This window comes from Bubalus bubalis, chromosome 17 (genome assembly GCF_019923935.1).
Source record: "Bubalus bubalis isolate 160015118507 breed Murrah chromosome 17, NDDB_SH_1, whole genome shotgun sequence".
Lineage (NCBI taxonomy): Eukaryota > Metazoa > Chordata > Mammalia > Artiodactyla > Bovidae > Bubalus > Bubalus bubalis.
Window position 1 is genome coordinate 53759307 of NC_059173.1, and position 220710 is coordinate 53980016.

At 39.2% G+C, this 220710-nt stretch overlaps 4 protein-coding genes, 2 non-coding genes and 1 pseudogene across 21 annotated transcripts; 3 read left to right on the forward strand and 4 right to left on the reverse strand.

Moving 5' to 3' along the window:
• The first annotated feature begins 1526 nt into the window (after window positions 1-1526).
• Window positions 1527-20364, forward strand: NOCT (nocturnin). 5 transcript variants are annotated; one of them, XM_025268078.3, is made up of 4 exons: window positions 1597-2115; window positions 14616-14653; window positions 17017-17286; window positions 18401-20364. In XM_025268078.3, exons 3-4 carry the CDS (start codon window positions 17025-17027, stop codon window positions 19222-19224), a joined length of 1086 nt encoding a protein of 361 aa, XP_025123863.1. In that variant the 5' UTR covers window positions 1597-2115; window positions 14616-14653; window positions 17017-17024; the 3' UTR covers window positions 19225-20364. The 5 variants fall into 5 exon arrangements, with proteins under 5 accessions (XP_025123865.1, XP_025123863.1, XP_006079342.1 ...); XM_025268080.3 differs by lacking the exon at window positions 14616-14653 and having other exon boundaries at window positions 1527-1739; XM_006079280.4 differs by lacking the exon at window positions 14616-14653 and having other exon boundaries at window positions 1783-2115.
• A 5516-nt stretch (window positions 20365-25880) lies between these two features.
• LOC112580061 lies at window positions 25881-26023 on the forward strand. The gene has a single exon (XR_003104415.2). It is a non-coding gene; the product is annotated as a small Cajal body-specific RNA 17 (non-coding RNA).
• A 67-nt stretch (window positions 26024-26090) lies between these two features.
• On the forward strand, window positions 26091-26172 carry LOC112580059. The gene has a single exon (XR_003104413.1). It is a non-coding gene; the product is annotated as a small Cajal body-specific RNA 18 (non-coding RNA).
• A 2324-nt stretch (window positions 26173-28496) lies between these two features.
• Window positions 28497-127699, reverse strand: ELF2 (E74 like ETS transcription factor 2). 12 transcript variants are annotated; one of them, XM_006079270.4, is made up of 11 exons: window positions 127463-127699; window positions 101411-101498; window positions 99890-100128; window positions 80082-80247; window positions 39233-39346; window positions 37718-37855; window positions 35386-35424; window positions 34905-34991; window positions 32379-32571; window positions 30656-31006; window positions 28497-30206 (listed from the first exon to the last, which is right to left on the reverse strand). In XM_006079270.4, exons 3-11 carry the CDS (start codon window positions 99959-99961, stop codon window positions 29579-29581), a joined length of 1788 nt encoding a protein of 595 aa, XP_006079332.1. In that variant the 5' UTR covers window positions 99962-100128; window positions 101411-101498; window positions 127463-127699; the 3' UTR covers window positions 28497-29578. The 12 variants fall into 12 exon arrangements, with proteins under 12 accessions (XP_006079332.1, XP_006079331.1, XP_044786373.1 ...); XM_006079269.4 differs by having other exon boundaries at window positions 37718-37891; XM_044930438.2 differs by lacking the exon at window positions 127463-127699 and adding an exon at window positions 126995-127019 and having other exon boundaries at window positions 37718-37891.
• Window positions 90961-93598, reverse strand: LOC102399558 (annotated as a pseudogene).
• A 59284-nt stretch (window positions 127700-186983) lies between the features above and the next one.
• LOC102396777 (mitochondria localized glutamic acid rich protein) lies at window positions 186984-201088 on the reverse strand. Its single transcript, XM_006079268.4, has 4 exons — window positions 198467-201088; window positions 194543-194646; window positions 189221-189314; window positions 186984-187835 (listed from the first exon to the last, which is right to left on the reverse strand). The coding sequence occupies exons 1-4, from the start codon at window positions 198546-198548 to the stop codon at window positions 187393-187395; spliced, it is 723 nt and encodes a 240-aa protein (XP_006079330.2). The 5' UTR covers window positions 198549-201088; the 3' UTR covers window positions 186984-187392.
• Window positions 201089-205828: 4740 nt separating this feature from the next.
• NDUFC1 (NADH:ubiquinone oxidoreductase subunit C1) lies at window positions 205829-209900 on the reverse strand. The gene is made up of 4 exons (XM_006079267.4): window positions 209743-209900; window positions 209106-209209; window positions 206957-207036; window positions 205829-206048 (listed from the first exon to the last, which is right to left on the reverse strand). The coding sequence occupies exons 1-3, from the start codon at window positions 209807-209809 to the stop codon at window positions 206977-206979; spliced, it is 231 nt and encodes a 76-aa protein (XP_006079329.2). The 5' UTR covers window positions 209810-209900; the 3' UTR covers window positions 205829-206048; window positions 206957-206976.
• Between the last annotated feature and the right edge of the window lie 10810 nt (window positions 209901-220710).

Genomic DNA, 220710 nt, shown 5'->3' on the forward strand with positions numbered 1-220710 from the left:
GATTTAGCCACCAGCGCCCTAAATGAATTTGAAGTGAATAAAGTTTTTATTTATATTTTTCTGATTGTTTAAAGTATACAGTCTTTAGCATGTACCAAAAATAATGCTGCTGACCCAGTTTCAGGAGAGCATGCTCTTTGAATCCCTTTTAATAATGACAGTTTATATTCAAACAGTACTTTTAATTTTTCAAAGCACTTTTATTTCAACACTTTATTATGGATATTTCCAAACATATGGAAAAGAAAAAGAACTGTGAGTGAATTTCCATAGACCCTAGATTCGAATTCAACATTTTGCTATATTTGCAGAACACTTTTTATGGACTAGTTTGATCATCACCTTTTATTTGACCTAATGACTAAGGTATGCTTTTTATAGATAAGGAAAGTGAGACTAAGAGATTTAACGATTTGCCAAGGAGGGCGTCTCCCAGCAGTTATGAGCAACCCTGTCAGCGGACACATCCACACCCTCTGGTCTTAAAAATATTTTGAATATTCTTAGTAATGAAAAGCTTCCAATTCTACAAGACAGGAGACTCAGCAAAATCATGGGAAAACCAACAAGAAAACATCTCTAGGTCATAAATCATTCAGAGAGGAACCGAGTCTTGGGCATCTCTCCCACTCACCCCACTTCCTGTTCTGGTTAGTCATCATTTCCTGCCCAAGCTATCTGAGATAGTTCTTCCATTCATTCTTTTCCAGTACCAGATGGAAGTCTCGAATATCTTTCATATCAGCTAGTCTACTCTCTCCTGCCTTTTCACACGCCCGAGATACTTGACCTCCAATGACAGCACGGCCCTAAGACATATCCTTGCCCAGCTTACAAACAGCTCACCCTTTTCTACCATATTATTAAGTCTAATACTATCTCTGCCTTCCGCAGTGTAACCTATCCAAGCATCTGCCTTACTTCTTCACTGCCATCCTACATAAGAGATGTTGCCGCAAAGATACCTAGGGCTTTTTGCTTTATTTCCTTTTTTGCCTTTGTAAATCACCACCACTCTTTCTCCCAAATTCCGCAAATGTAAATCCAAGTCGTGGCTCTTCTAATAAGCCTTCTAGAAAATCCAGGCGTGTTACGACCTCTATCGCCAAACTTACATAAACTTATGGCACTGATCTTAATCTACCTTGTAAAGCTTTATGGTCTGATCTCTCTCGCCACGTTGGGCCCCCTTTGCCTGAGGATAACATTCTTGAGGAAAGGGACGTGGTCTTACTCAGCGTCGCCCTCGCACACAGTAGGGGCTTTATCGTGCTTAATTTCGTTTTAACGCAACACATCCCGCCGAAGGGGTGGAGGGCAGACACCCTCTGCCGGATTCTCACTTACACGCTTACACGGATGCTGTCTTTTACTCGGACACACACGTGTCCCCGGGGCCAGAGCCTGGAACGGTCTTGGGACTCCCAGCCTGTGGGCGTTTCCACTCCACCCAGAGGAAGGGGAGGCTTATTTCTTTAAAACTGCCTTGAGGGATACTTGTTATCTTGGACCTTCCACAGCCTCCACCCCATAAACAGCTGAAGATCTGCGTCCTCTCAAAGAAGGATCACTCCGGTTCTACGAATCCCTGCCAGGTCGCGCCGGGCGCAGGTCCCACGGACACCCCCTCCCTGGTTCGCTTGGTAGCGCCCGCTTTGTCAGCGCGCTGCGCTCGCCGGTTACCCTCCAGCTCCAGCCGGCCCGCGGCAGACAGCGCCTCCGCTTCACAGCATCCGCAGGTTTGTTCGCGCCGTCTCGGGCTTGTCTGCCTGCGACCTTCCCCCGGGCCGCGGCTGGAAGAGAAGGATCCCCGGAGCCTCTGCTCGGAAAGCCCCAAGAGTCTGCTGGGCTTGCCCGCCTCGGCTGGGCCCGCAGGTCGGTGGGGCGCGCGAGGGGCCGCGGCGGTTTTGGCGGCGGCGCCCGGCATGTATCAGAGCCCGCGGCGGCTCTGCTCCGCCCTGCTGCAGAGGGACGCTCCCGGCCTGCGCCGCCCGCCCGGCCCGCCGCCGCCGCCGCGCCGCCTCTCGCCCACGGCCGCACCGCGGCTCCCGTACCCCCGGCTTCTGGCGGCGGCTTCGGCGGCCCGCGACGTCGCGAGGTCGTGCTCCCGAACAGGTGAGTGCACCGCCGTTCCGGGCGGAGAACGCGGCGGCCGCCACCTGGAGACGGCGGGGAATGAATGGGAAGCCGGGGGCTGCCGAGCGGTGTGGTGCGACCGGGAAGCGGTGCCTCTTCTCCCTGAGCCGCCGTGTCTGCCCTCCTTTGCCGCCTTCTCTTGCCTGGGGCTTGCACCGCGTCCGGTAGGAGCTGCAACCCCGTGCTAGGTTCCCGTTTAATCCTTCCCGTTTGATGCCGCGGTTTCAGTATTTCTGGCTCTTGACCTAAGTTACCTTTTCCCCTTCCGAGGCCGCAGATTATTTGTGTTTTACTTATTGCGCTAATGGAACATTTTATGCAATATGTATATGAAGTTACACTTATCTGATCCTGTGGCCTGAATGGCTTAGGTGGTCTGAATTTTGAAAAATGTATGAACACGCCTTGACTCTTTGGACATCTACTTGAATTTGGGGGGAGCCTTCCAGTCTTAATATTTGCGTCATTATGCGCCCTGTATATCTGGGGTTAAGATCTTGTAAAGATGATGCTATCTCTTTGCCAAGAACCTGTTCTATAGGTCACGTACTCTGGATTTTGCTTGGGTTGCGGGGAGGGAAACGCCAGGCAGGATCTTACTTCCCTGACCAGGTATCGAACCTGCGCTCCTTCCATTGCAACCCTGGCGTCTTAACCACTGGACCCCCAGGGAAGTTCCCTGGATTTTCCCTTTTTTGGCCACGTAAGTTTCTGCCCGAGGCCTCAATACCGCGGCCACAATTTACATACAAATTAATAAAGCTTTTCTTTCAAAAGTGGGCAGTTTCATCACGCTAGCAGATATATTTTAGTCGTACTCAAGTTTATTGCTATTTAAGACGTATGAACATCTCAGATTGTTAACGACTACCTTTTGCTCCAAAAGTTTTGTGTTACCTCTTTTATGCCGCCCTACACGGGTTGCCGGATATTAATTCCCCCATGGGGGATTGAACCGCCAGGGCAGTGAAAGAAAAGGCGGAGCCCTAAACACTGGGCTGCCAGGGAATTCTCAAGTTTTGTTCAATGTGGCTTTCTTTACTGAAAGTGATCACCCAAAATGTGATTGAAGTCAAGATTTTAAACTCTATTCAGATGATTGGCCTCTATTCAGATTATTGGCGGATGTTTAGATTGAGACATTCTTTTTAAAATCAGGATTTTATTTTTGTAAAGGGACTTCGCCGGCGGCCAGCGGTTAAGACAGCGTTTCCACTGCAGGGGTCACAGATTCCACCCCTGGCCAGAGAACTAAGGTCTGCCATGCCACCCAGGGTGACCAAAAATAAAAATTATTAGGAAGTTAAACTGATTACTGGAGACTAAACTCTTGTTCTTTTTTTTAAAAAGGATGAACTTGACAGTCATTGAGATTTTCTTTGCAGTTATGTAGCAATTTGGCATTTGTGAAATAACTGTTAGAATGGAAAATTTCTAGAGGCACATTGTTGGGTTTGAGGTGGGAGAAGTAAAAGAAAATCAACTGGTGTCTTCTGTAGCACTGTATCTCTTGTCTTCACCTCTTACCTTAAATTTCCTGAAGGTGCTGGGGCAGAGTTAGCCAGTAGGTTCATTTTGGGAATACACATAGCTTGTGTAATACAGATAAGAGAGCTGTGCTGTTAGCTGGGAAGAAAGGTCAGGACATGTTGAATCTTAGGCCTTTGACATAGAAAGATGCTTAATGAACTTTCTGGAAGTCCCCTGAAATCCCCTAGTTTTAGAAAGAAATTGAAAGGATTTATGGCTGCTAAACTACTACAAGAGCTAGGGCAGTTTCTCATTTTGCTCAGTTTTGGCTTCAGCTTCGTGTTGAGAGAAACTCATGAATGCATTCATTTGCATATCCTTTGATCACTCACTCATTCATTCATTCAAAAAGTCTTTCCATTTCTGGTCTGTCTCACTCTATTGTGTTAGTCATTCAGAGGTGTCTGATTCTTTGCAACCCCACGAACTGTAGCCCGCCAGGCTTCTCTTTCCATGGGATTCTCCAGGCACGAATACTGGAGTGGATTGCTGTTCCCTTCTCCAGAGGATCTTCCTGACCCAGGAATCGAACCCTGGCCTCCTGCATTGCAGGCAGATTCTTTACCATTTGAGCTAGGTGCCACCTTATAGGAGGTAAAAGAATGTGAGACATGGTCTGCCTCTGAGTTTAGTGCCCAGTCAGAGAGATGGGTTTTGCACAAAGACCTGAGTGTTTAAAGAAATAAAACACCTTTTTTTATTCTCTTTCAGTTAAAAGTTTGCAAATGGCACAAGGGTGCTGGAGAGCATAAAGTCCCTTCCATCAGTGGTGATCATTTTGGCTTCAAAAAGTGGTTGGCATTTGAATTGGTCCTTGAAGTACAGTTAAGATTGAAAGAGATTAAAAACATTTTGCTTGGGAAAAGCCAGGAGCAAAGTGGAAGGTGTGAGGCATGGATGGTGGCAAGGTGAGAGAGGAGGTACTTTGCCAAATGTTTCCCAAGATTCATAGATCCTGTTGTAGACTTATTAAGAAGAATCGTTACGGGTGGGCCCCGAATTCCACGTTACTTAACAAAATGACAGCAATAAATAAAAAGCAGATTATTGTTATTACAGGCCTCAAGGTTTAGACATCTGGCTAGAGAAAGTCCAAGGAACTGAAAGCTATACTTTGCTCACTCCAGCATCTTTTGGGGTGCGTGTGTGCTGAGTCGCTTCAGTCATGTCTGACTCTTTGGGATCCTATGGGTCATAAGCCCGCCAGGCTCCTCTGGTCCATGGGATTTCCCAGGCAGCAATACTGGAGTGGGGTGCCATGTCCTTACCCAGGGGATCCTCCCAACCCAAGGATAAAACCCAAGTCTCTTAACATCTCGCATTGGTAGGTGGATTCTTCACCACTAGCACCACCTGGGAAGCCCCAATCTTTTGGGGAGGGGTGCTAAATCCCAAGTTGACCCTATTTGTTAATCAGTTCCCTCATAACTTATGCCCTGTGGCAGTCAGATGTCACTGGAAAGGTGAGTGCAGCCCCTTTGCAGTCATCAGATGCTGGGTTATTAGAGTTTAAAGGGGACCTTTTCTCACGGAAGGATCACAGGCCCATAGACAAGCAGCAGCTGTCACAGTTACTCGGTGGTCTGGTCTCATCTTTGGGTTTATAAATGCCATCCTCCAGATGCCACCTCCTCAGATAATGAAGAGTTGGCTGAATTACTGTTCTCTACCACTGGAACACATTGCTTTTTTTCTTGGTACGATTTTAAAAGCAAATACCAGCTCATTTGAGGAGGCGGTTTTATTTAGTATGCCCTTTAACAATGTGAGTAATCTGCTTATGAGAGAGAAGTGCAACAGCTTGTAATTATCAAGCTTTATAGAAATATATTTTCTTTGTAGGAGAACAAGCTATTTGTTATAGCATTCAATGGTAAGAGCTTAAATACAGTGAGTTACTGGGGGCTTTTGAATTAGAAACCACGATATCAACTGATCCGTAAGTTTTACTGAGCACAGTACACTTAAAAGGCCAAATATTTTATTGTCTCATGACTAATTGCATTGGAAATGAAGATCTGTCATCAGGATTCCTAGAATTTTGCTAACCACTTGAATGGTTATCACATTTGAATGCAAGGATGATGTGCATGGGTGCTTAGTTCCATAGTAAACCCACTTGTACTTTAATGAAAATTTTTGGATTTGATATTTTTTAAAAAATATTTGGCTGTGCGGTCCATGGGATCTTTGTTGAGACATGTGGAAACTGGTTCCTGGGGACTGGGATCTAACCCAGCCCCCTGCATTGGGAACACAGAGTTCTAGCCAGGAAGTTCTGGATTTGCTGTGGGGAGAGCAGCCTTCCTACAGGAAGGAGTATGACCTCAAGCAAAAATCGTAGCTCTCTTCTTGTCTCTATGTGATCTCAAAGCAGCACCTGAAACCTACCAGCTACACAGAATTCAGCATCAGTGTCGGGATGTGGGCGGGAGTGTCCAGGAGAAAGAGGGCTACGAAAAAATGCCTGTCAGATTTAAATGTCTTTATGAAATATAGCCCCACCCCGTCATGGGTGGGTTCCTCATCCAAGGTTGGTTGAATCCCCAGATGCAGATACCAAGGGTGTACATCATTATATAAAAGGAGCTTGAGCATCCAGATTTTGGACATCCGAGGAGAATCCTGGAACCCATCCCCGAGGGATGACTTTTTTTTTTTTCCCAGTAAAACGCTATCAAAAGAATGCCTGGGTCCCACTCAGATCATCTGAATTTTAGTTTCTGCAAGTGGGCCTTGAGCATCTGCTAGTTCTGATGTATATAGCCTGGGCAGACAGCCAGTGAGACACTTGCTTTGCTAAATGCTTGGAAGCCTACTAGAGGTTTCTTAACTAGTGTCCCCAGAAGTTAGTCTCCAGTAGAGACGGCTATTGGATTATGAGGGATTGTGCAGAATGATTTGAAAACTGCTTTTTCCCTTCGGAACTGGAGTAGTCTGAGAAGTCCAAAGTTACTTGGAGCCAGAATCATGGAGCAGTAAAGAAAAGTTGCAGCAGGATGTCCAGGAAGCGCCTTGTGCATCATTTTCCTTTGCTTTTCCCAGCCTGTCCCCCACTCTGAGCGTCCAGTGCTGGGGCAGGTCCATCCAGTACGGGGTACAAGGAAGTTATTTTGCATATCCTACTGACACCCTGGACATGATGGTTTTCTGTTTCCTTTATGTTTTGCTTTCACTGAGGGGGTTGCTGAAGATGTTCATCTTTCAGATTTTCTAGGTCAAATAGATTTGCTGAGATGTGTTCTACAATTAATTTCTCTTTCCAGGAGTGGTTCATTCTAAATTTTTATTTGGAAAATTTTCGTGACAATTTTAAAATATAATTTTTAAAAAATAACATGTCTGTTAATTTTGCCTCAGAACCGCAATCTCTTTGACGGTACTGATTATCCTCTAGAAGTTGAGGATTGTTTGTCCTTGGTGTTCAGAAGTTCTGTCAGGATAAACGTCTCAGCATCAGATGAGCCCATTCAGTCTAAGGACATGCCATTCTTTTTTTTTTTTTTTTTTTTTTTTGCTGTGCTGGGCCTTCATTGCTGTGGGCTTTTCTCTAGTTATGGAGAGCAAGGGGCACTCTCTAGTCGCAATTGACGGGTTTCTCATTGTGGTGGCTTCTTGTTGCAAAACAGAGCATTGGTTCTAGGGTGCAAGTTCTTCCGGAGTTGCAGCTCCCAGGTTCTTGAGCATAGGCTCAGTAGTTGAGCACAGGCTTAAGCTGCTCCACGGCATGTGGTATCTTCCCAGATCAGGGACTGAACCCATGTCTCCTGCATTGGTAGGCAGATTCTTTACCACTGATCCACTAAGGAAGCCCCAGGACATACCATTCTCTAGCCCAGGAAAATTTCTGTTCTGTTTCTTGAATTTTATCATTTTCATCACTATTTTATCACATTGCCTGTTGTCATATTATTAAACTCCTGCTAGACAGATTGTTGTCCATATGGATCCACCATCTGGCTGCTCTTGCATTTTTAAGAATGTTTCTTTGTATTTCATGAGATTTTTTTGAACATGTCTATTTTGCAGTTGTTTACAATTTTTGGACATTTTCTAATTCTCTGCTCCTTTCTTCCTAGAAGCCTAGTCTGTCTTTGTGTCCTATATAGTTATGTGAGCCTGTTTCTCCCCCATACCTTTCCTCCTGGGAGAGCAGTTTGCATTTTCTCTGTAGTTGGGGAGATTTGGGGGTCGGGGGTGCAGGCAGGCTCCCTTCTGTGTTCTCCAATACTTAGCTCACCCCTCCAGCCACACCTTCAGAAATATCTCTGAGGTCCACGGTCTGCTCTGCCTCCCTTCCCGTCCATCACTCTTGGGAGCCCTTCCAGGGCCCACATCTCTGAAGCCAGTTCTCCAGCTGGCAGAAGCCACCCTCTTCTGTCTGAGAGGGGAAGTGACAGAACTAGCAGCTGTCTCAAATACCATTGCTGAAAGAATGACCCTAACGATGGCCCCTTGCCTCTCCTGCCCTCTGTCTCGGTGGACTTAGCTTTGGGTTTCTTCAGAGCTCCCTTGGGAAGAGCCATGTTTAATTTACCTTCGGTAGTTTGTACTGCATTGCCCTCCACTCTGGGTTCTCTGTTAATTCACACCTGTCTCTGTCTTCCTGGAATTGTTTCTTAAGCCCACTGGTGGCGTCCTTTCTGATTTTAACCATATTCTTTCAGTCTTTAGAAAAATCTGCGTGTGTGTACTTTATTCCGGAAAGCTCTTAAGAATAATGTATTTTTGGCCTCATGTCTGATGACCTATTGTACATTATTTATCAATTTCCATCTTAAAAATGAGTCATTGGACTGGAGGTTTTAAAACGGCTGCCAGTGTCACTACACATTTTAAAAGATGATTCTTTTCCTACAAGGGCTGTGATTATTCAAGCAAGGCTATGGAAATCTAACTTTTCTATAGAGAGCCAGCTAGTATATATTGGGCTTAATAGACTAAATATCCGTTACAACTATTCAGCTCGGCTGCTATAGTGTGGAAGTAGCTGCTGACAATACACAAATCTTATTTACGGATACTGAAGTTGGAGTTTTGGATGGTTTTCACATGTCAGGAAATACTATTACAATTTCTTTTTTTCAACCATTTAAAAATGTAAGCAGCCATAGGCATCTCATACAGGGCACTGGGAGATGTATGTGGACCTCTGACTCACAGGAAAGAATAGCAGAGTACTCCTCAGCTCCGTATTTCATTCATAGCCGTGAACCCAGAGCTCCTGGGAGCGTTAGCGATGGGCACCAGGTAGTGACACAAACCTGATCGTCTCAGTTGGTGGAGAGCGGCTGTCACGCCAGGTTCTTTGTTTCTGCCTTTTCAGTTTTCTAGCATTTTGCTGGAAGAGTCTGGCTTGTGCAAATGCTTGGCCAGCCCACTCATAATCAACCACCAATTTTCACACGCTAACCTAAGTATTTATTGTGGAGGGATTTTTCTTTGCCTAGCCATATTTTCGAGATGAATCTGGCATGACTGAAGGACAGCTCCGCTTTGTCCAGAACACACTTGGATATTCTTGTGTCTGACTGCTGCCTAGCAAAGAAAGGTCACTGGGATTGTCACTGTGTCTAGGAGCTTGTATTTATAGACCTGCTAGGTTGGGAGACATGACCTTCACTTGATATCTCTAGTAATGCCATGTGCCAGTAAAGCGGGTCATTACACCGCTTTGTACACCTTGTGCTGTGCCAGTGTGCACGCCCTGACGGCGGTGACTTGGGCAGAGGGATGAGGTGAAATTGGACCTTTGTTAATTGCCACGCGTGCCCCTGGCGCAGCTCCATCCAGTCATCCTGACTGGGTCGGCACCGTCAGAGACAAGCAGTGGTCCAAGGTGCAGGCAGCCCTCTCCAGGGCCAGATCCTTTGCCAACTGTGCAGTCAGTCACCATGTTTATAAAATGGGGAATACAGTACCTGCTTTGCTGGATTGTTGGAAAGATAAGTGTCGTACATGCTTGGCTCTCAAATGTTAATAGCTGCTCTTTAATCCCAGAAAGAAAAGTAACAAAATAGCTGCCATTTAGAATGTACTAGGTATATATAGCTCCTTTAACTCTCTTAACCCTCACAGTAACACAGTGAAGTAGGTCATGGTGATCCCCAGATGAAGAAACAGAGCCACAGAGATAACTTGTTCAGGATCTGACTAGTGAAGAGAAGCCATGATTTCTGGAAACCAGTTGACCTACCTTGAGTCCATAAACAAGGCAGATATAGTCTCTATCCTCATGGAACTAATGAGTGAAGAACAGGGGTTGTAATTTAAATATTAAGGGTGACTTAAGGTTCTTACTCCTGGCTCAGAGGGTAAAGCGTCTGCCTGCAATGCTGGAGACCCGAGTTTGATCCCTGGGTCGGGAAGATCCCCTGGAGAAGGAAATGGCAACCCACTCCAGTATTCTTGTCTGGAAAATCCCATGGATGGAGGAACCTGGTAGGCTACAGCCCACGGGGTTGCAAAGAGTTGGACACGACTGAGCGACTTCACTTTGACTTTTCAAGTACCAGAAGAAGGCTATATGTAAGAAAAAGGGAGCCACTGGAACTTGATCCATGAAGCTGTAAGCCATGGGGACTGTAAATCTTTATTGATTTATTAATTAAGTATTAAATATATTGCATACCCAACATCCAAGCTGTTTTAGGTCGATGGTTGTCTTGTGAATATTTTGAAGGTGGCCACATTTATTCAGGAGCCTTCAGGGGACCAGTGAAAATTAGCTGCTGAGTTAGTTTTCTAACCTTTCTGAGGTGATTCAGCACAGTGGCCAGTGGGTGGCAGCACAGGCTTGCTGTTCCAACGATGCCTTCCTGTGACGTCTGTCCTTCAGGGTTTGGTGTGCTTTTCTCTTCGAGGTTTCCTTGGGCCCCGAGGTTGGTCAACTCCAGCAGTTTCTCAGGTGTGTACCCAGATAATCCTGGCTTTTGTTGTGTTTTTACTTTTTAACCAGCATTCCCCCCCCCCCCCCCCCCCCAATAAAAAGGTTAGATGAAAGAGTGGCACCGTTTGACGTTTTTGGAAATCTCTTCATTTGAAAGTCTGGCTTAATACGTGACAGCTGTCTATATCCTCCTAGTTGCTTCTCCGTTCAGTCTGTTGGGATATTTTGGTTAAAAGATATGAATCCAGTCTCTCACTGGTTATATAATCGGAGAGAATTATTTTAATAGCCTTTTAGGATAATTGTGGGTAGTCTTTTGTGGTAGCTTATATTAATAGTTATTTGCAACGTCAAATCTGATATACCATATCAGTGAACATCTTCTTGGTTATTTGGGAAGTTTGTTAACTAGGTTACGTGGCTCTTCAGATGTTATACAGTATAGAAATAACCTTGTTGCTGCTGCTAAGTCTCTTCAGTCGTGTCCAACTCTGTGCGACCCCATAGATGGCAGCCCACCAGGCTCCCCCGTCCCTGGGATTCTCCAGGCAAGAACACTGGAGTGGGTTGCCATTTCCTTCTCCAATGCAGGAAAGTGAAAAGTGAAAGTGAAGTTGCCCAGTCGTATCCGACTCTTCGCGACCCCATGGACTGCAGCCCACCAGGCTCCTCCATCCATGGGATTCTCCAGGCAAGAGTACTGGAGTGGGGTGCCAGTGCCTTCTCCAAAATAACCTTAGTAACTATCATCTCCAATCTTGTCAGAGAAGTTTTTTAAGTACTGGGGACTTGTCAGGCTCCTGATGCCAGATGTGTTTTACAGAATTTTCTCTGGGAAATTTTTCTCATGGGCAAAAATACTGTCAGCTGTTTTCCTTAAAGTGACAGGCTCACGTCTTACATTTTAGTGGATAAATGTCTGCCTTGTTTCTTGACTGAAGTTTGTTGGTTCTTTGAGGTGAAGACAGGGGAGAGTTTTGCAGTCCAGGCACTCACCTGAGTGCTGTTGCTTAAGGCAGCGTATTTTGTGTGCAGCACAAGTGTTTATGTGGACTTTCCTTTTTGTCAAGTATTAAAGATAGGTCTTCAGGGCTCCAAATTTAACAGAAGTACTTATTGCTGCCTCACTTTAAGGACATTTGTGGGTAAAGCAGGCAATTTAAAAAATGAATAATGGTGAAGAGCACAGTGGCCCCTACTGGAGCCTGGGGCCAACTGCCTGAGTTAATGCTGACAAAGCGGCGGTTTCATCACAGTTGAAAACAAGACAGAAAGGATGCCTCAGTGTTGATATGAAAACCCCTTGGCCCTGCGTTTCTCCAAAGGTGTCTCAGACATCCCTAATGGCTTTGTCTATATATGTATGTGTACTATAAGGGAAACATGGAATCTGGATGATATGTTTGACTCCCTCAGTACCACATGATTCCTTCTAAACCTTTCCTCATTTATCTGCAGCTTTCCTCTTTCACAGAAATCAGACTCCCACCATCCATCACTTACTGTATTTGTTCAACCACAATATACATGTAAAGCATTTTTGGAATTGCTGACACCCACCCCCCAAGAGAAATAGCTTTGCTAATTTGAGTGCACTTTCTTTAGTCTTGAGCAGTTAAAAGCTGTTTTCCAAAGTGACATGATTCCTTTTTTCCTGAAGCCCCTTCTGTGAATTTGTCATATATTTGTAATAGATTTATTTGTCAGAGTCTGCATTTCTTCTTGATCCCCCCACCTCCCTGTTGATCTTTTGAATTTTCGCATATTAAAGTTTACTCTTTGTGAGGGATAGTTAAGTCAATGGATTTTGACACAGAGTCATGTATGCATCACCCTATGGCTGTACAGAGTGGTTCCATTGCCCTAAAATTCCTTGTCAGCCACTGCTCCCTCCCTCAATCTCTGAAAACCATTCTATATAATTTGCCTTTTCTAGAATGCCCTATGAGTGGGATCGTGCAGTATGTAATTTTTGGGATCTGGCTTCTTTCACTTACAAAATGCTTGTGACTTGTTCCCCTTTATTGTGTACTATTTTGTGTGATTGTATACATTTACACATTGAGGGACATCTTTGCTTCCAGTTCAGGCATTTATTAATACAATTGTGTATATACATTTGCGTACATATTTTTGAATGAACTTAAGTTTAAGCTCACTTAGGTAAATCCCTAGGGGCATGAGTTCTTTATTTATTTTAAACACTCCCAGACTGTCTTCCAGTGGGGCTGTACATGGGAAGCAGTAGGTGGGAGTTTATGAAGGGATGGGTATTGTTTAAATATTTGATAGGCTCACCAGCGAGAGCCATCAAGGCCTAGGCCTTTTTTCTGGGCAGATGTTAACTTACTTCGTTATCTTTGCTGCTCTAGTTGGAATCACTTCCACAGAGCTGAAGGGGAGAGGTGGGGCCAGGCCTGCCCCAGGCAGGACCTGCACAGACCAGCACTGTTCTTAACTGAGGTTCAATAGCTTTCGCAAATAAAGGCTTCTCAGTGTGTTGTATGCCTTTGGTCTACATCCAGAGCACTGAAGTGGCTGGTTTTGACACTGGTTCAGGTTTATAATTCTTTCGGGGGAGGACTTGTCAGCTCCCTCATGCCGTCACGCCTGAAGCCTGCTTGATGGGTTTCTTCCTCTAATGTGTCAGCCCTGTTAGCAAACAGACATGGTAGTCTGCTCCAGAGCTCAGTCCTTCTCTGTCAATAAACATCTCCCACCTGTTTCCAATTTGCACTTCTCTCCTGAACATCGTCATACCTGACTGCCACACTCCTATTTCTGCAAACCCTACCCGGTTTTCCTAACCTGTATTGGCAGCTTCATCCTTGTAGTTGCTCAGCCCACCCATCTTGGAAACTTTTTTTGACTGCTCTCTCATAGGCCACATCCAAGTAAGTCATCAACAAAACTTGTTGGCTCCAATTTTGGGTTTACTCAGAATCCAGCCACTTAAACTGGGCCTAGAACTGGGGCTTTGAGGCCCACATTGCAGTGTGTCCTTCCTCTTTTTTGCTGCAAAGCCTTTGTCTTTAGGTGCTAGATTGAATTTTTGAAAACCCCCAAAAGTCACAAATAAGGTGAATGACAAAATATAGTAATCCACTATTAGACCAAAATGAGCTTTTTTTGAGCTGAGCTGGCTTTAATAAGAATGTGTTTTCCTTGAGTTTTGTAGCTAACAGCCCTATAAATTTCCAAAAACAAACCAAAAAAGGACAACAGAGAATGATGAAATTAGAACATCCAGTTTAAGCAGTCTAGAGTAACAATTCTGATTCTACCATTACTAATGATGATCACTGCAAATAATTCTTTTTTTTTTTGGCTGCTCTGGGTCTTAGTTGTAGCATGTGGGATCTAGCTCCCTGATCAGGGATCGAATCTGGGCCCCCTGCAATGGGAGCTCAGAGTCTTAGCCACTGGACCACCAGGGAAGTCCCTAAATAATTCCTAATTGAATATGCTTGCTTCTTTCTGGTGCCCCTGTTCTGTCCCACCCCCACCCCAGGCTTTTCTTTTTTTGGTTGTACTAAATCCTCATTGGTTCATTCTTGGATCACATAGCCAGTGGATATTGTACTATCTTAATCTCAGTTAGACTTGATTTGCTCTGTTTAATACAGCACCACCAGTTCGTATATCAGTATCTCTGGTCATTTAGTCTAAAGCTACTTCCAGGGGTGGTTAAGACTTTTCTGAGAAGGGCCCAATAGTAAACATTTTGGCTTTGAGTGCCAGAAATTATCCTGTCACATACCGTGTGCTTGTGGGCGTGTATGTTACGTCTGAAGATCAAGGACTGTACAAAATACATCTGGCTGCAGTTGGCCATCCCCTGCTCTAGTATTTTCTGGAAGAAGTGCTCCTAGAGTCAGAATTTCAGTTTTGCTAGATGTAAAATTCTTGGCTCACATATAAAGCCTGACATGTTTCAAATATGTAACTTCATTTTCTTCTGGTCTAAAAACATTACAGTTGAAGTCTGATACTCTAACTTCTAAGTTACTTGCTGTTTTTGGCCTGGAGTCCAAGGGATTTTTTTTCTGTTTCTTTACAGTCCAGTCGGTGTTGGTCATTCTGGGTTGATAGTCTCAGGTATGTGTGTTTGTGTCCATGATACATGTTCTTTTAACCTCATAATTTTTCTTTCAAACCATTGACCTTTTTTTCAGCTTTATTGAGGTATAATTAGCAAACATTGTGTGTATTTGAGGTGTACTGAGTGATGGTTTGATATTTGTACACATCTTGAATAATTACCTCAATCAAGCTAATTAACATGTCACTCACATAGTGTGTGTTTCCGGGGGGTGGGGTGAGATCACTTAAGATCTAAGATCACTTAGAGGAGGGATTTCAAGTATGAGATACAGTATCCTTAACTAAAGTTACCTTGCTGTTCATTAAACCTCCAGAACTTATTCATCCTGCATGATTGAAACTTTGAAGAGTTTTCTTGATTTATAGTTTTTCGTATCAATACGTGTTTCATTTCCTTGAATTGGTTTTCCTGCTACAAGAACCTTTTATCCATATTTGCATCTTTGCTTTAAATAAGTACATAGTATTTGCCACTGTCTCGCAAGCTTTATCTCCTCATTTCTTTCTGTTACATGTTTTACTAATTCTTCACATTGCCTCATTTGTAAGTTTTCTAATTTAGACTACTTTGTCATTTTCTTAATATAATTATCCTATATTATAATTGGCTTTCTGGGCATGTCTTCCAGCACTTTCATTGTGTTAATACATTATACTGTTCCTTGTTCACTGAAAGGTTTTTCTTAAGTTTTTAGGAGGAAGTGTTGTTTAGTAGATAACGCCTTAAATCTTCAACTCCTGTTGGACACAATTAACCTTTTTCACATTCATTTTCGCATGGTACTTGCTTTTTTATCACAGCAACCACCCTGAAACACAGCTTGGAGAAGGTGATGTCATCAAAAGGATGCAGAGCAGTCCTGTTAAAACTGAACAGCTTCAAGCTGCTCATTTGCCTGGAGCCTGACAGATGTCAGATATTGGAGCCCTTGTGAGTTTGCCATGATGCCCTGACAGATTGGTCTACTGTTAGGCTATTACTGATGCTGGAAACCATGCTTGAGAAAACAGTAGAACTTTTTACCGCTTTTTGCTGAACTAGAAGTACAGAAGAAAGATTTTCAAAGTTGTACTGCCAGCCAAGAAGAAAATTTCTTTGGACCCATGTACTCAGATAGGCAAGCAAATTGATTAAAAAAGAAAATATTCAAGTCAGACATCCAGGAAACAAGTGTGTGCGCGTGTTCATGCATGTGCCTTTGTGAGAACAGGCTTGCAGGCAGTTGCATGTACACAGAAATGTGTGTTGGGAAAACTGGTGTTTCTTTGCCTCACTTTCTCATTGGGGAGTCGTTGAAAAGGAATGACAGAGCATGCTTGCATCTTGATCTTGATGTTTAAGGATAGGTCCTAGGGGTGAACACTTGGATTTGCCTTTGTGACCTGCTGTGTAAGGTGAATTCAAGGGCTTGCTAGTTTCACGTGCAATCAGCTTGCCAAACAATGTGTTTTGTAAAGAAAACTTTGTGTCCTTCAAGAGAAGGCAAGGACTTGGATGAGGTCAGGAAATCCAGGTTCCTCCAAACCAGGAATCTTCGACATGATTCCAAGCAGAATCTGGCCTGATTTACACAGTAATGAAGAGAAAACAAGGCTGACCTTTAAAGGAGCAATCCACTGCCTCCTAGTGAGGTGACAGATACCTCTCCCTTCATGTTAACTTGTTGAAGATTGTGCTCTGTTGTCCTTAATTATTATCCAGTTAGGGAAGAATCAGAAGCATCAGGAAATGGACCTAGACAATTCTTCCTGCACCACCATGCCCTCCCCTCCCCACCCCATCTCTCCCCCACCACCGCCAACCTCTTTTCTGATTTTAAAAAAATCGGGCAGTTAAGATTAGATTGCAGACTATACTGCTCAGTGATGTTCTCAGAATCCTATAGAAAGCCAGAGCCTGGATTTAATCCGGCTGATTCTTTAATCCAGCGTAATAGGGATCCGAGTAGCCGACACACTAAGAGCCTGCTCTAATGCCATCTCGGAGTAACCAGGCTTTCTGACATCTGGCTCTTTAAAACTGGCCTTCAAGTTCTCATTTAAAATACATAGAAAAAGGAATATGGATTTTGTTTACCCATGCTTTCGTAAGACTGTGTCTACAAATTATAAAGACAAGTCTCAGGTTAGAATAAGCCATAAAGATCAAGGTATTTCAGCTGTAGTATTTCAAGTAGTTGTCCTCCTAGAAAGCTAGAACCTGGGAGCTCCTGTAATCCACCCCGTAGACCATGAACGTGGCAACATCGGCCCCAGCTTCTGTGGACACTAACTGCTTTATCTTGTGGTCACTCTGAGTGAGAACTGGAGAAAGGCAGGAGAAGGCTGAGTGTGTAACCGTGTCTCCTTCCCCGCAGTGTATCCCATGGGAAACGGCACGAGCAGGCTCTACAGTGCTCTCGCCAAGACGCTCAACAGCAGCGCGGCGTCCCAGCACCCAGAGTACCTGGTGGCCCCTGACCCAGAGCACCTGGAGCCGATCGACCCCAAAGAGCTCCTGGAGGAATGCAGGGCTGTCCTGCACACCCGGCCCCCACGGTTCCAGAGGGACTTTGTGGCTCTGCCAGCCGATGGCCCCAGTAGCCACCCTCCCATTAGGGTCATGCAGTGGAACATCCTTGCTCAAGGTAGGCTTGCTGCATCTCTGCCCGAACTACCACCGCCTCCCTGCTTCTGCGCATGCCCGATGCACCTCCGCATGTGCGCACATGTGCGGGGGCGGGGTGTCAGACGAGGGGTTGGGGGCGGCTACGCCCGGGGAGCTCTCCCAAGGGGAGGTGGGGAAAGGGAGTCATATGATTTTCGCTGATAAATCGAGCGACTCAGAGGTATTTCTTACTTACATGTTGGTAGACTTTGCACATTTAGTGACAGCTTCTGTCTCCCAACACATCCAGATTTCAAGGCCCCCGTCTCTCATTAGCCTGAAACTTTCTGTTGTCTCCAGCTTTCAGTCCACAGCACTAAGATAACATTTGCCAGGGAGAAACTGAGTCTACTGAGTGGGCGATGTAGAATCTTCTGCAGGAAATGGTGGGGGAGGGGGGAGTTGGTCTGGGTACTCTGGCCAGATTCTCATCCAAACGCACCTTTATAATTTGAGGCCAGAGATGTTGCCTCTGTTCTCTGTGCTTTGAGATATTTGTTATGGTAGAAAGGACTCCTTTCCTGGGTCTGCTGGATTTAAAAAACAGGTGTGTCAGTCAACTTTGTGCAGTGCTGCTGATCATGGAGCTGTTGAAATTTTAAGAAGAAAGCAGGGTCACCATTTTCCCCTCCTTTTCTGGAATAGGGCATACTGAATGACTTTCCATAATTTTGGATTCATTTTTTTTTTTTCTTTTCCCAGATATAGGTAAAAGCTGCCCGTTTAAAATAGGTGTCATTTATGGTTTCTATAAAGGCCTAGTACTGGGTTAAATGTATTTAGTTCATCTGACATAGCTTAGATCTCTTAGACTACAAAGAACATTGTTTAAAGCCAAAACTTAATGTTTTATGTCCTGGAATATGTGGCTTTATTATGTCTTCTGTCCTGGAATAGATAGTTTTAATGTGAAAATCAATTCCTTGCTTCATGTGGATGGTAAGAGGTAATTAGTTTGGAGGTCGGTGCAGTAAGACAATCCCCTCCAGAGCACCTGAAGCAGAGAAAGTACTCTGAAGGTCTTGGGTGATGTCACACCTAAGGAGACCCCCAGGTATTTAGCAGCTGACAACTGACCGGCTTTTTTATTTCAGCTCTTGGAGAAGGCAAAGACAACTTTGTCCAGTGCCCTATCGAAGCCCTCAAGTGGGAAGAAAGGAAATGTCTGATCCTGGAGGAGATCCTCGCCTACCAGCCCGATATCCTGTGCCTCCAAGAGGTGGACCACTACTTTGACACCTTCCAGCCCCTCCTCAGTAGACTGGGCTATCAGGGCACCTTCTTCCCCAAGCCCTGGTCGCCCTGTCTGGATGTGGAGCACAACAATGGACCCGACGGCTGTGCCTTGTTCTTCCTCCAAAACCGATTCAAGCTGGTCAACAGTGCCAACATCCGGCTGACGGCCATGACACTGAAAACCAACCAGGTGGCCATTGCCCAGACCCTGGAGTGCAAGGAGTCCAGCCGCCAGTTCTGCATCGCCGTCACCCACCTGAAGGCACGCACCGGCTGGGAGCGGTTTCGATCAGCTCAAGGCTGCGACCTTCTCCAAAACCTGCAGACCATCACCCAGGGGGCCAAGATTCCCCTGATTGTTTGTGGAGACTTCAACGCAGAGCCCACAGAGGAGGTCTACAAGCACTTTGCTTCCTCCAGCCTCAATCTGAACAGCGCCTACAAGCTGCTGAGCGCTGACGGGCAGTCGGAACCTCCGTACACGACCTGGAAGATCCGGACCTCAGGCGAGTGCCGGCACACGCTGGATTATATCTGGTACTCCAGGCAGGCGCTCAGCGTGCGGTCAGCCCTGGACCTGCTCACCGAGGAGCAGATTGGACCCAACCGGCTACCTTCCTTCAATTACCCTTCAGACCACCTGTCCCTAGTGTGTGACTTCAGCTTTAACGAGGAACCTTGATGGATATTTATAAACGCTTGTCTGTGTCTTTTTAATCGCAGAAGTCTTAACCAGGGATGTTTCAGGAAACTGAAATAGAATAAGTTGACTGAGGAAGGGGTCCCAGTTTCTCTCACTTCTTTGTTTCCAGCATGCCCTTGGGAAGGAACCCCGTTAGCTCACATTTAAAACCTTTTCCATTAAAACCTACAGCAAAAAAGGTTTTTGCACTCCAGTATTGCTTTGCATTGTTTTCTTTCCCTTAGGATTAATTACATGTTGATCATTTAAGGGCATTATATTAGGATTGTTTTGAAGCTTTTTCTGTTAGTCATATTAAAATAGTAGACTTGCTTGAGTCTCCCATAATTAACAAGTATGCAGGAACAGTTTCTCTAGACATTTCAAGTTATTTATGTGTTTTTTAATATCAAGTTATGCATGGCAATATTTATTTTTTATATATTCATGTAAAATTAAGTAAATTATAACATGAACATGTTAAAACCATGCAAAACATAAGTTATAGAGTAATTTATAGTAATTTTCTTAAAGCTTTAAAGATGTTTTTATTGGAATCTAATAAAATAATAGTGTACACAAAGGAACTATTTAGTCTTGAGGGGTTTTTGTTATTTAAGTGGAGATACCAGTTCTCCATGATCTGTTCTTCATAAATCTTTGCTATGCCTCTGTGTTCTCCTTTATTGTGTTTCTTGAAGAGATTCCATGGCTAGTCTTGATTATTTAGTCACTGTTACACATTTCCGGTATTCCCTTGGAGTGCTCTTGGTGTTCATTTGCAGTCACTCTGCCGTTATTTGTATTGAATGTGCTTTGCACGGTAGATATATTTAGGAGCTGTTATGTGGTAGTGGCTAAAGACAGTAGGACCTTCTTTTTAGCGATGGGAAACTTCCTGGTCTGTTCATGACGCTGTGGTTGAGATTTACTAAGATAGCCAGGTAACTGGTTTTAAAAGATCTAGAAAGCAGAATATAAAAAGTTAACCTGAAATTCTCTTCGCTCAGAAATAAAGTGGTAAAGATAAAAGGTGAAACTCCTTCCTAATGAAATCCCAGAAAACAGCCCACTGGTAATAATATATTTTAACCCATGAGTTGTAAATATTTAAGATTAATAAATAGTCTTTTAAAGCTAGTGTTTTAATATCTTGTTTTTTTAATGCATAGAGAATCTGAGAATAAGTTTGGTCTTTTAATACTGTTATGTGGTATAAATCGTGCTAGGTGGCACTTTTACTTTTCTACACGATCCCAGACAGTCAGACCTTCATTTTAAAGTGGACAAAGGTGGCTGTGTAGTTGAAGGCAGCATCTGGTGCTGTTTGCAAGCTAACACTTGGTAACAAGGTTGGAGTCCCCAAAAACAGTTCCTCCAGGTATTCTGCATTGGAAATGCTTTTGAAACAAATAAGGGTTTCAGTATATATTGTACACACAAAATATTTGGAAGGAATGGCAAGTAGGAAGAACATATGTATCAGCTGTCATCTGGTTCAGATCTTATCAATTTGCACATTGAGAAGCAGAATACTGATTTGGACAGGCATTAAATATTGTTTACCTACCCTTAAAGCACACCAGTTTGAAATCATCATACCCATATCATAAGCAAATCTAGATGAGAATAAAAGCTAAAAAAAAGTGTTTCAATTGCAAATGTTTAACAGGCTATGGGAGAAGGGTGGGAGTTGGTGGGAATGCCTCTAAGCAAAAGGGCTCCTGGAAATATCACAAGTCGGTCACCCTTCAGCATTGCCATGGCGGTAGGCTAAACACATACTTCTGTATGCTTTTGTTGTATTTGTCTTCATTTAAAATGTAGTCATGTGAGCATTTTATGTAAAGTTTTTTTTAGTAGTTCATAAATCGTGCTAGGTGGCACTTTTACTTTTCTAGTCTTTCTTTTGTAGACAGCTCTGCCTTGTGGACCATCAGTTACCTGAAGGCATAACGGCAAATAACAAATCTCTATTCTAGATTTCTAAAGTATCAATATGTTCTATTACTGAGTTTCTTATTCCATGCCTATGTCCCTTTTGAGCCAGCTTTTCCTTTTATAGCCCATGATATTTTGACTGCGGTTATAATCAGTCTTCGAAGGTAAATTGTCCAGATTCTTGAAGACAGTGAGAGTGGATTTTTTTATTCCTCCATGGCTGTATTTCATGAGATCCTATGAGGTGGTAGGGATGACACAGTAAAGCATAATGGTGTGTATAACATTTAAGTCCCTTATTTTTGGCCCTGAACTTTGCATATGACATAAAACTGCTCCTAATTTAAAATGGAGCCTAGGGACTTCCCTGGTGATGGAGTGGGTAAGACTCCCAGTGCAGGGTGCCCAGGTTCGATCCCTGATCAGGGAACTAGATCCCACATGCCACAGCTTAAAAAAAGCTATGTGTCACAAGGAAGGACCTGGCACAGCCAAATATTTTAAAAAATAATTGGGCCTAAAAAGCCCAAATAATCTGAGCAAAGTCCCAGTGGGACTAAATTCTAGAAAAGAAAATAAAAACACACGCTGATAATCATAATTGATTTCAATTGGAAAGACATCCAAAAAATGTGCTTGAATAAGGAGCTCTGAACCTTTTTTAAATGACATGTATAAAAATACAGTACAGGCAGGCTTTTATCTAGAGTGGTTGGATACTGGAATGGCAAGAGGTCTGGAGCTGGGCTTATAAAAGCGAATTCTGTAGAAGGGCGGGCTGTAAGTAAAAGGACTTAGCTGTGACCACTGCGACACTCCCTAGGCCCTCAATTTTCTCATCCAGAGTATAGCATCACACCTATCTTGTCAACCTCAGATTTGTCAGATATTTGTAAAACTATTGTAAATTTAGGTAAGTCATCGAGTAAAGGTTTAAGGTTAAGGTCGGTGCTTCAAAGCAAAAAAGGAAAGGGCACAGTACTTGATGTCCTAACAAGGCACTCTTAATCCTTCCATTTGAAAGGGCAGATAGTGTTAATAGAAATTAAGACCCAAATAGGTGAGGGACTGTTGGGAGTGCCAAGATTTTTTCACCCCCGTTTCTCCAGACAGATGTGAGGTTGTAGGTTAGTGATTCAGTTTCAGGACAGGATGTCAACCCTACTATGACTTGAGAGTAGAAATACCTGCCTTTGAGAGATGAAGCAACAGCCACAACTCCAGGTTCACCAGATGTCTGTGGAAAGCTCACCTCTAAGAAACTATTCATTAGGACGTAGTTGCATCCATTCCTCTTGACAGAATGTTAGGAGAAGCCTTGCTATTTCTAGGCTGCTCCTGGTAAACCAAGATGAAATCTCAGGATGAATTCCTGTTTGCTTTGGGTGCTGAGACATTCAAAACCAAACCTTATAGCTGGATTTTAATTACTGTGTGACATTCTGTAGCATGTATTCCATTTCCTTTTGCTGTCCTGCCTTTTTCTTCATGTCACTGTCTTTCATCTGCTTATTTTTGTTGACTTTCATTTGTTCTTACAATATATAAACTACCAAGTTTTTTGGTTTTTGTTTTGTTTTGTTTTTAATCTAAAGCAGAGTCTAAACTGCCACATTGAGCAGATTCAGGCTTCTAGATGTAGACCACATTAGAATGCTGGAATATAATTACAGTCCTGCATCACAGGGAGAAAAACACCAGTCAGGAGAGATGATGGAAAGCTGCATACGGGATACCCCTGACATCTCAGATTGGTAAACCTGGAGACAACACCCAGCAAAATTCTGCAGCATTTTACTATTTAAGTTTGTGAGAGCAGGGATCACTGCATGGTGAGATAGATGGGAGGGAACAGAGGTTGAGGCCAGAGGAGTTCTGTCTCTAGGTCTTCCACTGATTACCTGAACTGAAACTGAGTCAAGTTTTTCTGAACTTGTTTATTTACAATACAGGGAATAGACCAGGAAATCTCTTAGGTTTCTTAAAAGCATTAAAACTGATTTGCACTTCAAGACAATTTGGGTTAATTGCTGCCACTGCTTAAAAATATTTTTGAAACTTTTTGGAACAGTTTGGATATCCAGTTCTCTTTAGGTCTCAAGAAAAGTAGTGTGCACTTTAGCCATGTTTCATTTTGCCAGTTATGGCAGTACCTACCTAGTTTAATTCACATCGGTTTCTTAATCTCAAGTGACTTCACTATTTCTACAACTAAAACCTCCCTTGGTAGGAAAATTTGTCTCTTCTCCTTGTGTTTGTCACTCAGTCATGTCTGACTCTGTGCAACCCCATGGGCTGTAGCCTGCTGGGCTCCTCTGTCCATGGGCTTCTCCAGGCAAGAATACTAGGGTGGGTTGCCATGCCCTTCTCTAGGGATCGAACCCAGGTCTCCCGAATTGCAAGGCACATTATTTACCATCTGAGCCATCGGGGATTTACCATCTGTGTCCCTAGTTGAGTATGTTTAAAAATTTAGGTTCTGCTCCAAGAAGTAATTCAAAAGTATTTTTTCAAACGATGGTAGCATTGGTGGCACTTAATACATAGCTTTCTGAAAGTATTTTCTTTTAAAGGACAAGGTACTAACGTAGTGTACTCTTTTAAGAACTTAAAAAAACTCATCCTAGTTAATTAACTCATCTCATTAAAATGTGAGAAAACGGCTTTAGAATCTAGTATATAATATCCTAAACTACCTTTTTCTGTTGAACGTTTTAGAAAAGCTTAGATTAAGACAGATGTCTAAATGTAAAAGTTGTGACAGAGGTGTCCAAACCTGGCTGCACAATGAAATCATTTTTTTTTTAATAACAATTTTAAGTTGTTTTTTTTTTTTTATACCAATGCCTGGCTCCCCCTTCCACACATAATTTAAGTGATATGGGATGTGACATCGGCAATAGTATTTTAAAATCGTCACAGGTGATTTCCAGCGTGCAGCAAAGTTACCACTATTTCAGTGAATTCATGTCCTACAACTCAAGTAATTTGCAGATTCTGTAAAACAGTTTAGTACCCACCTTTCATGCACTTATCACATCATTAAAACCTTGTAAAATAAGCAAGATTTTTTTGTTTAAACATACAATGGGAGAAAACAGCTGTTAGTTTAGTCTAGAGTTTTGTTTTTGTTATGGAGCATTTTGCATTAAATATTCATGTTTTTCTAAGTTCTTAACTTGGAAGTTGTAATATATCATTTATTTATAAGTCCTGAACCCAGAGCATTACTGCTGAAGTGCACTGTTTAAAAAGATAGCTATAGGTACATAAAAAGTGAAGTACATAAATGTCAAATCAAATACAGTGTACCCAAAGATATTGGGGGTTTGGTTCCAGACCACTACAATGAAGCATCTGAATAAAGCATCATGTGAATTTCCGGTGTCCCAGTGAACATAGAAGTGACATTTGCATGACATTAGTCTATTAAATGCAATAATATGATCTCCAAAAAAAAAGAAAACTATGTACCTTAATTCAAAAATACTTTATTAACTCTAGTCATCATCTGAGCCTTTAGTGAGTCAGTTATTTTTCACTGAAGGAGGAAGGTTTGAAATACGAATATTACCAGAGATGAAACTGAGCAAATGCTGTTGGAATAAGGACGGTGACAGACACACGTTGACAGCAGTGTTGCCACAGATCTTAGGTCTGTATAAAGCAGTGTATCTGCGAGTGCAGCCTAGTGAAACGAAGTGTGCCTGCAAGTCTCCCTGCTGCACTTGTGTTTCTGGCGTGATTCAGGAGGCAGATCAGTGTACTTGCAAAGGTGGGGAAAGAGTGTCTTATTCTCAGGAGGACTGGCCGAGCTTTAACTGTGGAGGATGATAATAACGAAGGGACTGAAGGACAGGTGAACCACAAGTACAGAGGACTTGTACTATGAACAGTGAAAAGCCATGAAAAGGGAAGTTACTGGAATGGCTGTAGAATTCAAGGTAGGGTTCCTCTCGCCTCCCCAAAGTGTGCTCTAATATAGATCACATATGTAATGTCCTCATATAAAGCAGACCAAGAGGCTTAAAGGATCACAGGATAGGTACTTTATAAGCCCAAATATTGTTAAACCTGACTCATTTGCATACAGGGGTCAGAGTGGCTGATAATGAACCAGGTGCTGTGTCCCTTACATTCTGGTTTCACAGTCATCCCCCTAATGGAACTGCCTCTTTATTGCCACTCCATCAATTTTGGTGGCTTTTTCTTTGACCTTACTTGCTTGGCCCTTCCTGGTACACTTGAGAATGTTCCCACCATACCTTGAAATGTGACCTCATCTATCCTGTTGCCTTTCTGTGGCTTCCAAGCCTATTTCAGAAATATTTTGATGTCTGTCACCTTCACTTCAAATTCAGGTGAAGAGACTGGACCAGAGAGAAGCCATCAATGACATGGCTCAACAAAGGTAGATACCTGAAATATTTGGGAAAATATATGTCAGTAGGTCTGTAGCCTGGAGATGCCTAAAATAGGACAGTCAAGAGAGTTAAGACCTGGGAATGTAGGCAGATGCCAGATCCAAGGACTTTGGGTTTTTTATCTTTTTAGCATGAGATGCACTGAAGAATTTAATGCAGTCACAAAGAAGTTGATGAAAATACTCATTTTAGAAACTCAACTGGGACCCGCCCAAGAGGCCCGGGCGCGAGAAGTGGGGCAGGGGGGTTGGCAGGTTTGGGGTGTAGAGAGTGGCGTAGGGGACAGGGTCACCCCCGGGTCCACGATGCAGCCCCCGGATGAGGCCACAGTATTTTCCTTATATGATCGGGCCCCGTGGCTGATGGCGCCGCTGGCCCGGAGCCTGAGAGGATTATGAAAACGTGTCAGGCGAAATGGGCCCAGGGACCCGGGGGCTGGGAGGTTAGGGGGAGGCAGTTAGGCTAAGATTTGGGTGACGTTAGGGTGGTCCCTGCAAGCCCTGGTCGATGATGACGTGACCACTGCGCAATCTGAGTTCTGGGAACTAGGTGATGGAGCGTGTTCTGAGAACGGACTGGACTGAGACCGAAAAAAAAAAAAAAAGAAACTCAACTGGTAGCATGGAAAACAGTAGAGAGAGGATTGAGACTACAAAGCAGTAAGGTAGGGAGGATGGGAAAGGAAGTTATTTAGAATGAACTGTCAATAGGACTTGGTGACAGATTGGATGTTGGAAGTCAAGTGTCTAGAATGGCCTTCAGGTTTCTTTTGGCAAGAGTAATTGGTTGCTGGTGTAGTGTCATTTATTGAGCTAAGAGGACAGATTTTAGAAGAGTTCAATTGGACATTCAGGAAGAAATAACCAGTAGGTAATTAAACCCATCTTGAGACTTTCAGTCTAGCCTAAGACAATAGATTTGATAGTAAAAACCATATGCATGGATGAGATTATTGAACAGTTATGTTCAAGCAAAACCGTAATAGTAAATACAACTATTCTATAAAGGAAAAGACCCCATGGTAAATACTACCTTTAAATGGGAAAGCTGACATAACAAAGACTAAGAAGTCAGGCAGGAGGTACACTAGAAGAGAGGTGTCACGGGAAAACAAAGGCGAGTTTTAAGAAGTAGGCTGATGACGTGGAAAAATGAAGTATCTGTTGGATTTGACTACTGGGTTCCTGGAGACCTCGGCGGGAACTTATTCTAAGCCAGAATTAACTGCAAGCTACTGAAGAATGACAGACTGTTGGAACAAAGAAACCAAGGAGCTGTGAAAGGGGAGGAGGTGATAAGTACAAGAGAACAGCACACCTGCCTCCTTCCCAAGGCAGGTGTTCAGGATGGATGCTGGAATAAGGAGATGCTCTTACAGCAAGCCGTCCAGAAATGGAGTTCACAGCTCAGACCTCGATTTTCTCTATAAAGAGGTATACTGGCCAGCTGGTAAGCAGGATGGTGGTGAACGGCTGAAACTGTTGCTGGAAGATGACCCAAAGAATAAATGGGCTGACTGCTAATTCATTGTTCAAAAGCCTGGCCAGACTAGAAAATGTAGTGGCATCAAGTCATTGCTATGTGGTTCTTTGTTACAGTGGACACAAAATGCAAATACAAGTTATAATGATTAACAGAAGAGTTGCAATTAAAAGCCATACCACTGACAATTCCCATCAGAAGAAATACCCTCGTCATTACATACTGTCAACATGTGTTTCTAAATCGAGACCTTAGGTGAACTTACTCTGCAAGAGACATGGAAAATGTTAAGGTAGAGTGGTAGAGGTGAGCAAGCAGCCTTGGCTTAGCCTAATGAAAACCAATTAGTAATACAGCATAGGTGGAAAAGAAATGCTCATTTTAAATATGTTTCATTAGCTATCTTCCACGTAACTTCTTGGGCTTCCCTGGTGGCTCAGATGTTAAAGACTGGTCTGCAATGCAGGAGACCCAGGTTCAATCCCTCGGTTGGGAAGATCTCCTGGAGAAGGAAATGGCAATGCACTCCACTATTCTTGCCTGGAAAACCCCATGGACAGAGGAGCCTGGCGGGCTACACAGTCCATGGCGTCACAAAGAGTTGGACATGACTGAATGACTAACGCTTTTTCACGTGACTTCTTTGCCCTAGAAGAATATTACGGGAGACGTAACTCAAAAAATGAAACTGCAGTGCAAAAAAAGACAATTGAGTTATGTGTCAAGGCATATGATACAGATTTTGAAACATGAAATATTTAGGAAATGTTTTAAAAGGAGTAGAGTTTGAGATTAACCCCAAATGGGATAAGAATCAATGAGTTTTTCTTTGAGCTTTTATTAAAAAGTACCATCACGTATGTTTATGGAAAACATAAAAGATTACAAAGGGAGCTGTTATAAAAATCTGTCAACCTAAGTAGTGTCTAACCAAATGCACAATTAAAGGCCACAAATATTTTCAGTTTATTTAAATTTCTAAAAGATGTAAAAATAGACAACTTCTCTTTGTAATAGAAAGAACATTATTATGTGGAGTTACGGGACCTAGTTTGGTGTGAAATGATGTTCCTCTGGTCCCTCCAGTTCCTAAAATGGCTAGAGTATTATTTGTTCTTCCTCACCCACAAAAGGTCTGATTGAGAAACATATGGTCTGATTTGAAATATAAATTATTTAAGTGTGGCCAACACTAAAATAGTAAATTCATTATGGTAAGTAGAACATTATAATTACATGACAGTAATTAGGAAGTGGAAACATGCAGGTTATTTGCCAAATATTAATGTAATGGAACAAAATAATTTCTTCAAGCAGCAGTTGGGAAGGAAAATAGGACTTCTATTACTTCTTAACTAAAACAACATGTTTATATAGTAGCTTTTGAATATTGTTATAAATATCACCAGAGACCAAAACACAAGGTAAATTTCATTTCTATATTTCAGAAAACCTACTTGAATACACTTTGAAACAAGAGTACAACAAAATAGAATATACTTCAAATGTTGAATATACAAACTATTATAGTTCAAATCTGAACACTGGTACTTTCCCTCTTAAACTTCAACTAAAAAAAAAAAAGGAAGAAAGAAAACTCCAGGTATTAGAGTTACCTGACAAAAATCATGCTGAGCCTTAACTTCCAAGTGACAGCAAAACTGAAACGGATATGTCTGCACAGATGCCAGGGCTAGGTGAGTGACAAACAGGCGTGTTATAGCAAAAGGCCAGAGCCAACTGTTAATTTGTCCACAATTAAGAAACTGACAGACTTAAACTACCATATAAAATGTTACATGTAAATTCTATAACAATACTGTGCTAGGTACAAGATTTTTAAAATTTTTCTTTTAATAAAAAAGCTTTACACAAACAAGCCATTAGCTTATTTCAATAAAGAAAACCGAAAATTAGTCTAAGGCCTTTGTTTTAAATCAGCTTAAGCTATATGATAAAAAAAAAAAAAAAACGCACTAGATCTTTTTTGCTAACCTCTTTCTGAAGCTTTTGGATCCATTCAATTCACATTCTAAAATACCTATATTAGCAGTTTTCACATAGCACCAGTTAAGTGAGTTCTGTGTGAACACAGTAATAATTGCTGGTATGCATATAAAATGCATCAAAAATTGCTATATGTAACAACAAGATCACCCATCCCAATCCCTCCCCACTGAAAACTATATAACCTCTTACAGTGTTAGTGTTCCAAGTCTTAGTGTAACTTGATATTGTAGTGAGTTGCTTGGTCCCTTTCAGTCCTTTTCCTTATTGACGGGTTCAGTTGTTTCTATTGTAAGAGGCAGTTTTCTGTCAGCATCTCAATATGTAGTTCATTTCCCACTGAAACATGGGATAGGTAATTTATTTCCAGTAAGTTTGATTGTTTTCTTAAATGCATTAAAAATGTTTTAAAGTCTTCTGACTTCTGTCGATGACATCCTTGCAAATACTTGTATCAGGACTATCACTAACATTCTAATGTCCATGGGAGCGCGGCTGTTTCATTTCTCACATGTTACCAATCCTTCCGTTTTCATTGTTACAGGAAGGGCAAGAGCTGAGGGCGCACTGACAACCACTACGTGGGTCACTGTCTTATTTCCATCTGCCGGTTTTTCTTCTTGTACCAGCTGCAAAGTTTTCACATCATGTTCCTGCTTTTTCGCCACTGCTTCTGATTTAACCTCTGGCCCTTTTATGACAGCGCTGATAACCCGGGGAGGAGTCTGGCCAGATGCCTGTTGAGGAGGCACTGATAGTCTCATTACAGGGGCCCCGTGAGCTATTGAAACAGGGGTGAGTGCTCTCACAGCCAGTGGGGTGCCCACAATGTTAATGCTTCCTGACCCAGTCAGATTCGACTTCGTCTGCAGTTGACACTGTGCAAGTTGCGTAGCTGGGATGGTAATAATTTTGGCAGGCTGCATGGTGATTTTGTCTCCATTTTCAGTAGAGGCTGGCATCACAGTAGGGATTGTCTGAATAACTACCTTTGGAGAGGCTGCTGTTGTCGGACTAGTGCTGGTTATTAATGGTGCACCTGCATTAACTGACTGAACTGCCACAGTTGAAATTTTCTGACCCAACGATGTCATTACAACAGGTACTTGCATTGCCACACGAACTGTCCTGGTTGATTTAAAAAAATAAATTTGATTATATGTCACGCTAAATTATTAAATAGGTCTCTTTGAGAGAGAGAAAAAAGTGAATGCAAATCCAACAGATGTAAAACTAGTGGACCCAATTTTACAGATGTACTGAAAATCTCTGAAGTTTACAGCATGAAATAACATGAGATGAATATATTTAAACCTAAGCTAAATATATTTATATATATATTTAAAAGCCTACATTAAATTCCATCTATAAAATCATAAAAATCAATTCAAGTAAGAAAAGACATCTACTTTAAGAAGAATATTTTAATTAATACATTGAAAAATACCAAGCACTTTTCCAAGTCTTGACAAAGAGTCAGTTCTTAGAATGCAAATATTAAAAAAGGAACATCCCAGTTTTGCCAAAGAGTTTTCTAAAAACTAAATACATTACAACCACTGGTTTCCCTCACTTACCTTGGGGCTGCTGTTGCTGATACAGATGTGGTAGTAGTGGGAGACCTGGATGAAGCATCATGACCAGGGGGAGTGATGTTCACAACTCTAGCTACACCCTTCTCTGCTCTGGAGCAGTTGAGAGGAGATGAGTTTTTCCCACCACGAACAGAAGTTGCTGCTTTTAAGAGACTTTCGGCAGACAATGATACTCGTTCTAATGATTTTTCATCAGTAGCTCCTGCTAAATCTTCACTACAGGTTTCACTTTTGTCATCATCTATGACCACTATGTTTTTGGGCATATCCTTGAACTGATATACAAGCCTCTGTCCTTCAACCTTTGCAAGGATACCCCTTTGGTAATAATATCTGTAAGGAAAAAGTATTATATAAGTCAAGTATATTATGTTTGCCCCCCAACAATCCCCAAACAAAAATACCATGAAGAGATGCTAACAGAAACATTCACTTACTCTAGTAAGAGGTAAGGTGGGACTCCATTCAAAAGACTAAGAATTTGAAGTAGCTCTGAAATTAGAACTTGGTACCATATGGCCTATAACCTTGAAATCTGTGAATTAGCTAAAAGCTCACTTTTTATTAAAGGAAGTCATTTAACCTAAATACAGAATATATTATTGTACAGTTGGCCCTCCATATCTATAGGTTCCTCATCCATGGATTTAACCAACCACAGATCGAAAATGCTCAAGGAGAAAAAATCTCCATAAGAGTTCCAAACAGCAAAACTTGGATTTGCCATGTGATAGCAACTACTTAGATAGCATTTACACTGTGTTAGGTATTTTATCATCTACAGATGATGTAAAGTATATGGGGGGATATAAGTGGGTTACAAGCAAACACTACCCCACTTTATATGAGGGATTTTGATCATCCATGAATTTCTGGTATCCAAGGAGGGTTCTGGAGCCACACCCTTCAGATACTACTAAGGGACAACTGGATTTTACCGATACTGGCAACAATTTAGTTCTGATTTACATAGGTTATAAAAGCAACTTGTTTTATGTGGGAAAATTACCAAAACCATACTTAGTAAAAATGAATTTGTGGCATATGTGAACACTGTCACATAAACTATGTTCATTTACAAATACCCTTAATTAGAATAAGCTGTGTACATTATAAAGTTATGTGGGTTCCTCAAACTGACAAAACTTAAAATTTTCATATCACAATAAAACCATTATAACAAATTTGCAGGAACTAAAGAACAAATTCAGTTTGGAAACTGTATTATGTTTAGGTTTAATTTTCTTAAGGGCACACCATTTTCCACAAATGGATTTTCCAATAGTGTTCAAATTTTAGCCATTTAGACTAAACCTCTCTCTCCATCTGCCTCCAAATCCAAGAAGTTCCTCTAGAAAATCCACCCAAATTAAAATTAAAAGCTATAATAAGTAAGAGATTTTAAGAGCTTCTCTTTAAATATCAGGTTTCCCAGGTGGTTCAGTGGTAAAGAATCCACCTTACAGGAGACACAGGAGACCTGGGTTCAATCCCTGGGTCAGAAAGATCCCCTGGAGGAAGAAATGGCAACCTAATCCAGTATTCTTGCCTGGAGAATTCCATGGACAGAGGAGCCTGGCAGGCTACAGTTCATGGGGTTGCAAAGAGTTAAGACACAACTGAGCACTCTCACACACTTTAAGTATTAATAGTATTAAATATTAAGAGATACATAAGTTTTCTTTGAAAACTCTTGTGTTCTTACCTCAAAGCTCGTCCCATAGTTTCATAGTTCATGTCTGGCTTGTTCTTATGCTTTCCCCAAAGCTTAGAGACAGCCTTTGAATCCACAAGCTTGAATATGCCTTTTTCTCTCTGAGTCCACTTAATATATCGAGGACAAGTATTTTTATCTTGAAGTAGATCTAAAAGAAACTCCCACAAATAGGTTGTGTTTCCTTTGAAAACAATTATAGACACTGATTAAAAATTCATCAACATAACTAAAAGCAAGTATTTACTTAAGCTGAATAAAAAAATCAATTTACTACTGATAAAGAACAAATGTACTAAGAGTCTGCCATTAAATACTTGACTATATTATCAATCATTTGTACAGTGTCAAACTGTGTTGTCTAGTGAATAACAGTTCAAGAAATAAATAACAGTTTTGAAACTATAGCTATATCATAAGGCCATGCACTATTTTATTTCAAATTAATGACAGAAAATAATGTCTGGGATCTCAGGAGTGAAAATAAAGTGGATTGGTAAGACATTAAGTCTTGGCAGGTGGCTAAGATTTGCATACCAGAAGGAAAGGAAGGAATGTGGGTAGGAAAAATAAGGAACTTCGTCCCAAAGAGAAGAGAGCATCACTCTTTTTTCGGAAGGGTGGGGAGGAGTAGTGGGCAGTGTTATGAGAAGACTAAAGACAGGCTGCTGTTTTTCTTTATTCCCTCCATAAGCCTCTAGGTACGGAGGTTCATAAACTGATGAAAGAAGAGAAAGAGAGTCCTGAGAAGAAGATTAGAATACATAAGCCACCACTGAGCCACCGGGTCATCTCTAGGCTCCTGCCCACTAACCCTTTACTATCCTCAAAAATTCAGATCCAAGTTACAAGCTAGATGAGAAGACCCTTGGGGTGGGGAGGCTTCCACTACTCAATCTAAACACTGATGCTCTTCCTCTAGCATTTTCATCCTGTAATTTCCCCGAAAATTCAATAAATCCAATAACCCATAGTTGGGCCCTGTGTGCATTCTCTTGACCTAAAAAGATTAATCTTCAACTTTACAATGTTATTACATTTGTATCTCCGAAGCCCTATTACATCAGTGTCAATACCTAAAAACTCTTAGTGTTAAATCACAACTTTCAACTACATCAGTCTTAACTGAATCAAGAGGTATAGCTGGGGATTTTTATTCTGTCTATGACCTGGAGATTATAAGAACTCATTCTAGAAGAAATTTTTGTGCAACAGACAATGCCTTGTACATAGTAGGGATCTGAATGCTCCGGTGTCTAATGAATTAGTTATAGTTAGACCCACTGACATTCTTCAGATTATCTTCAACTGCTTCATTCCAGTTATCATCCCTAAGTTAAAATGAACAATTCTATTTCTGGTTTTAAGGAAAACAGAATTCAGAATGGGAAGCCTTCTTTATCAGATAAGATAGTTCATGGAGTCTATGCAGACATCATAATTTTGCAGAAGATGAAGCACTGACTGGATTTTTAATCCAAGTGTGACTGTAATGACTTTAATCTTCACATGACAACATATTGCCTCAGGTTTATTACAAAACTGAAATTTCAATGAAAGATGATTTTGACTGGTAAAAATAGGTTACCACAAAATTTTTTTCCAGTGGTAAACATAAGGTCTTTGAATATAAGAGATACCATTAATGATGGGAGTAATTTTAAAAACAGTAATAACTGTATATTTACAGTTCAAATTTCTAACACTTACTACTAATAAAGTTTTAAGGTTTTCAATACAAATTAAAAGATAAAACCTAAGATGTTAGGAATGTAAAACAACCAAAGACAGAAAAGAAAATAAAACTATCCTAAACTTGTCCCAAACTGAATAACAGTTCCTAAGTAAATGGAGGTTTACATAACTGGATTTTTAAAAATCTAACCAAATTTCTTGGTAGATTTACTGACTTAATTTTATTAAAGACTTAATCCAACAAATTAAGAGAGCAGAGAATGTAGAAGGCTTATTGTTATTTTTGCTTTTAACGAGAATATACAAATTCAATATACACATTTTTTAAAAAATACATCAAATTTTTGTTTAGACATCCTTACTGACATGCCTGAAGTTGGTTGATTGGAAAAGTAAATTCACCTTGCTTCTATCAGTTAAAAAAGTATGTATCAGAAATGAAGTCTTAGTTTCATACACCTTCTCAAATGTAAGTGCCTCCATTTGACTCTCCATGAGGATGGGTGTAAACACACACACATCGTCCAAAACAACACAGGTGTGCATCAGACTGCACTTAGGGCCTTTTCCAAATCCAAATGCTTGCCCAGCTTCACTCCCAACAGTTTCTCTATGCCTACAGAGCCTCACTGGGTAAGGACCAGGCAGAGATAAGTTTGAAAAAGCTCCCTGTGTGATACTCATACACTCTCGATTAAGAATTACAATCCAAGACAGCACTACAGTGCGTACTAGAAGTAATTTTCCTACAAATGTACTTGACCGGGGGAAAAAAATTTATATATATCCATCTCACCTACAAAACAGCCCTCCCCAAATTACCTTTTCCTTCTCTGGGTTTCTTCTTTATACCTAAGTCAGGAGACCCATTGGAAATTGGCGACTGCTGGGTCTTGGGTTTACGGCCAACTGAAAAAAGAAGATATTGAAACCATACATGGAAAACAGGAAAAATAACAGAAACATGATAGCAGCCTTTTTGATAACACATTATTTTTGAAACTAGACACTAATTTATGGATTAATATACTGTGTATATAAAAGCTGCTTTTAAAAGGAACATTAAAAGCACTTCTGCAATATAAATTACAGTTCAGTCGCTCAGTCATGTCCGACTCTGCGACCCCTCTTTGCATTGATAGTAAAATCAATGTATATGGCAAGTCAGGTACTACTAACCTATTATTTACACGGTCACAGCCTCAATTTGCTAACCTTTTCCAATAATGTAGCAATGGAAACAAATTCTAGTATAAACTTTTGTTTTCTGTTCTACAGAATTGTTAGAAAAAGCTTTACCTACCTATTGCAGAAGATCTGATAATCTGCGAAGCCCTTTGAGCTCAAATGAGGAAAAGTAAAAAATATTATTTTAAACACTCTCTACTGCTCTGAGCCAATCAATTCACCAGAATTAAAGCATAAATTTCCCCACCTCAGGTATAAGGATAAAAAAAAAAATCTTCCTAGTAATTGCTTCATATGTCTAAGAAATGTTTGTGCCCTTTCGTTTCTCCTCACTCACTTCTGCCCTAAGCCGTGCTCAAGACAGTCCAACATCCACAATGAACAGAAAAGCAAGAGCTACACTTCTCTACAGTAAGGAAAGAGTATTTCTGAAATGTGTTGTGTTCAACCCTCAGCATTGAAAGATGAATGCTGGCAGGTGAGGGAAGTCTCAAGAAAGAGACTGGGAATATTAAGTATAATATTACTGATTTGGTGATTGTCATACACCTGGGATTTCTGATGTCTCTACTCTTCATTATCAAGGATTATCTAGAGCTAAATTAAAATGCCCTAATTTATATTTGAAAAAGCATAGCTATTATATTCTAGGATTTCATTATGGTAATTCTAATCAATAAGAAGTATGTTTTGGCAAAAATTAAAACAAAGTTCACCAGTCTCCTAATTAAAAATAGAGCCTAATTTCTCAATTTAAATACTATTTATATGTACAAAATATTTATATGTACAAAATATGCAGTCAGTTATAAGACCCAACATCTTCTTTGTCTCCTAAATTCAAGCACAAAAGCCCAACTCCTTAATGGAAAGGTTAGTCCCCAAAGGCTTGTTTTCTATAGCAGCATGTCCCAAATCATGTTATTTGACAAATAGGTTATTCATCAGTAGGAAAAGGGTTCTACAGTCAAATTAACTTTCAGAACTGCAGATAATCATCTCTTGGAGATTTATAATGCACATTAGTATATTAAAAGCTCTGGAAATAAAAATAAGGCCCTACTATTAAAAATAACCTACTTAACTTTCTATGTCCCAAATGTCCTTAACCACAAATGAATAACTGGTAGTGTTATACGTAATTTTTAAATTGTCATTCATTAAGACCACCTATTTTCAAATACATAAGATTAGTATTAAATTGGCAAATTATTTTCTGGTTTATACCATACTATCATGTACACAGATCAACCTATTTATCTAGAGATCTTGGTTCCCTAAATACTCCCAGCTTTTCATAGTCTTTTCTCTCTTCATTTAAATCTAAAATTTTCTTAGGTATTTTTTAACAGTTTGCATAAGATACAACCAGCCAAAGGCTACAGTGGGCAGTGGGTAAACAGGGTTATTTACATGTGTGCCTTCTGTTTAAACATTTACAGGGCAAAGTAATTCTTCCTTCTAAATTCGCTCATCCATGCCTTATCTCAAATACATATATAATCTATATTATAAGAGAGAAGGCAACTGTGTTATTCTCTGTTGTGTCCCTCACAGCAATGATGCACAGACCTGTGAACATCACAGCAATCTGAAATACTGCTACCTAATAAATGATTAGATAATACCATTATTCCTAACACAACTTTCCCTCTTATTTTTTGCCTTTGATTTTATCCGCTCCCCCCCTCCCCTTCTAAAATGTGCAGAAAGAGGCAGAGAACAAAGTGGAATTAGGTGAGTACCCATTTACACAGAATTTCACTTCTTTCAAATTTTACCTTTGATTCAAACAGAAAAAAAGAACCCACTCAGGATGCTGGAGATGGACTGGAGCATTGTGTTCACCCCACCCGCCCCAACCCCCAGGATCAGATGAACACAGGTTTCAGCAGGAGTCAAAGAGTAAGTGGAAATGCTCTTTACCCAATGGTGAGTTTAGTTTCCTCAGAATTCCCTACGGGCAATCTTGATGTTTTAAGGCCAAAGATAGTGGGGAAGAAAATTGGGCTTTTTATTTTAAAATGCCCACAAGAGAGTAGGAAGATAAGGTTATGAAAAACAGAGTCAAGAATACTTTTAAGTTACCAAGTACCTAAAAGGATCACAAAGTAGAAAAATGTGCAGTGACTCCCTGATCTTCCTTCTGTGTTGTTCAGTTGGTCAGTCATGTCTGACTCTTTGCAACCCCATGGACCCCTTTGGTGTATCAAGCTCTTACTATAATCTCATTTTTGGGCAACTACTTTTAGGGCTCAACTACTAACTCCTTTAAACACTATGAACATGTTAAAAGACACAATTAAAAATCTCAATTTTTTGAGAATATCTAATCAGTATAACATTGATCATAAATACAACATGTATTTCCCATCTCCCTCGATGGAGAAAAAAGATACTAGAAAAAATTTCACCCAATTTCCCAGAAATTTATAAATACACCCTACCTTTTTTCTTTTTCATTGGTTCATGGCTATCCGGTGATGTAGGAATAGGAGAGGTATCCATTGGTTCAGATTCTTCAGTTGACACCTCCACTACAGTTTCTGTAATGACATCTGGCCTCATAGCAGCATGGATAAATTCTGGAGTTGATACACAAGGAGGGACAAACACTTCCACTATAAAAAAAAGTTGAAAAATTAAAATTTCCCACCCCCATTAATGCCTCTTAGCATGGACAATTCAATTTTTAGCAAAGGTGAGGTTACTAAGAATTCATCAAAGCAGGGTAAGAACTTGAGGTTAATTTGTTGAATATACGATATGATCTGAAGTATGTAAGTAAATAGATGCAAAGAAACTCGACCTGAAGGAAATGTTAATCTTCTGGGTAAAGGGGGAGATCATGAGAGTCAACCCCCTTGCTTCACACTGTAGGTACTTCAGGTTCACTGTAAAAGACTGTATCATTTTGACAACTGGGAAAACAGTTGAAAATAAAACAGTATAACAGTGAGTTAATAATTATTTTCCTTCTATTTACTCATCATTATTCTCTAACAAGGTAAAACATACACCTGGTATAACATTAAAATAATGAAAGCGTATTCAGTGAAAGTAATCACTTATGGCTCTCTCTCTCTCTTTTTTTTTTTTAAATAACTTTTGGCTGCACCCCGAGGCATGTGGGATCTTAAGTTTGCCCACCAGGATCAAACCTGCACCTTCTGCATTGGAAGGCTGAGTCTTAACCACTGGACCACCAGGGAAGTTCCTACAGTTCATTTTAAATATGAAAAGAAAACCTGCTCATTATAGCCAAATGAGTATCACCTTTCAATCTTTTATTTAACGGAACAGTCCCTAATATTTTGGGTCACTGAAATGGTGCATACATATTTTTAGTATTCTATTACATACAATAATGTTACTCTGGCTTCCTTTCAATGCGCCTGAGTAGGATATGACATTTCCATTTCAATTAATACATACTACTATAGATTAATACACTGACCAATGTGCACTAATTTTCTTCTCATATTCCTGAATAACACACAGGATTACTACTCTAATTAAAAAGTACAGTTGATCTTAGTATTTACTGTAAATCCCTAAAAGAAGGGTCAATCTTACCGTATTAAGTCAAATTAACATTTGGACATTAAAATTAGGGACAAAAAGATTCTCAAAGGCAATCTGTTAAAAGAGACCAAAACCAATGGAAAACCTGAAGCCTGAAGGGAGTGTGAAGAGAGGTGGACACTGCCTCCTGTCTCTTCCAGGGAGTGGTCCCAGAACTACTGCCCGTTATCACTGAAGGAAGGACTTAATTTTGAAAATTAAGTATTTAAAGGATTTAAGACTTGTGAACATTGACAGGTAAAGACCAGTTACTGCTGTCACAGATATTTATGTACAATAGACTTTGAGAACAATAATTCCCTTGGATTAAAAAAAAATTTTTATTCTAGATACATGAAATGATATATCTTTAATATAATAAAGAACAGTTCACATACCAGGGCTTCTTGAATCTCTCAAGCAGGTAGGAGATTCCATATGAAGCAGGGCTTCAGCAGCTTCAATTGTCTTATCTGTACAGTGTGCATTACTGCTATGAACTGATGCTTCCACTGGAGGGAAAATAAGTTCCACTCAATAAAAATGCATTGAACACATTACTGAACTAAATGCTCATGTTTAGTTCATAACTCTAAATAAGCCATTAATGCATATTAGTCTATACAAATTACAGCAATAATTTAAAAACTAAAACAAACCTGCCATTTATAAAATGAATGTTGACTAACAAGCAACTATTGAGATTAATTAGAAATTTCTGAATCTTATCCAAAGGAAAACAAAGACAGACTCTTGAAATTTGAACTCTGTATCAATTTTAAGCCAAAACTAACTTGGGGTGGGGGGGGGAGGATAGCTGTAGATTAACAATCCTATGAAGTCTATTGTAATTTTAACATATTGCTACTAAAATCAGGGGTTAACACCTATCAGAATCAGTCAGACTCATATTTCTAAATTACTTTAATGAATTAGTTCAATTCTTACAAACCCTCATGGTGAGTGCACCAGAGAACTTAGAAATTTTCTTCACAATTATCTGCTTTCTTCTTCACGATTTCACTGGCTTTTGCTGGGTTTCACCCCAGAAATTTAGAAAGACAAAAGAGAGTGTTCCTATCGCCCCCCAACCCCAGCCTTCATGAAGCCTTTCCTAATTCTACCACCTTTTGTAACTTCTCTAACACTTATTTTATGCTTTGCTGGTTAAATTATTTGTGAAAAAGCTTTGGTTCTAGTTTCTGCCACTTATTTCTGTAACCTAAGGCCAGTAATTTAAATCCTTGTATGGCCCAGTTTCCTCTTTCACTAAATAGTAATATTACTTACCTCATATAGTTTTGAGAATTAGATGCAGTGATTTCCTTAAGAATTTAATAAATGGTGATAATTTCTTATCATTTCTATGTGATTATAAGCTCCATGAGATCAGGGAGGGCTAGCTCCACCCCACCCCCCCAACTTTTTTAACCAGATGGCATGGCATGAAGGATCTCAGTTCCTAGACCAGGGTTCAAACCCATGCCCCCTGCAGTGGAAGCGTGGAGCCTTAACCACTGACTGCCAAGGAAGTCCAAGGGAGGCCTGTCTTAATCACCTTTATATCTGTTATAGTTCCTAACATAGATTCTTCATATAGTAGGTATGTAAGTATTTCTTTTATTTATTAAAGTTAAGGACAACCGACAGACCTTACAGGAAAAGTAGCAATCCAAGCACAAACTCATTATCCTAATGATATATTAATTTCACATCCTGATTTGAAATACTGAAAATCTACTTTGTAAGAGGATCTGAAACACAAATATGTTTAACAGTTTCTAATTTGATAGATCTTTCTCAAGACGTCCTCTCAAGGACTAAAAGAAATACACAAATTTCGTAAAACCATTATATATTCACAAGTTCTACACACTAAAGATACGCATCTTTTAAAATTATTTCTAGTAAACTTTTAATTGAAAAAGATTTTTTCACTTAGTTTCAAAATTCACCAAGTGCTAAGGCCTCAGCCTTAAACACCAGTCATTTGGAGAACATTTATAAAAAATCCAGTGACTGCTTTACCACCTGTTGCACATCATCCACACTCTCAACCAAGGTACCGAGTCTCTCCAGTTGCTCTTTCCATTTATGGAAATCTGCTCAAAGCTAAACAGTTCCAGAGAGGCAGCCAAACCTCTAAGTAAATCTATCTTTAGGTGACCCTGCTTACTCTTATCTGCAGCTTCACTGAAGCAGAGGCTTCAATCAGTCCTTCTAGCTCAACTTTAAGAAACTTACTATTAGTAAGTACAAAATGTATTACCATTCTCAAGTATTTTTTTTTCAAATTACCTCCCTACAATACTCATGTGCACTAAAGAACCTTGGGAAGCAGCTTCAGGGTTTTAAAGTTTATTCTAAGAACTTCATTCTCTTTAAAGTCTGCTTGTGTTGCAATTTAGCTGTTGTCTGAGGTGCTATTAATAAACTACCCTGGGTAAACTAATTCCTTATGTAATTGTATTAAGACACACCCTAAAACTCTACCATATTAAAGTTAGAGCTCTGAGTATTTGATAATAATACAGCAATAGAATCTTACCAGATATTTTAATGTTTTAAGTTATAAACAAAATTTCCCAACAGTTACATATTATGCTGCCCCGAATTCCTACATAGCTTGAGGTATATTTTCAAAACCATGATTTCATGGTAGTTATGTCAGTTAAAATTTCCTAGCTCTTATTTCCAACCTCAACCTCCCCTTTCTAAGTTCAAAATATTATTTCTCTAAAATATCGTACATGTACATAGTAAAACAAAGAGAAAACATACAAATTTAAGAAGAATATTAACACATTTATCCTTTAAATTTAGGATGAGAATATTAAAAATGCATCAATTCTCTATGAACTAATGATCAGATCTTATACTCTGCTATGTACAGTCAATAAATGGTTGTTTAGGATCTACCCTGTGCTACAAACCTGAGATACAAGTGTGGAAAGATCTCTGGCCTCATGAAGCTTATACAAATAGTTCAGAAAGTATCGAAAAGATAAACAGGAGTAAAATATTTCAAAACAAAGATGCAAAATAATTTGACAGTTTCCACGAATACTTAATCCATTTTGTTGAAAGGCAACACTATCTCCTTTTACTCTTCTTTTGTTGACATAAGTCAACAAGTAGTTTTTGGTAACAGAAATTTAAGAAATATTTTTCCTATTCAACTTTCCGTAATAATTGAAAACTTTTCAATACTATTTTATTCTTATCAGTAATTCAAATACAATTTGAATTCAATACAAATAGAACTAAATAATAATTCAAATACAACTAAAATTCTGCACAATTCTTAAGGTAAATAAAAGTGTTGTGCCATCAAAGTAAGTAAACTTACAAGTGACAGCTGAGAATTATTATCTCTTACTTAAAACCTGATTTACTGGTGTTTTTCTAGGCCTATGTATTAAATTTATGGGAGTTAAAAAAAACCTCATTTTAAAAATAGAAGCAATGAAGCAAAAAGTTATCTGACAGGCACATCATCAACTAGTTACCACTAGTAGTTAGGTTGCTGGTCAACATTCCTTGAAAAACTAAATGTATCAAATAAATTTCAAAACTATTTTGATCAGTGTCAAAATTAAATTTGCTTATGCCTTCCTTTACTATTGGTAAGAGTCCTGTTCCATTTCTAGCTTTCTAATCAACTGGTGTTTGTATGGTGGATGATTCCAGACTCACTCAACAGCTGTTACTAAATACCAAACTTGGTAATTAAGTCTGACAAGAGACATACCTCTCAGCTTTGCAGAAGAGAATGCTGGCAATAGACTTAGCTCATAACAATGTTTTTAAAAGTCAAAAATAAAAATTAACAGCAATTTGACAGCCATAGGAAAAATTAGAAAACACTTCATTAGGTGATAGTGGTATTCCCCTACAAGACCATAAACTAGTATTTACAAGGCCATCACTCAACTACCACACCTGACTTACCACAGCTTATTCTCTGAAGTCCCAGGACTGTAACAGTAACAGATGAGTAAAGAACACAAATGAACACACTGAAAAGGAGGAAAGATAAAGGTATCCATCTTTACCTGTGCCCCTTTGACTTTCTACAGCTTCATTATAAGGTTAAGAACGGAAAGAGAATAAAATAATTTTCTAAAGTAGAGCTGTCTGATAACAAGAGCCACATGTAATTTTTAAATGTCCAGCAGCCACATTGAGAAAAGTTAGTGGAAAGTGAAATTAGTACCTTTGATTTAACCCAGTATATTCAAAACCATTGCCTTTTCAACATGTAAAAGAAATTTACATGGTCAAGAAGTTTTCTACTGTTAGTTTTTATGTTTGAATAAAATTAAAAATTTGGTTTATCCATCACATTTCAAATACTCAATCGCCAAATAAGGCTAGTCGCTATGGTACTCAAAGTGTAGACTAATTAAACTATAGTACAGCTATTTGCAAACATCTTTGGTCAAAGAATCTTTTTACACTTTTGCTTATATAAGTCTCATGTTTAGATATTTATCCTATTTGAAATTAAAACTAAAAAAACTTTTACTTTTATAAAAAGTAACTTTTTCTTAAAAGCAAAAATTTAAAAAGTAGTTCACATTTCTGCAAATCTTTTTAATACATAGTAGAAAACACTGGGGCTCTCATATTTGCTTCTTCATTTGATCTGTTACATCCAGCCATGTAGCCTCTAGAAAACTCCCGTGAACATTCGTAAAAGTGAAAAGGCATATATCTTAGCGTTATCATGAAAATAACTTGATTCCACAGACTCCCCTTAAAGAGTCTGGGGGGACTCCCAGGAATTTCAGTTTTTAAGAACCACAGGTGTAATTTAGTATCAAACATAATTAAGAACACCCAAATTCTATCCTCTTATTTCTGTAAGTTTTAGCTTCTAAACATAAAATCAATGCGTGGACAAAAAATTATAATTCCATTTCCATAAGTACGATAGTATTTTGTCAACTTACTTGCACATGAAGTTTTTTTAACTTTTCAAAAATCAGAAACACTCTCCTGCCTGCCCCTTTCCACCAGTTAAATTTGTCCCTAAACGAAACTGATGGTGAACTACCTGGAATGACTATTTACATATTGATAACTTACTCTTTAACTCAATTTTTTATGAATTTTAGTACTAATGCTGCAATGAATTCTGAAGAGTAATTTCTTAAACACATTTTCAAATAAATTTTTAAAAAATTAATGCCATTCTTCCAATTTTATTTCAACACAGGCCCTCATTTTTTCACTGCTTGCTAAATTTTTTTTTCAAATTAATGATCTTTTCAAGGTTGATACTAGGTATTCCTGTTTATAATAAATTAGATTTTCAAGTTCAAATTTCATGATTAATTTTGACAAAGTAGACAGATTTGTTCTGTCCGGGAAAATACTCAGGCTGCATTTCCAGAAAAATTTCCCCCTTCCCCCTTCCCTTCAATAACTCAAAGCAGAACAATACTTTTGGTTACCCTATTTCTCAATTCTCTAATTCTCCACTTTCCCAATTTTCAATTTCTCAAAAAAAGATGAAAAAAAAAAAAGTCAAGGAAAGCATATACTTGATAATAAGGGAGAATATTTTAAACTTGAAGTCTTCAAAAAACACAGACCACATGTACACAATACTTTTGCATAAATATTAAGGAATATTTATTTTTCCTTACAGACTAAAAATGGGTCTAAATTATTAAATAAACTATATCTTGTGTCTTATTCAACATACAGACACTTACAAAGATTGGTGAAAGAAGTTAACCTCGCCATTACATAATGACCTTAGACAAATTCACTCACATGGTGTAAATAAATCCAAGAAAATGAGAACCTTCACTTTCCATTAAATATATCTGAGCTGCCTATAGTTTTAGAGCTTTAAAAGTTAGTAGAAATCACCTAGTCAATCCTGTTCTCTTACAGAAAATGAAGCTTTAAAGCAGTTTAGGGACAGCAGGATGAAGATTCTTATCTCCTGACCTCAGGGTCAAGGCTCTTTCTCATATATCATGTTGCCAGTGAAAGTTTTTAATAAAGTATGTCAAGTCTCTACCACAAAGAAGTATTTTGTATGTTAAAATGAAAGTTATTTTTAATAAACAAGTGTATTTATATTTACTTCATTCTTCATTCAAACACCTCTGACAACATAAACACTGATAACTAAAGCTGAAGTTGATAGCTAAAGTTGACAGTTAAGTCTCTAAAGGAGGAAAATAAAAGCAAAAATATATCCTCTAACATCTTAACATATAACAGTAGTGATAATTCTAAGTACTTTGTACCTACTTAGAAACAACAGTTATGCTAATAATACTCAGTTTAAAGCTTATCTCCTGTAAAAGTTTTCCTTACTATCAGTTATTCTATTCTACACTTATCATAAACCCATACAGCAATCACTTTAATTAAATTTAACATTTATGTATTATATAGATTGTCACCTGTCTCCTCAATTAGACTGTAAACCTTTGTGAGGAATAATTCTAACATTTGATGACTTCGCTCAAGGGAATAAAAGTATCATTATGTCCATTTACAAATACAAACCCTTTAAACATTACTCTCCGAACATCACTGGAAACTGGCAGCAATAAAAATTTAGATCCATGATTCTTCATTTTCCAGGTCACATTTCCTCCCCAACTTTTTCAATGAATAAACCTTGGATAAACTAGCAAACCTGTCTCAAATTTCCTTCTAAAACAGAGTTTATAAAGGAATTTCAGATTACATGAACATGACTGAGGAAATATTTGAAAACAATTGTATTAAAATGTATTCTTCACAGAACACTATTATCACAAACTTCAATTGTAAGATTTGTATATCCTTGTGAAATGCAGCAGAACTGGAAAACAGCATTTCACTTTAAAAAAAAATCTCATCAAAAGAAGATAAAACTTTTGTATTTTTAAAACTGTAGACTATCTGTACATATCCACTCCTAGCAAAATACCTACAGATCACATTCGGTTTTGATAATGCCAAAAGCTTATAAAAAGGATCTTCTCTTGGCAAAATTAAGATTTCTTATCTTCACAGTATTTTTAAAAATTCTTACTGCATGGGCTATCCTAAAGTTCTCCTAACCACTAGGAACGTTTCTGAAAAGGTACATGCTCAACATGACAGACCTAAACAAAAGTATTGTTAGTACCAATAATATAAAGCCAAAAATTCTATCCCTTAATTCATACAGTATTAATAGACTGAACTTACACAAAGGGACCAAGTTCTCATTGTACTCTGCCCCTTTTTCACTAATATTTAAGATCTTGCTCTAATCAGAAAATAACTGTCAAATGTGCTTTCATCACTACTCACTGTGATTTTTCTTTGGGACTGTGCAGTGTTACATTTTAAAGATTAAGTTCTGTTAAATACACATTTATGATTTCTCCCAATCGAACTGAAACAGTTTCCCCAACTAAACTACTAACTTCACTGCCTAAAAACAATGGATGGAAAACAGACGTAAGACCTTTCACAGCAATGCTCTTCGATGACTATTCCCCATCTTCCAATTCCCATCGATGGCGATATGAAACAGAACCCAGGGAAAGGAACATTTATGTTCACTACAGTAAGTAAATCGTACTCAAGCACTGCTACGCCTATTCAGGACTCTCACTGCGCTGTCTGCTATTAAGTAAAGCTGCTTTTTCTATGTAACTTAAGTCCGTGCCCTTCCGCTGCAGCAGTGGCGCTGCACATCCCCCACCCCCGCGGCCACTTCCGTGTTTACACTCCTCTTCCCTCCAATTCCATGCGTACATTGTCAGCTTCACTCCCGCCCAATCTTCATTGGCCCAGCGCGGGCCCGGAGTCCCGCCCCCAGAAACCAACGTTCTTATTTGGAACAACTCAGCGAGCAGATTGGAACCAGAGGCCTGTCAATCCCGTCCGTTCTGTCCTCTCCGAGGCGCTTCCGCTAAGGTGGGAGGCTTGGGGGGGAGGGGTAAGGGGGGCAATTCCTTGCGGAGACTTCCCTAGGGCCAAGACTCCCTCCCGCCCGCCCCACCTTCACCCACTGTTTACCAAAATAAACGTTCTTCTCTGACGCCCCAACGCTCCGGGGCAGGGGTACAAAATACATTCCGTGTCTTTTCCATTCTCCCCCCCTAAAAAAAACAACCCACGAGGGAAGGGGCATAAACCTACTTCTCCACTGCCGCCCACTAAACGAGGAAAGGGAGGCGGGCCCTTGAGAGAAACACCACCCCGGGCCGCTCCACGTTATTAAGTGATCCTTTCCAGAACCGTTACTCCTGAGACCGCACAAGGTGGAGATGTGAGGACGAGAGTCAGTTTTTTTTTTTTTTTTTTTGGCGCGTATCGATCTACCGGACATGGCCCGGGGCTGCCTCGTCTATGCGGAAGTCGAGGATTTGTGGACCAAGTCTGAAAGAAGGACGGGGCGGGAGTGGCGAGCGTCCACCCGAGAAGCCGGCCGCCCCCGACCGCAGGCAGTAGCGGCCTCTCGGGTCAGACAGCGTGGCAGGCGCTGCCGGGAGACAACAGCCTCACTCACTTCCTGGTTCCTCAGCAACTGGGGTGAAGCGCACAACTCGTCCGCCCCCGAGTCCCCAACTTAACTGCGGTTCCGTTCCCCGGCACCCGCTGCCAGCGCTCCGCCCGGCAGCTGCCGCCGCTGCTCCACAAACCCACCCTGAAGCGACAGCGCCGGATTCGAGGCAGGTTACTCTCCAAGGTGATCACTTCCTGATTCGTCGCCTCCATTACTTCATTCACTACCCCCCTTTCCCCCGGCCGCCCCAGTGACTGATGGACATGGTCCCCCCTGCACTGACCGCTACAGGGGAGCCACCCCGCCTCCTGTGCACCCCCTCTCCTGCTACACTGATGCACCGGAGGAAAGTTCCCCTGTCCTTACCAGCCCGGATGAGCAGATCCAGCTGGTTCGTGGGTCCCTCATGCAGAGACGTCGCCATGTTTATCCCGGGGCTGGAGCTGCTGCTTCACATTGACTTACACCGTGAGCAGCGGCGGCAGGGGAGGAGGCGGAACCCGCGGCCGGAGACACACGCCGTGTGGCCGACACACACTCACGCACTCGCACACTCAGACGCCCGGATCCTTGCGCGTCCTCCGACAGGAAGCCGAGGCCGGCCCGCCTCCCGCCGCCGGGCTGAGAAACCCCACCACCTAACGGCAGGGGCGGCGGCGGCGGCGGTGGCCGCCTCGGCTGGCAACGCGATCCTTCCGCCCCGCGCCCAGACAGGAAGTCCCGGACGCCCGCCCCGGAGAGCGGCCGCGGCCCGCAGCCTAAGGGGACACCTGAGGCTGGAAGTCGCCCCGCGAGCCGCGGCTAGGACGAGGCCCCTCGGCAGGAAGAGGCACATTTCACGCTCTGCGAAAGAAAAGTCTGCAGTTGTCCCCACTCTAGAAAAGAGTCATTAATCAAATTTTCTTTCTGGAAAAGATCTTATCCTAGTCCTGCAGCTGTAAATAAAGGTAGCTGTTTAACTTGTTTGGCCGTGTCAAAGCTTATGCTACATGTAACCCGTTCACTTGAAAGGCTGCACTTTAAAACAGGAATACCAACTAAAAAAAGTCATACCCGGAAAACATTATAAAAGCTTTCCTTGAACAAAGTAAGGAGCATCCAGTTACTCTCAGGGACCGACTTTGTCCTTTCACCTCTGCAGAAGTGTTAGCACTCTAGATAACTGTTTATTAACAAACAGAACATGCCAACCTCTGAGAGATTAGATTATCCTCCCCCAGTTTGCTAGTCATGAAGTTTATGTACCCTCTTATATTTCGTTCATTCTGAAGCAAACGTACTTCACATCGTCTGCTTTTAAAGATCTTTTTGATCAAACTAACCTTATTATAAATAACCTACATATTAAAATATAGTAGAAGCAGGAGCTAAATTGCCACTTAGTGACTACAAACTTAAACACAAGAAATCAAGCCTATAAAATGACTTAGATGAAGCTTCATTAAACATACACACACACAAAATGCTTCCTTGGTTTCAGAGTTTCATAATATTAAATAAAAAAATGTTGCCGTATAGTTTCTACACAAAACATAAAACAGTGCCTCCCTCCGGAATAAGTGTTCAAAAAGTATTTGCTGAATAAACAAAATAAAATTTTGTTACTTATTTTTAATAAGGTGTAATTCTTATGATCTAGATTTAATGAACTATGCTGATAACTATACAAAAAACTTTTTCCAGTGGTAGTATTAATACAATGTCATTTTACAAATATTTGCCCAACATGTCAGTGCAACTTCAGAGTAGATTACACAGTCCATGACTTTTTTCTTTTCTTCTAAATATTCATTGATTCCCTTGGACCTTTCCCCTAATCCTACCACCATAATCCCCAGCCTCCGCAAAAAGAACCTATCTGCCATTTCCAAAGTACAACCTTCCCTTAAACCAAACAGGGATTTCTTCCCTGTAGTTAGGTAAACTTGCCACCTATTGGACAAAAAAACTGTATGACTGGTCACTTTTATTTTTTTTAATTTCTAGTTAATTTAAAATAAGGACCATCAATCTACAGGCAGTATCATAAACTGAGAGTTTCCAGATGAGAGGATGATAAGGAATATGAAGGAGCTAATTTCTAGCTTTAGACAGAACACTGAAATTGGTAACAAACCCGAATTTCCACTCTTATCAGTCAACAGATATTAATATGTTTTGAAAGGAAGAGAGTGAGGAAAACTAAAGGTTTATTTTTTCTAGAGGCAACAATCTGACTTGGCTCAAAAGGAAACAAATTATCTTCTCACTGTGGGAGTCACTTTGAAGCATCATACATAACTTTCATCTTACTATTTGCTTCTTGAGGTGAAGCATCATACATAACTTTCATCTTACTATTTGCTTCTTGAGGTATATCTTTTAAGGAAGATAACAGTGTGTGTCTGTGTTATTTTACTCCGAATATATCTTAATTAAGGGGATTCCCTAGTGGCTCAGTACTTATCTGCCTGCCAATGCAGGAGATGTGGGTTTGATCCCTAGGTAGGGAAGATCCCTGGGAGAGTATTCTTGCCTGGGAAATCCCATGGACAGAGGGGCCTGGTGGGCTACAGTCTATGGGGTCATAAAAGAGTCAGACATGACTCAGCTACTAAACAACAGAATCTTAATTATACAGACCCATATCTGCCTTATATTTTAACTTCCAAGGGAACAGACACTGTGTCTATTTCTGCATAATACTTCAGTTAATATATACACATATATAATATTTATGAAATATTAATACAAATTATGTAGAAAGGCTAGAAAATATTCCTATATATGTAAAGCTCTTATAGAAACATAATTCCCTAGAGTTTAATGCAATTCCATTTTGGTCCTATAACTAGGCTTTCAAAAAACACCAATATAATAGGAATAACAAGCAAGGTGAGACCAAGTTACAAAATGGATGAAAAGTTAAAATCCACATTACTATTTTAGAAATTATAGCTGCTGGAAATATAAACTGGTACATACTTTCAAAAAAGCAATGAGTGTCAGATATCAAGAGTCTTAAAGAGGTAAATATATACTGATCTAGGAATTTCATTTCCAGGGCCTAGCTTGAGGAAATAATCAAGAAATTCAATGAACTGTTTTATTAAAAACATGTTCAAAGAATTTTTAACAACATCGTAAAATGTTAAAATATAAATGTGGCAGGACTAAAATATAATGCATTTCTTCCATACAATATCACTCAAGCCATGTAGACTGTGAAAATATGTGTATATAATGCATATATGTGTGTATATATACACATTCACATACATACGTCTGCATTTCTGAAGATTTAAGATTAAGCAGGTATTCATAAGCAGAATTTTAAAAATTGAGTAAGGTTAGGTTAGCATGATAGAAACTTTATAGCAAATTCATATCCTGCTCATAACACTGCAGAATGACATCCTTTATATCAAAGTATTCCTATGATCTAGTAGGGAAAAAAGGTAAATAATAACTTTTACTGAAATCAAAGCCACCAGGGTAAGAGCTTTACCTTAAGTTTTTTCACCTATTCTGCTTTACATTTCTGTAACAGATATTAACACTCTGCTCATTTTATAGATGAAGAATGTTAAGCAAGGTCATGGTGTTCAAGAGAGCAGAGCCAGGATTTGAACCCAAGAACTCTAACTCCAGAGCCCTTACTCTCAAACACTTCAGTTCAGTTCAGTTCAGTCGCTCAGTCGTGTCTGACTCTGCAACCCATGAATCACAGCACGCCAGGCCTCCCTGTCCATCACCAACTCCCGGAGTTCACTCAAACTCACGTCCATTGAGTCGGTGATGCCATCCAGCCATCTCATCCTCTGTCGTCCCGTTCTCCTCCTGCCCACAATCCCTCCCAGCATCAGAGTCTTTTCCAATGAGTCAGCTCTTCCCATCAGGTGGACAAAGTACTGGAGTTTCAGCTTCAGCATCAGTCCTTCCAATGAATACCCAGGACTGATCCCCTTTAGGATGGACTGGTTGGATCTCCTTGCAATCCAAGGGACTCTCAAGAGTCTTCTCCAACATCACAGTTCAAAAGCATCAATTCTTCAGCGCTCAGCTTTCTTCACAGTCCAACTCTCACATCCATACATGACTACTGGAAAAACCATAGCCTTGACTAGATGGACCTTTTGGCAAGGTAATATCTCTGCTTTTCAATATGCTATCTAGGTTGGTCATAACTTTTATTCCAAGGAGTGTCTTTTAATTTCATGGCTGCAAGCACCATCTGCAGTGATTTTGGAGCCCAAAAAAGTAAAGTCTGATACTGTTTCCACTGTTTCTCCATCTATTTCCCATGAAGTGATGGGACCAGATGCCATGATCTTCATTTTCTGAATGTTGAGCTTTAAGCCAACTTTTTCACTCTCCTCTTTCACTTTCATCAAGAGGCTTTTTAGTTCCTCTTCACATTCTGCCATAAGGGTGGTGTCATCTGCATATCTGAGGTTATTGATATTTCTCCTGGCAATCTTGATTCCAGCTTGTGCTTCTTCCAGCCCAGCTTTTCTCAAGATGTACTCTGCATAGAAGTTAAATAAGCAGGGTGACAATATACAGCCTTGACGTACTCCTTTGCCTATTTGGAACCAGTCTGTTGTTCCATGTCCTGTTCTAACTTGCTTCCTGACCTGCATACAAATTTCTCAGAAGGCAGGTCAGGTGTCTGGTATTTCCATCTCTTTCAGAATTTTCCACAGTATATTGTGATCCACACAGTCAAAGGCTTTGGCATAGTCAATAAAGCAGAAATAGATGTTTTTCTGGAACTCTCTTTCTTTTCCAATGATCCAGTGGATGTTGGCAATTTGATCTCTGGTTCCTCTGCCTTTTCTAAAACCAGCTTGAACATCTGGAAGTCCACGGCTCACGTATTGCTGAAGCCTGGCTTGGAGAATTTTGAGCAGTACTTTACTAGCATGTGAGATGAGTGCAATTGTGCAGTAGTCTGAACATTCTTTGGCATTGCCTTTCTTAGGGATTGGAATGAAAACTGATCGTTTCCAGTCCTGTGGCCACTGCTGAGTTTTCCAAATTTGCTGGCATATTGAGTGTGGCACTCAAATCTTTCAGGATTTGAAATAGTTCAACTGGAATTCCATCACCTTCACTAGCTTTGTTTGTAGTGATGCTTCCTAAGGCCCACTTGACTTCACATTCCAGGATGTCTGGCTCTAGGTCAGTGATCACACCATCGTGATTATCTGGGTCGTGAAGCTTTTTTTTTGTACAGTTCTTCTGTGTATTCTTGCCACCTCTTCTTAATATCTTCTGCTTCTGTTAGGTCCATACCATTTCTGTCCTTTATCGAGCCCATCTTTGCATGAAATGTTCCCTTGGTATCTCTAATTTTTTTGAAGACATCTCTAGTCTTTCCCATTCTGTTGTTTCCCTCTATTTCTTTGCATTGATTGCTGAGGAAGGCTTTCTTATCTCTCCTTGCTATTCTTCGGAACTCTGCATTCAGAAGCTTATATCTTTCTTTTCTCCACTGCTTTTCGCTTCTCTTCTATTCACAGCTATTTGTAAGGCCTCCGCAGACAGTCATTTTGCTTTTCTGCATTTCTTTTTCATGGGGATGGTCTTGATCCCTGTCTCCTGTACAATGTCACAAACCTCCATCCATAGTTCATCAGGTACTCTGTCTATCAGATCTAGTCCCTTAAATCTATTTCTCACTTCCACTGTATAATCATAAGGGACTTGATTTAGGTCATACCTGAATGGTCTAGTGGTTTTGCCCACTTTCTTCAATTTAAGTCTGAATTTGGCAATAAGGAGTTCATGGTCTGAGCCACAGTCAGCTCCTGGTCTTGTTTTTGCTGACTGTATAGAGCTTCTCCATCTTTGGCTGCAAAGAATATAATCAGTCTGATTTCAGTGTTGATCATCTGGTGATGTCCATGTGTGGAGTCTTCTCTTGTGTTGTTGGAAGAGAGTGTTTGCTATGACCAGTGCGTTCTCTTGGCAAAACTCTATTAGCCTTTGTCCTGCTTCATTCCGTACTCCAAGGCCAAATTTGCCTGTTACTCCAGGTATTTCTTGACTTCCTACTTCTGCATTCCAGTCCCCTACAATGAAAAGGACATCTTTTTTGGGTGTTAGTACTAAAAAGTCTTGTAGGTCTTCATAGAACCGTTCAACTTCAGCTTCTTCAGTGTTACTGGTTGGGGCATAGGCTTGGATTATTGTGATATTGAATGGTTTGCCTTGGAAACGAACAAGAGATCATTCTGTTGTTTTTGAGATTGCATCCAAGTACTGCATTTCAGACTCTTGTTGACCATGATGGCTACACCATTTCTTCTAAGGGATTCTTGCCCACAGTGGTAGATATAATGGTCATCTGAGTTAAATTCACCCTTTCCAGTCCATTTTAGTTTGCCGATTCCTAGAATTTCGACGTTCACTCTTGCCATCTCCTGTTTGACCACTTCCAATTTGCCTTGATTCATGGACCTGACATTCCAGGTTCCTATGCAATATTGCTCTTTACAACATCAGACCTTGCTTCTATCACCAGTCACATCTACAACTGGGTATTGTTTTTGCTTTGGCTCCATCCCTTCATTCTTTTTGGAGTTTTTTCTCCACTGATCTCCAATAGCATATTGGGCACCTACTGACCTGGGGAGTTCCCCTTTCAGTATCCTATCATTTTGCCTTTTCATACTGTTCATGGGGTTCTCAAGGCAAGAATACTGAATGAAGTTTGCCATTCCCTTCTCCAGTGGACCACATTCTGTCAGACCTCTCCACCATGATACTCCCGTTTTGGGTGTCCCCAAACGGCAAACACTTCCCCAAGCTCCAAAGTAACAAGGCTTGTTTATCCGTTATGATGCATTTAGTACCTACTTTTCTGAAAATTCCTTAATATTCCTTCCTTCAAGAGGTAGAATATAATTTCCATCTCTCCCTTTGAGTGTAGGCTGAACTTAATGGCTCACTTCTAACAAACAACAGAGTTGAAGTGATCGTATGTGACTTCAGAAAGTGCTTGATCTCTTGCTATTGGGTCAATCTGAGGAAGCATCTCTGTGGAGAGGCCTATTAGACAAGGAACAATGGCATCCTGCCAACGGTCCTGTGATTGAACTCTCTAGGACACAAACCCTCCAGCCTTAATCAAGCCCTCAGATGATTCCATCCTCATGAAAGACCCTGAGTTAGAAACCATGCAGGTAAGTCAATCTCCAATCCTTAATCTCAAAAACTAAACAATATAATGTTTATTGTTTTAAACTGCTAAATTTGGGATGATTTGTTAATCAGCAAAAGATAACACAAAAAAGGAGCAGTTTAAACTCCCAACTCGTCACATTTTACAGCTTAAAGAAAGAAGGAAAAAGTTTAAAAATGACCTGTAACTTTCAACTACAGAGTCCTGAGCAGTTCTTTCCATGTCTGTCTGTATAGTCTGAGTATCAATTCTTTCCTCCTCCAGCCTCTCCATTTTAAAAATAAGTAAGTCATCAAAATATAATCATTACCATTAAAGTCTACTATGAATGAATGAACGAATGAATGCATGTGTACTCAGTCGTGTCCGACTATTTGTGATGCCATGAACTGTAGCCCACCAGGCTAATCTGCCCATAGAATTTTCCCAGCAAGAATACTGGAGTAGGTTGCCATGTCCTCCTCCAGGGGATCTTCCTCACGGAGGGATCAAACCCACATCCCCTGAAGCTCCCACACTGGCAAGTGGATTTTTTTTTTTAACCACTGAGCTACCTAGGAATCCAGGTCTAATAGAACCAAAAATAATTACATATCCTTGGGTATTTGAATGATTTTATGGTCCTGGAATAACCAGGATGTAAAAATTCTTTAGAGGTATGTAAACATACAATTGTGTCTTACACCATACCGATTTTAATGTTTTTAGCTTATTCTGGTTATTTCCTTTGTATCTTTTATCTAGAAAAGAGAATCATAAAATCTTATGGTTGAAAAGGTGCCTAGAGACCACATCACCTAGAGATTTTGAAAAAAATTAAGGACCTGAACTGAACATCATGATCTCTTTTCCTGACTTCCATGAATCAAATATATTACACTTTAAAACCAAATATGTAACTGTGTGCTCTATTAGATACAAGTACCAAGGGCAACAAGCTTTAAAAAAATTACAGGTAGGAATCAAATGAAGGAGAAATTTTATCCATTTAATGTCATATACAAAATTTTAACATCCTGTAATTTTGGAGAAGGATAAAAACTTCCTATTTTAGCGATAGTAACTCGGTAACCACCAATGGTAGGGTTATTTGAGAATCACCAGCTTTATCCAATGCCCTATTTTACACATCAGGAAACTAAACCCCCAAGAAGTTAAATAATTTAACCAAAATCACATGGTAGCTTATGATTTCAAGGTTAAAAATTCTACAAAACAATATTCTATAAAACTTAGAAGTTACAACATGGATGAAAAGTTTAACCCATTTTACCATTTTATAAATTATAAAGTGTTGATGTTTTACTTTTTAATGTGAACGCTAGCGCAATGGTTAAGAGTATTCCTGAGAAATTAAGAAAAAATTAAAAAAAAATTTTGAGCAGTGAATGGTGGGAGAAGAATAAAAGGGGGTCAGTCTAAGTTTTTCTGATACAGCCAAACTAACAATGAAACTCAAAGCTGGGGTATGGTGTGTTGGGCATGTTTAGCAGGGAAAAAAAGAGTCATGAAAACTAAGGTTTAAGATAAATATATCTATCAGGACAACAAGCTGGAATCAAGAGATTTAGGACCTTTAAGTAAAGCTCAGTTCATCAATACTGGGAGACAAATACATACAGGTGTGCAAGCCTGTAAATTTACAAACAGAAAAGATAGACTATTTCAAATATTTTTAAACTACTGTGGTTAATCCTCTATTTTTAGTTATTTATTATACTGATACATTTTATTTAATATTATAGTTAGGTTTTATAAAATATTATTAAAATGAAGATGTTTGAACCCACATATCCATTCATTTATTCAACAAATAACTAACCAGCACTTACTTTGAGCAAGTAAGTATTGTAGGCACTCTGTACAACACTTTCTGTTGTAGGCACCTATACTACTGGTAGCATTGAATTAGGTAACAAAAGAAAAAAAATTACGCCTTCTCAATTCACACAGAACCTCTACCAAAGGTGAAATTCTTAGACAAGTGTGATATACAAAATTGCCTATACATGAAATTATAGTAGTAATGAGTATATTCTATATTTACATGTATAAAATCCTTCATAAGGTATGAATTTTTGATAGGGGGTTCATAAAGGAAAAATTGTTAGCAAAATATTTTGTTAGCAAAAAATAGCATTTTTTTCTGAAGAAAAGAACTATGACTATTCAGATTCTCAAGAAGGTCTATGATTCCCAAAAATTATTTTATCATAAAATTTTCTCCACATATGCATTTATGGATCATAAAAACCTATGATGAGTAAGGATCCAGCATGTACCATTTTTGAAACTGATAATCTAGCTTAATTTTATTCATGTTTTCTGCATTTTACTTAAGCTATCCCTGGGCCAAACTCTCTTTGAGCCTGCTGATTCTTCACTTTACAGTTTATACTAAGCAAAAAACTTTCTAATCCTTAGCAGCCACTCCTAGAACAGCACATCAACTGATTCTTGTAGCTGGTCTTTTCTAATGGATGTTGGACAAATAACTGTCTTCCAAAAGCATTTATTAAGTACCCTTATGTGTATGATACCATACAACGTGAGTTAAAATGGTTAATGATCTATTTTAAATAACATTTATAACAACTGATTTCAAGGACTTGAGTTCTTTATTATCATTAGGGAATGTATCTTAAATACTCTAGAAATTGTTTTAAATTCCTGTAAAAGTACAAGGGCTATGCAGGATTCTTGTTTGGCATATTTATGAGAATATTTACAGTGGAGTTCTTAACTAAAATATACTGCAACTGTAAGTCAAATTCTATTTTGATTCTAAAAGGAATATTCAAATTAACTAATTTCTTCTACTATTACAATGTATCTTCTGCACCTACCCACTGAAAAGTTCTTCAAAAGTCCCTTCAAGCTTTTAACTGCCAAGCAAGCCCAAGGACCTCTTCTTAGTTTTCACCTGACTCTACCTCTTCAAACAAATGACATTTTTGACTATCCATTATTAATCTTCTTCCCTTCATATGACTTTCACAATAATAGACTGTCTGATCGTGTTTTTTTCCCTATTTTCTTCAGTTGACTTAGCCTACATCTGCGCAACCCTCAAATGTGACTGTTCTTCCAAAGCATAAACCTTAGCCAACTTCTCTCTTCATTCTCCACTCTCTGAAGAATGACAGTTAATATCCATGCACCAACAAGACTTTCAATATTATTTCTGAACTAACTCAAAAATGAGCATCTCTAGGCTTTATTTTTTTTTTTTTTTTTTTAGGTCTAAGTTCTAATCTCCAGTTGTATGGTAAATGTCTTTATTTGGATAACCCAGTGGTATCTAAAGGTCTTTTACCTACAAATCTCCTTTGTTTCCTCTATCAATAACATTGCATCATCCCAGGCTAGAAATCTTGAGTCATCTGTGTTCCTAGTTTAAAAAGTCATCTCTTAAGCAACCTAGAGGTCCATCGACAGATGAATGGATACAGAAATTGCAGTACATATATACAATGAAATATTATTTAGCTATAAAAAAAGAACACATTTGAGTCCATCCTAATGAGGTGGATGGACCTAGAGTCTATTAGAGTGAAGTGAGTCAGAGAGACAATACCATATGTTAACGCATCCATATGGAAGACACAGACATAGAGAACAGACTTGCGCACACAGTGAGGGAATGTGAGGGTAGGATGCATTGAGAAAACAGCAAGGAAACATACACACTACCATATGTAAAACAGAGAGCAAGTGAGCATTTGCCGTGTGACACAGGGAGCTCAGCCAGTGCTCTGGGCAACCTAGAGGGGTAGGGTGGGGAAGGAGATGGGAGAGGGGTTCAAGAGGGAGGGGATATGTGTATTCCTGTGGCTGATTCAAGCTGGTGTGTGGCAGAAGCTGACACAATATTGTAAAGCAATATAAAAAAATTTAGAAAAGAAAGTCATATAATTTTTAAGGAAATTTTAAAATGTATGTGAAATTACCAAAAAAAAAAAAAAAAATATATATATATATATATATATATAAACAGACAGTTCATGCCCCCACCATCCAAAACAAACAACTATTATCATTTTGTTATTTATACTTGAAAGTGTTGTTTCTCCCTAAGAAACAGTACATTACAAATGAAGATAATAACACCTTTGAGAACTATCCCCAGTCTTCATTCAGCATTCTATCTCTCCAAAGAAACCACTATCATGAGTTTGTGTATATTCTTCCAGCCTATTTTGTATACTTTTACATGTTCACATGTGTGTGCATATATCCCAGAATGACATACAGTATTATTTTACACGCTTTGTGTACATAAATGACATTATACTACATATGCCATTCTAAAATTTGCTTTTTTCATTCAAGATTTACATTCTATCCATGTTATTATAAGTAGATATAGCTATGCTTTTTACATACTTCAAATTATCCCAGGGCATAAAAATACCCCATTTTGTTAAAAAATTATCTACTGATAGGCAAATAAAGTTGTTTCCATTTTTTACTTTTATAAACAATGTTGCAAAAAAAGAATCTTATCTATGTTTTCTTAAGCACGCATGCTACAGTCTCTCCATAGTACATACCTGCAGAGAGAATTTTTAGGTCAAAGAATAAGTGCATTTTTAATTTATTTGTTACTCTTTCCAAAGTAGCAGTTTAAGTCTAAAATACTCCTAGTAATGTGTCAGAGTTTCCATTTTTCTTCCATTCTTGTCAATATAAAATATAATCAGACTTTTAAAATGTTTGCCATCTGCTGGATGGTGGGAAAATTTTCAATGCTGTATTAATTTGCATATATCTAATAAGTACTGAGAATAAACATTTTTTTCATATTTACTGCCCATTAACGTTTCTCCTATGAATTTTCCATTCATATCCTTTGTCATCTTTCTATGACACTTTCTGTCTTACTTATGTGTAGAATGTTAACATCTAGTGTAACAACACTAATTATCTAGTGTATACTGCTTTGCTGAGTCACTTCAGTCGTGTCCGACTCTGTGCGACCCCATAGACGGCAGCCCACCAGGCTCCACCGTCCCTGGGATTCTCCAGGCAAGAATACTGGAGTGGGTTGCCGTTTCCTTCTCCAATGCATGAAAAGTGAAAAGTGAAAGTGAAGTCACTCAGTCGTGCCGGACCCTGAGCGACCCCATGGACTGAAGCCTTCCAGGCTCCTCCGTCTATGGGATTTTCCAGGCAAGAGTACTGGAGTGGGGTGCCATTGCCTTCTCCGTAGTGTATACTAGATAATAATAATTCAGATAAGTGTTCCAAATATCTTCTGCCAGCCTGCTGTTTGACTTTACTTTAGTTGGTCTATGGTATCCTCTGTCCTACAGAAATTTTAAGTTTTGATATAGTCAAACTAATGTGTGCTATCACTTACAGTGTATTTTAAATAGCCCATAGAATAAAAGGGAAATCATAAACTAGTTAAGAAATATTAGAAATTAATTACAATAAAAATACAATATGTGAAACTATATGCAACACAGCTAAAACAGTACTTAACCAGGACATGAAAAGGTTTAAAAATAAATAAGCAGTATACTAACGCATATATATGGAATTTAGAAAGATGGTAACGACAACCCTGTATGCAAGACAGCAAAAGAGACACAGATGTATAGAACAGTCTTTTGGACTCTGTGGGAGAGGGAGAGGGGAGGTGATTTGGGAGAATGGAATTAAAACACGTATAATATCATATAAAAAAATTTTTTAACTGATTCATTCAAATAAATAAATAAATTATTAAAAATAAAAATAAATAAGCTAAACATTCAGTAATAAAGATGGAAAAAATAAGAAAGAAAATAATAAGCAGGAAAAATGAAATAGAGAGCAATAATTTTTAAAAATACAAAAGATTCACAAAATCAAAAATTGGTTTTGGAAAGGTTAATAAAACAGATAGACCTCTGCAAGAGTTACCAAGAAAAGAAGGTACAAATAACCACAGATATAATACATACAAAAATAATAAATCAGGATTATGAACAGTAATTACACACTAACAAAGTTGAAATTTGGATGAACTGTATAAAGAAACTGTGTAAGGTGTATAAGGAAAAAAATTGAATAGAATACTAAGCAGCAAAGAAAATGTAGTCTTAAACCTCCTTTACAAAAACAAAAAAAAAATTACAGGCTTAAATGTCCTTTTAAGAAAATTCCAGCAAAATTTAAATTAATTCTTATCTTATAGCAGAAAAATAAAAAAAGTGAAAGCAACCTAGATTATTTTATGACCCTAGTGTGATCTTGATTCCAAAATTAGATAAAGATAATACAAGAAATTATAGTTCCATACTACTTATGAAAGGCCCTTAACTAACAGTAAAACAAGAGCAAGATAATGAATCCTCAAATGCAAGGGGAGTTCAATGCCTAAGAATTCTTCAATTAACTGATCATATTAATGAAGAAAAATCATAACTTATCAAAGAATGCTGAATAAGCACCTGATAGGATTCCATGAATAACTAACACAAAAGCAAAACCAATGTCCTACATGGAAATTCCTTAACCTGGTATATATTATATACTAAAACCTACAACAAACACTAAACTTCAGGTTGAAACTTCAGATACACTCTCAAGATTTTGGAAGAAAACAGGAATGCGAATGAGAATGTAAATTGGTACAGCCACTGTGGAAAGCACTATGGAGGTTCCTCAAAAAATTAAAACTAGAACTACTATATGATCCAGCAATTTCACTCCTGGGTATATATTCAAAGACAAAAACATTAATTCAAAAAGATACATGCTCCCCAGTGTTCACAGCAGCACTATTTACAACAGTGAAGATACAAAGCAGTCAAAGTATCAATCAACCTATGAATGGATAAAGAAGACGTGGTGTGTTTATGGAGACAGACAGACACACACAGAGACACACACACACAAATATATATACAGGAATACTACTCAGCCACAAAAAAGGAATGAAATTTTGCCATTTGCAACAACATGGATGGACTTGTAATGTTATTATGCTTGGTGAAATAAGTCAGAGAAAGACAAATACTGTATATCACTTATATAAGAAATGCAAAATAAACTAGTTATTATAACAAAAAGAAACAGACTCAAAGATACAGAAAACATGCCAGTGGAGAATGGAGAGGGGGAGGGGCAAAATAGGAGTAAGGAACTAAGAGGTACAAACTACTATGTACAAAATAAATAAGCTGTTATAAAGCACAGGAAACATAGCCAATATTTTATAATACCTATAATAATTATGAATCACTATTGTACACCTGATACATACAATGTATAAGTTAACTATACCTCATTTAAAATTTTTTCTAATTAAAAAAAAATTTAAAAGAAAATCCATTACCAAAAAAAAAAAAACCACCAAGAAATGCCAATTAATATAACTACTCTCTAGCATATTAGAGTTGCTTGATCAATATCTTAAGAAATAAAAAAGAAGATGACTGGAGATTAGAGAGAAGAGGGCTGAGTTGTCCCAGCTGAGACCATCCTAGGTCATTAAGCTCCCCAGTTGATCCACAGACAACCACAAACAGGAGAATAAAATGTGGCAGATGTCTATCAGGGAGAACTGTGCAGCAGTTAGAAACAACAGATTGGATACATACAAAGCAACATGAATGGGTATTAAGAATAGTAAAAACAGACTTACTAAAAAACAGGCTAAGATACATAATACCATTTCTATAAACTTTAAGTTTATACAACCTTATATATATACAGTTGTTGTTCAGTCACTAAGTCATGTCCGACTCTTTGCAACCCCATGGACTACAGCACACCAGGGTTCTCTGTCCATCACTAGCTCCCTGAGTTTACTCAAACTCATGTCCATATATACAGTTAATACACTAAAAAAACCCATTAATCCAATTAAATTTGATGGCTATGAGGGAGGAAAATTGGATTTTTACATAAATAAAAGGGGTAAAGAGGAATAAACAAATTAAAAAATAAATAAAAGTATGAAACACGGATCTACTAATATTTTACTTTTCTATAAAAAGCTAGCTGTCCTAATATAATTTATTGAATAATTCTTCCTTTCTGTAAACCCAGCCTATTATATACCAGGCATAAATGTATGCTTACTGTGTTTCTGGGCTCTCTAATCTTCTATTCTACCCAACTACTCATCTGTGGGCCAATATCACATTCAAAAATTTTATGAATAGGAGGGTAAGTACCACATATTTTGTTTTTTGCAGTATAGACTACTTTTGGATCTCTATCTAACAGTTTGTCAATTCCACCAAAAACAGGTCCTCTTAGAATTTTGACTGGACTTGTACTGAATTTATACATTAATAGGGGAAAAATTAACAGCTTTACCATGTCCAGTTTTCCATGTGTTTATGGGTTAAAGATTAAAGGAACCAATAAAATCGGTTTGGTCTGTTTTTCTATTGTTTCTTAAGGAAGTTGTGTATCTCTTCATTTAGTTATGTCATTCCATAAAGTAAAGTTCTTATTTTCATACAGGTATTGCATATACCTGTACCTAATTAAATTTTTAAAACCATGTGAATGGGATCTTTTTTTTGTCTCATTGCTCTGGTATACACAGCAACCCTGATGAACCTTCTAAGCAATTTTAAAATCTACCTGTTGTTGTTGTTAAGTTGCTCAGTAGTTGTGGTGCACAGGCTTAGTTGCTCTGCTGCTTGAGGGATCTTCCTGGACCAGGGATTGAACCCATGTGCCCTGCACTGGCAGGTGGATTCTTAACACTGGACTACCAGGGAAGTTTGAAATAGTGTGTTTTGAATGATACTGATGTTTTCAGACATTGTTGAGATTCTGCTATGACAGTCACTGTTGAGACTATGCTATAACAGTTAAAAACTGACCTGAATATAACTGGAAAAAAATATACAAGGTTGTACTTTATTTAGTTAGGTACAATGTTCTATATATCTCTAGTTTATCAAATTTGTTAATCCTGTGGTTCAGTTCTTTGATGTCATTTTAAATTTTGTGTCTGCTTAATTTGTCAATTTTGACAGAGGTGTTTTTAAAGTCCCAGTTTTGTAGACACATCAACTCAGCCTTGTAATTCTTTAAGTTTTTACTTTATTTTTTGGTGGTAGCTTGCACAGCTTGTGTTATCTTAGTAGATCTTCCTGCAATGGAAGCAAGGAGTCCTAACCACTGGACCACCAGGGAATTCCCAAACGTTTTTACTTTAAATGATATTACAAGGCTATGTTGTTAGATGCATATAAGTTTATGATGATTATATTTTCTGGACTGTTCCTCTTAGCAGTTTGAGAGCCTTTGGCCCAATTAATTTGTACTCTGAATTCTATTATAGTACATTAGCTTTATTTGGTTAGTATTTCTCTGATAAACATGTTTTTCCATTGTTTTTATTTAATTTTGTTTTGTGTATGTTAAAAATAGCAGACTTATGTTAAGATCACAATTGGTAATTTTAATATAATTGATATTTTGGACTATTTCTACTGTCTGGATTTATGATTTATATTTCCATAGTTTTTTCCTCCCCCTCTTGTTGCTTTTTTGTTAGATTGGTTAAAAATTTAATTTATTCCCTAACCTACCCCCCAACTTAGTACTTTGGAAGCCATACTTTCTATTTCTATTATTTTAGTATGCTCTAGTTACTTAAAATAAATGTTCTTTTCACTTCTCATCTTCTTCAGATCATGTTTCACACAGCTCCTATTTTATTCAAAGGCCACCAAAATCTGGTTCCACTCTATCTTTCTAGGCTCATTTCTCTCAACCATATACATCTATGAAGCCTAATTAAACTACATTACTTACCAGTTTAAACTACATTACTTATCAGCTTCTAAATAAAATACAAAATTTCTGAAATTCTGTTCTGGTTCATGACGTTTTCTGATTCATTCACTCAATCAACAAATATATGTTACTCAAAACCCACTTGGTGCCTGGCTTTGAGCAATACCAGTAAACACAACAGATTTGGTCTCTGGCTTTATGAAGCATGGAGTGAAAAGATTAAACAATAAATATAAATATAATAAAGTAAAACTTCATGAATTCAGATAAATTTTAACTGGGAGTTGGCACCCATCTTGCACTCTATATTCTCCAACAGCAGTCACTGGAGAACACAAATACCAGCAGGTGGCACCAAACCACCTAAGTCTGACCTTAGACTGATTTGGATACCTTATTCTGAATTCCACACACACATTTCCTCATCCACACAGACTGACTCGGGTCATTTTATTAAACTCACAATAATGTCATATTTCAAATCACGTTTGTGATTTGAATTTTTTAGAATTACTTATTACTTTATCATGGGAGTTTATTGTATCATAAGTTTTGCAGGTGCTAATCAAAAAAGAAAAAAGGAATGGGAGTCTCCAACAAAATACCAGAACTGTCACAACTGAGACTGAAGAGTATCAGCTAAAGATCCTCTCTCTGAGAAAGTGACTTTCAAACTGATATCTGAAAGATGCCTAGGAATTAAAAGCTAAAAAATGGAAAGTAATATGTTCCAGAAAGAGAACAGCATATGTGAGCACCCTAGGAAGATAAAGTTTGATTTAAAGGAAGGGTATGTGTATGTCTGGGGTAAGGGTACTGGGTAATTCATCAGAGTGTAATGCTTATGAGCTTGGGCCTTGGAGCCCTAGCTAACTTACCATCTGACTTATCATCTGACTTTAAGTTCTTGTTCCACCACTTAAATAGCTGTCTAGCTTTAGAAAGGTTATTCAGCCTAGGGTTGCTAAAAGTATTAAATCTATTATATAAAGCCCTAAGAACTATTCCAGGCAATATAGTAAAGATATATTAATATTAAGAGTTTTGGGTTTTGTTGCTATTATTGTTGTTATTGTTTCTAGATGGATGAGAGGAGACAAACTATTCTGTGTCTTGAAGGCCGTGTTAAAAATCCTGAATATTGAGATTTCCCTGGTGGTCCAGTGGTTAAGAATCCACCTTGCAATGCAGGGAACATGGGTTCGATCCCTGGTAGGGGAATTAAGATCCCACAGGCCCCAGAACAACGAAGCCCAACTGCCTCAACTACTGAGCCCAAAAGCCAAAATTACAGAGTCCGCATCTGTATACCACTAGAAAAGGTCTCACATGATGCAAGGAAGATCCCGAGTGGTGCAACTAAGACCTGACACAGCCAAGTAAACAAATAAATAAACCTGAAAGTTATCCTAAGTGCAGTCAGAACCCACTAAAAGGTTCTTCAAGAAGGGAATATCACATTGCAATTTATAAATATATTTTTAAAATCAACATGAATGAATTGATTAGGGTTGGGGGCAGGGGGCAGCGGGCAGGAATGGAAACAAGATCTACTGGAAGACTAAAGGTCATCACAATAGCTCATAATTTAAAAAATAACTACAGGTTGGACTAGGCTAGTAGCAATAAAGTTGGAAAGAAATTGTTAGATTTATGATACATTTTGGTGGTAAAACTGATGTGATTTGGTAATGGACTAGGAGGTTAAGGGAGGAAAGGGTATAAATGATGGCTTCTTACAATACCCAGCCCCAAATCTTGAATAAAGTCTTCCTTACTGTATGTACTCTAATGACTGTCACTATATATATATTTTTAACACTTCTCAAATGAGAGTTATCTTCCCAGGCTCAGCTAAAACACGAACTTTCTATCACAGGAGCTAATAGCTGTCTCCTCCTCACAACACTCTGTACATTATAAAGAGCTCTTTTCCTAAATATATATTTTCCCTAATAGAGGCAAGTTACTTTATAGTCAGTCAAGGCTATATTTCTTGTTCTAGCCCACATAAAAAAAAGTGCTACATGCAGTACAGGCAGTCTTGAATAACCCCACAAATGGTCTCAAAGCCAAGGCAACTTCTCAAGTTCTTTTCTTTCCTTGAAAGGAAATTCAGTTTGCTTTCTTCTCCTTTCAATTATTCTATCTTTGGGGATTCTGTTTCCCTTTAGATTAGTTGCAGAATTAACTAGTTTTTCATTGGCATCCCAATTTCTTGAAGCCACCAAAAACAAGTATTTAGGGATTCTTTTTGTTGAAGTGCTTGCTGTTAATTCTACTGAAAAATGAAAGTTAACAACAAAATTAAACACAGGGTTATATTATCTTACAATAATGGTCTTTAATTTACAGTTCCTGACTCCCTTTGTGAGAGGGTAAACTGAATGCCCCTTACTTTTATTCCCAAGGATGAGGGTCACCAAAAGTTCTTTCTTTTTTTGTGTGTGAAGGCCTTTCTTCCCAGAATATAGCCTGTAGATGAAGCCTAGACATAATAATCAGTGTCTTCTTATCTCAAGAAGATAATTGGAACTTCTAAGGGTCTCCTAAGTAGGCATGTAATGTAGCAATCGAATTAAAAACAAATGCTATTCTGCCAGCCTTGTTTTTTCCAAACCAAATGGATACAGCTTACTGCTGTAAATCCAAACAGATGCTAACTATGCTAACTATTTGAGTTCTTTCTCCTCTTCACCCAAATCCTTGGTTCCCTCTTCAAAACAATTTTGCATTTTAAGTTATTATTCTAAGTCTTTATTTTATGAGAATTAAGTTGAAGGAAAAAAAGGTATGAAAAATAAAACAAAAACAGGATTCAGATTCTCCTAAAAGTCGCATCAAACAACATGCATAATAAGAACTCCTTTTTTGCTAACTGCTTTAGAGACAAAACTCTTTTCTTTTTGATGTAAAACTTTCTAGGTTTATCTTTTGTAAGCTCATCTAATCATAAGAAAATCTCTAAATTCTGGCTAATGAATAATTCATTTTGTTCAAATATACTCTTAAAAAAATCCTGGAGGATAACTACTTATTATCATGACTCAGTCTTACAGAAAACATATGAAAAGTATTTACATTAAATTAAAAATTTTTAATTGTTCATTCCTTTTAAGTAAGACTTATATTTTGGCTGATTTTAAAAGTAAAAGGAAATCAAACAGTTACAACCAAATGCTGAATTTAAACGTGGAGAATATGGGATATCCATTATAAAAATCTGTACTTCATCTTAGTAATGTCTAAGAGAAAGAAAGGAAATTAGCTATATTCCTTCTTTCCTTGATATACTCAAAAAAATTACAGAAATGTAAAAAAAATTTTAAATAAAAACTAGTCCTATCTCATCTCCTAATCCCATTCCCAAATTGTAACTAAGCACCGCAAACACACTGAGTTCTTAGCCCTATTCCCTGATTTTTTGTGAATGGGAAGAAGTAACTTATGCTTCTGATGGCAGTATTTCCACACGATTAAAAAAAAAAAGGTGAGATTTACAAATGCTTAATTCCATTTGACTTGCTTCTCTGTCCCTAAACCCTTTGCCTTAACAGTCAACTATGCCCTTATGATAAAATTTAAATATGACCCACCACAGTAGAAATAATTCAATCTGGAACTTACAGACTAACTACTATACTTGGTTATTTTTTGTCTTTCCTCACCTTTCCCCAAGCTTATCTACTTTAATACTATTATTTCCTCAAATGCTTGTTTTTCTCAACTTAGTTGGTAAGCTTCTTTGAGGCCAGCCACCATGTTATAGTTAACTCTGAATCACTTACTCCCTAGGAGCTGTGACAGTACTTTACATATAATAGGTACTTTGTACACGATAGATATTAGTTCACCAGTATCACAACTATGCTTAAAAACTGACATATGGAGGAGGAAAAGGGAGAATTAACCTGTTGCTTCAATTGCTTGAAAAGAAATGGTTCATGAATTTATTATTTTAGCTTAACTGAAAATACTAACTGTAAAGAACAATTTCAGGAGTTGTTAATTTATGTAATCTGCTTTGTGATAAAGAAATTTTACTCCAAGGGGAATTTACATATTTTCTCCACTAGAGCCTAAGTATTGCATGAATGAAGACATTGCCTCTTTTGTCTATCACTCTAACCCCATGCTTTAAACAGTGAAAGTCACTCAGTCATGTTCAACTCTTTGTGACCCCATGGACAGTCCATGGAATTCTCCAGGCCAGAATACTGGAGTGGGTAGCCTTTCCCTTCTTCAGGGGATCTTCCCAACCCAGGGATCGAACCCAGGTCTCCCACATTGCTGGAGGATTCCTTACCAGCTGAGCCACAAGGGAAGCCCATGCTTTAAACAGTGCCTGATATATAGCAGATGCTCAATCAAGGTTTACTGGTGAATTAATTAATAACAGTAATGCACTACATCATCTCATACAAACCTGAAAGAACTTTAGTACGTTTTTCACCCTCAACAGCTGGAGAAGGCAATGGCACCCCACTCCAGTACTCTTGCCTGGAAAATCCCATGAACAGAGGAGCCTGGTAGGCTGCAGTCCATGGCGTCGTGAAGAGTCGAACATGACTGAGCGACTTCATTTTCACTTTTCACTTTCATGCATTGGAGAAGGAAATGGCAACCCACTCCAGTGTTCTTGCCTGGAGAATCCCAGGGACGGGGGAGCCTGGTGGGCTGCCGTCTATGGGATTGCACAGAGTCGGACATGACTGAAGCGACAGCAGCACCCTCAACAGCAATCTTTGTGATGGGTAAAATACAACACATAAGAAACTACAGTATTAACTGAGTTCTCACAGTGGCAGAAGCTCTTTTAATGCTATCATTCCCAACAGTCAAGATAATGGTTCTCAAAGTATGATCCCTGGGCCAGCAGCATTAACATCATCTGGGGACTTGTTAAAAATGCAAATTCTTGAATTCCACCCCACTGAACCACAAATCCTGGAGGTGAGGCCTAGCGATCTGTATTTTAATAAGCACTCCAGATGATTATGACGTATGCTCAAGTTTGAGAACCACTAGTCACAGAAATTTTTTTCATGGAAATTGAAGGCATCTCAAACCAACAAAAAAGTAAAGAAAGATTAGATGAGGCTTTTAAGAAATGTACTTGATGTACAAACACTAGAATGCTTTTAGAATAAGTTAAGTCAAGCCATTAAGTGACATGAAAAACTACCACTATACAGTTAAGAGGTTTTTTCCTTTTCCTTAGCAGAAATCATAAAACTGTATTCAATAAGAAATATATTTAAAGTGGCTTTCAGATCCCTACTATGAGCTCTTAAGGAAAGAGAACAGAAGCAGTGCAGAATATGGAGAAGAAAAGGAAGATAAGGTAGACAGCTAAAATAAGACATGAATGAGATAGAAAAAAATTGTTTTTTAGATCCACCTGAAATTTAGCACCTTAATTTTAAATAAAGTACAAACCACAGTAGTTTTCACAGTCACATTATCTGTGACCTCATGACCAACAGAAATCATAAAATATTTTCATATTCTATTATAGTTATTACATATTTCTCAAAATATAATTGATGGTCATCACCACTTTGAAATTATAGCAGTAAATTTGATCTGCCACTAAATCTCATTATTTAATACATTATTAAGGAAACATGTATTATTATATCACAATTAAAAATAGCCTAAAAGCTATATTTCAATATATTTGGTTCCTTAGTATTCCTAGGTATTTTATGTATTTAAAAACGTTAAGTATGAGAGAAGGTCCACAGGGTTTACCACATGGCCAAAAAGGCCCACAATACAAAAACATTAAAAAATCATGCAAAAGCTAATAGTTAACAGTTGTGTTAAAAGTGTTCTTGACCTCTTATTAAGTTATGTGCCCCTTAACAAATCTGAGAAAATGTATAGACCCTTTCCCAAGTTTACAACAGGGCATGGGGCGTGCAGAAGGGACAATGATTCCTCCTCCTGAAACAGCATTATATCAAAGCACCCACATCTTGATTACTAAAAGAAACACTAGTTGTGCAACTACTTTAATCTCTATTAACTTACAGCTTAGAATTGGCAATAAGCACATCTATAGCCCAAATCTGCAGAGGCAGACAATTTAGTGGAAAGTGAATAAGAATAGTCAACTAGCTTAAAATTAGGAAACTGTGAATGAGGAGCTAAGGACTTCAGTCTTTATTTCAGGTAATGCTTTTATTGTCTTACTTTACTTTTCATTTACAGTACTCAATATTTTGGAAACAAATTTGTATAAAAAACATACTTTGCTTAAAATTCTTAAAAAAGCTTCCCACCACCTTTTAGATAAGGCCCAAAAAACAGATATAAAGGTTTCAGAGTCCTCACCAGTTAAGATTTTACTTCTTTTGTTTCATTTTAATCCCCTTTCCTTGTCATAAACCATAATCTAGCCATATTGAATACCTTTCTGCTAATTAAATAGACTATGTTCTCCTTCCTCCAGACTTTCAGACATGCTATTCACTACATGGCTAATTACTTCACACCTTTCAAACCTGTTTAAATGTCACTTCCTCATGAAGGCATTCTGACCTCCTAGCCATTCCTCTGCTGTATGCTCTCTAAACCTTTCATTAATCCTACCATAACACTAACTCATCACATTGTATTGCAGCAGCAATGTAACTGTTCATCTTTTCCACAAAGCTGAAAGCCTGGTGAGGGCAAAGGCAGGGTCCTGCTTATCACAAGAATTTCAGCTCTGAGCCTGACAGGCTGTAGGTCCGCAGTAAGACCTGGGAGAGGAATGGATTTGCCTACAGTTTTAAAGCATTCCTATTTGTAAACCAAAGAAGCCTGAGCTATCCCTACTTTGTAACACTTGTAACCTTATGTGCTACTCATTTAAAATTTTATATAATCTGCATTTAACCCTCTCCACAGTCTGAGTTAATAAAACTGTATTACTTAGATACATTGTTATATATAAAATTGGAAGTTATTAGTGTTTAAAAAAACAAGTCTGAGTACAAAGGAATGAATGCTACTAGTTTCCCAAACTAAACAAATATCCTTTAATGATCTACTGTCTGGATATACTTATCTTTCCTTTTGTATAAAACAGATGTTTCTTGAAAAGTATACAAATACCATTTAAATCATTCCTTTTCATTTATTAATTGATGGGGTAGTTCTTTGCTTTTGACCACTAGAAATCTGTGGCTATTTAAAAGAGCCTTTAAAGGATCCTGTTTTAAAATGATAGTTTAAAAGCTTTCTAGGTCACAAAATTCAATTAAAAACTGCCAATTATGATAAAATTCTACTTTTTTTTTTGGCCCTGCGGTGGCTTGAGGAATCACAGTTCCCCAACTAGGGCCCTAGCAGTGAAAGCACCCAAGTCCTGACCACTGGACCACCAGGAAATTCCCAAACTCTTCCTACTGAGTTAAGTAAAAGCATCATATTAGAATACTTTTTCATCTTCTATACCCTCCATAATTTAAAATTGTATCTTATGGTTATTGTGTATACTTTTAAACAATATAATTAAATGGTGCTTTAAATACCCTCTCTTAAAAGACAGTAAAGAATTTAGAGATCTTAGCATACATAGGGGAGAAGGCAATGGCACCCCACTACAGTACTCTTGCCTGGAAAATCCCATGGACAGAGGAGCCTGGTAGACTGCAGTCCATGGGGTCGCTCAGAGTCGGACACAACTGAGCGACTTCACTTTCACTTTTCACTTTTATCCACTGGAGAAGGAAATGGCAATCCACTCCAGTGTTCTTGCCTGGAGAATCCCAGGGACGGGGGAGCCTGGTGGGCTGCTGTCTACGGGGTTGCACAGAGTCGGACACGACTGAAGAGCCTTAGCAGCAGCAGCATATATAGATAGCCCCACAACTGCAACTCATCTCATTTTTCATAAACCAGATATTTTGATATCTAATTCCCAGATAATGGGAATTTCAGGAAGATTCATAATTGCATGATAACATAGTTCATTAATTCTAAGACATTTTTTCACATTTTGGAATCTCTGAAATCGGTGTATTTCACAATTGGCAGCATTTTTTCTTTCAGTGGTCTAAAAATTTTCTTACAATTGATGGCATCTCAGATTAAATGAAATACTGTCAATAAAATATTGAAAACTTTTCTCTAATAATGCTTTCTAACTAAATAATAGTATAATTGTAACTCAAACATTCTAGAATCAAAACTAAATAAACTTAAGATTTACACTTCACCTTTTTAGAAAACTAGTGACCAGGTTAAACTCAAGAAAATAGGTAACTGAAAGAAAACACTTCTTAAAAAGTTATTTTAGGAAAAAGTATAGATTAGTAGCAGAAATAACAGACATGAAAAAAAAAAAAAGAAACAGACTTGAAGATGTTCAGTCAGTAGTAACTTCCAAGGAAGTGGAGGCAGGAAATAGTCCTAGAGTTTTATCCATAAAAAGAAACAAGTATTAGGAACAAGACAGAGGATTTAATTTTAGATAACAAATTATTTAGGAGGAAAAATACTATTTTAATCTTTCTCCTATAAGGAGGACTCACTGCCAGCCTTTAAACAAAAATATGGTAGAGGGAGTAGAAATAATTGTAATTAAATGTAAATTGCAAACATTCTTAATAAATTAAAGACCAACCTACCAGCATTGTCTTCCTTCTGGCTCAATCTGTTTCCCCTTCAGGTAATCCTAGGAAAGGGGCTCCTTTTCAGATCCCCAGTTTTTCATGTCGATCTTCTACCTCCCTGTGGCAACAATATTTTCTAATTAAAAGAGTCCTCTTGTGCCACAGGGAGGATTTCTGACGATATAACAAATACAAACGTTATTCACAACTCATCATGAAGTCAACCTAGTCTTGAGATTCTTCAAGAAAGAAATCTGGTTCCTTATTTTTCAAGAGAAATCTGGTTTTTATTTTTTAAAACTCCATTTCAAAAAAGCTTATCTTTCATTTATTTTAAAAAAAAAAAGCACTATTTTCTTGTTGAAGTGTATAAAAATTCTTCATTCATCTATCTTTTCAGCTAATCTCTAGACACAATTTTGTTGATCATAAAAAAAAAGCTTTCTGAGTTCTCTTGACAATTACTTTAACTAGTAAGACCAACCTTTTATATTTTGATACCTGGTTAGAAATCAAAGTCCTGTTCCCAATAATCAGAAGAGAGTAGTAGGAAGCTATCAGATCCCTTTCAGTCAATGTTTGTTAGTAAAGATTAATAAATAAATCTATGTGCATTATATAACATGATGCTAATTATGCTTAAAACATACATTAAAAAAGATCAGCAGGGAATTTAGAAAAGTGGTAGTTACAGTCCCCTCACTGGTAAGATTATGGGTGATTTTCACTGTTTGTTTATTCTTTGCAATACTTTTCCAGTTTTTCCAGTGAGCATGTATTGCTTTTATTAGACGAAAATAAAAAGTCAAATTTAGGTATAAGCAAGAATGAATAAAGCTTACTGTGATTTTTAAGATAAAGTTAATCTAAGTATGACAACATTATGGCTTTGATATATTTTGGATGACAATAGTTATGTTTTGGATGACAAAAAATAGATATGTTTTTATACTTTAAATAACAAAAAATAGATATATTTTTATACTTTAAATAACCCAACAGTATCCAATAACTTTTTTTAGCTTATATAAAAAAGAAAACACATTTAAGATTTTACATACATGATTCTTGATTATATTGCAATTCTAAGTCAAAACTCAATTTGCTTCAGTCTATATTTCCTAACAGTTATGTGTTAAACACTATATTATATATTATATTCAAATAAAATAAATAGAAGAAAAGTATGGGCCCTGTATTCAAGGGGCTTGTATGCTTACTTTGAAAACAAAAGGAGTATACACACAAGAATAGTATAAGAAAGTAAATGATCAAGTGCCTACATCCAGATGGTCTAACAGAAGATCAGGAGAGGCAGTGTGAGCAGTTTCATTTAGCTGGGCCGGAAGGTATGAATAATACTTGACATTCTTGATAGAAAACTATATTTGAGCAAAAGCTCAAAAGCATAAGTAGCACAGCTACGCAGAGGGCAGAAAGGCAACAGCTAGAGTATAGCACCTCTGTAGATAAGAAAGCCAGATTTAAAAGGCTCTACTTCTGGATGATTCCGTGGGTCAATGAATTTGGTAGAGGAGTGGACTTGGAAATCTGATAAACAAAAGAACTTCAGGAGAATGATAAATGTAGATACCAGAGCACAGTAAGTTAAGGAAGGAACAAGAAAGAAAAAGTACAGACTTATGGTATAAAACATTTGTCTTTTTAAAAAGTCAAAGTGAAAGTAAAGAGAAGTACTACAACAGAGAAGTAGAGAAGTATTAAACAAAAGTGTGTTTCAATGTATAAAAGGCCTTCTCCATATCTGAAGGTACAAAGAGAGGTGTTAATGAAGTTAAGGAACACTTACGGAGTACTTCCATCACAAGCACTGTGTTTTATAGGTTTATTTTATATAATCTTCACAACCTTGAACTCCTATCTTATGGCACTAAGATAGACTCATGAAAAGGTTAATTATTGTCAAGTAAGTGATAAGTGGAAACCTGAAACCAAGACTAACTAACCCAATCAATATTCTTCCTTTTCCTATTAAAGATAGCTACTTAAAAGGCTTAAAAGAAAAAAAATTAAGCTCAAGATTAGTCACCCAGGATTTTCTATCATATTTGACTACTCTCTGGCTCTTGTTCACATCTTCAAAATGTAAACATTCCTTAAGGTTAATTTCTTAATTCTGTGTCCTTTGTTCTCGATCACAGAATGACAAATATAGAATTTAAAATCTTGCCCTGAGGAAATCTTTCAAAATCCTCTCCCACTTTCATTTATTTCCGTGGCTTCAATGAGGATGATTCTCCAATTAGTCTCTCCTTGACCTTTCTGTACTAAGCTTCAGTTGTACCAGATAAGTCTTTCATTTGCTCTATGGATCTATTCCCCACCCTCCATCCTGTTTTCTGTCCCAGGAGGCTGACTTCCCTGGGCTCCTTCTATGTGGCACTGCCCTCAAGTCAGCTATGTCCTTTGACCAAAGGTTCCAGATTCTCTCAAGGTAACCCTCTCTCCAGGGCTCTATTCTTCTGGGTTCCAGTAACCCTTCCCTCTGGCCCTTGGGCCAAAGGAAAGAAATAACTCTATTATTGCTAGCTCAGGAGTACCACGCTATCACTTATGGTCACTCTACACTCGCTGACATATTTGTAACTATCCATTTATTAAAACATTCTTTCAATTATCCTAATTTGAATATGCCCTCTCTTTTGTGATGGGACACTGACCATACACTTACATGTCTTTTTAAATACCTAAATATATCCCCTCAGATGCCCTGCTTCAAATCAAAATCAACATGCTTATTGTCAAACTTATCTGCTTTCCCCAAACACCTTTATGATACTTTCATCATTATTAAGGTTAAAAAAAACTGAGTAATATCTTAACTGTTTCTTTCCATAATCTATCATGCCAAGTCTTATTAGATCTTATGTAGTATTGCTTATATAAGCCCCTTCTGTTCCTACTGCTTCTGTGCATGGGCTTGGACACTCAGTCGTGTCCAGCTCTCCGCAGTCCATGGGATTCTCTCGGCAAGAATATCGGAGTACAGTGCCCTTTCTCCTCAAGGGGATCTTTCTGAACCAGGAATTGAACCCAAGTCTCTTAGTCTCCCACACTGGCAGGTGGATTCTTTACCATTAGTGCCACCTGAGAAGCCCCCTATTACTTCTACCTTGTCTCAGTACTTCTCAAGCCATCCCTGCCTCATACTACAACAGCTAGTCTTTCTGCTTCATCTTTACAATTCATCCTGTATCTACTACTAAGCATCTATGATTATCTACTCAAAACCCTCCAAATCTTGCTGTTTCTTATATGCTTAATTATTAACTTAAGTTCAAATTATAAACTAGTCACAATTCTTAATGGAACCTATTAATATCTTATTTATTCAGTATCTCCTAAATGTATCTTGAATTTCTACATTCCACCCATTTGTTAACTCTATTTCCCTCATTCTTCATGCCATTCGCCTACCTCACCCAAATCCTATCATTTGTCTTCCTCCTTTACTTTCTCTAAAACATTCCCTAATCCTGTAATCGAACTTTCCTCTTCTGAACATTTCTTTGAATTTATAAATAGTGCTCAATTGATTTTATGTTGGTTTATCTTTTTTTATAATATATGTATCTTATCTCCACAAAATATAAATCACTTCCTCCCTGTGGGAAACAAACATGTTGAACACAGTGCCCTGGCATATAACAAACACAAAATATTTACTAATATGTTTTCATAAATTGAAGTGGAGGGTGATGAGTGTAAATATAGTTTAAGTTAAGCTACAAAATGAAGAAGCAGATGCTAAACAACTAGATCTTTTCAGGCAAGTCTTAAAAAAGTTTTCTAGGAAAACATATTATTGATTGTATTGGTATAAACTTATTACTTTTTACATGGTAATCTGTAACAACCTTTTAAAATTTATATTATTTATATATATACACATATTTTTAAAGAGTGAACATAAAAACTGAGTTTCCACATCTTAGTAGGGAATCTAAGAGATGCCTCTCCACCCCCAACTCAACACATCAGTCTCTCCAGCAGCCTCCTAAAACTGCTGGAGTCTGCAGCCACCGGCAAAGGTATTTCGTCTGCCAGAGTCGAGACCACCCTTCATCCATACTTTGTTACTAGTCCTCAAAAGTTCCTTATGATTACTAAACTTTAGTTATCATCAAAAAGCAACTTATAGGTTTAGATGAATATGTCTGCTTTTTTAAAGTTTCAAATATATTTGGGTTTTCCCTATATAACTTAAGAGAAGATTACTATTACACACAAGCAATGTGAGGAAAATGTAGATATTCAGTCTATAAAAAATGTGAAGCAAGACAGCCTATAGTTATCACTAACAAAATAAGAAATCATTTTATACACAAAATAATGAAGACAGCTAAATGTACATCATTATATGATTTTAGTACTCCTGCCTAGATGACACTATGGATATTGCGTCTCATACAGACATGTATGTATGGGTATACAGGAATAAAAGAAGAAAAACTTCAATGAAAACATGCAGAGAACTGATATAACAGACCAATAAACACAATTATGAACATTTGTAGACTAATGTAATCTAAATGATAATGTAGGATCATTCCAAGAAGTGTTTCCCAGATGTGCAAAAGGTACTCTTTTCTATACAGATCTCATTTCTACCAATTCACCAAACAGAAACTGCTATAGCCATCTTATAAATATTCCTTTCCTTTCCTTCCCAATTATTTTCTTCTCCAAAACCTACATATATCTGAGATTTAAATGAAATATTTATTATCACCACAAGAAATGAACCTGATCCAAATCCACTAAAAGGAAACATATATTACAGTAAGTCATAACAACCTTTATTCATCTGTGTAGGTTCTAGATATCAGGAAAATTAAAATTTATTTAGATTTTAACTCATGTAAAAACGCATTTTAGTCTTTAAGAAAAAACATAATTCAGCTCGATTAACTGATTTTAAACTAATCTATGTATATTAACAATCTTACTAAGTTACTATGAGCCAGGGCATTTTTAAATAAATTAGTATATTGTAGTCTCCAAGTTCTGCATGCCTTATGATGAATAAATATGAGTGTTCTGATTATAGATGTATGAACAAGTAGTTTTCATTCTGAATTTGGCACTGCTTTTTAAAAAGTTATATCTGAATTTATATCTTACAGTGTTGTTCTATAAAGAGAGCCAAGAATAGCTACACTATCCTCTTCTATATTTTTAGAAGTAATATGGATTTCAGAAGTAAAATGACTTTTAAAATCCATGAGACAGAATGGAATTAAAAACAAAATGTAAGACAAACTTTTCAGTACTTTTAGTCTGTTTCAGAATAATATATTTATTAAAATTTCCTTTTAGTGTTGAAGAAAAATAAATCTAAAAAATATTATCAAGTATTCAAAACCTACTTTCATAATGCCATTAAAGTAATTGTTCTTTTATCCAGACTTTGTATATCCTCTTTTTCAATATTATAAATAATCACTTTTTTTTTCAATTATTTTTATTTGACTGCACCGGGTCTTAGTTGCAGTATGTGGGATCTAGTTCCCTGGCCAGGGATTGAACCTGGGCCCCCTGCATTGGGAGCACAGAAACTTAGCCACCGGATCACCAGAGAAGTCCCTAAATAATCACTTTTATCTCTGTAATGCAAATTATATCATCACCCCTCAGAGAGTTCAAGAAGAAAATAAAATCTCTTAAATGGATTATATTCACTTCCTATTTGGAATTCTTTTTGCCATATTAATTTAAATTAATGAACTGTTGACCATTAACTGTATAACCGGTAAGATGTGGTGAACAGGCTCTGAATTTAAATTTCTACTGATATAAATTTGGCATTGTAATTTTCATTTTTCCAAGTTTACAATTTACTACCAAAATCATAGTTTTTATTTTTTTTGATCAAAACATTTTCCAGAAATTTCGATCGGTTCTATTTTTTTTATTCAACTTAAGCAATCACATTTTTCTTGTTCCATTAGTTCTACTTAGTTATGCCCCTGTAATAAATCAGTTACAATATCTACTTCAAAATATCATCCTGCATAATACTTTTTATAAGTGTTCTTCTTTTCCTCAAGAGGAAAATTCATCTCCGCCACTAAACTTGTAGCTTCAGACTGGAAAACTCTCCAAACTCTCAAAAAAAAGAAGTATCTTCCTGCCACTTGCACTGTAAATCAAGTATCACTCCAGACTATAGCCACGAAGTCTTTATGAATGTTTAGCTATCTGTTTTAATAAAATGACTTGATTCCCACTCTACACAGGGTTTGCCGGCACGGCTGTCATCACTGTACCTCCAAAGAGCAAGGTAAGTTTCAATCCCTCAGCTCAACAAAAAATAGAACTGTGGAGGAAGAACAGATTTAAGCTGGAGGAAGCTAATAGTCCTAGGGAATACAACTGGGCCTCAACCAGCAGAAAGACATCAAATAAAAATTTTTAATCATGAGATTCTGCTACATTTAAAGAAATTTATCTAAAGTACTAGAAATTTTTATTAGGATTGTAAACCAAATATAAGGATTTCTTTTCCTATTAACTAATAAAGAAAAATTTTAATGTTTATTTTATAAAACTGTCATTATAATCTTTCTGGTAAAAAAAAATCCTTTTTTCTTTAGGGTCAATGGCAAAAAATGAAAAGGTTTCTCCAAGAATTATACATACCAATGCCCAACTAAACATACAGTTATCTCACCACAGACTTATTGAAATACCAAAATTTCTAAGACCAAAAAGCAAAGAGAAATTTGATACACTACTACAAAGATGCTTTTGAGCTAGAGAAAAAGAAATGATACCGCTCTAATGCTACTGGTTAAAAGAAACTCTAATCTGCTATGGAATGAGGATACTTTATTTTTTTAATTAAGAAAAATCATATACTGGTCTACTGATGTCTACAAATAAATAACTAGTCAATATTGCCACTCCCAGGAAAAAAATGACAAAAATAGTTTTATTATTATCGGTCTGTAAGTTTTCTTTAGAAGTCAATGATATGAGATTGTTATACCTCAAAGAATTATTATGTAGAACTTCATAAATATATAAACTCTCTTAAGAAATGTTTCACTCATTTCCGAGCTATACTAAATAGCATTAAAAAAGAGATTTTTTCAGTATATTATTCAATTGGCAATAGTTATGTTGACACTTACAAAATGAGAAAGTTAAAAATAATGAACATTTTATGAGATGTCTACCTGTTTCCACATTCTCCGTCTCAACTTCTTGTTCTTCTGCCACATCTTGCATCATATAAGTCTCATCATCATAAACCAGAACCTGGGCTGCATAGCCCTGCTCTAATCTGGCACTCGGAACTGGCTCCACAATCACTGCTGGATATTCAGAAACCTTTCCACTTTCCTACAAGAGCAAATTTAAAAAAACAATCAGCCTCTTTATTCACAAATTCTGAATTCATTTATAAATCCTTGAGTTCATATAGTCTCAAGGAGTTCAAATGAGTTTCATGTATTATAAATATGAATGTAAAAACCAAAGCAAGAGATGAAAAGGACTCATTTTAATAATCTTTTCAAGTCTCAAAAGGTGAGACATATGTTAAACATTTTAAATAGTCAGGGCTTTAGGATTAAGATGGCAAATTAAAAACATGCATATAATTTTACTCTCTCATGAAAGCCCACTAAAATGCAATAAAACACTTTTAGACATAAACTCATAAGAAGAGATAAGAGCAACAAAATCTTGAAAGACTGATAGTGAATGGATGAATATTAATAAGTGGTTTAGCAGACCGAGGAAAGCCAAATCATAGCCTGGCAGCAAAAAATAAATGAGACACAACACACTTTACACTGGAGAATCCACAGAAGGCAATACCAATTACTTCTGGAAATAGAGGAGCAGCAGTTGGTGGAGAAAGAAGAGGGGGGTTAAAACAAGGAAGATTCCATTAAAGTTGTTTGAAAAGCACTTTTATTCCTAGACCTGCTCCCTCCTCCATGATGCTAGGCAACCGGCCCTTCCCCACCTCAGCAGAAGATTGGAGAGTTACTTTCTGGAGAGAGAAAAACAAGAGCATCTTTGAGGTACATAGGCACATTTACTAGTATCAATTCTGTACCCAAAGTAGAGTTCCCAATCAGCTTCTTAGTCCTCCACTTTTAACCATGAGCAGACAGCCAAGTATTACTAGTCATCCAAGCAAAAGCCTCTAACACAAAACATACCATTTACTTACATATACATTTATAAATTTATATTCTTCACAGAAATAAGAGAAGATATATCCAAAAAGCAGAAACAAAATACAAATTAATAAAGAACATTAAAAAATAAAGAGTTCTGAGAAATTAAAAACACAATAGCTAAAATGAGGCATGGAGGATAAAACTGAGGCAGTCTCCCAGGAACCAGAGAAAAAAGAGGAGAGAATGGGAACACTACTAGAGGATCAATCCAGGATGACCAATGTTCAATACCAAGCTCCTGAGTAACAGGAGTTTCAGAAAAAGAAAACAAGGGAAGAAAAAAGCTGGAAAGAAAGAAAAGAATTTCAGAAATTTTGGTAGCGTGGAAGGATATGAGGCGACCATTTAAAAACACCTACCAACTGTTAAGCACAAACAAATAAAGAATGAGACCTACACTGAGGCACACCACTGTGAAATATCACAATTAAGGAACAAAAAGAGGATTCTATAAGATTCTTGAAAGAAAATACAGGTCATATACAAAGAATCAGGACTCAGACTTCAGTCTTCTCCACAGTCATACTGGAAGGAAGATGGATGACAATGGAACCATTTCTTCAAAATTATAAAGGAAAATTATTTCCAATCTAGAATTCTTCACCCAATCTTACAAAAAAGTAAAGATATTTTCTCAGACAAATCAACAGATCTCAAAATGTTTACCTTCCATGCATCTTTTCTCAAGAAGAAACTGGAGAGTGTATTCCACTAAAAAAGTAAAAGTTTAATAAAGATGATAACTAGAATATAGAAGGTCTAATATGGGAGAGAGAAAATACCAATGTTTAGGAGGATCAGACTGTGAGGAGAGGTTCCAGGACACCAGCTGTGCACTGGATCTGAAGGGCAACTAATTCAGTTGCAGCAAAGTAACTCCTGAGACAGCAGGATGAACTGTCATCACCAAGATGACCACTGACACTGGTCCTAAGGACAGGATGCCCATAAGCCTATTCCAGATTTTTATTTATATTTGGCTTATCTTGCTATATTTACTCACCCCACCTTCCCTTGCTACCTGGATCAGCTGAGAACCTCCCAGATGTATTCTGCTTTATTTACTCTACTCCTAAGTTTTGGAAGACCACAAAGAGCTCAAAAACCAAAAATAAACAACAGCACAATAGCACTCTTTCCATATGACCATATACCTATTGAAGAAGGCTGCAATACCAAGCCCATACCCTAGCACTGCCATATGTCTGATCAAGATGGCCTTCTGTTTCCAAAACTAACTCAATACACTGCTTAAGGATTACCTGAGTAGAATCTCTGGAAGCTCAGTGAATCCAATGTCAGACTAGTTATCCTATCTCCCGGAAGCTTTTATTAACTATAGTAATGCTGACCCTTCCTAACTCTAAAGCTAAGTACACTATGCATTTTCTCAAAGTAAATAATATGTTGTCTAGGAGATATCCAGAGAGAATAAAACTATAAAGAAAAGTAAAAGACTGTTAACACATTAAGTCAGGATCATGGCACCTCAGGGAACAGGTATGGGGACAGGAGGTGCAGCACACTTAGTGTTCTAAAATATCAATAATTTCTATTTTTTTAACCTGAATGATAGATAATATGTCCTCTTTTTGTTATTCTTAGATTGAAACATAATATCTTATATACTCTTCATTTTGTATAAAATATTGCACAAATTTTTTAAATAAATTACAAAACAAAGATACGGTGAATTAAAAAGAAAGTACATATTGAATACTAACCTTGAATTTCTTACTGTGTATAAGGTAAGAAATGAGTCCAACTTTTTAACATTAGAAAAAAATTCTTTTTCACCAATTGGATATAGTGACAGTTGAATCTTCATGCTGATCATGCTTCTTGATCAGCTTTATAATCACAGCCTGCCAACAGCACCACCCAGTTAAATAACAGTGATTAATGAGAAGCATGGGCTTCCCTGATGGCTCAGATGGTAAAATACTTGCCTACAATGCAGGAAACCTGGGTTCAATCCCTGGGTCAGGAAGGTCTCCTAAAGAAGGGAATGGCTACCCACTCCTATATTCTTACGTAGAGAATCCCATGGGTGGAGGAGCCTGGTGGGCTGCACTACCTGGGGAGACCACATCCAAGGCAAGGAACACCTGAAGCCACCAAAAGCTAACAAAGAGGCATGGGAGACATTCTCTCTCACAGCCCTCAGAAAGAATCAACTCTGCCAACCTTGTTTTCAAACTCCTAGACTGCAGAACTGTGAGACAGTGTCTACTGTTCCCAAAAGTGAAACTTCCATGATTTTTTGCTTCCATTATCTGTCCAAACCCTTTTTATCCACTCAGGGCACAGTTCCACAGAGTCTTCTACAATCCTCTAATCTGAATCAATTTTTCCATACCAAATACTTCTAGAAAAAGTTGTTTCCCTATTATCACCACTGCACATGATCCTGTATTATAATTACCTGCTTACATATCCAACACCTTGACAAGACAGTAAGATGACTAAGAGCAAGAGCCCATTTTTAATATTAAGAGTCAATTACTGTATCCTCCTCAACAATACCTCATATAAACTAAACTGTCACTTTAAGGACTTGTAGTTTGGTTAAAAGAATGATATAAATAAATCAGAGGGAAACGATTAACAGAACAGTACTACTATATGATTCTATTTATAAACATATTTGTTTTACATATGTATTAAAAAATCTGAAGAATATACCTCAAACTACTAATAACACTGTAAGAGAGGTGAACACATAAAAAGAATTTTCATTTTCTCAGTGTGTCTGAATTCGTTTTTTACAATAATCCTGTATAAGAAAAAGCAAAATACTTTTTTTCCTGTTTAAATATAACAATGACAAAAAAAGAGAACTGAAAAAACAAAGGAAAAATAACAATTACCAGAAAATATATATATATTAAAACTTACAGGGGTAATTTAAAAAGAAATACCATTTTGGTAATATAAAATTTGCAGGATAATATATCTCAACTAACAAAATAAATTATTTAGTTTTAATCAACTTTACCAATGTATTTTTATACCAATGTATTTTTATGCAAATACAATGCAACCATTTTAAGTGTACAGTGTTATGGATTTCTATAAATGTAGAAATCCCTGTAACGATCATCACCATCAAGAAACAGAATACTTCTATCACCCTAGGAGGCTCCCTTGCACCCCTCATACCAGTCAAACTCTCACAATCACCACCATACCATCATCTACTCCCCCATCTACACATCCACCCATGTGGTTAATCACCAATTTTCTATCTCTATAAATTTTCTTTTCCTAAAATTTCATATATATGGAGTCAACAGTTTTGCTCTTTTGCATTTGAGTTCTTTAAGTTAGCATAATGTTAAGATTTATACTTGTCATTGCATGCTCAGTAGATCATTTCTTTTCATTGCTGAGACTCCCACTGTACTGACAGACCTCTCTACGCAAGACTGTAACCCTCCTATTGGGGCTTCCCAGGTGGCGCAGTGGTAAACAATCTGTCTGCCAAGCAGGAGGCACAGGCTCAGTCTCTGGGTCAGGAACAATCCCCTGGAGAAGTGCACGGTAGCCCATTCCAGTAATCTTGCCTGGAAAACCCCATGGACAGAGAAGCTTGGCAGGCTACAGTCCACGGAGTCACAAAGAGTTGGACATGACTTAGTGACTAAATAGCAGCAATACTCCTATTAATGTCTTGCTGTTCCCCTCCCTCCCTCTCCATTCCATATTTACCTACACATCAAATTACCAGATCATACGGTAATTGTACATCTAGTTTTAAAAGGACTGTCAAATTATTCTGCAAAGTGGTCACACTGTGACCACTAGTAACTGGCGACCCACTCCAGTACTCTTGCCTGGAAACTCCCATGGACGGAGGAGCCTGGTAGGCTGCAGTCCATGGGGTCGTGAAGAGTCGGACACGACTGAGCAACTTCACTTTGACTTTTCACTTTCATGCATTGGAGAAGGAAATGGCAACCCACTCCAGTGTTCTTGCCTGGAGAATCCCAGGGACGGGGGAGCCTGGTGGGCTGCCGTCTATGGGGTTGCACAGAGTCAGACATGACTGACGTGACTTAGCAGTAATGTATGAAAGGTTCAATTCCAGTTCCTCTCCAAACATGCTCTGCAATTTTCACCATTCTCTAAGTATGTAGTAGTATTTCCTTGTGTTTCCAGTTTGTGTTTCCCTGATAGCTAATAATATTGGGCATTTTAAAAGTGTGCTTATTAGCCATTCATATATTTATCTGCTCAAATCTTCTTCTAATTTTAATGGATTATCTCCAACTTATTATTATATATAATCTGAATAAAAGTCCTTTTATATAGTCTGAATACAGGTTATGCATTGTAACTCCTTTCCAATCCTTGGTTTACCTTTCCCTCCTTCCCCCTCACCACACAACATGAAGGATCTTAGTTCCATACCAGGGATAGAACCTGAGCCCCCTGCAGTGGAAGCCCGAAGTCCTAACCAATGGACCACCAGGGAATTCCTGCCCTTTCATTTTATTAATGGGATATTTTTAAGGAATAGAAGCTTTTCATTTAAATGAACTTTATCATTTTTTTTCTTTTAAGATTCATGTGTTTTATTATCAATCTAAGGAATTACTGCCTGTTTCAAGGCTGAGAAAATTTCCTCATTTTTCTCCATTTACACTATTTTAACAATTAATTATAAAAACATTTAGTCATTGTGTATGATGCAAGAAAGGACTGTAGTTCATTTATTTGCATAGGGATTAGTTGTTCCACCTCATCTGTTAAAATGACTATCCTTTCTCCACTGAATTACATTAGCACCATTACTGAAAATTAATCAGTCTTATACGGGACTATGCGATGTTCCACTGATTCACAGGTCTGTCTGTATACCAACACCACATTATCTCAATTACTGGATCTTAACAGTAAGTCTTTAAATCAGGTATGTAAGCCCTCCAACTCTGTTCTTAAACCATAAATCTTCTGATCCACAGCTATGTTATATTTCTCCATTTATTCAGATGTTTAATTTCTCTCAAGGAGAGCAAGGAGAGATAAGAAAGCTTTCCTCTATGATCAATGCAAAGAAATAAAGGAAAACAGCATAAGGGGAAAGACTAGAGATCTCTTAAGAAAATGAGAGATACCAAGGGAACATTTCATGCAAAGATGAACACAATAAAGGACAGAAATGGTATGGACCTAACAGAAGCAGAAGAGATTAAGAAGAGATGGCAAGAATACAAAGAACTACACAAAAAAAATCTTCATGACCCAGATAACCACCATGGTGTGATCACTCACTTAGACCCAGACATCCTGGAATAAGAAATCAAGAGGGCCTTAGGAAGCATCACCACGAACAAAGCTAGTGGAGGTGACTGAATTCCCAGCTGAGCTATATCAAATCCTAAAAGATAATGCTGTTAAAGTGCTACTGTCATATGCCAGCAGATTTGGAAAATTCAGCAGTGGCCACAGGACTGGAAAAGGTCAGTTTTCATTCCAATCTTAAAAAAAGGCAATGCCAAAGAATGTTCAAACTACTGCACAACTGCACTCATCTCACACACTAGCAAAGTAATGCTCAAAATTCTTCAAGCCAGCTTCATGAACCAAGAAATTCCACATGTTCAAGCTGGATTTAGAAAATACAAAGGAACCAGAGATCAAATTGCCAACAGCCACTGGATCATAGAAAAAGCAAGAGAGTTCCAGAAAAATACCTACTTCTGCTTTATTGACTATGCTAAAGCCTTTGACTGTGTGGATCACAACAAACTGGAAAATTCTGAAAGAGATAGAATATCAGACCACTTTACCTGCCTCCTGAGAAATCTGTATGCAGGTCAAGAAGCAGCAGTTCGAACCAGACATGGAACAACAGACTGCCTCCAGATTGGGAAAGGAGTACGTCAAGGCTGTATTATTGTCACCCTGCTTATTTAACTTATGTGCAGAGTATATCATGCGAAATGCCGGGCTAGATGAAGCACAAGCTGGAGTCAAGATTGCCAGGAGAAATATCAATAACCTCAGATATGCAGATGACAACACCCTCATGGCAGAAAGCAAAGAGGAACTAAGCCTCTTCATGAAAGTGAAAGAGGAGAGTGAAAAAGCTGGCTAAAAACAAAACATTCAAAAAACTAAAATCATGGCATCTGGTCTCATCACTTCATGACAAATAGATAGGGAAACAATGGAAACAGTGACAGACTTTTTTTTTGGGGGGGGGGGGGGGGGGGGGGACTCCAGAATCACTGCAGATGGTGATTGCAGCCATGAAATTAAAAAACACTTGCTCCTTGGAAGAAAAGCTATGACCAATATAGCTGCTGCTGCTGCTGTGTCACTTTAGTCGTGTCCAACTCTGTGTGACCCCATAGACGGCAGCCCACCAGGCTTCCTGTCCCTGGGATTTTCCAGGCAAGAACACTGGAGTGGGTTGCCATTTCCCTCTCCAATGCATGAAAGTGAAAAGTGAAAGTGAAGTCGCTCAGTCGTGCCCGACTCCAGCGACCCCGTGGACTGCAGCCCACCAGGCTCCTCCGTCCATGGGATTCTCCAGGCAAAAGTACTGGAGTGGGGTGCCATTGCCTTCTCCGACCTAGACACCATATTAAAAAGCAGAGGCATTACTTTGCCAACAAAGCTCCGTCTAGTCAAAGCTATAGTTTTTCCAATAGTAATGTGTGGATATGAGAGTTGGACTACAAAGAAAGCTGAGCGCCAAAGAATTGATGCTTTTGACCTGTGGTGTTGGACAAGACTCGAGAGTCCCTTCGACTGTAAGGAGATCCAACCAGTCAATCCTGAAGGAAATCAGTCCTGAATATTCATTGGAAGGACTGATGCTGAAGCTGAAACTCAATACTTTGGCCACCTGATGCGAAGAACTGACTCACTGAAAGAGATCCTGATGCTGGGAAAGACTGAAGGCAGGAGGAGAAGGGGATGACAGAGGATGAGATGGTTGGATGGCATCACCGACTTGATGGACATGAGTTTGAGCAAGCTCTGGGAGTTGGTGATGGACAGGGAAGTCTGGCATGCTGCAGTCCATGGGGTCGCAAAGAGGTGAGCACAACTGAGTGACTAAATTGAACTAAATTTGTCTTAACAGTATTTTGTAGTTTTCTAAGTACAGATTTCACTAAACTTAACCCTTTGGTCTTATGCTGCTGTTAAATAGTATTACTTTTTAAATTTACTTTCTGAATTGAACTTTGCCAGAATATATAAATACAACTGATTTTTACATAGACAACTATTCTACATTTACTTATTAGTTTAACAGTTGCACAGATTTCTTAGGAGTTTCTATGTATATGATTGCATCATTTAACAATAAAGACAGTTTTTATTTCTTCTTTTCCGATCTGTAAGTCTTTTATTTTTCTTGCCCTGTACCAATTTCGCCAGTGCAGTGTTGAATAGCAGTAGTTAGAGCAGATACCCTTGCCTTGTTCTCAACCTTAAAAGGAAAACATTTTCTTTCTCCATTAAGTATGTTTACTGTGAGTTTTTCACATATGTACTTACCAGACTGAGAAAGCTGCCTTTTATTACTAGTTTACTGAATTTGTATAATAGGTATTGGCTTTTAGCAAATGGGCTTTAAGTGGCTACTGATATGATCACATGATTTTTCCATTTTCCTTTGTTAACATGGAAAATTACACTAATTGATTAAACCTATCTCCCTGGGATAAACCCCATTTGAGACATATGATCCCTTTTATATGCCCCGGGATTCATTTTAAGTATTTTATCAAGAATGTTTGATTCTATGTTCATAAAGAATATGGACGTGTAGTTTTCTTTTCCTATAAAATCTCTGTCTGGTCTTGATATCAGGGTAATACTGACCTCATAAAATTCTCTTGTCCTCTATTTTCTAAAAGAGTTGTGTAGAATGGGTATTACTTCTTCCATAAATACTTAGCAGATCAAGAAAGCCATTTAGCTCTGTAATTTTCTTTGCAGCAAAGACCTTGACTACAAATCCAAAGGTTACTTAAATATCTTATTTAAAATATACCTTTTTAAAAGACATTGATACCTTTTTAAAAGATTTCTTATTTAAAAGACAGAGGGCTATGCAGGCCTGCTTTTCCTTTTGGAATGACTTTCAAGGAATTGGCCCATTTCACCTAAGTTATCAAACTTACTGGCCTAAAGTTCTTCTTAATGTTTACTGTCTATAATAATGTATCTTTCTTTCTTTTAGTGTATTTTGCCTTTTTCTTGTGCAGTCTACTTAGAGGTTGTCCACTTTCAACTTCATTGATTTGTGTTTTTACTTTTATTACTTTGTTCCTTCTATTTTGGGTTTGATTTGATCTTCATATTCTAGCTTGTTGAGGCAAAACCTTAAGATTGATTTTCCTTTTCCAATGTAAATATATGAAGCTATAAACTTTCCTCTAAGCACTGCTTTAGCTTCATCCCTCAAGCTTGATGTACTGTGCCTTCATCTTCATTCAGTTTGAACATCTACTTTCTCTTGTGATTTATTCTTTAATCCATGGGTTACACAAATATAGAAGTAGACTATTTAATATGCAAGTATTAAAAAATTTGCAATCATATTTTTTTGTTAATTTCTAACATAATCCTGCTTTGGTCACAATTTGTCTATATAATTTCAATCCTTTGAAAGTTTTTAAAATTACTGAGATGTGCAACCCAGCAGATGATCTACTTTCGCTTATTGTCCATGTGCACTTGAATATGTGTTCTAATACTGTTAGCCACAGTGCTTCATGGAAGTCCATTAGGTGAAGTTAGCTCATGCTGTTATTCAAGTTTTTGATATCCTCATTGATTTTCTAATCAATCTATCAATTACTGAGTGAGGAATGCTGCAAACTCCATTACTGTGGGTTTATCTATTCTTTCAGTTCTATCAGTTTATGTTTTATGTATTTTGAAGCTCTCATGTTGAATGCGAAAACATTTAGTTTTCAAGAAGACTTAACAAATGTTAAGTCTTCTTGAAAAGATGGTCCTTTTATCATTTATGAAATGTCTACCTTTATCCCTGGTCTTGTCTTGAAACCACTTCACCTGGTTTTATGATTAATATTTGCATGGTATCATCTATATCTATACTTTCACTTTTAAACTGTGTGGTTATACTTCACGTGAGTTCTTTGGATGAAACTAACAGATTTGGCTTTTAAAAAAAATCTAATCTGCATTTTAAACAATATCTTCATTTAAATAGGGCTATTTAGAATACTTATATTTAATATTATCAATAAAACAAGGTTTAAATCTACCATCTGCTCTGTTATTTACTTCATTTATTCCTTGATCCTTTCATTCTCAGTCTTGTTTTTAATTAAGAATTTTTTTAGTATCCATTTTAATTCTATTTAATTTATACATAGTAATGGCTTACTATCTAGATTTCTTTATTTTTTAGTGGTGCACTAGATCTTACAATGGGCTTCCCTAGTAGCTCAGCTGGTAAAGAAGTGAAGTGAAGTGAAAGTCACTCAGTCCTGTCCAACTCTTTGCAACCCCACAGACTATGGCCTGCCAGGCTCCTCTGTCCATGGAATTTTCCAGGAAAGAATACTGGAGTGGGTTGCCATTTCCTGCTCCAGGAGATCTTCCCCATCCAGGGATCGAACCCAGGTCTCCCGCATTGCAGACAGATTTTTACCACTGAACAATCAGCTGGTAAAGAATCCATCTGCAATGCAGCAGACTCTGGTTCAATTCCTGGGTTGGGAAGTTCCCCTGGAGAAGGGATAGGCTATTCACTCCAGTATTCTTGGGCTTCCCTGGTGGCTCAGATGGTAAAGAATCCATCTGCAATGTCGGAGATCTGGGTTTGATCCCTGGGTTGGGAAGATGCCCTGAAAGAGGGCACGGCAACCACTCCAGTATTCTTGCCTGGAGAACCCCATGGACAGAGGAGCCTGGGCCACAGTCTATGGGGTCACAAAGAGTCAGACACGACTGAGCGACTAAGCACAGCAAAGCACAGATCTTACAATAGGCTTCCTAACATATTACAGTTTATATCCAACAATGCTTAATGTAAAAAGTTTACAGCACTGTAGTATTTTTCCAATACTGCCTCCCATCCTTTGTTCGACTGTTGTTATACATTCACTTCTTTTGCTTCACATTGCAAACCCCATAATTCAGCTATTATATACATACATATATATATATATAATTCGGTTATTTTTGTCTTAAACAATTATCTTTTTAATAAATTTAAAACAAATTTTGGAAAATATTTACCCACACATTAACTATTTCTCTAGCACTTTTCAATGCTTTATGTATAAATTTATATATATGCTTTAATTTGGTATCATTTTCCTTCTGCCTAAAGATCTTCATTTAACATTTATTATAATATGCATTTTTTGGTGATAAATGCTCTCAGCTTTTGTTGGGCTGAGAAAAATTTCACTTTGAAGCACATTTTCACTGGATATGTAACTGTAGGTTGGTTGACAAGTTTTAGTTTTGTGAAATTCAAGGAAGTCATTATCTTCTGACTTGCATGGTTCTAATAAAGATGTCTGCAGTCATATCTTTATTCTTCTGTAGGTAATGAATTTTTTCCTCTGGAAGCCTTTTCCCCCCATGCTTCTCACTACCTCTTTGATCGGGTCTTTACTCAAAATTAACTGTACAAAATGATTTGACCTTTACAGAATAAACAAATTTGAGTTTATCCAGCAGACTTCTTTTCTTCTGTGTTGGGCTTCCTTTTTGTGGGTTTCCTCTCAGTTGCTGTTTGTTGTTGTTGTTGTTGTTTTATCACTGCAGCCTCTTTTCCCCTCAACGCTTCTGCTTCTTAGTGCCAAGAGCCTTCTTTCCTTTCTTCCCCACCACAGTCTTCTTGCCTGGAATCCCCTTTTCATCTGATCTGGCTTCTAATGCTGCTGCTGTCCACCTGAATTTTGTGGTTCTTGGTAGGGAGAAGAATGGTGTTTTGGCACATGGTCTTTGAATATGAGTTTAGTAGCTTCAATGTAAGGAGAAGGCAATGGCAGCCCACTCCAGTACTCTTGCCTGGAAAATCCCATGGATGTAGGAGCCTGGTGGACTACAGTCCATGGGGTCGCTAAGAGTCAGACATGACTGAGCAACTTCACTTTCACATTTTACTTTCATGCATTGGAGAAGGAAATGGCAACCCACTCCAGTGTTCTTGCCTGGAGAATCTTAGGGATGAGGGAGCCTGGTGGGCTGCCGTCTATGGGGTAGTACAGAGTTGGACACAACTGAAGTGACTTAGCAGAAGCAGCTTCAATGTGATTCTCAAGTTTTTCAGTGGATTCTTCTTCAGGTCTTTGCAGTGAGTCTTCCTATATGGTGCTTGGAGAGCTCTCTGGATCTCTGGGGTTTTTAAGATTCTGCAAAGGTCTATATTAAGCATCTTGTGAATGGGGAGTTTGCAGTTACTCTTTACACCAAGTGCCAAACAGCTCATCTAACTTGTGGAAAGCATTTTCAGTCCAAATGCAGAAACATCGCGCGTGCCTACCAGGAGCAAGTTTCAAATACTGACTTTACTTACACTAAGCAGAGTAATTCCAGGGATGTCTCTGAAGGCCTTGATGATTGCCCTGTCCTCATTAAAGAAGATGCAGGGTTCCCTGTGCTGGATACAGTGACGGCTTCTCATTTTGCCTTTGCCAGTTCTCATTCATTGAGAAGCACAGATCTTTTTAATATCGTTCCATGCCTTAAGTTTCTTCAGAAGCAAAACAATCTCTTTGGTCTTATTGCAGCCTTCAACTTTATCTTCAGCCACCAAAGCAAGTTCAGGAACTTCCTCAATAAGATGACACAACCAGCGCTGGTAACGCTGAGGCAGCCAGTGCAGAGCAGACAAGAGTATCATTTCTGCGTTGTGTTCAGTCTGAAGTGCCAACATTACCAGGCCTTGATTAGTGCAAACATGTGGCCTCCACAACATATATTTCCAAAAGCACCCTGGCCAGAACAGTGAGTCCCACCACCTCAAACTCTAGGAAATGGGAGTCACAGCTCTGCCAGGAGCCCAAGACTCAGAACTGGTTTGATGACCTGCTAATTCACTGACAGCATAGAGCTGTCCATTGTTTTTGTGCAACTTGGTGTGAATAAAGTACACAATATCTGGTCAAATGGGAGCCTTGAACACAGCAGGAAAAGAGGCATTTTTCCAGATGACTCCCCCTTTTTGGAGTACTGGTATCAGTGAATGAGCACAGGCCATGGCGGGACAGAAGGCCACACTCCTCTCAACCCTGTGGCTCCCACAGGAGAAGTTCTCTAGAAGCTTTTAAGATTTTCTTTTTGAAGTTTGCTTTCAGCAGCTTTATTGTGATGTACCTCAGTCTGTTTACTCTCTGCTTTATCCTATTTAGAGTTTAAGATTCTTAGATCTGTGCTGTGCTTAGCTGCTCGGTCATGTCCATCTCTGTGAATCCATGGACTGTAGCCCACCAGGCTCCTCTGTCCACAGGAATTCTCCAGGCAAGAATACTGGAGTGGGTTGCCATGCCCTCCTCCAGGGGATCTTCCCGACCCAGGAATCAAACCCAGGTCTCCTGCATTGCAGGCAAACACTTTACTGTCTGAGCCACCAGGGAAGCCCATGAATACTGGAGTAGATAGCCTATCCTTTCCTCCATAGGATCTTCCCGACCCAGGAATCAATCCAGAGTCTCCTGCATTGCAGGCAGATTCTTTGCCAGCTGAGCTAACAGGGAAGCCCCTTCTCAGATCTATGGGTTTCTATTTTCATCAAACTTGGGAAATTGTATAGCCATTATTTCTTTACATGCTTTTTATGTTCTCTTCTCTCATTCTGGGACTCCAATTACATTATATTAGACAACTTGATATTGTCCCACAGGTAACCAAGTTTTTGTTCATCTTTTTTCTTTTTTCAGTCTTTCTGCACTTAATGATATAGTTTCTATCCTTCAAATTCACTGGTTTTTTCTTATGCAGTACCTAATCTATTTGTAATCCTATACAGTGATTTTTCTTTTCATATAGGATATATTTCATTTCTAGAAGTTTCACTTGGTTCTTTTATGTCATTTACACCTCTCCTCTGCGATTCATGTTCTCTTTACCTTTCTAGAGCATATCTGTAATAGTTGTTTTGAAAGTTTATCTGTTAATTACATATCTATCATTTCTATTTATTTTCATTGACAAATTTTTCTCCAAGTTTTAAGTTATATTATTCCTGCATCCTTGCATTTAACATGATTGGGTATTTCATGTTTACTATGACAGTTATGTTACTTGTAGATCAATTTTCAAGGCTTATTTTGAAATCTTTCAAGAGCAAGTTTGGACTCCCCTTTATTCCAGAGCTAGTTTAGTTCCACTTATGTGGGCATGACCCTTCTGGAATCTCTAATGAGTGCCCTGGGCAGTTAACAAAAACCCACTTTTCCAACTGGTTGGAATTCTAGCATCTTCCAGCCCTGAGTGAACTATGTAGATTTTTTTCAGTAGGTTCCTGAGTTTACACCTTTCTGATCATCCTTTGCTTGGCTTCATGCAGTTTCTTACTACACCAGGGAACTCATTCAGCTAAAGACTAGGGGAACCAAAGGCTGAGTTCTGAGTTCCTCCTCTGGGCAGCTTCTTCCTTTCAGATACTTTGCCCCTCAAATTAGTTGCATTCAGTTCAGTTCAGTTGCTCAGTCATGTCTGACTCTTTGCCACCCCATGGACAGCAGCATGCCAGGCTTCCCTGTCCATCACCAACTTCCAGAGCTTTGCTCAGACTCATGTCCATTGAGTTGGTGATGCCACCCAACCATCTCATCCTCTGTCATCCCCTTCTCCTCCTGCCTTCAGTCTTTCCCAGCATCAGGGTCTCTTTCAATGAGTCAGTTCTTCACATCAGGTGGCCAAAGGATTGGAGTTTCAGCTTCAGCATCAGTCCTTCCAATAAATATTCAGGATTGATTTCCTTCAGGATTAACTGGTTGGATCTCCTTGCAGTTGAAGGGACTCTCGAGTCTTCTCCAACACCACAGTCCAAACCATCAATTCTTTGGCACTCAGCTTTCTTTATAGTCCAACTCTCATATCCACACATGACTATTGGAAAAACCACAGCTTTGACTAGACGGAGCTTTGCTGGCAAAGTAATGCCTCTCCTTTTTAATATGGTGTCTAGGTTGGCCACAGCTTCTCTTCTAAGGAGCAAGTGTTTTTTTAATTTCATGGCTGCAATCACCATCTGCAGTGATTCTGGAGCCCCCAAAAATAAAGTCTGTCACTATTTCCACTGTTTCCCCATCTATTAGTTGCATTATTTCTACTGTTTCCCCATCTATTCCATTGTTTTCCCATTTTTAGTTGCATTAAGATCAGATCAGATCTGATCAGTCGCTCAGTCGTGTCCGACTCTTTGCGACCCCGTGAATCGCAGCACGCCAGGCCTCCCTGTCCATCACCAACTCCCGGAGTTCGCTCAGACTCACGTCCATCGAGTCAGTGATGCCATCCAGCCATCTCATCCTCTGTTGTCCCCTTCTCCTCCTGCCCCCAATCCCTCCCAGCATCAGAGTCCTTTCCAATGAATCAACTCTTCGCATGAGGTGGCCAAAGTACTGGAGTTTCAGCTTTAGCATCATTCCTTCCAAAGAAATCCCAGGGCTGATCTCCTTCAGAATGGACTGGTTGGATCTCCTTGCAGTCCAAGGGACTCTCAAGAGTCTTCTCCAACACCACAGTTCAAAAGCATCAATTCTTCGGCACTCAGCCTTCTTCACAGTCCAACTCTCACATCTGTACATGACCACAGGAAAAACCATGGCCTTGACTAGACGAACCTTTGTTGGCAAAGAAATGTCTCTGCTTTTGAATATGCTATCTAGGCTGCATTAGCCTCTCCAAATTCCGAATTTTGGTTTCCTCAATACAGTGAGACTGTCTACATTCTGCTTGAATTTCTCCTTCCCATGTTTTTCCAGAAAGTAGGTCCAAGCAGGAAGCCAGTGCAATCATTTCTCAGGAAGAACAGTCTTGCACCGTCTGTGGTCCAACTGTCTTAATCCATTCATGTTACTATAACAAATACCAGACTAGGTGGCTGAAAAACAGCAGAAATGTATTGCTCACAGTTCTGGAGGCTAGAAATCCAAGATCAGGGTACCAGAATGACTGAGTGGGGGCCTTCCTCCAAGTCACAGACTTCTCTTTTGTCCTTACATGGCAGAAAGGGCAAGGGGTCTCTCTAGAACCTTTTTTTTCCCTAGAGCCTTTTATAAAAGTATTGACCCCATTTGTAAAGGTTCCTTCCTCATTACCTAATCACCTTCCTAAAGCCCTACTTCCTAATACCTTCCTAATGATAATCATCTTTGGAAGTTTGGATTCAACATATAAATTTTGAGAGGTTCACAAACATTCAAGACCATAGCACAAATAAACACTGTGGGCTCACGTGTTTTGTTCATTTTCCTAGTTGTTTATGGTTGGAGTACAAATCTTGTTTCAGTTGTTTCATCACAACCTGAAGTGGAAGAAGTCCCAATCTTCTTTGTCTGGAAGCAGATGCTCTCTAAAACTTGCATTCATTTTGTTTTTTAAATATACCTAAATCCTTTTTTATTTTTTCTGCATTAATTCCCCATTTCTATGAGACCTACCTGATATGTATTTCCTTCTCAAAAACTGCTCTGGCTACTCCTCTATGTTTATTCTTCCATACAATCTTTAGGCCCATATGATCAATTTCCCCCAACTGGCCCTAACATCTTATAGACATGGAATTAAATATATAGATTAATTGGAGGACTGACATCCTCCACAATACTGACCATTCCCATTTCTCTTACCCAAATACAAAATATATCTCTTTGTTTATTAAAGTCTACTTAAGTATCATTAGTTTCCTTCAAACAAGTCCTATATATCTTTTACTTTTATTCCTCAACAGTTTATTCATTTTTGTTAATTTTCTGAAATACAGTTTATTTCCATGATTTTTTTCTAACTAATTACAGTCCTTAAAAGAAAGCAAGATATTTTTATGTTAATTTTGCACTCACCAAACTATTAGGTACTCTTTATTAGTTCTAATGGGTATTCATGGATTTTCCCCTTGGTTTTCCCAGGTGGTGAGTTATATTATCTACAAACAGCAATTTGGTCTTTTTAATACTTATATATTTTTTTCATTATTTTGTCTGATTACAGGAAAATATTAAATAATAGTAGTGCCCATACTGACTTTCTCTCCAATTTCAGAGAAAATACTCCAGTATTTCCCCATTAAATAGGATTCTAGCTCTTGATTTATATATTTTTTAAAATAATGTTAAGGAAATATACACTTATATTATTTAGAGTTTTTATCAGGAAGGATATTGAACTTTATAAAATCCTATTTCATCAAGTATTTTATCCTACCATTATATCATATGTCATATTAGTAGGAGTATATATTACTTGTTTTCTTAAAATTGGATATCCTTATGTATCTAAATCCTATTTGGTAACTGGATTTTTAAATATATGACTATTTTATAAATGTATTACTATTTTATTTATGATTTTTGTATCCACACTCATTAATAAGATTACAGTCTACTTTTTTTGCTATCTTTGTCAGAAACAGGATTATCCTAATTTTATAAAATATTCATAGAAAACATAATCAAGAATAAAACTATAAGAAATAAAGCCTAAACATCACTAATAACTCTCCAAAATGCCCACCACTTTTTTAATAATTAAAAAAAATTTGTTGGGGTATAATTGATTTAAAATGTGTTGCCCATCATATTTTAAACATTTATTTTTTCTTCAGATTCTGAAGCTAAGGTAATAAGGTCATTTTTTCCCCACCCCAGCCTATATTTTAAAGTATAAGTAGTATAGATATATATTATAAATACATTATAAAGACAAAATTCTATCTTTCTAATACCACTATCCCCAAAACTCACTTTAAAAACTTGGGAGATATTACAGAAACTAGTGGCTTTTCTTTCTTCCAGGAATTTTCTTCCCCAGGTGTTTCTACAGCTCAATCCCTTATGCTATTTAGGTCTACACTAAAATGCCACCTGCTCAGAGAAGCCTTCCTTGTCCATTCTAATCAAAATACCCTACCAATTCCCTATCTCTAGCCCTGATTTATTCTTCATAGCCATTCTGAAATACTTTATCCCTAGTGCCTAAAAAAGTAACTGACATTCAGTAAGAGGTCAATTAATGTTTGTTGAAGGAATAAATGAAATGAAAGTAAGTAGGTATCCACATGACATAATGTAAAGAAAAAGTTCCTGAGAATAGTTTCCTCCTTTCTGGTGCCACTCTTCCTAAAATGCCTATGACCACCTTTGAAGACTACTGCATAAATCATTAGTCAATAATGTCTTGACAAAATTATTTTCATTTGTCAGATTCTTTCTTTGGTTACAAACAGTTTGTCAAGCCATGAACACATGGGGTTCCATGTAAATGAAGGGAGGTATAGAGAGTCTTCCAGAAACAAAGTGTTCTGTTCATTTTTCCCATAATGGTGGTACCCAGTCACCACAAGGTAAATATATTCCACCAACTGTTCTTAGCAGCTTCCCCCACAGAATTAATATCAACAGAGTAAAACCATGGGGCAAAAGGAAAGTACTTGAAGAAGCAAGTCCTGGATGATACTGGAGGGGATAGAAATCCCGAGTCCCTCATTTCTTGGGTGAATCATACTTGGAAGTGATCATACAGAAAGTGAAACTTCAAGAAGGAAGCAGAACTTGATTATGAGAATAAAACATGTTCTTTACCTTTGTTTCTCTCAGTACATTTTGAAACAGTTTTAGATTCAAATACTACAGGGATATTTCAGTTACCAAGTCCACTGAAAACAAACCCACTGAATTTGTCCATCGCTATCTCAGAGGACTGAACAGACCTCTGAACAGACACCAAGCAAGCAAGAAAAAGAATCCAGACCCAGAACACACAGCCTGACATCCTAATTTGTACCTCAGTCATAATACTAAGTACCAGTAACAGCAGTATCTTTCACAGAATGTAGAAAAACAGACTTTTTTCCTCCATTTTCCCATCTTATCTCTGTCCAAGTATTTGACCATTGTTGTGACAGTATTATTATATTTTAATTTAGATAATTCCCAATAGTCAGTCTTTACCGAATGGTGAGAATAAAAGCCAGGCCCTGAAAGTCCATGTATTTCAGGTACTGCTGCTTTCTACTTCTATCTCTTATTCTTTAATGTTATCAATAACAACGACAACAAAAAAAAAAACCAAATACACTAACATTGCAAAATTCTTCAAGTATAAAATTTCAAAACCGAGTTTCTCTTCTAATTTACAAATTATCTAAATTAAATTCTTAAGTATAAATAATACGTACTTAAAATACAATGGATTCCCATGAATTAGAATAATCAAAAGACAAAGGTAACAACAAGAAGAGATACAAAATTCTAAAGTATGAATATAATTTAGGTATTTAGATACAGTATTTACCTATATACTCTAAAATCCAAAACAATGGATTTTATCAGAGATTTAAATCTATTTCTCAACTAATACTATTGTTTTCTTTCTTTTTTCCCTCCTAGTTCATTCCAATATATAGAAGTTCCAACAACTCAGGCAACTCAGGCCCAGCACTACCTCCCTCAATGCTCTAGAACCTAATTATACGAGGACACATGACAGAGATACACAGTCTCATGCACTATACATTTCTACTCTCAAATACCTGTTTTTCCCATTAAATTCATTAGTTCATGCATTGATTTTATGAACAAAAAAGAAATGTAATACATTGGATGGCTAACCTCTTGATTTTCTACTCCATTGCTGGGAAGCTCCAAAATAGAACCTCCACTGTCAACCACTGCTGATGTCATTGTTTACTCCCTGAGGAAGCTTCAAACGCTACCAATCAATGTAATTAAAGGTTCATGGATGATTGTCAGTGTCATAGGTTTGCATTATCATGTTTTAAAAGTCAATAGAGATGGAGTAGAGTTGATATCCAGAAATCCAGTCTTCTTAAGATGATTAACCAGAGAGCCTAAGAAGAAGAATTTGAAAAACTATTAAAAAAAATACAAGAATATAAAGCAGCACAAACTATTTTGCAATAAAATTTTTTAACATTTTTATAAACTGAGAAAAAAAGAGCTAGGCTTATACAGCTGTGTCAAAAGAGGGCAGTTATGAGCATTCCTCTTAGAGCAGTCAAGTTGACAATCTGCAGTTCTTACCAAGCTATTGCACATTGGTGATCTTATGATGTTTATATTCTAAGAAATAAAATGTTACAACTTTCTCCCCTTATGAAGATGTACTATTATTCCTGAAATATTTTGGTAAGAATTTCTGAAATTAAAAAAAAAATTTATGCACTAAAAACATAAAATGTGCTGGACCAAGACAACTTCTAAAATTATTCACCTATTTAACAAATTAAAAGATGTATTGGTTTGTAAATATTTCAGTCTTCCTTGGCTTATTTGGTTTGTTTATGTATATGAATTTATGTTTGTGTTGTTTATATATGTATATAAATAACTAATTAGAATTATCTTTTGCTTACAGTAGCAGGCTCATTTTGTGTTCACATTTTGTATACTCTACAAGATCTGTAAAACAGATTAATTTGAGTTACTTATACTTTCAAATACAATAGTTTGAAAATAAAGTAGTGAAATGACTTGGAATGCCTTTAATATTACTTTCTCATTCTTTCTTCAATAACTTTTTTGTTATTGATTCAAAATGCAATATAGCAAATGGTTTCAAGTAAATATAATTCAAGTTTTTTTTCCCTAGTGGAGATGAACGGCAATATGTACATCATCTTGATTTATGTATTAGATTATTTCTTAAAAAGTTATGTTTTACTTTTGTGTACATTAAATATTTCACAAAGAAATCACAGGGCTTTTTAATAGAATTTTTCACACAAAAATTTAAGAGTACAGAAAAACTAAGCATATTTAAAGAGAAAATAATCATTTCTAATTAATCATTCCATTAATAACATGTTCTATATTAAATATGAAAATAAAATAATAAAGAATTTCCATAAACTTCTATAACAAATAGAAAATTCCTGAAAAAAGGCAAAATTTCACCTCACTACCTAAGACCTATTCAGTATTATTAGTCTTCTTCTTGATCTTATCAACAGAAAATGGGATAGGAAATATTTGTATCTTAAGAATAAAAACTAAGAAAAATCCTCAATCCCATCACACTGAATCTCACTATTATCACATAAGGTAACAATTATTTTCAATTTCTGTTTTCTAATCATACAGATAATAAAAGCAGAAATAAATTTTACTTACAATTTTAATGTTAAGTAGTCTAAGCATCCTTCACTAGTTTCACAATTTGGCAAGAGTTAGAATATAAAACAGCAGTTCCCTGGAACTACTAGTGGGGGGAAAAAAACAGTATTAATATAACTCTATTAAAAATATTTTACTCAAAATAGATGTGATTCAGACAATATGTACTTATACTACAACAAATCATCTCCAAGCCTGATGGCACACATTTTATAATGAACATAATAAATTACTTCTAAGCTACTGAAGAATCAAAAGTTTTTTATCAGACTTAAAGTTTTAAGTCATCACTAAATGACAATTATTGAATAACAACAGATTCCCACATACATAGCCTATACCCCACATTATGGGCTATATTTCAATCAGCCAATAGGATTTTAACCCATGGCTGCAAGTATAACTCCAGAACTCCAGGAGTATTAAATCAAGTTTAAAAAGACTAATTTCAATTAAAAAAACAATTAATTTAAACTTAAACAAATTTTTAAATTAAAAAAAAAGACTAACTCAGAAAACTACTACTGAACAACATTAATATATTATTGCCTGTTAAACTTTCCTGCCATTCACTTTTTTGCTCACTCTTCAAAAGTTAGCATTCACACAAAATTCAAACACTCCAAGCCTCCTCAAATAGCCCTTCTGCTTTCTAAAGCTGATCTACTGACCGATGCACTGGATCTTAGGCCTTGTTCCATCAATTATTCCTTCTTTTTCCTTATTTTTCTCTTTCTTAACACTGGGTTCTTTTCCTCAACATCCAAATATTTATAAGACTCTCTCTTTTTTTTTTTTTTTTTAAATTTCTTGGCCATGCTACACAACATGTGGGATCCTAGTTCCCTGACCAGGAATCTAACCCACGCCCCTGTAGTAAAAGCATGGAGTCTTAACGACTGGACCGCCAGGAAATTCAAGACCCTTTCATTGTAAACATGACTCCTCCACGACCCTGCATAGCCCTCTAGTTCCTTCCTTTCTCAGATACAGTTCTACTTAAAAAAAAAAAAAAAAAATCATTTAAACTGTGCCTCCACTTTCTGATTTCTCAGGTGTTCCTTCTACAGAAGTTTAGTATCCATCACCACCAAGTGAAATTTTATTAAATTCTGGTTATCAAATCCAAAGGATACATTTCTGTCTTCATAGGATTTAATGTCTCTGAAACATGTGACACTGTTGTTCATTCCCTCCTTGAAACTATCTTGAATTTATCTTCTCCCTCTCCAGATACTCTTTTTCAATTTCCTGTTGCAGGCCCACCCCTAGTCTTCAAGGAGCTTTAAGAGTACAAATGTAAGCCCATATACCATATGCCTAAATATTTTAAAGCTATAAACCAAACTAATAAGCTAGTAAATTTTATTCTATCCCACTATCTTGACATATATACTTTTATAAAAACTTAAAAGGCTGAGTTCTGATTTGGCATTCTCAGACTCAACATCAACTGGGGGGGGGAGGGGATGGGGAATGGGAAGACCATACTCCCCACCACCATGCAGCCTGCCTTTTCCTCATCCCATCTCTGGTTCCACTCCATACTACAAGGAGCCTCATATATATACATGTGGACATACCAGCAACATGTCTAACCTCTGCCTACATGCCTGCCAACAGCTGCCACTTGGCCATCCCTTAGGCCAGGGATACATACATGTGGTACAGTCTAAGAGGAGAGAATCAGGGAAGAGACCTGTGAAGGACCCACGTGGACAGGGAATTTGAGGATACAAATACTCTTAGCTTGATCTAGATACGGGTTCCAGATGGACTAGTCCCTCAAAATCTTCATCCTATCAGGAGCGGTATAGCTGGAAAAAGGCCAGATGAGGACCTCTAAAGCACAAGGCCCAGACTAGGATTCCCGCCTGGATAACTCTAAGGAGAGAGTAACTCTCTAGTCAGTCCTGGCAGGTATTTCCAGGACGCCATCCCTCCCTAGTCCTCTTCAGATCTTCACACTCTCTCTTAACTATCCTAGACACTGCCCTGGCTTCACTCAAATCTCTCTTCCAGTCTAAACCATTTTATGGGTGCCAGTTTGTCTACTAGATATTTTCTTGCCTATACTTCCCTGCAAACTTAAACAGCAAGCATCTATTCCAGGATATCCCAAGGACTACATTAATTAATTCAACCAATCAATAAATATTAATTGAGCGCCTTTTATGTACTAGCAGTTTTCAGTTAGAGTTACAGTGGTGAATAAAGCAAAAGTCCTGGGCTTCCCTCGTAGCTGAGTGGTAAAGAATTCACCTGTCAATGCAGGAGACAAGGGTTCAATTCCTGATCCAGGAAGATCCCACAAGCCACAGAGCTAAGTCTGCGCACCGCAACTACTGAAGCTGTGCCCTAGAGCCCTGGGAGCCGCAACTACTGAGTTCACATGCTGCAACTACTGCAGCCCCCTAGAGCCTGCGCTTTGCAACAAGGGAGCCACCACAATGAGAGACCCACACACAACCAAGGGAGTAGCCCCCACTCGCTGCAACCAGAGAAAAGCCTGTGCAGCAACGAAGACCCAACACAATAAAAAATAAATATATTTTTCTTAAAGCACAAGTCCTTATTCGTATGCATCTTAAATTCCAGTGTGGAGAGAAGAAAATAAGCAAAATATGTATTACACATGTGCAGATGGTGATAAAGGCTAAGGAGACAAATGAGCCAAAGGGAGAGAATATTCAGCAAGGAAGAGGGTTGCAATTTCAAATTGGGTGATCAAGGAAGAATTCACTGAAAAAGTGACACATGAGTGAAAACTCAGGAAGTAGGAATGAGCTGTGCTAATGACTGGCAGAAGTCAGGGCAGCTCCCCAGTGAAAGGAAAGGGAAAATTCAAGATCTTAAAAAGGGAATAAGCCTGAGTAGTTCAAATATCAACAACAGAGCTGGAGTGAAGTGAGTAAAAGGAAGACAGAAGATGATGACAGAGAGGAAAGAGAAAGGGATGGTGGGAAAACGGAAACCCTCTCTGAGGACTTTGACTTTTATCCAAGGAGAAGGAGGATTTTATGCAGAGAGACGCGCTGATTATTAAAAGGATCACTCACCAGATACTGGACTGAGAGCAGGCAGGAGAACAAGGCGGAAGCAGACATCAGTGCAGAAGCCACTATCACAATCAGGTGGGAAGCGACAGTGGTGAGGGCTGAGTGGTAGTGAGTCAACAGCGAGCTTTCAGAAATTTTTGTAGATAAAAGAAGCAAAATTGGATAGCAAACTGGATATGGGGTGTGAATGAAAGAGAAGAGTCAAGAATGACTCCAGAGAAATCAATCAGAGCACTTGGATTAGCCATTAAGTGCGATGAATAAAAATGTGAGAGAAACCCAATATGTCCCAAACTAAATTTTTTCTCTGCTACCTCCCCCACAGTATGACCTCTCCTACTGTGCTTAGCTCTGAAAACCACACCATCACCTACACAAGTTGCCTAATAAACAGATGCGAAAGGCATCTGTGGCTTCTTTTTCCATCATTATCATCTTCTTTCACTCTTGACTCTTCTCTATAATCTCATATGATCCGCCCTAGCTGAGGTTCTTATCATCTTTTTGAAGTTGTAAGAGCCTCAGAATTTGCCTCTTGGCCTCTAATCTCCCCTCCTTTCCAGTCCATCTAACCACACCAGCAGGGTAAACCAAGACTGAATAATGTCAAGCCCCTCTCAAAATTCTTAAACAGTTCATCATCACCTACACGATGAAATTTCAATCTTTGCAAGCATACTGATTTAGTAAGAACAAGTAAGGGGTCTAGGTCTCTTTTTCAGAAGTTATGAAATGTTCATTCTGATACACTCCGGGTATGGAAGTCACAAATCTAATCCATGCTCCCTTGTCCAGCCTCCTCTTCCCTTTTTACTCCCTCCATTGTGGTTGTTTAATACCACAGTTGTTTACAGCTCTCTATTTCTTCTCTCTTGACATCCTTCCTCTGTTTGCCCATTTGGCCAATTCCTAGCTGTCTTAACAGGTCTCAGCTTTAAAGTACCTGCATCACCAAAGGGATCAATATTCTCTGTAATTCTCTCCCCCCAATCCACATTATATACCTTCCTCACAAAAACATCAGGAAAATAACAGTTTCCAGCGGATCATCCACTTACCACCTCCGATGAACCATATCAAGCCCAACACTTAACGCCCTTCTTCAGAGCTCCTTAAAATCTTGCTTCTCTACCATCTTAATATTATCTTCTTACTACTTTCTCAAAGCACCAAGTTTAAACACCTGTGTATCCAGGTTTTAAAAATCTGTGATTTATACCAACTAAACCAGGGGTTTCATACAGCAGATACACTGTAAAGATGTGGTGAATACAAGGATAAACAAACATGTCCCAATAAGACAAATATCTTCACTGTTCACTACACAGACCAAGCTCATTCCCGTCCCTATCCTTTTGCTGGTTCCCTTCTCTCACCAGGAATGCCCTCTTCTTTGGTTATTCAAATTCTACCTGTCCCCCAAGGACAACGTTTCCCCTATAATAACATCACCTCTTTCTTCTCTCTACCATACTAGTTCTTTCAGTAACATTTATTAAGCACTAAACTATATACCAAATACAGCACTATGCCAGGAACACAAAAATAGAAAACTAGGACTCACCCTTCAAACAGCTTAGAATATGGTAAGGAGAAACACTTGAAGCAATTACATTAATGTAAATGTAAGGAAACTACAAAGTACAGTGGAAATATTTAAAAAAGGAACACCCAATCAGCCCTGGGAGGGGTGGGAAGATTCAAGAGAGAATTCATTAGAGAGTCTCCATTTGGCTTGGAACTAGAAGAAAGGGTGGAAGTTGGCATAACAATAAGAGAAACATCTTTGAATAATGAATACTAACTGAACTCTCCAGATTAAAAAAAACTCTGAGAAATGATAGCAAACTTAAGTATCACTCAGAAAAAATTCACCTCAGACTATAATTGAGTTGCTTAGAATACAGATCACATTCTCCCCCCAAAACAGTTTATGTGTATTATTTTATTTATATAAAGTACAAAAACAATGAAAATTCAATCTAAGATATTGGAAATAGGATACTATATCACAAAAGACTACTAAAAGAGAAAATTTTTTTATCAACAACCTCAGATATGAATCTGCCTGAAATGCGGGAGACCTGGGTTCGATCCCTAGGTTGGGAAGATACCCTGGAGAAGGGAAAGACTACCCACTCCAGTATTCTGGCCTGGAGAATTCCATGGACTGTATAGTCAATGGGGTCACAAAGAGTCGACACGAGTAAGTGACTTACACTTTCACTTTTTCAGATATGCAGATGATACCACTCTAATGGCAGAAAGCAAAGAGGAACTAAAGAGCTTCTTGATGAGGGTGAAAGAGGAGAATGAAAAAGCTGGCTTAAAACTCAACATTCAAAAAACTAAGATCATGGCATCTGGTCCTATTACTTCATGGCAAATAGATGGGGAAAATATGGAAACAGTGACAGACTATTTTTCTTGGCTCCAAATCACTGCGGACAGTAACTGCTTTCATGAAACTAAAAGCTTAGTCCTTGGAAGAAAAGCTGGCATTATCTAGAGAGTATATTAAAAAGGGTCCACATAGTCAAAGCTGTGGTTTTTCCAGTAGTCATGTATGGATGTAAGAGTTGGACCATATAAAGAAGGCTAAGCATCAAAGAATTGATGCTTTCAAACTGTGGTGCTGATGAAGACTCTTGAAAGTCCCCTGGACAGTAAGGAGATCAAACCAGTCAATCCTAAAGGAAATCAACCCTGAATATTCACTGGAAGGACTGATACTGAAGCTGAAGCTCCAATAATTTGGCTACCAGATGCAAAAAGCTGACTCACTGGAAAAGACTCTGATGCTGGGAAAAACTGAAGGCAAGAGGAGAAGGGGGCGACAGAGGATGAGATGGTTGAATGGCATCACCAAATGGATGGACATGAGTTTGAGCAAACTTCAAGAGATAGTGAAGGACAGGGAAGCCCGGCATGCTGCAGTCCATGGGGTCGCAAAGAGTCGGACACAACTTAATGAATGAACAACAACAAAATAGAGAATTAAGGACCAAAAAAATAAAAGAGAAATATGAAAAACACACAATTCACAAAACCAGATATAAAAGCAGCCTTTAAACATAAGATATTCAAATTCACTCACAGAAAAACGCAAATTTTTTAAAAATTGAAATACCATTTCTCTCATCTATCAGATTGGTAAAAATTAAAAAGTATAACAATAATCTGTTGGTAAAACTGTACATTTATACACTGTAAATGTATGGGAATGCAAATTGGCACACTTTGGGAGGGAAATTTGGTAATATCTAACAAAACTACATATGTACTTACCTTTTGAAAAAGTTTTATTGAGATATAACTCACATATCATGGGCTTTCTGATGGCTCAGAGGGTAAAGAATCTGCCTGCAATGCAGGAGACTCAGGTTCAATCCCTGGGTCAGGAAGATCTCCTGGAAAAGGGAATGGCTATCCACTCCAGTATTCTTGCCTGGAGAATTCTATGGACAGAGGAGCCTGGTGGGCTACAGTCCAAGGGGTTGCAAAGAGTAAGACATGACTGAGTGACTAACACTAACACCTACATATCATACAGTTCACCAACTTACAGCATATAGCTCAAAAGTTTATAGTACATTAACGAAGTGGTGCAATCATTACCACAATCTAATTTTAGAAAATCTTTAGCACTCTCTCTCAAAAAAAACCTCACGTCCATTAGCAGTCCCTCCCCATCCTTCCCCAACCCCTAGTCCTTGGCAAGACTAACCTAATTTTCTCTCTAGAGATTTGCTTTTTCTGGCCACTTCATATAAATAGGATTTTAAATATGTGAACTTCTGTGACTGACTTTTTCACTTACTATGCTTTCAGTATTCATCTATTTGTAACATGTATTAGTATTTCAATTCTTTTATTGCTGAATAAGATTCCATTGCACAGATATATCACATTTTCTCTAGCCATTCATCAATTGGTACAAAATTGTTTCTACTTTTTAACTATTATAAAATAATGCTGCTATAAAAATTCCTGTACAAGTTTTTTTGTAGACATGTTTTCTTTTCTCTTGGTATATACTCAGGAGTGGAACTGCTGGAACACATAGTAACTTTATGCTTAACATTTTGAGAAAATGCCAAATGACATCATTTCATTCTCATCAGTACATATGAAGGTTCTAATTTCTCCACATCCCCATCAACACATGTTGCAGGTAATCTGTTATGTAGTAATAATTAATACATCATCTTGGTAGATACAATAAAGATCACTTGATAAAATTTTATAATTAAAAGAAAAAAGCTGCCAAGATGCAATGGCAAAATATTTAAAACTTTCCCCAATACTGGGAACAGAACAAACATACCTACAATTGCCACTTCAATTCAAAACCATACTAGCAATCCTGACCAGAAGGGTTTGATAAGGAAAAATTAAAAGGCGTAAGAAATGGAAAGGAGGAAATGAAGCTATCATTGTTTATAAATGATAAAACTCTCTACATACTGTAGAAAATCCAAAAGAACCTTTGGATATTAGAAGAAGAGGGTTTGCAATTTGTGTGGATACAAATCAATATATAAAAATTAAGTGTCTTTTCTATATACCAGCAACAAACAGCAAGTGTAATTTTTAAAAAGGATGTAATTTACAATAACTACAAAAATATAAGATACTTAAGACTTAGGAATTCACTGGCAGTTATGGAATTTCAGCAGTTAGGAATCAGCGCTTTCACTGCCACATCCTGGGTTCAATCTCTGGTCCAGGAACTAAAATCCCACCAGCTGCACAAAGATATCTAAGACTCAACCTAACAAAGACCTCTATGGAGAAAATAAATAAATCTAGTGAAAGAGATTAAAGAAGTCTTGGGAATTCCCTGGCAGTCTTGGATAGGTAAGCTCAATATCTTAAAGATATCAATGCTCAACAAATTCATCTAACAAATTCAATATGTGAAAGTCACTCCATCATGTCTGACTCTTTGCGACCCCATGGACTATACAGTCCATGGAATTCTCCAGGCCAGAATACTGGAGTGGGTAGCTGTTCCCTTCTCCAGTGGATGTTTCCAACCCAGAGGTCAAACCCAGGTCTCCTGAATTACAGGCAGATTCTTTACCATCTGAGCCACCAGGAAAGCCCAAGAATCCTGGAGTGGGTAGTCTATTCCTTCCAGCGGATCTTCCAAACCCACAAATCGAACCAGAATCTTCTGCATTGCAGGCGGATTCTTTACCAGCTGAGCTACCAGGGAAGCCCAACAAATTCAATATATTTCCAGTCAAAAATCCCAAGAGGGTTTCACAAAAAACTTGCAAAGATAGTTAAGAGGGGGAAAGTGTACACAAGAGAAACTGGCAAAAGTGAACAAAGCCCCTGGAAAAGAACTGTCCTACCTAGTCTAGTCTAGTAATCAGACAGTAAGCAGTGGTGTAGACATAACCAAATATAACAATGTAACAGAATACAGAGGTCAGAAAAAGACACATGCATATTGGAAACAATGTACAAAGAGGCAGTGTTAAAATCAATGGGGAAAAAAAAAAAAGACTATTAAATGATGCTGGGACAGGTGATTATCCATACAAGACAAAAATTAAATTACCACCTCTCACCACTCACAAAATAAATTACAGGTATACTAAAGACCTAAATACATAAATTTTTTCAAATTAGAAGGAAACAGAGAATATCTTCATGAATTCACAATTAAGGAAAAATTACTAAATACATGGAAAGCAAGAAATAAAGAATTACTAAACATGACTACACAAAATTTTTTTTTTTAATTCTTAACAGAATCCAAAAACAAAACTGAAAGACAAGAGACTAGGTAAAGTAATTCCCCTCCCTCCAAAAAGGGGGGAAAAGGAGAACTCCTACTAATAAGAAATATACACAACCAAAATCTATTAAAGACTTTAAAATATATTAAGGCACACACAGATAAATGTGATGTAAATTCTTGTCAAGGTTCTAATTCTCAGGCATTCCCTGGCAGTCCCAGTGGTTAGAATTTGGGATTCACTCAGTTCAGTTCAGTCGCTCAGTCGTGTCCGACTCTTTGCGACCCCGTGAATCGCAGCACGCCAGGCCTCCCTGTCCATCACCAACTCCCAGAGTTCGCTCAGACTCACGTCCATCGAGTCAGTGATGCCATCCAGCCATCTCATCCTCTGTCGTCCCCTTCTCCTCCCGCCCCCAATCCCTCCCAGCATCAGAGTCCTTTCCAATGAGTCAACTCTTCGCATGAGGTAGCCAAAGTACTGGAGTTTCAGCTTTAGCATCATTCCTTCCAAAGAAATCCTATGGCTGATCTTGTTCAGAATGGACTGGTTGGATCTCCTTGCAGTCCAAGGGACTCTCTAGAGTCTTCTCCAACACCACAGTTCAAAAGCATCAATTCTTCAGCACTCAGCCTTCTTCACAGTCCAACTCTCACATCCGTACGTGACCACAGGAAAAACCATAGCCTTGACTAGACAAACCTTTGTTGGCAAAGTTACGTCTCTGCTTTTCAATATGCTATCTAGGTTGGTCATAACTTTCCTTCCAAGAAGTAAGTGTCTTTTAATTTCATGGCTGCGATCACCATCTGCAGTGATTTTGGAGCCCAAAAAAAGAAAGTCTGACACTGTTTCCACTGTTTCCCCATCTATTTCCCATGAAGTGATGTGATCGGATGCCATGATCTTCCTTTTCTGAATGTTGAGCTTTAAGCCAGCTATTTCACTCTCCTCTTTCACTCTCATCAAGAGGCTTTTGAGTTCCTCTTCACTTTCTGCCATAAGGGTGGTGTCATCTGCATATCTGAGGTTATTGATATTTCTCACGGCAATCTTGATTCTAGCTTGTTTTGCTTCCAGTCCAGCGTTTCTCATTATGTACTCTGTATAGAAGTTAAATAAGCAGGGTGACAATATATAGCCTTCACGTACTCCTTTGCCTATTTGGAACCAGTCTGTTGTTCCATGTCCAGTTCTAACTGTTGCTTCCTGACCTGCATACAAATTTCTCAAGAGGCAGATCAGGTGGTCTGCTATTCCCATCTCTTTCAGAATTTTCCACAGTTTATTGTGATCCACACAGTCAAAGGCTCTGGTATAGTCAATAAAGCAGAAATAGATGTTTTTCTGGAACTCTCTTGCCTTTTCAATGATCCAGCGGATGTTGGCAATTTGATCTCTGGTTCCTCTGCCTTTTCTAAAACCAGCTTGAACATCAGGAAGTTCATGGTTCACGTATTGCTGAGGCCTGGCTTGGAGAATTTTGAGCATCACTTTCCTAGCATGTGAGATGAGTGCAATTGTGCAGTAGTTTGAGCATTCTTTGGCATTGCCTTTCTTTGTGATTGGAATGAAAATTGACCTTTTCCAGTCCTGTGGCCACTGCTGAGTTTTCCAAATGTGCTGGCATATTGCGTGCAGCACTGTCACAGCATCATCTTTCAGGATTTGGAACAGCTCCACTGGAATTCCATCACCTCCACTAGCTTTGTTCACTACTGGGGCTCAAATTCAATTTCTGGTCAGGGAACTAAGATCCCTCCTGCAAGGTTCGATCTCTGGGTTGGGAACATTCCTTGGAGAAGGGAACAGCTACCCACACCAGTGTGACCAAAAAGAAAAAAAAAAAGTTCTAGTTCTCATCTGAATGATGGACTCATGTGTGATCACAATAAACAACAATGACTGGGTAAATCATTGTGTCATGAATCACGGATGATTTATCTAATTGTGGACAAACTGATAAAGCACAAGCTGGAATCAAGATTGCAGGAGAAATATCAATAATCTCAGATATGCAGATGACACCACTGAAGAGCCTCTTGATGAAAGTGAAAGAGGAGAATGAAAAAGCTGGCTTAAAACTCAGCATTCAAAAAACTAAGATCATGGCATCTGGTCCCATTACTTCATGGCAAATAGATGGGGAAACAATGGAAACGGTGACAGACTTTATTTTCTTGGGCTCCAAAATCACTGCAGATGGTGACTGCAGCTGTGAAATTAAGACGCTTGCTCCTTGGATGAAAAGCTATGACCAACCTAGACAGCTCATTAAAAAGCAGAGACATTACTTTGCCAACAAAGGTCCATCTAAGCTGTAGTTTTTCCAGTAGTCATGTATGGATGTGAGAGCTGGACTATAAAGAAAGCTGAGCACTGAAGAATTGATGGTTTGGACCGCGGTGTTGGAAAAGACTCTTGAGAGTCCCTTGGACTGCAAGGAGATCAAAGCAGTCAATCATAAAGGAAATCAGTCCTGAATATTCATTAGAAGGACTGATGCTGAAGCTAAAGCTCCAACATTTGGAGGATGAGATGGTTGGATGCCATCACTGACTCAATGGACTTGAGTTTGAGTAAGTAAGTTCCAGGAGTTGGTGATGGACAGGGAGGCCTGGCGTGCTGCAGTCCATGGGGTTGCAAAGAGTCGGACACGACTGAGCAAACGAACTGAATCTTGTACAACTGAGGTTGGTCAAAGGAGAAGTTTAAAACTGATTTTATTAGTTTCACATCTACAGTGTAGGAGGAGAAGGGAGTGAGAAAGGATAAGATGGTTGGATGGCATCAGTGACTCAATGGATATGAGTTTGAGCAAACTCCAGGAGATGGTGAAGGACAGGGAAGGCTGGCATGCTGCACTTCATGGGGGCACAGAGTCAGACACGACTGAGTGAATAATAATGACAACATCTAAAATGTGAAGTCCATTCACGTGAATTGATTCCTTTTAAATATATTAAGTGGAGAAGGCAATGGCACCCCACTCCAGTACTCTTGCCTGGAAAATCCCATGGACGGGGGGGCCTGGTGGGCTGCAGTCCATGGGGTCGCTAAGGGTCGGACACGACTGAGCGACTTCACTTTCACTTTTCACTTTCATGCATTGGAGAGGGAAATGGCAACCCACTCCAGGGTTCTTGCCTGGAGAATCCCAGGGACGGGGGAGCCTGGTGGGCTGCCGTCTATGGGGTCGCACAGAGTTGGACACGACTGAAGTGACTTAGCAGCAGTAGCAGCAGCAGCAAATATATTGGGTAAACTAAATAACATTAATACTAAACCATTGACAAACTTGTTTCCAATTTTCCAACAGGCTGTGTCACTTTTTCCTGATTTAGTTGCTTCTTAATGCAATCCCTAATTTGTAACAAAGTTGTAGCAGCAGAGTGTCACGGTTATCTTACTTGCTAGTGCAGCAACTATATCTAAACAGCCTAACAGGTCAGTAAGAGGAAGGGCAATTTCATTTAAAGAAAAGGTCCTATAGGAACAGAAAACAGATCAGTGGGAAGGAGTTGATCTTAAAGGGCACAAGGAACTTTTGGGGGTGATAGCACTGTTCACATCTTGACTGTGGTGGTGACTGCATAATTATACAAATTGAATTTGTCAAAATGATGGAAATATAAGGATAAATTTCACTACTTGTAATTGAATGTCAGTAAACTAGACTTTAAAAGGAGAGGACAATGCTACAAATTTGAATTTAACCCATTAAAGAGACATTCTTATACAGTATTATCATCATAATAAGAAAAACTACAGCTTGATAATCTAAACTTATATACAGTTTAACTCACAACTAGTTCCCCCCAAAAAAACCCTTAACTGTTCTTAGCCATTTTATTGGTAAAATTAATCCTTTTAAATTTGGAACTCAATTCCTAAAATAGTTTTGATTCATATTTCATTGTTCTATTTTAATTATCTACCAAGTCTGATGGGAATTATATATGTAGTTTATAATGCTAATATATGACAGGCTCAATAGTATCAATATCTATTTTTTTATTTCTTTGTTATGAAATCATGCATTTTATGCATTGTCTTCTCATTCTTCTAATAACTATATGAAATAGGAGTACTTATCCCCATATTAATGACGACTAGTTTAACAGAATTCTTTATGTTTAAGAGCATGTGCAACTTAAGAGCCTGTTGGCCACTGTATTCCCAGAATACAGTAGGTACTCAATAAGAATTTGTAGACTGTTGGCCTCACCTCTATGTGACCTTGGACAGTCATTTATCTCTTTAAATTTCAATATTCTCATCCATAAAAAGATGGTGAAACAATCCTAGGAAGTCAGTGTGTTCAGTTCTTTTAAGCCTTTATATAAAGTACCTGGCACACTATGAATACTGAATGAATGTGACCTTATTATTATCTCTTTGACAGCATTAATCAGAGTTGTATCATACTGCCAAAGCTTCATATTAAGAATAAAGCAGTATCAGAATAGATGATTATACCTAAAACCTAACTGCTCCTCATGCCAAACTGAGATGTTCAGTGTTATTTGTTAAAACAAAAATCAGTACAACATTTTAAAGGGATAAAAAGTAAACTAATGAATATTTTAAGGAAAGAAGAATCTCCTTCTGAAAATGGAACTAAGTGTAAGAAGTATATAGTTTACAAATATTTGGGCCCATAAGTCAGGGTTGGAAATTATCTGGGCAGCAAGAGGTCATTGTCATGGGACTTACTTTAGGGCAAGGTGAGTCATCTAGATATTATAAATTGGATGCCAGAAATTGACAAGACAAAAGAAACTGAATTAAATTACTAAAAGAGATCTTAGAGCTCATTTTATAGAAGAAGAAATAGATCGAAGAGGCTAACTGGAAAATCAAGTATGATAACTTGCCAAGCATAAAAACAATTCTGCATTTCAGGAGTCCTGTACCAGGGATAACAATATCTTAAAATCCATGTTTACTCATGGCCCTCAGTTTTGACACACAGAAAAAGACACAGAACCACACACAGATAAGAAGTGAACTTAGATAATCTGTGACATCATCCAAGTTCTGTTTAAGGTATTTTGATGCTTTGCTTGCCAGGCATGTTTCAGTTGGTTTCTTCATCAACCAAAGAACTACAATGGCCAGGTTTCTGGGCGTAATGTAACAAATGTTGGTTTGTTCAATTTATTTTAGGATGGTGAAAATCTAGGAGGGAATTATCATCTAAAAATACTCCAAATAATCAAACATTAGAGTTATTTAAAGAACTGATGAGCAAAGAAACAGCAAGACAAAATCAAACTGACTTGGCTGCCCACAGTTACCACTGGAGCTAAAATTGATACTGCTGCCTAGCTATACTCCTTTAATATTCTTTCCTCCTAATCTCTATTACCATTTCACATATGCTTAAATTCCAGGACAGTAATAAGGAAATAAGCATAATAAGGGAGGAATTGATCACATTAAACACATCTTAGAATCCAACCTATCTTGAGGATGCAGATAAGCAACAAAGGTCTGATTTTTTTTTTCCTGCTGCACCAAGAGGTATGCATGGAACCTGAGTCCCCAGCAGTAGAAGGGTGGAGCCTTAAGTACTGGACTGCTAGGGAAGTCCCCAAAGGTTTGATCATTAATCAGTAACCCTAAACTTAAATGAACATTCATTTCCATTCTTACCCCACAAACTATCTGTAAGAAATACTATAATGGTGGAAATAAATGTTCAGCCACATATATTCTATGAATAAGGACATTTCCAAATCAAGCAAGAACCAGATAAAAGAATATGTACTTGGATGTTTGGTTAGGGAAAAAGTAACAATCAAAAGTCATTGGCTTGGGACTTCCCTGGTGGTCCAGTGGCCAAGACTCCATGCTCCCAAACCAGGGGGCTAGGGTTGGATCCCTGGTCAGGGAACAAGATCCCACACACCACAACGAAGATCGAAGATCCCGCCCGTGTGCTGCAACTAAGACCTGGCACAGCAAAATTTAAGAAAAAAAGGTCACTGGCTTATCCCATGACCACTGGGCAGATGTTTAAAAAATCTTAAGCCTGGTCACTCTAGCTCTTGCACATCCAAAAGGAGATACTTAAAAGACTTGTTTCTACTGGATTAAGGTAGTCAAGCAACTGCTTTATGGGAAGCTGAAGCTAGCGGTGATCTGAATGTATGGCAGATTCCCAGTCATGAAGAAACCTCAAATCTACTTAGGCTCTATTCAGCAAAGCAAACTGGGAAAATTTTTCTTTTTGAAGGAGAGACCCTAGTACAGATCCCCTAGTAAAGCCTCTGCCAACTTCTTCCCTTTTGTAATTTAAAAGGAAGCAAAGAACTGCTCTTTACAACAACCTTTTTAATATTCTGATTCAACAGGATATGAATTCATTAGTGTGAATTTATCCTAAAGGAAAGTCAATGACCAGCCTAGCTTAAGAGTATTTTTTCTTCTTCCAAACAACCAAGGGATAATAGTGGTTAACATTTATAGAGCACTTACTCCATGCCAGCATTATTCTAAACTTGCTATATGTATTCATCCAGTAAATCTACACAATCCTGCAAAACAAGTATAATTCCCCATTTTACATCTGGGGAACCTGAAGCACCAGGAGTTTGTTTTTTTTTTAAAGGAACTTATTCAAGGTCAAACAACAAACAAATGGAGAGTCAGAATTTCAACCTAAGCAGTCTGGATCCAGAGTCTATGCTCTTTAAGTTTTTCTGCCTCATGATTATACAACTGTTTTTAACATTAAATCTGTGAAAGAATCACATAGAACCTCTCCCACCCCACCCTGCGAGATTTCTCTACCTACTTACTTATTGGCTCATAACAAAGGCTAATCAGAAAGGTTCAAATATGGTAAATGGGAATTATATATATCACATCTATATAAGCATACATGTTTCTCCCTTTCCCCCCCAAAAAAGGGGGAGTGGGGCGAGGAGGGAATTAATTATTTAACTCACAAATTCTCTCATATTAAGTCCTGCAGGCCTTAGGGAGAAACCGACAGCATAAGTTCTTTCTCCTTTGCTCTCTCTAGGGTTGAGCTTTTTTTCTTTTAGAAAGAAGTGTTGGCCTGCAACTCTGTATTAGTAACAAACAAAGCTTCTCAGGCATAGGCTTTCGATCTTAATTAAGATTTGACCATATGTATTATACCTGGAACCAAAATATAAACTTTCTCATAATATTAAATAAAAAGGGCCCTGCAGAAGTAGTTAGGGAGAAAAGTGCACCCAGTCTTTCACTCTGAGGCCTGAACTACTTATGAACAAATGCGTGCTTATTTTAACTTGACTAAATATCGTCTTCTCCATTGCACCTGGAACTCTAATTTCTAGGCAAGAATCTTTGCCACTGCTACAACTGTACTACAAATTCAAAGTTTTACAGATATTGATTTTTTTTGTTGTATTTTTCAGTAAATTTCAAGGAAGAAATAGGGAAGAAGCTACTTTCCCTTCTATCCTTTATAAAGCTAAAATCATTTATAAAAAACCCTTCAGAAATTTACTTACACTCAGAAGTTGCTAAAAAGAATAAAACCATATCAGTTCAGTTCAGTTGCCCAGTTGTGTCCAACTCTTTGCAACCCATGCCAGGCTTCCCTGTCCATCACCAACTCCCGGAACTGGCTAAAACTCAAGTCCATAGAGTCAGTGATGACATCTAACCATCTCATCCTCTGTCATCCCCTTCTCCTCCTGCCTTCAATCTTTCCCAGCACCAGGGTCTTTTCTAATGAGTCGGCTCTTTGCATCAGTTGGCTTCAGGCTTCAGCCTGTAAATTAACTCCTGAGTTAAAAATGTAAGTCACTGAAATATTTTTCCACTGTTTTCCCACAACACTTGGAAAAAAATCTAAACTCTAACATGGTCTTTATAAAGATAACCCAGTGGAAGCCCACCCCACCTCTCTGATCTCATTCATCCCGTAATTTCTCTTTCACTGGCTTGCTGAGCTCCAGCCACACTGGCCCTGCTCCTATAACACTCCAAGCTTATCCTGCACCTCCTATTCTCTAGGCTACAAAGCTCTTCCAGATCATGAACAGACTGAATCCTCCTCACCCATCATGCAGATCTCACTTCAAATACCACCTCTTCAGAGAGACATTTTCTTCATGGCTCCCCTCCCACCAAAATTATATCACATTTCCATGTAGCTGCCTCATCATTCTCTATTTGAGATCACATTACCCTATTTTGGGCTTCCCTTGTGGCTCAGTTGGTAAAGAATTCGCCCACAATGCAGGAGACCTGGGTTCCATCCCTGGGTTAGGAAGATCCCCTGGAGAAGGGAAAGGTTACCCACTCCAGTATTCTGCCCTGGAGAATTCCACAGACCGCATAGTCCATGGGGTAGCAAAGAGACGGACACAACTGAGCGACTCTCACTTTACCCTATTTTATTTATTCATTATATTTATCGTTCTCTAAAATTATCTTGTTAATATGTTTAACCTATGTCTCCTCTAACAGACTATAAAGTTCCATGAAAACAAGTGCTACATTTATCTTATTTACTATAATCTCTCAAGGAACTAAAATGAATAAATACTCTACTACTAAATGTGCAGGCTCATATACAGATTTTTATATTTTATAACCATTCTAACACATTATATTGCTCTCTTTGGCTTCTTCTGCTCTTTTCTACCCATTAGCACCTACTGTGAGAGAATTAAGCAGCAAGAAATACAAATAAACATGTAGACTTTATATTATAAGCAGTTCAGAGAATGAACTAAGGTTTCAGAATTAATAGCATGTCTTTCAAATTGTACACTGATCCTACTTATCAGTAAATAGTATTGTAAGCAAATTGCTAATTATGTTTAAAAAGAAACTATCAGATGAAATTTAGCATTTATGAGTAATATACTTTTATGTATATCATGAAATACAGATTAAAATATTGAATATCATTTAGAAATAAAACAACCTTCATTTTAGTATTTAACATAGCTGTGATATCATCTTCTACCTAAAATTTAATTTCATCTCCAAACAAAAAAACCATGTTTAAAAAAATTAAAGGAAAGTATGACAACTATAACTCATAAAATAGGCAATCTCAATAAACATACAGATATTATTTTTAAAAAAAAAGAATAAATGGAAATCCTAGAGTTAAAAAGTATTAACAATTCTAGAGTAGAAAAATATTAAGAACCAAAATTTGAGGAAATTCCCTGGATATCCAGTAGTTAGAACACAAAGCTTTCACTGCCAAGGGCTCTGGTGGGGGAACTAAGATCCCAAAAGCCACTGGGTGCAGGGGGAAAAAAGAGAAAGAACCAAAATTTTAAATTCACTAGCAGAGTTCAAAAGTGGATTGGAGATGACAGAAGAAACAGCCAATGCACTTGAAGCTATTACAATGCGTGTGAAAGTCGCTCAGTGGTGACCGACTCTTTGCGACCCCATGGACTGTAGACTACTAGGCCCCTTTGTCAATAGGGATTCTCCAGGCAAGATACTGGAGTGGGTTGCCATGCCCTCCTCCAGGGGATATTCCAAACCCAGGGATCAAACCCCCATCTCCCACCTTCTAGGTGGATTCTTTACCATCTGAGTCACCAGGGAAGCCCACCAATTATGAAGAAGAGAAAATAAAAAAATTTTAAATGAACAGATCCTCAGAGATTTAAGAATACCATGAAGCATACCAACATACACATAATGAGAGTCCTAGAAAAAAAGGAGAGAGAAGAAAGAATAGAAAAAATATGTGAAGAAATTATAGTTAAAACTTACCAAATGGTTTAAAAATGTTAACCACCACATTTAACTTTACTGAATCCAAAAGAGGATTACACAAAGAGATCCACACCCAGACATATCACTGTAAAACTGTTGACTAAGGACAGAAAATTTTGAAAGCACAAAAAGAAAAACTACTCATCAGAAACAATGGAGGCCAGAAAGCAGAAGATGACATACTCAAGATGCTAAAAGAAAAAAAAAAATGCAGCAAAGAATTCTATATCCAGCAAAAGTACTCTTCAAAAATAAAGGCAAAATAAAAACAAGCCCAAGAAACAAAGACTGAGATAATTCATTAGTAACAAACTTTCCTTACAAGAAATCCAAAAGGAAGCCCATGAAATTGAAAGGAAATAATCAGCCCATAAATCAATACATAAAAAGAAATAAAGAACACATAAACAGTAAATATGTGATAAATATTTTAAAAACTTTGTTTTCTTCTCTTAACTATTTTTAAAAACATACAATTACATTAAAATATTGTAAAATTGAAAAAAATAAATAAAATATTGTAAAATTGTATTGTTGGGCTTCTAAAACATAAAAATTTAATATGTATGACAATATACAGGACAGGAAAAAAAAATAAAACAGTTTTTGTATTTTACTATAATTAAATCAGTCAATTCTGAAGCAAACTGATAAATTAAGATACACACTGTAATCTCTAAAGCAACCTAAGAAAATAACTTTAAAAAATCCAGTTAAAAAACTAACAAAGGAATTTAAATGATAGCCTGTAAGATAACTATTAAATCCAGAATAGGCAGTAGAGGCCAAAGAAAGAAATAAAAAAGAAATGAGACACATGGAAAATAGCAGAACTGCATAAATCTGACTCTCATTGATAACATTAAATGTGAGCAGATTATGAATTCTCCAATCAAAAGGCAGAAGTGGTCACATTAATTTTTTAAAATAAGCATTTTAACTATATGTTGTCTGTAAGATACACTTTAGATTCAAAACAAAAGTAAAAAGACAGGAAAAGATATGCAACGCAAACAGTAAACATAAGAGAGCTGGAATAGCCACACACTAACACCAGATAAAATACTACTATAAAATGTATGTATGTGTATTATTATATCCATATATCATATCTAACACCAGTCCCAAAAATATGAAGCAAAAATTAACAGAACTGAAAGGAAAAACAGACACTTCAATAATAATAGATTTTAATATCTCACTCTCAATAATTAATAGAAAAGCTAGACAGAAAATCGGAGAAGGCAATGGCACCCCACTCCAGTACTCTTCCCTGGAAAATCCCATGGGCGGAGGAGCCTGGTAGGCTGCAGTCCATGGGGTCGCTAAGAGCACGACTGAGCAGCTTCATTTTCACTTTTCACTTTCATGCATTGGAGAAGGAAATGGCAACTCACTCCAGTGTTCTTGCCTGGAGAATCCCAGGGATGGGGGAGCCTGGTGGGCTGCCATCTATGGGGTTGCAAAGGGTCGGACACGACTGAAGCGACATAGCAGCAGACAGAAAATCACAACAAAAAACCAACTTGACCTGATACCTACAAAACATTCCACCCAACAGTAGCAGAATACCTTTCTAGTGCACACAGAACATTATTCAGAATAGATTACCTACTAGGTCATAAAGATGTTTCAATAAATGTAAAATGAGAAAAAATACAAAGTATGTTCTCTTACTACAGGCAAATTAAACTAGAAATGAACAATAATGAAATTTAGGGAATCCCCAAATAACTGAAAATTAAATAATACATTTCTAAATAACCATGGGTCAAAGAAGATATCACAAAGGAAATGAGAAAGTATGAATTAAAATTTTTAAAAGCAGAGCATATAAAAACATATGGTCACTAAGAGTATTTGGAAGGAAATGTATAGTTTTGTATGCCTGTATCAGAAAATAAGATCTCAGATCAATAACCTAAGCTTCTACCTTAAGAAACTAGAAAAAGAAAAGTAAATTAAATATTACACAAACAGAAGGGATGAAATTATAAAGATTAAAATGGAAATCAGTGAAGTAGAAAACAGAAAAACTTTTTTTTTGAAAACGAAACTGACAAATCTTTTCCTAAAATGACTAAGTAAAAAAGAAAGAAGAAACATGCTACCAAAATTAGAAATGAAACAAAGACATCACTCCTATGCTTGCAAAATTAAAAGCATACATAAGACTATTACAAAGTACATGCCCAAAATATTAAATAGCTTAGATGAAATAGACACATCCCTAGAAACACAATTACCAAAACTAGTAACACAAAACTTAGCAAAAAAATCTGAATAGGTCCAGTGAAGAAACTGAATTAGTAGTTTAAGAATTTTCCAAAAAGGAAAATCTAGGCCCAGAATATTTCATTGATGAATTCTATGAATATATTTAAGGAGGTAATACCACCAATCCTTCACAAACTCATAGGAAACAGAAGAGGGAACAATTCTCAATTTATTCTGGGATTAAAATGTATAATTATATTACAAAACCCAAAGAGATCACAAGAAAACTTCAGACCAGTATCTTCCGTAAGTATAGACACAAAAACGTTCAATAAACATTAGCAAAGTAAATCCAGGAGCATATAATAAGAATTATATACCATGATCAAGTGGGATTTACCCCAGGAATACAAGGCTGGTTTAACTGTTAAAAATCAGTTAATATAAAACTCTATATTAATGGAATAAAGGACAGAAACCACATGATCATCTCAGACATTAAAGTGACCAACCGTTCTGTTTTGTCTGGGACTAAGAGTTTCCCAAGAAGCAGGAGTTCCAGTACTAAAACCAGGATCAGCTTGAGCAACTGCACCAGTTTGTCATGTTAAGAGATGCAGAAAACACATTTGCTAAACTTCAGTAAAATTTGATAAAAAAAAAAAAAAAAAAAACTCTGAATAAAATAGAATTAGAAAGGAACCCTCTATCAAATAGAGAAATCTGTTATACAACATTTTGTCACAGTTAGCAACAGTATACTGTATTCTTAAAAAATAAAGAAAGGATTCCCTGGTGGCTCAGTGTTCAAGAATCCACCTGCCAGTGCAGAAGACACCCTGATCGGGAAACACCAGATCCCTGGTCCAGGAAGATCCCACATGCTGCAGATCAACTAAGTTCATGGGCCACAACTATTGAGTCTGTGCTCTAGAGCCAAGGAACCAAAACTACTGAAGCCCATGCTTCCTACAGCTTGTGCCTCGGCAACAACAGAGGCCACAGAAGAGGGAAGTCCGAGCACTGTAACAAGAGTAGGCCCCACTCGCTTCAACTGGAGAAAAGTCCAAGCAAGAACAAAAATCCAGCATAGCCAAAAATAAATAAAATTTTTTTTAAATCAAGAGGGTAGATCTCATGTTAAGTGTTCTTACCACAATTTTTTTTAATTTAAGTAAAAGATTTGTACACTGAAGATTTTAAAACATCACTTAGAAAAATTAAAGATCAGTAAATAAAAAGAAAGTTTCATGTTCCTGTATTTAAAAATTGAATATTATAAGGCAGCAATTCATCCCAACCTGATCTACAGATTCAATGCATTCCCCATCAAAATTCCAAAACATTTTTTTGCAGACAATGACAAACCAATTTTTCAAATTTTACATGTAACCCAGAATAGCCACAATTTTAAAAAATAACAAAATTTAAGGATTTACACCACTTGGTTTCATAAATTACCATAAAGCACAGCAATAGAGACAGAGTGGTACTAGCACAAGGACAGATGTACAGATAAACAGAGTTGCAAGTCCAGAATTAAATCTTTACATTTACAAGCAATGGAGAAATGACAATCTTTTCAATGAATGGTGTTAAGACAACCCATTATGTGTGGGCTAAGTCACTTCAGTCATGTCCACCTCTTTGTGACCCTTATGGACCACAGCCCGCCAGATTCCTCTGGTCCATAGGATTCTCCAGGCAAGAATATTGTTATGGGTTGCCATTTCCTCCTCCAGGGGATCTTCCCATATACAACAGGTGAATTTAGACCCTTATTTCATACCATACTCAAAAATTAACTCAAAATAGATCATAAATCTAAGAGCAAAATCTATAAAATATCTAAAAGGAAAAAAAAAAGAAATCCTTACTCTCTTGGATGAGGTAGAATTCTTAAAACAACAAAAGCATGATCTACAAAAGAAAAATTGGGAAATTAAAACTTTGGTGCTTCAAAAGACTCCAATTAAAAAAAAGAGAGAGAGAGAAAAGCCACAGACTAGGAGAAAATATTTGTTAATCATGTATCTAAGAAAGGACTTGCATCCAGAATGTTATTAAAAACTCTTTCAAGTCAATAATAATACAACAATGGGCAAAAGACGTGAAGGGCTTTTTCCACCTAAATGGATATATGAATACCATATGAAAAAATGCTTAACACCTTGCATCTTTAGGAAAAATGCTATTTAAAATCACAAAGAGTTAAACATTTCATAGTACAATGGCTATAACAAAAAGGACAATAACAAGTGTTGGCAAAGGTGTGAAAAAATTTTAACTCTTGTACACTGCTGATAGGAATATAAAATGTAAGGCTACTTTCAAAAACAGTTTGGCAGTTTCTCAAAAAGTTAGATGACCCAGAAATTCTATTCCTAGGCATCTATCCAAGAGAATGAAACCATATGTCCACACTAAAGACTTAAACTTTCAAGCTTCATTATTTGTAACAGTCAAAAACTGGAAACAATCCAAATGCCCATCAACTGGTCAACAGATAAAACAAAATATGGTATATCCATACATCAAAATACTATTCAGCAATAAAAAGAAACAAAATATTGATGCATGCTACAATATGGATGAATCCTCAAAACATGTTAAGAAGCCAGAAGAAAAAGACTACATATTCTATGTTTCCATTTATATGAAATATTCAGAAAAGGAAAATCTACAGAAACAAAATACAGATCAGTAGTCAACTGGGGCCAGGAGTGAGAATAAGGGTTAACTGCAAAAAGACTAGAAAGAATTTTTAGAAGTAATAAAATGTTCTAAAATTGGCTTGTGGTGATAATTTAACAACTCAATATATTTACTAACAAATTATTAAATTTTGCATCCAGAATTAATTTGGGGTATTAAATAACTCAAAAAACTAATTTTTTAAAAAACTGTATATACTCAGGAGAAATGAAAACATAGCCACACAAAAATTTGTACAAAAATGTACATTGCAGCATTACTTGTAATAGCTAAAAAGTAGAAACTCTAATGTTCATCAACTAATCAATGGATAAATAATATGTGGTATATCCATCCATACAATGGAATATTATTCAGCAATAAAAATGAAATGAAATGACACATGCTACAACATGAATGAACTCTGAAAGCATTATGCTAAGTCAAAGAAAGCAGTTAATGAAAGATTACACACTGTAAGATTCCATTTATGCAATTTGTCCAGAATAGAGACAGAAGGTAATTAGTGCTTGCCTAAGGCTGAGGGTGTTGGAGGAAAATGGAGAGTAACAGTTGATGGGTATGAGGTTCCTTTTTGGGGATAATGAAAATGTTTTAAAATTGATTATTTCCACAACTCTGTGAATATATTAAAAAACCACTGAACTGAACACTTTAAATTGGTGAATTGAATGGTAAGTTAATTATATCTCAATAAAGCTGTTATTATCATCAATGACAATAAACCTTGGTGTACAATCTGTGAGCAGGTAAAGCCATCAACACTGATAAGGCCCTACCACAGCCACAGTTCCAATCTATCTACTTAGGATATAAAAATCTCAAAGTTACAAATTCTTTCCAACCTACTGTGATTATTTTGTAAATGAGTATATACGTCTGAAAGGAAAAGTAATGATTTAACAAAGCAATTAGTTCAAGTCACTAAGTTTAAAAAAATACTGACATTAAACTGTCCAATTTCAAATGCCCAAAATATATGAATTTTCTACTTCATGTTTTAAGAAGATATCTCAGTAATAGTCATATAAACTCACTTTGTAAACTATTACATCATATTTAAACCTTATTCCTAAACCCCTTTAAATGTAATTAGCTTCCAGTCTTATATAAAGTCATACTACCTTCTGAAGAAAAGAAGAAATTCTGAAACTCAAATATCCAATCCTATCTTGGTAAAGAAGACATTATTCTGTGCATTCTGGCACTATTCTGTGACCACAGCACTAGACAAAGTGCATAATTTACCTCACGATACAGACTCACAGTTAAAAAGAAAGGCAAATCTGATTACTAAACACCAGATTACTGTTCTATCATCACCGGATTAAAATTTAAACCACACAGTTGAAATAAATGTTGATGAACACAAGATAGGGGGTGAAATTCATAGTTGTACAATAAAGTGTTCACCTCTTCTTTCATGAAGTACGATGAACTTAAAGGCTATTCTGCAGCGTAGCTAGCTCCTACAAAAAAGGAGCCCAGGATGCTGGCACATGAGAAACGTTAGAAACTATTCAATTTAGATTACTCTTGGGGTAATGGAGTATTTTCTCTGTTCTCTATTGGCATGGAATAAAAATACCCAAGTAGAGAGGGGACTCGGCTGCCCAGCTCGCAAAGCTGCTCAGGCAGTCAGTTCCAGCCCTAGCCAAGCCTTCACCGTCCTCCTGCCGCGTCCCCACCACCCTCCAATACCCAGGAACACGGTCCCGGAGGGCCAGCTTCGCGAAGAGAGGCTCCATAAGGCGGTCACTGGACGCGCGTGTTACAGAGCCCGTTTTTGTTTTGTTTAAAAAACAGATTCCTGTCAGAGCCCAGCCTCCACACTCCCGCGGGAACAGGGGGAAGTGGCAGCAGGGGGCCGGTGTGGAGTGAGAGAATAAAAGAATGACCGAGTACAACCTGCCGTGCCAGCTAGCAGCAGAGGGCAGGAAAGGTAAGAGGCGGCTAGGAGGCCCGACGGCGGAGATAACTGCTCTCCAGCCGTCCACGCCACCCCACGCGGCCGCAGCCGCCCAGGTCCCGCCCCGGGCTCGCCGCCCTGCCCCGGCGCCGGCCGCCGCCTCCCGCCTTACCCGACCCTCCCAGGACGCGTTTCCTCTAGGGCCGGACCCCCGCCCTGGCCTCCTCGCGGAATAAGGCGGGTCAGTTCAGTCCGCTTCTCGGCAGAGGTGACTCGCGCGGCGATGTAAACACAGCGAGACCAGCTGCGCGCGGCCCATCCCCCCCGCCGGGGTCTGTAACCTCTTCCCTCAGCCCTGCTCCGCGCCCCGCGCTCCTCGCGGGCGGGCGCGCCGCGCGCCTTCCCCTTTCTCCAAGTCCAGCTCCCCGACCGTTGCCCCGGGGCACTCAGTCCCCTTTCCCAGCGCCCGGCCGGTGTCACCGCCACAGCCTCCGGAAACCCTCCGCAAACCCCGGAGCAAACAACACAGGCGCCGGGCGGGGGCGCGGAGGGAGGCGGTGGCACTCGGGACGGCAAGGCTTTCTCGCCGCACCCTCCGCGCTCCCTCCCTCCCACCAGCCTCGGCGGCCCGCGCTCTTACCTGCTCTCCGCGTCGCCCAGGAAGACCGCCGCGTCGGTTTCCCTCCCGGCAGGGCCGCGGACTAGCCGCCGCCGCCGCCACCGTTGGCCAGGCGTCCGGAGGGAGCCGGGGCCTCCCCGGCTGCCCGAGCCGCTCCACTGGGAGAGGAGGAGACAAAACAGCGGCGCGCCGCCCCGCGCAGAGCCCCCCGCCCGCGCCGCCCCACCGACCCCCCAACCGCCAAGGCGACGGCGGCGACACTGAGCCCGGCGCGGGGAGCAATGGTGGCCCCCGCCCTCCACCCCCCGCCTCGGCTCCTCCCCCTCGGCCTCCTGCTGCCGCCACCAGGACACTCGAGTCCGCCTCCCCCACCCCGCCCGCTCAGAGCGCTCCTCCCCTCCCCACGCGGCGGCGGGGAGGGGGGGGTACGGCGGCACCGCCAGTCACCGCCGCGCCTGTCAAACCCGGGCCGGCTATTTATACCTCGCGGGGCCCCGCCGCCCTCTACCCGCACCAGCCCGCCCACCATGCTTCCGTGGCCGTCTCGAATCTCGCCCGCCCTGTAGCCCCCCAACTTCTCAAACCCGCCTTCTCGGGTAAAGACTCTAGCCACTTGTCCCGCTTCCTGCTCGGCGCTTCGCCAGCCTGTTCCCGACTCCGACCCGGGCCCGGGACTGGCGCGGGGGCTCCCAAACGCGGGCCGGCGCGTGGGGGGCAGCGGGGCCGCGCGTGCACCTGCAGCGGCCGCCGGCCCGGACCGCACTCACACCCTTGCCCCTCTCTGAGGGCCCCCGCGGGCCCGGGCTGTCACCCCACCCCCAAGCTCTGGACTCCCGCCCTTCTCCTCCAGGGACGGCTCGGCCCTCGGGCAGCCTGACAGTCACTGAGGGTTGGAGGTTGTGAAAACTCCTAGCCCGGGTCTCTCGCATCTCCACTCCGAAGCCTGGACTAAGTGGAAGGCGGGGGCGCGGGCGGGCAGGAGCGCGCCGCCGGCCCCGCCCCCGGTGCCTCCCTGGCCAGTGACGCTCGTGGAGCCACGCCCCTCCCTGCCCGCGCCCCTCCGTGCAGCCCGCTCCTCCTCCTCCCGCTAGCCTGCAAACGCCCGGCCTTGTACCCTGCGGACCCCGCCCCATTCCCAGAAATTACCACCCGCCCAACGGCCGGGCCACGCGACGGTTGGTGCCCGCGTTTGCTGACGGGCGGGCGGCTGGGCTCAGCGCGCAGCTGCGGAGCGCGGCGGGCCGTCCCCTGGCTCTGGCCCCGGGGAGCTGCGGGTGTCCGCACCGAGCCATTGTCGCTCCTCGCTCGGTCGGCGACGGACGGACAAGTAACTGAAGTCCGAGGATTGTCGGTGAGGAAATGCGGGAGAGTGTTGATGCGGGAGTATTTGAGTGCCTGCGAGTTCGAAAAAAATGAAAACCCAGTTGTAGCTGCAAGCTTCTGGTTTCCCCCGTTTCACACAAAGAGGAATCTCTGAGCAGGGCACTCACGCGCCTCCAAGTACACAAAAGCCAATGACACCGTGCCCAGGGTTGTCCTGCGTTTGTAGCGCCTCATTAATGATCTTTCTTACGCACAGTTATGCATATACACGCCTCAACGTATTCCCCCACCAACACACTTGGCCGCCGCCGCATTTTCTTGTATTTATTCAACAAAGAACCGAGACTGTCCCAGTGCGCGTGGGGACCGATTCTGGTCCCCTCCCGGGCTCCTGCAGCCGCACTCCGATGGACCCGTCACAGTGTTCAGCAGGTTCGTTTCCTGGCTCCAGTCTCACTCTTTTTGAGGCTCCACCGTCAGTCCTGAACGAGGGAAAAACCCTGAGGATTATAAGAGATAGCTGTTCTTGAAAGTAACGTGGGAACCGTGGAAATAACGCTACAGTAAGGCTCAAACTTCAAAGAATCACAGAAGGCCCTCTGATAGAAGTCTCTGAAGAGCGAGGAATTTAATGATCTTCTCTTTTTTTAAGCTAATAATGCCTGTATATTTACTGGGAAGCCAAGAAGGTTGTGAGGGGATTCTTTCCTATCTGAAAAAGCAACTCTGGGTACTTTTTTCTTAAGAGATTTTTTGCTTTTAAACATAGGGGAAATCTGTATAGCAAATAGGGTCAAAGAGATCCTCTAAACTCTGATGAAGTTCTATAGATTCCTGAGTTTTAAAACATAGCGACTCTTGCCACTTTTCTAAATTAAAGAATTTATAAAGCCCATTCAAGGCTTCCTTTGTGGCTCAGCTGGTAAAGAATCTGCCCGCAATGCAGGAGACCTGGGTTCGATCCCTGGGTTGGGAAGATCACCTGGAGAAGGCTACCCACTCCAGTATTCTGGCCTGGAGAATTCCATGGACTATATAGTCCATGGGGTTGCAAAGAGTCAGACACGACTGAGCAACTTTCCCTATAACATTCAAATCTTTCATACACATTAAACAGGATACTATAAACAGCATCCTTTCTAGGGCGGTATTTCTAATGCCCTATTTCCTGTAAAATAGCCTATCACTTAAGGGAACTGTAAAGAATTGGCCTGCAATGCAGGAGACTCAGGTTCATTCCTTGGGTTGGTGAGATTCCCTGGAGTAGGAAATGGTAACCCACTCTAGTATTCTTGCCTGGAAAATCCCATGGACAGAGGAGCCTGGCGGGCTACAGTCCATGAGGTTACAAAGAGTTGGATTGGACTTAAGCGCCTGAGCATAAGTTCACTATTGTCCATTTTTTATATTTGTAAGGAATTAATATTCAGTACTACTGTATCTCCATGACCATAACATGGCATATTAAAGAGTATGCAAAAAGCCCTGATTTCTAAGTTAGGAACAGATTTGGTCTGTATATATAGAGACCAAATATTAATAAGATTATATGTATGTTGCTGCTGCTGCTGCTGCTAAATTGCTTCAGTCGTGTCCGATTCTGTGTGACCCCATAGACGGCAGCCCACCAGGCTCCCCCATCCCTGGGATTCTCCAGGCAAGAACACTGGAGTAGGTTGCCATTTCCTTCTCCAATGCATGAAAGTGAAAAATGAAAGTGAAGTCGCTCAGTCGTGTCCGACTCCTAGCAACCCTGTGGACTGCAGCCTGCCAGGCTCCTCCGTCCATGGGATTTTCCAGGCAAGAGTACTGTAGTGGGTTGCCATATGTATATTAGGTAGAATAATTTTGTACTTTTCTCTCTTTCCCTTTTGTTTTCACTAAGAAAATCTCTTTTTAAGATCATCTTAGACTACTCAGCCTGTCTTCAATATGATAGGCAAAATAAGAGAAGAGGATATCATCACTTTTATATCAGAATGTTAAATGGAAGAAGGACCCCTTAGCACCTGTTTTAAGGGTGGAAGTGGTAATCAACATGAGGAATGAAGGACAAGACTAAATTCTCCGAGTGGTAGCCTGTAAATAATTTGCCCCTCCCAAATTGAAAATTCTCTATTTGGGGCAAATCCTTCAGCACTGTGAGTTATAGTTGATTAAATAAGGCTCTATTCCCTTTCAAAGTGAGTAATCCAAGAGAACAAAGGAAGGCCATGCTGCCTTTTTTAACCAGTATTCTACTGGTCACACAGACCACTCCTAACTCAACGTGGGATGGCACTACACAAGGACATAACACCAGAAGATGAATATCACTAGGGCCATGTTGGAACCTGGGTGTCACAAGGCCCTGACACAGTAGTGAATTTTGAGTGACTGACATAGGTTTTTAACTTGTTGGATTCCCTCATTGCAGGAGGGCAAATCACAGGTTACCAGCAACTATGTAAACTTTATAAAACAGCCAGAAAAATGTCTTCTTTGGTCTCTTTAAAGAGTAAGAGGTTCTGGGCAACTGTCCAGTTATACTATAGTGTTAACCTACCTTGTTGGTGAGTTACTATATCCATCCCTCCCACCACCCCTTTCTGGGTGTCTCCAAAGATAATTATTCATAACTCTCCCATATTCTGTGTCTGCAAAGAAACCCAATCCCCAAACTCATGTTTTGCTTTAGATACCATCTTGCCTTTTATAAGTCAGAATCACTTAAACATTGTATGTTAATCAAGTTATAATAGGCCTGCCTGAGAGAATGATGAAAACCAAAATAATTTTGGAGGCACATGTAAAGTTTCCATAATCCAATGAAAGAGTTCTTAAGAATGAAATTTATACCATCAAATGCAACCAGATAAGCAGAAAGTATAAAGATTTTAATATAGAATGGATGCCAAATCCTCATGAGTTGCATGTGTAATTTTACCATGTAATGTTTTCTTGTAAAATAAGTACTTAAAGTCATTTCATAATTTGAGTTCTTGATATACTTACAAAGCAGTCTTTACTTTAAAATAGTGCTTTAGTTGGAAGCATTGTATTTATTCTAACCACATATAAATTACTTTCAAAGAATATCTTATTATTTTTTTTAAATATTTGAAGTATTTAGCATGGATTACACTTTATTCAGGGATCAAGACCATCCCCATGGAAAAGAAATGCAAAAAAGCAAAATGGCTGTCTGGGGAGGACTTACAAATAGCTGTGAAAAGAAAAGAAGTGAAAAGCAAAGGAGAAAAGAAAAGATATACGCATCTGAATGCAGAGTTCCAAAGAATAGCAAGGAGAGATAAGAAAGCCTTCCTCAGCGATCAATGCAAAGAAATAGAGGAAAACAACAGAATGGGAAAGACTAGAGATCTCTTCAAGAAAATTAGAGATACCAAGGGAACATTTCACGCAAAGATGGGCTCAATAAAGGACAGAAATGGTACGGACCTAACAGAAGCAGAAGACATTAAGAGGTGGCAAGAATACACAGAAGAACTGTACAAAAAAGATCTTCACGACCAAGATAATCATGATGGTGTGATCACTCACCTAGAGCCAGACATCCTGGAATGTGAAGTCAAGTGGGCCTTAGAAAGCATCACTACAAACAAAGCTAGTGGAGGTGATGGAATTCCAGTTGAGCTATTTCAAATCCTGAAAGATGATGCTATGAAAATGCTACACTCAATATGCCAGCAAATTTGGAAAACTCAGCAGTGGCCACAGGACTGGAAAAGGTCAGTTTTCATTCCAATCCCAAAGAAAGGCAATGCCAAAGAATGCTCAAACTACCGCACAATTGCACTCATCTCACACGCTAGTAAAGTAATGCTCAAAATTCTCCAAGCCAGGCTTCAGCAGTACATGAACCGTGAACTTCCTGATGTTCAAGCTGGTTTTAGAAAAGGCAGAGGAACCAGAGATCAAATTGCCAACATCCGCTGGATCATGGAAAAAGCAAGAGAGTTCCAGAAAAACATCTATTTCTGCTTTATTGACTATACCAGAGCCTTTGACTGTGTGGATCACAAGAAACTGTGGAAAATTCTGAAAGAGATGGGAATACCAGACCACCTGACCTGCCTCTTGAGAAACCTATATGCAGGTCAGGAAGCAACAGTTAGAACTGGACATGGAACAACAGACTGGTTCCAAATAGGCAAAGGCGTACGTCAAGGCTGTATATTGTCACCCTGCTTATTTAACTTATATGCAATGCTGGGCTGAATGAAGCATAAGCTGGAATCAAGATTGCCAGGAGAAATATCAATAACCTCAGATATGCAGATGACACCACCCTTATGGCAGAAAGTGAAGAGGAACTCAAAAGCCTCTTGATGAAAGTGAAAGAGGAGAGGGAAAAAATTGGCTTAAAGCTCAACATTCAGAAAACGAAGATCATGGCATCTGGTCCCATCACTTCATGGGAAATAGATGGGGAAACAGTGGAAACAGTGTCAGACTTTATTTTGGGGGGCTCCAAAATCACTGCAGTTGGTGACTGCAACCATGAAATTAAAAGATATGCTTACTCCTTGGAAGGAAAGTTATGATCAACCTAGATAGCATATTCAAAAGCAGAGACATTACTTTGCCAACAAAGGTCCGTCTAGTCAAGTTTTTCCAGTGGTCATGTATGGATGTGAGAGTTGGACTATGAAGAAAGCTGAGCGCCGAAGAATTGATGCTTTTGAACTGTGATGTTGGAGAAGACTCTTGAGAGTCCCTTGGACTGCAAGGAGATCCAACCAGTCCATTCTAAAGGAGACCAGTCCTGGGTGTTCTTTGGAAGGACTGATGCTAAAGATGAACTTCAATACTTTGGCCACCTGATGCAAACAGTTGACTAATTGGAAAAGACTCTGATGCTGGGAGGGATTGGGGGCAGGAGGAGAAGGAGATGACAGAGGATGAGATGGCTGGATGGCATCACCGACTCGATGGACATGAGTTTGAGTGAAGTCTGGGAGTTGGTGATGGACAGGGAGGCCTGGCATGCTGTGATTCATGGGGTCACAAAGAGTCAGACACGACTGAGCGACTGAACTGAACTGAACTGAACACTTTATTCTGATTAGGATTTCTTAACATTGTCAATGTTAAAAACAATTTTTATAAGCAGATTTTGCCTCCTTATCTTTATTATTAAATTAAATAATTCCATAGAATTCTCCAGGCAAGAATACTGGAGTGGATTGCCATTCCCTTCTCCAGGGGATCTTCCCAACCCAGGGATTGAACCCAGATCTCCTGCATTACAGGCAGTTTCTTTACTATCTGAGCCACTAGGGAAACCCATAAAATTAAAAGTTCAAGTGAAATGTATATGAAGATATTTTATTAGTGATTTAGGATTATATTTAATCTTTAAAGTTTCTGATTTAGCACTTCCCAGGTGGTGCTAGTGGTAAAGAACCTGCCTGCCAATGTAGGAGACACGAGAGACCTGGGTTCAATTCTTGAGTCAGGAAGAACCCGAGGAGTTGGAAATGGCGACCTACTCCAGTATTCTTGCCTGGAGAATCCCATGGACAGAGGTGTCTGGTGGGCTACAGTCCATAGTGTTACAAAGAGTCAGACACGACTGAAACAAAGCAAGCAAGCAAAGTTTCTGAATGAAATTAATTTCTTAATAAAATTCAGGATTAATGCTATAGTAGTTAATTAAAACGCAAAGATAAATGTCTTCCGTGGAGAAAGATCTGAAATAAATTGCCATATCTTCAGGCTGACTAGTTTTCAAGGACACTTAACTGTTTTTTTCATGCTACTAAGATAAAATGAGTTAGTAGAAATTTTTCTTTCCATTCATTTCCTGCTGCTGCTGCTAAGTCACTTCAGTCGTGTCCGACTCTGTGCAATCCCAGAGACGGCAGCCCACCAGGCTCCCCTGTCCCTGGGATTCTCCAGGCAAGAACACTGGAGTGGGTTGCCATTTCCTTCTCCAATGCATGAAAGTGAAAAGTGAAAGCGAAGTCGCTCAGTCGTGTCAGACTCCTAGTGACCCCATGGACTGCAGCCTACCAGGCTCCTCCATCCATGGGATTTTCCAGGCAAGAGTACTGGAGTAGGGTGCCATTGCCTTCTCTGTCCATTCATTTCCTGGAGCACCCTAAAGATTACAAAAGCATACCAAAAGCCATGTTTTTCCATTATTTATTTACTTTCTTCTGTGGTGGTTTTTCCTACTGGTCAGCTAATCAGAATGGGTAGCATCATATTAGTAGTAAATAACAGCAATGATTACAATAATATATTATTGTTATTATTATATACAACATATTATTATTAGATTAGATAGATATAATAATAGCAATAATATTGGCCCCTGTTAGTATACATACAACTGGATACTTTGTGTTCATTAATCTTATGAATTCTGTGTAATTATCCCATACTACAGTTCATGTTGAAGGTATGAGAGATTAACCAACTTGTTCAAAGTTACATAGTAGAGGGACTTCCCTCTACTATGTGTTTAAGACTCTGTGCTTCCATTGCAGGGAATGCAACTAAGATCCTGCATGCTGTGTGGCGAAAACATTAAAAAAAAAAAAATTTATAACGTTATGCAGTAGATAGTGGAGTTGGAGATTTACTCCTCCAAGCCTGTATTCTCAACCACTAACATTGAATGCACCTAAAATGCAGCCTTGTTTCAACTGTTCTTGTCCAAACATCAACAATAATAAGTATTGCCGTCTGCTTCAGCCTTGACAGCTGCCTCCTGTCCTATTTCCCCCAAATTCGTAGGGCACTGCCCTTGCAGCCCTACTCACCTCTGTTTGGCATCCCTGTTCTGCCTAACACAGCAGGCACTGCTGCAGACAGTTGAATGTTTTTGGCTGTGTTCCCTATCTGCCTCTCCAGATACTCCCTTTTCCTCTGGTTGCCAACATCTTCTCTGTACTCTGGCCTGTGGCTCCTGTATCCTGTTCTTCCTGTCTGTCTCATTGTGTCTGAGTAGACTTTCCATTATCTGCTGATGACACTGACTGCTAAGCAAAAAGAAAGAGGGAAATTTAAGGCCAGGATAAGAATCCAATCAATATGGAGGATAAAAGGTCACAGGACAACCATAATTAAAATGTGAATGCCGGACAGAAAAGAATGGAATAAATGGGAAGGGGAGAGTTCTAAAATACTGTGAATGTATATGAAAGACTGGACACTCTCATTTTGTAAAGGAGAGAGGGAAACAAAAATAGTTCTGTGGTTCAAATTAATATTCAGCTGTCTATGAATTAGTATAGTAATTGATAATATCTGTACTTATATGTGGTCAGAATCCTGTGTGTGTGCTCAGTTGTGTTTGACTCTTTTGTGACCCCTGTGGACTGGCACCCCGCCAGGCTCCTCTGTCCATGGAATTTTCCAGGCAAGAATACTGGAGTGGGTTGCCATTTCCTACTCCAGGGGATGTTCCCAACCCTGGGACCAAACCCGTGTCTCCTGTGTCTCCTGCATTGGCAGACAGATTCTTTACCACTGAGCCACCTGGGAAGCCCTGGTCAGAGTCCTAAATACCAACAAAATGCTTTTGAAATTTAGCACCATCCTAATAGTGTAGATCAAATGTGTATTTTCTTTTAAGCTTTTTTTAATCCTCATAACAACACAATCAGGAAGGTATTATCATTTTGCAGATTATGAAACTGAGGCAACTGAAGGTGAAGAATAATTTTTCCAAGACCAGCAGCAAGTGAGTAGTGAGGCCAGGCAGGAAAACTAAGCACACTGGCTCCAGATTCCCTGCTCTCAACACTCGGCTCAGCTTCCTCCTGCTCCTCCTCCGCATCATCTCCAAGACTGAAGGCGACGGGTCGGGCCGGCTTCTCCGGATCCTGTGCTGTCCTGTGAATTAAAGTAGGTGAAGGAGCCCAGTTCACAATTCAACAAACCTAAAAGGGCTTACATTCTGCTAGAGAATTCCAGTGTCCGCTTACAATGTCTGCATTGTTATTTGGTTGCCTGAATGGAGACAGAAAATTAAAATATACTGTTTTTTGATTAACTACTTGATATGCCAATAAAATAATTTTCCTACATTCATTGGCTACATACTCTCTTCTTCCTTCATATGATGATTTTGCAATATTAGTTTCATGGAAAGAATAGAAAGATCATTTTTTTCCTCTAGCTTAGAATATTAAAATTTGGTTTTTATTACTGATGCTTTAGAAATGTTTCTGTTAGCCTTATAACTTATTATTGATAATATATACATTTTAGGAAAGTTTTCAATTTGCAGGAATTTCTATCATGTTTCTTTCATACAGAAGTAAGATTTTAGTTTATTCCAGTTTTCTTACACTGTTACTAATCTTAGATATTCTTTGACTTTGAAAACAGTATTAGAAAGCTGGTATGTAAAGGATGGATAAACAGAAAGGTCTTACTGTATAGCACAAGAAACTATATTCAGTATCCTATATTCATAATGGAAAACAATATGAAAAATAATATATATGTGTACAAGTTAGTCACTTTGCTGTACAGCAGAAATTAGTTCAACATTTTAAATCAAATATAGTTAAGTAAAATTTTTTTTAAATGCCTTTTAGACAAAAAAAATTAGTTGCTATTTGATGTTCAGAGAGTAGTGATGATATATTGTGTTATCTCTATGGATGTCACTTTTTAATGTCAAATCAGCCATGTACTTACATATTTTACCAGTTTATTCCTATGAGTCATTCCTGTCAATTCTGGTATGATCCAAAACTTCCTCATTACTTATTTTCAAGTTTATCTTTTCCTTTGAATGTTTGCTTTGATATGTTTTGAAATTATGATCTAGAATTTCTATTTTTGATGTAACCATCATCTTTATCACTTTTGTCTCATAGTCCTTTAATTTTTATCTAAATAAATATATTTATCTAAAATAGACAAATTCAATAATTTTCAAATTTAAATTTTAAAATGATAAGAAGGTACTCTTCATATCTATTCAAATCAGGAATCTAGTTCTTATTTATTCTCTTGAAATATTCCAAAATGCCTTTTCAAATTACAGTAAAATGCACATTTAAGCCTTATGAATCTTTTGAATAAATATTTTACCACTCGTTTGTATATGAGTTTCTCTTCTGAATCTTCATAATACATATTTTTAGAATCCTCAGCTTATCATTGTACCTATGTTGCAAGGCTTGAACAGTTTGACAGTGGAGAAAGTATCCTATTATATGGAGAGCCTAAAGTGAAATAAGTTGGCATGTGTGTTTAAATGCTCCATCTAAGGATTAGTGATGGTTCATCTGACACGTGAACCTGAAAAAAGAACATATAACTGTAGCAAAATACCGAAGTAGTCCGCAGCTTCAGGTAAGGTGTGGAGGCAGATTTCCAATGCTCTCCCAAGAGAAAAAATAGCCAGAAATGGCTGGCGCAGACTACAGGAATGAGTGAGTAGAGAAGGAAGACGGATCTGAACCAACTTTGGTTGAAAAGTCTTACTTTAACAAATTTTACAAAACACTCGACCATGTGAGATGTTGGTGGGACTCATTCCAGGTTCTCCTTAGGAGTCAGTTAAGACGCACTGACCTTAAAGTTTATTAACTTTGGGCCCAGCTGTCCACCTGCCCCAAAGTTCTCCAAATGTGCCAGTTCCCTTATAATACTCTCCTTTTCAGCTTAGGCTACATCAAGTTGGTTTCCGTTTTTTGCAAACCAAAATATTTCCTACAAGACTCTATTCTGTTTTTCCCAGATTATTGCATTAAACCTATAACTAGTATGCTTAATACTATTCCCAATTCCAATTGATTTTATACATCCCTGCCAGATAAATCTCCCTATAGCATAGTCCTAATGATGTCGTTGCTCAGAACCTCTGAGTACAAACTCCTCAACTTGGCATTGAGGGTGGTGAAGTTCAGAACACACTGTCCCAAAATATGGCACCTTGGTGTACTGAATATTTTAAACTGAAGGAGTTTGATTAAATAGGAGAAACAAGGTCACTCTGACTCTTCTTCCCCCACCCCTTCTTTCCTGAAACAGACCCTAAAACTCTCCTGTGAAATGTGACCTCTCTGTCCCCAGGAAGGGAGCATCCTTATCTCCAAAGACAAAGGGACACCAAGAGGAATGATAACCAGAGGCCTTGCTAACTTCCCCCTAGTTTCTTACAGTCACCTCCCATTCCTTAACTGAACATACTCCTCAACTGTCCACTCTTCATCCAAAAGTGAAAGTGTTAGTCACTCAGTCCTGTCCAGTTCTTTGTGACCCCATGAATTGCAGCCTGCCAGGCTCCTCTGTCCATGGGATTTCCCAGGCAAGAATACTGGAGTGGGTAGCTCTTCCCTTCTCTGGGGGATCTTCCCAACCCAGGGATCAAACCCAAGTCCCCTGCCTTGCAGGTAGTTTTTTTACTGTCTGAGCCACCAGGGAAGCCTACTCTTCATCCAGCATAGCCTAAAAGGACACTGGTCTGTTTCTTTGGGTCTTCATTTCTGTATGAAAACTCTCATGTCCTGTAAAATTTATATTAAATAAGTGTGTATGCTTTTCCCCTGTCAATCTTGCTTTGTCAGTTTACTTCTCAGACCCAGCCAGGTACCCTAAGAGGGTAGAGGAGACCTTCCCTCCCCTACAGCGGCCTCTTTGTAAGAACCTATGGCATTTCTCCAGGCCAACTTCCCACCACCTCCCTTGGTGGAGGCATGGCCCAGGCAGCAGCAGGCCGCTCAGGATCACACCCTGAACTTTCCCACCCCTCTGCCTTCACTCAGGATCCTCCTCTACACTTTACTTCTCTCCTGCTCTGGCTGCCAGAGCTACAGATCCTTCAGGGTCTGCCTCAAATATCCTCTCAATTTATGAAGTTTTTCATGAGTTCACAGCAAATCTCTATTCCCCTAGGAAAATAGGATTTTTGCCCCACTTTGACTCACTGTAGCTTTTGTTGGTTCTTAACTCCTCAATGATGCAGTATTTGTCCTTAGTTTATTGTCACTGTATACAGCAGTCTTACATCTTGTGTGCATGCTCAGTCACTTCCGTCCTGTCCGACTCTGCGACTCTATGGATGGCAGCCCACCAGGATCCTCTGTCCATGGGGGGATTCTCCAGGCAAGAATACTGGAGTGGGTTGCCATACCCTCCTCCAGGGGTTCATCTTCCGGACCTAGAGATCGAGCTTGGGTCTCCTGCTTGCAGGCAGATTCTTTATCGCTGAGCCACTGAGGAAGCCCACCTTACATCTTACTCAGGAGTTAGGCTCCAAAGTCAGTGAGCACGGACACAAGAAGTTATAGTGCCAAAAATCTCTCAAAATTTCCTAAGAAGGTGACAGTTTAAGATTAATAACTGTTCTCCTGAGATCAACAGCACTCTCTTTCAGCATAATCGGAAGACATCCTCGGCTGCACCCCCGCCGAGACGAGTTGCCCTAAAAGGAAGAACCCTGCTATATGTGCTGTGGGTATTAGTCGTGTCTGACTCTTTGCGATCCCATGAACTGGAGCCCGCCAGGCTTCTCTGTCCATGGGATTCTCCAGGCAAGAATACTGGAGTGGGTAGCCATTCTCTTCTCAGGGTATCTTCCTGACCCAGGGGTGGAACCTGGGGCTTCTGCACTGCAGACAGATTCTGTCTGAGCCACCAGGGATCACCTTTGGCTTGGCGAAATGTCCATTCTGTGAGAGTCACAGAAGCCCAGCAGGACAATTCTTCATGTCCCATAACGCACTCCCTCCAAAGCGAGTGACAACTGAGTAGAAGAAGAGGGACTGCCCCTCCCATTTAAATTCTTCTGTTAGCCTCAGTTCTGATGGTTGAATTCATGTAAATTAAATGCACCCATGATAGCATTTTGATTCCTGGCTCCACCCCTTACTAATATGTAACTGTTGTAGGAAAGAGGATCCCTTCCAGGGCCCGAAACTGGACTCTTGTCCAACCCTCGGAAATGAATTGTCCGAGGAGACACCTGTGCTGACAAAGCAAGAGATTTTATTGGGAAAGGGCGCCCGGGTGGAGAGCAGGAGGGTAAGGGAACCCAGGAGAACTGCTCTGTCCCATGGCTTGCAGTCTCAGGTTTTTACGGCAATGGGATTAGTTTCCCAGTTGTCTTTAGCCAATCATTCTGACTCAGAGTCCTTCCTAGTGGTGCACGCCTTGTTCAGCCAAGATGGATGCCAGAGAGAAGGATTCTGGGAGGTGGTCGGACAGGTGGTGTCTCCTTTTGACCTTTCCCGAACTCTTCTGGTTGGTGGAGGTGTATTAGTTCCCTGTTCCTTACCAGGACCTCCTGTCGTAAAACAACTCATGCAAATGGTTACTGTGGTGCCTGGCCGGGGTGGGTGGTTTCAATCAGTGTGCTTCCCCTGACAGAACCGTGGCCATGTTATTTAATCACTTTCTCTACACCTCTGTTTACACCTGCAAACAGGGACAGTATTAAGGCCTAATTAAATTAATGAACTTGTAACAGTTAAATTAGTTAACTTGTAAAATAATACTATTTACTTTCTAGGCTGTAAATGAAAATTAGATGAGCTAATATATGTAAAGCACATAGGAAAGTCTTGGCATGTGTTAGTGCTCAATAAATATTATCTATTTTTTAAATTTTTAAAAAATTTTACTGAATGTTGGCTTAGGATGTTGTGTTTAATTTCTGCTGTACAACAGAGTGACTCAGTTATACATATATATTCTTTTTCATATTCTTTTCCATTATGGTTCATCAGAGGTCACTGCCTATAGTTCCCTGTACTATACAGTAGGACCTTGGTGCTTATCCATCCTATATATACTAGTTTGCATCTACTAATCCCTATCTCCCCATCCTCCTTTCCTCTACTTACCTCCCCCTGGCAACCACAAGTCTATTCTCTGGAAACATTACCTATTATTATTATTTATCTCTCTTTCTTTTCCTACTTGTAAAAGTTTTAGATGAGAAGCACTTAGAAGGGTGCCTATGAAAAAAAAAAAAAGAAGGGTGCCTATGATAGAAAAAATACTCCATAAAGGTTAGTTATTATTATTATTATTATCATTTCACTACTATGGCCTCCCTATTGAAAGTTTCCTGGGCACAGGGACATTATCTTACACAACTTTATGTCCTTGCAGTGACTCAAAATAGTGCCTGGTACTTATGAGTCACTCAAAAAATAGTTGAAAATCAGATAATGTTGCCCCCTTCCAAATTACTGAGTTAACATTGATTTGATTTTTACAAGTTCATAAAGAAATAAAAGAAATGTATATTCATGAATGCCTGAATAACTTTTCTACACTCTTAAACTGTCTTTACCATTTTCGGCAAAGTTCTTCATTGTAAGAACTCCCCCAGGTGGCGCTGAATAACTTCCTGAATAAGGAGGTATTCAAGTACCAGAGTTGGAATGTGAATTACTTAGGGGTAAATGTTGACTTTGGCTTCTCTGAGTTTTACCAAGGACATTTGTACTGTAAAAGCTGATCTTTAAAGCTCATAATTCACCATCTGTGGTTTGAAACCACCTTGGAAATGATGCCAGGACACCAAGAAGTATATAATCATGTGTTTGTAACTGATTACAAATCTTTTTGTATCTTAGATCTCCTGTCTTTTAAATAAAGATAATAATATCAACTGACCTCAAAAACGTGACAAATAACAAACATGAAATTTGGAAGTTAACTTTACTAGAAGACTTAGTTAAAAGACATCATAGTCTATTAGTTAAAAGTCTCCATTGTCGATATATGTATGTGTATAACTGATTCACTTTGCTGTACAGCAGAAACTAACACAACATTGTAAATCAACTAAATTCCAATAAAAATTAGTTTTAAAAATAAAATACTCCACTGTCAGAGATACATTTTTCTACACATGTACTTGTTTAGGAAGGTTTTCACTTTTTACAGCTCACATCTTTCAGAGCGACCACATGGAGAGAAAGAATGGGAGACTGTCAGACAGCAGCATCTTGAAATAACCTTTCCCGTCAATGAGATGCAGAGGTGTCAGCCAGATAGAGCTCTGTTGACCCAGGTAGGTGTCAAATACTCCTCTTCGTTTAACAAATGGGAAAATGTTCTTTTCCTAGCAACTGGTGTGATCTTTTACTGAATGAGACTCTCCTCTGTTGGGAAAATTCCATGGTTAGCCTGCTTGGAAGCTGAGACCTCAGTGAGAGGAATCACTGCCCAGCCTAGAACCAGGAAGGGAAAGGGATTGCACTGGAGAGGGAGAGGGAGGAGGGGGGAGGTGGAGCTGTTGAGAGAAGCTGGAAAGCTAGTTCTGCCCTCTGAGATTCATCCTTCCAGCAGTCTCACACATCCTGGGGAAAGTTATTAACATCACAAAATACTTGTCAGATAAGGAACTGAGTGGAAACTAATGGCCATCTTTGCCTAAGGCAGAAACCCAAGGAACCCTGAGGAAGCAAGAGCTTCCTGGGATTCACAGAACTCTCAAGGCAGGATCTAGACTCTCACAGTCTATAAATTATGAGGGTACTAGCACCAGGGTGGGGAGGCCCCAATCCCACCTGGTTTACAGTAGTAGTAGTAAGATAAAGGTAGCTTATTTACAAAATTAAGAATCTTTAAACAAAATTTTAAGCAAAGGGAAAATAAGAGCTAAACATTTTCAAGTACTTTTAAGTAAAACAGTAGAGCATTTTGCCTACAAAACCAGGCAGACCACCTTCACTATGAGAGCCAAAATAAATGATAAGGGAACTTCCTTTCTGTGTTAACAATTTTGAGCAAAATCTGGGAAAATACTTTAAAATGGAGATTGCTTTACTGTAACACTTATCCAGAAGTTAGGGGTCCTCAAACAGAAATACTGATTTTATCCTTTCTTATCTGAAGATTTAATTTTTTAGAACAAAGTTAACCGTTTTTCTTATTATAAAAATAACACATGACCATTTAAAAAATTTTAAAACACTAAGAGGATAAATCCATGCCTTTTAAAACTATAAAGTAAATTGACTTCTGCTGCTGCTGCTGCTAAGTCACTTCAGTCGTGTCCGACTGTGTGACCCCATAGACGGCAACCCACCAGGCTCCCCCGTCCCTGGGATTCTCCAGGCAAGAACGCTGGAGTGGGTTGCCATTTCCTTCTCCAATGCATGAAAGTGAAAGGTGAAAGTGAAGTCGTTCAGTTGTGTCCAACCCTCAGCGACCCCATGGACTGCAGCCTCCATGAAATGTGAAGGTCATTCTCAGTATGGTAAGAATAGCCTGTGCTGAGAGTGAATTAGAGGTGAAGGTTGTAGAGCTACAATTGTAGCTTTGGGAAAAAAAGATAAAAGAAGAAAGAACTTTTCATTTCACCCATTGAATTAGCTAGGCTCCCAGTGACACATGACAAAAACTAACTTGAACCAGCTTAGCCAAATATGGCAATGAATTTATTGGCTCACATATCCAAACCGTAGGACAGGGAAGGACAACAGGAACAAAACCTCTCACTTTCAGGATGCTTGCTCTCCATCTTTCTTCTCTACTTCTCTTGTCTGGGTTATTCTCTCAAGTCATCTGCTACATGAGAAATACTATGGGCTTCAGGCTCACATCCTCACATATCCATGGGCCTCATAGATAGAAAGTGGACCAATAAATAACTTGAGTGCTATTTCCAGAAGAATAAAAAAAGTTGAAAGAAAAAAATTGTTTGCTATATTCTTTGACTGTTGCCTCTCCCACCGCTAATACATATACTCTTCTTCCCATACATACAATTCCAAAAATGCCCTTGTATAGCCGCCAATAATCAACCAGGATCTTCGTTGGAAGGACTGTTGCAGAAGCTGAAGCTCCAGTACTTTGGCTGCCCGATGTGAAGAGTTGACACATTGGAAAAGACCCTGATGCTTGCTGGGAAATACTGAAGACAAAAGGAGAAGGGGCGGCAGAGGATGAGATGGTTAGATAGCATCACGGACTCAATGGACATGAGTTTGAGCAAACTCTGGAAGATAGTGGAGGACAGGGAAGCCTGGTGTGGTGCAGTCCATGGGGTTGCAGAGAGTTGGACACGACTTAATGACTGAACAACAAAGCTCTATGTAGCCGCCCATATCCCTGTCCCAGCTCCAGGATCTTTATGTCAATTCATGATCAGGATGGATGAGGGTGCCTTGTTACCTTATAACTTAAACAATAAATCTAAATATCCTCAATACGCCTAAATATACAATGGTGGAGTAAAAATAAGGTAAACATCCATTCAAAAGGAATGTTCAAAAGAAGAAAAACAGAGAAAGCAACACTCAGAACATACACTACTTCTTCCTAGAGAGAGAGGCAAGTTTGAAGACTCAGATCATTGAACTCTTGGAGGGCACAACAAGGCTATGTGTGTATACAAATATGCTAGTTGAATGGGCAGAATTGTAAATGTATAGATAGGTTATAACTGCTGCTGTTTCCTTGTGGTAACTTTTTGAGCCCAAACTTTTGCCAGGGCTGCTTGGACATTATTGGATCCAGTGGCATTTAACTTGAATGGAGACTAGAAAAAGAAAGATGCACTCTATCAGTTCAGTTCAGTTCAGCCGCTCAGTCGTGTCCGACTCTTTGCGAACCCATGAATCACAGCACGTCAGGCCTTTCTGTCCATCACGAACTCCCGGAATTCACTCAAACTCATGTCCATCGAGTCGGTGATACCATCCAGCCATCTCATCCTGTGTCGTCCCCTTCTCCTCCTGCCCTCATCCCTCCCAGCATCAGGGTCTTTTCCAATGGTCTAGTTGCCACCTGTGCGATCTAGTTTCCTGACTAGAGATGGAATCTGGGCCCCCTGGGCCTGGAATCTTAGCCACTGGACCACCAGGGAAGTCCCTAACATTGTATAATTTTAAGATGTACTAAATAACAATTTGATATGGGAAGTCCCTAACATTGTATAATTTTACGATGTACTAAATAACGATTTGATATATGTATACATGGTTATTTAGTACATCTTAAAATTATACAATGTTAGGGACTTCCCTGGTGGTCCAGTGGCTAAGATTCCAGGCCCAGGGGGCCCAGATTCCATCTCTGGTCAGGAAACTAGATCACATAGGTGGCAACTAGAAATTCAGGGTGCCACAATGAAGACTGAAGATCCTGCATGCCACAACAAAGACCCGGCACAGCCAAATAGATACATACATAAATAAATAAAATTATACAGGATTATATGTGTGCTGCAGTCAGTGGGGTCCCTAAGAGTTGGACACAACTGGGCAACTGAACAGCAACAATATATGTCAATTATATTTCAGTAAAACTGGGAAAAAAATAAAGAACAAATTTTTAAAAAGAAAAGGGAGGGAGGGAGGAAAGACCTGCAAAAGGAAAAGAAGCATTTGCTATCTTTTGTGCTAGACATTTACACCTTATTGTTTCACTGAATGTGGGATTTAAGCAAATAGATCTGAGTGGAAGGTAAAGAAACTCCTAAAGGGAGAGTAGGATGTCCTTCTTTTTTTTTTTTTTTGAGGGGAATTTTTAGCGAAAATAAAAAATCTTTAACTCTCTAAAGTAACAAATGTAAGAATGAATAGTGACAAAGAAAGTAAATCCATGAACTAGCCAGTATCTAAAGAACATCCTTTTTTTTAAAAAAAAGGAGCCATGTTAAAATGGCAGCAAAGACAAACAGATGAACATTTGGTTTTTTAGTTAACCTTTTTGGTATTTAGATGTTGGTTATTTTAAGCCAACTGAGACAGTGGGAGACCATATTTAACCCAGGGATCCCACCTGTGGAATAACTATGGGAGAAGAATCTGATGCTGACCTGAGTTTGTACCCAAAGTAAAGGATTGGGGTTGGGGTGGAGGAAGCAGTTACCAAAGTGTCCTCAGTAAACAAGCATGCTAAATAATTTCTTATTTTACTTCACTATTATAAGTTCTGCCGTCTATGGGGTCGCACAGAGTCAGACACGACTGAAGTGACTTAGCATTATAAGTTCAAAGAATTCATTAAAAACATAGTCATCTGCACAGAGCAACATGAGGCAGCAAAAATTATTCCGTATGCCACAGAGCAGCTAAGCCCATGCACCATAGAACTGTAGAGAGGGTTCAGATATATTAAAGTTTTAGAAAAGTTAAGTTAAAAAGTTTTTCCAATCAGAACTATAGAGAGGGTTCAGACATATTAAAGTTTTAGAAAAGTTAAGTTAAAAAGTTTTTCCAATCAGAATCAATACCACATTATTCATATACAATTCTGAATGTAAAATTGTAGATGAAATGAAAAATAGAATTTAAAAGATATGTATTTCCTGGATTGTTTGAGTTATTTTATTTTGAATATCCTTTCCATTTGTATTTCATTACTTAAGAATAATAGAGGAAACCATCTCAATGAAAGAAAATTTGCAGCATTCTGTTGATCTTTATGGAGAAATGTAAGATCCATAATAGCATCATCAATATAATGAAAATATTATTATAATATTTACAAAACTAATATAAATTGCTTATAAATTTTCCCCTTGACTTCTGTGTTTAGGCTACAAAGCAGCTACTGTTCCTCAGATGCCAGTCTCTTAGACTTTGCCTTTAGTGTTTTTGAGTTTTGTGTCTATGAGATTCTTAGGTGGTGGGGAAATGGCTCCTCAAGTTTGTGTTTCAAAATTGGTTTCAGGGACTTCCCTGGTGGTCCAGTGGCTACGACTCCATGCTCCCAATGCAGGAGACCTGGGTTACATTCCTGGTCAGGGAGATCCTGCATGCCAAGACTGAGACTCAGCACAGCCAAACAAAAATAAATAAGACTTCCCTGGTGGTACAGTGTATAAGAATTTGCTTGCCAATGCAGAGGACACAGGTTCTATCCCTGGTCTGGGAATATCCCACATGCTGTGGAGCTGCTAAGCCTGTGTGCCGCTACTGAGCCCATGCTCTGGAGTCCAGGAGCTGCAGCTACTGAGGCCAGTAAGCCTTAGAGCTTTTGCTGCATAACAAGAGACCCCACTATAGTGAGAAACCTGTGCACCGCAAGGAAGAGCAGCCCCTGCTTGCAGCAACTGGCGAAAGCCCGCAGCCGCAAGGGAAACCCAGCTCGGCCAAAAATTAATTAATTAATTAATAATTTAAAAATAATAAATATATTTTTAAGTAGTTTAATAATTTTGTTGAAAATGAAAAAAAAAAAGATGACTTTCACATTGAAACTTTCCTTTCTTGTTCTTAATACCCACAGGAGGGGAAACATTATGTAAACATTCTGCATGAAAAGGATATTTGGTATTTTAAAACTGTTCAACAAATTATTTTAATAGTTAAGTGGTACATTTAAAAAATGTTAAATTTTAAATTATGTTTAAAATTATAGATGGCAGTGCATCTTTTAGATACATTATTAGAATTGCCACTTCACTGATCCGTTGCTTTTTTTTTTCATGACCAAAAAATAATACGTTCCAGATCTGCACTTTTCGGTCTAGTAGCCACTAGCCACGTGAGGCCTTTGAGCACTTTCGTTGTGGCTTGTCAAAATCGACACATGCTGTAAGTGTAAACCACTCTGGATTTCAAAGACATACCAAAAAAGTAAAATAGCTCAATAATAGTTTTTTTAATTGACAACATATTGACTTGATAATATTTTGGATATATTGAGTGAAATATACTAAGACAGTTTCACCTGTTTCTTTTTTGCTTTTTTTCCCGTGGCTTCTGAGACACTGAAAATTGTACTCATAACTGGCACTATGTTTTTGATGGACAGTGCTGCTCTGAACAGATTTTCTTACAGCAGGTAGAGCTTGGTTAACCCTTGTCTGCACATCCTGGAGACAGGGAGGGGAGGGACAGTGTGGGCAGTTCTCCCAAGAAGGGAAAGCTTCCAACCTAAAAAATAAGAAATTATTCTTATGATGGGATACCGGAATATTTGTCTTGAATTGTATTACTCCCAAATCTGTTCCAAAGCCATCATTTTATGAAGTTTTTCTTTTTAGGTTCAACCAGAAGGCAATGGCACCCCACTCCAGTACTCTGGAAAATCCCACGGACCAAGGAGCCTGGTAGGCTCCAGTCCATGCGGTCGTGAAGAGTCAGACACGACTGAGCGACTTCACTTTCACTTTTCACTTTCATGCACTGGAGAAGGAAATGGCAACCCACTCCAGTGTTCTTGCCTGGAGAATCCCAGGGACGGGGGAGCCTGGTGGGCTGCCATCTATGGGGTTGTGCAGAGTCGGACACCACTGAAGCAACTTAGCAGCAGCAGCAGCAGAGAAGTGAAATCCTCTGACACTTCCGTCAATAATTTACCCAAAATATTTGAAAAGGAATGTTCCAGTGTGGACAAAAAAACAGTATAGTACTTTTCCTTCTAGGATAGAACTTAATAAAATTTACAGAAATACTTCCATGTTAATTTTTTTTTTTTTTTAAATACTGGCAGTAAGACCAAAACTATGTGTTTCATCATCACCTGACCTTTTTCCATGTAAACACAGGGAATACACAGACAGCATCTTTTCGTTGACTTATTTCCTTGGTTCACACATAGCATTTAGATGCAGCACACTAAGTCTTCTCAGTCCTCTCAAGCCACACTCTTCTCTTCAGAGTGCTACACACAAAATCTCAAGCTGCATGCCTTGCACCAAATCCCAGTTGCTTTCCAGCATGAGAGAGAAATCGCGTGAATATTTACTTCCTTCCTGACTTGCAGTTGCAACTGAGTTTGATTCTGAATCCTCATCAGTCCATCGTGCCTCTCTTCTGCTTCAATTTTCTTCTCCTCCCTCCTCCACGTGTTTGCCTCTGGCCAGCGCTGCCCTCTCCTCCCTCTCGCTCTCTCTTTCTCTCACATTTCTGGTGAGCGTGTTGTTGGAAGCTGTCTGACTTGATGCCCTCTTCTGTTTAAAACTTTCAGTGCGCATCCAGACAGTTTACCTTAGCCTCAAACAAAACCAGTCCTGAAAGAACTTGAAATTATTGGGAGCAAAACTAGCAGGTTTGTGGGGCAGGTTGAAAATTTGTGGGCAGGTTGTAAATGGAAGCTTCTGAGAAATGTGGGAGTCAACAAACAAGTTCAAAAGGACTTTGTTTTCATTACCTCAACAGCAGTGAGTCTGAAAATTAGTTTTGTCTCCCTTTCTTTATCCAAAACTATGCCTAATAACTTTTAAATTCCCATGTTTCTGATTCAGAGAACATCAACAGCTTTAAAAGTCGCACAAAACGAAGGTTGCTTGCTTTCTCATTAGACAGGGTATATCTATCTCGCTACATTAATGCTGACATTTTTAATACTGTTTTAACAGAAGGGAATGTATGTTTAAAGCATCACCATAATGATGACTGTTCCATTGCCATCTTCTTTACCTGCTGAAGGGGCAGAGAAGGACAGAGGATGACATTCTCTATTCTAATCAGTTTACAACTGGGTGGGAGTGGGGAAAATGCTAGTTCAGAAGCATCTGGGTGAATTTAGAGATCATTATACAAAGAGAAGTAACTCAGATTGAGAAGGACAAATATCATCTGACATCACTTCTATGTGAAATCTAATTGGAAAAAATGACACAAATGAACTTGTTTACAAAACAGAAACAGACTTATAGTTATCAAAAACAAATCTATGGTTACCAAAGGGAAATGGGGTGGGGGTGGGAGGGAGGGATAAATCAGGAGCTTGGGATTAATATACACACACTACTGTATATAAGGTAGATTATCTACAAGGACCTACTGTAGAGCACAGGGAACCCTACTCAGTCTTCTGTGATAACTTATATGAGAAAAGAATCTGAAAATGAATATATGTATAACAGAATCACTTTGCTGTACTCCTAAAACTAACACAACATTGTAAATCAACTATACTCTAATAAATTTTTTTTAAAAAAAAGCATTTGAGATAGAGACACTCAGCATAGAGAATGAGGGTGGCATCAAGCCCACACTGTGGATGATCACTCAGGTTTCTTTCCCCATCAGGACCTTCAACTTCACTCCTGTCCGCTGCGACCCAGACTCAAAAGGACAAAGCCCAGACCCAGACTCCCAGATCTGACCTTCTATACTGTGAGCAGTGAGGATAAATTAGCCATCACTTTACTAAAGTTTGTTTGTGAAGTGTCCTTGACCTTGACCAGATTAAATTATACTGCTACCAGTGGAACCCAGTGTTTTGGTTTTTTCTCATGGTCCCCAAACTGATAATTCCAAGAGACGTGATTCTCATGGTTAAGAGATAAATTTGCTTCCTCGTGAAATTGTGATTTTCACCAAAATATAAACTTTGAAGTTGCTAAAATGAATGTGAAATGGTGCCTACTATATTCATTACTTTCACAGCATAGAGCTCTCTTCTGGGAGTTTGGGGATCTAGGTTACTATTCTCGTATTTGCTAACTGGATTTCTGACTCATGTCAAGTCACGTATACTCTCTAAGCCTCAATTTTCTCATCTGTGAAATGAAAATAGCAAATCTACCTTATCTTCCCCAAAGTTTGTTGTTATGAGGATCAAATGAGATAACATGTAAAAATGATTTTAAACTATAAACCCAAAGGTGTCACTAACAAAATATAAAATTAAACAGTCTCTTTTGGGTTTGAAAATGAAACCAATTTGGAACCCAATTTGATGTGTAGAAGAGTTCTGTTTTTTATAAAAGTTTAGCAGCAGTGTAACTGATAAAACAGGCTTCCCAGCTGGCCATAGTAGTAAAGAACCTGTCTGCCAATGCAGGAGACATAAGGGTTAAAAGCCCTGGGTTGGGAAGATCTCTTGGAGAAGGGACTGGCTACCCACTCCAGTAGTCTTGCCTGGAGAATTCCATGGACAGAGGAGCCTAGTGGGCTACAGTCTGTGGGGTTGCAAAGAATCGGACATGAGTGAAGCGACTTAGCGCGCGCACACACACACACACACACACAACTGCTAAAACTGTCTCCAAGGGCTTAGAGACAGACACCTTATAAACCATCATGATCACGATGTGTAAGGAGAAAAGTTTCAGCTGCAGTGGAATCCAATGGTCCCCAAATCTGAATGGTCTATGAAGATTTTTCAATAATGTTTAAAGTTTTAAGTTGTGGTAATAAACACGTAATATACAATTTACCATCTTAACTGTTTTTAAGTGCACAGTCCAGTAGTGTTAAGTTTATTCACATTGTTATACACAGATGTCCAGAACTTTTTCAACAAGTAAAACTGAAATTCTATACTCATTCAACACCTTCGCATTTCCCCTCATCTAGTCAAATGTCACCCCACTCCAGTACTCTTGCCTGGAAAATCCCATGGATGGAGGAGCCTGGTGGGCTGCAGTCCATGGGGTTACTAAGAGTTGGGCATGACTGAGCGACTTCATTTTCCCTTTTCACTTTCATGCATTGGAGAAGGAAATGGCAACCCACTCCAGTGTTCTTGCCTGGAGATTCCCAGGGACGGGGGAGCCTGGTGGGCTGCCGTCTATGGGGTCGCACAGAGTTGGACACGACTGAAGCGACTTAGCAGCAGCAGCAGCATCTCACTTGGCATAATGTTTTCATGGTTCATCTGTGTTGTAGCATGTGACAAAATTTCCTTCATTTTTAATGATATTCCACTCTATGTATATACAAATTTAGTTTATCCTAAATGTTTATCCAGCTGGTGAACCAACTGATGGACACTTGGTTGCTTCCAACTGGTCTAGGTAAAATCATTGTTATAATAGTAGTGTCGTGCTCATGGTTAGTCTGCTCAGTCGTGTCCGACTCTTTGCAACCAAATGGACTATAGCCCACCAGGCTCCTTTGTCCTGGAGAGAGGATTGTCCATGGGATTTCCCAGGCAAGAATACCGAGGTGGGTTGCCATTTCCTTCTCCAGGAGATTTTCCCAACCCAGGGATCGAACAAGCCTCTTCTGCATTGGCAGACAGGTTCTTTACTGCTGAGTTACCAGGGAAGCCATTATTTATATATAAGAATACTGAAATAGAGAGCAGAAAGGAGTCTGGAGGGTTTTTTCAGTCTCACACTTTTGCATTATTTAAGCTGTTTACAGTGAGCATATATATTGCTTTTAAATCATTTTTGTAAAGATATTTCTATGGGGTGGGGGGAGGGGGCAGGGAAGGGAACAAATACATGAGAAACAAGCGTGACAGGAGTGGGAAAGAGCCTGAAGTCGCAGCTCTCAGGCTGCCTGACTGGCCTTGTTGAACACTGAGATATGTTTCCTTATTACGAGCACAGAGTTCAGCGGTATGCTCTGAAAATAACCTGGAACCCTGGGTGTAGAATGGACCTGACTGGTTACCTGGTCTAATTTCCACCTGGATACACAACTTTCTACATCTCCTTTATCTCAACCCTTACTCAACAGCTTCCCACCCATCCTATTGCTATAGGCTGATTGTTAGAAAGTTTTTCCTTATAGTTAATATGAAAACTGCCTCCCTGTAAGCAATAATTATTCATTCTAGTTCTTCTCTCAAGGGCACATAGAAAACAAAATCAGTTCTGTCTTTCATACGCTAGCCCTCTGTTGCCAGCTTCCCTGTCTAGCCTTCTTATCTTTTATGAGCCCAGTAAGCATCCTCATTTGACCTCCATGTGAGCCTACATTGTCTCAGTTATTTTCCTATGAACTCAGTTTATCTGTTTTTGAATGTAGCATTCTTTTTATTTAAATGTGGTAGTATTACGTTTTGCATGTGTGTGTGCTAATTCGCTTCAGGGTGTCCAACTCTGTGTGACCCTATGGACTGTAGCCCACCAGGCTCCTTTGTCCACAGGATTCTGCAGGCAAGAATACTGGAGTGGGTTGCTGTGCCCTCCTTCAGGGGATCTTCCAGATCCAGGGATCGAACCCGCATTTCCTGCATCTCCTGCGTTGCAGTTGGAGTCTTTACCGCTGAGCCATCGGTGAAGCCCTAGTGTGGGCTAAACAAAGTATCATAAGCTGTACTTCTGCTGTGCAACCTAATATTATATTAACTTTTTTTAGCAGTCGTATTGTACTGTTGGCTCTAGGTGAGTTTATCATCACCTGAAACCCAAGGATTGATATTCAGTTAGTTTGTTTCGTTACTGAAAATTTATAGTTTGACTCTGAACGCAAGCCTATTTTTCCAGCTTGATGTTTTGGTCTGTCAAGCTCATAACTATAAGAAGGTAACAAACTTTGTAGGGTTTTTTTTTCTTATTCCAAAAATTATTAACACATATTCACTGTGATTTAAAAAAAAAAAAAACTCATGTATATAAACAAAAAAAGAAACTAAAAATTGCTAGTTAATCCATCATCCTGACCTTATTATTCTTAATGTTTTGGTATAAAAATAAATATTAAAAAAAATAAGTGTTTATATAAGTAAATCCATCCTCATGTCTTTCTTTTTAAATAAATTATTTGTAAACTTGCATTTACATACAAATCTTTTAAAATGTGTTTATTATTTATTTGGCCGTGCTGGGTCTTAGTTGGAGCAAGCAGGATCCTTAATTGCAGCTTGTGGTATCTAGTTCCCTGACCAGGGATTCACCCAGGCCCCTTGCTTTCGGAGTTGAGTCTTAGTCACTGGACCACCAGGAAAGTCTCCCCACTTCTTTCTGTGCATAACAATATTTTTTCCTAATAACTAGACTGTACTCACTATTTCATAACCTTGTTTTTTCACCTAATAATATGTTTATGACTCCTTTCCCATATTAAATATCCTTCCACAGCATATTAAAAGACAGAATTTCATCATTTATTTACTTGCTCAATCTACCTTTATTCAGGGCTTCCCAGGTGGTGTAGTGGTAAAGAACCCTCCTGCCAATGCAGGAACTACAGGAGACCTGGGTTGGGAAGATGCCCTGGAGGAGGGCATGGCAACCCACTCCAGTATTCTGCCCTGGAGAATCCCAGGGACAGAGGAGCCTGGTGGGCTACAGTCTATAGGGTGACAAAGAGTCAGACACGACTGAAGTGACTGAGCACACACGCACCTTTATTCAATCATATGGACCTAGATATTTGTTTCTAATTATTTTCATATTATTAATAAGACTGCAAAGACTGCCCTTGAACTTACATTTTTGTGTAAATTCATGATGATTTCTTTAGAGATTATTCCTAGAGTAGAACTGTGTAAAACGTTAAGCATTGTTTGAAGTTTTGGTATCTGTATTAGTTTTCTCAGGCTACCGTAACAAAATACCACTGACTGGATGGTTTAAGCAACAGAAGATTCTGGAGGTTAGAGGCCCAGCAAATAACTTTCTGATGAGAGATCCTTCTGGCCTGTAGATGCTGCTTTCTCCCTGTGTCTTCACAGGGCCTTTTGCTGTGCACGTGCAGAGACAGGAAGAGAGTTCTGGTGTCTCATCCTCTTCATGTAGAGACACCAGTTGCATTGGATTAGGGCCCCACCCTTAAGACCTCCTTTTTACAGGAGGCAGTGATCAAAACCATCCCCAAGGAAAAGAAACGCAAAGAGGCAAAATGGTTGTCTGAGGAGGCCTTACAAATAGCTGAGAAAAGAAGAGAAGAGAAAAGCAAAGGAGAAAGGAAAGATATACCCATCTGAAAGATACACTCATCTGGCATCACTGAGTCGATGGACATGAGTTTGAGCAATCTCCGGGAGTTGGTGATGAACAGAGAAGCCTGGCATGCTGCCGTCCATGGGGTCACAAAGAGTCAGACACTACTGAGAGACTGAATTGAACTTATGACCTCATTTAACCTGAATTACTTCCCTACAGAGCCTATCTCCAAATGCAGGCACATTGTTGGGGCAGGGTTAGTGCTTCAGTGTACAAATCTGGGGAGACATAGTTTAGTCCATAGCAATGTTTTTCTCTTTCAAAAAGAGTGTAAAAATTTATACTCCCACCGGTAGTGCTCCTACGCTGCACTCCCACCAGGAGTTGAACATTTAGAAACCTATAGTATTTTGAAAATGGACTTTGCAGACTCAGCTGACAAAGAATCCACCTGCAATGCGGGAGACCAGAGTTCGATCCCTGGTTTGGAAAAATCCCCTGGAGAAGGGAATGGCAACCCACTCCAGTATTCTTGCCTGGAGAATCCCACGGACGGAGGAACCTGATGAGCTACAGTCCATAGGGTCACAAAAAATCGGACACGACTGAGTGACTAACACTTAAAAGCTGGACAGATGTTCATAACTGTACAAACAGGAGGCTCAGCGAAGGCACTGAGGTCAGGAGACACGTTCTGGTATTAAATGCTTTTTAAATTCTCGGACGCATTTCTTTTTCTGTGATACTAATAGTTACAAACCTGGGTGCACCTTTGGGCCCCAGGAGGCACCCAGATCGGAAAAAAGCTTGCTAGTGCACCTGCATACTGTGTTAAATCCCTGATGGAAGCAGTGTCTTACTGCAAAGTTTAGAAAAGACAGGAATGAATTGCTGAGAAGGAACTGGAAAGTATTCTGCTAGATGAATTAGGTGGACTATTGAAAGAATGTGAAGGGAGGGGTCATCTTGAATGCTGGAATGGAAAAGGATTCTTTGATATTGAGTTCCTCAGCCTTAGGGCACTTACTTGATCACAGCTGCTTTTCTAATCCCTGGTGGCAGCTGAGCCTTGAGCAACCCTTTTTTCACTGGCCTGGGGAAATGATGACCCCTTTCTCTGGGCAGATGTCCTAGCCAGACAGGAATGGGCCCTGTATTCCTGACTTTCAGATAAGAAGAATACAATACTCACTGTTATGAAAGTTGAAGTCCTATTGCAAAGTGCACACTCAACTGCTTACAAAAGAGGAGCTGTGCTCTAGTCTCTGCTTTCTCTTCATTTCTATGTGCAATGGTTTCAGACAACTTTGCTAACAGAGCCCAGGTGGAAATGAAAGAGCAGAAAGTACTTGGAATTGTTTTAATAATTAAATTCATTTATTTTTAATAGAAGGATAATTGCTTTACAATATTGTGTTGGTTTCGGCCAAACATCTACATGAATCAGCCATAGGTATACATATGTCCCCTCCCTCTTGAATTTCCCTCCCGCCTCCCTCCCTATCCCACCCCTCTAGGTTGTTATAGAGCCCCAGTTTGAGTTCCCTGAGTCATGCAGCAAATTCCCATTGGCTATCTATTTTACATATGATAATGTACATGTTTCCACGTTGAGCAGAATGTACTTGTAATTTATTTTATCATTTACCTTTAAGAACATCTTTACTTTTTTTATTTCTTTATGCACATTTTAACAAATTCAAATGCAGAAGTGTAAGGCACAAAGTCAAACCATCTAGTCACTTGTCATGAGACAATCATTGTCATAATCATGGATGTATAAAAGCAATTTTATGTAAATGTGTTTCTGCATGTATTCTGTGACCTATTTTGCTCAGTCGTAAGCCTGAAATCTTTTCAAGTCAATACATATGGGGGATCGTCATTATTATTTATGATTGCACAGTATTACCCTAAAGTAGGCTGTTTACAATTTGTGAAGCTACTGTAAGCAATGTTGCAATAAATGTCATTGTGCATATTTTTCACTGCTTTTAGAAGTATTTAAATGAGGCTGTGTAATGTCTTTGGGATTAACACACATTAAAAATTAATATACAGTAATATAATAAAAAATACTTATCAGAAATTGAAAAATACGTATAGCTTCTTTTTTCTCTAGTTAACAAAAGTTATCTCTACTTTCCTGTAGAACACAAGGACCTTGAAATGCTATCATTTTGATCACCCCTCCCCCCCAACCTCTCTCCTGCTTCACCTGATATTCTGTTAATTTGGGGCCTATCTTGTTTGTATTGTGTTACTTTATTTTAATCTGAAAAATTTCAAGCACATAGAAGAGTAAAAAAAATAATAATAATAATTCAAAGAATACCCACACACACCTCACCTGATTTTGTCAGTTATTAGTATCTTCTCTCTCTTTCTGTCTCTCCCTCTCTCTTTCTCTTAGAGATATCTCTCAGCTATGCATTGAAAGGAATATTTATAATGTTTTTATCTACAATTTCTAGATATTATATGGCAAGGAGTTTTTCCAGTTGTCTGGTTGCCTGAACTGCTAGAAATGAAAGTCTTATATTTATCAATTTGTATTTCACTTTTTTCAAAGGACACTGCATAATTTTTCCATGGTTCCACAGAAATAATTGGCTGTAAATTTATTCTTTATAGTGATCTGAAAGATAATTTTAAAATAATGAATAAATTATTTCTTAAAAACAACATTGTATTCAAATTTTTTCTACAAGTGACTTGGGTGGTAATATTGTCCTTCAATATCTTACATGTCTATTTATACTTTTATTTTTATAAAAAATGCTGCCCTCTGATCTATATTTTGTTTAATTTTAAAAAAGAAATTTGGAGTATGTTCAATAGGGAGAAAAGAAACCCCAGCCACTTCATGCTGTATTTCTCAGACATGGAAAGAATGCCAGAAACATCGCAGACAGAGAAACCTGCATATGTAAAAGCCCAGCGAAAGAAAGAAGCAAAGCACATTTCTTAGGATTAGAAAGATGGCTGCTGTATTAGCGCATAGCCAATGAAGAGTATGAGATTAGGCTGAAGAGGTAGTTGGCAGCAACCCTTAGGACTTTGAAAAAGATGATAGGAATTTAACTGTGTGTTTTAAGAGAAATGCTAAGCTACCAGGGGTTTTAATTAGACTTAGATTTGAAAAGATGGCTCTGAATGCAGTGGGAAGAACAGAATGGAAGGGGCAACAGTGGGCATGGAAGACCAGTAGAGATGACTACAATAGTTCGAGCAAGAAATAAAGGCTCGGAGTGGAGCCTGGCGGTAGTGATGGAAAGAAGCAAGCAAGAAAGAGAATAGTTAGGACATGGATCTTGCTAAAGTGATGAGCAAGACACTTTGTAAAGTTTCACTTGGTCCTCTCCCTGATGGAAAGTCAGCTGACAGAAATTTCCCTGCTGTGAAAGCCAAGGAGTGTCCATGTTTGGATCTCTTTTCAGGGAAGAACTTGCTGTTCAGCTGCAAGGAATTATCCATCTTGGCTTTCAGGCTGCTCCTCCCGGGCAGCCCCAGCCAATGACTGTGCACAGCGAGGTTACTAGGTCTGGTCATTTCTACCCAAATAGAAATCTGCTCTAACAGGCAATCTGCTCCGGACAGTTGGCTGAGCCTTTATCAGATCTATGTTTGCCTGAGGTTCTCTCTGCCCCATCCTACTTGCTCCTCCATGTCATATCTACATCAAGATCTGAAGGCTATCTTTGGCCCATCCTTTATCCTTTCCCTTTATCTTTCATAGCCTTAATTCCAATAAATCTAACTCTGTCTCATTATCTGCTTTCCTTAGACCCTACTGACACATATGAAAAATAATGAGGTTGGAGATAGCTGATGAAGGATATCTGATCAACTGTGACATTATCTTCACAAAGCCTGTAACTGCTAGGCAGTAATTCACTAAGTGTCTGCTAAAGTTTTTTAGAGTGTTAGGCAACCAGACTTGCCCATGCTTTCAATGAGTCCTGCATTGTTTTAGAGTAGCTGTTTGGAGGGGCAGAATTCAGAGAGGAAACATAAAGGAGAAATATACAGGCTTAGTCTTCTCTTCAGGCAGAAGGAAAGGCTCTGGGCTTGATATTTTTGTTGTTGATCAGTCGTGTCCAACTCTTTGTAACCCCATGTGCTGCAGCACACCAGACCTCCTTATCCTTCGCCCTCTGTCAGAGTTTGCTCAAATTCATGTCCATTGAGTCTGGATGCTATCTAACCATCTCATCCTCTGCTGCCCTCCTATCCTTTTGCCTGGAATCTTTCCCAGAATCAGGGTCTTTTCCAATGAGCTCTTAGCATCAGGTGGCCAAAGGATTGGAGTTTCAGCATCAGTCCTAGTGAATATTCAGGGTTGTTTTCCTTTAGGATTGAGATGAAAGGCTGTTGCTGAACCACGCAAAGATGCCAGGATTCTTGGCCTCCAGAGGAGAAGAATTCAATCCGGGGCCAGAGACTGATCACTTAGAGCTTTTGTGTAATAAAGTTTTATTAAAGTATAAAGGAGGTAGAGAAAGCTTCTGACATAGACATCAGAAAGGGGTAAAAAGAGTTCCCCCTTGCTAGTGTTAGCAATGGAGTTATATACTCTCCAATGAATCCAAAGAATGTCTGGAGGTTGCAAAGACCTCACCAGACCTACTCCCATAATTTACATTTTAAGATAACAGAATTAGCCAGAAGGTTTAATCCAGAGACTGTCTGCAGGCAGGATACATTGTTATATAATCCTTGTAAAGACCAGACCTACTCCCATAATTTACATTTTAAGATAACAGGATTAGCCAGAAGGTTTAATCCAGAGACTGTCCTCAGGGAGGATACATTATTGTTATATAATCCTAAGGAATGTAGAGGGAAAAAATGTTTGTCCTTTCTTCCTCCTTGAGAATTCCAGATCCCTCTCTCCTTGGGGACCCCTAGAATTCTTACCAATCTGCCTAGGAAATAACTCTCTCAGACTGGTTTAATCTCCTTGCATTCCAAAAGACTCTTAAAAGTATTCTCCAGCACCACAGTTCAAAAATATTAATTCTTCGGGGCTCAGCCTTCTTTGTGGTCCAACTCTCACATCATACTTGACTACTGGAAAAACCAAGTTCAGTTCAGTCGTGTCCAACTCTCTGTGACCCCATGAATTGCAGCACACCAGGCCTCCCTGTCCATCACCAACTCCTGGAGTTTACTCAAACTCATGTCTGTCGAGTCGGTAATGTCATCCAGGCATCTCATCCTCTGTCGTCCCCTTCTCCTCCTGCCCCCAATCCCTCCCAGCATCAGGGTCTTTTCCAATGAATCAACTCTTTGTATCAGGTGGCCAAAGTATTGAAGTTTCAGCGTTAGCATCAGTCCTTCCAAGAACATCCAGGACTGATCTCCTTTAGAATGGACTGGTTGGATCTCCTTGCAGTCCAAGGGACTCTCAACAGTCTTCTCCAACACCACAGTTCAAAAGCATCAATTCTTCGGCGCTCAGCTTTCTTCACAGTCCAACTCTCACATCCATACATCACCACTGGAAAAACCATAGGCTTGACTAGACGGACCTTTGTTGGCAAAGTAATGTCTCTGCTTTTCAATATGCTATCTAGGTTGGTCATAACTTTCCTTCCAAGGAGCAAGCATCTTTTAATTTCATGGCTGCAGTCACCATCTGCAGTGATTTTGGAGCCCAGAAAAATAAAGTCTGACACTGTTTCCCCATCTATTTCCCCTGAAGCGATGGGACCAGAAGCCATGATCTTCGTTTTGTGAACGTTGAGCTTTAAGCCAACTTTTTCACTCTCCTCTTTCACTTTCATCAAGAGGCTTTTTAGTTCCTCTTCACTTTCTGCTATAAGGGTGGTGTCATCTGCATATCTGAGGTTACTGATATTTCTCCTGGCAATCTTGATTCCAGCTTGTGCTTCTTCCAGCCCAGCATTTCTCATGATGTACTCTGCACATAAGTTAAATTAGCAGGGTGACAGTATACAGCCTTGAGGTACTCCTTTCCTGATTTGGAACCAGTCTGTTGTTCCATGTCCAGTTCTAACTGTTGTTTCCTGACCTGCATATAGGTTTCTCCAGAGGCAGGTCAGGTGGTCTGGTATTCCCATCTCTTTCAGAATTTTCCACAGTTTATTGTGATCCACACAGTCAAAGGCTTTGGCATAGTCAATAAAGCTTTGACTATATATGGAACTTTGTAGGCAAAGTGATATCTCTGTTTTTTAATACACTGTCTAGGTTTATCACAGCTTTCCTTTCAAATAGCAAATGTCTTTAAAATTTTTATGGCTGCAGTCACTGCCCACAATGATTTTGGAGCCCAAGCAAATAAAATCTGTCACTAGTTTCACTTTTTCCCTGTTCTATTTGCCGTGAAGTGATGGGACCAGATGCCATGATCTTAGGGCTTGATATAGTTCACTGTGAATTATGTAACCGATTGGTTTACTGTTACCCATAATACTACTTAACACTATATAACTAAAACTTTGGAAAATATACTTTTGAACTGCACTGTAAGAACCAGAGGGCCAGAATTCACACCTATATGTGGAGGTGAACTTTTCTCTGACAAACTATGTTCCCATTATTGCTCAACTTGGGGAAAAGTTGGTTCAGGCACAGAAGAAGCTGAGGACTTACGAGAAGTGGACTGTGACTCGGGACAGAAGTCTTCCTATTCTCTGAGACTCTGCAGGGACTGGGTGGTTGTGGTGTCTGGCTTCTGAGACAGAAGGGCAAGATTAGAGTAATGAAGCAGATATTTAGGTGAAAGAGCAAGCTCTCTGAGATCAATAACAATAGTGCCTGAGCCAAGCAGGGCACTGACTTGGACCAAGACTCCAGGATAGATTTGGGATTGAGCTGTAGTTGTAAGTTATTTTCTGTGTTGAAATCCTGCTCGATAAAACAATGGTTTAAATTGTGTTATGGAGAATTAGCTAAAAGTTGGGCCACACTGGTGAGTTCCCTGGTGGCCTAGTGGTAAGGATTCCAGGCTTTCACTGCCATGGCTCAGTTTCAATCTCTGGTCAGGGAACTGTGATTCTGAAAAAACAAAACAAAACAAAAAACAACCCACATTTTGGCAAATCAATGAAAGAAGCACAATGTCCAGGCTATGTGCTCATGTGAACCTCATCCACCACGTGTGCTAGAGTTGATAGGACCCAATGGATGATAGCTCTGTTTCCTGCCAAAACATGGAACCTACTGAGAGAGAAATGAAAGAGTAAAGCAGCAAGAGAGCAAGAATACTACCTTTGTTACCATTAAAAGTATTGAAGGATGTAGATTAGGTAGGTTAGCCCATTTACTGCGTCATCTCTAAACTGAACTTACCTACCTCCTCATAGGCAGTGCTGGACAATCATCTGGAAAAGCAGAGAAGACTGTGCACCCTGAGGGCAGACAAAACTCAAAGGAAAAAGGAGAATGAACTTGATAATTTCAGTTTCTTCTCTCAAACTTTCCTTTCAAATACATCACTCCTCCCCTAGGGACCAGACAGTGAATGGAGCAGAGAAAGGCCAGGAATGTTAGATGTGAAGCCAGAGCAAAGGAGGTTTGCCATTCCCCAAAATAGTACTGAAACAGCAAGTGTTAAGGCCAATCATTGTAAAAATCTTGATTATAACATCATAATTAATGATTTGCTAAGATGATGACCAGAAAAATACATAAAAATTTATGAATTATGATTACCTTTATTTTATTATCATCAGTAGAATGCCCAGACATGCAGTAATAATTAAAACCATTCATCTTGAATATTTTGCCAATTTTTTGGTCATATTAAAAGACATAGCTTTAACACATATTTCAATTTTATTACTTTGAAGGTATATTTCTCAAGGTTGGAGGATGGAATAGATTTTCTTGAACAAGTTGTCCACTTGATTGATGATCTATACATATGTAGACATTTAATATGTGGGCTTCCATTTGAATTTTTGTCCTACTTTCTAGGGGCTTCCCTTGTAGCTCAGCTGGTAAAGAATCTGCCTGCAATGCAGGAGACCTGGGTTCGATCCCTGGGTTGGGGAGATCCCCTGAAGAAGGGAAAGGCTACTCACTCCAGCTTAGCCTCAATAACTTGTAGTCCTGTTGCAGCAAGAAATGGAGGGAGGGAGCCTGTCCTGGTGAATTTATCATATGGGAGTGCTTTGGGAATTACAGGGCTAAGAGAGGAGCAGACCTATTCCCTACTCTTGGGGCAAAATAAACATAATATGGAACTTGGCCAATCGCATATGTTAGAACTGAGGGAAAATAGGCATCCCCACAGGCTTATCCCCTCGTGGCTCAGACGTTAAAGAATCTGCCTGCATTGCGGGAAACCCAGGTTCGATCTCAGGGTCTGGAAGATCTCCTGGAGGAGGGCATGGAAACCCACTCCCGTATTCTTGCCTGGAGAATCCCATGGACAGACGAGCCTGATGGGCTATTGTCCATGGGGACTATGGTCCATGGGGTTGTAAGGAATCAGAGGCAAGGCAACTGAGTGACCGACATTTTCACTTTCACTTTTCAAGCATCCCCACACCTCATGATATCCAAGGAGTTGTCATCTAGCAGGCAGGACATGTCAACAGGCTCTCCTAGGGAAGGATGTTATTCAGAGTGAGGTGAATGGCAGTGTTGGGTGGTACACCTAGCCTCCAGCAAGACCTCAGATAAGCTATGGGGGATGGAGGTTCAGTCTAACCCCTTGGAAAGAAAAATGACAAAGCCTAAGCATTTTACAAGCCCAGTGTTTGTAGTCAGGAAAGATTCTACTTCCCACAGATGGTCCTGGGGTCTAAAGCAGACATACCCTAAGCAAAAATAACAGGTGTTTGGGGAGGGTGTGCAGCTTACAGGATAGTAGTGTTAGGGTACCCTGGCTCACCCCACAAGTTTGTAGGGCTAATACCAGTAAGATTAATCTCAGACACCATCTGTGGGTGAAAATGGACTCTCTATATATTGCTTGCCTTTGTCAGGACTGTCTCCAAAACTGAGAAGTCCATGGTTACAGTGCTGGACCCAGAAAACAGAAAAGCAAGGACTTTCAGGCATCGGGAGTTGGCCCTGGAGGAGCTATTTTTGACAAGAAAGCCTTTCAGCATCCATCACACACAACATGCCAAATACTCAGCCCCACAAAACATTAATTCTGAGCAGAAGCAAGTAAATTTTGGTTAATATTTTTTAAATACTCAGGGTGCTGAGTGGCAGCACACTAGGGATAGAAGCAGGGGACTGATCACAAGACTGCAGGGATCGTCTTTGGCATGAACTGGTGATGGAAGGAAGCAGGATGATCAGGTGAAGAGGAGGAAATCACAGAACGGAGAAAGATAAGAAAATTACCAGAGCAAAGTCACTAAGAAGAAGGGTGGGGACAATAGGAGAGCACAGGGAAGGGCTGGCATGGGCATTTACTGTAGCAGGAATGAAGGCAGAAAAAATGGAACCCAGGATGCTCTGCTGTGCTGTGCTTCGTTGCTCAGCCATGTCCAACTCTTTGCAACCCCATAGACTGTAGCCCGCCAGGCTCCTCTGTTCAGGGGACTTTCCAGGCAAGAATACTGGCGTGGGCAGCCTATCCCTTCTCCAGGAGATCTTCCCAATCCAAGAATCAAACAGAGGTCTTCTGCATCACAGACAGATTATTTATCAGCTGAGCTACCAGGGAAGCCCGGAATGAAGGATATGTACGATTTATTCAACTCCCACCATGTGCCAGGACATTCTAAGGAGTTCCACACATCTTAATCCATTGAGTCCTCACAATAACACCACGAGGCAGGTATTACTATATCCTCATTTTACAGAAGAAACTCAGCCACTAACTTGCAGGTAACTTGCCCCAGATCCCATAACTAGGAAGTGGCAGAGCTGAAATTTGAACTTGGGCAATCGGACCCCACATATTGAGTTCTTAATACTAATACTAAATTCTTCCACATGGGGAGGGCAGTAAATTTGATGGTGGGAAGAACTGCAGAGAATGATAAATTATGCCTCTCAGGAAACTTGCTTTATAAAAGGCCTCTAATAAACAAAAAGGAAATCTCTCTCACATGAAATTCCCAAGTGTAATGTCTATCATCCAGGAGCATTTGAAGAATCTAGAATGTGTTTGGACTAGAACAAACACAATATGCTTTTTTCATCTTGGCCACTAGAGGGAAGAGTGGAATGTCAAAAAATTTGGATATCTTGCACTGGTCCTCAACGGCTGAAAATTACTGTTAGTTCTTGCCTTAACATTGACAGTAATAAAACTTCTTTGTATTTAATTACCTGTGAGAGATAATTTTCAAATAAAACTTATTAAGTATTCATAAACATTTTTCTCCACTTTCTGAAAATGTATTATGCTAAGTGAAAGAATGTACGTACAAGAAACTACATTTTGTATGATTCCATTTATATAAAATGCCCAGAAAATGCAAAGCTCTAAACAGAAAGTTAGTATATGCCTGGGCTGAGGTTCAGGTGAACAGAGGTTGACAGTAAATGTGTGTGAAGAATCTTGAGTGATGGAAGTATTTTAAAACATGGGGATATATGGGGATAGTTGCACATGTAAAACAGTAAAATAATTGTATTAAAAATCAGAGGGAATTCCCTCATGGTCCGGTGGTTAGGACTCCGTGTTCTCATCATGGAAGGCCCAGGATCAATCCCTGGTTGGGGAACTAAGACCTCACAAGCCACATGGTGTGGCCAAAAAAAAAAAAAATTACTGAATTCTACACTTGAGTGAAATATGTGATACGTAAAATATGCTGCAACATAATTACTGAAAAAAAAAGAAAGATAACATTTTGTAAACCAGCCTCCCCCCAAAACCCTATGTTTTCAAAAAGACTGAAATAAGTACACATAGGAATTTCTAGGAGGACAGCCACAACTTAGTGGTTAAACAATGCTATTGGGGGAAAACTGGGAACTTTTTAATACTCTATGTTTTTCGATATGGGGGGCAATAATTTATTTAAAAATTATTTTAAAATATTTTTGCGAGATAGGAATATATAAAATGTAATGGAATTAGAAGTATCATTTCCTTTGGTTAGTAAAACATTGTTTATATTCTTGTCTCTCTACATTTATTTTTTAATTAAAAATGATTATATATTATTTTTACAATAAAAATTGGGAAGAGCTTACTTTTAGTATATGTGCTGCTGAAGCAAGCACATGGGAATAACTTAATTTAAAATAAAAAACCAGGAAATATTCAAATAGCTTTTTAAAAAGTCACCTTTAGTAGAAATGTTTATTATATGTGTGTATGTGTGTATTATACTTAAATCCTAAAGGATTTATACTTAAATCCTAAAGGATTTACTTATATCCTATATTATACTTAAATCCTAAAGGAAATCAACCCTGAATATTCATTGGAAGGACTGAAGCTGAAGCTGAAGCTCCAATCCTTTAGCCACCTGATGCAAAGAGTAGACTCATTGGAAAAGATCCTGATGCTGGGAAACATTGAGAACAGGAGGAGAAGGGGGCGACAGAGGATGAGATTGCTGGATGGTATTATTGATTCAATGGACATGAGTTTGAGCAAACTCCAGGGAACTGTTAAGGACAGGGAAGCCTGGCATGCTACAATCCATGGGGTCACAAAGAGTTGGCCACAACTGAGCAAATGAACAACAGAAATATTTCATATATAATGGGAGATTATTTTAGCTTAACAAAGGAGCTTAGACACTTAGATAGAGAGGCAACAACCATTGGACTTTGAGCTTGGATGCTGTCCAGTGAAGCTGGAAAGTATTCTATTCTCATTTTTATTTACATCTACAAAATTACATAGAGGTGGGAGAAAAAAAAAAGCATGAACCTTTGTGAGATTAGAGTTTTGGATGTAGATCCTCCCTTCTAAGATCACATTTGTAGCACATGTCTGATGGCAAAGAAGGCTGTGGGAAGCCTGCTAAGAGTCGTACAGTTAAAATGACGGTGGGAGATACGGGCCATAGACAGAGAAAAACATAATTCAAAAAGACACACGCGCCTCAGGGCTCATTGCAGCAATATTTACAACAGCCGGGGCACGGAAGCAACTTAAACGTTCATCAACAGAGGAAAGGAGGAAGAAGATGTGGTACATATATTCAATGGAATATTCCTCAGCCAGAAGAAGAAACAAAATTGGGTCATTTATAGAGATGTGGATGGACCTAGAGACTATCATACAGAGTGAAATGCATCAGAAAGAAAAAAACAAGTATTGTATATTAACACATATATGTGAAATCTAGAAAAAATGAGACAGAAAAGCTTATTCGCAAAGCAGAAATAGAGACACAGACATACAGAACAAACGTATGAATACCAAAGGGGAAAAGAGCTGGTGCGAGGGATTGGGAGATTGGGATTGACATATATACACTTTTGATACTATGTATAAAATACATTATTAATGAGAATGTACTGTATAGCACAGGGAACTCTACTCAATACTCTGCTGCTACTGCTGCTGGGAAAGAAATCCAAAAAAGAGAAGCGTGTGCTATGTATATATATGAATCATTTTGCTGTACGGTGACTAACACAACATTGTAAAGCAATTATCCTCCAATTTAAAAAATTACCCCTTACTTCACAATATTGTTGCTATTTTAGTCACTAAGTTGTGTCTGACTCTTTAGTGACCCCATGGACTTTAGCCCACCAGGCTTCTCTGTCCATGGGATTTCCCAGGCAAGAATACTGGAGTGGTAGCCATTTCCTTATCCAGGGGATCTTCCTGACCAGAGGATTGAAACCATGTCTCCTGTTTGGCAGGCAGATTCTTTACCACTAAGCCATCTGTGAAGCCCAAAGCAGCTATACTCCAATAAAAATTAATTTTTAAAAAGTGGCAGTGGGAGAGGAAAATCCTTGGGGAAAATTTTATTGTAGGGAAGGGACAATGTAGCTGATGATCCAGACCTTTCCAAAGTACTTGAATCATTGGAGGTACATTGAATTGTTGTACATTGGAGTACATTGAATCATTGGCTGGGGCACAGTGTAAGCTGAGGCATGAATTTCTCCTTCCCTAAATACTATGAAATGCCTTGCAGGGGGGAAAGTGTCTGCAAATAATCAATCAGAAGCACCTCATTGAGAAAGTCACTTCTAAAAGTTCAGTTCAGTTCAGTCACTCAGTCGTGTCTGAGTCTTTGTGACCCCCTGAACTGCAGCACACCAGGCTTCCCTGTCCATCACCAACATCCTGAGCTTGCTCAAACTCTTGTCCATTGAGTCAGTGATGGCATCCAACCATCTCATCCTCTGTTGCCCCCTTCTCCTCCTACCTTTAATCTTTCCCAGCATCAGAGTCAGCTGGTGAGTCAGCTCTTCGAATCAGGTGGCCAAAGTATTGGAGCTTAGCTTCAGCATCAGTCCTTCCAATGAATATTCAGGACTGATTTCCTTTAGGATGGACTGGTCGGAACTCCTTGCTGCCCAAGGGACTCTCAGGAGTCTTCTCCAATACCACGGTTCAAAGCATCAGTTCTTCGGTGCCCAGTTTCTTTATGGTCCAATTCTCACATCCATGTGTGACTATTGGAAAAACGATAGCTTTGATTAGAAGGACCTTTATCAGCAAAGTAATGTCTCTGCTTTTTAATATGCTGTCTAGGTTTGTCATTGGAGAAGGCAATGGCACCCCACTCCAGTACCCTTGCCTGGAAAATCCCATGGACAGAGGAGCCTGGTGAGCTGCAGTCCATGGGATCACGAAGAGTCAGACACAACTGAGCGACTTCACTTTCACTTTTCACTTTCATGCATTGGAGAAGTAAATGGCAACCCACTCCAGTGTTCTTGCCTGGAGAATCCCAGGGACGGGGGAGCCTGGTGGGCTGCCGTCTATGGGGTCGCACAGAGTTGGACACGACTGAAGCGACTCAGCAGCAGCAGCTAGGTTTGTCATAGCTTTTCTTTCAAGGAGCAAGCATTTTTAAATTTCATGGCTGCAGTCACCATCTGCTGTGATTTTGAAACCCAAGAAAACAAAGTCTGTCACTGTTTCCATTGTTTCCCCATCTATTTGCCATGAAGTGATGGGACCGGATGCCATGGTCTTAGTTTTTTGAATGTTTTGTTTTAAGCCAACTTTTTCTCTCTCGTCTTTCACTTTCATCAAGAGGCTCTTTAGTTCCTCTTCGCTTTCTCCCGTAAGGGTGTTGTCATCTGCCTATCTGAGGTTATTGATATTTCTCCCAGCAATTCTGATTCCAGCTTGCGGTTCATCCAGCTCGGCATTTCACATAATGTAATACTATGCATATAAGTTAAATAAGCAGGGTGACAATATACAGCCTTGACGTACTCCTTTCCCAATTTGGAACCAGTCCATTGTTCCACATCTGGTTCTAACTGTTGCTTCTTGACTTGCATACAGATTTCTCAGAAGGCAGGTAAGGTGGTTTGGTATTCCCATCTCTTTAAGAATTTTCCAGTTTGTTGGGATCCACACAGTCAAAGGTTTTGGTATAGTCAATAATGCAGATGTTTTTCTGGAACTCTTATGCTTTTTCTATGATCCAGCAGATGTTGGCAATTTGATCTCTGGTTCCTCTGCCTTTTCTAAATCCAGCTTGAACATCTGGAAGTTCACAGTTCATGTATTTTGAAGCCTGGCTTGGAGAGTTTTGAGCATTACTTTGCTAGCATGTAGCAAAATGCCTGGAAGAAACACCGAACCCCAGCCATACTTGCAGACACCTATATCAGTAGCCATGGAAATGGAAAGCAGGGCACCAGAGCTAATAGAAACGTACCTTTGATTAGAAGTCTGTTGAAGACGAGGATTTTTGTCTGTTTTGGTGTCTGTTTCCAACACTTCCTGCCATGTAGCAGGTACTCAACAATGACTTATGTAAAGATGAATGAATGAAAGAAAGAATGTATGAGTGAGCACCCAGCCAGGCCCTTGACTTGTGATTCTATCTGAGTTTCAGCACAACAGCTGTCCTGGCAGGGAGGCAAGGACCCTGGAGGCCAATGAAGGCAGGCAAGTTCTGGAATCAGTGATCTTTGAGTCAAGCATGATTTCATCTAAAGGAAAGCTTTTTACTAGCTCATTCTAGCAAGTCAAGAGTGAGGGTGCCCTGTCATCCCACTGGTGCTCAGGAGTGATTTAACTCCCTCCTTGCTCCTATGTGCCCTCCAAAAACTTTGACTGTTTCCCAAGAGAGGGACTTTTGACTTGGTTCTAGACAGAAGTAACCAGATTTAAGAAACAGAAATCATCCTTTGCATGGTCCAGTTGTAACCTTGCTTAGGGTTTTTGGGTTTTTTAACAAGGGAGTGGAGAGAGATGGAAAGAATATTAGAAAATACCTTTCAAATAATGATATCTCTTAAATGGGTCATCAGTTCAGCTCAGTTTAGTTGCTCAGTCCTGTCCGACTCTTTGCGACCCTATGAATTGCAGCACGCCAGGCCTCCCTGTCCATCACCAACTCCCGGAGCCTACTCAAACTCCTGTCCATCGAGTCGGTGATGCCATTCCGCCATCTCATCCTCTGTCGTCCCCTTCTCCTCCTGCCCCCAATCCCTCCCAGCATCAGAGTCTTTTCCAATGAGTCAACTCTTTGCATCAGGTGGCCAAAGTACTGGAGTTTCAGCTTTAGCATCATTCCTTCCAAAGAAATCCCAGGGCTGATCTCCTTCAGAATGGACTGGTTGGATCTCCTTGCAGTCCAAAGGACTCTCAACAGTCTTCTCCAACACCACAGTTCAAAAGCATCAATTCTTCGGAGCTCAGCTTTCTTCACAGTCCAACTATCACATCCATGCATGACTACTAGAAAAACCATAGCCTTAACTAGACAGACCTTTGTTGGCAAAGTAATGTCTCTGCTTTTGAATATGCTATCTAGGTTGGTCATAACTTTCCTTCCAAGGAGCAAGCATCTTTTAATTTCATGGCTGCAGTCACCATCTGCAGTGATTTTGGAGCCCCCAAAAATAAAGTCTGACACTGTTTCCCCATCTATTTCCCATGAAGTGATGGGACCAGATGCCATGATCTTTGTTTTCTGAATGTTGAGCTTTAAGCCAACTTTTTCACTCTCCACTCACTTTCATCAAGAGGCTTTTTAGTTCCTCTTCACTTTCTGCCATAAGTGTGGTGTCATCTGCATATCGGAGGTTATTGATATTTCTCCTGGCAATCTTGATTCCAGCTTGTGCTTCTTCCAGCCCAGCGTTTCTCATGATGCACTCTGCACATAAGTTAAATAAGCTGGGTGACAGTATACAGCCTTGATGTACTCCTTTTCCTATTTGGAACCAGGCTACAATTTAATGGTTAGGATGTAGATGTATGTATTATTCTCCCTGAAAAATTAAAATTTAAATTCAAATCATCTAATAAAATGCCTTATTTTGTATTTCTCACTTCTGAACAAGGAAATGCCCAAGAATATCATAATTGTCTTATGTTTTATTGCCTTAAAATAAAGTGAAACTTTCTGCAGTTGAAAAATAGTACAAAGCAGTCCAGATGGGTTAACTGAGACAAATTAAATATTTGACTAATGGCAAAAAGCATTGCCACTAGGAACTAGTGTTCTGATTATGTAATACCTACGTTAATTTTTTCTTTTTTTTTTGGTTCATGTGAAAGCATGGGAATGCTTTAGTCCTGAAGACAGCATTAACTGTGGAAAAAGACCAGCAAAGCAATGGTCCTGTCCAAACAAGTCCCTGCTCTGTGATGACTAAGGTATATAACCTTATATCCACCTGGTTAGTTCTCTAGGTAGCACTGAAACTCATCTAGCCTACTGGGGCATACACCCTAATTAGAACAGTAGCAATGCCCCCTACAGGAATCATCTGCATATCCCAAACATTTTATTTAATTAATTAAATACAATTTTTATACATATATGTAAATATATATATATAGGACTTCCCAGATGGTAGAATAGTAAAGAATCTGCCTGCCAAATGCAGGAGATGCAGGAGACTCAATCCCTGGGTTGAGATTGAATCCCTGGGATTCAATCCCTGGGTCGAGAAGATCCCGTACAGAAGGAAACCCATGGACAGAGGAGACTGGTGGTCTATATATTGTCCATGGGGTCACAAAGAGTCCGACACGACTTAGCAAACTAAACAACTGCTCTGGACAATTTGGACCATTTCTTTCTCTTCCAAGCTCAGGATGGCCCATTCCCAATTTCCTGTTGACAACAAAAAATGAGAATCTAGCATTTAATCTGCAACACCTATGGCTAAAGAGAAAAACTGTTCTTAAATTTCCAGTTGAGAGGTTATGCAGAGGGGCATAATCACAGGTCTTAGATCACTCAGCAAATCACAGAACCTGTAACAGATTTCAGAAAGGAATCATAAGAAAGTACTCAGTCCTATAACTTGGGCAGGCTCAAAATGAAACTGGAATCATTTTCCATATTTATTATAGGGCAATCAAGTAACAGACATTTTTTTTTTTTAACTTTTTCAACCAATTATGAAAGATGGTAAGCATGCAGTTTTCTTGGGATACTTTGGATAAGGCCTTAAATAAGCATGATTTGTTCTAAAGTCAGGTAGATCTTTTTTTATCCCCATTCCACATTTTACATTTTTTAAAAAATAAAGCAGGAAATTGCTTCAATAAAATGCCTGGAAGAAAATCAAGTATTTTCAAACCATTTCGAGGAAAGGAATTTTTGTAAAATTGAAACTTGCCAAGGGAGAAAAAAGCAAGTAATAGGTAATCCTCAAAATCTCAGAGAGGAAAACAAAAAAAACCCTTCTATAATGCCTTTATCCATACCATCATGCACCATGATTCAACTCTCCTTCCACTGGGTCATTTATCATTCATACCTGGGCCCACACCAGGATTCTCTCTCACCTCCTACATGACAGGAGTCCAAAGGAGGAGAGAAGACAACTTCTTGTCCGCCTCTTTTGGCTGAGGAGAGCATTTTGGCTGTCACTTGCAGCTCTGCTTCCAAGCCAAAAGTGACTGGGGAAGTGCCTAACTGGTTTTATCTTTTAAAAAAAAATTTTATTGTTATTTTTTGGTTATGCAGGGTGGCATGTGGGATCTTAGTTTCCTAACCAAGGATCAAACTTGTTCCCACCCCCCACCTTGCATTGGAAGCATGGAGTCCTAGACACTGAAGTCCCTGGTTTTATCTTATCTGAGAGTGGAGAATGTGATAGGGAAATGCAATGTATTCATGTTTTCTGTGTCTCCTACAGAGTTTCCTGGGACTCGTGTAGGGAGGCAGAAAAGGATTCCCTTGGTGACTTTTCCTAAGTTCTAAAATGCTTTAAGTAGGTGTCAATTACATTGTAATTGAATGAATTCTCACTACTATACTTCTTTTTCCTGTTAAAGAAATATAATATTCATTCTCCTTTAAAATGACAGCTGACTGAAGTCATTGTAGTGAATGATTAACTTTGAGTGGATGGTTTAAAGTACTAGAAGGGTTTATATTCAATAAACTTACTCATAAATCTGTAAATATTGCCTCTTCCTTCTATCTGCTTCTACATTTCTCTGTATTAATTCTCACATCTTCCCTGATGGCACAGTGGTAAAGATTCCACCTGTCAATGCAGGAGACGTGGGTTAGATTCCTGGGTGGGAAAGATTCCCTGGAGAAGGAAATGGCAACCCACTGCAGTATTCTTGCCTGGGAAATCCCATGGGCAGAGAAGCCTTGCGGGGGGCTATAGTCCATGGGGTTGCAAAGAGTCAGACACAACTAAGGAACTTAAACAACAATTATACATTACAGACAACTTGCATTTTCCATTCAACTTTATATTTTTGAGATTTATCCATGTTGATATATGACATTTTATTTCTTTCACTTTCATTGCTATATTCTATTTACATTCTTCCTACCCACCTCAGTGCTTTTCTGCTTATACAAATGTATAATCCTCCATTCTTAAAATTCATTATTGATTAGAAGTTGAAATAATAGATCATAAATTTCAATGGCACTTAGTAGAAAATATTAAGAAGCCAGTGAAAGGAGATTTTGAGAACTTCAAGAACCACATTAACAATGTATTCTTTCTTTGGAAAGAAATGTAAGGATTAATACTGTATTTGCATCAGATCAGATCAGTCGCTCAGTCGTGTCCGACTCTTTGTGACCCCATGAATCGCAGCACATCAGGCCTCCCTGTCCATCACCAACTCCCGGAGTTCGCTCAGACTCACGTCCATCGAGTCAGTGATGCCATCCAGCCATCTCATCCTCTGTCATCCCCTTCTCCTCTTGCCCCCAATCCCTCCCAGCATCAGAGTCTTTTCCAATGAGTTAACTCTTCGCATGAGGTGGCCAAAGTACTGGAGTTTCAGCTTTAGCATCATTCCTTCCAAAGAAATCCCAGGGCTGATCTCCTTCAGAACGGACTGGTTGGATCTCCTTGCAGTTCAAGGGACTCTCAAGAGTCTTCTCCAACACCACAGTTCAAAAGCATCAATTCTTCGGTGCTCAGCCTTCTTCACAGTCCAACTCTCACATCCATACATGACCACAGGAAAAACCATAGCCTTGACTAGACGGACCTTTGTTGGCAAAGTAATGTCTCTGCTTTTGAATATGCTCTCTAGGTTAGTCATAACTTTCCTTCCAAGGAGTAAGCGTCTTTGAATTTCATGGCTGCAGTCACCATCTGTAGTGATTTTGGAGCCCAGAAAAATAAAGTCTGACACTGTTTCCACTGTTTCCCCATCTATTTCCCATGAAGTGATGGGACTGGATGCCATGATCTTCGTTTTCTGAATGTTGAGCTTTAAGCCAACTTTTTCCCTCTCCACTTTCACTTTCATCAAGAGGCCCTTTAGTTCCTCTTCACTTTCTGCCATAAGGGTGGTGTCATCTGCATATCTGAGGTTATTGATATTTCTCCCGGCAATCTTGATTCCAGCTTGTGCTTCTTCCAGTCCAGCGTTTCTCATACTAGTTACCAAAAATTTAAGTGAAATCTAAATACATATTTTTTTCTATCCTATCAACAGAAAATAGCTTTTCTAAGTTTGTTTACTAAAAATGGCCAAAAAAATTGTTAAAGGTTTACTTGAGTAAGTAATTATGTTTGCTAAAATGTTTGCTGCAGAAAATTGTTTACTTTATAAATTAGGTTTGCATAGGAGGTTGATTTTGCTCAATAACTTTTTCATATTAATCACTGTCACCTGACTGCTAATGTAAAACACTGAACTTTTCTTTTCCCTGCTAAGCCACATGGCTTGTGGGATCTCAGTTCCCCAACCAAGGATTGAACCTGAGCCACCACGGTGAAATCCTAACCACTGGGCAACCAGGGAACTCCCTAAACTTTTTCTTGTTAATGTGGGATATATAATTGATTATAAAGTATAATTAATAGATAAGGGTATTCCTCTTTGTAACCAAGTAAAAAAATGAATAAAGAGCTCAAACAGATTGAAATCCACCCCAAATCTCAATTTTCCAGAAAACAATTATACCAATGAACAAAATCATTTTTCCATTTTCTATTAAGATTAATTTAGGCTATTTTTATTTTATTCACTATTACAGTGTTTCTCTGACCATTCGGGTACATATTACCAAGAGCACATGTGAGAGTTGCCATTTCTAGAATATATTCCTAAAAATGGAATTGTTGGGTCACAGGGTATCTTCATCTTTACTAGAGTTTGCCAAATTCCTTTTCAAATTGGATCTACCAATAAACATTGAATATTTAAACACATCCCTTGGTACCCAGATAATCACGATGGTGTGATCACTCACCTAGAGCCAGATATCCTGGAATGTGAAGTCAAGTGCACCTTAGGAAGCATCACTATGAACAAAGCTAGTGGAGGTAATAGAATTCAAGTTGAGCTATTTCAAATCCTAAAAGATGATGCTGTGAAAGTGCTGCATTCAATATGCCAGCAGATTTGGAAAACTCAACAATGGCCACAGGACTGGAAAAGGTCAGTTTTCATTCCAATCCCAAAGAAAGACAATGCCAAAGAATGCTCAAACTACCACATTATTGCACTCATCTCACACGCTAGCAAAGTAATGCTCAAAATTCTCCAAGCCAGGCTTCAACAGTACGTGAACTGTGAACTTCCAGAAGTTCAAACTGGATTTAGAAAAGGCAAAGGTACCAGAGATCAAATTGCCAACATCTGCTGGATCATTGAAAAAGCAATAGAGTTCCAGAAAAACATTTATTTCTGCTATAATGACTATGCCAAAGCCTTTGACTGTGTGGATCACAACAAACTGTGGAAAATTCTGAAAGAGATGGGAATACCAGACCACCTGACCTGCCTCTTGAGAAACCTATATGCAGGTCAGGAAGCAACAGTTAGAACTGGACATGGAACAACAGCCTGGTTCCAAATAGGAAAAGGAGTTTGTCAGGGCTGTATATTGTCACCCTGCTTATTTAACTTATATGCAGAGTACATCATGAGAAATGCTGCACTGGATGAAGCATAAGCTGGAATCAAGATTGCCGGGAGAAATATCAATAACCTCAGATATGCAGATGACATCACCCTTATGGCAGAAAGCGAAGAGGAACTAAAAAGCCTCTTGATGAAAGTGAAAGAGGAGAGTGAAAATGTTGGCTTAAAATTCAACATTCAGAAATGTAAGATCATGGCATCTGGTCCCATCACTTCATGGCAAATAGATGGGGAAACAGTGGCTGACTTTTTTTTGGGGGGGGGGGCTCCAAAATCACTGTAGATGGTGACTGCAGCCATGAAATTACAAAAGATGCTTGCTCCTTGGAAGAAAAGTTATGACCAACCTAGACAGCTTATTTAAAAACAGAGACATTACTTTGCCAACAAAGGTCTTTCTAGTCAAAGCTATGGTTTTCCCAGTGGTCATGTATGGATGTGAGAGTTGCACTATAAAGAAAGCTGAGCACTGAAGAATTGATGCTTTTGAACTGTGGTGCTGGAGAAGACTCTTGAGAGTCCCTTGGACAGTAAGGAGATCCAACCAGTCCATCCTAAAGGAAATCAGTCCTGAATATTCATTGGAAGGACTGATGCTGAAGCTGAAACTCCAATACTTTGGCCACCTGATGTGAAGAACTGACTCACTGGAAAGGACCCTGACACTGGGAAAGATTGAAGGTGGGAGGAGAAGGGGGACGACAGAGGATGAGATGGTTGGATGGCATCACCGACTCAATGGACATGAGTTTGAGTAAACTCCAGGAGTTGGTGATGGACAGGGAGGCCTGGCATGCTGTAGTCCATGGGCTCACAAAGAGTCAGACATGACTGAGTGACTGAACTGAACTGAACTGAACTGGTACTATTAGATTTTTGAAGTTTTTACCAATTTGATAGTATGCATTTTTTGCATATTATTGTTTTTGTTTGCTTTTTTATTGGTTACCACTAAAGCTGAGAATCTTTTTGTATATATATTAGCCATTTAGCTTCTTTCATCTATGAATTCTTATTCTTTGTGAATTGCTGCTAAGGATGTTTCTCTTTTTCTATTTATTGGTAGAAATTCTTGAAATAGCCTAGATTCTTATATCTCTGAAGGTTTTATATCTTGTGTCTTATCTTTTCACTTTCATCATGGTTATTTTTATTGTATAGAGGTTTTATATTAATGTAATCAAATGTATCAGTCTTTTTCTTCTGCTTTGTAATTTTGTGTCTTGAGGGATCCTTCTCTTTCCTGAGGTCAAAGAAATATTTTCTTCCAAAAATTTTAGAATTTTTCTTCTCACTTTTAAATTGTTAATCCATTTGGACTTGTGTGTGTGTGTGTTGTGAGATAAGAAACTAGTTTTATTTTATTTTTCCATATGGATACTCAGTAGTCCCTGTATCACTTACTAAAGAGTTCATCATTTCTTCAGTGATTTCAAACCAATCATAATATTCCTATTCAGATATGTGTAGGCTTGTTGTCAGCTGCTTATTTTTTTCCACTGCTGTTTGTTCATCTCTTTAGCTATTGCTCTTGCTTAGTCGCTCAATCATACTGTAGAGGATTGTCATTTCCTTCTCCACTATTCAGCTATACCAACTATTAATACTTTAATTACTATAGCTTTATGAGTTTTTATATCTAGTATAGTTAACAATCACACAACTACCTTCATTTTTCACCATACATTTTTAGCCATATATTTATATTACACTGAAAGCTATGGAAACTTGACTAGACAGAACTCATCCATACAGAGATAATCCACACAGTCCAGATGATGGCCAGTTGCGTGCACTAAGAGTATGAGAAGTTCTGCTTCCAATTAATGCTGAGTTATGAGGAAATTGACTTTCAGGGAGAAGCAGAAAATACTACAGTAACCAAAATAGCCAATAGGTAAAGAAGAGTCAGATGAACTCTGCTTCACTACTACTGTTTTCATGGATAAATCTTTTGAAGTGAGTTTTTGTTGGATGAGAAATGTTTTTACAAAAACTTATATAAGCTCCCAGATCAACTTTATTATATTGACTTGATTTTTTAATGAATTTTGAGGAATAATCTGAAGATATTGGGTATTTCTGTTCAACTTTCCCCCTTCAGGACAGAGACAGTCATTATTGTGGAGTTGTGTTGAAATACTTGGGAAACAATCTCTTCAGGAACAGTGAAGCTGAAGTAATGTGAGGTGGCACATGTGATTGCACTGGAATCTGCCCGCAGCTACAGTTCTCATGTAAATTGATTAACATGGTGATGCTTGTTCCAAAGCTGAAAAGTCTTCCCAGAGCACTATCGAACCCAAAGCCTGTGCTTGCCCTCTCTAGACTGTCAACAAAGGCAGGAAGGAAAAGGTCTGGATGGAAACCTTAGCAAGATATCCATGAAGTAATGTTTTCTTTAAAAAAAAAAAAGTGCAAATGGGATGAAAATTCAATTCAAAATGACAAGTGGGCTTGGTATTAAAAGAAGAAAAATATAGGCTGATTTCTTTACCAAAAAAAAAAAGTAAAAAAAAAAAAAAAAAAAATATATATATATATATATATATACACACATATATATACACCTACATTTGGGGATTTCTTCAGTTGATTTTCCAAATAATCTGAGAAAATTCTGTGTTTACTATCAAAATTATAAATATTTTAACAACATTGGCAATCTGAACATTTCTCAAGATTTACCTCTTGGAAATATATTTAGGTTGAATCTTATAAAAATGCCATTTTGGTAGGTCAAGAACGGCCGAATATCAGCAGTTCCATAGAAGCAACTCTACAAAACAGGCCAAACTCTGTGAGCATCATTTCATTCACCAAACACTTACTGAGGGCCTTAACATGGTCTTTCATCTCAGGCAACTTCCAGTCTCTTTAGAGGTTCCAAAATATAAACAAATGACTGAAAAACAAAATTGATAAGTGCAATAATAGAGTGAGGTGTGTACATGCAAGCTATGGAGCTTCAGTTGTGTCTGACTCTTTGCCACCCTATGGACCATAGTCCACCAGGCCCTTCTCTCCATGGCATTCTCCAGGCAAGAATACTGGAGTGAGTTGCCATGCCCTCCTCAGGGGATCTTTCCTGTATTGGCAGGTGGGTTCTTTACCACCAGCACCACCTGGTAAGCCCTAGAGTGAGGTATGCTGCTGCTGCTGCTGCTAAGTTGTTTCAGTTTTGTCTGACTCTGTGCAACCCCATAGACGGCAGCCCACCAGGCTCCCCCATCCCTGGGATTCTCCAGGCAAGAACACTGGAGTGGGTTGCCATTTCCTTCTCCAATACATGAAAGTGAAAAGTGAAAGTGAAGTCACTCAGTCATGTCTGACTCTTAGCGACCCCATGGACTGCAGCCTACCAGGCTCCTCCATCCATGGGATTTTCCAGGCCAGAGTACTGGAGTGGGGTGCCATTGCAGAGTGAGGTATAGACTGACACAAAAGAAGGTGTGGTGGCTTCAGCTCAGTCAGGTGAGGAAAAGTGTTGCAGAGCAGATAATGTTTGAACTGAGTAATTAGAAAGAAGTTGAGCCAGCTGAGGAATTGGGAGAGTCTTTCCATTTGGAGTGAACCATGTATACAAGTTCTTTGAGGCAAAATACAGGATAGGAAGTTCAAGTAACGATGCTGCTAAGTCATTGAGGTTGTTTGGGTCATGGGAGAGGGGAGGCTGCTGGAAGCTGTAGGAAAATAGGAGTAAAGACAAAAAAATAAGATTGAAGAGATATTGGGCAGTTGTGGCTTGTGGAGGGCCCTAAATATCATACCATAAAGTAAGAATTTTGACTGCAAAGTAGTCACAAATTCAAATGTCCTCAATCAGATATTGGTGGGTTATCGAAGAATTTAAACTGGGAGATAACATGATCAACTAACCATTCTAGAAAAATAACAGTGAGCTGACTAATATGGAGACTTGCTAAGAGGCTGCAGGTATGAGGAATTGAACTAAGGTGACAATTTCAAGACAGTTTGGAGATGAAATGGACTGGGAGGAGTTAGAGATGTCATGGTGATAAATTTGTAAAAAAGCTTAATTTCAGAATATTTTGCTACTATTTGAGTTCTTATAAAATATATTATTTTCCTTATTGAAAGTTTCATATAAAAATCACTTCAGTATTAATTCAATCAATTATCATCTAAATATGAGTTTTAATAATCAGTTTAATTGGTCATCCTATTTATTTTTGTTATTGTTGTTGTTCACGCTGCCTGTCTTGTGGTATCTTAATTCTGCAACCAGGGACTGAAGAGTCACCCTCAGCAGTGAAAGCTCAGAGTCCTAACCACTAGACCACTAGCGAATTCCTCCTTAATGTTAATTTTCTCTTTATTCTCATCCTTCAACCTAGAAATCACTCCATATGACCTAATCTCAGAAAATAAAGGTTAAGTTTTTCAGGTTAAGTTTAATCAGTAATAGGGGCAATGAATATTTAAAATTATATATCCATGTGAAAAAGTCAAATAATAATGCTGAACTTTCTAAATTCCTCCAGCTTATTCACTAAAAACTTACCCCCAAAGTTAAAATAAATACATTTTTCTTCTAGAAATTTCTTTAGAGGGATTTTTAAATGAGGGAAAACATTGTATGATGTGCTTTATTATAAAGGACAGTGTTGCCTCTGGTCAACAGATGCTATCTGACAGGACTAATACTTGGCCCAGAAACTACTAACACATCCAGAAGCTAATCTTCTTTGAATTCAGCTTCAACTCTCAAAAGCTGGCTGTGGAATACACTGTACTTTGTAATAGAAAATTCACATTTTGAAAAACTGGACAGAGTAGTTACCTCAGATCCACTGTTCAAGACTGCTCCATACATTTCTTTCCACAGTTGAACTAATATTTAAATTTCATGAGCATGTCACTGATTAGAATGTGTGTTACATTTTCCTAAACTTACTCTTCCTTTATATCTCTGTCTTCATCAAAGAGAAGTAACTTGGTTGTCTGATTCTAATGCCAATTTTTATCTTTTGCAATGGGTTTTCCATCTTAGGCCCCACACTCTGTATTTCTCCCACTTTGACTTTTTCTTTAAATGCATCTTTTTGTTCTATTAAAATCAGTCAGTGGTCTGATCGTTAAAATGCTGCTTATAGAATACCATTGTTAAGCTTTCATTACACTGGTTGTTAAAGTCAAAAAAAGTTAATAAAATATAAGTTGCTGTTAGACTTGAAAAGATTATTTTCAATAAATATTGAGTTTTAAAAGAAAAAAAAATCCTCTGTGTACAGTCACACTTGGCATTTAGTAGTTCTAAAAAAAAAATTTCAGAAAAGGCAACAGCTGGCCAGGAGGTTAAGCCAGATCAATTCTGTATCTGCTGGGCACAGCTAGTTCTTTCTTCATCCCAGTTAAGGAATGTGAAATGCAACATATGAAAGCTGGGCTGCACCAAATTGAAAATTTTATTTCCTAATATCTTAACTACACCTCTGCTTAAACTGCTCCAGATTCACGGCTTAACACACAACCATCTTTTTTGCTCACAATTTTGAGGACCAGCAATTTGGTCTGTGTTCAGCTGGGTGGTTCTTATCTGGTCTTGCCTAGGTCACTCACAATTGCAGCAATCAGGCATGCTGATCTAGGGGGATCTCACTCACAGATCCGGGGCTGGCGCCAGTGACAGATGGGGCCTCTCTCTCCGCATGGTCTCTCATCCTCATGGACTAGTCCAGGCTTTTCCACTCAGTGGTTCCAGAGATCCAAGAGAGGGAGAATTCTCATGAGGTCATTTCCTCAGCATTCTACCAAGCAAAGTACAAGGCAAGCCTAAATTCAAGGAGGTAAAAAAATAGTCCCCATCTCTTTACAGGAAGAGATGTAAAGTCATACTTCACAGGAGTGTGCATACAAGGGAAGAATGTGTAGCTACTTTTTTTTCCCAATCTGCTACACTAATCATAGCTCAAAATTCAGAAACAATACAGAAAAAGATTAATCAATTTGATTACATAAAACCTAAAAATCTCTTATATTACAAAAACATTGTAAGCAAATGAATAAGATTAATGACAAGCTTGAAAAAATATATTTTTGTCTACATCATAGACAAAAGTTTACTATCTATGCTACATAAAGGACTTTTAAAAATGAAAAAAGGATTGATAACACTATAGAAAATATACTAGAGATATGAACAAATAGTTTGCATGAAAGAAATGTACATGATTGTTAAACAAATGAAAAAATGCTCAACCTTACTGTTAATAAAGGAAATGCAAAGTAAACCCAAACTTAGATATTTTTTATTCATCATGTGAGCAAAAATCTGAACATTTGACAATATACTCTCACGGGAAACAAGTATTCACATAGAGTGCTGTTTGGGGGAATGTGAAATGACATGACTATGTCTACTTAAAGGCCTAGATACAATGACCAACCCAGTAGCAAAGGACATCCCTTAGTCACCTAGATTGTAGTTTCAATACTTAAATCCTTAAATACTACAATCACATTAAAAAAGAAGCAAGACTTCTTAAAAAAAAAAAAAAAAGCAAGGCTTCTTAAAGAAATAGCTGATTCCAGGTTTGGGATAGGATTTTTATAGCCTATATACAGAAAGCAAAGAAGCTATCCAAGACTACTAGTTTTGAGTCAAAAAAAGTCAGGAAGAGCATTTAAGAATCTCCCATTTGTCAAGGATGGGAAATCTGAGTATTAATAAAGATAATAACTGCAATTGATTAAAGCATATAATTTATGTTTAAATTGCTGAGTTCATAATGATCATAAAAAATAATGTATTGGTCACTTATGGAGCATGCTGGAGAGCCATCATGTTTTGAAACTTGGAAATAAAAAGATCCAGGACTTCCCTGGTGGTCCATTGGTTAAAACTTCGGCTTCCAATGAAGGTGATGCTGGCTTAAGATTCATGGTTAGGTAGCTAAGAGCCCACAATTTCTGGGGCCAAAAACCCCCCCCAAACATGAGAGAAGCAATACTGTAACAAACTGAATAAAAACTTAAAAACTAGTCCACACCAAAAAAAGAAAAAAAAAGAAAGACCCAAGTATTTAATCTATCTTTCCTATATGAAATCTACCTCAGTATAATCAAAGAGTTGGTGAATGAAGTTCTCCATTATAGAAATAGTCCTGCTCATATGTAATGATAAAATTACAATATCACCATTTTACAACTGCTAGTGAAATAATGAGTGATTCCAATAATGGATGGATGACTTCATCAAAAAGAAAAAAACAGTTATACATTGTAAGCCCTGATAGTATTATACAGGAATACTATGAAGTATTCCTGTCCAAACAATAAGCCTAAATTGGATTAAACCTCTAGCTCTAAACACCAACTTATAGGCAGTACAAGAGAGAACATGTGAAAATAAAACCAAAAAAATACATGTAGTGGCAATAAGCAAAACCCAGACTCTGAATCATCTGCTCATTCTATAGATTAAAGGACTCAGTTTATTAAAAAAAAAAAAATTACAAAGAGAAACAAAAGGGAGATGAAGGGGGAACCTATAGAAAAAAGACTTAAGGATATATTAACCAGTTGCAATTTGTGGACTTCAGATTCTGAGCCAAAAAACAAACTGAAGGTAGGGAGAAAATCCTTTATGAGGCAGTTGAGGAAATTTGCTTTCTGATTAGATAATTAGTTACTACTGTTATTATTATTTAATAACAATAATAATTATTATTATTTTACATACAGGCAGTGGTAGTGGTAGAAGATTAAGTGGGTGAGACTATGAATACAAGATTTACCAAGAGTTGATAGCTGGTAAATCTGAGTGAGAGCACATGAAGATTTCTTATACTGTTCTTTCTACATTCTTTGGGTCTGAAAATTTCCACAATACAACATTAAAAAGAAAAAATATATATACATTTTTTTTTAAGATGAGGAAATTCTTGTTTTTGAAAGACTCTGAGTGGACATTACTGTGGCTGAATAAAATACCTAGAATTACGGTGATTTATCCTGTGATTATGAGGAAAGCCGACCAAGGATAAAGCCAAAACATTCTTGGTAGTAGAGCAGAATAATAGAAATAACCTGGTTCTCGACAACTGAGCCACAGAATAAATCAACCTGGCAGCTGCCTGACCTCTGGAGAGCTGGTTAGATAGTTAGCTATCTCTGTTGTTTACTTTTTTAGTTTTGAGTTGGTTTCTGTTGTTTGCAGCAGAAACCATCCTAACCAAAACAGTGGAGAAGAATGCATTTTTGTGTGTATTTTGAGGTTGTAAGAGTGGTACTGGGTAGTATTTCTGCTCCATTTTACAGAACGTTGAGTGAAAGAGCATCCCTTCATTATGTGTAGACCATAGACTTACAAGTCTAATGCAGAATTGCTATTGAGGCAAATTCAAAACAAATCCCAGGTACATTCTGTACTTCAGAATGCAATGTTGCTCTGCAACGATCAAGTCCTAGTTATTATTTCCTGGTACCTCTCAAATTCCAAAGGGATTAAACCAGCCAGTATACCACCTTCCACCTACAGTCTACCCTACTTTACCTTGAGTGAACATCTTAGCAACCACACTGTTACAGAAGGCCAGGGACTAGCGGTCCTCCACCCACCGCCAGTGATGGGGTCCTTATTGCGATCTAGCTGGCGAGTAATACAATTCCAGAGCCCTATTCTTAGGGTCTGCTTCGTAGGACATTTGGTACAATTATCTTAGGTGGATTTCCTGGCAACAGCTTGAAACAGGAATTTGGAGGCAGGTGATTTATTCAAGGAGCGCTCTCAGGAGAACAGGAGGGAGGCAAGCAAAAATATAACAGGAGAAATAGCCAAGCAATGATGTAATCTCAGCTGGAAACCAGCTTCAACCTGAGCCCCTGGGGAGCTCTGAGGTGTCCCACGGTGTCAGCACCACCTTTTGTACCAGCACGGTAGTCAGTCATCACTGTGAGCCACTGGGGGTGAGCTTAGAGCAGGGTGTGTGTAACACTCACAGCAGCAGGGAGTGTATGTACTGGCCCAGTTAAGGGGATCTAGGACTTGGGCAGCTGTACTAAAACTGTACTAGATTCTGAGTCATCTAGCCCACTCCTGCATAACCATTCTTTCTCTCTGAAATCATCTTCACTACTCTCTCTTTTTTATTCCACCTTAGCCACATATTCGGAGAAGGCAATGGCACCCCACACCAGTACTCTTGCCTGGAAAATCCCATGGACAGAGGAGCCTGGTAGGCTGCAGTCCATGGGGTTGTGGAGAGTCAGGCACGACTGAACGACTTCACTTTCACTTTTCACTTTCATGCATTGGAAAAGGAAATGGCAACCCACTCCAGTGTTCTTGCCTGGAGAACCCCAGGGATGGCGGAGCCTGGTGGGCTGCAGTCTCTGGGTCGCACAGAGTCGGACACGACTGATGCGACTTAGCAGCAGCAGCAGCAGCCACACATTGGCCACCGTGCAATTCCTCAAATTCTTTAACACATTCATGCTTCAGATCCTTTTAGTCTTCTCATCTGGAATATTTTTCTGCTGCTCTCTACCCTCCCATGTTCTCATGACACAGTCCCTTCTACATCCTTCAGGTTTTTACTCACAAGACAGCTTCTCAATAAGGTCTTCTCTGGCTGCACTTCCTAAACCTACAACCCCCACCCCTAAACCAACACATACGATTCCTTTACTTTCATTACTTTTTCCCAAATACTTATCAGTATCTAATAGACTATATTTATTTTATTTATTATTTATATCTGTTTAGAGTTTTCTTATTTATCTTGCTTACTATTTATTATCTGTTGACCTGGGCTTGATCCCTGGGCTGGGAAGATCCCCTGGAAGAGGGCATGGCAAACCCACTCCAGTATTTTTGCCTAGAGAATCCCCACGGACAGAGGAGCCTGGTGGGCTACAATCCATGAGGTCACAAAGAGAGGAGCATGACTGAGTGACTAAGCACAGCACAGAGTATTTATTAATATATATACCCTAGAACATGAGCTGGGAAGGACAGGAATTTTTGCTTTTTTTTTTTTAAATCTCAGCACTTAAACAGTGCCTGGTAAATTATATGTGCTTAGTTAATACTTGCTGAATATAGGAATGAATGAATGATCCCTAGCACGAAGTGTAAGTCCTCAATAAACATTGCTCAAAGAGAACTAAGCTAATATGGAAAATATCGGCACAGTCCCCATGTAACATAGATGGGAGAAAGGATAGACATATTGCCATACACAGAGTTTTCCATAGATTATGTTTTCTTTGATAACACTGCAATGTTCATGTGATGTTATATGTGTGCATGTTAATATATACTATTCATACATATAGATGTGAGTGAATAATAATAGAAGCACTAAAGATTTTCCAAATTTATTTAGACTTCAAATTAAAACTCAAGAACCTAGATTTACATACATTAAAGAAAGGTAGAGTTATAGCAAAATTAATGTGAATGCAGGTTGTAAAGACTGCTCAATCTCTGTCACATAAAATTTAAATTCACAGATGAAATTCTTTAAGCTCTTTTCTGCTATGTCATACTCTGATCCCAGAGAGCAGAAAACTATTCAGACATGTAAAATCTCAAATCTCTCCAATCTGAAATCGATCAGTAGATAACAAAAACAAAAATCCTCAAGGCACGATACCATTTTCCAGAAAAGAAGCTTTTTTTTTTTTTTCAATCTAAGGTTACTAAAACTACAAAAACACCTATCAGCCCCACTACGGTATTTTTTTGCTGAGGTGTCAATCAGCATGAGATTAGCCTTGGGCTGAGGCGTCTTCAGAACCTGCACAGGCTTCTTCCTGTAAATCCTCCCCAGCAGAGGATTCTGACTCAACCGGAGAATTTTCTTCCAGTTCAGCACATTCACCAGGGCTTTCGTTCTCCGTTGTACCTTCAGCACTATCCACGGCAGCAGCCTCCTCCGGAGCCGCGCTCGTGACCTCTGAGGTCGTCTCAGTGCTGACCTCTGTTGTTTCCACTGTCGCCGCGTCTGTCATCTCTGGCTTAGGTTCTGCACCGCCCACCACGGTCTCTGCAGGAGCAGCCTCGGCGTCATCTGGACAGGGGGGAGCCTCTTTTACGACCACAGTGGGAGCATCGGGAATATCTTCAGTACCCACCGGAGAGGCTTCCGTTGAAGATACTTCAGGGGCTTCTAAACTGGCTTCCTCAGCACCCACAAGGTTCTCTTTTTCACCTTTAAAATTTAGTCCATTAAAAAAAGTGTTAAAAGAGCACGGGAATACAGTGGACACTCTACAGTCATCTTAAAAGCTGAGTCAGGGAATTCCCTGGCAGCCCAAAGGTTAGGGCTTTGTACTTCCACTACCAAGGGTGAGGGTTCCATCCCAGGTCAGGGAAGTAAGGTACCGCGTGTTATGCCTTGCCGCCAAAAAAAAATTTTTTTTAATAAATATATAAAAATTAAAAACTGAGACAAATCAATAAGTACTGATATGAAATGGTCTTCAAGGTAGTCTGTTAAGTGGAAAAGAGCAGTGTACACGTATGGTACTATTTGTGATAGGACAAAAGGAGGGTAAGATTAAACCTAAACAGTTATATTTGTAAAGACTCTCCAGGAGGACACAAAGAAACTGGTGTTACTGGTTGCCTCTGGAGAGGAAAATGGGGAATCTGCTATTTTGCAAACCCTTTGGAAACTCTTGAACTTTAAAAAATAATAACTTACATGTATTATTTATTCAAATACAGGTCATGAAAATAAACAGGCCATGTGTCATGTGCAATAGCATGGGAAAATAACCAACTTACTGATGACTTTGAAGAGTCATTAATCTTCCCTCAACCTCAGTTTTGTCTCCTGTAAAATGGGTATATTAATAATATCTACCTAACAACGTTATTGGGAGGATTGACTAAAATAATATATATGAAAATGGTTAAAACCAAGGAAATGCTATGGAAATGCTGTATTTTAGTATTATTATAGTCAACCATCTCATGATTATATTCAATATGTTTATTAATGATATTCTCTTTTTGTTCTCATGACAAAAAGGTTAAAACTGGTGCAAAGAAGGTATTTTCCTTGTCCCTTAATAGTGATCATAGTATTTGATAATAATGACGTGATAGCTGAATATTATGAAGAAACTATGATATAAAGCAAGCACTTTAAGGCAAAAAGTATACATTAGGGTGAAAATATGAAGTTTCTCTTCTTACTAATTGCCATTTTATCAATCATCTGAACTGCACACAGATGGTCTTAGCCAAAATTGAAACAAAATGAATTTCGTAACTTAAAAAAATAACGAGAGAAATGAAAGGTCAAGCTCATAGGCATGAATGGAAGCCTGAGTAGGGGAAAAGTAATGTCATCACACAAAGAAGTCAAAGATGCTGGTCAGCAGTTTAAATGTACAGTGTTTTCATTTACCAAGCGCACTCATCCAAAATGTCTTTAGGCTTTGGTTGGACTTTTCCTTTTTGAACGAACTCCTACCCACAGCCATTCTGGACTAAGTAAAGAAGCCAAAATCAAATAGTGTTCATCACTAGACTATGATGATGAAAATCAGTGCCTCAAGGAGAAAGAAAATAGTGAATTCACTTTACCTTGAGGTGGATGTAACTCCGCTTTGTTTTTTTCTTTCAAATCTGTTACGTGATCGCTGCGTTTGGCCTTCCCTGATGTGACTCTCTTGTAAGTCTGAAAGTGAACGTGTGCTTAAATTTATTTCTTGAGCAAGAAGGTTCACCATGCCAAGTTTAAAGGTATTTACAGTTCAAACAGGAAAAACCAATACACACTATCTATTCTTCTATTTCCCCTTTGGAAATCTTTTTCATTAAGTAGAATGCTTTCTAAAAATAAAGAGGGATTTCCCAGGTTGTCCAGTGGATTAAGGCTCCACCCTTCCAATGCAGGGGCTGTACGTTCTATCCCTGCTGGGGGAGCAAAGAATCCATGTGCCTCACAGCCAAATTAAATTTAAAAAAGAAAAGAAAGAAATGCTCTGAGAGAGGTCAAAGATAACTGTAAACACACAAAGTAGATAAAGACAAAGAAGAAAATAATAAATTATGCTAGAGTAAAAATATTCTGATAGGCATTTAAAAATATCCCTTGGCATTCATCTCAGAGAAGCAGAAATTTATGTGCACACAAAAACCGGAACACACACATTCATGGTAGTTTTAATTGTAATAGCCAAAAAATTGGAAGCAGTCCAGAAGTCCTACACAGGCTGGTTGGTTACAGAGGCTGTGGTGTGCCCATGACATGGGATACTGCTCTGCCATAAAAGGGATGAACTATAGATAAAAGGAGTGAACTATAGGTACAGGAAACCATTCGGATGAATCTCCAGGTAAATCATGCTGAGTGAAAAAAGCCAGTCTCAAAAGGTTATATACCTTCAGACTCCATCTACTTAATGTTGTTTGAGGGGTGGGTAACATTTTTGAAATGATAAGAAATATAGAAATAGAGGATAGATTAGTGGTTGCCAGGAAGTAGGAGGAAGGGAGAAGAGAGCAGGAGGGAAGGAAGCACAATTACAAAAGACAACACTGGAGATCCTTGTGATGAAAGAATAGTTTTGTCTCTTGACTGTGGTGGTAAACACATGAATCTACACACATGATAAAATTGCTTAGCACTAAATACATGCAGTTAAGTGTTCACACACACACACACACATACGCAAACACACGCACAAGTGCATGTAAAGCTGGTGGAATCTGAATAAGGGCTGCAGATCGTATCAGTGTCAGTCTCCTGACTGTGATATTGTATTATAGTTAGGAGAGATGTTGGCACAGGGGAAATGAGGTGAAAGGTATATAAGCTATCTTGGTATTAGTTATTATAACTGCATATGAAACTCAATTCTCTCACAATAAGAAGTTTTCAAAAAATCTTCTAAAATGACAGACTTGTAGACCCTAGTGAAGATTTTTAGGGTTAGTCATTAAAAGCAGAAATATGACCTGCCATAGGTTACTTGCAAAACAGAATTGGGAATAAAGCTATCTTAACCTTAGATACACTGTACAGGTGTCTTTTCATTTCCAATTCAAGCAGTAATCTCTGGCTTGTATTCATATTAGACAATGATATTTTAAAAATGAAAATCTCACTAGTTAGATAATATTGTATTATCTCAGCTTAAAAAATGTTAATAGAGATTTCTCTTTTAGTGGTAGGATGATAAATTTTAAAAATTGTATATTTATATGTGGGGCTTCCCAGGTGTCTCAGTGGTAAAGAATCCGCCTGCAGTGCAGGAGACATGGGTTTGATTCCTGGATTGGGAAGATTGTCTGGAAAAGGAAATGGCAACCCACTTTGGTATTCTTCCCTGGAAAATCCCATGAACGGGGGGAGCCTGGAGGGTTGGAAAAGAGTCTGAGCAACTAAACAACAAAAACAAATTTATATGTAGCATTTTCTAAATTTCTAATAATCATAATCATTAATCTCATTAGAAGTTTTCCTATGCAAGTTACAAACCATTTCTTGGCATGTTAAAATTAGACTATGAAAATGGAAAATGTATAAGCTCATGGTGAAAATGATGCAAAAGTGGCCCTTAAGCAACCCTCAGGGTTTGGTGAATTCTGACGTGAACCATCTGGCTTTGAAATACACAGAGCAAACATGATCAGCCGGAAAGAGAGTCAACATTTTTATATAAAAGCAAGGAGTATCTTCCCAGTGGGGTGGGAGATCCTGACGGCTTACAGGACTAGTCTGCTGAGTCAGTTCTCAGTACAGTAAAGCTGAACCTGTGTCCAAGTTCACGGCCCTGAAATGGCCATCCCAGCAGCAACATCCCAAGGACGTTAGTCTTATTGTTCAAGGGGCTAAAACACAATTGAGTTGTCAAAGTAGAATCAAAGAGATATAAGAATAGCTCACACTCATGTGTAACTGAGAGCATCTAGCTTTTTATTTATTTATTTTTTTATCTAGCTTTTAAAAATCTAACATAATCAAGCAGAGTAGAAGAAAGATCGATTAAAAGAGAAGGTCTCAGAGTTAGACTTTGGAAATAATTTCCAAATGACATTATACATTTATTAAATGTGAGCATTTAAAATCTACCACAGCTTTTAAAACCCAGTCTGGCATTTCGTTTTTCAAGATACCCAGACCTTGGACTTCCCTGGTGGTCCACTAGTTAAGATGCTGCACTTCCAATGCAGGGAGTGCAGATTCAATCTCTGGTTGAGGAACTAAGATTCCATATGCCACTTGGGTGGCCAGAAGTAAATAAATCATTTTTTAAAAATATAGCTGGCCTCTCAAAAAATTGAAGTGACCTGGGCCTTTCTCAGATTTTAAGAGGCTCTCATAGTAGAAGATTTTACTTGGAAATGAAAAAGTGTTCCTGGCTACAGAACATCTGTAGATTCAATTTGGATTAAATCTAATACAGAATTTATTACTCTATATTAGAATAATATTATTCTAATAGAATAGAATAATATTATAAGAATACAGGTTTTTAGAGTGCCTCACATTCTGTATTTCCTCCCGAAAGTAGCCTGAGATTCTTGGGAATTAAGGCTTCCAGCATTCAAAATTAAAACTATATAATCTTAGAGGTGGAAAGAGACTTAGAGATCATTGCCTTGTCCAATTTCCACTCCCACGGTCAGAGAACAAGCTCAGAAAGAGCTCTGACGAGTAGCCAGTTTCTAACCGTCCAGTTTACTCCTGCTTTTGTGAAGAAAGATTTAGCGGACTGGAGAGGTTCATGTCTGGCACTGCTGCTGCTGCTGCTGCTGCTAAGTCGCTTCAGTCGTGTCCGACTCTGTGCGACCCCACAGACGGCAGCCCACCAGGCTCCCCCGTCCCCGGGATTCTCCAGGCAAGAACCCTGGAGTGGGTTGCCATTTCCTTCTCCAATGCATGAAAGTGAAAAGTGAAAGTGAAGTCGCTCAGTCATGTCCGACTCCCAGCGACCCCATGGACTGCAGCCCACCAGGCTCCTCTGTCCATGGGATTCTCCAGGCAGGAGCAGTGGAGTGGAGTGCCATGGCTGGCACTAGTACGCATAATTAGGGATGTGGTGATGTCCAGATGAAATTCAGTCTTCCAGCTTCCCACATAATCACATGACCTAGTTTAATCTGTTTTATCCAGTGGCCTAGATATATCTGACTAGAGTAGCCGTGGGCAGTGAATTCAATATTAAGCAGTGGAAAGATGGTAAAAGCAAAGGAATCTACATAAGAGTGAAAGCCGATTAGAGGACGACAATAATAAAAATGACATCTTTGAACTTTACTAGATTCTTGAGGCTTTCAAATTCCTGAAGATTAGAATATGCGTTTTGGATTCATTGTCTTCATAGTCCTACAAACTGCTCGTAATTAAGACTAAAAATCCCTTTATGTATATTTCTGTAGTGTCAAACCAAAATGTGATTTGTGTAGTCTTATGGTTTCTGAAGAATAATACTTATTCTACTTTTATTCATAATAAAGATTCGATTTCAATTTAGAAAGTTTATGACAAAATGAGGATGGATTCAATTTAATAGAATTATTATTATTATTTTGGCCACACTGCCCAGTTTTCGGGATCTTAGTTCCCTGACCAAGGATTGAACTGTGCCCACAACTCTGAAAGTGCTGAGTCCTAACCACTGGACTGCTAGGGAATTCCCTGTTTCAGTTTCCTTTTTTTAGCTTCAAAATCATACTATTAAAAGCACTGTTTTATAGTGATTACGGGCAGGGAGTGAATAAGGGAAACCAGGCAGGAAAACATTCTTTTGATGTTATATATGTGGGTATTTTGAATTTATTTTTAAATATGGATAAATATTACTTTTTAACAAAAAAATATAAAGCTAATAAAAACTATGGAGACAATAAAAAGATTGTGGGGAAAGAAGGAAGAATGACTCCTTGGAGGGCAGAGGACTTTTAGGGCAGGGTGACTGTATGCTACTGAAATGCTGAACGTGCATGTGTGCACGCTAAGTTGCTGCAGTCGTGTCCGACTCTTTGTGACCCCATGGACTGTAGCCCACCAGGCTCCTCTGTCCATGGGGATTCTCCAGGCAAGAATACTGGGGTGGGTTGCCATGCTCTGCTCCAGGGCATCTTCCCGACCCAGGGATCGAGTCTGCCTCTCCTGAGACTTCTGCATTGCAAGCAGATTCTTTACCGCTGAGCCACCAGGGAAGGCGTTATGGTGAATACACGTCATTACATCTTTGTCAAAATCCATATAATGTGCAACACTAAGAGTGCACTCTCATATAAATTGCTGCTAAGTCACTTCAGTCGTGTCCGACTCTGTGCGACTCCATAGATGGCAGCCCACCAGGCTCCCCTGTCCCTGGGATTCTCCAGGCAAGAACACTGGAGTGGGTTGCCATTTCCTTCTCCAATATAAATTGCAGACTTTAGTTAATAACAATGTATCAGTATTGACTCATCAGTTGTAAGAAACAGTAGCTCACTAAAGGGAGGTTGTTGATAAGGAGAAGGAGGTCAGAGGGTTAAGGGGGGAATACAGGAATTCTCTGCACTTCCTGCTTATTTTCCTGTAAACCTAAAACGCGTCTTTAAAATAAAGTCTATTAATTTTTTTAAAAGTTTCTCTCTCAAAACAGTTCTTGGTGAATGTTATTAATAGTACTTACCTTAAAGAATTGTTGTAATTATTAAATGAGTCATGAGTCTGAAATATGGTCTCAAATGTCAGCCATTAGTACTACTAGTATTTATAATAACATTGTTTTTTTACTGGAAGTCATCCATACTTAGTGGTATTAAGCATTTATATTTAAATTCCTTTCTCATAATCTTGTATATTCAATTACTCCTAGGTCCTGATCTTGACATTGTTTTGAGTTTTACCACAGGTTGTAAAATATATGAATTCCTGAACACCAAGGTCATGTAATCACTTACATAGTATCCACCAGCACTGACCGTGACACCTACAACCAGGTAATAGATCATATTTGATCCAGATGATCCAGGGAATTTGTTAGATGATATCCAGCGAAGAGATGCTAAGAAAACAAGTTTAAACACAGTTAGCTCCACCATGGGCAAAACTATTTTAAATGATTACATAAAAAAATTTTTTTCCCCTCAGTGAGCATAGACTATATTAACATCAACTGATTTTAGCTTAAAGGAATATAGTATTACAAGGTAGGGCAATAATTCCACTTGACATTTTTCTCAATCTGATTTGATAATTACTTAGGAAACCTGTCGTCCTGACGCTCAGCATCATGCTTTTCTTAGGAGGAATGCAGGCGTGAGTAAGGAGAAATGACAAAAGCACTAAACAATTTTAACAGTCAAATGAAATACAGGTTAGCAAAAGAAATCCATTTATTATATATACTATACCACAGCATTCAATGGAAAAGGGCATTTTTTAAAATAATTTGTGCTTAAAATTTGTGTTAAATAAAAATTTATGTGGAAATACAACATGTTTCTATAAATCTATAACACAAATGTAGACATAGAAACTTTTAATTCTTCTAATATAAAACCTTTAAAGGTGGGCAGATATAATAAACTTTTTAAAGACAAATGTTGCCAATAAGTTCATATCTAAAATAGAAGGGCAATTTTGTACAAACTAATAGAAATAGATAAGGTACTCTATTACTCTCCTTAAACATATTAACTGTGTACTGCTAGAATTTGTATATACTGTATGCTGTGGAATTGAAATTTTTTATAATAAACTCAAAGCTAGAAGAAGCTGAAAGCCCAAATTCTCTATTTTAAAGATAAAAAAGAGAGACATTTATTACTCATTTGACAAACACAGTTGGACAGTTATTATGTGTTTGGCATTGTTAGAAGCATTAAGAGTATAACTGAAGGGACCTCTCTGGCAGTCCAGTGGTTAAGACTCTGCACTTGCAATGCATAAAAAGTGGGTTCAGTCCCTGGTTGGGGAACTAGGATCCCACATGCCTTGAGGCACAGCCAAAATAAATAAATTAATTAAATTATCTTCACAAAAATATGACTGTAAGCACAACACACAAGGTCCCTAGCCTCAAAAGAGAAGGAAAAGATGTAGAGACAAGAAATTGTAGGCAAATAACTGCAATGCAGTATGACAAATGATGTAATAGATGAAATATGAAAGCCGAAGCAACAACAGCATGAAAATGCAGTGAAAAATGCAGTGAAAGAACTCAGCTAGCCGGCTCAATGTAACTGTCACAGTTGAAGAGACATGACCTAGCTTTGAGGGAAAGGAGGAGTTTGTCAGATAAACAAGGGGAGGGAAAATGGCGCTGGAGGCAGAAGGCAGAGCGTGTGCAAAAGCATGAGACCTGTGTGATGAGGAAAATGCAAAGTATTTTGATGTGACCTGACACAGAGAATAAGGGTGTGGGGACCAGGAAGAAGCTCTGATTTGCAGAAAGCAAATCTTAAGACATCTTCACAAACTACAAATCTCTGTAGTAGCAGAACTGGAAAGATTTTGTATATATGTTCTTAGTTTGGATATAAATGATCATTGCTTAGAAAAAAACCATTTTTTCCCACAAATGTGCCCAGAGAGGCTATGGTAAGAAGTTATGTCTTTGACATCTAGTGGAGCTTTTGTTGGTTTAAAAATACATCTTTTATTAAATAGGGAATATGTAGCTTTCATAGTCAGCAACCAGGCATAAATATCATAAAGGTTTTTTTAATAGGGAGAAATAGAGAAAATTACAAACGTTTAAGTAAAGACAAATACAAATACAATTATGACAAAGATATTCAAATGAGCAGTAAAATTGGAAATAAATATTCAGCAAGGATTAGATAAATTTTAGCATATTCATAATGTGAAACATAAATATTTTAATTTTTGCAGAAGACAATATGAGAAAATATTTACAATATATTAAGTGAAAAGTTACAGCAAAGTAATCTTTATAGGACTATCCCAGATTTGTGGAAGCAATGTACAAAGAAAAAAATGTAGGGAGAAAAAAAGGTGTGGAACACTGTGTATACTAAAATACAAATAAACAGTGGTATTCACTTAGTGATAGGATTTATCAGCGACTTCTATTTTGCCTTTCTGAGTTTTTCTGGTGATTTACTATAAACCTAATTTATTTACTCATTAAAATTTTACATTTTTTAAAGCAAAAACCAGAGAACAAAATTTGATGAGGCACAGTAAAAATTTTATCCTTCAATAAACTGAATCAACTACATTTTTCATCAAAGTAGAAAGAACCAATAAAAGGTTAATGCTCACGACCAAAGCCAAATTTTCCGTCAATAACAGTTCTGAAAATACTGAAATAAATAAAAAAAGTAATTAGGTGAAAATGAGAAAAAGTACTGGTCTTTTTTTGTAGTACTGCTACAACCAGTATTGCTAACCTATTTAGAATTTTTAAATTGCTTTTCTTTTGCCCCAAGTAATTATCTGAAATATGTGCAGCCACCAAAAAAATAAAGTAAAAAGATATATATGCTTGTCCGTGTGGCCGGTGGGGGCTGCGGTGAGATAACGCGAAAGGCCACGGTCAGGGGGCTCATGTGTCTCTCCCGTTATCTTCAGAAATTTCAAATGAATGGTTTCCTCTTATTTCACCAGCGAAAAACGTGCTCTATATTACTCGGCATAAAGATCAAGGAAAACGAAGTCTCCTTATTTCTGTTAATGGAGGCAATTTCTTCCCAGGAGCATTTTAAGAGGAAAAATAATGCTAGTTAGGCAGACCTTGCTTCCCTCCCACTATCACTAACCACCACCACAGGCTTAATCAAAGTGAGGGGAGGGTGTGTGGAAATGGGCCATGGAATTTTCCGCCGGAGTCTTTCTCTTTCCCCTCTCCCCGACTCCAACGCACGAATTATGCTAAAGCCTTAGGAGAGAGGCAAAGTGAAGGGAGAACTAAGAATTTTCCATGAGGTTGTCTAAGAGCCGGAGCCCCAATCAGGGACAGAAACGACAGGGGCGATGGATGGGGACTAGGAATGAGCCGGCCGGGGCAGAAGTTCTCCGGCAGCGCGGACTTGGGCCCAGGGTCGCCGGCTGCCCGGGAAAGATGCTCTCAGTGCTCACACTTAAGCAACTGCGATGTCCCAGGCCCTATGCTAGAGGTTTCGTACGTGTCAATTTTTATTTAATAAGCTTCCAACTCGCACTGCCACTTCACTTCTAGGAAATATGTCCCTTTCCCCATGTTTTAGAAAATCTACGGGTGACAGGTCCAGGGGCACCGCAGTCGAACAGCCAGAAGGTGTGACGAAGCCGCTTCCTCAGCGGGGATGTCACGGCCCACGCGGGCCGAGTCCTGGCCAAGTCTGGAGTTTATTTCTCAAGAGCACTTACCCAATTTCTACTGGACCGACACTGCCTCCCGCAACCCGCCTGGCCCGCAGATCTGCCCACCAATACCTCTGCTTCCTCGTAAAGATGGAGAACGCCTTGGTCCCTATATCGATACCAGTGGGAAGCTATGCCTACGTTAGCCAGGCAGTTTTCTAAGCGCTTCTAACTACATAATAATTCATTAAAACTCACAACAATTGTTGTCCATTTACCAGTTGAGAAAACTGAAGTTAAATCACTTGCCCAAGATCAAGATTCGAACTCAGGAAATCTAGTCCGGATTCAGAAGCCCGCGCTGGAAAGGTTCCCTACTTCCAAGATCTCCAATAATTTCCCGGCCATTCTCCCCCATCTCTCCCCCATCAACCTCAGGCTTCTGCTGCCCGGGGATGGATTTGACCCATCAAGGGCAGACTGGTACTGGGAGCGCCCGCGCAATCTGTGCGCGAGGCACCTGTCCTCAGGCTTGGACGCCGGGAGAGGATCCCCGGTCGTCACCTGGGACTCACCGTCTTTCCGGAGCGGCGCGGGGCCTGGGGGCGCCCTCAGTGGGAGCGCCAGGGTCTTGGAGACCGCCCGGCGGAGGTACATCGCGCCAGCTGCTAGCAGCGAAGCAGCTTCTCTAGCCCTGAGCCGGCTGCGGGGCTACGAGCCCCGCCCCGGGGAGGGGCGCCGACCCCTGCCCGCCCCGCTCGGGCGGTCTCTGGGGATGTGCATAGGGGTTGGTCTTCTGCACCATCCTCCCTCAACCCAGTCTCCAGACTCTTGCTTTTTCCTGGGCCTGAGAACTCAGCTAACGGCGGCACCTCAGAATCGGGATAGGGAAACGTGAAGTCGCTGTCATCTGCCTGCCCACTGCCTTATCTTCCACTCGGAGTGGACTGGAAATGTTTCGGACCTCGCATCTGGAATAAGACAGACATGACTGATCATGCCCCATGAAATCGGAACCCACTTTATCTCACGTACTCCACTAGCTTTCCTAGGAGTGGAAAGGGTAGCTGCAAGCTCCCAGGAGACAAATCAAAGAGATAGCCTCAGCATTGCACTGGTGCTCTGGGTGATGTTCAGAATCCTAAGAAAATTCTCGAGTAATGGCTGAATCTCTAGGCAATTCATTATTACAATGACTTTTAAATATAAACTCCAAAAGGACTGCATATTCCTCTATGGGATGTGAAACTGCTGCTGCTGCTGCTAAGTCGCTTCAGTCATGTCCTACTCTGTGCGACCCCATGGACAGCAGCCCGCCAGGCTCCTCTGTCCACGGGATTCTCCAGGCAAGAATTCTGGAGTGGGTTGCCATTTCCTTCTCTGGGATGTCAAACTAGTATTTCCAAATCAATTAAAAACACTAATTAGACTTTTCCTCCAAATTTCAATTACTTCCCTCATTGTGTCTGCAAGAATCTGTCATAATAGGAATACTGAAACTAGTAATTTATGCTTGTAACATTTCTTAAATGATCAATCTTTGGGACTTCCCTGAAATGATCAACCTTTGAAAGGGACCATTTCCTACTGTAATAACCCCTTATGCATGTTTGGCATTTGACAGTTTACAAAGCACTTTCACATAATTTTCTCCTTTAATTTTCATTTCGCCCCTCTGAGGAAGGTGGCAATTATTCCATTTAGCAAACAACCTGGTGGTGACTTTTTAAGGACATGAACATGGTCCTTCTAGTTTCAAGTTCTCTGGGCGTATTACAGGCAAAATATTTGCTCATTCGCTATGCAAATAACTAAACATTCCTCAGAGGTTCTAGTTTTAACCCAATTGTAATATTTAATATACTCTCATTTAAGGAGTACAAGCCAATGATCAGAACTGGTTTTTTTATTTTTTGATGCTCAGAATAATGAGCTATTCCTAGCGACTAAATCTTGAGAGCAATTAGGCAAGCTGTTAATGAGAGGTCTAATTTAGACTTCCAAGCCTGGAAGATGGGGCTAGACCCAGACCATCCACCAAGAAGTTAGGTAGTCCTGAAATATAACAAAATGCAGATTAGTACACTTGCTACCTTTGGCCAGCATCAAGCACACATCCTGGAATGAACTGCCAGCAGAGAGAACAGACTGACAAATAGAATCAAATCAGTGGAGAGAGCTCCTAACCATTTCCAATTTGGTGCTGCTGGATTAAAAAAAAAAATGTCTACCATACAGCTCATTCTTTCTTTGGCCTACTTAAGTCTGAATTTTGAAAGTTTCCAGGGAGAGGAAATAGTCAAAGGCAGAAAATGCATTTAAATAAATTAATGTAGGGGGGAAAAAAAGAATGCCAGGGAATTCCCTGGCAGTCCAGTGGTTAGGACTAGGCTCTTTCACTGTCGGGGGGCCTGGGTTCAATCCAGGGTCAGGGAACTAAGATATTTCAAGAGGGGTGACACAGTCAAAAAAAGAAAAAGAACTAGTGTATACATTACACATTACACTGGTATTTAGTGTACTGGCAGCTCCCCTAAAACAGGATTCTCTCTGAGTAAACACCTGTAAATGGTAATGGCTCCCAGAACGCTGTTCTAGACCTCTCCCTTCGGAATTCCAATGTAGACTCAGGGTCTTAGTATAGGCTGAGGTTCTCTGGATCATCCCCAGGTTCCACAGCAGCCACCTGCTGTCAGTCACTCACACTATCAGGATCTATCAGAATGCCTACAACATACGTGTTCTAGATGCTGAGGACTGCTTATAACCTATTTAACAAATATTTACCAAGTATCTTATCGCTGGTGTTCCGGGGCATTCTTCAACGAACAAGATATGATTTCTGGTACCGCTCACAGTTTCAGGTTACAGAGACATGGAAGCAACATTTTTTCTCAGTAGTGGCTGCCAAGCCTCCCATTAATGGGGGTCAATGATCACAAAGATATCTCTGACCAGATATCAATAATAAATGTAAAAGAAGAGCACTGGTTAGAGCCAAACTGGTTTAAACAATGCAAACCAACTAATTTGAACAATACAAAAAATAACTCACATGTATGTGCTGTGTTTTGCTCAGTCGCTCAGTCGTGTCTCTTTGCAACCCAATGGACTGTAGCTTGCCAGGCTCCTCTGTCCATGGGAATTCTCCAGGCAAGAATACCGGAGTGTATTGCTATGCTCTCCTCCAGTGTATCTTCCCAACCCAGGGATTGAAACCAGGTGTCCTACATTGCAAGCAGATTCTTTTAACCTCTGAGCCACCAGGGAAGCCCAAGAATACTGGAGTGAGTCATCTATCCTGTCTTCAGGGGAACTTCCCCACCCAGGAATCAAACCAGGGTCTCCTGCATTGCAGGCAGATTCTTTACCAGCTGAGCTACTAGGGAAGCCCAACTCACATGTATATATATAATTTTTCCCAACATGTTGTCACATCTGTACTTTGTCCTCTACACAAGCCTAAGGAGTAGGTGGAGGAATGTTGATTATCCTTGTATTACACATGAAGAAAATCAAGGTAGTGTAACACTGTTGTTAATAGTCTGAGTTTGGGAGTCACATACCTGTTCTAATTTAGTGGTCTGAGTGAAATGTGGGTAATTCTTTTACTCATAGGGTTTTGGGAAGCGCAAAAGCACATTAGGTATAAAAGGTGCTCAGCCAGTTGGGGGATGCAGTGCTAGCTTCTGACTTCCAGCCTAAACTGAAGCTCAAGTTTCCCTTACAATGTCCTGAAGCCACTCAGTGGGCATATGACAGGATCCATTATATTCCACCATCTCATCATATGGTAAAGTCCAGTGGGGAGTTTATTGTGTCCTCTGTGTTGGATGTGGCCATTCTAGCTGAGAGAGGCAAGAACTGTGATAAACAGTGCCACTTCTCCAGATCCCTTTTCATCTTAGCTTTAAGCTTGTGCCTCTTGGATCAAAGGGAATTTGCTGCCTACTCTACTGCTCTTGATGCTGGGAGGGACTGGGGCAGGAGGAGAAGGGGACGAGAGGATGAGATGGCTGGATGGCGTCACTGACTCAATGGACATAAGTTCGGGTAAACTCCGGGAGTTGGTGATGGGCAGGGAGGCCTGGCGTGCTGCGATTCATGGGGTCGCAGAGTTGGACACAACTGAGCGACTGAACTACTGCTCTTGTAGGATATGTGGCTTTCCATTTTGATGCCAGCCTCTTTTCACATCTTGATGAAATACTTCCCAAGAGCGGACATGCCTGGGGGTTGTCAAATTCATTCTACATAGCAAGCTGTTTCTCCAGAACCCCAAGAGAATTTTAACAGTAAGTCTTTGCCACAAATGACTCTGTAAGGCTCAGACAAGTTTCCCAGCTGTTGGTCACACTGTTTATAATGCTGCCCTTGAGCACATCCTTGACATTTTTTCTTGGTCTTGTTGGGAAAACAAGCATCTAGGGATGGAGTTAAATTGGTTTGTCTAATGATTTCCGCCTAATTGTGATTGTTGACAAAGACAGTATTAACTTTGAAAACATATTGTAAGAATCATCTACTGACAATATTAATACTTATTCAAGGCTTAAGTTCCATATAATTAAAGGCAATTTTCAAAGATTGACTTCCTAGACTCCATAGAAAGCTAGAAACAGCTTTGTTTTTCTTAATATTAAATCCCTAGGCTATAACTTGTACTTTCAACAGATCAATATGGATATAAGGTGAAACAATTTAGAATATAGGGGGACTTCCCTGGTGGTGGACTTCCGTGCTCCCAAAGCAGGGGGTGGGGGGCGGGTTCAATCCCTGGTCAGGGAACTAGATCTCACCTGGGGCAATTAAAGATGCTGCATGCCACAGCCAAGACTCCTGTGCAGCCAAATAAATACTTTAAAAAAAGTATCTAAGATGACAAATTGGCAAGCAATTGAGAAGGTGCTGATAAGCACCCTTTTAATGGCCTAAAATATTTCAATAAAATGGAGAAAGGGTAATCAAGATGGTTATTTTTCTTGGAGGTTCCTCAGCATTCCTCTCATCTATTCACTTTCTCTTCTGTAGTAAAAGAAACAAGACATTCCTTACCATTTCCGTATTATTTTCCTAAGGCTACCAAAACGAACTGCTACAAACTTGGATGGTTTAAAACAACAAAATTTATTCTCTCACAGTTCTGGAGGTTAGAAGTCTGAAATCAAGGCACAAAACCTGTAGGCAAGAATCCTCTCTTGCCTCTTCCAGCTCCTGATGTTTACCAGTCATCCTTGCTTTGCAGACGCATCACTCCCATCTCTGCCTCCCTCATTTAAGGTTATCTTCTCCGCCTCTTTTCTTCTTAGAAATGTATCAGTCATATTGGATTAAGGATCCATTTTACAAAGGGCTTCCCTGATGGCTCAGTGGATAAAGGATCCTCCTGCAACGCAGGAGACACAGGAAATGTAGGTTCAATTCCTGGGTAGGCAAGGTCCCGCAGAGAAGGAAATGGCAACCCACTCCAGTATACTTGCCTAAAAAATTCCATGGACAGAGGAGCCTGGTGGATACAACCAAGCACACACGCTACTCCAGTACACTCATCTGCACATCTCTATGTCCAAACAAGGTAACATTCTGAGATACTGGGGGTCAGGACTTCACTTAGCTTTTTGGGGCCAAAACATAACCCACAATGTCTTAAAACTAAGCTCATAAAGCTTTTTTTTTTTTCTATTGCAACTTAAGAAAATAATTTAAATGACTATCTCACAGATACTAAATCTGAAAAAAAAGGTCTGATTCTGACCTTAAAAACTTGACAGCATTGGACATATGATTTTGCCTGCATCTTCTTTTTTATGGAAGTTCTTTTATGGTATTGCTAAAGGAACTGTCATTTTGCCAAGTTTCTCTTAGGTATTTAGTATCAAAACGATTCTTGTTCAGTTCAGCTTCTCTCTTAAACTGAGGTGTAAACCCAGGGGCTACTGACTGTTGCCTTCTCTTTAGAATGTGAATTGGGGAAGAGATGGTCTGTGTGCAAAGGCAATAAAGCAGATATACAGAGAACAGAGCCAACACCAAAAGTCTTGAAGACATTTGAGTTCCAGGCCTCAATTATTCCTGGGCACAGGTGTGTGCCTGTTAAGGGGGTCTTAGAGTCATTCTGTAGCCTCTTAACTTTTGTTAGTTTAATATGAGTTAGGTTTCAACAGTTTAGAAACCATCTTCTACCAGTGCCCCTATGTGGCACAACTCTAGGAGATGTGACTCAGAATCCGCACCTCTACCATCCAATACTCCAGCCACCAGCCCCATGTGGCTATTTAAAAGAATTAAAATGAAATCAACACTCAACAGTCACATGGAAGTAGGGGTTACTGCACTGGGTAGCACAGACAGAACACTTCCATCGCTGCAGAAGATTCTTTTGGGCAGCCCCAGTCTTCACGATGGCTCCCCATGTGGTCCACTGGCACAATCATGATTAAAGCTCACACAGGGTAGCAGTACTTTCAAGGCCTGAGGTATAGTAGATCCTGCTTATTAAAGCTGTATTTTATTGTCAACTGAGGCCATCAGCTTCCAGAATTTAAAGTGTCTTAGAGTTTTCTGTTTCCTTTAGGGATGTGAATTTTAAGCGTTTCTTTTAAAGTTCTTTGAATTGGGAGTTGGTACCCGACTTCTCGGTCCAATACTATGTGACAATAATAGTTTCCTACTGCTGCTGTTAACAAGTTTAGTGGTTCAAAACAACAAAAATTTATCATCTTCTATTTGTGTAGGTGAGAAATCCAACATGGGTCTCACTGGGCTAAAATCAAGGTGTTAGCAAGGCTGAGTTCCTTTCTGGAGGCTCCAGGGGAGAAGTTCTTTGCCTTCTCCATTCCTTGGCTCTCTTCCCTTTTCAAAGCTAGCCACAGCTGACTGAATCCTTCTCCAATCACATTACTCTGACACACTTTGGTGCCTCCTTCTTCCACTTATAAGGACCCTTGTGATTACATTGGGTCCAGCCAGATAATCCAGGATAATCTATCTGTATGTCTGATTAGCAAATTTAATTCCATATGCCACTTTAATTCCCCTTTGCCATATAACCTAACATATTCACAAACTCCAGGGAATAGTACATGGTCATCTTTAAGGATCCATTATTCTACTTTCCATTGATGCTGGGCAAATGACTTTTTGCCTCTGGTTTTTGCACATGTAAAATTATGAAATTGGTCTATATGACCCCTAAGGTCCTTTCCACTTCTACCAGCTAAAACTCTGAACTGACAAATGCTAATAGTTATTATTATATTTGGTCTTTCGCTGAACTTGGATTAAATACTTATTCTGAAATAATTTAACTGTGAATTTATGTTTGGAAGTAACTTCCAAAGACATTGAGCCATCAATCTCCCAGAATAAGTGCTGGCCAGAGCCCCAAACACACACAAAGCCAATGAAACTTTCTATTTAACATCAGAATGGAGTGAAATGGCATATAAAGAAGTTTTAACTGATTCATAAGAAAGGGCTCTGATGAGGGATAAATCAGGTGTTTGTTAATTTGTGTCTATTAACTTCCACCAACCCTGCCTCCCTCACTTTTTGAATTAGTCTGCTATTCACTGGATGAAATTCATGTTAGCAAAAAGAGGTCACAAACGCTGTGTGGCCATATAGGTGTAAAAACTGTTACCCAAACGGAAATCATCCAAATTCAAGGAATTGGAGTCAGAAGAAACTCTTTTTGAGAGGATTCACCTTCACTTTCTCCTCTAGAAGAAAACAGTATTTGGGTTCTTTTGTATTTTAGACAATAGAATAGGAGTGGCTCTACCACCCTGATCACTAAAGAATAAATGCTTTGATTAGAAATTAAAAGTTGATATAAGGAGTAAATCCTCCAGCAGTGACTTTTTAAAAATCTATATCCTTAAGTTTTCTTACCAATGTGTCCTTAATTATCATTGACCCTATTATCAGATGGCACGTTCGACATTAAAATACTTTTAATAATTTACCTTAGAATTGACATTCTATACATTGTCACAATATACATAATCTGAAGAATACAGAAGTATTTTTAATTTAATCATGTAAAACACAAATGCTGACTTGACATATATTCACACGTAATTCTTTCTCTCACGTTTACAACTCAACAGATTCGTGAATCCAGAGGAACTGCTATAATCACTATATGGAACACACCTATAATGAAAAAAAGAAAAGAAAGCTATAGCATTAACCAGCAGAAATAATATTAAAATTAGACCATTTTGAATAATTCATCTTATAGCAGCAGGGGAAGTTTAAAAACCAAATCCACAAAAAATATCAACTCCTCATTTTTATCTAAGTTTTAGCAAAAAGCTTTTTTTTCATCCCAACTACATGAGTAGCAAAAGCATCTGGTTTCAATTTAAATACCTATTTCATATTTATCTTGACTGGTTGACCGAAGCAGTGAAATAGCAAGGTGATAAATACATGAGTGATTACTATTTTATTATCCAGCAGATCTAAGTTATCTAGTTTACTCAACCTAATCCATGAAAACTGAGATTTAGAAGAGTGCCTTTTCCTTTTACAAAAGGCTCAATACAGGATTTCTTTAAAAGGATTTTTAGAAATATGGCACCCATACACATAGCTAGGTTTTACTACGAATTGTCCAACTAGGTATTAGCTGTAGTGACAATCATAACGAAATCATCATGCAGTGAAAAATTTTTTTTAACAATCGAATGCCCTGTTTTCATCGAATTTTACACTCAAGTGTGGTATATGACAAAGGCATAGTAAGAAAGTCATCCACAAGCAATGGTAACTTGTCCTAAGTGCTAGAAAGGCACTGTGTACAGCACTATTAGATTTAAGAAAATATGATTTCGGTTTCACTCTTAAGCACAACTTCCTTTGAACGCAGTCAAAGCATAATGGTTAAAAATGACTATGCTAAGAGATATTTGAATCAGGTACTAAAAATTTATAAATTTTTCAAAGACAGGAATATAGGTGCTGAAAAGTATAAACCTGATAAAATAACAAGCAAAACACATTTAAAGAGGTCAAATTATCTTGCATCATCTGTTCATCCTATAAAATTGTATACTTACTGTTTTAGTATTTCAAAAGTTTATTCCAACCCATTTCTTCTTTTATACTCTAAAACATCTTCGTTATGTTGTTTGATGAGCTAGAAGTAAGTAACAGTTAAAATCAGAAATGTAATTTTCCTGGCAACTTAAAAGAAGGAAACCAACAGTTGATATTTATATTTCACAAGAGAAATGAGGACAGATTAAAAGAATTGTAACTATTCTAGTTAGAAATAAAAGGTTAAGGGATAAAAAAGTCCCAAAACAATGAATGATATATACTTGTTCACCACAATCTGACATACTAATTTGAGAAGGCAACCCTCCAAAGTTTAAATCCAACTTCTGCAAAAAAATTACTTCATTCAGTGGGCAATTAATGGACTGCAATGCCTTACCACAGAGGGGCCACACCAACATGACAAAGCAGAACTCGGTTATTAAATGAGGTTGGTGGATGTGTATTATATTTCTAACCTTAGAAGTTTCATACTGTGAGTGAGTGACCAACCTGCACTCCCCAATTATATATGTGTTAATTAGATGTCATGGAGGGCAGCCACTTGCTTAGAATAACTGTCTGACGGATTATGCAACTGGAACAATGCCTTGATACAGGGTGACATTTGTTGCAACGATTCATTACCAATCAGAGCTCTCAGCAACATGTTTCTTTTTTAGGAAAACTTTAAGAAGATACAAAATTATATTATAGCAAACATTATTTAAAAAGGATTGTTGTTCAGTCACTAAGTCTTGTCTGACCCCATGGTCTGTAGCCCAGCCAGGCTCCTCTGTTCATGGCATTTCCTAGGCAAGAAAACTGGAGTAGGTTGCCATTTCCTTCTCCATTAAAAAAGGATTAGTTACTATTATTAAGTTGTAAGTGACTTTCAGTATCTTTACTCCTTTCCATGTCAAAGAGCTGAATCACTTTAATGAAAAAAACCCCAAATACAGGTCTAGGAGTTGAAGGTGGGCAGCAGTGGAGAAAATTTCAAAACCATTAGCCACAAAACAAAAAATTTAAATCTAACAGAGCATCAATACTTTAAGTCAACTTTTAAAAAACTTATCTATAGAGAGACACAATTTACACAGTGGTCTCTGTAGTTAGGGAGAACTGGGTTCAGCAAATTAATTTCTCCAAGTGTTTTCTTCATCCATAAAAGGTCAATAATAATAGCGCTACCACATAGTGTTGTATTTAGAAAAGATTAAGTAAGTTTTCATAGGTAAATCATTTGGCATACAGTAAACAAAAAGTACTTCCCTTGTGGCTCAGACGGTAAAGCGTCTGCCTACAATGCAGGAGCCCCGGGTTCGATCCCTGGGTCGGGAAGGTCCTCTGGAGAAGGAAATGGCAATCCACTCCAAAAACTCTTGCCTGGAAAATCCCATGGATGGAGGAGCATGGGAGACTACAGTCCAGTTGCAAAGAGTCGGACACGACTGAGCGACTTCACTTCAAACAAAAAGGTATAATTTCCAACAGTGTATTTACACTGTTAAAATCTTATGTCTAACAAATTGCATGGGATTTAATTTGTATTAGTTGTTCAGTTGCTAGGTCGTGTCTGACTCTTTGTGAACCCACGGACTGCAGCATGCCAGGCTCCCCTGTCCTTCACTATCTTCCAGAGTTTGCTCAAATTTAAATCCATTAAGTTGGTGATGCCATACAATTATCTCATCTTCTGTTGCCCCCTTCTTCTTCACTTACAATCTGTCCATAGGGACATCTGAAAAAAGTTCCTTCATAAAACCTCAACCTGTCTCCATCTTCATTAAGAAATAAAGGATAAATAATATGTAGTAGAACTGCCATTCACAAAACCATGCAAAGGAACAATGACATGTTTCATCCTGGTTACACTTAAAAATTTTTTTGTTTTATATTTGATTAACAATGATGTTACAGGTGTACAGAAAAGTGATTCAGTTATACTCATGCAAGTATCTACTCTTTTTCAAATTCTTTTCCTATTTAGGTTATTATAGAATACTGAGCCGAGTTCTCCGTGCTATAGAGTAGGTTCTTGCTGGTTACCTATTTTAAATATAGTAGTGTGTACCTGCCTCTGAAATCGTAACATTTTTTAGTCCTTAGGATTTCCCTCATAGAGAAAAAGGTTGGATTGGCACGATTGAAGGGATAAGTACTTACATAGATCCACAAAAAAAAGGAGGTGCCCAAGGTCAAGCCAACTTTCAGCCAGTTAGGACTGCCATGCGGCGGTTCCTGAATGTAGAACTTTGACCGAGATGAAGCTGAAACGGGACAGAAAGGCTCTCCAAATCTGTAACTTAGCGCCTTGTAGGAATAAACCTGCCATTTAAATACGTATAATCGCATTTCATTCCCCCTTCTACTTCCTCATTTAAACAGCCACGGAGAGGTTCAGAGAGGTCGAGTGACTCTCCCTGGGCCTCCGGCTGGGCCAGACCGTGGCCTCTGTCGTCCAGGACGCCTTCAAACGCTCTATATTGGTTTTTGCGAACCCTCAGACGACTCGGAAGCGCCCATGGAAGGGTTCCCCTTTCCCCCGTCTGTAGGAGGAAGGACTCTAAGTCCACTCGCACAGACCCAGTAAGGTCGGGGGCACGGGGAGGAGGGCTGGCAGAGGGTGATGAGGAGCCGAGAGTCGCGGGTGGAGGCAGGCGTGGGCTCCGGGACGAGGGTCGACGAAGGTCACTGCAGGACAAGCCCGGGCGCAGTCCCCTCCTGCCCTCGCACGGCTGGGCTCACCCTGGGAGCCGCAGGCTGAAAGTTCGGGCGGGCCTGCTCGAGGAAGGACACTTACAGACACTCGGGAACCTAGCCGGGGCCAGCAGCTTCCAGAATGGCCGCAACAACGCGGACGGCGCCATCTTGCCTGGCTTCCTGGGCTCCGCCTCCTCCAGCCGCGCAGCTCCCGGGGCCGACGTTGGGCCGAGCGCCCCCTGGCGGGTGAAGGCGCGGAACTGCGTGGCTCGGAGGCCACGCTGCATGGGCGCCTAACCCTGAGAATTGCAGATAAGGCCAGGTACCCTTAGACCCTTGTCCTCAGTTCTCATTCTGTAAAGTGGGGTTAGGAAGGGGATGACTGCAAGGCAGGAGGGGATACGGGAGAAGGTAGTTTAGCCAGTTCTCTGCCCTCTGAGAGTTTATTTCAGACCCCCACCCTAGGGATTTACCAAAACCTTCCTGCGTGAGCTTGCCTGGTAGCTCAGACGGTAAAGCGTCTGCCTACAATGCGGGAGACCTGGGTTTGATCCCTGGGTCGGGAAGATCTCCTGGAGAAGGCAATGGCAACCCACTCCAGTACTCGTGCCTGGAAAATCCCATGGATGGAGGAGCATGGTAGGCTACAGTCCATGGGGTCGCAAAGAGTCGGACACGACTGAGCAACTTCACTGCACTTCCTATGTGAACCAGATAAATGAAAATGAAGGTGTGTTGAATCAGTCTGATTGATTTTGGTGTTCCAGGAACTGTGTATTAATCCATCATATGATTTATAGGCATCATGAACAGTATGAAAAGGCAAAATGATAGGTTACTGAAAGAGAAACTCCCCAGGTCAGTAGGTGCCCAATATGCTACTGGAGATCAGTGGAGAAATAACTCCAGAAAGAATGAAGGGATGGAGCCAAAGCAAAAAGAATACCCAGCTGTGGATGTGACTGGTGATAGAAGCAAGGTCCAATGATGTAAAGAGCAATATTGCATAGGAACCTGGAATGTCAGGTCCATAAATCAAGGCAAATTGGAAGTGGTCAAACAAGAGATGGCAAGAGTGAATGTCAACATTCTAGGAATCAGCGAACTGAAATTGACTGGAATGGGTGAATTTAACTCAGATGACCATATATCTACTACTGCGGGCAGGAATCTCTCAGAAGAAATGGAGTGGCCATCATGGTCAACAAAAGAGTCTGAAATGCAGTACTTGGATGCAATCTCAAAAATGACAGAATGATCTCTGTTCGTTTCCAAGGCAAACCATTCAGTATCACAGTAATCCAAGTCTATGCCCCAACCAGTAATGCTAAAGAAGCTGAAGCTGAAGGGTTCTATGAAGACCTACAAGACCTTTTAGAACTAACACCCAAAAAAGATGTCCTTTTCATTATAGGGGACTGGAATGCAAAAGTAGGAAGTCAAGAAACACCTGGAGTAACAGGAAAATTTGGCCTTGGAATACGGAATGAAGCAGGGCAAAGACTAATAGAGTTTTGCCAAGAAAATGCACTGGTCATAACAAACACCCTCTTCCAACAACACAAGAGAAGACTCTATACATGGACATCACCAGATGGTCAACACCGAAATCAGATTGATTATATTCTTTGCAGCCAAAGATGGAGAAGCTCTATACAGTCAGCAAAACAAGACCAGGAGCTGACTGTGGCTCAGACCATGAACTCCTTATTGCCAAATTCAGACTTAAATTGAAGACAGTAGGGAAAACCACTAGACCATTCAGGTATGTGGCACCTCACTCTAGTACTCTTGCCTGGAAAATCCAATGGATGGAGGAGCCTGGAAGGCTGCAGTCCATGGGGTCGCTGAGGGTCGAACATGACTGAGCGACTTCACTTTCACTTTTTCACTTTCGTGCATTGGAGAAGGAAATGGCAACCCACTCCAGTGTTCTTGCCTGGAGAATCCCAGGGATGGGGAAGCCTGGTGGGCTGCCGTCTATGGGATCACACAGAGTCGGACATGACTGAAGTGACTTAGCAATAGCAATAGCAATTCAGGTATGACCTAAATCAAATCCCTTATGATTATACAGTGGAAGTGAGAAATAGATTTAAGGGCCTAGATCTGATAGATAGAGTGCCTAATGAACTATGGAATGAGGTTTGTGACATTGTACAGGAGACAGGGATCAAGACCAACCCCATGGAAAAGAAATGCAAAAAAGCAAAATGGCTGTCTGGGGAGGCCTTACAAATAGCTATGAAAAGAAGAGAAGCGAAAAGCAAAGGAGAAAAGGAAAGATATAAACATCTGAGTGCAGAGTTTCAAAGAATAGCAAGAAGAGATAAGAAAGCCTTCTTCAGCGATCAGTGCAAAGATATAGAGGAAAACAAGAGAATGGAAAAACTAGACATCTCTTCAAGAAAATCAGAGATATTAAGGGAACATTTCATGCAAAGATGGGCTCGATAAAGGACAGAAATGGTATGGACTTAACAGAAGCAGAAGATATTAAGAAGAGATGGCAAGAATACACAGAAGAACTGTACAAAAAAGAGCTTCACGACCCAGATAATCACGATGGTGTGATCACTGACCTAGAGCCAGACATCCTGGAATGTGAAGTCAAGTGGGCCTTAGAAAGCATCACTACGAACAAAGCTAGTGGAGGTGATGGAATTCCAGTTGAGCTATTCCAAATCCTGAAAGATGATACTGTGAAAGTGCTGCACTCAATATGCCAGCAAATTTGGAAAACTCAGCAGTGGCCACAGGACTGGAAAAGGTCAGTTTTCATTCCAATCCCAAAGAAAGGCAATGCCAAAGAATGCTCAAACTACCGCACAATTGCACTCATCTCACACGCTAGTAAATTAATGCTCAAAATTCTCCAAGCCAGGCTTCAGCAATATGTGAACCGTGAACTTCCTGATGTGCAAGCTGGTTTTAGAAAAGGCAGAGGAACCAGAGATCAAATTGCCAACATCCTCTGGATCATGGAAAAAGCAAGAGAGTTCCAGAAAAACATCTATTTCTGCTTTATTGACTATGCCAAAGCCTTTGACTGGATCACAATAAACTGTGGAAAATTCTGAAAGAGATGGGAATACCAGACCACCTGACCTGCCTCTTGAGAAACCTGTATGCAGGTCAGGAAGCAACAGTTAGAACTGGACATGGAACAACAGACTGGTTCCAAATAGGAAAAGGAGTTTGTCAGGGCTGTATATTGTCACCCTGTTTATTTAACTTATATGCAGAGTACATCATGAGAAACGCTGGACTGGAAGAAACACAAACTGGAATCAAGATTGCCGAGAGAAATATCAATAACCTCAGATATGCAGATGACAGCACCCTTATGGCAGAAAGTGAAGAGGAACTAAAGGGCCTCTTGATGAAAGTGAAAGTGGAGAGTGAAAAAGTTGGCTTAAAGCTCAACATTCACAAAACGAAGATCATGGCATCCAGTCCCATCACTTCATGGGAAATAGATGGGGAAACAGTGGAAACAGTGTCAGACTTTATTTTTCTGGGCTCCAAGATCACTACAGATGGTGACTGCAGCCATGAAATTAAAAGACGCTTACTCCTTGGAAGGAAAGTTATGATCAACCTAGGTAGCATATTCAAAAGCAGAGATATTACTTTGCCAACAAAGGTTTGTCTAGTCAAGGCTATGGTTTTTCCTGTGGTCATGTATGGATGTGAGAGTTGGACTGTGAAGAAGGCTGAGCGCCGAAGAATTGATGCTTTTGAACTGTGGTGCTGGAGAAGACTCTTGAGAGTCCCTTGGACTGCAAGGAGATCCAACCAGTCCATTCTAAAGGAGATCAGCCCTGGAATTTCTTTGGAAGGAATGATGCTAAAGCTGAAACTCCAGTACTTTGGCCACCTCATGTGAAGAGTTGACTCATTGGAAAAGACTCTGATGCTGGGAGGGATTGGGGGCAGGAGGAGAAGGGGACGACAGAGGATGAGATGGCTGGATGGCGTCACTGACTCGATGGACGTAGTCTGAGTGAACTCCGGGAGTTGGTGATGGACAGGGAGGCCTGGCGTGCTGTGATTCATGGGGTCGCAAAGAGTCGGACACGACTGAGCGACTGATCTGATCTGATCTGATCTGATGTGATCATATGCATGGTCTCATTTCACCTTCACAGCAGTCACCTAACACGCTGTGGTTATTCTCAATTTATAGATGAAGCTCAAAGAAGACAAGCTATTTATCCAAGGTGACCTATTATGGACTGCAGCCCCCCAGGCTCCTCCGTCCATGGGATTTTCCAGGGAAGGGTACTGGAGTGGGTAGCCTATCCCTTCTCCAGGGGATCTTCCCAACTCAGGGATTGAACCTGGGACTCCCTCATTGCAGGCAGACGCTTTACCCTCTAAGCCACCAGGGAAACCCTGACCTATTATTATACCTTATATTTGAGAGGACCTCTTACAGTTCCCAAAGCTTGTTTATACTCAGTAGCATAGTAAATCCTCACAGCCCTGTGAGGAAAAGAGAATCCTAATATTTTAGAAGTTCCCTGACCAGTTCAAGATCATACTTTTGGGGAAACAGGGACTCTTAGACTGAGGTTTTTAGACTCCAGATCTATCCTCCTCACCCTACCTAACAGGTTTAAACAGTCCCCTGAGGCCAAGAGCTGCAGAGCAGGCTCAAAGAGCCAAGTTCAAAGAGTCATTCTAAATGATTTTGAAGCAGATTAAACTCTATGCCTCAGTTTTATATCTGTAACAGAACACCTACGCTATAGGTCCCTGGGAAGCTTAAAACATACCTGGTAGTTGTAAACAACTTGCTTTTGCTGATCTCTTATGGCGACCCACTCCAGTATTCTTGTCTGGAAAATCCCATGGATGGAGGAGCCTGGTAGGCCTACAATCCATGGGGTTGCAAAGAGTCAGACACGACTGAGTGACTTCATTTTCTTTGATACCTAGTATACTGACCAATAGGTTTTGTCTTTTACATTTGAACCAAAAATTTTAATGCATTTAGCTCTCAATTCAAACTGATGTTTGAAGACCATGTAAAAATATGTACAGATAAAAGAAATAATTTAGAAAAGGCAGAGGAAGAGTTAGAAAAGGCAGAGAAACCAGAGATTAAATTGCTAACATCCATTGGATCATAGAAAAACCAAAAGTTCCAGAAAAACATCTACTTTTGCTTTATTGACTATGCCAAAGCCTTTGACTGTGTAGATCACAACAAACTGTGGAAAATTTAACTGATCTGCAGAGTACATATGGAGAGAAATGCCGGGCTGAATGAAGCACAAGCAGGAATCACGATTTCCCGGAGAAATATCAACAACGGCAGATATGCAGATGACACCACCCTTATGGCAGAAAGTGAAGAGAAACTGAAGAGCCTCTTGAAAGTGAAAGAGGAGAGTGAAAAAGCTGGCTTAAAACTCAACGTTCAAAAAACTAAGATTAGGGCATCCGGTCCCATCACTTCATGGCAAATAGATGGGGAAACAATGGAAAGAGTGACAGACTTTATTTTCTTAGGCTCCAGAATCACTGCAGATGGTGACTGCAGCCATGAAATTAAAAGACGCTTGCTCCTGGGACGAAAAGCTATAACAAACCTAGATAGTATATTGAAAAGCAGAGACGTTACTTTGCCAACAAAGGTTCAGCTAGTCAAAGCTATGGTTTTTCCTGTGGTCATGTATGGATGTGAGAGTTGGACTGTGAAGAAGGCTGAGCGCCGAAGAATTGATGCTTTTGAACTGTGGTGTTGGAGAAGACTCTTGAGAGTCCCTTGGACAGTAAGGAGATCCAACCAGTCAATCCTAAAGGAAATCAGTCCTGAATATTTATTGGAGGGACTGATGCTGAAGCTGAAGCTTCAATCCTTTAGCCATCTGATGTGAAGAACTGACTCATTGGAAAAGACCCTGATGCTGGGAAAGATTGAAGGCGGGAGGAGAAGGGGATGACAGAGGATGAGAAGGTTGTACGGCATCACTGTCTTAATGGACATGAGTTTGAGCAAGCTCTGGGAGTTGGTGATGGACAGGGAAGCCTGGCATGCTGCAGTCCATGGGGCTGCAAAGAGTCGGACACGACTGAGTGACTGAACTAAATAAATAAATAATAAATTTTAATACTTTAATCTTTTAAACATAATATCATGTAGGTTCATGTTAAAGGCAAAATAAATGTTAGCAAATTTCTTTTTCCTTCTATATATTTTTTATCAATGTTATTGAAAAATTTTTTAACCAAAAATTATTGACTGAAGAGTAAAATATTTGTTTGATGTTTGGTTCATTTTTACATTCAACTGGTGGCTACAGAGATTGCTACACTGTAGGTCACTTTATAGTTTGTAACCTAGTTTGAGCCTCCTGGGCTCATGCTCAAGTAAGCAAAGCACCCGGCTAACATGCTGAGTCAGTTGTTAGTTCTCAACTTGTTGGCTTCTTGTCCACTCAGCAACCTGTCAGTTGTATATCCTTTCTACACCATCCCTTGGAAGCTTCTCCTGACACAGCTTTTGCTAGACTCCAACAAGTTGGAACAGAAGCCAGATTTAGTCAGAGCGTAAAGAGCCATGACTGAGTGACTTAGCACGCACACACACACAAACACACACACACACATACAGACCCATTAGGCAAATTACTAAATTTCACTACTGCTATTGGAAAAAGGCCGTTTTCTTCTTTTGCCCCCGTATCCTTTTACTAGTGTATATTTTGGGAAAGTGATGAAGTATAAGCACATTTCTCTCAGTGTGTTAGAGCTGATGGAACCCTACACTTGGAGTAGGCAGCTGTAGGTGAAACTCCATCTTAAAAAGAATCCTGATGAAGCAATTCCATCCAGGAGCTAATAGCTATATTTTGGTAGAAGCTGCTACATGACATTCATTTAAGCATCTCCAGAATTTGAATGCTAACACCTTATTTATGACCCAGGCAAAGGGGAAGGATTAGAGTTAGCAGCTAAAAAAAAAAAAAAATCATGATTTTGTTTTGTTTTTACGTATATATGTATCTATTGTTTATCAAATTCTTTTCCCATTTGGGTTGTTACAGAATATTTAGCAGTTTCCTGTGCTATAAAGTAGGACCTTGTTGGTTATCTATTTTAAATATAGTAATATGTATATGTCAGTCCCAGACTGCCAGTCTATCCCTTCCCCTCTCACTTCCCCCTTGTAATCGTAATTTCGTTCTTTAAGTCTGTGAGTCTGTTTTGTAAATAAATTCCTTAGTATTTTTTTCTTTTTAGATTCTGTATATCAGATCAGATCAGTCGCTCAGTCGTGTCCGACTCTTTGACTGATCTGATTCTGTATATAAGCAATATCATATATTTGTCTTTCTCTGTCTGACTTATTTCACTTAGTCTGATAATCTCCAGGTCTATCTATTTTGCTGAAAAACCAAATTTTTAGTCCCAGATTTTTCAGTCAACTCACATCTTCTGGGAGGGTTAAAGTAAAGCAAGAACTGAAATCAGTATAGAAAAATAAACGTACTTTCTACACGTTTACTGACAAGTACAACAAGGCTGTATATATATTGTCACTCTGTTTATTTAACTTTGCAGAATACATCATGTGAAATGCTGGGCTGGATGAAGCTCAAGCTGGAATCAAGATTGCAGGGAGAAATATTAATAACCTCATATATGAAGATGACACTATCCTTATACCAGAAAGTAAAGAGGAGCTAAAGGGCCTCTTGATGAAGGTGAAAGAGGAGAGTGAAAAAGTTGGCTTAAAACTCAGCATTCAGCAAACTAAAATCATGGCATCTGGTCCCATCACTTCATGGCAAATAGATGGGGAGACAATGGAGACAGTGACAGACTTTATTTTTTGGGCTCCAAATCACTGCAGATGGTGATTGCAGCTATGAAATTAAAAGACAAAAAAAAAAAAAAAAAAAAGAAATTAAAAGACGCCTGCTCTTTGGAAGAAAAGTTATGACCAACCTAGAGAGCATATTAAAAAGCAGAGACATTACTTTGCTAACAAAGGTTTGTCTAGTCAAAGCTATGGTTTTTCCAGTAGTTATGTACATGAGAGTTGGACTACGATGAAAGCTGAGCACGGAAGAATTGATGCTTTTGAACTGTGGTGTTGGAGGAGACTCTTGAGAGTCCCTTTGACTGCAAGGAGATCCAACCAGTCAATCCTAAAGGAAATCAGTCCTGAATATTTATTGGAGGGACTGATGCTGAAGCTTCAATCCTTTAGCCACCTGATGCAAAGAACTGACTCATTGGAAAAGACCCTGATGCTGGGAAAGATTAAAGGCAGGAGGAGAAGATGACAGGATGAGATGGTTGGATGGCATCACCAACTCAACAGACATGCATTTGAGTGAACTCTGGGAGTTGGTGATGGACAGGGAGGCCTAGAATGCTGTAATCCATTGGGTCGCAAAGTGTTGGACATGACTGAACTGAACTGGACAGCAAGGAGATCAAATCAGTCAATCCTAAAGGAAATCAACCCTGAGCAGTCATCATTGGAAGGACTGATCCTGAAGCTGGAGCTCCAATACTTTGGCCACCTGATGTGAAAGAAAAGACTCTGATCCTGGGAAAGATGGAAGGCAAAAGGAGAAAGGGGCGGCAGAGGATGAGATGGTTAGATAGCATCACCGACTCTATGGACATAAATTTGACCAACTCTGGGAGATAGTGAAGAACAGGGAACCCTGGCGTGCTGTAGTTCATGGGGTTGTAAAGAGTCAGACATGACTTAGTGACCGAACAACTGTTTATTGATTTATGAAGCATGAGAGTACTATACACCAAATTCAGAATCGAGACAGGGATGGAAGTATCTGAAAGCTTTTATTTAAAAGAAAGAAGCAATCACAGAATGTTAATATTTTGTAAACATTGAGTGGCAAATACATAGATTTCTTTTGTTTCCTTCTATAAAATTTAAATATGTAAAGATCTAAAAGTGTCAATAGAGAACATCTTACATATATGAAGACAGAGGAATTTCACTCTACATTTCCCTCTTGTAGAATTAAGGTTTGCAAAGTTATATATTTATGATTGTTGTTTAGTCGCTAAGTTGTGTCCGACTCTTTTGCAACCCTATGGACAGGAGCCCAATAGACTCCTCTCTCCATGGGATTTCCCAGGCAAAAATACTGGAGTGGGTTGCCATTTCCTTTTCCTGGGGATCTTCCCCACCCGAGATGGAACCTGCAGCTCTTGCATTGCAGGCAGATTCTTTACCGCTGAGCCCTCTGGTTCTGGTTGATTTATCACAAAAGTGATATGCAAATACATGGGGTAAGATGGATGAACTAACCATTATCATCATCGTCACCACCTCACATCTAGCCTTGGATGTGTTAACTCTCTACATAGCTGTCATTCACAGTATAACCTGTTAAATGGGATTTCTATTTGTCAAATAGTGGTGATCTATCAGACATTTTCTTGAGTTCAGGCTATCAAATTACGAACTGTGTGGTCCAACTATCAGTAGGTGCATTTGAACTAGGATGTAACTCACATAAATGTTGAATCAGACTAGTATTCACTGAGTCTTAAATATTGTTATTTGTCATCAGCCAAAAGGAACATATTTGCCAAACTATATTGCTGGCTCATCTATTCAGTTACTCAGCTTCTGGTGGAAACTACTGTTTGTTTCAAAGATCAGAAAATTTCTTCCCTCATGGTGAAAACAGAATATTATTTACAGGAGAAATTTAGAAAAATATAGCAAATAATATTGCTAAAAGTACTTTCAGATATGAAGCTAGAGATTTGGAAACTCAAGTGAGAAGCTAAGCTAAAATTATCACCTTGAGTTACACAATTTTTCTACTTTTTAATAGTTCAGATAGTTGAAAAACCTGTTGGGGGGGGTGTGAAGTTTGAAGGTTATCACTAAATAACAACTGTATTTTATGAATTCTAAATTAGTTTTTTTTCTTTTAAAATTAAAGTTAAAAAACTGGTCATATTTCAAAACTCAAACACTTTCTTATACGCAGATTTTCTTAATGGAACTTTTAAAGAGATCAAAGAATTGGAAGAAATTCTGGGATTCGACTGCAACGATCTTACTGGTGACCCAGGCAAAAGGAGAGGGCATTCAAGATAACAGCCAGAAAGCCAGAAAAAAGTATTAGTCCCAGATTTTTCCACAGGAAAACATCTTACTCAACTCACACCTTCCATGGCGCATTAAAGAGCAAGCCAAAACCAGCAAAATATCTGTGTAACTATGATTAAAAGATCAAAGCTACGGGAAGTATTATTTAACGACTCGATGTAAAAAATGCTACTACTGATGGAATTCAGGATCTGAAGAGAGATAATCAAGAGCAATCAAGGATATAAATTGTTCATATGATGTGAAAATTTGTAGTCATTGATAGAATGCCACTTTTAAAATAGCTTCACTGTCGATTTTTAGTGAAATGACTTCGAAGAGGTTCTATTCGGTATCCAGTCTGACCTTGCTTACTGCAGAAGTTCTCTAGTATCCTTGCCAGATACTTTTCGGCTTCCTAAGATTTAAGGATTTCTAGCGACGGGCAGCAGAGTATTAAGCACTTGCTTGAAGCCAGCTCCAAGGGAGTCAGTGACCTTGAATTCTTCACTACCCCAAGGTGACCCAACACTGCATTGCATGAACTCGCTGATAAAATGAAACACAGTTTAACCTTCAGACGTTTCTTTGGCAGTGCAAATATGATCTGGCTGACTACCTTTCCAGGGTCCTCTTAAAGTAATAAAGTAGATCCTGGATACCCCAGCCAGGCCCATTTAATTGGTTAACTTTTTCACGCTTTTCCGACTCCATTAAGCTCCATCCTCTCTGTATCAGTTTACAAGTCTCCTCCGCCTCTGCTGCTCAAGCAGGCACTTTGTCCACGATCAAACAGCGCTTCTTGAACACCCGCATTTTAGCACTTCAGGCTCAAACTCTGATTATACAGACTGGGAGAGCCTACCCAATGAATGAAAGGCCAATCTAGCAATTAGCAGTGGAGACGCGATGCTGAGGCGGTCGGAACCGCAGCCGGTCACTTTCCCCATGCTTCCCCAGCGCCTC

Excerpts from the sequence above, each read along its gene's own strand:
- NOCT (XM_006079280.4), top strand. The coding sequence starts at position 1,926 with ATGTATCAGAGCCCGCGGCGGCTCTGCTCCGCCCTGCTGCAGAGGGAC. Across the intron at positions 2,116-17,016 it reads GAGGTCGTGCTCCCGAACAG|TGTATCCCATGGGAAACGGC; the intron begins GTGAGTGCACCG and ends CCTTCCCCGCAG. Across the intron at positions 17,287-18,400 it reads GTGGAACATCCTTGCTCAAG|CTCTTGGAGAAGGCAAAGAC; the intron begins GTAGGCTTGCTG and ends TTTTTATTTCAG.
- LOC102396777 (XM_006079268.4), bottom strand. The coding sequence starts at position 198,548 with ATGTACCTCCGCCGGGCGGTCTCCAAGACCCTGGCGCTCCCACTGAGG. Across the intron at positions 189,315-194,542 it reads TCAGTGCTGGTGGATACTAT|ACTTACAAGAGAGTCACATC; the intron begins GTAAGTGATTAC and ends GTTCACTTTCAG. Across the intron at positions 187,836-189,220 it reads GGAGTTACATCCACCTCAAG|GTGAAAAAGAGAACCTTGTG; the intron begins GTAAAGTGAATT and ends TAAATTTTAAAG.
- NDUFC1 (XM_006079267.4), bottom strand. The coding sequence starts at position 209,809 with ATGGCGCCGTCCGCGTTGTTGCGGCCATTCTGGAAGCTGCTGGCCCCG. Across the intron at positions 209,210-209,742 it reads GGCTAGGTTCCCGAGTGTCT|CTTCATCTCGGTCAAAGTTC; the intron begins GTAAGTGTCCTT and ends GTCCCGTTTCAG. Across the intron at positions 207,037-209,105 it reads CCTTTTTTTTGTGGATCTAT|CTCATCAAACAACATAACGA; the intron begins GTAAGTACTTAT and ends ACTTACTTCTAG.
- ELF2 (XM_006079269.4), bottom strand. The coding sequence starts at position 99,961 with ATGACATCAGCAGTGGTTGACAGTGGAGGTTCTATTTTGGAGCTTCCC. Across the intron at positions 39,347-80,081 it reads GACGGAGAATGTGGAAACAG|TGGAAGCATCAGTTCATAGC; the intron begins GTAGACATCTCA and ends TTTTCCCTCCAG. Across the intron at positions 31,007-32,378 it reads ACTATGGGACGAGCTTTGAG|ATATTATTACCAAAGGGGTA; the intron begins GTAAGAACACAA and ends TTTTCCTTACAG.